At 38.0% G+C, this 288,358-nt stretch overlaps 2 protein-coding genes across 3 annotated transcripts; both read right to left on the minus strand.

Moving 5' to 3' along the window:
• Positions 1-9,191: 9,191 nt before the first annotated feature.
• Positions 9,192-33,282, minus strand: LOC108702978. The gene is made up of 9 exons (XM_041578096.1): positions 33,006-33,282; positions 31,086-31,210; positions 29,604-29,789; positions 26,819-26,976; positions 24,277-24,394; positions 22,217-22,399; positions 21,652-21,894; positions 20,737-20,808; positions 9,192-16,180 (listed from the first exon to the last, which is right to left on the minus strand). Exon 9 carries the CDS (start codon positions 11,685-11,687, stop codon positions 9,192-9,194), a length of 2,496 nt encoding a protein of 831 aa, XP_041434030.1. The 5' UTR covers positions 11,688-16,180; positions 20,737-20,808; positions 21,652-21,894; positions 22,217-22,399; positions 24,277-24,394; positions 26,819-26,976; positions 29,604-29,789; positions 31,086-31,210; positions 33,006-33,282.
• A 13,199-nt stretch (positions 33,283-46,481) lies between these two features.
• On the minus strand, positions 46,482-152,759 carry scn1a.S (sodium channel, voltage gated, type I alpha subunit S homeolog). 2 transcript variants are annotated; one of them, XM_041578053.1, is made up of 27 exons: positions 152,044-152,759; positions 107,769-108,088; positions 104,689-104,807; positions 103,084-103,173; positions 101,851-101,979; positions 96,232-96,323; positions 93,885-94,157; positions 91,286-91,349; positions 90,086-90,227; positions 89,779-89,985; positions 88,417-88,710; positions 87,457-87,804; positions 85,648-85,780; positions 85,151-85,389; positions 84,666-84,839; positions 84,185-84,541; positions 81,537-82,016; positions 67,538-67,673; positions 66,595-66,749; positions 65,098-65,271; positions 63,331-63,453; positions 56,082-56,354; positions 55,121-55,174; positions 54,525-54,662; positions 53,771-53,875; positions 53,100-53,370; positions 46,482-49,213 (listed from the first exon to the last, which is right to left on the minus strand). In XM_041578053.1, exons 2-27 carry the CDS (start codon positions 108,033-108,035, stop codon positions 48,021-48,023), a joined length of 6,030 nt encoding a protein of 2,009 aa, XP_041433987.1. In that variant the 5' UTR covers positions 108,036-108,088; positions 152,044-152,759; the 3' UTR covers positions 46,482-48,020. The 2 variants fall into 2 exon arrangements, with proteins under 2 accessions (XP_041433987.1, XP_018094329.1); XM_018238840.2 differs by having other exon boundaries at positions 87,424-87,804.
• Between the last annotated feature and the right edge of the window lie 135,599 nt (positions 152,760-288,358).

The following is a 288,358-nucleotide window of genomic DNA, read 5'->3' on the forward strand; positions in this document are numbered from 1 at the left end:
GAACACAAGCTACCCGACAGGTGAGCCTCGCATTCCACCTCCCCCTCGTTTCAGTGGGGACCCACAAGCCTGCAGGGGATTTGCCACGCAATGCCAAATTCAATTTGAGTTCCAACCCACACAGTTTCCAAGTGAGCGTTCCAAGGTGGGGTATGTGATGTCTCGATTGGAAGGCAAGCCACTGGAGTGGGCAACGTCTCTTTGGGAGAAGAATTCCCCGCTGACTTTTGATGTTAAAGACTTTCTCCAAGCTTTTCGTATAATCTTTGATGCTCCAGGTCGGGTTACGAACGCCCCTGCCCGTCTCTTGCAGCTCCGGCAGGGAAGCCGCAGTGTCAATGAGTATGCTATAGACTTCCGAACACTGATGGCGGAGACTTCCTGGTGTGATGACGCTTACAAGGCTGTATACTACCAAGGCCTATCCATCCGCATCAAAGATGATCTCGTCTCCAGAGAGACTCCTGACACCCTGGAAGGGCTGATCGCTCTATCCATTAAGGTGGACACTCGTCTCAGAGAGCACCAGGTGGAGAGAGAGCGCAGCAGACGATTTTCTCCCATGTTGGCCCCTCGCTTTCAAAGGCCGATTCTGCAAACACCCGCTGTTCCTGTGACTCATGTGTCGACGTCTCCCTTGGAGGAACTTATGCAAGTAGGAAAGACTCGCCTCTCCGAGCAGGAAAGACTCCGAAGACGTATGGCAGGTCTCTGTTTATACTGTGGTGGGCATTCCCATTTTGCCAACGCCTGTCCTGCCAAAGCCAAGAGTTTTGTACCCCGAGGTATGTCTCAGGTTTCTCATGTAGGGGGCATCACTCGAGGTCCTCAGGAGAAGTATCAAGAAAATTCACGCAGACTTCTCCTTCCTTTGCAGATTCACCTGGCAAGTAAGTCTATCTTCGAAAGGGCCTTCCTCGACTCCGGAGCGGATGGCAATTTTATGGATGCCTTTTTTGCCGAACGCATGAAGATTCCCCTGCTTCCATTGTCTTCACCCCTGCGAATTACCGCCATAGATGACAAACCCCTGGAGTTTGAATTCGTCACAAAGTTCACGGCGGAACTATCTGTACAAGTTGGGGCGCTGCATCAAGAAAAACTTTCATTCTTCATCATCCCCTGTCCTTCTACTCCAGTAATATTGGGTCTTCCGTGGTTACGTCTGCATAACCCCACCATAGACTGGTCCACTGGGCAGATCTCTCGTTGGAGTTTATTTTGCCTGCAACATTGTCTTCCGCCAAAACCCCTCGAGAAGGTGAATGTCTCCTCTGCGGAATTAAAGACTTTGCCCTCCACTTACAAGGGATTTTCCGATGTGTTTTGTAAAAAGTCTGCAGAGTTCCTTCCCCCACATCGCTCCTACGACTGTCCGGTTGAACTCCTGCCAGGAGCTATGCCCCCCAGAGGGCGCACCTACCCTCTCTCTCCTGCAGAGACTACCGCTATGAAGGAGTACATCCAAGAAAATCTCCAGCGGGGGTTTATCCGCCCTTCTACCTCTCCTGCAGGGGCTGGGTTCTTCTTTGTGGAGAAGAAGGACGGAGGCCTTCGGCCTTGTATAGACTATCGGGGTCTGAATAAGATCACCGTGAAGAACAGGTACCCCCTGCCCCTGATTGCTGAGCTCTTTGACCAGCTGAAAGGGGCAAAGATTTTCTCCAAGTTGGATCTCCGGGGGGCCTACAACCTCATTCGCATCCGGGAGGGTGACGAATGGAAGACGGCATTCAACACTCGGGATGGGCACTATGAATATCTCGTTATGCCCTTCGGCCTATGCAATGCCCCTGCCGTCTTCCAGGAGTTTGTTAATGATGTGTTCCGAGATCTCCTAGGAAGGTTCGTAGTCGTATACTTGGACGACATCCTGATCTTTTCCAAGGACCTTGAAAGTCATCGCTCCCAGGTGAAGGAGGTACTCTCTCGTCTGAGGAAGAACTCTCTCTTCGCCAAGTTGGAGAAGTGTGTCTTCGAGGTATCCAAGATCCCCTTCCTAGGATACATTATCTCTCCAGAGGGATTTGAGATGGACCCCGTGAAAGTGTCGGCCATCCAGGAGTGGCCTCTCCCTTTGAGTACCAAGGCAATCCAGAGATTCATCGGATTTGCTAATTATTATCGACAGTTCATCCGGGGGTTCTCTTCCCGCATTGCACCTATTCTGGCCCTCATCCGGAAAGGGGGTAAACCCGGCCTGTGGCCTCCATCTGCCATAGAAGCTTTTCAGTCCTTGAAAGAGGCCTTCACTTCCGCTCCTGTTCTCCGACATCCCAATCCTGCACTACCCTTCTGCATCGAAGTTGATGCTTCTGAAGTCGGAGCCGGAGCTATCCTGTCTCAGAGACACTCCACTGATGGGAAATTGCACCCCTGTGCGTTTTTCTCCAAGAAGTTCTCATCCGCAGAGCAGAACTATGATGTCGGGAATCGGGAACTCTTGGCAGTCAAGCTTGCCCTTGAAGAATGGCGTCACCTCCTGGAGGGCTCTGAAATTCCTGTCCAGATTTTCACAGATCACAAGAATCTGGAGGTTATACAGTCCCTCAAGAGGCTAAATCCCAGGCAAGCCAGGTGGGCCCTTTTCTTTTCCCGATTTAACTTTGTTTTGACCTATCGCCCAGGTTCCAAGAATCTGAAGGCCGACGCCTTGTCTCGTAGCTTCACTCCGGTGGACCGTGACCCTGAGAGGCAAGAACCAATCATTCCACCAGTCAAGATCATTGCCTCTCTGTATCCCCAATTTGCCGACCAGATTCTGGCTGGGCAGTCCTTGGCTCCTCAAGATACTCCGATTGGCATGGCCTTCGTCCCTCCAGAACTTCGCCTGGCCATCCTACAACAAACCCACTGCTCCAGGCAAGCTGGACATCCTGGTCCGGCCAAGACCCTTGAACTCTTGAGGCGCCTAGTCTGGTGGCCTGATATCCGCAAGGATGTAAAGGACTTTGTGGCTGCTTGTAATGTCTGCGCCACTTCTAAGCCTAGCCATTCCCGCCCCAGCGGGTTGTTACAGCCTTTGCCGGTTCCCTCTCGTCCATGGACGCACCTCTCTATGGACTTTATTGTCGAACTTCCTCCCTCCGGTGGGAATACTGTGATCTGGGTTGTTATTGACCGCTTCAGCAAAATGGCCCATTTCATTCCTTTGAAGAAGTTACCCTCTGCGGTGGAATTATCCCAACTCTTTATTAAGTACATCTTCCGCCTGCATGGTTTCCCGGTGGAGATCGTCTCCGACAGAGGCACCCAGTTTACCGCCAAGTTCTGGCGTTCCCTATGTAAAGATTTGGGAATAACACTTCAATTTTCGTCTGCCTACCACCCGCAGACGAATGGGGCAGCTGAACGTGTGAACCAAGCCTTAGAACAGTTCCTGAGGAACCACGTGTCTCTTTGCCAGGACGATTGGTCTGACCTCCTCCCGTGGGCGGAGTTTGCTCATAATAATGCATGTCATTCCTCCACAGGAAGGTCTCCGTTTATGGTGGTGTATGGACAGCACCCTCAAGCCTTTCCTCAGGACTTCGTGTTGTCGGACGTCCCGGCTGCAGATGATCTGGCAGCCCATATGCTTGCTATTTGGGCTGCAACCAAGTCTAATCTGCAGAAGAGTGCTCTAGTCCACAAGACTTTCGCGGATCGCCGTAGAAGGCCCTCTCCTCCCTACAAGGTGGGTGATAGTGTCTGGCTCTCTTCCAGGAATATTCGCTTGAAGGTGCCATCTCCCAAGTTGGGTCCGAAGTTCCTGGGTCCGTTCCCCATCTTGGAGATAATTAACCCCGTAGCCATCAGACTTCAACTCCCACCAGAGATGAGAATCCCCAACGTGTTCCACGTCTCCCTGGTGAAGCCCACCATCTCTAACCGTTTTTCTGATGTCCAATCTCCTCCTCCTGCCGTCTCTGTGGAGGGTCAACAAGAATTCGAGGTGGAGAGAATCCTTGATTCCAGAATCTCCAGAGGGTCCCTTCAGTACCTCATCCATTGGAAGGGCTTTGGCCCCGAAGAATGCTCTTGGGAGGGACACCGTGATGTGCATGCTCCTCGTTTGGTAAGAGACTTCCACTCCAAGTTTCCCCAGAAACCAAGTCCCGGTGGTCCTGAGGCCCCCCGTGAGGGGGGGGGGGTACTGTCAAGACCGCCGGGAGCGCGAGGAGTCGCGTCCGCTCCCGGCGGCGAAGAATCCAAAATGGCGGCGCCCAGGCAACCCACGTGGGTTCCGACGCCGGCGCCGTGACGTCAGCGCGGCGCGACGGTCGCGGGCGCGCTGACGCTGGCGCAAGGGCGCCAAATTCGAATATAAAAGGACGCCTGAGGCGCCAAGATGGCGCCCGAAAATAGGATTCTGTTCCCTGAGTATTCCTGGGTTCCCTTGCTGTTTCCTCTGCTTATCTGCCTGATTCCTTGTTGTGACCCCTTGCCTGGACCTGGACTTCGCTGATTCTCTGCCTGCCATTGACCCCCTGCCTGGCCTTGGACTTTGTTGTATTCTGCCTGTCTTTTGACCTGTGCCTGGACTTTGATTATTCTCTTGCCTAACCCCTGGATACCACGACCCTGATTCCTCGTGAGGGGCTTCCTCCTAGATCCGGACTACTCCCCAGAGGGGGCTCCCGGCTCCCTGACAATATCGTGGGCAGAGCAATGTAATTATGTGTAAATGAATCACTAATGGTTTTATAACCTTATGGATACTACTTTTATACCCCACCCACAAGTTTCTCACAATGCCATTTAAATTGGAACCAGTGGCGGAACTACCAGGGGAGCAGGGGGTGCGAGCGGGCCAGGGCCCCTCAGGGCCCCCCGGCAGTCCGTTTGCCGCTGAAAATGCGGCCGTACGGAGGGGGGCGGGGCCCGGCTGCGCGTCACGCACCAGGGCCCGTCCCCCTATAGGATAGGGTGCAAAGTGCAATGGGAGAAAACCAGCATGAATATAGTGCCACCTGCATTCTATTTTTAAGGGGTGGGAGGCATGTAGATGCGTCTTTTCCGTTACCTAACAGGTTTGGGAGAGCTGGCAGGTGCAGGCTTTTGCGCCCATTAGTGTAGCTGCACCCTTGCATCTATCACATGAAATTGTAATCAGTATCTACAAGAAGGTCTTCTTAGACACGTGTTCTGGAAGCTACAGCCATTCCCTACAGTTTCAATACAGGATGTGCTGCATGCTCCAATAGGGTAATAGAATGAAAGGTACAAAGCTTGCCCAGATCTAGCAACCAGATGGCTTTATTTCCCCTCAAACAGCTGAACAGTGAATGCTAGCTGTTAATGGATTTCTATGGATAACTAGACCAGTAAATCATTCTGACCTTTTCTTACATAACCCATTAAGGTCGAGGACACACGGGGCATTGGCTCCATTGCTCTCAGCCTGCAGTACATGAAGCTAAGCGGAGGTTGGCCAGAAAATGCAAAAGCAGGCATTTTTGGGCTGACCTGCACTCTGCTCTGTGTGCCTGCACTCAAGTGGAAGCTGAAAGCAGTGGAGCCAACTCCATGCTCCATGTGTCCTCAACCTAAAGATTTATACATGGGTCCCCTCTATCTACAAACTGAAAAATACAAACTCTACCAATGACAGGAGAATATTATTATTATTATTATTAACATGTATTTATATAGCGCCAACATATTGCGTAGCACTGTAAAGTAAATGTGATTATACAACTACATCACATGAATTACATACATAGAATATATGGAGTAACAAACATCACAATCAATACAGGTACAAAAAGGTGAGGAAGGCCCTATGCATAGGCATACAGTCTAAAGGGAAGGGAGTAATACACAAGGTGTGGGAGTGGGCAAGATCGAATTAAGTGGGTGAGAAATGTGGTATTGTATGTGGTGTTGCGTTTGGTAGTTAAGCAGAGTGAGGGTAGGCTTCTCGAAAGACATTATTAAAGGTAGACAGTGAGATAAAGAGCCCTCTTCTGGCTGTTCCTTTGTCCTACAGTTATGTGCTTGGTTAGTCCAGTTCTGCACAAATATTCATTCAGTTTAATTACACATGCCAAATGAAGATTCCGTGAGAGCCCTGCTTGTCACAGCTACATTATCAACTTGCTGGTGCTAGAAAAAATGTTCCACCACCTATTTTGGCAACAAACAGAATACAAAAAGCTTGGTGTACACAGGCAGGATTTTTTCTGGATTATCATTTCCTCTGTTCTGTAATATAGAGGTTGCACAAGGGGTACTTTCAGGTGTCTGGAATGCATATGAAATGGCTCCCTACAGCCTTCCATGATAAATACCAGTAAAAACCTCAGTGTTTGAAGAGTCCATTACAAATGGCTGTGCCATCAGCCTTATTAAGCATTACCAGTATCACTGATCCACCCCTGATGTTGCTGGATTCCAGCTCCCGGTATGCATGAATTCTTGATTATTATGTTGGATAAAGGATGTCAGTAGTTGTAGTCCAGCAACATCTGGAACCCAAGGTTGAGCAACAGAGTTTACAGTCCCTTTTTAAGATAAAATATGCTGTTTAATCAAAAGGGCATTATCCATTGACTTCACCAAAAACCGCATTATGGAGGATAGAGTTCATAAGAAGACAGACATTCAATGTTACCTTCTGCTCAAACAAGAATCTAGGCCCTACATAACAGATAATAATTAGGCACTGGTCATGCATAAATAAATTTATTTGAACCAGTTTTCAGTTGCTATTCATTTGCAGTCTACGGAGAATGTCTTCAGGCAGAAATGATGACAGCTCATTTGTAAATGCAATAAATTATATTAGGGATATTTTAGGATACAACATACCCCAGTTTGTATTAGAAGAGACATTGGGAAGCTAACTGCATGCATTGGCTGCCATAAAGATGAGGAAAGACACAGCTAACAACTATTTTAACAATTTTTCAACCTAATAACAACAATGTCAATATGCATATTATTTGGTGCTGAGTATGGCTCCTCATCAGTGATAACTGAATTTTAGACACTTAAGCAGAGCTATGATCCATTAATTTCTCTGTAAGTTTTTCCCTTAAAAGGCTAGGAAGCTATTTCTTGGTGATTTATTGGAGTACAACCTAGGTGCTGTAAGGAACAAGCAGCTGTGCTTCTTTGAACCCAAGACAAAAATATATTTTAAACTCACTTCTGCAGTAGCCACCTTAGTGAATGTATTCAGAGCTTGCTCAACATTTGCTTTTTGCTTAGTTGCCATTAAACAGCAATTCTCCATAATTCACCTTGAAGAGTCTAAGGTTTCAGTTTCGTTGAGGAGCTTCTCTGCAGTTCTAACAGCGAATTGTACAGACTCTTGTACAGTGCTTTTCTGTAGAGTTCCTATGAAGGAAATTCAGTAAACTTGTCATATATCTGCTGTCGTTTGAATGCCCAAACTTGGTTACTATTTCAGAGTTGGTTTACACTTTGTAATCTATGGAAGAGTATAAGAAGCCTATATACACCCCAAAAATGGAAACTCTCCACAAAACTGAACCTTTACATGAAAAAATTATTTCTCACCAATTCGCAAACTTAACAATGAACATCTGATGTTTAATCTCTTAATTGTTCTATCCTTGATTCCCTCTCTCTTTGCCTTGTTCTCCTTAAAGATGAATTCAACCCCCCTCCCCTGGGTAGACCCCCCTCCCTCCTCCCACCCAGCCTACCTGCCCCCTGGGTAAATGCCCCTAATTTTTTACTCACCCTCCTTACAGATTCTAGGCCTCATCGTTCACGGCAGCCATCTTCCTCTTCTCCGGTAATCTTCGTGTATTGACGGCATTTTCAGCGAATGTGCAGTTGGAGTAAATTTCCAATCCGAACCACTGCACATGCGTCGAAAGTCACAAAATTTCCAAAAAGTTTTTGTGACTTTCGGTGCATGCGCAGTGGTCCGGAACCGGAAAATTACTCCAACTGGCATGCAATGAAACTTCCGAAAAAGACAGAAGAAAGGAGATGGCTGCTGTGAACTCTGAGACCAGAATCTGCACGGTGGGGTGAATAAAAAATTAGGGGCATTTGCCAGGGGGGGGGGGCAGGTAGGCTGGGGGGGAGTCTACCCAGGATGGGGGGGGGTTATTACAGGTTTAATTCTCCTTTAATGGCCTTTTATGAATCTTTTTTTGCCCACCTCACAGTACTGGTCTTTCTTATATTCTCTACACGAACATGGAGAGCTCGACCCAATCCGAAGTAAAGCACTTGTTGTAAGTGTAGGGTCTTTATCGTTCCTTCGCATAGGGGTCAGTGGGATAATCGGAAAGAAATTCGGATGCACACCTGTTAGTTGCAATTGTGTCCAAACGGAGATTTATTAAAGCCCAAACTATACATCACAAATTGGCAACGTTTTGGACCCCTCTGGGACCTTTATCAAGCCTATTCATTCATTGACTGCAAATAAATAGACTAGATAATAGATAAAGGAGCCGGAGGGTCCGAAACGTTGCCCCTTTGTGATGTATATTTTGGGCTTTAATAAATCACCATTTGGACACAATTGCAACTAACAGGTGTGCATCCGAATTTCTCTCTTATATTCTCTGTGAACTGTAACATTTTACCAACATGGGGGATAGGAGGTATGCTTCAGAAAAATAGAAAAAATTGGGGAAGGTATTGGTACTGGCCTCTTCCACCGCCAGCAATAATATAATGCAAAAAATGAAATAACCAATACCTTGTTCAGATGCGGGGTGATCCCAAATTTATTGTAGTGCTCTTGACATGTGAGTCATGTTCAAACGTTTCGGGACAAACAAATGCCCTTCCTCAAGTGACAACCCACCATAGATCCCGACCCTGCTTATATAGCCATATAAATGGTGCCATCTAGTGTTCAGCAACCATATAGCACACAATGATACATTGTATATAATTAACAATCCAAAATTGTCTTAATAGTGAGATTTGAAATATACTGTGATACAAAGTCCATAATTTGTTGCTTGTGAATAAGTATCTCCAAAAAATCAAATTCGAAAGTGTACAATAAAAAAAATTCAAAAAATTCAAAAATCAGAGTCCAGAACAAATCTGAAAATCGTATTCAGTCCTCCATATTAATTATAAATATAGGACAAAGAACTTCTATCACATACCATAAGTAGTTATTACCAATTAGTTAATACAAATACTGATTACCTGTGGAAAAGGAGATGATTCTATGCTATATTTTCAATTCATGTTCACCTTCTCCATCACTGTAAGAAACGGAGGGCACATATTAAGCAACACAATTCATAAAAACACGTATAATTCATTGCTTCATTAAGGCCCCTAGGTGCCAATGTATTTAACTTCCAGATCCAATACGTTTCCCTCTGAAGGAGTTTCTGGTCTGTGTTACCCGATTTAGTTGCTATCTCTTCTAAAACCATCCATCGCAACTGTGAGATGGTGTGGTTACATTCGGCCCAATGTCGACTAACAGATGTGGGTTTGACATTAACATTCCGTATAGCACTCCTATGTTCATTGATTCGTACTCTTACCATCCTATTAGTTTTGCCCACGTAGGCTAACCCACACGGGCACTTCAATAGGTAAATGACATTGGTGGACATACAAGTGTGGTATCCTCTGATTTTAATCTGTATCCCTGAGGTGGGATGTGAAACAGCAGCCCCTTTTATAATGGCATTGCAATTTTGGCAAGAGAGACATGGAAACGTTCCCATTAATGGTTTGCCCAAGAATCTTTGGGTGGTCTTTGAGTGATTAGGGTTCATATCACTGTGTACCAATTGGTCACCCAAATTTTTCCCCCGTCTATATGCAAATAGAGGATAATCAGTGAACACCTTTGAGGTGCCTGGGTCATTCATTACAATTGGCCAATATTTTCTAATGACCCTCCGTACCTCCTTCGAATGGCAGTCATAGGTCGTCACAAAAGGGATTCTATTGGTTACACTTTCCTTTTTGTTACATTTTAATAAATCAGTTCGTGAAATCCGATCAATTTGCCTCTTTGATTCTTTCAACAGTTTTTCAGGATACCCACGTTCTCTAAAGGTATCTATAACATTTTCACTCATTTGTTCATAAATATATGTATCGGAGGTAATGCGTTTACACCGCATTATTTGGCTCTTTGGTAAACCCTCTGTTGTTCCTGGTGGGTGAAAACTGTTATATAATAACATGTTATTTTTCTCCACTGGTTTTCTATATAACATGGTGGATAATACATTAGATTCACGGTATATTGATACATCAAGAAATTCGATACGTGTGGTGTCCTTATGCAATACAAATTTAATAGTAGGATGCACCATATTGATGTATTCAATGAACTGTGAAAGTTTACCCTCAGGGCCTCGCCATACGAAAAAAATATCGTCCACAAATCGACTGTACCAGAAAATATGGGTTGAAAATATGGCATTCTGTAAAATTATTTTCTCTTCCAAATCGTACATGAAGATATTAGCATACGTAGGTGCCATATTTGCCCCCATACTGGTCCCTTGTTTCTGTAAGAAAAATTTCTTATCAAAACGGAAGTAATTTCTAGTAAGGACCAATTCTAGTAATGAACAGATTAGTGAAACTAACTGGGGGTCATCAAGATGTTTCCTTGAAAGATGATGACGTACACTTTCCAACCCCTCATCATGCGGTATGCATGTATACAAGCTGGCCACATCCATTGTACACAGGTATACCACTTCATTTTCAGGAATATAAATATGGTTGATTCTATTTAGGAAATCAGTTGTATCCTTGAGACATGTAGGTAAACCCTGTACAATGGGTTGCAGATAGTTATCTACCAATATGGCCAGTGGCTGTAGTAATGACCCACTCCCTGATACAATGGGTCTCCCAGGTGGATTCAGGGGATCCTTATGTATTTTGGGAAGCAGATAAAAAACGGGTGTCCGTGGAAATTCCACTGTAAGGGCATTCTTCAAATCAGTATTAATGACCCCCTCAATTTCTGCTTCATGCAATACAGAATCAATTACTCTTTTAGTCTGCCATGTAGGATCACTATCCAATACCTCATAAGATATGCCATCCCCCAATTGTTTCTCAGCTTCACTTACATATTGGATTTTATCCATAATGACCGTGGCTCCCCCTTTATCCGCCTTCTTAATAATAATGGAATTATTACTACGAAGGCTTTTGACTGCCATTTTTTCGGCCTTAGAAAAATTGCGATATACTCTGTTTGTATGGGGTCTAGACCATATGGAATTACATTCTTTGTTCACCAAACCTTGAAACATATTAAGTGCATTGTTTTCAATTGGAGGGTCAAAAACACTCCTTTTCTTAAGATTATGTGGTACATGGACAATGGCATCAGGCTTAGTCACAGTTCTCTTGTCATGGAACCACATTTTCAGTCTTAAGTTTCTCATAAATTTGAATAAGTCAATTTGTAAGTTAAATAAGCCTGCATTATGTACAGGTACAAAAGTCAAGCCTTTATTGATGACCCGGTGTTCCATAGGCGTAAGTACATGTGTGGAAATATTATGAACAAGATTATGACTAGGCTCACCTTCTCTCTGCTCTTTTTCGGTCATCTGGCGTGTCATCCTGGGTTCTTCCACATTGGGAGCCTTGTGAGCTGTACGAGCCTTGCGCTGCTGTGACTTACGCCTGGCTGATTTCCGTGCTGATGGCACTGAATTGGACCCTATCCCTGCTGCCTCGATCTCCCTGGCGTCATGCAACATCTGTCAGAGCCCTACACTCAGCTCAGGGATACCACAGTCATCCAAAGCCCAGAATTGCAGAAGACTTCTGATTGAACAAGCCTCACGCATACAGTAAAATCTATTTTTTTAAACCCAAGCTGCAGACTGAGGAAAAAAAGGATTTACGGCAATGTTTGTTTTTAAAAAATTAAAGTGAATACCAAAACTGCTCAGGAGAGCTGCAGCTGTATATTTATGGATTAAAAGCCTAAAGGATAAAAATCCTAAAGTTTCCTCAGTGGCTTCTATCCATGACAGAACCTCATTTTTTGTCTGAGGATAGAAGAAAACAATCAATGAAGCTGATGTGGTGCGTGTGTATGGGGTTTGCACCAAAATAGGTAAAGGCTAACGAGACTACATGACATCTAACTTTTAAGTTATTTCTAAATGAAAGCAAAGGGACTGCCCATATGTCTGCATTCGTTAATTTAAAATGTACAAGACCAAGTTGAGCAAAAACTGTGCCCTTGAGGAAATGTGAGTGTTCTGCTTAGTGACAAATGTTAGAGCAACTTGGGAATGTAAAGGAGAATAGATGATTTAAAAAATGAAACTTTGGTTTTATACATCAGTACAGGAAGGCTAAGGTGGGCCAGCTTCAAATTCATATCTCTTGATTGTTGTCTTGTGTGCTAGTTCTTTTAGCAGCCTGGTAACATCCTGATTTCCTGTTTCCTTGATTTGTTGAGTGGTCCCTTGATGCCAGGCTTTTGTGTGGACCCCACCCAAATAAAAACTCTAGCAGGATGAGAATTTTTCATACCATAGGTAAAGTCCTTTACAGTAGTAAAATACAGGTTCTAACTTTGCTCTTCGTGAATTCTTGCCAGTTTTTTTTTTTTCAGGAATTTTTAGAATTGCATTTATCCATGGAGTTCACCATTTGATAAATATGCTTTTAAAAATCCCATAGGAATGAATAAAAAGTAAGTTTTTCTGTGGTGAGTTCTAAATCTCAGATTTTGATAAATTTGCCCAGACTGTTCATCGATATCACCTCAGATCTGCTGGTCAAATGTCATTACTTCCACTGGCATACTAGGTGTATGATGAGTATATACAGTACATTGCAAAAGTATTCAGACCCTAGACTAATCTTTTTTTGTTACTGAATAACAAGAATTTTTAAGAGAGAACATTTTCAAGAGAAACTTTAAGAATTTTTTAATTCCATCACTTTTTTGACAACAACAACAGCGGCTTTTTTGGGAATATTTTCTTCCTTATTAATTTTTTGGCTAGAGATAAACATTCACTGGCAAATAAATTGTGGTGTTGTGTGAACAATTCTTTGTGACCCACACGCAACAAGGAGTCTTTGGAATTTTCACTTCCAAAACGCATGATTTGGAAAGGTTTTATAGAAGCACGCCATCACTTTTTAGATTTAATCAACACTAATGATTTTAATTTGCAAATTACTATGTCACAACATTTCGGATATTGATCCTTTAGATGTTACACTTCACGTTAATATAACCTCTGGTTTAATCACTTCAAAAGTTTTTACTAAACCCACTGCTGGAAATACAATTTTGAGAGCAAGTAGTTGCCATCCTAAACATACAATTAACATTGATCAGTTTGTACAATATTAAAGAAATTACTTTAATTTAGAGTTATTTGAAGAACAGGCTAAACATTTGAAAAATAAATGAAATGCTCATGGATTTTATACAATCAGCCTATCTTAAAGCTAAGAAACGTAAATGTGAAGAACTATTTCACAATCTTTCTCAGGCTAGAAAAGATAACGATCAATTGGGTTCTAAGAATAATTTATTTTTCAACTGAATATATCATTAGAATTTAATACAATTTCTCATATTATTAAATAATTTCTTCATATATTATATGGTGAGCCTTAGTTAAATCATATATTGCCAACTCAACCAATTAGATTTATTTCTTGTAACCACCTACTCTAGCAAATAAACTTGCCCCCAGTATGGAGACCGCTTACTTTGGGTATTCTCAGTCAAATTGGTTGCAAACAGTTGGAACATAGCCATGTGGATCAAGGACTTGTAAGTCATAAAAAGTTATATTTACAGGTGGAGATTTTAAATCTAATGTTACACAGAAACAGTATAAACATTAAACATTATGGAAATCACAATTCAAAGGGTCTGGTATTTCAATATGTTGGTCATACTATACTGTACATCCTTGGACAGAGGTCACCATCTTGGACAGGGTCCGTGACACCCGCATACTCAGTGGGCTCTAAGTAGCTGTTGAGAAGCTAAGCTTAGGGGTCGTTGCAAATTATAAAGCAGAAAATGAGGTTGGCCTGTACTGTAAGTTTGTTACATTGGTTTCTTTGCTGCCATGTAGTAATTATATGTATTCATTACTAATTAGCCTTATATTGTAACATTTATATTCTATGTGTACTGTATATTTTGAGTTGGCCGCTAAGCTCAGTAAGTGACAGCAGCACCGAGCAGTGAATCAGCAGAAAAGAAGATGGGGGGATACTGGGGCATCTTCAGAGACACAAAGATCTTCCCTGCTAAAGGGCTGTGGTTCCCTTGGGCTGGTACAGAAGCCCAAAACATAAATGTACAACATTTCTAGCTTTAGTTCTCCTTTAAGGGTGTCAAATGTGACAATTGCCCCTTCCTGCCACAGATCACCAATAATATGAATTCCATAGGTTTCCCTCACCAACGTATTACCTAGTTTAGCAACTCCTTGGAACCAACAGTTACACCATAGCGAGGTATAATAGAAAAAGCCAGTGAACTGAAAAATGTATACCGTTTTGAGCCATATCAATCGGCCATGTTGTATCACAACACTGTGATATGCTGTACTTGGTGGCTTTCTAATGAGCAGCCACTGAAAGGATGTGTTCCTGGGGTATTGATGCGCCCTTGTCGGGAATGATTTTGGCTCATTAGTTGGAAACAAATGTTAGGTAACCCATTGGCACTCAATAAAATAATACCTTATAGCAATGTCTTTTACAATGTTCAAATTTGGATTCCTGACCTTTGGAAAGCAAGTGGGCAGTATTGGACCTCAGTCCCCAGCTTTTTTTTTTTTCATTCTTTGTGCTTGGGGAAAAGTTACATTAATCTTTGGCTCAGTCACTTCAGAAAATCTAATATACTAGTGCTGATAATGGAGGGAATGGACTGTTCTTGGACAGGGAGATCTCTGAAACATAGTTGAAGGGCCAAACAACTAAATCAGCATAAGAATATTACATTCCTACCGTACTCCATATATCACGTATCCAGTGACAGGGTATTTTAGGGATAAATACAAGGCTGTTGCCAATCCTCCCATTACAAAAGTATGCTAAACATCTCCTTTTCACTTATTCTATGAGCAGAATGTAATGCTTTGTAACATCAGCTAAAGTGTCATCCATTTTAACAGGACATTCTTGTGTTCTTTTTTTACCCTATTGGCTTCCGTATTTTTATGGTTACTGTCCATTTGGTGTGCTCATTCCCAAAAGTCCAGAAAGATAAACAATTAAAAATTGCTCCTTCTTGAAAAAAATGCACTGGCCTGGGGGGAAAAACAGAATTCTGCATTTGGTGACATTTTCCAAGACATGCACTTGTGCATGTGAAGTAGAATAAAATAATATATTTTTTCAGCCTTGCAAAAGGAAAATGGTCAAAAGTCAAACCTCTTTGTACAGAATCAGGAAGCTGGTGTACAGTCTTTGATGGACTGGCTAGCCAATTGCCAGACCTCAACTCTATCTGTTGTAATTGGGCATTGCTTTAAAGCAGTGATTCCCATACGGTTATGTTAGCCTCCACAGGGAAGCTTCGGGCAGTAGCAGAGGGCACAGCCCTCTGCCATTTTAGGAATAGATTATAGGATAGAGGATATCTTAGAAAATGTATACACAGGCTGTATGCAAGGGCTAAAAATACAGATAGAGCGCCATTTGTTAGATGGGTGTATAAGATATTATATACAGATCTAGACTTAGCCTGTTGGCTTATTAAAGAACACAGATGAGTTGATTAAATCATGTCAGAATTTGGGACCATTTAGGAGGAGTGTTTTCTTATGAGTAAAATGAAGACTTTTACTGATCATTGTGGCAATGCAGATATCATTAAATATCTGATAAATTGGAAAATTAAAGGGATGGTTTATGGTTTGAGATGACTACCCTTCTGCTGTTGGGAATAACTCGAGTGAATGGACACTAACATTGTGAATGTATTGCCTATAATTTAGGCTAGGATGGTAAATAAAAGCATTTTTCCATCAAAAGCAATTTCTATCAACAACATGAAGCAATTTCACATTTTTAAACACTACTGCAGGTTCCACAAAAACAAAACAGATAATCACCTTATTGATTGTTTCGCAGTATAAAAAAAGCTTCTTTGTAAAATTTGATTGCTTTCTCGTAGTCTCGCTGGACTGTGGAACGCTTGGCAATCTCTGCACAGATCTGAGTTCTATTCAGTATTCTGGCCTACTACTACCTAAAAACAAAGAGCATAGACAGCAAATTATAAACACGAAAAAAGAGCATATTTACATATTAGTTACATATTTTGTGAACTGGTTTAAAACAAGCCATTCACAGTCACTCTTCATCAGAACATTGTGTTCTTGAAATCTCAGTTGGGGAACAATGGGCATAACATGCACCTAATCACAAGGCCAAAAATACTACTAAATTGGTTAATTGGATAGTTTGTTGCGGCTAAAGGTAACCTGGGACAATAACAAATTAAATACGCAAACATATATATACTCTATATACACAAAGCTTTTTATAGAGACATGCATAAAATAAAACAATTTGCGCTGTGTGGGCCTCCTAAATGGGTACATAAAAAAGTAGCTGAACTTATTTTACTTATAAAGAATATAAACAAATGCACCAGAATATGGATATGATAGGTACAAGCATGGGGTAATATTTTGCTAGTAGTTAGTTCTTGTCCCTTTGAAGCTAGGAATAGATTATCAGTACCACACGGTTCTGTCTTACCATCAGATGTTGTATCTTCATATAGTGGAGTGAAAAACAAACAAAAACACCTGTACATTGATTGTTGGGGGATATGAGTAAGCAATAATTTGCTTTCATCTTGTGTGTATTATGTTACTTGGTGCAGTATTCTATGTGTAACGTTACTTCACTATTAGTTGTCGGAAATCTGTTACTAACAGGCAACAATTTACAACTGCACTTTACCTATTATATGTGGACTCAATGCAATTGTTTATGCACTTTACCAAACAAATGGCTGAGCTACTTGTAGCTACTTGTAGTGTGAAACTGAAGAAATACCTTCTCCACATAGAGGATCTCCATCTCCAATCTTTGGCAAACGTTTGTTCACCAGACTACCGATAAATAGATAAAAAAAAAAAAAGCAATATGCCAAGTGGGGGTCCTTCCAAAATACAAGGATATGCAATTTTGTACCCCTAGTGGAAACTTATAAACTTCACCTGGGCATTCTAATGAAAATCTCAAAGGGGCTACCACCAATACTCCAGAAAGGTTGCAGCTTGGAACCTGAAAGCAAAGCCTCAGAACATAAAGGTGTGTCCCTCTGTGGACACAAACAATGCTGGTTATGTGCCCACATATACAGATGGGTTACTGATACCATATTCCCAAATGGAACTCCGGGAGCTGGGCTGAAATGGGCTGAAATCTCCCATTACAGTCCCATTACAGGACTGTATGTTGGGAAAACATGGCCTATGCTCCAAGACAGAATGAAATGTCACAAATTTACAGTTAAAAATAAAGACAGAATGTGTAGTGGAGCCACATTTTAACAGTTACAACCAAAGTACTAGTGACTAGTCACTGTACTAATGGGGAACTTTGGGACTCACAAAGGGACAGCAAGGTGGGGGATATAAATAGATGAAAAATGTTGACACCCTGCACAGTGGCTCACACAGGGCTTCATGTGCAATTATGAACTATAGCCCCTATGCTGCATGTATCCTTCCATCCCTTCGCCATGTGGACAATTCAAAGGGCCCATGTCCCTATGGAATATACAAACTGCATAATTGGTACCCAAGTGCTTTCAGGACAAACAACCGGTCTCGGTTATCTATTTTTCATTTTACACATCCATGTCAGATTGGGGCAATATATTGCTCCCAGGGAGTTCTATAATATAAGCCCTGGAACATGGAATAATTAATCAAAGTCTCAGCCCTTTAAGGGCAGAACTACACAGACGACGCACCAAAACGCAGACGTTAAGTCGGATGAACAGAAAATAAGTTAAGAAATACAAATGTCGGATCTTGTCGCATCGTTCATCTGACACGACTGTCGGATGCAGACGCAGCATCTGACGGATGAATGCTGCAACACCATCCGACATTGCGAACCTTATTTTCCGTCGCATCCGACTTGACGCCTGTATTTTGGCACAGAGTAGTCTGTGTAGTTCTTCCGTAATACAGATTAGAGCTGCAAGGTAATTGCTACAGCTGAAGTACCTGTCAGCTTTTAGGAAGGGCTTTCCCGAGAGAGAAGAGAGAAGCTGCACTGCACTACAACAGGAAAGGCCTGGATTTTTAGTCATTGTAATAACTGTTTTTTTGCTGTCAAGTTGGAGTTGGGAAAGCTACACAACAGTAATGAGGCTGCCAAGACTGACCCAGGTACCCCTACAGGTCTAAGTGTATAATATAATATAATGTGTTATTGTTTCAGAAATTTTAACATCATTAAAAAACCTGATAAAGAGATGATTAAAGTGGACCCGTCACCGAAAAAAATTATTCAAAATCTTATTTTATCACATTGGTCAAGCAAAATGAACTTTAATTACACTATATAAATTATTTGAATCTTGTTTCCATCAGTCTGGGAAGTCATAATTATAACAAGCAGGCAGGAGCCATTTTGGGGACACTTATTAAGACAAGCCTTGTATCATCTCAGAATCTTGTTTGTGCACCAGAATGTGGGACCTGATGTCCATCCCCATGCACTGGCTACACAATTACAGTGGTGTGAAAAACTATTTGCCCCCTTCCTGATTTCTTATTCTTTTGCATGTTTGTCACACTTAAATGTTTCTGCTCATCAAAAACCGTTAACTATTAGTCAAAGATAACATAATTGAACACAAAATGCAGTTTTTAAATGAAGGTTTACGTCAAGGGAGAAAAAAAACTCCAAATCTACATGGGCCTGTGTGAAAAAGTGATTGCCCCCCTTGTTAAAAAATAACTTAACTGTGGTTTATCACACCTGAGTTCAATTTCAAAGGTTATAAAGCCATTTCTAAAGCTTTGGGACTCCAGCGAACCACAGTGAGAGCCATTATCCACAAATGGCAAAAACATGGAACAGTGGTGAACCTTCCCAGGAGTGTCCGGCCGACCTAAATTACCCCAAGAGCGCAGAGACAACTCATCCGAGAGCCCACAAAAGACCCCAGGACAATATCTAAAGAACTGCAGGCCTCACTTGCCTCAATTAAGGTCAGTGTTCACGACTCCACCATAAGAAAGAGACTGGGCAAAAACGGCCTGCATGGCAGATTTCCAAGGCGCAAACCACTTTTAAGCAAAAAGAACATTAAGGCTCGTCTCAATTTTGCTAAAAAAACATCTCAATGATTGCCAAGACTTTTGGGAAAATACCTTGTGGCCCGACGAGACAAAAGTTGAACTTTTTGGAAGGTGCGCGTCCCGTTACATCTGGCGTAAAAGTAACACAGCATTTCAGAAAAAGAACATCATACCAACAGTAAAATATGGTGGTGGTAGTGTGATGGTCTGGGGTTGTTTTGCTGCTTCAGGACCTGGAAGACTTGCTGTGATAGATGGAACCATGAATTCTACTGTCTACCAAAAAATCCTGAAGGAGAATGTCCGGCCATCTGTTCGTCAACTCAAGCTGAAGCGATCTTGGGTGCTGCAGCAGGACAATGATCCAAAACACACCAGCAAAGCCACCTCTGAATGGCTGAAGAAAAACAAAATGAAGACTTTGGAGTGGCCTAGTCAAAGTTCTGACCTGAATCCTATTGAGATGTTGTGGCATGACCTTAAAAAGGCTGTTCATGCTAGAAAACCCTCAAATAAAGCTGAATTACAACAATTCTGCAAAGATGAGTGGGCCAAAATTCCTCCAGAGCGCTGTAAAAGACTCGTTGCAAGTTATCGCAAACGCTTGATTGCAGTTATTGCTGGTAAGGGTGGCCCAACCAGTTATTAGGTTCAGGGGGCAATTACCTTTTCACACAGGTTTGGATTTCTTTTCTCCCTAAATAATAAAAACCCTCATTTAAAAACTGCATTTTGTGTTTACTTGTGTTATCTTTGACTAATAGTTAAATGTGTTTGATGATCAGAAACATTTTGTGTGACAAACATGCAAAAGAATAAGAAATCAGGAAGGGGGCAAATAGTTTTTCACACCACTGTAAACGGTGAAGAGAATGGGGGAATGTGGGGAGAGCAGTGACATCTAGGAAGTGCTGAATGGAAAGTGAAAGTAATTGTCTAGGCATAGAGGCGGGGCAGACAATATTTGATTGACAGCTGAGATTTTTAAATGAGTTTACAACAGCTATGAATTCTTTAATAAAAAATAGAAATTGGATTTCATGTTTAATCTGAAAAGGACTTTATTATACAGATTTTTGTGTCTGGGTGACGGGTCCACTTTAAGGTTTTTTCCTGAAATGCTTGCATACTCACACATATAGTCAGTTAGTCAGTAAACTGTATCATGTTACCACTAAAAATCTTTTTTCTTTTTCTCTTTGCTAATAATTACCCATTGCAGGGAAACTATAGGCTTATTAATCTTTTCCATCTTGCTATAGATTTTTTCCCGCAGCACATGGTAGCAGCGGTCATCCATAAGTGAAGAGAGTTCATTGACTGAAAACAAAAAAATATATATAACAAATGTAACCCTTGTATTCCTATACAGTAATGTTTCATGTTGTGCCAGTGACAAAAAAAATATATTTCCAAGTATTTCTGGCTTTGCTTGATGATAACTAAAAGCACATGATACACAATAGCATACCTCTTGAATGTTCATATAGGCATCTCCCAGGAGGAGGTATGTATGGAACTAGAAAGTTTATCCACCAAATCTCTGAAAATCAAAAAGCAATACAAGAATTAGCCTCCATGCATCTAAATATTCTTAGAGAGATAAATGAAAATGGGACTTTCTGGAATGCTTTTTGCTAGCAACTTTCTGTAACTTGGAGCATGTTCCTTAATTTACTGCAAGACTTCTTAAACTTGGCAACAATGCCCATGAATGTATAGAAATAAATCAGCGAGAAATGTACAATTTACAGTCGATTTTTACTTTTAAAATGGCTGTTATAATCTATATTAGACTAGCACTCCTGCTTGTGTTCTATGGTACTTCTGGGCTAGTGCTGCACAGGTCTGTCCACGGGCCATATTCAGCACCAGCTTGTCCACTCAACATCCACTGTCCAAACCAAACCAAAAAACCGAGAGGCAGTGCCTCTTCTAATGACAGAAAGTGGAGGGGCAGCCGCAGTTGTGGCTGGTGCAGGTTGGAAACTATCTGACCCACACATCGCTATTCTGGGCCTAACCAGGATTTATTCGCTCAGTTGAGTAACCAACCAGTTTCCATGAGCTGCTGATGCCTCAGAGTGTCAAGAGTAAAAATGAATATTTCTTAGATTGCAGTTTCAAGGGCATATTTAACTTGTTTAAGATTACTAAACTCTCTACTAAAAGTAACTTCTGCATTGGCTAGTCTGTGATCAAGGAAGTACAGAATCACTAAGAGTACAGTAGGATGCTCAATTCCTAGAATAAACAGTTACAATCTTATCTCTTGTGTTTTAATGAAGTATCCTGTGTACCTCAGTGTATAGTTGGAAGTCAGGTTTTATGTCACAATATGACATTTATGGAACATTTGTGAGAAGCTGTAAAATGTTATTTTAACCTGTAACGTCAGACAAAAAGCTTTTTATCCTTTCTGTTAAATCTCCAACATCTTCTCTTTGGCTTGAACAAAGTAGGGTTGTTCGGGGGAGACACTTCTATGCATGGACAAAGCTTGCTCGATGTCGCCATGCACCAGCACAAGTTCAGCATTGGCAATCATAAGGCGCAATTCTTCCAGAAAATTAAATGATAGCATCTTGTAACACTTTTGTAGCTTCATGCTATATAATGCAAATGGGAACTAGAGATTAACATAGAACCAAAGTAAAAATATAATTCATGGTGGGAGTAATGCAAAAACAGATGCACAGTTTGCTCCAGGACTATGATCTTCTAAGTGACTAAACTGCGTGATGTAATCTGGGTCCTATGACAACATAAATCCCAGGCTTAACCCCTCATCAATTCCAAGATTAAACCTACCATGTTGGAATTTTACACACCTGCTACCCATGGTAGATTTAAATAAGGTATAGGTATTATGAAATAGTACATTGAACCAGATCCATTCACGTTTCATTTTTCTATATTACAATGTAATAGAACACAAGTGTAATCCAAACCTGCTCTGCACCTGGTCACTTGGACTAACTTCAGTTTTTTTCCCTTTTGCTTTTACACTGGTTCCAGCTTGTCTCATTCCAGGAACTCATTGCAATCTGCAGCATTTTCATGGCTTCTTGTTCTTCTCCCATGCGCTTCCGAGTCTGAGCTTTTATTATATGATAAAGTGGATAGTCTCGTATCTACAAAATAAGAATCCAGACCATTACTAAAGGGACAGCAATACTGGGAAAAAAGCCCCAAAATCATTTACACATAATATTCATTTCATGTTCATCGATATTTATTGCTGCTAATCTCGGCAACTTCCAATATATGGATAATCAGAATTATGCTTAGTAGAAGGGAGTAGTATAGGGGAGTTACTGGAACTTTCACTGTTTGAATGAAGTTGAACCCTTAGGGGTTATTTACTAAACTCAATGCAAAAATCACGAAAAATTTGTGATTTTTTTTTTTAATAAAATTTTATTAAACCCCGAGAATGCATCTCAGACCTTTTGAGGTTGCATATAAGTTAATGGGAGAAGTCCCAATGATTTTTTGATGTGCGCTAGGTTTCGTGCAATACCCTGAAGTTTTCGCGTGAGAATTCGGAAAACAACTATGAAAATTGTATGAAAAATCTGTGAAAAATGGATAAACAATCCGAAAAAAAACATCCGAAATTTTTTTTTTTCGCGCAAATCAAATTTTCGGGAAAATGTTGGCTGTTTGGTATCAGAAATTATGAACTGCTCAACTTGCGTTTTCAACCTTGACTAAGCAGCCATATTCTCCAGACTCTTCTTTCCACTTTTTCCATAGCACCTCCCATATTACAGTCCAGTTACAAGAAGTCAGAAGATGGTTAGGTCAAGTCATTGTGGTTAGGGACAGTCAAACTGGATCTTAAACTGAACCACAGTCCACTAGTGTGAATTTACTTGACCTTCCATTCATTTATAAGAGCATTTATCAATGGGTGAAAGTTTACTCCTTTTAAAACCCATAGAAATGAATGGAGAGGCAGATTTTCACTCTAGTGGACTGTAGTGATCTTTAACTTCACTCTTTGATAAATATACCCCATAGTGTCTGTTAAGACTTAAACATTGGTGAAAAGGTTTGAGCAAGTGCCAGTCTAAAAAATGAGCAGAATCTGGAGAATTTTAGATCACAAGTCGTAATCGGAAAGTTGGGTCAAAAGGCTGAGCAGTAAGCAGTAAAGTTTATTACAATTTGAAATGGAGCACACTTTTTAATAAAGAGCTCAACTGCCGTCACATGATTATATATTTACCAACTTCTGTATGCCTGTTTTAATGTCAGTTGCACATCATGAGTATAAATAAAAAGCATTACCATGCCCTTTAAACAATAGAGACACACTTACTTTGGGTAGAAAATACCATTTACTTATGACTCACCCCAGATTTTTCAATGGATTGTTGAATTTCCATCAGGAATTTTAACTGCTGGCCTGCATCCTGTAGATGCCCTTCTAAAAGTTGGCAACTAATAATCCCTGAAAATAGTATAGTTTATGTACAGTTTATTATTGCTTTAGATTTGGCCATAATGTATGGGACACGGACTGCTTAAGATGGAAATACCACGCTGGACAGCCTGTTCTAAATTGCTCAGGTCACTAAACAATCCTTTAACTGGCCACTAGTGCAAATAAATAAATTGATAAGATTTCAGCACTGGCCAGGCCAAGTACTCCACACATGTAGTGACTATGGTTGGCATCTGACCATGTTGGTTAGGGATCACTTGATAAGAAGGATCTGAACCTTCATTATCGGGCCTTATATAGAACATGCCTGTGGTATGAATGGTATAAAATCAGTCGGACTGTCACTTTACAGCATTGTCCCTTCAACACTGGTGAGGCAAAGCAGAGTCTGTATGCCCAATGCATCTTATGCACCACTACCGCTTCTGTGAAGCTGGTCATATTGTAGTAAATACTGTGTTACGTACAAGGAGAAGGACAGTCCTTACCAGTTTATGCAGAGACACTGGTGTCATCTAAGCGCATTGCAGTTTTATACCATTTTAAAGCTTCACTTACTTTGCCTTGTCATATGAATTGATAGTCAAGCTCAGTGGCAACTTCTGCATCATTAGTGGCCATATTCACTGCTCGTTTCCACTAATGTCTGCGTTTGCTGAAGTGGATTACGTTCACACTGAAAGAAAGAGGTAAACAGTTAATTGATCTTTTGCAAAGGTTGTTGATATTGCCTTCCAATAATCTAAATGTTTAAGAATCTTATTGGCACAGACTAAAAATTCAGTATTTAAAGGACACGAGAGCACAAAGTGAACAGATCACATAATAAATCGCTGTTTTTTTACTAAAAATAAAATTGAAGCGAGTGAGGCGGAGTGGATTTATACACCAGCAGATGTGGTAGATGCACCCCATATTACTGTTTATATAGTGAAATATAACAGTCAAATATAAGGATATTATAAGTCACTGCGGAGTTCCATGACCATATAAAAGTACGAGGCCGAAGGCAGAGTGCTTATATACAGGTCATGGAACTCCGAGGTTACTTCTAATATCCTCATATTTTCCAACAAGGGGTACTTTATTTAATATGATACACAAGTTTCAATGAGTCATGTGACAAAAATTACATCACTACTCACCGGTTATAACTGATGACATCACTAGTCACCGTTTAAACGGAAATAATTTACAAGATATTCATGGCTTTTGTGTATTATATATGTATATTGTTCTCTACAATAATAACAGAAATATCCCCTTTTCTCATGGGAAATTCACAAATCATTCTTGTGAAACAATTAATATTGCAATCAAATGATTTCACCGTTTATAACCAGACATTTGTAAGTGATGCCGTCAGTTCTGTAAGTGCTAAATGGATCGTTAGCGTTTTGGGAAAGCACTCAATGTATTAAACCGTTAATGGACGTAAATTGCTTTGGGGTATATTTGGGTGAGAATTCCTACTGCATAATGTGGAATAATTATATATCATGTACATACACAATGAGAATTCTGGAATGGGAGTTTCATAAATACTTCATACACCCCTGCATATATGCCTAGACTTGACTCCAACCCCAGGAGAAGGGTTATTTACAAACACAATCACATGGCTGGTGAACTAAAATAAACATAAATGTTTTATTACCATATATTAAATGTACTTGTGTCCAAACATGTTCCTTGCACTTTTTTATAATTGAACCATTGCACCACTGCTGAATGATGCACATGTGATAGAATCTGGTAGTAATTAGTAGATGTTAATGCTGCATGTTGGAAATTATACAATTGCCAATAAAAATGTTAGCTGCAACTTGTATTTGATATGCAAACACATGCAGTTGTGTTTATTTTGATGCATTGGGCACAGTTGTGGTAAATTACACTCAAATTTTAGGGAAAACAACTGCATTGTGGGTTAAAAAAAACTGGAGATTTGTGTCTAAATATTGCATTACGCACTGCACTGTAAATAAACCTTTTTAGCTCCATGTAAAAAAGCAGCAACATTTTAGAAAATGAGGCTTTGGTTTGATTATTATAATTCAGAATTCTATATTAACCCAGGCATAATGAGCTCTCTATAAACAAAGACTTTCCTTCCCCCAGGCGGTGTCTGTGTCTCAGGTTTACAAATAAAGACAAGTTATAAAACAATTTATAAAGGGGAGTTTAACTGGGAAGAAAAATGTGCTAAACACCTTCTCTTACGGCCAAAAATGCTCTGAAGAAGTACGAAAGTTGCAAAACATAGATATTTCTAGATTAAAACCACAATAAAGTCCTATTCACCTAACACAAGTGTATACTTGTTCCTTTAATGTGTTTCTCCCTTGTTTGTTTCCGATGCATAGTCTCTCAGTTTGGTCCCAAAATATACTGCACTAAAAATAAAAACAAAATATTTTCTTATGACATCTGTTGCCATAGCTGGAATTATAGGTATGGCTTTAGGCACATACCTCTTTTGTCTGCCTCTGGCATATGGCTAAAAAGCTGGGAAGAAAGGGGGTGTGTGTTTGACAAGCGGGTAGTGGTGTGTCTTGCTTGTACTTTTGGCTCGGCCACGGATAGCCCCTTGCTGGTTGTTTTGTGACCGATAGCCAGAGGTTGATTTATACAAAACTAACTCTTTGAGCTGAAATGCCAATGTATACATTAATCTTAATTATTTTGTGAACCTTCTTGAATAGGCAGAGTTTGAGCAGTCCCCAACATCAAACAATATTAAATAATCCCCTAAATGTCACAGATAGCAATGTTTGCTACCCACAGTACTACTTTATAAAATGCTTCCCAAAACTGCACAATTGTAAACACTGTATAATGAAACTGCTATTTTCATCCAGGAAGCATGTTATCTAAATACATGTTTCACAGTTTAATTGTAACATTTTGTACAAGGCATCACCTACAATAAATCTCTAGCCCAATGCTCTCAGAATCAGATCTACCATTCTATTCCATAATTGCTTTTTTTCACTGTTTTCCTAGCAACTGAAATGCCACCAGCCCACACACTGCTCACTATCTTTATCTGAAAACAGAGCGTTTGACAGATCTGTGATGCGTCCGCTGAATACCAAACCTCAGAGCTGTCTCTACGGTCTGTTCCCAGTCTTGCAGAGCCAACTGCAGCTTCATTTTCTTAATTAGAGCAGGGATAAATCGTGGGCAGTTGACTAGGGTTCCGTTTATGACTTCCAAGGCTCCGGAGTATTTCTGCAGCATCTCAAGATAGTGGGCCTTAAAAGAAAAGCTTCCATTACACATTTAACAGTGAACATGCAATAACCACAAGGTATAGGAAAGTTACCTTTATCAGTAAGGGATGCAAGCATAATTACTTTGTCTGGTAACAGCACCCAAAAATATGATTAATGGCCTACAATGGAACACTAATAAGGTACACATTCCAGCTTCAGCAGCTCATGACACACTCATATCCACTGGTAGGATCTTAAAATAACAGTTACCATGGCAACAAAAGAATGACAACATTTAAATATACTAGAGTATAAAGAACAATGAATAGCCCTGTTTATTAGAAAAGAGAACCCCAAATGTTTGAAAAATAACCCCTTGCTGCCGCCCACTGACTTGAATGAGAAAAGCTAGACAGAACCAGCAACCCCGATGTCATCACCCTAAGGAAACAACACCACCCAAGGCTGTGGTCAAAGAGCCGCAAAAGATGGAGGCTAGGCAAAACCACCACAAGACACTGGAAGAGAAGCTAGATAATCAAAGTAAGAGGTTCTAATGTTTCCGGTGTTCCCTTTAGATTAATAGAAAGCAAAGTGAAGAATGACATAGGGACAGTGTAATGCAGATTTACTGGTATTACTAGTTGCCAAAAAAAGATTCATGTCTGTGGCTACACATACCTTTCCCAGCATAGCAAACACATCTGTTCCGTCTCCCAGACCTCCCTCTAAGTAAATCTGAGCACTGTACCATTTCCCTGATTTAAAAATATTGAGTTCTAATTTTAATAAGCAAAACAGGTCTGAATTAAATGATGGGGGTCAACAAAGTCTTGGAGGAATTTGAATTTCATAGGCACCTCCAAGTAACTTTAAAGGGATTGATCACCTTCCAGACCTTTTTTTTCAATTCAGTTGTTTTTAGATTGTTCCCCAGAAATAAAGACTTTTTTCAATTACTTTCCATTATTTATTTTTTACGTTTTTTAAGTTTAAAGGTGAATGTTCGTATCTCTGGTGTTTGAGTCTGGCAGCTCAGTAATTCAGGTGCAGACTCTAAACTGTTACAATTTTGCAACATTGAGTTAATACATTTCTCAGAAGCATCTCTGGAGTATCAGCAACTATTGTAATCTAAATTCTAACAGCTGCCTGTAATGAAACCCAGAGATTCTGCTCAGCAGGGACAAAGATAAGAGATGTATCAACTAAATGTATCCATTTAGAAAAGTTTACAGGATCAGTGACCCCCCCCCCCTCCCAGAGCTGCTTCAGAAGGAGAGAAATTACACTTTACACTTCAATATTAGAAGAACCGTCACACATAGAAAGTCATTGGAAAAAGTCGTTATTTCTGGTGATCTATCTGAAACCAACTAGTTGTTTGAAGGTGAACAACCCCTTTAATATTCCTGCCTCTGCTGCTTCAGTCTGGCAGCTCAGTAATCCAGGAGCTGATTCTGAACGGTTACAATTTGCTACATAGTGGATACATTTCTTAGCAGCATCTGTGATATTTTGGCAACTATTGTATCAATTATAAATGCTGCCTTTAACTCATGGATTCTGCACAGCAGGGCCAAAGATAAGAAATGTAACTAATGTATCAGTCCAGAAAAGTTTACAGTCTGTGACCTCCCCCCCAAGAGCTGCTTATAACTAAAATCATTTACTAAGTAAATACACTATGTGAAAGTTCAAGAAATCAGATTTTTAAAACAAACAATTATTTGTATAATGTAAAGGTGGCCATACACGGATAGATCCGCTCGTTTGGCGATGTCGCCAAACGAGCGGATCTCCCTCCGATATGCCCACCTTGAGGTGGGCAATATCGGGCTGATCCGATCGTGGGCCCTAGGGCCCAACGATCGGATCCTAGCGCTCGCAAACGGGCGGTCGGATCGCGGTACCGCATCAACGAACAGATGCGGCCGCGATCCGACGGGATTTTTAACCCCATCCGATCGAGATCTGGCCGACTTTCGGCCAGATCTCGATCGGGGAAGCCCGTCGGGGGCCCCCATACACGGGCCAATAAGCTGCCGACACAGTCTGTCGGCAGCTTTTATCGGCCCGTGTATGGCCACCTTAACTCAATCAGCTCACTATACCTTCTGCAAGATCTCCCCTATCTCCACTGCAGTTCTAGCTTAGGCAGGCATCTTGGATTTCACTGGCTCCTCCTACCTATATCTTCCCAGCCAACCGTAGCTCTGAAATCTCACACATGCTCAGTTGAAATTCCTTGGTTGCTTATCAACCCTTCTAAGCTATTTTTAAATCAGCTAAAACTCTGTGTTAGCTGCTGTTCAGTAGTGCTGCCACCTTCTGGAAGTTAGTGTGTGCCCTTCATTTGCATAATAACATCACCAACCAACATTTATTGCTATACTGTGGATACAATCCATGGCAGAGAGGAACACAGCTGTGCACCCGACGCTTCAAAAAGCAATATAGTGTAAGTGTGGCACCACTACTGACTTTATTTTTTTATACTATTGTGCACTGCGTTCCCCCAAGAATGATATGGTGGTGCCCTATTGTGCACAATACTTCTCTGGTGCAGAGGGGGGCACTGCTTCTAGTTCCAGGCACTGGGGTAGAGAACAGTCACTGAGGGGTTATTTCACATTTCTGTCTACTGTAAATGAATATTCTGCTTACCAGGAATCTTATGACCAAACACTTAAGTCTTTACTGCCATTGGATATTTTGATCATCCTGTCAATATATTCCCGGGCTTTGTAATGGCGACCCACATGCCACAGAAACAATACAGTAAAATACAGTGCTCTGTGTCCTGCCATCTTCCGAAGTTCCTTCATCTTTGTATCGAACTCCTGACTCATTCTGAAATATTTGTGTGCATTAACAGCAATTATTAATGGGCAATATAGATCAAAGCTACTTTCGTTAGTCTAACAACAGTATACCAACACATTGCTAATGGATGTTTGATATGGGGTAAACACATACTGCGCTAATTAACTGGGATTGGGGCAAGAGAAGTTAAAAAAGCTATCCACCGAAGAAAAGTTCCCTTACAGATTTACTTAAATCCCACTTCTAGGGTTACGTTGAGGTCTAATCACTTGTTCAATATAATGAAAAAAGAAGAAGAGTAGAAGTAAAACAACCCCAGTTTCCCAAACAAAATTCAATGAGTTGAGTTTTATAGCTAAAGTGGAAAGTGAATTAATGATAATTCAATCAATTAATAACCAGGTTAGGTCTAATTTATGAAAAGAAAGAAAAAAAAAAAGAATTATAAAGTGCCAGTGCTTAAAAACTAACTTCAAACACACAATGTGTATCTATCAATTCAAAAAAGTGCTTGCAATTCATTGAGATTAATTTAAAAAGGGTGCATGCAATCCATTGAAATGAAAGTTAGATAAAGTAAAAAAGTATAAAAGGTGGAGCTGTCCCACAACTACTATCTAGACCCCGGGACACCCGATGAGGGAGAAGGCAGGAGTCTGAGGACTGTGGTCAGGTGTTACCTTTGCTATCTTTTTGTATCTTCCCTGTAAGACCACAAATCCCCAGTGCCTGAGAGAGAGCGCTGCAGCATGTAGCACTAAGATTCAGCCCCTGTGTATCAATTAAAATCTATAGATCCTTAAAAGACTAACCTGGTTATTAATTGATTGAAGTATCATTAATTAGCACTTCATTAATTCACTTAGTACGTTAGCTATATAACTCAACTCATTGAATTTTGCTTGGAAAACTGTGGGGTTACTTTTCTTTTTTCATTGTTAAAAAAAATACCATTTATTCTCTCTATGACTTTCCTACTTTATTGCCTTATTTTTACATTCATTAAACAAATAAGGAAAATGAATATTACACCACAATTTTTTTTAAATCTCCCCAAACCTCTTCCATTTTTGACATCTGTTACAACAGTCTTGTATTCTTTTCCTCCCCAACCTTTCTTCCATCTGTTAATTATCTCTCCAGACTCAGCTCAACCCTATTATCCCACTTTTGCTTATTTGTCTCCTAAACCAGCACTCTCCTTTTGACTTGGATCATGGATCTATGGCTAAGAACTCTTAAAGAGTAAAACTGTGGCATAATATCACAAGAGCTGAAGGGTCTAAAGGGAAAATTATTAGAAATTCAGCTAAAAGCCATTACCTTCCATTAGCATTCCAAAGGCCCGGAAAAAGAGACTGGATCATTACCATAATCCTCAACCCCTCGTTAGCGCACATCTGAACATGATGAAAATACTTTTCCTGGCAGTAGTAATTGATTAGAGCCTAAAACAACGAGAGGAAACAATTATTCCAGTGAGTGCTTTCGGGGGTCTCATAGGAATCAGCATTAGCATGACATTTACATTTGAACTTTTTGCTAGTCCTTATGGATATGTGTGCTATATGGAGAGAAAGTACAATTATATTATTAAAGGGATATTGTCATGGGAAAACATGTTTTTTTCAAAACGCATCAGTCAATAGTGCTACTTCACCAGAATTCTGCACTGAAATCCATTTCTCAAAAGAGCAAACAGATTTTTTTTATATTAAGTTTTGAAATCTGACATGGTCAGTATCCCTTTAACACAAGATAACAGCTGCCTGTTAGATCTAAGAACAACACTCAATAGTTAAAACCCATGTTCCACTGAGACACATTCAGTTACATTGAGAAGGAAAAACAGCAGCCTGCCAGAAAGCATTTCTCTCCTAAAGCGCAGGAACAAGTCACATGACTTGGGGCTGCTGGGAAATTGACAAAATGTCTAGCCCCATGTCAGATTTCAAAATTGAATATAAAAAAATCTGTTTGCTATTTTGAGAAATGGATTTCAGTGCAGAATTCTGCTGGAGCAGCACTATTAACTGATTCATTTTGAAAAAAACATGTTTTCCGATGACAGTATAACTTAGATACTGTCTCTGTTTGTTTAGGATAGCAGCTGCCATATTGGCTTGCTGAGTCATCACTTCCTGTCTGAGTCTCTCCCTGCTCACTCATACCTCTGGGCTCAGATTACAGCAGGGAGAGGGGGGAGGGGAGAGGGGAGAGGGGAGGGAAGTGCTCCTCCCTTCTCCCCTCCCTGCTGTAAGAGAGGAGAGAGGAGCAAACTGAGCATGCTCAAGCCCTTGCCCTGGAGGTTTAAGCTGAAATATATTGACGTGCCATTTGCAACATTCACCTTGAAAAAATCCACAATAAAACGTTTTAAATGAAAAGATAATTGTTAATTGATTTTGTAGTTTATTATTTTATTCGGGTTAACGAAATCAATTAACAATTGTCTTTTCATTTAAAACGTTTTATTGTGGGTTTTTTCAAGGTGAATGTTGCATTCATTAATATCTAGCAGGGTGAAGCTAAACTTACTTAAGCTCAACAACAAGCAACATTGTAAACGTTATCATTTATATAGCCTGGTGTTATCAGCTTATCTTAGAGACTCCAAACAAAGTATTAAGTAGGGCAATTTAAGCAGATAAGGCTATCCTCTTTTAACTATACAACGAATAGAAACTGAGTAACCACTATCATTGTGACAAATATTAAGGTAAGTGTTTAAAATATAGGAGGTCTGGTGAATCGATACAGTCACAAAACAAGGTTCTTTTTCCCTTTATAATTGAATAACACTCCTTGGGTGGCTGTTGAGTCTGAGTATTTTATTTATTTTAAGAGTTAATCTTTTTTCTTTCAAACAAAAAAAAAAGTGAGGTCCCAGCTGACATCACATGTGGAACAGTAAGAATTCACCTTGCACAATGGATCAGTTGACAGTCAGGCAGAATGTGCTGCGAGAACTACAAATAAAAGACAATACTTGCCAATGCTTTGTTCTACTCCTTTAACCCCTTACCTGGCAATGCTCCAAGGCAAGGATCAGTCACACGCAGCCTGAGTCCAAATGATAAAATCAACAGTTGTTATAGGCAGCTATACAATTCCCATGATCCCTCTGCAGTTGTTTGGGCCACTAGGGGATTGTGGGAACTGTAGTCCACAGCGACTATGCAATTAATATGACACATCGCATCGTGCACACAATGAATGAGAGTATTATGAGGTGGGTCCCACCTGAACGCTGGCAAAAGCAGTCTCTTCGGGCACTGGATCTCGACTGATCTGCTTAAAGGTAGCAGCACAAAAAATGCTCTGTTGTAGCGCGTCTCTACCGAACCGGCTGCTTCTGGTATCAGCGCCAGTTTAGGTCCAGGTCAGTTACTTGTATCTCGGTACCGCTAGTCAGTCACATCACTCATTCATAATAAAGTACGCCGAAACGTGCGCGCCCCCGCGCGGAACCGTCGCATAGGCGTCTGCAGAAACCAGCTTCTGCACGCTCCTAGAGGTTAGCAGGATCTAATCCACGTTTACGCGCGTCTCTGTAGTAGTCACAGCGCATGCGCGCAGCTTTTTTTTTTTTTTTGTTGTTGTTGTTGTTGTTGTTGTTGTTGTTGCGTGTTCTGCTATGGCGTTAACTAGTGCAGTTAGGTGCAGGTGCTGTGTGCTTGCTGTAACTAGTAATACCCAGCCTGTGGCCTTGTGCCCATAACATCAGGGAAGTTATAAAATGCTGTGAAGTGAATAAAGGGGTACAGAGCGGCCTCACACTAAGAAAGTTTGTGGGTCATAAAAATTGGGAACCTGTGCGGGAGTTGGAGGATTCATGTGGATCAGGCCCTGGTGTATTTGTAGTGATAGTCCGGACTGAGGATTAAAATAGGCCCTGGCTTTTCAGGTACACAGAGGCCCAATCAGCCCCCACCAGCCCACTTAATAGTGACTTTCCTTACAGCAGCCCCTCTGGCATTTGCCAGAGCCCACAGACAGATTGCCAGTCCGGGCCTGTTGGAGAGCGTCTGAGGCATATCTGGATGTGGTGCTACATGTGAGGGGCAGTTATTATTTCATTGTTGGGGGCGTCCATTTTATTTGTTGGTCAGTCCCACTACCCAAGTGATCAGCAGGTTAATAATTAACTGACGTTGCCTCTTGTTCAAGTGAATAAACAGTGTACTATCTGTAATTGACCACTACAAGACTAACATCCCAACTAAAATTTGTGATGTATAAGGCATGGCGTGCCTACTTTTCACAGCTGTTCAGTAGAGTCATCCACAGCATATTTTAAAAGGAATGTTCGTTTTAATACATGGGCTTACATCACTGTACAGTCCTCCTCCACCATAGACACAAAGCAATCACGTACTGCAGGCCTACACAGGTTGACTGACAGCACATAGCAGAATCCTGAAGTCAAAAATTACTACATTGCTATTCCACCCATCAACACAAAATTCAAACAGCCAGACAGCCTGGCCAGTAATCGGGGCTCCAAGGGGATTTGAACTGCTTCTGCACTAAGAGGTCACCTGTGGACTGTCCTAGTATTCCCATGTTTCTAGCCCCCCCCACAAGCACTATTCTAGCAGGTAGGTTTCATCCCATGCTATGGTCACAGTTAGTGAATCTTCTGCTTTTCTCCTCCTATGTTTTGGAATATGGTGTAGAGAAGCAGATCTGCTTTAATCAGCAGCTCCTTGTGGCTGCCCTGTCATGCACAGCTTTGGCCAGAGTGCAGCTATACAGAGCTGAAAATGCCTGTTTTCATGCGGGTCTCCATTCCACAGGTGTGCTGATTAGAGTGGATCCGCTTTTCTTCAACTGATCATAAACGCAGGCAGAAAGAAGCGGAGGATGTGCAACGTGTTAATGTGGCTTAATAAACCAGACAAATAGGGATAGATACTGTGGCATACCTAGTTATTACTGGGCCCCACAGCAAATTATTTTTCAGGCCCCCAATATGTCTAGAAGTTGAAATGTTTTACCAATATTTATTGAAATTGTATATGAATTAGGTCCTTACAGGGCCCCTTTACATCCTGGGCCCCCTGCAGCCACAGGGTCTGCTTCCTCTGTAGTTACGCCCCTGGATGGATATTCACTCCATCCCTACATGTACAACAATATAAAATATTATATAGTGATATTTGTTTATTTTTGATTTCAAGTTTTTTGACACCCATTTACAGTATTAAGAATCAGAAAATACTTCATCTCAAACCTGTTGAAGTCAGGTAGAAGTCTATGGCAGATGTCCCTTTTACAATTGGAAGATATCATGATCTGTGCTGGGTTTCGTACAATACGCATAAGTCATGGTTTTCGGAATGATAGTCTGGAAAAATTTGAGTTTTCGGCCATCAAATGCGAAAAAATCATACAATTCAGATTTTTTTCACAATTTCATCGAGTTTTTTCCTGCATGAGATTTTTTGGAGTTCATTTATTGATAAATAAGGTAAATTTGTGGATGGGAAGTCTGGTCAAAGTTGTTTTAAAAAAAATAATGAGAACAATTCAGATTTTAGTAAATAACCCTCTAAATGTATGAAGATCCAAACTACAGAAAGATCCGTTATCATGAAAGACACAGGTCCAGCAAATTCTGGATGACATGTCCTATACCTGTAGTAATTTTAACAGATGTTCACTATACATTGTGAGGTTTTATTTTAAGTCTACCTTTTTCACACTTTGATATAGTAATTTTAACAGACAATGAATCATATGGTTTTAGGCTGTTGTCATTATCAGTAAATTCCCATTTTCATTAAGCATTTTGAATGAATTGTTTGTGCGTGGGAGCACTGCACCTCTGTTTTCTTGATTCAGGTCTCCTAGTTCCATCCTCACTCTAATTTCATTACACTTCAGCTAAAACTAAAGGCCTGCATCCTCCAAACCCCACAATTCCCTGCTGTAGTTCCTGCATTCTGTCTGTAAACTGTGGAGAAGTTGTTACAATTTATAACATCAGTGTTTAGTCCCTCCTTCCCTGCCAGGATTCCAAATGATGCAGGAAGAGAACTATTAAACAGCTGGATTTCAGCATAGAAAATTGTATTCATTCATACATTTTGTAGAAACAGGTAACTGAGATGAGTATATTAGGGGTTTCTGTGTTATGTGGGCCTCTTTACCAAATTTAGGAAGCTGGAGTTCCCCTTAAATATATTTTTCTATTCTTCATTATCTTTTTCCTAGTCTTTCACCTATTTCTTTCACTCATCGCCATTTTATTAGAAGCGTGTATTTCCAATTAATTTTGGAGTGGTGCCATCTGTGTTACACAAACGTTACCAAAAAAAAGATACATTCAGGGATATAAATTTGAATGTTAACGTTCTTAATTCTCATCACAAAAGGATCCTTCTTTCCTCAAATTTACAAGTGTCACTGGGCGTGTGTAAGTTCGGTAGCCAGGCAGATCTTCATTGGAAAATGTGTGCTTTATTTTAAAGGAGACATATAGGATAAATCAAAAAGCCCCCATTTTGTAGGCAATTCTGGTTACTATATGGTGCTGCTTTTACTTTTGGCTGTAAATGAATATTGTCTTCAAAAATATCACCTTTATTGGAGTTCCCCATAGATTTCCTCTGGCCCCTGTCTGTGTTTCAAATGAGGGGTGGTCGTGTCCCTGCCAAAACAGCAGTGGGAGGGGACAGCCAGTCACAGCTCTGCAGTCACACAAGCAAAGACAGGCTTCAGTTCCCTATCAGGTAAGCCTAGCTGCTGACTGGTTACAATTCTACCGTGCAGTGTGCCGCCGGCTCTCCTGTACAGCCAGAGAATTCAGCGAGCAGGAAGTGGAAGAGAGGGGAGGGATTAGGTGCAGTACACACTTTCACTAGCAGTATTCCTGCAGTATTTAAAAAGAAAAAAACTAAGTTCACTCCATCACAAAAAGCAAAAGGCTAATGTGGCCTTTTCGCAAGAAACTTTTCAAATATCAGTATGCCTCAGCCTTCCAAAATAAGAGGAGTTGCAATAGCATTTTCTCATAATTTTGAATTTATAGTAACCAATAAAAAGAGTGATCTATGGACGCTTCTTATTTTTGAAGTGTTCTTTACAGGGCCCTCCATACACATTTGCAAACCTTTATCTCCCGAACACTGATCAGCTTCAGGAACTGTTTTGTATACTTCATTTGCTTGATTATTATGCAATTGGTGGGGGTTTTAACTTACCTTTTGATCCTTTGTTAGGCTATTCTTTAGGGCATTCAAACATTCCTCCCGAACATTTAATTAAATGTGAAAAACGGCTACACTCAGCACTATTTGACGCATGGAGTATTTGGGGGACTATTCTTTTTATTCGCTTAAGCAGAAATCAGAAATAAGAGATTATACTCATCTCTCATAATTCCCTAAATGGGTGTTGGCATAAAAGGGATGTTGGTTTATACTAAGTGGCCACACAGGGTCAGGGTTTACAGCCTCCTTATCACAGTGTTGCTGTTTCCTTTCATGTTCAGGTATGTGATTATACAATAACAATCCTCTGCTCCTCCACCAAAATGCAAAACTCCTCTTCTGCATTGCTCTGTGCTGCTCATCTTTTGTAATGGTGCTTTTAACTTATAAATAAATAAATAAACCTGAGCAGTGCGGGAGAGGAGATTTTCAGAAAGAGGAGGCTTTTATTTTGTGTGTGTAAGATAAGAGCGTCTGAAAGTAGCATTACTTGTCCCCTACAGGAAGTAGTATCCTGCTCCATATGGGGAAGTGGAGTAAAAATATATTACTCATTTCTGGGTTTACATCAGTAATTTTGTGATTAATAGTTATTATTGCCGTCAAAGTAGAGATCGAAGCACAAACTAGAGCTGTCACTATCACTTTAAAACAACTTCCATGGGGGGAAGCACCCAGTCCAGATGGTTTTACCACTTTGTATTACAAGACATTTAGAGTACTCCCACATTTATTAGGGGCCCTTAATATTCTTCAAGACGGTTCCTACCAAACAATAATTGGAGGATCACATCAGCCTAATACACAAACAAGGAAAAAAATCCTTTAGATCTGGGTAGTTATAAGTTTGTTTCACGTAAAAAAATTGTGACATCAAATTACTTGCTAAAGATAGTTGATCCTGAACAGGTTGAATTTGTACCTTGTAGAGAAGGTTGACATAATACCAACAAAGTAATTAATATACTGCACTGGGCAAAAAACACAATATCGAATTCATGCTGCTATCCACTTTGAAATGGTTCATTGGCATTATATGTTTTCTTGTTTAGAATATATCAGCCTCATTCCAAGGATGATGAAATGAATAAGATCGTTATATACTTGTCCTATAGCCAGAGTGCCTATCAACTCTTTTTTATTAGTGATGGGCGACTTTAAAATTTCCAGATTTCGCAGGCAGCAAATAGTTTAGCGAAACTGCTGCAAAAATTTGCAGTGGAAAAATTTGCTGCAACAAAAGAATTGTCACTGGTCAAAACTGACATGTCAAAATTATTCGGACACCCATTGACTTTAACGCATTTGGACAAAACAGTTGCGCATATAAAATGCGAATTTCTTGCTGAAGCCAAACAGGACAGATTTGCCCATCACTATTTATTATCTAATTTTTCTGACTTTTTGTGAGGTGGATAAATACATTATCAGTTTTGTCCAACTTTGTGGTAGTGGTAGACGATTACATGCCCTCCAAAAGTTTGGAAATGGGACACACATTTTTAGGCTAATACAAGGAACAAATTGTGGTCAGCACAAACAATTGTATGTGAAAACACAACATTTTGGGGCCTACATATCAAATCACAATTTTTTCTGATCGAGTTTTAAAGGAAATGCATTATCTTCTCTTAAAGCCATGGAAGTGTTCTTTTCTAGCATATGTTACTGGGCTATTGCAATTGATCAGCTCATCATGACTAATGTCAGGGTGTAGCTGTGAAACAGAGCTAAAAACATGCTTTATCCAAAATGTATGAATGAATGTTGAAGTGTGGAATATTTTCTTATAATACACAAAAGCCATGAATATCCTGTAAATTATATCCTTATAAACGGTGAGTTCTGATGTCATCAGTTATAAACGGTGAGTTCTGATGTCATCAGTTATAAACGGTGAGTTCTGATGACATTTCTGTCACATGACTCATTGAAATTTGTGTATTATAATAAATAAAGTACCCCCCAGTTGTAAAATATGAGGATATTAGAAGTTACCTCGGAGTTCCATGACCTGTATAAAAACACTCGGCCTTCGGTCATGAAACTCCTCGATAACTTATAATATCCCTATATTTTACAAAAGGGGGTACTTTATTCACTATATTATTTTAGTAGGATATGGTACTAACTTGCTCTTGTTTTCTTTTCAGATGCAGATATTCTGGCCATTTAGGAAAAGGAAAAATAGAAAGCATAACAAATATGCCTATGAATGAATACTGGGCATTTTTCCTTCCTGGTTATATTTTTCATGTTCCATTATAGCATGTGCCTTTTTTCATGCTGTTCAATTGGTAGGTCTGGGGGTGACCGTACACGTTTCAGCAGCTAGACCTGTTTTTTTTTTTGGCTTTCTCACAGTAAATTTGTGCATCAAAAAAAAAATTGTCGCCCACAGACTTCAATGCATTTTAGCAAATTTTTGCTATTTTTTATTTTTGTGAAGCAAAACAGGTCAGATTTGCCCATAACTACTAATTAGTTCAAACTCCCATTTAATTGTAGCACTCCAAAAACCTGTACCGTACAGGGATTCTGTCACGGGACTTTCTTTCAAAGCGCATGAGTTTATACTCCAGTGCTCCTCCAGAAGAATCCTGCACTGAATCCATTTGTCTAAAGGAGCAAACAAATTTTTTATACTTAATTTTAAAATCTGAAATAGGGCTAGAAATTTTGTTAGTTTCCCAGGTGCCCTTAATCATATTACGTCAGTCACTCTTTACTGCTGCACTGCAAGTTGGAGTGATATCACCAGAACAATGATAAGGTTACAAGATAACAGCTCCGTGACACAAGATAACAGAATAGCACTCATTGTGACTCCTTCAGTTACATCGAGTAGAAGAAACAATAGTTGGAACTAGTGATGGGCGAATTTATTCGGCAGGCGCGAATCCGCGGCGAATTTGCGCGTTTTCGCCGGCGGCAAAAAATTTTTTTTCGAAAAAATGGACGCCGGCGCCAAAAACGGGCGCCGGCGTCAAAAACGGGCGCCGGCGTCGAACAAACGGGCGCCGGCATCAAAAAAGAGAATTTTTCGGCAAAGCGAAACGGCGCAAATTCGCCCATCACTAGTTCCAATGTGCAATGCTCATTCTGAAAGCACAGATTATTCTGTAGCTGTTTTAACAAAGATAATCTCTGATTGTTTGCTATGAGTTACTGTACAGGTACATATCCGCCCATTGTTAGTAAATTAACCCAACAGTAAATGATACAAATTACAAAGAAATTATTAAATTACATAGTAAGATTAATTGTGTTTGACTTTTCTCATTTACTTTGTAATTAAACATCCAAGGGCACCCATGGGGCTGTTTTGTGCTAGACAGATATAATAGGGAAATATGCTGTACCTGTGCTTCAAAAGGAGAGTGGGGTGGGTTGGCAGCTTGTAATCAGTAGTATAATTTTTGTTTATTAATTTATAATCAAGTGTAGTTAATTCTAATTGATCACCAGATGGCGCTATTGGTAAGGGGAAGTCCCAGCCAAAGGTTATATAAGGGAGAGATCAGGATGTAACTTCCTCTGTGGTTGACAGGATGATTAAGTCAATGACACTGGAGAGACTGAGGTCCACCACCTCAGAGAGGAGATAAGTTATTTAGTGGTAGGGTAGTTTGCTGGAGAGCAGCAGGTAGGTTACTTATTGATAGGGTAGTTTGTTGGAGCTTGGTGTAGGTTGTATAGCTGAGCAGCTGAGCTCCAATGAGGAGAGAGGAGTTCCTCACCCAGATTAGGGACCCAGAAGAGAGGGACTAAGGTAGATAGGGCCTAGTGCCTTGGGTAATGTGGATCCCAATGCTCAGTCTGTTATAGTATACAGCATTACCGTCTCAAGGAGGATGCTGGCAAAGTAGGCAGCTGTTAAGTAGGTGACCTAGCTAGGACCCCCTACTAGTTAAGATATATTGGGGAAGAGTGTGTATGGTGTCACTGGGGAAGCTGTGCTGGTGACCAATATAGACACGTTCCTGAGTTCAACTAGAAGTCATACATTCCCCCGGAGAATAATGGTAGTGTAGTTGATGGTCAGCCAAGATGTATGGAGAGTGGATGGACACCATGTAACAAGCTGCCATATTTGCCCACATCATGTTAGGTGTGCAGTTTTCCAGCATTCATGACCTAGATGGTGCATGCGCAATGGAAGCTTATTGGGTCCTGGTTTCCAGTGCCCTTGCTCCTGGTCTATAATCAATACTGAGGATCTTGCACACTGAACAGCCACACATGGCAACCACAAAATGTTTGGAGGCAGATGAACCTCTGAATCACTGTAGCCTTGTGCTTGATCCTCTGCGTAAACGGCACTCCCCCATGCAGTACTAGCAAGGAAAACAAGGTGCCAGCACTGCAAGGCCATTGTAATGGCAAACAAGTCCCTCTGGTTATTTTGTCAAGATCAAACAATGTTTAGGAGACATGCCCCTTCATCAGGTGTTTGCCACACATGGCAGCCACCAGCTTCACTGAGCTACTTTGCGTTCTCATTCCAGGTATGGGGCAACTGATGGTAAAGAATTAGATGCAGTTAAGGAGAAGGAAGGGGGCCTTTTCCTGATGTTTGCCAAGGGGTGGGGGTAAATTCTCCTTTAGAACTCAGGAGAGGAAGCCTTCATGAATTCATATCATATTCATTAAAAACGTTTTTTCTTTTCTTACTTTCTGAATTCTAGTAACATATTTCTGGATGTACACTGTAATAATTAATCAGAAGAAACATTTGCAAGCTTGTCTTCAGTTTTTAGGTAAATAAAGAGATAGAGATCAGAACCAAGGAAATAAAAAATCTCATCTTTATTCTTTTGGCTCAATTTTAATGGAGATCACCGTTTTTCTGGAAATAGCATTTTGCTGCATGCAGTTCACTAATACACTAGAAGTCAATAAATTTTGTAAAAGGAGGCATTTTACATTGAGTATTTTTCCTTGTGTAAAGCATAAGATGACCCATAAAGAATAATTATGCAAATTTGTTACTCTTTCACGGGAAGGAAACTTGTCAATCCCAATTTTTCAAAATTTCTCGTGCACAATGAAGGGATAAATATGATCTATATAAACAAACATCAGAAAAGACTGGAAGAAATTCTTGATTACTATTACAATTTGTAACAATAGTTCTTTGCCTTTGTAAAATACATTATGAAACTTTTAGTGGTTATGTTGTGATAACTTTTCACACATAGGGGCAGATTTATCAAGGGTCGAATTTCGATGTTAAAAATACTTTGAAATTCGACCATCAATTGAAATACTTCGACTTCGAATATCGAAGTCGAAGTTTTTTTATTCGAATTTGGGTATCCTGCGGTCGAAGGATTTCAGCGAACGATCAAACGATTTTACTTCAACTTCCAAAAACGTACTAAAAATGCTGTAAATTTTACTTCAAATCGAATTAGAAGTCGAAGTAGTAGTACCCTTTTCGATGGTCGAAGTATCCAAAAAATTACTTTGAATTTCAAATTTTTTTCCTTCGAAAATTCCCTCGAATTCACTTCGACCCCTGATAAATCTGCCCCTAAATGTGTGCAAATATTATTACCATTTATTAACCCACTCATAGATTATGATTTAACCACCCCAAGTGGCAGAGAGCTCATCAAAGGATTTTTGGGTGCTAGTGAGCAAATGAAAATAAAATAATTATTGTGACCAATGCAATCCTGATGTAAAACCTGCTATTATATATTATATGCAAAATGTTACAAATAAAAGCAAATCAATTTTTTTTTACAATATTTATATTTTGTATTTTCTTACAAAAGACCATTTTTTTTTTAAAGTAGAATGAGCAGATTACAACAGGTCAACTTTCATCTTAGAGTACAACCAGCAAAAGCCAAATCAGGGTGTTGCACATAAACTTTTTAATGGAATGAAACAATGAGGTATGGCTTTGTAGACATACAAAACTGTAACAAAATTAACATTACCGTAGCTTTGTAAATGTAGAAGATTCAATGTATAAAAAAAATATTTTCATGTACTACTTAAATTCCAGAAACATAATTTAGGGGTTATTTCTCATATAAAAACTTTACTCCCAGATGTTGAAATCAATATTTAGAAGCTGTGAACTTTTATTAATAACATATGACATGGGAGAATGTTGGGACAAAATAGTATAAACAGTGATGGAGTTATTTGGTATTTTCCTTACCTATAAAACAAACAAGTGAAGTGCTTTATTTGATACAAAGGAGCACTTAAACTAAAAGACAACATATTTCTTCTAGGTCTCCAGAATGAACAGGAAGCACATACTAGCTCATTGATCTATGACACCTTACTGTTGCTCAGTTGAATGTGAAAAAACAGAAGTTCTTTGAATTCGTCATTAAGAACAGGACAAGGCAAGAACACAAATAATTAACACATACAACCTCAACATGAACTTTGGCCAGGTTTACCAGTCACTCAACACAAATTTTTTGAGTGAACTTCCATTGTTAGTGCCAACCTGCAAAATGACTACCCTATGTACTTGCTATTTCTGACCCAGAAGAAGCATACCTACTACTTGCAATTTGTTAGTGTGCACCATTTTCTAGAAAATATTATAAAAATCTGCACATGTTAACCCTCTTTGCAAGCTCACTTCTCTTTTTCCCCTCTAATAGAACTAGACAATGTTGTAGAGCATAGTGGACTAAAACCGTGCCAGTGGTAGCTGTTACTATAAGATGTTTTTATATAATCCATGTTATAAAAGTAGTATAACTATGTGAGTTCACAACACATGCATGCTGTTTAGTATGCACTAATTTCTTTAGGCAGTGGAGAAATCCCAATCTTCAATATTTAAAGCTCTAAATGTCAAACTTTGAATTCATTTTAATTCATAAAACTATTCAAAAAAAACATTGGCAGGGTGTTTGTCAGCTGCACTTAAAGCAAATTGCTATAAGAGAAAAAAGTTATAAGAGGAGCTTATATAAAAGTTTTATATCCCTTAACTGCATTTTCACAAGATATGGGAGCAGCATGTTATTTTACATAAAACAATCAAATAAAATGAATCTGGATGCAGCCAAGAAACCGTAATTTAAATTAAAAAAAAACTAAATACTGAAGGAAATTAAGTTAGTATAATTGGATAGAGTGCATATAGTAGATCTATATTTCACAACAGTTTAAAACCACACAAAAATGCTTTTTAAAGATAAACTAAGAAAAGTTTGAAGTTTTGAGGTACAGTATAAATGCAACATGAACATTCATCATATGTAATAGGAAACTTATTGCTTGTGTGAAAGTTAAAACTTTTGCATTATATGTTATAGTATATTAAAAGAAAATTCCAAGTCAAAGTGACATTGTCACCTAATCATATATAAATGCTGCATTTTGCAAAAATAATTACACATAAGTTGGCCTGGTATTTTATTAACTTATTTTGGCCCTGGCTCTTTAAAAATTAGCTCTTCCTTCTCTCCGTTTTACATGTTTTCTCACTTGTGTATGCTTACATAAAACAGGTAAGATTAACTGCTGTTTGTTGATAGCAATGCCCCCTGCCTGCCAAAGCTGTATGTCAACTCATGTTTGGCCTTCACCAAGATTTTATTCAAAAGGATCATCTGATTTGATTGTAAAAGAAGTCTTGGAAAACTACTTTCCTAAAAACAACAGAAATTTAAATATAAAATATGCCTGCAACAAATGCAATAAAATAACTAAGGGCTAGTTTTATTAATATTTGGAATGAAGATTTATTAACATAATTTGTGTATCCATTTTTAAATAAAGTCACAAAAAAATGAAAATGACACCACCTTAAACCTGCCAAGATGCTCCTATGGATGTCAATGGGAATCTTTATTGTAAAAACGTGATTTGGGATTTTTTTTTTGCAATGTTAACATGATTGTGATTAACCAATTTTACATTTTCTTTTAAATAAATGTGATTGTGGTAAGAATATTGTCCATAATCATGAATCCAGATTATTCATAATTTTTTTCCTGGAAGCATGCAAATTTTAATAGATTAAACCCTAAAAATAGCATATTTGTCATCAAATGTAACCATAGGTTTCAACATGTAAACATCCAAGACACCGCTGATATAGTGCACCCTTTTGTGTTCTTCAAAAAGTGCGGATATCACCAATTCTCTAATCTCATTACTCACTCAAGAACATAATTCCAAATAGAGTAGAAATGTCTAATGTTTTGAACTAATTTTATAGAAACCATGACTAGATGACAAATGAATGTTAAATCTGCTATTTGAGAAATATATGTTGGGTGTATTCAGTATTCACATACAATATAATTACTGGATAAAACAGAGCATGGAAGCTTTTTTAAATTTAAAATAATGTTTTACTGAGAGGACTGACCTTGAGTTACAAACCTTTTTAGCATATGCCTGCTACCATCATAAGCTACTGTAAATAAAATTACTATTCAGGCATGGCATGTATTTGCCTGCTAATTTCAATCTATGCATGCAAAAACTTTATGAGCTGGGAATGGATACTTATTTTCTTCTTATATTACAGATTTAGAGAAGTGGAAATAATAATAAGCTTCAGGAACTCTTGTAGTCTAGGGTACAATTATCTATCCTGTGTACATTTCTGTCTCTGCATTATAAATCTCTGTTGTTCAAATATAATATTATGCTTATCAGGTAAAATGTAATGGGAGAAGCTATATAGGCCACGTGAAGGATGAAGTAACTCAAATGAAATGCAGAACATACAGTACCACTGCATATATTTGAAGAATCGATTGAGAAGGTTCACTGCTGAAAATAGTACTTAAAACCCATCAGGAATTTCCTACTGCCTTTACCTGATGGTATATTATGTGGTAAGAATGTATTAACACTTATCTAGCATTCGTTAAAACTTAGATGAATTTCTAGGGTGAATTGTTTTGTTGATGATATTTTATTGGCTGCATGATGGAATTATCAGACCCATGTCATCAAATGTTAAATATTAACATTTGACTAGAACATAACAGTTGTTTATGGTTATTAGAAAATAAACTAAATTATTTACTGAAGGGCAGAATGAAGCACATGGACTTTAAAAAGTTATGAATGTACATTACAAGCCAGTTTGTAGAATATGGGGTAGTGTAACAGATACTGCTACCCAAGTTGAAATGTTTCGCTATTTGTTAAATATTCCTGATATACTTCATCTGATAAAAAATTTTCATCAATTTATTAAAGGAAAATAACCTATTGTAACCCTGTGGTGGCTAAGCTATGATATGCTTAATAAATACCAAACTTATCACAAGTATTACATATCGATAGTGTACATTCTAGACAGGTTGCTAATATATTATCAAAACACTGATATTTATTAATGACTGACTTTGGGCATTTGTAAAGTATCATTCATTTTTGTGTATAACACAGGCTTTAAAAAGGATGCAATCAGTTTTGGGAACAGTGATATACAGAGATTTTGTTCTTAACAATCTTCTGTAGGATTTAAGCCACCCAAATAATTACAGTCACAGAGGGAAGACACCCATTTATTAGCATAAATTCTCCTTACTTCTTGTACGAATTCATCAGATTCATGTTTGAGTCACAGTAGTGTTTCAGTTGCACATACCTTCAACTTCACACCTTCTATCAATATGTGTTTTGTCAACATAAAACATTGCATTAAAACAGCATTTTATCTGTTACCACATTATCCAGTCTGTTAATAAGCATTTCATGAATTTCCAAAGTTTCGAAAATACTTTGCGCAAAACTCAAGTATGAAACAATACAATGGTGGAAGTGTTTATTCCAAATATTTTTTTTTTAAATTGCGCGGTTGATCACTTATTCGACTGATTATTACCAGGTTGTAAATATATAGATATGTTTTGTTCTCATTTAATGATTGTTTTGCACATAGTCAATGATATTTTCAATTTCATATTTTCAACCATAATAGCTTTCCAAATATACAGTAGTTATATAAAAAACATAGGAGCTCTCCTCACATAACTATGTTGATCATTAAATAAATGTTCATGAGATAATGATTCATTGCACTTGTTTATTAAGTTTAATCAGTATTTATAGTATATTTATTATCTCTCTGAAAACTAGAAGATATGCACTCCATGTCACCTTATGTAATGTTTGATTCTTATTCATAAAAATAATACCTTTTCCTATACATTTTATTGGATATATTTCATCTCTTCTAGGGCCCATGCCTTTATGAGTTTCACAATTGACGAGATATAAATGTGCAAGCATATTTTGTAAACAATAAAACATAACATACTTTGCTGGGCATTAAATAATTATGGAAATAAGAGGTGTATTAAAATATATTGCTATTTGGAAATTAATAACTTAAATATATTTAAAAAGTAGACAAAATGGAGCCTCTTTTGATTTTGGATGCAGAAATTCCTTTAATCTAAATTACGGTGCTTATGTGCTCTAGTAATTTGGGAGTGACAAATGTTTTTTTCAAAATATAGAAGCTGTGTGCATTTCTGTGTTTTCCATCTTCACATATACAGTGTGTGGTCATCTCTGTTTTACCTTGACTTACCGTTTCCCCTTAAAAGTTTGCACTAACCCCACTTACTGTAAAACCCATTTACAAAAATATTCACATATATATAAATAAACAGTCTACAAATGAAATAAAAATGGTTAATTCACTAACACATTTTCTTTGTAAACATATGGCAAGTATAGCAGTGGAAATGCAAACTGTGGACACAAATATTGTACTACAGTGTTTTATGTGAAACACACAAACATTATAGGTTTGCATTACCTTAACTGGTCCCAACAGGTTAAGGAGCCATCATGACTCTTCATATGTAAAGTGTCAACTGGTTGTGAAAACAGTAACCACCAGTCAAGGTTGTTATAGTATCACTTGACAAGAGGTCACTGTTTTAGAGGCACTGACCTTGAGTACATATATGTTACAACTGTCAGTTTGGCATAGATCTCCTACAGGAGTCCTGTTGACACAAATGGGTCATCTTCACAGGCTGTAAACAATATATCACGAAAATGAAAATGTGCAGTTTCATTTTTTATTTTCCCTGGCATCTTTGCTTTTGTTTTCCTTTTCAACTTTGTCCTTTTCATGTTTCTCTTTTTCTGGCTTTGTCACGCTATCATACGATGGAGGTGAAGTGGTCGAGGGAGTCATGTCTGTCTTCTCTGTGGTAGAATTTCCATTAAGCTTGTCAATAACCATGTCTTCTTTAATAGGCAAGCTATTTACTGCAAGTTTATTTTTCTTATATAAATAAGAAGCTTTTTTAATTGTTTTTCTTAATAGATACTTTCTGAAACAACGTTGAATAATAATGACAGACAATTCCTCTTGCTTTCGTCGTAAAGTGGACGTAATTGGTTCATAAGAGGCTTTTGATGGATTGGATGCCATAAAACGTTCTTCCATTGGTAGCCGTAAAGCATCCATTTCATCACCTTCACCCAAGACACGTTTTGTAAAGGCAAACAAAATGTCTAGGCAGTGAATTCTGTCTCCACTTACCATCGGGAGATCCATAGCAATTAGCTGAACTCTATTGGGCTTAGCTATGCGTAGAGGTGGATCCAGGGCATCAGCAAAATTAGATAACTTGCTATACTCGATAAACTGTGTTGCATCAGGGTCAAACTTTTCCCATACTTCATAAAACATTTCAAAGTCATCTTCTCCAAGTGGTTCAGCACTTTCTTCAGTAGCAACACTGAAGTTTTCCAAAATAACAGCAATATACATGTTTACCACCACTAAAAATGATATTATTATATAGCTAACAAAAAAGAAAATCCCAACTGATGGATTGCCACAATCACCTCTGACGGAGCTTCCAGGATGTTCCATTTGTGGATCACAGTCTGGTGCTCCACTGTTAAGAATGGGTGCCAATAAACCATCCCACCCAGCTGATGTTGTGATCTGGAATAAGCAGATCATACTGTTTCCAAAAGTCTCAAAGTTGAACATGTCATCAATGCCAGATTCTTTCTTCACATAGGCAAAGTTGGACATTCCAAAAATAGCATAAATAAACATAACCAAGAAAAGCAGGAGGCCAATATTGAACAATGCAGGGAGTGACATCATCAAAGCAAACAGCAATGTACGAATACCCTTTGCTCCCTTGATGAGACGTAAAATTCTCCCAATTCGAGCAAGTCGAATAACTCTGAATAAAGTTGGGGAAACAAAATATTTTTCAATCATGTCTGCCAAGAACATACCTGTAATTGAGGGGAAAATAAGTCAATGAGTACAAATACATAATATTTGCCTAAATCACTACAAACATATTAAGCACATTTTTGCAATTAAATAATTTTCAGGTCAAATACTTCTTTCAATAAATCCCAGAAATATAATTTATAACTAAAATTAATTCCAAAAACTACATGCAAAATGACCACATCGAAATATGTACAATTGCACCTGGTGGTATGAGAATGTTAATGGGCTGTAGAAGAGCTTTTCAAGTAACAAACAATGAAATGGAAGCAGTTCTTACACATTACATATTACTGTACCTAGGGACTATATAAATGCTTGACATCACACTATTTTAACATAATCCAAACCATATATAGTACATGTCAATTAAAGATACAGTAGATCTGTTGTATCAAGTTAAAAAAATGTATTCTTGGTTCTGCATTTTTTTCTAGTTTAGTCTAAAACCCACAAAATGATCCAAAACATGACATTATTCTCAGAATATTGTAAAATGTTTGTGTACATGTGTGTTGTGAAATAGTTGTTAGGTCACATATTTCTGATATTATGAAATGCAACTGCGTCTGTTCTCCAAAATATTGCTAGCAATAGTATAGTTACATAGTTACATAGTTAAATCGGGTTAAAAAAAGACAAAGTCCATCAAGTCCAACCCCTCCAAATGAAAACCCAGCATCCATACACACACCCCTCCCTACTTTCACACAAATTATATATGCCCATACCTATACTAACTATACAGTTTAGTATCACAATAGCCTTTGATATTCTGTCTGTCCAAAAAATCATCCAAGCCATTCTTAAAGGCATCATCAGCCATCACAACATCACCAGGCAGTGAATTCCACAACCTCACTGTCCTGACTGTGAAGAACCCCCTACGTTGCTTCAAATGAAAGTTATTTTCTTCTAGTCTGAAGGGGTGGCCTCTGGTACGGTGATCCTCTTTATGGGTAAAAAGGTCCCCTGCTATTTGTCTATAATGTACTTGTAAAGTGTACATGTCCCCTCGCATGCGCCTTTTTCCAGAGAAAACAAGCCCAACCTTGACAGTATACCCATTTATATCCCTCTTAAGGACTGGAGTCCAAAACTACTGCATACTCCAGATGAGGCCTTACCACAAACCTATAAAGAGGCATAATTATGTTTTCATCCCTTCAGTTAATGCCCTTTTATATGCAAGACAGAACTTTATTTGCTTTAGTAGCCACAGAATGACACTGTCCAGAATTAGACGACTTGTTATCTACAAAACCCCCTAGATCCTCCTTAGTGTATAACTTGCATTTATATTATTTTTGCCAAAGTGCATAACCTTGCATTTATCAACATTGAACCTCATTTTCCAGTTTGCTGCCCAGTTTTCCAACTTAGACAAATCGCTCTGCAAAGTGGCATCATCCTGCATGGAACCTATAGTTCTGCACAGTTTAGTATCATCTGCAAAAATAGAAACAGTACTTTCAATGCCCACCTCCATGTCATTAATAAACAAGTTGAAAAGGAAGGGACCTAGTACAGAGCCCTGTGGAACTCCACTAACAACACTAGTCCAATTAAAAAATCTTCCATTTACCACCACTCTTTGTAGTCTATCTTTTAGCCAGTTCTTTATCCAGGTACAAATACTATGTTTCAGGCCAATATTGCTTAATTTAACCAGTAACCTTTTGTGTGGCACTGTATCAAATGCTTTAGCAAAGTCAATCACCTCCACTGCCATCCCAGAATCGAGGTCCCTGCTTACCTTCTCATAAAAAGAAATGAAGTTAGTCTGGTAAGATCTATTACGCATAAAACCATGCTGGCATACACTCAAAGTATTATGATTTGCTATAAAGTCCAGTATCTTATCCTTTAATAACCCTTCAAAAAGCTTTCCTACTACAGATGTCAGACTAACTGGCCTATAATTTTGAGGCTGAGAACGGGATCCTTTTTTGAATAGAGGCACCACATTAGCAATTCACCAGTCTCTCTGCACTATTCCAGACCTCAATGAATCCTGGAAAATTAAGTAAAGAGGTTTGGCAATCACAGAGCTAAGCTCGCTAAGTACCCTGGGATGAATACCATCTGGCCCAGACCTTTGTTTATCTTAACATGTTCTAGTCTCTTTTGAATTTCCTCATGTGTGAACCATGCATCATTAGTTGTATTACTAGAATTGGGACTATTAAGAAGGAAACCTTCAATAACAGATGAAAAATATGAATTCAGAATCTGTGCTTTTATTTTGTTTTCATCAACCAGCTGACCCCCTGTGAAACTAAAGGTCCCACCCCTTCCTGCTTCTTTTTTTTACTATTAACATATTTAAAAAATAATTTTGGATTATTTTTACTGCTTGCTGCAATATCCTTTTCCAAATCAATTTTAGCTTGCCTTATAGCTTCTTTGCATGATTTATTGGCCTCCTTGTACCTTATAAATGATTCGGCTGTCCCAGCTAACTTGAAAGCCTTAAAAGCACGCCTTTTCTTACCCACCTCAATACCAACACTTCTATTGAACCAAAAAGGTTTTGCTTTGCAACGTCGTTCCTTGCTTACAAGGGGAATATACTGATAAGTATATTTATTAAGCAGCATTTTAAAGACCGTGTTTAACCCTGAGAAAAGCATTTCCCACATAATATGTTGCAGAGATGCCCTTATACTGTCAAAATTTAGTGTTTTAGTTACTCCCTTATAGAATTGCTTCTGCAACAGAATCTCAAAGGAGACCATGTTATGATCACTATTCCCTAAATGCTCACCCACACAAATGTTAGAGATGAGTTCAGTATTATTAGTTATTACAAGGTCCAAAAGTGAGTTATTGCTAGTAGGTTCTTGAACGAGCTGGAATAAAAAGTTGTAATTCAGCATATTTACAAACGTACTAGCTTTTTCTGTCTTGGCAACCCCATTACCCCAGTCAATGTCTGGATAATTGAAGTCACTCATAGCAACAACTTAACGCAGCTGTGAAGCCACTTGTATCTGCAAGAGTAGCTGGGCTTCACTTATACAAGGTGGTTTATAGCATACACCAATGATAATTCTCTTTGTAACTTTTTGCCCAGGCAAAATCTCTACCCAGAGGGATTCTACACCCTCGCCAGTGCCAGCTATGGTTATTTCTTTAGGGCATGGCTTTAATTCAGGCTTTACATACAAACACAATCCACCACCCTTTTTTATCCCTCTGTCCCTCCTAAAAAGGGTGTAACCATTTAAATTCACAGCCCAGTCACATGTTTCATCCCACCAGGTCTCAGTGATACCAATTATATCATAATTTTTAGAGCATGCAATTAATTCTAGGTCTCCCATTTTACCTGACAAACTCTGTGCATTTGACAGCATACATCGGAGGTTACTACTTTTACTTTTGATATTTGCATTGCTTAGTTGAGAATTATATGTTAAGTTAGCATTATTCTGTTTTCCTTGTAACAGAGGGACCTCCATAACTGGTAAACTATATGCCCCCTCACTCCTCCCCCATGATCCCTTACTAACCCCACTGCCCCGTCTACCCTATATTCCCCATAATTCTTTATCTCACCCGCCACCCCTTTGCCTAGTTTAAACACTCCTTCAATCTCTTAGCCATTCCATTCCCTAGCACAGTGGACCCCCTTCCATTGAGATGCAAACCGTCACGACTGTATAGGTTGTACCCCAAGGAAAAATCAGCCCAGTGCTCTAGGAACCCAAATCCTTACTTCCTACATCAAGACTTGAGCCACACATTTAGCCCCCTAAGCTCCCGCTGTCTTACTAAACTTGCATGTGGCATGGGCAAAATTTCAGAAAAGATTACATTGGAAGACCTTTACACTCAACTTTAGATCATTCTATTAAATAATGTTAATTAAAATGTACCTACCTACAATGGAGAGAATGACAACAACAAAATCAAAGATATTCCAGCCGATAGTGAAGTAATAATAGCGCAGAGAGATCAGTTTGAGAATACTTTCAGTAGTGAAAAGGATAATAAAGACCAAATTGATCCAATACAAGTTGTTTTCCATGTCATCACTTTGCTCATCTGTTTCAATCATCATTGTTACCATGTTAAGACAAATAAGGATCATGATGGTGATATCAAATGCTTGTTTTGTCACAAAATCAAAGACTAAGCCTTGGTATTTATTCTGTGGAAGTAAAAGCAATAAGGTTTATCATACCAGTGCAATGACAAGGATTATTTTTTACATACTTTATTAGATTGATTTACGTTTGAACTATTCTAATGTTAACTTATAAATACAGTGCAGGAGGTCAGCCTGTTATGATGATCTGCACCCTGGAAGTAACACTAGCCGTAAGAGATTGTATTGTGTCATCACAAACTGATTTACTTATAATGAATTGCATACTAATGCTGTTGATTTTATGTATTATGCAAAAAACTATGGACCACCTAGACTATTTATGCTGTTTAAATGGTAGACACCAAGCTTCTCTTTTAGTTCTTTAGATTTTAGGTTTCTGTCGACATTCACAAATGTATTTTCAAGACTAGCCTAAACTGCAGTCATAAATTTCACTTACTGGTGGTCGGGGGATGGGCTTCTGGGGTTTCTTTGATCCAAGCTTTTTCATTGCATTATAATATTTCTTTTGCTCCTCTGTCATAAAGATGTCTTGACCTCCAAAGTAAAGAATTCAAAGCAAAACTGGTCACAATCATGTAGCCAGTTAGGTGTTAATGTGCCCACATAGGGCAGAAAATAATTGACAACAGGCCCTCATATCCCATTGAATCTGGGCTAAAAAAGGCTGTACTATATTTAAGAGTAAAGGGTACAAAAAGCATCCAGTACAGTGGTGGCCCACCCAAAACTTATGGACTATGACTGTCAGCATAAGGGGACCAATAGAAGGACAGTAGGACAATACTTGTACTAAAACTTTATCAACTGCAAAATTATTTACTTCTCTCCATACAGTGTGATGTCCTTTCTAAGATAGAATATCCTTATCTAGCATGAAGCTTCTCCCTCTTTACTATACTGAGACTGCATTCTCTTTGAATGGCAAGTTGGTCAAAGAGCAACAGCATGCCTTCCACTGGAGCAGGAGGCAGCATGCATGCAGTGCTCATGCAGTAAAAGGAGCAGAACGCTAGATAAGAAATTCACTGATTTCCGCTGCAGGGTTCAGGTTTAGCATCAGACTCAATGTAGCGAAAAGAGATATGTCATTTTGGGGCTGTTTACAGTTTTATTTGGGATTTCAAAATAAAATGACTTACTTATCCTTTAAACCTATTGGATAACCATGCAGTTCATCATTGAATACTTATCTTTTTCTTCTGCTGATTGAAGTTGTCAATAATAACACCAATGAAGAGGTTAAGAGTGAAGAAAGAGCCAAAGATAATGAAGATAACAAAGTATAAGTACATATAAAGGTTGTCTTCGTAACGTGGCTGCTCTTCTACCTATATGATTTGAAAACAATTTGTAGCAGTGAGGAATTGTCTGCAAACAATTACTGTACATACCTCAAACATATTATTTTCCATATTTTTAAAGTGTTAGGAGCACCATACAACAATTAGTTTCCTTTATTTTAACAAGATTTAAAATACAATACAGCACTACATGCTTTTGGACTGGACAGTAATTCGAGTATTATGGTGTATCTCCTGTAGATGACTTAATTCAATTAATTAATTTAATAGCCCCAACTGATCTATGCTGACTGTTCTACTTTATCTCCCAAGAAGCGCTGTCTTCTTGTTTTAAAATGGCTTAGTATAGGACCATTGAGAGGAGGATCCCCACTAAAGACTCACAAAGGGGCTGATACTCCTGGGGATGGTGAAGCCAACAGAAGCCTTGACCAAAGAAACTAAGCTAAATAGTTAAACAACCAATATCAAGTGTTCATACCAACCTTTCTTGAGTCAACTGCTGCATACATAATATCCATCCAGCCTTTAAATGTTGCCTGTAAATCAAACCATTAATTTTTTTAATGAAAAATAAGAATACAGATCATATGATTTTTCATACTAAAAGAAAGATGTTTAAATGTTTGAGATATGTTTACCAATATAATTCATAGACACAGAGACAGTGTTTATGACAAGTTTGGTTTAGTTTGTTGTATGTAGTTTGTATGAGAGTTTCATTTTGTGCATAAATCTGCGGGGATATAGTAACCTCTTTCTCTTATTGTGGAAAAGACAATGTAAAGTTGGTTCTCTCTGGTGCTACATAAACAATGTGGGGGTGGGATGTGCAGTAGTACTACAGACAAAACAATACTTTTCTGCACCTTGGTTTTTCTGCAGAATATTTCATTTGAATTCTGAATTAAACCCCCCTAAGTGCACTTGCCGCATTGCTCACTCACTGAGTCTTCTGTGAACTAATAGTAAAGTTCTTCTGGAGCAACCGAGATCTCACTATGCAATATATAATCACCTGTTTGCTCTTGTGTTATGATCTTGAACGTTTTTAACCTACAGACTTAATAAAATTGAATGCTGGACTCTTTATAATTGCCACAATATTCTTGAGAGACATCCACATATATATTCATTCAAATATACTAATGAGTTTCCCTTTGGTGAATAACCAAGGCCAATGGTTTTACCGAACCTTTATAAATAAAGTCTGAGCTCCTCTTTTGTAAAATCCCCCCTTGCCCCTTAGCTTTAGGAACTGTGGAGAATTGCTGTGTAGGAAACTAAAAATGACATACATACAAAATATTGCTTCCTTGCATAACTTGTACCAGCCAGATGTGTTTACTTCAAAGTATGCTTGCATTTTGTTTACAAGCCAGTGTCCAGGTCCCACTCATTTCATTTGCAGGCTACTAAACAGAAAGTACTCAATACATTACTTACCACTTGAAGCAATGCAAGGTATCCAGCAGCTACGTTGTCAAAATTCACTTTGACGTTCTTCCATCGGGCACTTTCATTCAAATGTAGACAATCAGATCTGTTGCTAACTTGAGTATCATCGAACATTTCACCAGTTGTTGTATTGACACAATGGTAATATTTGCCAGCAAATAGATTTACCCCCATGATACTGAAAATCAGCCAGAATATAAGACAAACGAGCAGCACGTTCATGATGGATGGAATAGCGCCAATTAGGGCATTCACAACCACCTGGTATAATAGTTAGAGGGGGAAAAAGCAAGTATTAGTAATAAGAATTACAGTGCAGCAACTCTCGCAAATCTAATGAAAGACATGGTCAAATGTATAAATAATGAATAAAATGTTTGATGCCAGATGACAAGACAGATATATTTAAAATGAAAAAAATTGAAAAAAGTATAGGAATATAAACAAAAAAAATAAAAGACCTGGTAGTAGAAAGATGGAGTCATAGAAATGTAAACTGTCGGGAAAAAGAGACACATATTAAACAAAATATAATGTAATTCAAATAAAATAATTTAAGAACTCAAATAATGGCTGATGATTTAAAAAAGAAACTGATACAAATTAATATAACAAAAATAAGTGAGAGTCATAGAAAGTCATAGAGTAAACAGAAGATACTGCAAGGCATTTAATTTTCAAAACATGCAGGAAGCTAAATTCTTGTACATGCTGTGTGCAGAAGTTACACATATCTCAATATTCTTTCTGTAACTGGTGTCAAAAGTGTGCAGTACAGCCAAGATTGCCACTTTGTCTTTTCCGAAATGTTTTATAGATTTAGAGGCAATATATGATGCAGAGCATATTGTACAAATGTTAGGTGGATACCATAAGTGTAGAGGGCTCTTACTAAGCAATATACATTTTTTGAAAATAGGCCATGCTAAGGTTTTGGGAGGCCAAGGTTTTGTTATGGAGCCCAGGAATATTATGGCCATCATATTTAAAGACAGAGAGGTGGAACCAATGTGCATCCATTATATTTTTATAATACACAGTGGAATATATATGGGAACATTCTTTAACAATGTTAAATGCAACTGCCCACTTTATGATAATGATTAGTTAAAGGAGCTGTCATGTTTCTCATTAACCCAATGACAGAATGGCGAACCTGAGCATCACCATTAACAACAGGTAAAGATTATAGTACAAAATTTGTAAAGATGTCCACCATTGTTTGATCAATACTGACAACTGGCTTGTACTGCACAATGCCCAGAGAGTTAACTGCAGAAAATTTTGTAGCTTTATTTAATTTTCCAATACTTTTCTTGTTAAAAATACCATATATTTGAAGAGAATGCTTACCCCAAAGAATAAAAAATTGGTCTTTAATTTTTTGTATTTAATTGAACTTTTCTTTTACGAATTCTTTATTTAAAGTGGACCTGTCACCCAGACACAAAAATCTGTATAATAAAAGTTCTTTTCAAATTAAACATGAAATTTAAATTTCTATTTTTTATTAAAACATTCATAGCTGTTGTAAGCTCATTTAAAAATCTCAGATGTCAATCAAATATTGTCTGCCACTCCTCTATGCCCTGGGCATAGAGGCGGGGCAGACAGTTACTTTCACTTTCCATTCAGCACTTCCTAGATGTCACTGCTCTCCACATATTCCCCCGTACTCTTTACCGTTTAATTGTGTAGCCAGTGCATGGGGATGGGCATTGGGTCCCCCACTCTGGTGCACAAACAAGATTCTGAGATGATGCAAAGCTTGTCTTAATAACAGTGTGCACAAAATGGTTGCTGCCTGCTTGCTATAATTTTGAAATCGCAGACTGAAGGAAGCAAGATTCAAATAATTTATATTGTGTAATTATAGTATATTTTGCTTGACTAATGTGATAAAATAGGATTTTGAATAATTTTTTTGGGTGACGGGTCCCCTTTAAACTGGTCAGTTACTAAAGCTGAAACAGGGCCCAGTTGGAAATATAATCGATTTTAAACAAATTTATGTGACCAACATTACAGCCACTTATTAGACCAACTTCCCATTATCACTTTATCCAGAGATAAAGTGGATTGTACTTTGACATCTTTAGGCTGTTAGAAAATGAGACATGCATTATAGGAAGCAGCACATTTATCAACTAAGTGTATTATATATTAGTGCAGTAGCATTAACAAGCAATCATGGCATGCTGTAATATGTTCCCTTCCTTAGTACCACATGCATAGAATTAAGTGGACCACATCTTTATCTTATCAATAAATTTGATGAGATTGATTCTCCTTTATAAACTTCATATACTTGTACTGTAATTAGATTTATTATTTCTTTGTCTTCACACAAATATTTTCATGTAGCAGAAATGATTGTTACATTGAATGGAGATATGGAGCTCTAATTATACATTTCTGGGTTGTGCGCGGAATATATCCAATTTAAAAAGTAAGGGGGTTATTTACTAAAGTCTGATTTGTTCTAGTCAGATTTGAAAGGGGAAAATACCATATTTTCATGGAAAGAAAACCTAAAATTCTTCAAGATTTGTTATACTCTGAGGCTGCTAAAAGTCCAGATTAAAAAATACTGCATCTCAAACTGCCACGGTCATGTAGAAGTCAATGGCAGATGTCCCTTTTACAACTGGAAGATATCATGATCTGCTCTGGGTTTCGTACGAGAATCCAAAAAATGGGAGATAATCATAAAAAAATGTACAATTCAGATTTTTTGATTTTCTTTTCGTGAGTCTTTTCCTGCACCAGATTTTTTTTAGTTAATTTATTGATAAATAATAAAAAAATGTGGATGGGAGTTTGGGCGAAGTTGTTTTACTAAAATAATAAGAAATTTTCAGATTTTAGTAAATAAACCCTTTAATGTGAGCAGTGTGCCATGAATGGGATCATTTTATGTCACAATTTTTTTTCTTTTGTAAGAAAATTAGATATAGTGATATAGAAATGTTGATATAATATTAGTTTAACAAAAAGAATGTTTGATTTTTCTTTCTTAGTGGTTAATTTTACTATGTAAGGTCCATATATTACAAGGAAATATGGCTGTATCTTTTCGTTCAGTTATCCTATTATCTGTGGACCTAGTGAACCTTTTGCCTTTTCTGAATTTCACCACAGCAAACAGCGTTCTAGTGCAATTTACAACACTGCTTTGAATAAGAAGGCTGCTCTAACGTTGTTGCTGGGGAAAATGATATCTATGTCTAAATCATCCAGCTATGCCAGACCTTCAGGTTTCCATGGTGCTAGGATTCTGGTTCTTAATGCTAGCTTATATAATACTGCAGTTTTCAAACACAATGATGCAGCCTACTGTCAGAAAGTCAATAGCTAGACTAGAAATATTGCTTAATTAGACATTATTTAACCTTATTTTAAGCTAAATATTGTAATCTACTTGAAAGGTGATAATAGAATGAATACATTTCTAGCCATACTAGTTATGTGACCTCATTAGACTTGTTGCTTTGGGGCTCATTGAAGTAGGCTGATGAGAATATGTTAGAACAGTAATGTTGTATTTAGGATTTTACCATAACACAGCCAATAAAAATTCAGTCAGTTGACCTTTTGAAGGGCTAAATGTTATTCTTTAGTGCCACTGGCAGAACATATTATTGGTCAGTCACTGTATTTATTTCAGAATGTGGTTTTTGCTGGAATATATAATATATCGATGATGTATTGAGTATGGCTGTCTGAATACTACTAGCAATGTAGTCTGTGGACTTTTGGGGTATTCCATGGTTTGGGTTTAATGTGTAATTCTACAATTTTTGTAGCCATTTTGGAAATGTTGTGAAGATGGCATGTGTGGAAAAGTATTTAAAGAGGCACTGAAATGTGAGTGTGTGGGTTTGTTCTGGAGTATAAGAGGAGGGAATAAAACTGAGTAGGTAAAACATTTTTTAAATTGAAAAACGTATAAGAAGAAGATAAGTAGATAAGACATAGATTTCATCAAGAGTAGCTTATTCTTGCTGCAGGAGAGAAGATAGATATGCTTATGGAACAAGATGGATTATCCCATCTGCTATTCCTTGATGTAGTTAATGACTATTTAAAAAATAATAAAGAAGACAGAGGCTTGTTAGCAAAGACTTCCAAATGTGGGTTCACAGCAGTCTGTTATATTAAGAAACACCAAGATAAGTGAAGTAGAGCTGATCACAAGATAATTTAGATATTTTTCGGTATAGAGGCCAGATAAACTGATAATTATTATTATTAACATGTATTTATATAGCGCCAACATATTGCGTAGCACTGTAAAGTAAATGTGATTAAACAACTAAATCACATGAATTATATACATAGAACATATGGAGTTACATACATCACAATCAATACAGGTACAAAAAGGTGAGGAAGGCCCTATGCATAGGCATACACTCTAAAGGGAGGGGAGTAATACACAAGGTGTGGGAGTGGGCAAGATCAAATTAAGTGGGTGAGAAATGTGGTACTGTATGTGGTGTTGCGTTTGGTAGTTAAGCAGAGTGAGGGTAGGCTTTTCGAAAGAAGTGCATTCAAGATTCCTTGAAAGCAGAAAGGTTGGAAGAAAGTCAGACAGACCGTGGGAGAGAGTTCCAGAGGAGGGGTGCAGCCCTTGCAAAGTCTTGAATGCGAGCATGTGAGGAGGTAATGAGAGAAGAGTTCAGTAGCAGGTCAGTAGAGGAGCGTAGTAAGCGGTTGGGTGAGTATATAGAGATGAGTTCAGAGATGTAGGGTGGGGCAGAGTTATGAAGTGCTTTGAAAGTCAGTGTCATTTATTTGATTCTGAAAGGTAACAGAAGCCAGTGCAGGGATTGACAGAATGGCGAGGCAGAAGAGGAGCGGTTGCTGAGGTATATGAGCCTCACAGCAGTGTTCATTATGGACTGGAGAGATGAGTCTCTGGAGGGGAAGGACAATTAAAAGAGAGTTACAGTAGTCTAGACGCGATATGATGAGAGAGTGAATAAGAATAAAGAAATGCAAAGGAGTGATTCACGTGCAAAGCACTGATCACAGTAGGCATAGTTCTGAAATGCCTTTGATGAGTCTGGGAATTAAAAAATACTACTCATTAATTAATGATAAAGTTATTAGAACATAAAATTGTAGGTGCTGTGGAACAAGATATCTTGTCATTTGATATCTTATAGAATGGTAAGGATAGGAATCATGAAGGCTAGGTAAAGATGGCCACCAAAACCCATACCCAAAAAATGGGAAACAAGTTCAAAACCAATGGGAATCCATGAAATATGACATTTTGAGACTGAGATAAAGAGGTGGTAATACCGTGCTTTAGATTTGGAATTTAAGAGAAACACTGTCTCATAAAACTTGACCAAAGTACAAGGTTTCACCAGCTGTAGCTGATGCTATAACCTGGACAATTAAGTCATTTTTAGATTTTTTACCCATAACAACAAATATTCTATAGTAATCTTGGTTACTGATGGTAAATCAGAAATATATTCATAGTACAAGTGTAAGAAATATATTGAGGAGAAATCAAGTTGTAAAGGACAAATCCAATACATTCATGCATGGAAGATACAGTATACCATTTAACCATTTATGCCATTCTAAAGTATTTTAAGAAGCTTTCACAATAAAGATGAAGCCAAGTTTATTGTAGGTGGAGGTTTGTCACGTTTAGAATACTTACGGGGGAATGTAATAAAAATCGCTAACGGAAAAACTATTCGCAATGCGAAAAATTATGCCTTTGCGCGAACAAATTTTGCTTTGTGCGAATTTAATATAGCTTTTGCGAGCCCGGAAACTGTTTAGTGACCACTTCCGACAGTGAAAGACCGTTTGCGAATTTTATAGTTTGCGCCAATGCGCAGTCTATGTAATAAAACTTCTTACTGAAAAAGTCGTTATGTTTGCTCCAAAAGATTACGACACCTTCAAGCACTTCTTATGAGTGCGCAATTAAAATTCGCAATGCAATAACAGTTTAAGGAACAATATTACATTGCGAGATGTGGATTTTTTAGTCTTATTGGTGCAAATTGTTTTGCTCTTTGCGACTTTTATTACTTTCCCCTGTTAATCTTTTTCTGAGAATGCAGAGAACATGCATTACTGCATGACTGTGTTTTGGATGGTTTTATAACCTTGATCACATTTTGAAAATTAATTTCTTTAGATTAAGTTGCTCATGATGATTGAGATGTGTAAAGACAACATATCATTATGGGCCACTAGATGGTGATCTAATGAAGGACTATGGTAGCTAAAAGTCATAAATATCAATGCAGAAAATGTTAAGAGTTATTAAGGGATAAACAGAGTAAATTGAAAACATAATTTATGCATAAATATTTGTTTACTCTTATTTACTCTTAAAGGAACTGTTCAGTGTAAAAATTAAACTGGGTAAATATATCAGCTGTGAAAAATAAAAATGTTTATAATATAGTTGGTTAGCTTAAATTGTAATCTATAAAGGCTGTAGTGAATGGATATTTCACATAATAGCTGCAACACAACTTCCTACTTTGCAGTTCTCTAACCTGGTACCAGTCAGTAACCAATCAGTGACTTGAAGAGGGGTCATGTGACATAACTGTTCTGTTATTTTGCTTTTGAATCTGACTTGCATGCTAAGGATCAAAAGCAAACTAACCAAACAGTTATGTCCCACCTGTTAGTTGCTGACTAAGAGATTTGCAAAGTTGGGTTCTGACTATTATGTTAAACATCTGTTCACTCCAGCCTTTACATATTAAATTGTTGGCTTACTAACTATATTACAAACAATTTATTTCACCCAGCCTATCTACCCACTTTTTTTTTTTTTAATAAAATTAGTTCACCTTTGCAAATCTACTCTGCATCAATATCAAAGCACTCAAAAATAAAACTAAACTGAGAGCGAACAAACCTTAGCATCTGACGGAACCCCAGAATCCCAGTGTCCTGGAGATCCTTCTGACACCAACGCAATTGTAAAATCACCAATATTTTTTCTATTTGAAATTCTTTTTAAAAAGTAGGCCTGTGTGGCTCATCATGTGTATACATACAAGCATAATTTAGTCGCTCCATTTTAATCGTGTAAGCTCCTTTATTAAAATACTGATTTTTACCATTAAATGTTTTAAGGAAATGTGGGCGCTTTTGTATTGCAGCAATAAATAAAGCAAGTAATTATTCATTAGAACACATCACATGCATGTTGATAAACATGCATTAGTACTCTTCATCTTACCCTCATCCCTTCAAAACGTGAGAGGGCTCTTAAAGGTCTCAGTGCCCTTAGTGTCCTAAGAGACTTAATAGCACCTAGTTCTGAATATCCCAGTGCATTCGCTATTAAGCTAACAAGAGAAACCTATACAAAAACACAAAAGTAAAAATTCTAATTTGTTTTCACATACCACTGTGCATATATTTTGGACCACTGATTTGTCATAAAGGAAGGCCACTGGCAATTCAGCAATCCTACTTCAAAATGAAACCATGTGAGTATTAGAGGGAAGTGCAATATTAACTAAAAGAAAATTGAGGTCTGTTGACATGTGCTCCCAAGGTCTTACCCACTGTCATTTTTGTTCATGATCCAGCTGTATTTCAAGAGCAAAGCTAATGTGGACAAGAGAGTGATCCTACAATAAAAAAGCAAGTGAATTTGTGCTGTTACCACCTTTGCTTTTGGCCTTACCCTTATGCCTTCAAATCTTGATAATGCTCGTAGAGGCCTCAATGCTCTTAAGGTCCTTAGAGATTTAATAGCGGCTAGTTGATCATACCCAAGGGCCCCAACCAAAAGGGATATGATTGAAATCTGTTTAGAGCCAATTTTGACTAAACTCAAATCGAGTTTTTTTCTCTCCGAAAAAAACTTGAATGTCAGGAAGGCTACTAACATTTTCAAATTGGTCACTGTACCTCTCCCGTTGACTTATACATGAATTTGGCAGGATTTAGGTGGCAAATAGTCAAATTTGAATTATTAAAGGGCCAGAGTTTGATAAATCTAGAAAATCAAATTCAAATTAAAAAACAAAATTTGAATCAAGTTTGTATAATTCACTTTGGCAGTTTACACCATAAAAAAAAATCGAAAATTTAAATTTCATTTTTCAATTTGACCCCCAGTAAATCTGCCCCATAAAGTACACAAAGCAGAAATACTATCTTTCACCTAACAGAAGTTTTCCTGCGAAACAAGAAAGCAATTTTAAATTAAATCACACATATTACTGTTAGGCTCATTTACGGACATAGGGGCAGGATGCGAAAAAACTGTCACAAGCTACCTTATTTTTACCACTTTCCCACAGGCACCTGCCAGTGTATGACAGTGCAGTGCTATATTCAAAAGGAGCAGGTGGGGAAGGCACATAGGTATCCACTCTTCATTCCCATTACCCATTTTGCAATTTAGGAAGTGCCACCTGGCAGAGGGTGCAGAGGAGCCCTATGCTTACCAGCTATCCTATGGCAGGTGGTAAGAATGGGGCTTCCTTGCATCCACCAGTGCTGCTCTTTGTACCTTGTACCAAATTCTTTTTTTACATTTTTACACAAGTTTTTTTTATCAAGTTTTTGAGTTTCATGATTTTTAATAGATAAGCGCACATTAGAGTTAGTTTTCTAGATTTTCTAAATGAAAAAAAATAGGAAATTCTAAATTGATTTTTAAAATAAAATATGCAAAAAATTTTTTCCTCTGTCACTAACATATTTTTTACAAAAAAAAAACACTCAGCCACAACAAAAAATCTAATGTTTATGTAAAACACCCAAAAAATAGCTTGAATTTTGAAAATACACCTCACATAGAGCTCATGTGAAAGCTAGCCACGTTATATTAGCCAAATGGTTTAAATCTGAGCTATTTTTTAATTCTAACAAAGTGCAAAATTTAAAATTTTTATAAATCTGTCCCCATATTTGGTCTGATTGTGCTACGGGGTTGAGTGTTTGCATTTTTAAATAAAAGTATTTGTACTGAAAGAAAATGAATACCTACATCAACAATCAGGAAGTCTAGCCAGCACCAGGCATTGGTGAAATATTTCACAAAACCATATGCCACCCATTTCAGAAGCATTTCTAGGATAAATATGTAGGTGAATACTTTATCTGCATATTCCAACATTGTCTTAATTGTTTTGCGTTGTTCAATGTAGATGTCTTCAAAAGCCTGTAGAATGAAAACATGATATAAATACTTTGTATAACTAAACTTTTAGGTTAGTGTTTTCCAGACTTTTGTCTGTCAAGATCAGAAATGTCTGAAAATGTTTTTGAATCAGTTTCCCTTTTATAGTTTCAAAAAGTCAAAAAAAAATTGGCAACAAATAATCCCATTCCAATTTACTTTTTCACTAGGCTTTTGATGAAGGAGAAAATTTGCTGTGAAAGAAAACAATTTTGAGGATCATGAACTATAACTAAGTGCAGTAAGGCAAAGTATCCAGGCTCAGATTTTCTTTCAGAATGTTACCTGCAGCAGAATGATAAAAGCTCATTTGTATTTATTATTGCTATGACCCATGTTTGTTATATCCATTTATTGTTCTGCTGTATAGTAATTTGTACATATTATTATTATTATTATTATTAACATGTATTTATATAGCGCCAACATATTGCGTAGCACTGTAAAGTAACTGTGATTATACAACTACATCACATGAATTACATACATAGAACATATGGAGTAACAAACATTACAATCAATACAGGTACAAAAAGGTGAGGAAGGCCCTATGCATAGGCATACAGTCTAAAGGGAAGGGAGTAATACACAAGGTGTGGGAGTGGGCAAGATCGAAGTAAGTGGGTGAGAAATGTGGTGTTGTATGTGGTGTTGCGTTTGGTAGTTAAGCAGAGTGAGGGTAGGCTTCTCAAAAGAAGTGCGTTTTCAGAGATTTTTTGAAAGCAGAAAGGTTGGGAGAAAGTCGGACAGATCGTGGGAGAGCGTTCCAGAGGAGGGGTGCAGCCCTTCCAAAGTCTTGAATGCGAGCATGTGAGGAGGTAATGAGAGAAGAGTTGAGTAGCAGGTCAGTAGAGGAGCGTAGTAAGCGAGTGGGTGAGTATATAGAGATGAGTTCAGAGATGTAGGGTGGAGCAGAGTTGTGAAGTGCTTTGAAAGTCAGTGTCATTAATTTGAATTTGATTCTGAAAGGTAACGGAAGCCAGTGCAGGGATTGACAGAATGGCGAGGCAGAGGAGGAGCGGTTGCTGAGGTGTATGAGCCTCGCAGCAGTGTTCATTACATAGATAGCACTATATAAAAAATACACATACAACTGCTCTAGGGCAAATATGCCCAACATTAGTAATTGAGACCCGCGTTTATGACACATTTGTAGTGATGACTTCATCTGTTATCTATTCAGAAAAGGGATATTAAGGGATTTAGTAGAACTAAACTTTTTCAAACCCGTTGAAAACATTACTATTCTATTATTATTGTTGCTATATTACATGGCAAGGCTTTATTTTTGTAATATCCACTTACCAGAGCTCCACTGCTGAGAAGAATCATAAAAATAATAAAGGTTTCAAACCAGTTATGTTCAACAATGGTAAAGCAGGTTTTTCTAAATGTCCACCATAATTTCCCTTTATTTTCCTCAATGTTAACATAGCAAATTGGGAATCTCTTGACACAACCTACAGAATGTTGTTAGAAAAATAAGCATTATTATTATTAACACAAACTGTATGTATAAAGTGCCAACATATTTTGAAAGCTCTCTACAAAAAATAGTGTATGCACTGCACATACAGATCAAATACAAAACTACAACTGATAATTGATACAGAAGGTACATTTTTAGAACATGAAAACACCAATAAGCAGCTCCCATTTAGTTTTATAGGACCTTGACAACTTTTAACAGGTACATTTTTTCATTAGTGGTTTTCATAATTTTACACTGAATAAATTAATAATTTTTATAGCTTTTAAAAAATATAGAAAAACAACAAATTTCTAGAGATTGGTGAAAAAATAGAAATGTGATTGTTAGTTAATGCCCCCTAAGTGTCAGCTAAAATATAAACAATTAAGAACAAGCAAAACGATTATTTATGGAAGTATCTTAGTCTATAACACAACAAAGTTTAATTTTAAGGTAAATTACCCCTTTGGAGGAATTAAATACTTGGCACCACTGTATAGTTATACAATTTTATTTTTCCTAGTGCTAATGTATAATATTTCCTTGAACATGAACAAATGAATCATTAAAAATGGCAAATTGCATAACCATTGCATAAAACTGTTGATGTTTTTTCTTTAAGTTTTCTAAAATCAATAGATGTATTTGTACAACATGTGTGCTTTTTGGGATTTACACAAAGACTTAAAGTTCATAACATTACATAATCTGTTCTGTAGGCTATCTGCCAAATAAAAGCCTCATGCAGGCTATAATGAGCAATTTTCACCCACTCACCTTCTGTAAAACAGGCATCTGGTTCCATATCTTCCTCACATTCTATCTCTATTGGTTCCCCCTCTCCTTCCACCACTACCCCTGGTGGCCTGATATCAACGGTGCTGCCTTCAGATGAACTTGTCATATTTAGCTTCTGTAAAGAAATCCCCATTAAAATATTTTACAGTTCTATTACACAGGATCCAAGGAGCTGGCAACAAGGCCTCTAAAAGTTCCCTCCTAGCTTCTAACCTTTCTTCATAATTTAAGGGGCAGATTTATCAAGGGTCGAAGTGAATTTGAGGGAATTTTTAAAACAATTCGAAATTTAAAGTCATTTTTTGGATACTTTGACCATCGAATAGGATACTACGACTTCAAATTTACTTCGAATTCGATTCGAAGTAAAAATAGTTTGAATATTCGACCATTCGATAATCAAAGTACTGTCTCTTTAAAAAACTTCGACTTCAATACCTCGCCAAATACAACCTGCCAAAGTGCTATGTTAGCCTATGGGGACCTTCTAATGCATTTTTCTACGTTTTTTGTAGTCAAAGTAAAATCGTTCATTCGGTCACTGAAATCGTTCGAATCGTTAGATTCAAACGATTTTACTTTGACCGCAAAACGCTCAAATTCGATGGTCGAATTTCAAAGTATATTTCACTTTGAAATTCGACCTTTGATAAATGGGATTTTTTTTTTCTTCAATCTTGTCAACACAAGTTGCTAATATTTTAACACCAGTTGCTAATATTTCCCTTTTTACAAAAGGAAATTGAGATTTGAGATGAGACTTTTTAATGTTGTTCCTTCATATTATTAAGTATATTACTTTTTATTATTACAATTAAAATGTATTTATGTTCATAAGAAGGGAATAATAAATTGTCAAAGGTGATTTTATATACCTACTTTGGCATAATAAGTCGACTTTGCCCAATTGTCTGACTACCCACACTTTATTATCACCATTGCACATTAAAATACCAAGAAATTCTTATATTCATGTTAAAGGCTAATAAATAATGTACATCATTTAACAAGCAAATGCATTCAATATTTGTCAATGCACTGTAATATTTGCTGTGCATTTTCAAACTACTTGCTTATTTGTTACTCATACTCATTCACATCATTGCATCAGCTATTTTGGATTTCCATTGCTTCAGTAATGTTTTGTTTTATTGTCACTCCCAATTATAATATAATCCAAACCGTCTAGGATAAGTGTTTCTAAAAAGAATAACCTGGAATAAGTATGAGTAACCATCTACATCACAGTAGTTTAACTGTTAGCATTCCAAATCAGCATTCTCTAACCTGGCATAATGTTAATACTGTGTAATGTATAACATTGTTAATGGTTGCACTGAATAAGAGCAAATGTACATATGGAATGATGAAAGCATTTAAAGTTGTAAATTACAACTGTTATTAAAGTTGTAAAAATCCTATCAAGTTGTAGAAATAATGTGGATTTATAAATTATACAATAGATTTATTTATTGATAGTGACATTAATATATATTTTTTTAAATGTGAACAGCTGATGTTTTGAGCTTGTCAGTTATCATGAAGACTATTACAAGTTTCGAATTGTATAATGAAGGGCTGGCATGTACCAGACCACACTCCGTAGATTGATGTAGTAAAAAGTATTTATTAAACAAAAAACATCACAGCAAAGCCTTACGTGTTTCGTGCCTAAGGGTAGGGACACACTGGGCGATTTGGGGAGATTTAGTCGCCTGGCGACTAATCGCAGCGACTTTTCTCCCCGAATGCCTCCCCTCACTCTGCGCCTGGATAAAATGAAAAGTCGCCGGCGCTAATCACACACGGCGATTCGTTTTCCGAAATCGCCCGAAGTTGCCTCACGAGGAAACTTCGGGCGACTTCGGAAAACGAATCGCCGCGTGTGATTAGCGCAGGCGATTTTTCATTTTAGCCAGGCGCAGAGCGAGGGGAGGCATTCGGGGAAGATTGGTTGTGGAAAGTTGCGGCGATTAGTCGCCGGGCGACTAAATCTCCCCAAATCGCCCAGTGTGTCCCTACCCTTAGGGGCACTTAGTCAGTCTATCACTAAGTGCCCCATAGGCACGTAAAGCATAAGGCTTTGCTGTGATGTTTTTTGCTTAATAAATACTTTTTTACATTTACCTTTATTATGCAGAATGTTTAGTTTATTTAATTCAAGGACAGATAATTAAGATTCTCTTATGTGTGCATTATCAAATAAGATCCTGGAGGATTGATAAACTAAACATAAGCTGTCATTCTGCAAAATAATGGTAAATGTGTATAAAATTTCAACTAGAAAACAATCTAACATAATTACAGTTAACTCTATCTACCTATCAGTGAGGACACTGATCTTTTGAAAAGTTATATTTAGGGGCCCATTCACTAAGTTCGAGTGAAGGAATAAAGAAAAAATACTTCGAATTTCGAAGTGTTTTTTGGCTACTTCCACCATCGAATGGGCTACTTCGACCTTCGACTTCGAATCGAACTAAAAATCATTCGAATATTTGATAGTCGAAGTACTGTCTCTTTAAGAAAAAACTTTGACACCCTAGTTTGCCACCTAAAAGCTACCGAAGTCAATGTTAGCCTATGGGGAAGGTCCCCATAGGCTTGGCTATCTTTTTTTTTGGTCGTAGGATAATCCTTCGATCGATGGATTAAAATCCTTTGAATCGTTCGATTCGAAGGATTTAATTGTTCGATCGAACAATTATTCCTTCAATCGTTCGATCAAATGAATTGCGCACAATCCTTCGACTTCGATAGTTTGTGGTTTTCCTGTAATTCTAAAAAGATTCAAGATTTTAGCGTAAAAAACACAAAAACTTGAAATGTGTGCTTTAGCACAAAAACACTTGAACTGCAGTAAACCCCTAATTTGAACATTGCTAAATCAGCTTAATAGGCACCGCAACATTCATTTAAATTCCTCAGCAGTAAATCTTATTTTAAACTGTTTAATACCAATATGACCATATAAAGTCATATCTTGGCATCTTTAATCTCACTTTATACTTCTTTATCCAATACTTAGCTTTTTCATGTTGTGTATATACAGAAATTATATTTATCTTATATTAAAGACTCTATATTGCATTTTACTAAACTCTAAATGCTCCCAATCACCAGCTTGATTATTGAATTCACATTTGGAGAATGAATGTATTTACAGTTAGAAACCAAATTCTCATCAGGGCAATTTTCTCTCTATACTTGCATCATTCCCATATAAATACAAATTCTGTCACAATGCTTCAGCAAAGCAATGCGTATAACAGTAATAAAGATTAAAATGCAAAAAACCATAAAGTTCTGGAATAATGTGTGACAAAAAGATGAAATGATAAAATAACTTCACCATGATTAGATACAAAAGCATACAGTGCATTTTATCACTATGTAGTATCTGTGTTTTTGCTTTTAAAAAGGAGATACATACCAGTGTTCCCAGCTACAAAACCTAATCATCTGCCAAGCACTCAGTGACTTACAAGCAATCTAAAAAATTTTGGTCAAGGTTGTTCTTCACAACAAAGATATAGTATGGGTTAGCAGAGGAAAACCATAGCTAAAAACAATCAGCTGCTATAAGAACATTTTGCTATGTGTGTCTCCAGAGAAGCATTCAACTATCTTATGTCACCACTAGATTTATGTTGAATGGTTCTGCATTTGAGAAAGTAATTGCAAGGCATGATGATCTAATTTAACAGATGTACCAGCAAATACAACTGTGAACCCTACCATGTATGTACAGTATATTACAATGTTATTGCTTGTTGCATGGTTCCTTACATATCACAACAACATGAGCACTGTTGTTGGTCTGATTGTGTGTAAATGTAATTTATTTCCCACCAATATCATCAGTATTGAATCTGCGTGTGTTCTTAAGCACAATATTATCTATGGGTGTCTTCATGACAGAAGGTAATTTATATAGTGAATAAAGTACCCCCTATTGTAAAATATCAGGATATTATAAGTTACCGAGGAGTTTTATGACCATATACCATACCATATTTTTATACAGGTCATTTAACTCCGAGGTAACTTCTAATATCCTCATATTTTGCAACTGGGGGTACTTTATTTATTATAATAACACAAGTTTCAGTGAGTCATGTGACAGAAATGACATCAGAACTCACCGTTAATAACTGATGACATCAGAACTCACTGTTTATAAGGATATAATTTACAAGATATTCATAGCTTTTGTGTATTATATGCGTTTATATACAATTTGCAGTAGATGTTTCTCACCAATGACAGCACTCCAACTTTTATTCCATCATGGGGCAGCATAAGTATGCAATGTTTCGAGTGGCACTCCACTCTTTATCAAGTATATATTTATATATACAATTTGCAGTAAATGTGCACTTGGAAATAGTTCATATTTAAAAAGCCTAACTTTTATTATCCATTATTAAAAATAAATTAGACATATTATGTTGCAAGGTTTGTAAAATTTCAGCGTATGACTGCACCAGGATTTATGTAAGCTTTTTTTTTATCTTTTTGCTTGGGGGTGCTTGACTTTTTTGATCACATAATATACCCCATATTGTAAAATATGAGGATATTAAGTCATCTTAGAGTTCCATGACCTTTATAGAAGCACTCAACTTTCAGTCGTGTGCCTTTATATGGTCATTGAACACCTTGGTGATCTCTTCTATCCTTATATTTTAGAACACAATAATAGTATTCATTAGTAAATACACACGTACATACATCTATGGCTGTAGTAGTAGTAGAAGTAATACCTGTAGTTGTTATGCATGTGTGTTAGTTATAAAATCTTTCATATACATCAACTTTAAATGAGAGTTTAGCAATAATTTTACTTTTGTCCCTTGTGCCTAAAGTTTGTCTAAGGCATTTCAGAAAAGACAGGATGATACACTTTTGAAGAATGATCCATTGAATTCATACAACGTGCAGTAGAGAACCAGCATATATATGAATCAAACAGCTTTACCTTTCATTAAAATGAGTTAAAAAGGATTTCCGGATGATGCAGTTTAAAAAGATAAAAGTCAAAATCTACAGATAATCCATTAGTGATATCCCTAAAAAGATTATTACAGCAAAGCTTGCCACAAAAGGAACAGGACACAATGTGGATTAAACATTAAAGTACAGTAATCTAGATATTAAATCTACCATAGTCATTAAACTATAGAAATCATTTTTATGTACCATGTCATGTACTGTCCTAACTTTGTACTGTGTATAGTTCATATAAAGCACCAGACAGTGGTATTGAAAATTCAGATAATAAGTCTGCCAAGCTAAACCCTAGAGACCAGGCTTATGCCTTACTTTGAACACAGAAAGAGAAAGAGTTTTAGGGTTCAAATAATAGATGGTTAAAGGGATACTGTCATGGGAAAAAAATTTTTTTCAAAATTAATCAGTTAATAGTGCTGCTCCAGTAGAATTCTGCACTGAAATCCATTTCTCAAAAGAGCAAACAGATTTTTTTATATCCAATTTTGAAATCTGACATGGGGCTAGACATATTGTCAATTTCCCAGCTGCCCCAAGTCATGTGACTTGTGCTCTGATAAACTTCAATCACTCTTTACTGCTGTACTGCAAGTTGGAGTGATATCACCCCCTCCCTTTCCTCCCCCAGCAGCCAAACAAAAGAACAATGGGAAGGTAACCAGATAACAGCTCCCTAACAAAAGATAACAGCTGCCTGGTAGATCTAAGATCAACACTCAATCGTAAAAACCCATGTCCCACTGAGACACATTTAGTTACATTGAGAAGGAAAAACAGCAGCCTGCCAGAAAGCATTTCTCTCCTAAAGTGCAGGCACAAGTCACATGACCAGGGGCAGCTGGGAAATTGACAAAATGTCTAGCCCCATGTTAGATTTCAAAATTGAATATAAAAAAATCTGTTTGCTCTTTTGAGAAATGGATTTCAGTGCAGAATTCTGATGGAGTAGCACTATTAACTGATGCGTTTTGAAAAAAACATGTTTTCCAATGACAGGATCCCTTTAAAGTCTTCCCCCATCCCTATTTAATACAATTTACTGAGTATAATATATAATCAGATATATATGGGCATATTCCAATCACTGCAAATCTTAAAGGTAAATATAGGCTATTCAAAAGCTCTGATTGACTTACTCATAATTACCCTTAAAATGTCATAGATGCGTAGGGGTTCGGCTTATCACTTATATGGAATAATTATTAGCCCGCACCACCACATCAATATTTTGTGTTAACAGACTGAGAAGTCAGGGTTGTTTGCAGTATCTCTTTTTCCATTTGTATTGATCTCCCCTGAGTCCTTCTCCACTGACTTAAAAAATACTAATTAATGGAAATCTGAGAGTGCAAGAGATTTTTTTGTGTTTGGTTGCACTCTGTTAAATAAAAAAAAAATATATATAAATATACTGTGTGTGTGTGTATATATATATATATATATAGTCATTTTGTTGGACTGGCACTCACCATTAATTAGTGATATCCCGGGTGCTTATTCAGAAAAGAGCATATAGAGTAGTTAAGAGCACTCACGGGTATTGTGACAAAAAGCTTTTATTGGAGCATTACAATCTACCCCACATCAACGCGTTTCGGTTCAGAGAGAACCGAAACGCGTTGATGTGGGGTAGATTGTAATGCTCCAATAAAAGCTTTTTGTCACAATACCCGTGAGTGCTCTTAACTACTATATATATATATATATATATATATATTTCGCCAAGTAACAGCACTCCAAGGAAGTAAACAATGCCAAAAAATTAGTGATAAGCCAGGTTTATTGATTAGGAATCAATAAACCTGGCTTATCACTAATTTTTTGGCATTGTTTACTTCCTTGGAGTGCTGTTACTTGGCGAAATATGTTTATCTATACCCAACTGGCACCCAGGCCTCGGCTTTCTTATGGAGTGCGGTCCAAATCCGACTTGCATTTATATATATATATATATATATATATATACATATATATATATATATATATATATATATATATATATATATATATATATATATATAGATTCAAACAATATTTGGAAGATAATACCGTTTTTTAGTGCATATGAACAAATTAAGAAAATCCATTAACTTTTCACAGTTCTTTGGAACACTTGGGAGTTAAAACCTCTACATCTGGAAACATAATTAATTATTTGAATAATTCAGCCAATAATCTATGATTTTTTTAGCAGTTTTAAGAATCAGCTTTGTAGATTAAGGAATATATTGTGATTTGCATAGTCGGGTTTATATCAGGTATCTGATACAGGGTTTGATGATACGCTTGACTTACTACTCTCCAGAAGTTTCTCGAATATTACTTACATGACAATAAGATAAAGGTGCAGATTCAATAACCAGTGAAAAGTCACCAGCTACCAATTCGCACCCATCGCTACACTTCACCAGGCAAAAATTCGCTCAGACAACGGTAATTCACTAAAATGTGGAGTTTCGTCATGGGTTCTGAACGCTGGCGTCATTTAACTAGCATTACTTAGCCAATGCGAGCAATTCAAAGTGAAGATGCGCTAGCATTCATTTCTGCCTAGAGCAAATTTATTAGAGGTCTTGCGCTCATTTTTAATTTTAAATTTTAAGTTGAATGGACGTTGCAGCAAATACATTTCCACTGTTAATTACACATGTCCAGGAAATCTTAATAAAAATATTAGAGTTGTTATAATGCCCTGCACATGAGCCCACTGTATAATTAATGTTCCATATGTTAAAAAATGTATGGGGGAAACCGGTTACCCCAAAAAAAATTGAAGGACTTTTGCAGGCTATCATTCACATATTTTGAACTTTGATGCTTTTCCCAATATGATGTAAGTAATAGAAGATTGAGGAAGATCTATGCTCTCCAGTGCACTTCACCTGGTCTGAGCTGGCGAAGACAAGTCTGGCGAAAGAGGTAATGTTCAGTAAAATCCGCATTTTAGTGAATTTGCAGAGTAATGGCCATTCGCCAGAGCAAATTGTCGCCTGGCGATCGAGTGAGAATGAGTGCTAGCGCCCATCTCTTTCGCTAGCGAATTGGCGCCTGCTACTGTCCATGCATGCGGTAACGCTGGCAAATTGTCGCAAGCGTTTTACCACTTTGCCCTTTAATAAACCTGCCCCAAAAGGTTTTTCTGCCTTTTTTTAAATAAAATATTCAAAACAAAGCTAAGCTTTATTATCCTTTATTTATATAGCACCGCTACTTGTACACAGTGCTTAAGAGAGACTCATCATTCTCGTGTCCCTGCCTTTATAGCACTTTCAGCATAATGTCCCTATCACACACTCTAGGGGAAAATTAATCAGGAGATAGTTAACCTGTATTAAACTGCAAGTATCTGAGTGTTGTATGGAACCAGAGTATATGAACAAAACCCACACAGACACAGGAACAATATAAAAACGTCATGCACAAAGTGCCAAGGTTTGTATCAAACTCAGGAACCTAGCAGTAAATCTAACCTAAAATGGCACCCACTTCCACATGAAAATATCAAAGACTTCCAATGTTTTTATCTCATTATCATTATTGGGAAGATATGTTAAATATAATAATGCCAACTTGCAGCATCCTTCTGTGGCTGCTCCCTTGGAATTGCAGCCCAGCAAAGGGTGAATAGGCATGCTTTATAGACAACTGATCTGAAACACATAGATTGGCCCAGGGGCCAAACAATTGGATTACAATGACAGGAATACAATCTACAATCAACTAGCTGATATGGTCCTCAATCCAATGGGAAAATCAAACCTGCACAATCAATATCTGTCTGATTTTCAGCCAGATATTGGTTGGATGGGCCCATGAGAGGGCCCCATATGTTGATATGAATATAATCTAATGGATATATTTAATAAAGGAAAACATACTGTATAAGAATGAAGTGTATGATTGCTTAAAATCAAGCAAAATGTAAATGAACTGCAATATTACCAAGAATAATGTTGGCATGAAAAAGACATTTTCAAACCATTGTTAATATTCTAGCAAGTAAATTTCTTAATGCAGATCATTTGAGGAGCCATATCGACCAGCACATTTCTTATGGAAGTCTAAATTGTTCTACTTGAATATACCAGACAATAGATTCATTTCTGAAAGCTTCTAATAGTCCTAAGAATATTGTTTTACCAAATAAATTTACAGTCAGATATAAAAAATATAAATTTCTTGCAATAAAGATGATGCATGCTCTTTTTCCTGTTTAAACTTGTGATCTTAGAAGCAATATAGTTTTAGAGCATGCATTAACTGCTGAGGAAGAACATTTAACAAAAGCAAAAGAAAACCAATACATTTCGGAGAATAACTTAGGAACCTGGGTCATGAAAACAAATGTGTTAATACTGCCATTGCCAATCTTATCAGACCATGCTGTGATGTGAGTCACATGACTCAGTCTAAGCCTATTAGCTGTGCATGTTTAATTTTGGATTACAATGGGCAGGCAAGGGACATAGCTGAATTGCATGCAAGCCAATCAATATTTACTGTAATCAGATATTATTTGAGTTAACCTTAGTAAAGGTGGTGACACGTTGCTCTGCCTTGTTAAAAAGCACCAGAGCTGCATCCTTGACTGATCCTGCTTGATTTTACCCCTGTGAGAAGTAAAAAGGGCAAGCAAAAGAAAGTCACATTAACATTAGCCCTAACTTTACTCTTTGCGGTTAAACATGTCATGTTTTTTCATTAACTTTCTTACAAAGCCAAACAAAACAGTCAATGTTACAAAACAGAGTTGTGATCATTTTACTAATTGTAGGTAGAAAGGTAGAGATATATTCAATACTCAAGATCAGGAGTTACCAACAACTGATAAAGTTTTTGAAATGTAATATAGTTTTAAGATCACTGGTATTGTATGTATCATAATAATAAATGCCTTTGTCGAAAAAAGACCAGAATCATCAGTATCATTGATGATTAAGATGGAGCTGGAGTGTCTACATGTATCTATCAATCCACATAAAGAGAACTCTCTGGTTAAACATCGGCTCTTATTTGAGTTTATAGAGTGTCATTTTAGTAGTTCTATTCTGTGTATAAAAAGAATTTCAACTACTTGCTCTATAGTATGCATTTTTACTTTTAATATTCCCTTTGGGTTAATACCAACAATAATATAGACACAGAAATTAAAGATGAAATGGCTGTTTCTGTCAATTTTAGCTGATTTTCCATTTGAGTCATGATAGAATCAGTCCAGTCCTACTGCATGTTAACTGATCACATTATTTTTATCCTGCCATAAAATGACTGTAATGTTATTGTAATGTAGTGTATGGTTCATAACAATCACCCAGGGGTGCAATAACATGAACTGATATCCATTCAATTTATATCAATGAGAATAACTGGACAAAGTAGCCAATATGTGTATGATCTGCTTAACCCTGCAATAAGATTCAAAAGTTAAAAGTGACAGGGGAATTCTATTTTTATCTTCAATTTCTGTGTCAGTATATTTGTTCCATGAGTCATTCTGCTAACGGGAAGACTAAGTATGGAGTCACGAACTACATCCTATACAGAAAGCTGTGGAACACATCCCATTCAAATTCTGTAAAATTCTGTAAAACGACTAAAATTACAATCATCTCCTCTGTTTAACTGGAGAGTTCTTGTTTTGAGAATTGAGGGTTTCCTACCCATAGAAAAATCAACAGTATCAAACTTAAGCATTAGTAAAACTGATATAGATGTTATTTCCGGTTCTGTGGTTTGAATTTACTAAAGTTTGCAACTATCAACTCTTTATTATAGAGGGAAGCTATTCGTTCAATAAGTTATTCATAATGCTTTACTAATAAACTATTATCTTTTGATGACATTTATTTTTAGCTGTTTTCTTTCATTTTACCTCTCTCTCTCTCTCTCTCTATCCTCCTAGTCTTCCTTTGTCTTATTGTTCATTTTTGATAAAGCTCTGTTCTGTGCTTGGTTGCTCAGGGATAAATGTGCTAAACCACCCCCTACCACTGGAGGGGTGAAGAACAAATATGGTACAACTCTCCTGCAGATTTTATATTTCCAATATCCATCTTTTTTCCACGTGTGAATGTGATTTATACTGATGCTAGGCTTTACAACAGCAACAGCAGTCTCATAAAGTCTACCTCTGAAGGACAGTTTATCTCCATCACAAAAAAAAATCAAGTATAGTTTCTGGACAGACTCCTGGTTGGTATACTTTTATGAATACTATTATATATTTATTATAAGAGCATATATGCCACATTTCCCTCTTAAGCATGACAACTAATAAAAGTGGGGGGATGATAGTAGGCTTGTAGATATTCTTACTTCATTAACAGTTTATTAAATGGGATACACCATTGTAGAGATGTAAATCTCTCTGCATAAGATTAAGTATTAATCACCTTTGGGGAGAGTCAAGTGGCTTGGTATTTTTGTAATGCTGGGTGGCCAAAGAGAATAGTTAATTAAAACTATATTTATTGTGGTAGATTGAAGCAGTTCAACATGTTAATAAGAAAATCTAGTAATGAGTAAAAAAACGTTTAGTATTTTTAATATCTTGAAATACTGCAGAACAAAATTAATGCACAAATCCATGCATTTCACTTTTTTATTATTATATACTGTATATTATATATCATTATATATATTATTTATTATATTTTTTAGCCAGATTCATGGATAAACACTGAGCAGAGCACATTCTTAGCGTTAATTGTTGTATTTGAGCTACTAGACCTCATGAGAATTCTATTAACCAGTATTTCACATCTCTCATTTTTCTTAATTAAATGTATTTAATTTATTGGTTAGAATCCAAGGCAAATGTAAAACTCCAATTATCTGCTATAGATACTTATAATGTAGTCTGTAGATATCCAACACGGTTTAAAGAGCAATAAACATAAGCTGTATATTATTGATTAATTATAAGCGCAACTATAACTCACAAATGACCCAATAAAAGCATTTATGTCAGAAGAGCTACTGTATTTTTTTTGGGTACAGGTAGCAGTAAATTAAATTTAAACTATATGGAATATTACACTGTTGACCATTTAGAATGAGACTGATTTCCAGGGTAAATTCATTATTTGTCAATCTAGACAAAACTAGTTCTACTAATTGATATAACCGGTCACCATCTAACCCCTCACCTCTTGTCAGTCTTTGTTTCCTGGATGCCATCACTCTGCATAACAGTTTGTCTAGGTGCTTGCATTTCTAGTCCTACATAACACTCTTATTATTAATTTTTTTATTCTGCAAAATTACATTCTTTGTTCCCTTCCATATCTCCCATTATTTTGATAGTATAGTAGGTATGACCTGGTGATTAAGGGGTTTTAAATATATAGATATATATATAACTATTATGGATAATGAGTTGCTTTTATACGTTAAATGATCACCATAATATAACCAATCCTTGGGAGACTCATAAAGATGTTTACTGTTTAGATGGCTTATTGGTGTGATGGAAATGTATAGAAATTAGAACCAGTACCATGAATTGAAAAAAAGATAATTGCCTGCGTGTTTACATATCTACTGCTAATTAAGCAAACCTAAAAAAATTAAATGAGACAGAAATATCTAGTATCATTATTAACTAAGGGAAGATTTTTCAAAATGTGAGATTAGGGCTTGTGCGAAAAAAAACTCACCCACTTTTTATTCATTCCTATGGGATTTTTAGAAATGTATTTATAAAGTGGTGAACTCTAACTTTCACCAATTGATAAATACACTTTTAAAAATCCCAATAGGAATGAATAGAAAGTGGGTAGGTTTACCAGTGGCAAGCTCTAATATCACATTTTGATAAATCTGCCCCGAAGTCAAGTAATTAGGTTTGAATGTATTTGATAATTCATTGAAATTATTACTTTGCTAAATTTTAAAACTGTACTGCAGAATATGCTCACTTGATTTTCACAATGTTAATGATTTTAGAAATATTGTGGCCTCTCCTCCCTCAACTTTGAAAGCACCACTAATAATTATCCCTTTTTAGTGTCTATGAACAGAATGATCTCACACATGCACCACGATGTAAGCAACCTTTGGGTGGTGTAGACAGGATGTGTGCAGTATAGTTTGCTCTTCTCTTTAGTTGTGGTCTGTTTCAAAAAGAGGGTAGAAATTAAGTACGTATGAAAGACCAAACAAATTATGTATCACAACAGGAAATCCATCTCTTTGGTAGATCTTAAATTGTTTTAAAGAGAAACTATCGCAAAAATGAAATGAAATATAAGCTTCATCATACTGAAATTACTATTCCTCTCTGAGCATCTGTTTCTCTTCATTCTGTCTTTATTCAGGAGTTGTGTGTCAGATATTCATTGACAGTTAAGATCCAATATATCTTATAGGGGCTTCTGTTGCCTAGAAGATGTATTAAAGCTCACGCTATTAAAATCACCAGACATCATGTCTCTCTACATGTAGAATTTGTGCAAAAGGCAGTTGTTTTGTTAGATTTTTTTGTACTGGAATCACATATTTGAATGAGCTCTAATTCATCTGCAAGAAAGGAAGCCGCCATATAAGATATATTGGATCTAACTGTCAATGACTATCTGACACCCAACTGATGGATGAAGACAGAATGAAGAGAAAAAGATTCTGAGAGAGGGATTGTGAACATAAACTTGATTATTTTGGAAACGGTACAGAATTTTTAATTGATTGTATTTAGAAAGTTTTTATTTCAGTATGAGGAAGCTTATATTAAATTCCCATTTTCACGATAGTTCTCTTTTAAGAGCTTTCCTTAGATAAAAGCCACCATTGCATTGTTACTTACCATCTGATCAAGAATGAATTCCAATAGGATTAGTTTCTAATTTTATACAAATCCTAGGTATAACATAAAACATATGTGTAATATCTGAAGACTTTTGCATACCTGAAGAAACTGTCAGAAGAAACACAATACACAGAGAAAATGTTAGAAAACAAAGCATACCTCTTTACTTTCTTCCAGATCAGACTCACTACTGAAGTCCTCTGTATTCAAGTTTTCAAAATCCGATTCCCCAACTGCAATGGGCACTGTTACGGTTAGGCTGGGGTTGTGTATAAATGACATATAATCGTTTTCATCAATAATGTACTTTTCAACACTGCTGCCTACTCCGCTAGTTGTCCCATTGTCTCCTTTGTGATAATCAAGGACTTTATTTATTTCGACTGCATTATGGTTGAATAAGCAGCTTTCCTTTTTGTAGTGAAGCTCCTCCAGTGGTTTGATTTCATCTAGACCTTTTTGCTTCTTAACAAAAGCTTTCTGGATGCATTCTCGAATTGTTCTTTTGACATAATCTATTCCCCCTTGTATCCTTCCCACAGCAATCTGGAGATTGTTCATTTCGTTGTCATCATCTGTGGCTGTGAGGTTGTCTGAGCTAAAGGAGCTCAAAAGCAAGGCCAGGAACAAATTCAAAACCTGTTCAGTGCATAGAATGATAAGTGTTTAACATCACTTACACAAAGCCCATGATCTCCTTAGCCTTGACAAGTTATAATTAGCAATGTTATGTAAGAATGAATATTATATTAATAATGAAAAGAAGACATTTAACTTTTTTCTTTACATAAAAGAACACAATTAATCTTCTATCAATGGGTTTAAGCTTATAAAGTGAACAAATTTAACAAATTTAGGTCCACTTTTATTTAACTTGTTCATTAATGACTTAGGGGAGGGTGTTGTAAGTAATGTATCAGTGTTTGCAGATGACACAAAACTATCCAGCCCAATTAATTCCATCCAGGATGTGGCATCCTTGCAACACGATCTTGACAAACTGGCAATCTGGGCAGCTAAGTGGCAAATGAAATTCAATGTTAATAAATGTAAAGTCATGCACCTGGGATGTAAAAATATCCAAGCCACTTATACCCTTAATGGGACTGCACTAGGCAAATCCATTATGGAAAAGGACCTTGGAGTCCTTGTAGATGATAAACTTGGCTGTAGCAAGCAATGCCAGTCAGCAGCATCAAGGGCAAATAAGGTCTTGAGCTGTATTAAAAGGGGCATACAGTCACAGGAGGAGGGTTTCATTCATCCACTGTATAGAGCACTTGTAAGGCCCCATCTAGAATATGCTGTACAGTTTTGGTCTCCATCACTCAAACAGGACATTATTGTATTAGAGAGGGTACAGAGAAGGGCAACTAAGCTGGTGAAAGGTTTGGAAAATCTTAGCTATGAGGGAAGACTGGCCAAATTGGGGATGTTCACGCTGGAAAAGAGGCGCTTAAGGGGTGATATGATAATTATGTATAAATATATAAGGGGATCATATAATAATCTCTCTAATGCTTTATTTACCAGTAGGTCTTTCCAGCTGACACAAGGTCACCCATTCCATTAGAAGAAAAGAGGTTCCGCCTAAATATTCGGAAGGGGTTTTTTACAGTGAGAGCTGTGAAGATGTGGAATTCTCTCCCTGAATCAGTTGTACAGGCTGATACATTAGATAGCTTTAAGAAGGGGTCGGATGGCTTTTTAGCAAGTGAGGGAATACAGGGTTATGGGAGATAGCTCATAGTACAAGTTGATCCAGGGACTAATCCGATTGCCATTTTGGAGTCAGGAAGGAATTTTTTCCCCCTCTGAGGCAAATTGGTGAGGCTCCAGATGGGTTTTTTTGCCTTTCTCTGGATCAACTGGCAGTTAGGCAGATATAATAAAACAAAAAAAAAAACAAGGTTGAACTTGATGGACGTGTGTCTTTTTTCAACCTTACTTACTATGTTACTATGTTACTATGTAAATACAATTTTTTTTTACAACAAAAAAGATAAAAAAAGTTTTTAAAAAAATTTAATAACAATATACCCAGCATTATTTATCAAGTAAAATCACCCGATAAGCTTGCACTGCATTTAAATTAAAGTGATATTTGCTCGTTTTGGTGGCCTACCCTGATAAAAATCCGGGCAGCCTTACAAGTTTCTTGCCCGAAGGAAACAAAAGAATCCTACTGATCTAACCTGGGTAACACTTTCGAATAAATAAAGTGTTGCTATTGGGGAGCAAGAAGAAGATAAAACGGAACTGGTCTTTCAGAAAAATTAAAAGAATAAATATGATTGTACTGTAGCTTTTGTTGGCACCTTAGAAGCAGCAAGAGATTATAGAGTCCCTAGGGAAGCCTGGAGAAGGCATGACATTTTTTGCCCTAACTTGCAGTGCCACATGCTGATGCATATACATTATTATAAGTAATTGTACAATATGTTTTGGGGACACATAATGAGACCTATAATAAAGACACTATAACCTGCAGTGGCAGGGCTTTCAAGCCTAAAAGGATTTGTGGCGTGAACATCAGTAAGCACCATTTAAGATTTGACTGAAACCCTTTTCTACAATTCCTGATTGTCAGGTGACTAAAGTAGGTTCATTGTGAGCTTTCTGAGACATGTATTCTGTATTAAATGCTTATTGTTCATAAATGTATTCAAAACGTTCTTAACTTTTGTGTTGTTCAGTTCTTAAATGTGCATTCCAGTGGCTACATACACTAACCCTAGAAACCAAGCATTTGTTTGAATGTCATTAGGAACTGATATAAAGGTTTAAATCTGACCTTCGGTACTTACCACTAAGTTTCCAATAACCATCACTAGCATAAATACGAGGAGGCACATGGATTGTCCTGCAACCTCCATACAGTCCCACATGGTTTCAATCCATTCCCCACAGAGCACTCGAAACACAATAAGGAAGGAGTGGAAGAAGTCATTCATGTGCCAGCGAGGAAGCTCACAGTTTTCTGCAATTTTGCAGACACATTCCTTGTAACTTTTACCAAACAGCTGCATCCCAACCACGGCAAAAATAAAGACGATGATGGCCAACACCAGGGTCAGGTTTCCCAAAGCTCCTACAGAATTGCCAATTATCTTTATCAGCATGTTCAGTGTAGGCCAGGATTTTGCCAACTTAAACACACGGAGCTGGAAAATAAAACAATAGAAAGTGATAAAAAAAGGTTACGACTGATACCAAAAATGACCACCAATCGGAATTCCAATTCTGCTATCTTAGTAATTGAATAAGAACAATAATGTTTCTCCTTACCAATCGGAATGAGCGAAGTACTGATAATCCTTCCACATTTGCAAGGCCCAACTCCATTAAACTAAGGCTCACAATGATGCCATCAAAAATGTTCCAACCCTCTTGAAAATAATAGTATGGATCCAGGGCAATGAGCTTAAAAACCATTTCAGCTGTAAAGATTCCTGTAAAAACCTAGGATAAAATAGAGAAATGTCAAAGTTCTGTACCTTGAACTGCCCCCAACATGATAAAAGGAGGCTACATAATTCACTGCATAAGCTACCAATTTGTTCTAATCAACAAAGATGTTTTTCCAAGCACAGAAAAAGACAGATAAATGCCCTTTTTTAAACAAACTACAAAAAAGGGACATGCAGGTGCATGTTGTGTAAGGCTCGGCGAATACTTTTGGCATTATACACAGCTGTTAGGGCTAGATATTTGCACTAAAACAAAAAAAAATAACATTTCAGATACAATAAATTACTAATTAATTTACTTACCAGATTTCCTATTGACAGAACATCGTTAAATTCCTTGGTCATTGGATAATGCTCCATGGCCATAAACAATGTATTTAAAACAATGCAGATGGTAATTGCTAGGTCGACAATTGGGTCCATCACAATTAACTTCACAATGTGCTTAACTGTAAGCCAATTTTCGCAGCAGTCCCAAATAAGAAAAGTGTTTGCAAATTTATACCAGCATGGAGGGCATTTCTGTCTGGACTCTTCAAGTTCTGTAAAGGATAATTTGGGACAGCACAAAACATGATTAATGTTGACTTTGTGAAGATGGTGCAGTACAATACTCTAGATTGAACTTTCATGGCCATGATGGCTTATTGATATCAATAAGAAAACTTTGGAAATCCAGATATAGCAAAGTAATTCCAGCACAACCTTTATTAGCTGATCGTCTTGTAGAATGCTGAATGTTGTGCTTCTGCAACATCTGGATTATTAGAGTTAGAATATCAAAACTGAAAGCCTTGTACCTTCAACTGTGTTTGTCAAAATACTGGCAATGCTAAGTGCTCTTTGCCTAGTAGTCGGATTTTCCAGCAGATCCATGGGGACTTGGTAACAACTTGACCGTCTTTTCCGGATATCTGTCTCTGTAGCTGTGCCCTGCAGGGAGAAAAATAACCTGTTAAACTTCATTCTATAAGAAATATTGCTAACTAATTCCTGTAAACTTCTTTACTAGGGAACTTGCCACTATCCTCTACCAGCCATCCTATTCATAATAAACCAATGATGTTGTTTATCATTGGGTGAACTATGTACAGATGTGGGCATGAGACAAAATCAAACAAGCAAAGAAAAAAATGGCAGCATATGTATATGCATGTATGCACAAATAAATAAATATATATATATATATATATATATATATATATATATATATATATATATATACGTGTGTGTGTATATATATATATATATATATATATATATATATATATATATATATATATATATATATATATATATATATATATATATATTGCTACCTATAGATACATGTATATAATGTTTGCAAATATCTGTGGCACTCAAGGGACTTTTCACTTAAAAATTTAATTTATTACATATGTTCAAAGAAAAAAATGGCAGCATATGTATATGCATGTATGCACAAATAAATAAATATATATATATATATATATATACGTGTGTGTGTATGTATATATATATATATATATATATATATATATATATATATATATATATATATATATATATTGCTACCTATAGATACATGTATATAATGTTTGCAAATATCTGTGGCACTCAAGGGACTTTTCACTTAAAAATTTAATTTATTACATATGTTCTTAGCCCTTTCTTCAACCTTTAGCAAAGTAATAAAGGTCTTGATAAGCTGGCAAATATTTTCCATATACTCTCCAGCCTCTACTGTTTAAGTAGCACCTACTATAAAGATACACTGTAAGCATCTCCTTCTATGAGAGAATAATTAGAGTTAGCAAGAGAGAAATAGACAGAAGAGAAAAGAGGCTGCAGTGGCAAGAGAATAAGGAACAAAGAAGACGAAAGCGCTATGGAGGACCAGACATTTTGGTGAGTGTCCCACTGGTCTGTGTTTTTTTTTTGGAAATGTGACATAGCTAATGAACAATACAGTAAAATTTGCCTAGAACGTTAGTAAGTAAATACCGTAGCAATCTTTTTCATGATTTGTTTTAACAACAAAACAACAATAAATGACGCGAATGGCAATACAAAAGCTGCAAAAGTGAAAGGTATTAAGCAAACAACATCAAATGGTATGTATAATTAACTGACAATGAGGATCAATTATCTGGGACAGACAAGATCAGGTGGTTTGTAAAATATGTTGTATACTGAATAAAGCAAGCTATTAACATGTACAACTCCCTACACTTTCCTCCTTAGTGCTCCCAAGGTTGGTATTCAAAGTATAGACACTGCCAACTTCATTAAAGGACATGCCACAAATGGTCACATTCATCGCCATATGAACCTAATGTTATGCCATGTGTGCACAATGAGACAAATGCATATGACTCCTTATTATCTGCATTAGAACAAGTGATTTTAAACCTATAACTCCTCAGATATGACTACTATGTAACTACAAAGTAGAATTGCTACAAGATGAGAAACCTATATAATATTTATATAATGGACAATTATTATTTTTTGCCCCGATCCAGTTCTTTAGATATACTTCTTGGTCTTTTAATACATCATCACCATGCCTCTACTATTTAAAACTTCCTTACATTGTCATCAGAAGCTGGCTTATCTACTATCACCTCTGGCAGAAGCAGTCCCACAGGAGAAGTTGGAACGGATGGGCCACCAAGTAGAGAGACCACTCCATTGCAGTCCACTGTGCTGTGCATCTTCCCATTTGCTGGAAGCACTGTTATGGTCTTCGATGACTTACTGACTTGACTTATATTACTGTTCCGTCGTTCTCCATGTCTGTTTGGAATGAATAAAGAGCCCCTTCGGCTCTCACTGTCCTCAAATGTGCTGTGCTCATCATCTGCAAAGTCATTTTCTGATCCTACATCCTTTGCACGATTTCTAAAACTGAACAAGCTTGCTCTGCTATTTCGCCTTGGTGAGAACAAAGACCCTCGGATGCTTAGCAGTGACTGTAAAGGGAAAAAGCAATTTGAACAACTTGAATTTTATGAATGATTGTAAGGATGTATTCATATAGCTACATCAACTGTAAAATACTTTGTTTATAGATAGATATATCTATTATAAAAGATTTTGAATATTATCATAGGTAAGAGCATGCTGGCAACTGTAGTCCAACTTTAGGACTGTGTTCTTAAAATTATTTCTATTAGCAATACTTTTGCCCCGTGCAAAAGACTCTTCCAATGAGGATCCTACCTGATCTGTGTAATACTATCTCCATGTTCTTTGTAACTGACTGCCCCAGCTGAATCTGAGATTTGTTTCTTGTCCTGAACTCTGGCTGTTAGCTTATTTTTGCTGTCTTTCTTGACTGCTTTGACCTTGGCCTAGATGACTAAAAGCAGATCTATTCATTTTCGAATTTGCTCTTTTTGAAACTATGGAAGGTTCAACTTGACAGGAACAGGCAATTTGCAAAATATCTAAAATGTATAACCCTAAAGATTTCTGCAATCTGAGTTTAATTATTTTTGTCTTTTCTTGTGCTTACTTTCTCAGTCTGTGTCTCATTAGGGTAAAGACAAAGTACAAGATCTATGGACATCTTAAAACAGTACCTGGTGTGGGGAAGAAAACTTATTTTCATAAGTAAGCCGGTTTCCTTCGATAGAGAAACGGAAGCCTTTCCTTTTGATGCTTGTTTCTGATTCCGACTTAGGAAACTTCTCATCATCCCCCTTTTCATATTCTTCACCCAGTTCTTTTTGTTTTCTTTTCTTTTTCCTGTTTCTTCTGTCTTTGGCACTTTTTGAGCTTAATTTTGAGGCCTCAGAAGAACTTTCTGAGAGGGGTCCGAATCCACCTTCTTCACTGTACTCTCTAGACATGTTTAATGCTGCTACAGCTGCTGCCTGTAAGTTGTTAAAACAGGTTACATTGAGTTTTGCATATGTAAAGGTTTATGATTCACATTTAACCAAACTCAAACTTTGGTTAAAGCGTTCTATGGAATCATAAGGGCCCTTTGGAGCAAAAACGTAATGATGCATCTAGTGCACACCACATTCATATCTGTGAGAAAATGTCATGGTTATGTGTTAAATATTTTAATGTGTGCCATCTCTACAATTGATCCTTCCCCCATTTATAATGAGTGTGCATTCTATCCAACATGTTTCACTACACTAAGCCAACTAGACCACACTGTATTGAATACAATAAAAGCCTATCCCCCATATGTAATACAAGGCACAAAATTTACTCCGCTTCAGTAATCCCTAGCAAGCAATTAGATTTTACTTTTAAACAGGTAACCAGTAAATTCTAGCGGCTGATTTGATATTTTATGTAAGTAGACCCACAGCAAACGTTGCACTTTTTATTACTTAATCCTTTATATATGTAATATACAAATGCACTAGTAAAAATTAAGATGTTATATTGTATGTACTTTTTTAAAATAGTTTGGGTTCCCTGTCTACCCTGTTATGGCATTGCACAGGCATCTTTTTTGACCTATACTATGCTAGAAAGGAATTTTAGATATCTGCTCTTGAGAGGCCATACCAGGCCTTATGAGCCAAAATGTTGTTTTGCTATAAGCACCAAATGCAGGAGCATTGGGAACTGGGGCCTATCATCACTTACAATGCAGCTGTAAGATGCTAAATTCGTGACTAGGGCAAGCAAACAGTATCTTTGGGGGAATAGCTGTCTTCCTTGCTAATAGTTAAGAGAAAGGCTTCAGTGGTTATACAAGAAGCAAAAAGAGACAGAGGAATAATACTGGAATATTTCAAACTATGATATGTAACATTGCACCTATTTATAAGAAGTGCCAGTGGTCATTGGATAGTTAAATGGCAATACTACTTGTGTTTTTTGTTTTGTCTGCCCTATGTCAGATCCACCATCAATATCAGTAGGGGTCTGGTCTAGCCTCCCATTCTATCATGGATCAAACCTGCAAATGTGTTTACCTGTGCTTCTTCTTGTTGTTTTTTCAACTGTTCAAGCATCTGCTGGAATTCTGCTTCTTTCTGCTCTGCTTCTTCTAATGTTGCCTGATTCTGCTCTTCATAAGCCATGGCCACCACAGCCAATATCAAGTTTACCAAGTAGAAAGAACCCAGGAAAATCACCAGCACAAAAAAGATCATGTACGTTTTACCAGCAGCTCGTAGTGTCTGGATAAAAACAAAGCATTAGAAATCAAAAAAAGCATAAATTATACTTAAAGTATCCAAAGTGTTTCATATATACATCCAGTATGGCAGAAATACTCACCAGTTGATATAAATTCTCCCAGTAGTCTTGGGTCATTAACCGAAAGAGAGACAAGAATGCCCAGCTGAAGGTATCAAAGCTTGTGTAGCCATAATTAGGGTTTTTACCGGTTTTTACACAAATATATCCTTTTGGGCATTGTCTGCATAAAATACATATTATATGAATTACAAATGAATGTAAAGTCATTAAAGTTTTAAATCATATTTTATCATTCTCACACAGATTACATAATATTGGCTTTTCGCCACCTCAGACCATGCAAACTGCTAAAATGAAGCTAGATCTTTCTCAATCTTACGTCGCTTACATCATATTCGGTCTGCCGAAAATGCATTAAAAATGCATTAATAAAGTGCTGGTGACTTTTCCTTTCTTAAAGCAGGATTGCCTGCAAAAGTCCTAACAAACTTTTTTTTGTTAACATTTTTCGCAGGGTATTTGAGGGCCATGGAACATTCATATTACAGTGGGCTCATGTCTCAGGCATTATCTTTTGTCTTTATTCAGGTTCCTTGGATATTTGTAATAAAAAGTGACCACTTCAAGCATTTGCACCAACATCTCTAATAAAGACGTCTATACAACGTTAATGTACCTGCCCTAATATAATTGACCTAAGTGTAAGATCACTAGCGACTTTTCGCTAGGCATTAACGAACGGTAGTGAATCTTTGCAATGAAATGCTTGCACTGAAGAAGTATAATTAGCGAAATTTTGCCAGCGTTCGGCGCCCAGGATGAAACTTTTTTGTGAATTAGCGTAGTGCTAACGAATTTGCAACTGGCGAAGTGGTGCAAAATGTGCGAATCGGTTGCAGGCAACAATTCACCCTTTAGTAAATCTGCCCCCAAGAGAGAACTTGTTCTCTATGAAATGGATCATAAACTGCATCCAAGGTTGTGGAATTTTGGTTCAGGTGACAGATTCAGTACACCAAGAAAAACTAGTTCCTTTTGACTGAATGTAATACAAGAAACAAACGAGCTGCATTCTTACAGCCATTTACACTTCTGTCAAGGTTCAGTATAATAATAATAGTATATATATATATATATATATATATATATATATATATATATATATATATATATATATATATATATATCTTTTAAAGATAGCATATAATTTATCCCTATGTAAATTATACCTTAATTTTTCTCTTTATCATGCAGTGCAGATACACTCAGTTACCTTACCCTGAATCAGAGGAGTTACCACAGAGCAAGAAGTCTTTCTGTCCTTCCAGCTTGTAAAAATGACCTGTGAACAGAAGTAAAAATGGAACAAAAATTCGAAAGAGGGTCTTAATGTGTTGAGGATTTGAGATGGTTTTGTATATATCCAAAGTATTTAACCATTGCTCATATAATGTTATAGAGCCCAGTGATGTCACTTAGCAATTCTTAGTAATACAGTTTTCAATCATCAATGTATTGTGTTATAGAATTATATATTATTGGTTATAACTATTAATAATTCCAGAAGAAATCATTAAATGTTTCACAGCATAACCCACTGGTGTATAATTGGGGCAAAACAAATAGAAATTGTATACACAATTTCCACATACTGTAAGTAAACTGTAAATTTATTGTTGATACAATTATTGTATTAAAGAAGCTATGTGCCAGAGTATGCATTCACAGCAGTTTTTATAATTAAACTCCATGAAGGTGGACATGATAATTGATTGGAGGTAATTAATTTATTATTCCTAAACCTATATCTGATATCACCTTAATATTACAGTACACAATACACATTTGCTGAAAATAAGTAAATATACTGTACATGGCCTATTTTGTTTTATTGCCATGTAGTCACAGTTGCCACCTGGTAACCTCAATTTACAAGTGAAAAATAGCAACAAATGATAGGGCTTTATGTGTATCTAAATAAAATGCACTATAAATAATATGTATTGGGTTCTGCTGAGGGAAAAGTTATGCAGTGACTTGCAGATGAGTGACAGTTTGTACTTATTTAGCCCTGTTTGATTCATAACCCTAAATTTTAGTACCTGTCATTGCTTAAAAATCCTACATATTAAGTCATGCAAGATGTGCCTTTAGGACCTTCCCAAAAGAAAATAAGTGCCATACTTAATTATACAAGGAGCACATTGTATTGATGTATATCTTCCATAAACACTTGTATCCATACTCTGAGGATACAGTCAAAATTTAAAATAGCAATCATTGATATTTTTAAATATCCTATGTTGCCCTAAATGCTCCTTTAGCAGTTCAGATATTTTAATTGTCTTTAGCAATGCAGCAGTATACTTTACAAAACTTTTGGTTGCAAGTGTGTAGATATGTCATTATAATGCTCAAGTTGAACTTAAATATTATTGATAAATAACCAAGGCTAAAGAGCTTTAAAATACCATTATCAATTCAAATTAAGGTAAAAACGGCGTTTCTTAACATGGGTGATGGATTTTGCTTCCTTCAGGACCTTTGTAGATCAGTGGTACTGTATTATACCATAGTTCAATTTATATGATCAAATGGACTTTTTATGCAAATTTTTTAAAGGGTTTTAGGTGGAAAATATTTCATATTCTTTATCATACTAATTTGATTTCACTCTTAACTAAATGATGTCCTGGTGTAAAACACAAGCTAAAAACTACATATGTCATAATGTAGAGTTTACCAATAATGTTATTGTAATTTCACTTGTTTTATGTTGTAGGACATACTTAATAAAATTTAAGAGGAATGGAATTTTTGGTAATTTTCTCTGTTTCCAAGCTGAACCCTAGGCACGTAAACCACCATCATACTGTGAAGGTAGGGAACACTGTCATGAACTAAATGAAATTCCAATAGGATTTTAAATTTTGAAGTAATAATGTCTCATGAAAATCACAGATTTGTCCAGCCCAGAAGAAACAAACTGTAAAGCAATGGCTTAGGTAAAGATTGTAGTTAAAAAATAGAACCCTTTGACAATATAATAAAAACTGGGTCCCTGATCTGAAAATGACCAGGAAAATCAGACATGCTTATTTACAGAAATTGTTAAGAACCCATACAGCCTTTAGCTGTTGGTGATTCATAGTAATTTCAAAAAACAGTTAGGAAGGGCAGGTTGGAAAACTCTGAGATAATTACAAAGATATATTGTGTAAAACATATGTACTTTCTACATTCCCCATCCTAGGAAAATTACCTCTTTGTTTAACTTTAAATATGAAGATGGATGTAATAAAGCAGCAGTGAAAAATTAGGGAGGGTTACATTATTCAGGGGTTTAAAACGTCTTGAATAAACACCAGAAATTATTTAAAAAAAATTGAAATAGAATAGCAAAATGTATTTCTTAACAAGTTTAAAAGGAATTAAATGAGAGTGAAAACTTAGAAACGCCAAGGATTCTATTTTTCAGATTTTAAATTAAATTAAATTATAAAATTTAGGAATTTAGAAAGAATTGAATTTGAGTTATTAAAGCATTAGAAAGACAATGACATTTCAAAATAATTCTCCTTTTTTTCAGAATTTAAAAGGAATCGAATAATCATGAGATATGTGGAGAATATGAATGAGAGTGAGCTATGAGAAGAATTAGAAGAACTGCATGTATTTAAGATGAAAAGAGAGTTCTGTTTTGGTAATATATAAAGATGAGAGTAGGATTCAAGAAGAAGAGAAAATTAATACAAGTAGAGATCAGGCAAGAGGGAAAACATTGGTCTTGCAATACTGTTGTATATAATAGCTGCCATTAGTATGCTACTGAAGAACTTGTCATAAACTGACAGATAGAAATAACAGTTATTCTTACTTTGATCTCTAATATATTCTTCCCAGTCAAATGTGCTGTTTGTTGTGTTACCAAAAGGGTCATGTATGTTCATTGTGCCATTCAAGATGGGAGAAATATCTATTAAAGGGAAATAGTCAGTTGGTGGCCATTGCAGACATTTATTCCTCAGGTGACCCATGAAAAGCTGCAGTCCTATTAGTGCAAACACACTGAGGCAAAACACTGTGAGAATCATAACATCCGAAAGCTTCTTAACCGACTGAATCAGTGCACCCACGATGGTCTTCAGGCCTAGAAAAAGAGTGTGCATTCTTTTGTTTTAGCAGTTTGATGCCAATACAACAAAAATAATAATAGACATGAAATCAAACGACAATGATGAGTTGTTAGCATGCAAAAGCTCAGACAAACACATCTAGATCTACACAAGCTGGTAATAGGATGAAACAGCCGAAAGCTTGTTAAAAAACAGTGAGATGAGTTAAAGAGACATGGACAATTTTGTGACTGTGGTTATGTGCATCAAACATAAATGATGCACTTTCAAAATGGTTGTTTGCTGCAATGAAGTGCAATGAAGTGCTATTATCCAGTCTTTTTGTCTCATTCATGCAGTTGCATTTTGCAATTGCTTGCGAGGACCTAGTTAAAGGAATGCAAAACTTAAAGTTGATCTTCTATGATAATGCATTTTGTAGCAATTACTGAAATGTCCTTATGCTAGTTGATGGAACTCAAGATAATGTCAAACTACATGAGCTGGTTTCCTGCAAGCTATGAGATGTACATGTCCATAGCATTTCATTTCTATATAAAAATGCAGCAGGAGGTTAGAGTAGACTTGAACCCTAATAGATTATTATCTATATATAATCAATACCCTTTTCTCGTGTTTCTCATTTTAGAGTCTGATTGCTTTAGAATATTTAAATATTAAAGAATACCTGCCTCAACCTTATATAAACTGCCATGACAGTACAACAGGTAAGAGAATTGATTGCATCCTAGATTTCATGGACTCAGCCGAAGAGAATATCAGCTTGTGCTGGCCCATGCCAATGATTTATATTTTCATCGGAAGACAGTTTTAACTATATGCTAGCATAGATCAGATCTCCATCAAGCCAATGACTCAGGCTGTGGAACAAACTACAACACTGTCATGAAAGCATACAGGCAGAGGTTAAGGGCATATTTGACAGTTATTTATGATGAACAGGTAATGATCACAGAATATACATCAGCTATAGTATATTTAGTTTGGGTTGACTGCAAGAACATTGCTAACCATACCCTACTACAGGCAATCCAATACAACATCTGGAATTCCATCATAGCCTACATAGGTAATGTTAATGTTACAGCAACTCTTTCATAAAAGGGCAACTTGATTTATTTAAGAGTTATATACAAATAAAAACAAGGTTGCCCTAGCCCTATTAACCATTGCAACCAATAAAATATGCGCGCTTATTATCCTCCTTTATTATCCATTAGATCAGTGCATGCTACATTTTGATTTTTTGTTATGAAATTCAAGGCTAGGGCAAATTGTGTCTATTTCTGCATAACCCTGTTTTCAGTTAATGTTGCTTGTCAAAGATTTCTCTTATAGGCTCATGTCACATTAGGCTAATTTAGCAGCTCATCTACTTTGTACAAAATGACACTATGCTATTATATTTCTATGTCAAAAAGCCAATCTAATTTGGAAGAGTAATCAGTTCCAAACAGATGTTGCATACAACTTTCATGCACTCTTTCAGCAAAATATATCTTGCTTCGAGACTGAATTGCATTACTTTTTGGACTAGTGTGCAAAATTACACAAAATATTTTGTGTACTTGTGAATTCACAAGAGGTTAGTTTTTTTTAGAGAATAATGCAATGTTTTTGTTATTTACATATAAATAAATCTTAAAATGCAAATTATATGAATATTGCAGAGCCTCATGCAAAGAAGTGTTTAGAACTATAAAACCGAACTAAAAAAATAAACAAAAAACTAATGCTAAAAAAAGCTAGGAATCTCCATGAACCCTTTTGTGTTGTCTCCTGATTCCTGCTTTTTTTCTCTTTTTGGCAAAATGAGTGGCATACAACAAGGGTTTATGCTCAAAAGATGTGATTTTAGTATCAATGGAGCAAAAATAAGCCTGCGTGTTTAACCTGGCTCTCACCTGGAATGACTGATATTGTTTTCAATGCTCGGAGAACTCTGAATGTTCTCAATGCTGAGACATTGCCCAGGTCCACAAACTCTGTCACATATCTGCAATAGGGGAGTTCACACACACAATGACAGACACAAAGAAACAGTTGGATGTACAAGGGGCCTAACACCTCACACCAATCACTTCTTACCTGGAATTACAGAAATAGTTTTCAAAGCTCTCAATACTCTGAAAGTTCGAAGAGCTGAAACATTGCCTAGGTTTACAAATTCTGTTACATACCTGTAGAATTAAATCAGAGTTATTCAGGATTCAGGAATTCTTTTCCCTAGTTTTGGTTTTTCATATTGGCCCTGCAAATGTTGCTATTGATGAGTATGTTTTCATGATAAATTTATAGGAGAATACAGAACATGTTTGAAAAGTTCTATTTGTTAATGAAGCTACATCTTAAGACTCGTTTTCCCTAAAGCATTCTGCATAGGGCAACCTGATTTAGGGTTTGAGCCAGTTGACCAAACGTTAATCCATATAAAATTTCCTCTCTGTGAAATAAGTCTTATTTTAGTCTGTAAAGTGAGGCATCTTAACATGGGCTGTCCTTTGTTTCAGTTCATAATGCCTGGAGTAAAAATCACAAGCAAACAATATAATTTAGCCTGATGCTCTGATATTGAAAGGTTAAGCATGTGGTGCATGACAGGATCTGAAAGGACTTCACTCTTTTGCTATAACACCCTATACACCCTAGTAATGATTTCCAACATACTTTATTTTCGTTAAAATTTTGAAAACCTCTCCTCCTTGGTCAATACAAAAGCAAAATGCCACAACTCAGGGTGCCACACTTTTCATACAGTATGTCAAACTAACTTACGTTCAAACCACAAAGCTTGAAAATCTATGTTTGTCTATCGGATGCAGATCTACAACTAGCAGGGAACCTTTGCATCTTTGTTACTTTGTGAAGACAATAATCATAACCACAAAAAACAATAGAACACAAATCAGGAATACTTGCGGATAGCAAGGTATAGATGGTTGACTCATAAACTAGAGGGTCTCAATACGGAGTTTAGCTACTCTTTACTTATGCTATTTACTTTTTTGTGCAACTATTCAACCTAATGCTGATGGAACGTTTCACACATCCTTTCTGATATTCTCTTTTAAGATGATTCATTGGGTTCTGTTTGGGGGTATCATAATTTAAGATTTATTGCATTATCAAGGACTTGTTCTACAATGCAAGTTAAAATAAAATACTCTAACAGAATCCTGTATGTCACAAAAAAATGTCTTCCTCTACCAGGCAACCAACTACTGTGTTCTGAGCTCAGATTGCCAATTCAATTTGTGTGAATCACAAATTTTGTAGAGATCATGATGATATGCAACCTATGAAATAGTGTGTCCAATATGACTGTTAACACTGAATAAGTAATTAAGAATACAGATGGAGCCACTATATATTGGCCAGAAATACCCCTGACACATATACAAAACCCATAAGGCTAAGGGGCATATTTATCAAGGGTCGAATTTCGGATTGAAAAAACTTTGAAATTCAAATTCAAAAAGACCAACCAAAATAAAGTCGAAGTTATTTTAGGTCGATAGGTCAGTTTTCTATCGAATAGATCTATTCTATCGAATAGAATCGTACAAATCGAAGGATTATCGCATTCCATCGAATTTCTCAAAAAAACCTTAGATTTTTCAAAGTCCACCAATAGTGATGGGCGAATTTGTCCCGGTTCACCGAAAAATTCACGAATTTCCTGCAAAATTTACGAAACGGCACAAAAAAAAAAAAGGACGCCGGTGAATTTTCTTTGCAGTTTCACAAATCATGGGAATTTGCTGCGAATTTGCACCTGGCAAATAAATTTGCCCATCACTATCCACCAATTGACTCCAAATGGGTTCTAGGAGGTCCCCCATAGGTTAAAACAGCAATTCGGCCAGTTTTAGATGGCGAATGGTCGGAGTCGAATTTGGACTATTCCCTAGTCAAAGTACACAAAAAATAACTTTTGTTTTTTTAATTCGAAAATGCACCTTGACCTTTGATAAATCTGCCCCTTACTGTACCTTACTTAATATGTGAAATTAAATAAGTGCCTACTCAACTACTTGTGTTACTAATTGATTCCCTCTTAATGAAGAACTGGGATGTGTGCACCTGGAGCTCACATCACAGTTGGTTCAACATTATATCTCCAGTTTCTTTTACAGTACCAATCAGTAGATGCTGAAAGTTTTATTTCCAACTAGTATCTGAATCTTCCCCAACCCCTGGTCATAGGCATGGTTGTCTTCATGATGATGTAAAGGCATAAGATCACAGATTACAGTTTAATATGACAATTACTATTCTTGTACCTTGTGATAGGGAGTAAATTAACTCTTTTAATACATAGCATTTTTGGTTCCTGGAAAAGGGAAAACATCTTGAGATATGCAAATTTCAGTCATTTCTAGTTGTGGATGGTGAGCAAAGTAGAGGGCTTATCCCTGTCTAGCACATTTTAAAATGAAAGTATTTTAGGAGCTTATATGTCCAAAATATTTCCCTGGGTAGGATAGATGAGGTTTGACTCACTGAAATGATACAATATCATCATAAAAAAATATTCTTAGAACTACAGGAAGAACATTTCTGCTACTCCCACTCCAGCCCACGTAAGGACAGGTAAGATGGGGATTGTAGACATTTGAGGGAGTGTGGGGCTGATCATTGTAGCCTGTCCAGAGGACTGGCCTGAATCACAACTAACATAGAAAACAAACTATTTATCTCTGTTTGAGTGTTGGGAATTTGCTTTACAGATCCACAGAGGAAATAGGTTTATGATCCTTGGTAGCAGTATATTTTGATTGTTCACTGACAACTGGGTAAAGATACTTTTTGTGACGCACAGCATCTCAAGCTGGCAAAAATGATTCTGTGATCTTTGAAACTGCATGTGACAGGACTTTATTCTCCCGTGCACCCTTTATTTCCATAGCATTAAACTGTACCTTACCAAAGTAAAGATTGCTACTGAAAAAATGATTAAGCCATTGGTGGAAAATGTGCATTTTTTAACAAGGTATGTAAAGATTTAATCGTCAATTTAATTGTCAATTCTTTTCAAATGTAATATGACAGCATTTGGAATTTATTTATGGTTTATTTATGTCCCTAATGCAAAGTATGGATAATATGCAGTAGCATGAAATACATTTTTATTTCCAGCTCTCTGGCCCCATGGCTTTCCAAGGGCTATTATTTAAGTGTTCAGTACATTTCATACTGTGTAAATAAGCAGGCCCCACAAGGAATCTGAGTTTGAAGTTTTCACAAATATAAAGGCAATGTTCTGAAATTCGTAACTACATGCATACATTTTCTTTAGTAATAAAATAGGCTCAATATCCCATTATTCTGAAAAACATGTCAAACATCTTAAAATCTTTATGTTTTTGACTTTATGTTTTAAGACTGATGCAAGTGATATGTTTAATTCCTGGTGTTCTAAAGGGAGGACCATGCCAATTAAAACAACGTAGTCTCTGTCTGCTGTTAACCACCATTCCTTTGAATGGGAAATAGACTGCATATCACAGATACTAGAACTGCCATGTAGAACTAGAATCTTTGTAGGCAGCAAGTTTTGTATTCAAATGAATTGTTCTGAGCTGCCAGCGAACAAGGGGGTTTTGGGTGACTCCTTTCTCCTTGATTTGGACTATCAAAATATCCCATGAGCTTCAGCCTTATTAGATAACAGCCAGGTCTTTTAAGGACACAAAAGGACACATTATGATCTCCATTAAAAAAATTCTGGTTTATTTAAAAATGACCATTTGGGTGATCTTTATGGGCACTTCTTGTTCAGAGCAGTCCACGCTTAGTAAAAAGATAGCAGCTTAGTTTAGCATTTCTGAATAATTAAACATTTGATACTGTACTTTTTCTTAAAGGGAATGTAAATCCAAAAATGCAATTTCTAAGCATATTTCTAATATACATTCAATAAAGATTTTCAATACATTTATAGTTATTTGTATATATTATTGCTATTGAAAACAGTTTTCTTAGTCTTATTCTGCCCTGCTAGTTCTGTATTTTAAAACAGTTTAGTTATGGCAAGCTTTTTCATGGTTCTGTTAATTAGCTGGGTCCAGATTTATTATTTCAAATTTAGTGAATAGAAAGTGACAGACAGTTATTGCTTTAGCAGCTGTTATATGAACAAATGACTTAATTGACATCGAAAAAATGTAATTCATAAGGGAAAAAAAACATTTTGGGATTTACATCATCTTTAATGGTGCATTTAGCTGAACTGTCAATTTAATACAATGTAATAAAGCAATATATACTACTGTATAAAAAATTTTATAAAAAAGGGTAGTTGCCATAAGGATTGTAATCCTTAGCTGTCATAACTTGAGCTCGCCAGTAGGTAGAGCTCCACTGAAGGGATTTTCCGGCACCATATCTTTTTTTTAATAGATAATCAAGTTAATGCTATTTGTGCTAGCCAATCAACAGCTGTGTCCTGCTTATGCAGTGATGCTGAGCATATTGCTGGGCTCTCTGTCCCCAAACCAGAAAGCAGTCAAGAGGTTATAGATAACAGGTATGTATGGTAATAAGCTTAACCTATTGGTGTAAGGCATTTAATTCAGATATGACCATCAGATAACACACTGCAGTATTTTTAAAGTATTATATGAGAAGTTGTATGGCTCTGCTCCTTTATGATAATTATAACATATGGCTCTATTGAATGAAAGTAGCTTTTGAAGACTTGAAGCTATTCGGGATCAACATAATAAAAAGGGACCATAACATAATCTATGACCCCTGAGAGCAAATCCACAGCAAGTGTCAAGGCAGCATATAGACATTTCTATATTCTGATTAAACTTCTCCCCATGTGCCATAGGCAATATGACGCCCCATTCTCTTTAAAATGTGCCAGCTCTGTAAACACCAAAGTCTTTTATTTTGACTATGGAGAGCTTCACTTTCTACCAATTTGGGGCAAATGTGGCAATCACAATGTGTAATGTGTGACCTAACCTATTTGTTTTGACCTAATGGACCATGTTTAGGACCACCTTTAACTGACACTCTGCAATGCCCCAGCCTTTCAGTACAGTTGAGACTAAAATAAGTCATTGAAGAGCCATTGCAGGTCTCCCTTCATCCAGCTACACATGATTTTATGGCTAAGGAGCAGAATGTGTTTTCAATGGCAGACTGGTGCTGCTTACAGTGATCTATTATCAAAAGAAGACACCTGCTATACTTTACTGATCAATAGGCACCAAAGCCATTACAAAGGTACAATCTGCTGCAAGCTATGAATGGAGAGCTCAGGACAGAAGTGCCCATAAATTGAACACCTCTAAGTCATAGAAAAATGGTTAAAAATGCAGAGAATAAGGCATTTTAGAGTATTCAAATGTAAAACCTTAAAATAAAACCTAGCTATAACTATGAAATATGACATTGAGAAATAGTAAAGAAGATAATAGTGTGCACACATGCACAGATACTAGCACAAACACATACAGATACATAGACACACTACTGCATTCACTTCCACAGATACTCATTTACTTACACATACGTATGTACATAGACATATATGCATTTTCACACTGTAAATATATACTGTACACATATAGATACACACACACATCTATGAAGATATACAGTATGCTCACATGCACTAGTGCACACACACACACACACATTCTGAACGCTTATACTGCTCAAACTCCCAAAGCAATAAAATATAATACTTACGCCATCACAATGACACTGAAATCAAGCCAGTTCCATGGGTCTCGAAGAAAGGTAAATTTTTCTAAACAGAAACCTCTTGCAAGAATTTTTATAAGAGATTCGAAAGTATAAATCCCAGTGAATGTGTACCTGTGAATCAGCATGGTAAGTATTACTGGTAGTGATACAGTTCTGCAAAATGGCCATAATACACAATTTTTTAATATGTCAGTGGGGAAAATGATTTTGGCTAAGCTTTATATTTTAGGAATCTTTGAGCTTAACTATACACTTGTTTGGAAGAGAGGTGCAAGGGTCCCGTGTGATGAAAATGTTTCTGGCTTAAGATCATTTTTTTACTCTTTAGCAACCCCTTGAGTCTCCTGCCTGTCAATCTACCCTTTAAGTATAGAAATCACAGTTCATGGGTGGGGCTTATTCTTCAAAGATTAAGTCACTGATTATGAAGCAGTTTTATATGAGCAGTCAATTTGTGTTGTCTTTATGTCTTGACTAAAATAAGGTGCGAGGGAAGAACGTTGAACTTTCTAAGTGTGGGAATGGACAATGGGTCATAGCTGAGCTGACATGTTCTTGGTCTAGTTGCAATTCATAAAAAAGGTTTCCTTTCCACCTTCATCCTGCAGATTCTATGATCAGTTTACACCTTATAGAGATGAAAACAAATTACATTATCAGCACAAGCCTTATTCATTGTGCTCATGGTTTACAACGGTGTGCATTGCCCTTTCAAACCCTTATGACAAACCACAGAAGGCAGCTGTTGCCTACAGAAATCCTTAGGGGAGGCTAGGAGTTATACTTCAGTGACAGCTGGTAAATTCAGAGCCAGGGTGTTCAATTTTAGGATATGGCTCTACTTCTTTCCTTGCACATAATAAAATGGGAAATAAAATAAATGCCCAATCTAGTTTGCTAACACATTTATACTGTACATGGTATTATTTTAGTGTTACAAAATTGCCATTTAGCATTGAGATGCCTTTGAAGGACAATAAAGGGCTGCAGACATTATTCAATAAAATCCTTTAATGCTTGCAGATTTATCCCTAAGATGACATGGTGCAAAAAGCAAATAAAATTAAATAGCCACCAGCACTTTGGTTAATAAAAACATTCTCCAAATGATCTCCCTCTCGATGTATCACTAAGCAACTGGTACTGGAGATTTGCATTGTCAAGAGCTGAGAAAGAAAATGTATTCGAAAATGATATAAAGATGGTAATACTCACTCTACATTCTTGGCCCATTCTGGAGGATTGCTCATTGTCATGAAGACGCAGTTGGTCAGAATAGTGCACATAATGAGCATGCTGAATAATGTAAATTGTAGTTAAGGAGACAAAGCTACATTTTTCTGTTTTCTATATCATTTACATACTTTTAGCATTATACATAATAAAATAAACATTATAAGGTCCTGCTACCATGGGTGATTAGTGGCTACTGACTCATCTTCATACTGTCTGGACACATACAAAGGTGAAAAACTGTGGGCAGTCATTATTGTGTGGGATCTGTTTGGAAAAACCTACTGTTTTCTTAAATGTCCCAAAATACAATGAGCACACTTATTACTCTGACTTAGTTTCATTCGAGCCTCATAGTAAAAGCTTGCACTGTATCGGCATAAGTGGAGTAACCTGTGAATTGATATTTTGTAAATCTTTCCCATAATTTTATGATGTAATAATTAAAAAACAATTTGACAGTTCATCAAATTAAGCAATTTGGATCACCAGTCCAAAGGCCTAACCAACAGCAAGCAGTTTACTTGTATTTTATCAATAACACATGGACCTGCCAGAATCACTCATCTGCTTTCATTTTGTGGATATTTTGATGTGAATTGAGCCTTAATTAGTGGATGGAGATGATAACTGATTTATCTCTCTTAGCCCAAGAAACAATGACACTGCACTATGAGCACTAATAAAAAATTATGCAAACTAATGGTTTGCAAAGTTTCTGTTGCAAAGTTACAGCTAATAAAATAATATTCATAAGTGAACCCCATAGGTTTTATTATTTTCCACCATTTGTGCTCGGTTTTCTGTTATTTGGCTAACCATAGCCAGTATAAGTTCATACACCCAACTTAAGGAGGAAAAGAAAACTAGTACATTCTTTTTAAATGGCATTCTTAGTTACATTTATTATGCACGACTGAGTGATCATTAATACATTCAGTTACTATAAATAAATTGAGTATAGGTTATAGTCTCTACTGCAGGAGTTTCCAAACTCTCTGTTTCTCTTCAATCACTCTTCATGCAGAAGGCAGGTGTTAGATTTTGATTAGAGTTAGATCTAATATATATTTTAGGTGGTTCCATTCTATTGCAGAAGAAATTAGAGCTCACTCAAATATCCAACTTCAGCACACACAAAATCTAACAAAATTACTGGCTGGCACAAATCCTGCATGTAGAGAGACAGGGTTTTGGTTATTTTAAGTTCGAATTCTAATGTAGGGATGATTCTTAGCCTGTGGCAAAAAGAAAGGAGCACCCCACCAAAGGCTATGACAGACCTAACTGTCAATTAAAACCAGAGTCCTGACTCCTGCATGAAGAGAGAATGAAGAAAGACAGATGCTGAAGAGTGAAGAGTGAAGAATTACTTGATTATTTCAGAAATGGGCCAGAATTTGTAATTGATTATATTTAGTAAATGTCTTATTTCAGTTTGACGAAGCATATAACATTTTCATTTTGACGATAGTTCCCCTTTAAATGAAGAGTAGTTTGCTACATAAAGAATTTTCTGTCCTATAAAATAACATGAAATGAGAAACTCAAAGGGAATTATAATTACAGATCAATTGAAAAGGATATGAATGTACTAAAACCTTAATAGCTATTTTTCTAAGAGGATTGAAAGGAGTTAAAATGTACAAGGCAGATGTGGCACTGAAGCGGAAGATTGCCTTCCCTCTATTCAATACTATAAAAGTCTGGAAGAGAAAGAAGACAAATGTAATAGTAAAAGTATAGTAACATACTGTACTAGTGACATAAATAAAAAATATATTTTAATAGTTCATTAATGCCCTAATAATATATCAAAATGTTGCGTAGAATCATATTGTTTGAGATTGAGGATAACAAAGAGTAACACTGTAAAGAGGGCACAGAAACATAATGATAATGGTTATTAAAACGATAATACACAAAATAACTTTTTCTAGCGCTCTAGGGAAAATAACTTCATTAAAATGCAAAAGAATCTCCACCTGATCTGTGTAAAACTGTCTCGCTATTTGCTCGTGCAACTGGAGCTGCAAGCTTTTAAAACAGTTTTTAAATAACAGAACAAATAAACAGCAGTATATCCTTCATTAATTAATTTACCAGAACAATGAATGACATGGCAGGACTCTCACTGAATCAGTGAATCTTAAATAGTATTTAAGTGTTTGGTTAGGTCCTTTAGGGACCTAGGTAGAAAAACGGGAAAGTGTTTTGAGCTTGTGCCACTTTTGTTGTGTAAGCTGCCATACATTTAGGGGCACATTTACCTAGGGTCGAATATCGAGGGTTAATTAACCCTCGATATTCAACCGTCGAAGGATTGACCACTATTCCTAGGATCGAAGGAATAATCGTTTGCTTGAACGATTAAATCCTTCGGATCGAACGATTCAAAGGATTTTAATCCATCGATCGAAGGATATTCCTTCGACCAGGAAATTGTTAGGAAGCCTATGGGGACCTTCCCCATAGGCTAACATTGGCCTTGGTAGGTTTTAGGTGGCGAACTAGGGGGTCGAAGAATTTTTTAAAGAGACAGTACTTTGACTATCGAATGGTCGAATAGTCGAATGATTTTTAGTTCGAATCGTTTGTTTCGAAGTCGAAGGTCGTAGTCGAAGGTCGAAGTAGCCCATTCGATGGTCCAAGTAGCCATATTCGACCATTCGAAATTCGAACTTTTTTTCCTCTAGTCCTTCACTCGAACTAAGTAAATGGGCCCCTTAGGGTCAGATTTATTAAAATGTGAAATTAGAGCTCACATCTGAAAACTCAACCAATTTCTGTTTATTATCATTAACTTAAAGGTGAATTACCCCTAAGTATTAGTGCAAACCTTTGGCAGAAAAGACGAGACAACACAGTATTCAATTCAGTATTTGGATACTAAAGAGCTTTAACCAATAACTTCCCAAAGTTTTGTAAGCCTGAATTGCTTAAAAGGAATATTGTACATCCAATTGTAAAATTTAAGGATGTCCATACACGGGTCATGGAACTCTGTGACAATATCCTTTTATATTTAATAGATTTTATTTCTACATTATTTTTATAATATGCTTACTTTTTGATGACATCACTAAGCATCATTTATAAGAATGTATTGTACAGAATATCCATTGCTCTTCTGGATATATAGTCAATATGTACAGTACCCCCTGCTGTAAAATATAAGGATATTGGAAGTCACGAGGAGTTCCCTGACCATACAGGCCAAGTGCTTTCATACAGGTCATGAAACTCTGAGGTGACATCTAGTGATGGGCGAATTTCTACCGAAAAATTTGCGAATGTCCTGCAAAATTCACGAAACAGTGGAAAATTGACACCCGCGTCAATTTTGGACATTGGCCGAAAAGTTGCTTGCGTCAATCTTGATGCTGGTGTTAAAGTCAATGGGCATCCGAATAGTGTTGATGCGCGGCGATTTTGACGTGAGCGAGTTTTCAAATTCGTGTCCAGAATTTTTGCTGCCAGATTTTCACTGGAGCTTTGCGCATTTAGTCGCCGACGGAGAATTTGCCGCGAATTTGCGCCAGGCAAATGTATTCTCCAATCACTAGTGACATCTAGTATCCTCACATTTTACAACAGGGGATACATTATTTATTGTAATACATCATTTCAATGAGAAATTACATTTACATTTCTAAGATTTTCTCTGCATGTTATTCATACTGGGCATGATTTGCACATTGCCGAATGACCATGTTTCAAATCAACTCTCCCAAATGTCAAAGCAGCTGATTCATTAGCCTCTCTACATCTTAATGTGTGTAAATGCAAAATTATATTTATCACCTTTCAAAGATGTTATCTATAGGCAAACCAAACCCAATCATATAGCATATCAGTCACAGCAAGACTTTAAAATGGCATATGAAGTTAATTTTATAGCTTACAAACCTAACACGCCCTTCCATGGCATTAATTACTATCTCCATCCCTTAGGGAGCTGTTATACCAGTTTTAGCTCTGGTAACAGCACTGACTCATTTAGACTAAGCCACCTGTGCTCAGCCAGGGATATCCTAATTTCCTTGGCTGGTGGAAATTTCTACACTCTGGAGAATATGATACAAATAAAGTATTCTGTGTTCACATTTTAAAATGTTTCTAGGTGTGGGGTTTGTGTGTTATTGTGTAAGGATCTATATTGATGGGGGTTCTGTAATATAGATCACCATACCTCCAATGGGAAATGTTATTCATGTATTTTAGAGCTTTTTGGTTTGTGTTTCTAGATAATAGACCTTAACTACAGACTCTGCATAATATACAGTTATGCTAAAGTACAAGTATGGAACCTGTTATCCAGAATATTCAGAACCTGGGTTTTTCCAGATAAATATATATATATATATATATATATATATATATATATATATATATATATATATATATACGGATTATTTGGATAAAATTGAGTCTATGGGAGAAACCTTTCAGTAATTTGGAGCTTTCTGGATAATAGGTTTCCGGATAACGAATACCATACCTATCTAACATTGCATCTAAAACCACATTCCGTATATTCCTGGGCATATTTCTAACGAGTATGTACAATAACCCAAATGGTTGTAAAATTGGAAAGAACTAAAAAAACCAGATCAGTTTGAAACAGGTCAGATGTTTATAGCCAAGCAACCAGAAATATGACTCACTTTCTGATTCATGTAATAAGGATCTAGGTCCTCCAGTGGCTCTGATACCATTCCCGGAGGTATGTCTCCATATATAAATGGCAGACTTTTGCCTGCTTCCAAGTCACTGCTTGGCTTGGGGCCATTTTCATCGTCATCATCTCTGTGTTCCTGTTTGGGCTTTTTAGCTTTTTCCTCTGTGATGCGCTTCTCGATAGCTTCAAGAGATTCCCTGGTAAAGTAGCGGATGCTGTCAGGTCCGGGTGGTACAAGTCGTGCCTGCGCCATCTTTTCATCCTGCACCTTTTAATTTACTGCTTTGCTACTTTCATAATGGAAATCTAAAAAAGAAAGAAAGAAGAACATAATGTCATTTAAAATAAAAGATAAAGGTTACACTGTTTTATTAATTGTAATTATTTGCCACGTCCACTATATTATACATGTGACTTGTAGGGTTACTGGTATAATGTTCCTCTTTTAAGAAAAGAAATGGCATTTTTCCCCCTTTTTTTGCATTATTACCCTGCCCTGGCCTATATCTTTCTGCTCAGGGTTTGCATTCATGTCCTCTCACTTAAGAATTGTCCTTCACTTTTCTCCATTGCTGACATAATGAATCAATAACTTGGAGGTCACCCTTCCACTTTTGGAGGTCTACATTTCACGTAACAATCTACATAACCATCTCCAAGACAAGAGACTCAGTGATGTTGATATACAAACATAGGTGCTAAATTACAAGTGCCTTTCCCAGCCAAAAACAATCAGCAATTGGTTTTGGCCCATGTCCTGCAAGTTAAATGAAGTAAGGAAAGAGCTGATTGGTTGTCATCGGTAACTGCACTGATGGGCTAGTAAATTAACATTCTATAATCTTAAACGTTCAAGTTGAATTGAACAGAAGAAAAATAATTCAGGGAATTCTGATAACCAATGCAAAGCATGATTCTATACACTGCATACTGTATGTGCCGTTTTCTTAGCTGGTGCATGAGCAGGTCTGCAAAACTTATATCAAATACATCAAAGGAAAAGTTGATTGCATTGCGCCTATTTTTCCTGTCTAGTTCTTTCCCCCACAAATATCTTGTTTATGTAATTACTGGGAAGATTATTACAATTATTGCCTGGGCTGAGTGGTGAGAGATTGGTAAGCTACTGTGCAGCACAAGTCACAGTATATATTATCTATGAAGCAGGGGTGAGCTGGCTGAGAAGGGACAGAATTACTTCCCTTTGATACATCTAACGCTTTACATTCTTTCTGTGATCAGACAAGAAGAAATAGATAAGTTATATCCTCTTTTTTAAAAGCATTTTCCATTTCTCATTATTCTATATTACAAAAATGAAAAAGTCAGTTACACAAGTACAGAAAGAACAGTGCATGTTTTTCATAGTGAGGCGAGATAAAGGAGAAATGGAGAATGGAGGGGGGAGGACAATAGTGCAATGACATGTTACATAATTTTAATTTTATCTGACGGTTTAGCTGCTCGTTGTATTATTTCAGATCTACAGGCCCTGAATATTGGTATGAAAAGGTGATATAGACACATGCCTGTTACAAGAATTATCTGGTGAGTTTAAACTACATTGGGGTTATACAGAAATATAAATGATATCTCTAAATCTTGGTTGATATCTTCTAAAAATATATATATTTGGCGAAGCAGCTTATATTCTTATCACAGAATAGTAATTGTAGCAATAGTAGCCTGTCATGTATTTTGAACTAAATATTCCAAAGACCCTGCCTGTAGGTGTTTTGAAGTGTGAGAGTGGAAGGAAAGAGGAGTGACCAGAATAATCCCAAAAGACACAGGGAAAACATACAAATTCTTAGCAAATGATGCCCTGATTGGAATCAAGCCCAGCAATATCAGGTAGCAGTGCTAACTATGCAGCGGCCATACTGCCTTTGGCCAAAGCTTTGATCAGAAGAGAGTTTAAATATGTAAAGATGTGGATAAATGGAAAGCTATAGCTGTGTATTAGCGATGCTAATACAGGAGGTATTTGCCATAACTGAGTTCCCTCATGCTCTCAGTTATGGCAAATACTTCCTGTATTGATTAGTATATATATGTTTTGGGTATACACTCTTTACTGCTCTAATTCCACAATAAATTTATACAACAATACTGTGGAACTGCCTGAAAATGTTGCTTCAAAATAGAATGTGTGCCCCAGATAGCAATTCTGCCTCTGTGGCACAGATTCACATCTAGCTAAGCCCTAAAGCAGCTGCCTTCATGCATATGTTAATAAACCCCACTGCTTAGTAACTCAACGCTTTACAGGGAGAATGAAATCATGGGCCGAAAAAAAAACACTTAACAATATAAAGATGTGCCGTGTTTTTTGGGCTTCATGCCCAATTATGAGGATGTACAACTTATTAATTTACATTTTATGGTCCAAATACAAATTAGAAACAATTCTGTACACAATTCACAGGTCAGATCTTTCCTTATTGTTCATGACCAGTCATTGGTGGAATGTATCCAGTGGTGCATGTATTGCTTTCACTATGTGATGGAACAGTGTGGCATAATTCCTAACATGGTTTTAAATTGATCTTCAACATGTTTCTCTTCTAAATTTTTGTAGAGTGTACAATATTACCCACAGGCTGCCCTAACAGCTTTGCATGCCCAAACGGATTCTACAGTGTGTACATTCCACCCATGGCGAGATTTACAGTGCATAGCATATACTGTAGCAGCCCAACTATTTCCCATACTGCTTGTTGAAGGGTTGGATTATAATTAAATTATTTCATGTCTATTTATGGCGTTAAAGGTAGTTATATGCATCATGTTTGAGGATTCTTGACATGTAACCTCCAACTATAGAATTCAGAGCACTTAGAGCAACCACTTCTATCCTGAGCTACAGCTATAGACTGTTCCTCTCATACCTGATTACACAAATATAACTTTTGACTTTGACTGGTTTCCTAATTGTTTTGGGGTCTGTTATGCCAATTTTGGTATGAATTACTTTTCCTGAACTTAGTAACTAAATGTGTTTTTTTTGTTGCATAGAGCAAATCAATCTGGAAATGTTATGCGAGCATACACTTTGATGAAGCCTAGTGCTGTTTTGTTAATGATTATACATTTTTCAAATCAAAGAAATTTGTGGTAAGAGAAATCAGCCTCTATTCCTCTAAGATACATTATCCGCATTAGTGTTTAGTATGCAACAGGGAGAGATTTCACAGAATACTGGAGAGTAGCATATATTGCCTACGGCAGTCCTTTTTTTAAAATCATTGTAGCATGTATTTATCAACAGCAAGTCACTTGGGCATGTATGCAAATAGATGTCTGCTGTCTATATAATAGAATAGAATAAAATAAAAAGGGTTTCTAGTAAGGCTAGTGGCAATGTGCATTGTTTTCTTGGGCGTTATAATGTTCTCCATGATTCTATAACTGTATTGTCTATCATGTGGCCCTCAAGCTGCTATCCCAACCAACATCCTTCTAATTGGATACTGAGACAACCTCAGGTAGAAAATTTATTTTACTGTATGAGGTTGTGACAGTAAAAGATGACTTGGTGTGAGCCCAACCCCACTTGCCCAAAGAAAAGTGCAAAAAAGTGCAATGGAGTTGCTAAAGTATATCCTTGTGGGAATCCCACAGGCAGTGTTTTACAGTATGTACTTCAATTTACTACTGGTTTACAAAATAACAGTACAAAGGGAAGCTACTATCTCTCAACATTCATAAATGCAAAATAAGCACATTCAATGTATAGACCCCATACAAAACCATGACTCCAGTCTGTCTCAAAGCCCACCCAATTCCTGATAAGCACTGTTCTTGCTCTGCCCTATGTTGTACATTGGGGTTGTGAGAAGATATATCACCGGGAGAAACTTCTTCTACAGCAGTACTTTTCTAATAAGTAACCCTGAATTTCAAGGATCTTTTAATAAGTTTAATCAAGGCCAGTCCTCGTACAGTAGAATTGCTCAATAACGTGACACAGTTTACCTTTTAGATAACACCAAAATCTCAGTCAAAGCCCTACATTTTACTTAGGGCCTACTTAAGTATATAATTCTGGACCTCAAATGACATGCTAATACAAACTAAATATAGCCTTTTAGGACTCCACCTAAGACAGAAGCAACTAATGGGGGGATGTATTAAAAGTCACAAAGAGCAAAATAATTTGCACAAATAAGAATAACATTTTTAATTTCGCAATGTAATACTCTTCCTTAAACTGTTATTGTATTGAAAATTTTAATTGCACATTGGAAATTTTAATCATTAACAAACACTGCCCTATAGGGAAGAAATACTGTTTACTAATTCATCTGTTTCTCAGCTTTTAGAGGACAAATATGCACCATAAATTATACAATATACATTTAAACTGATGAATAATTCCTTTTCTTATGTTGCTTCCAGATTTAATCGAACAAAAAACACAACTTTTTATCATTACTGCTTACTACTTACGGCAATACTTTGTATTGCTTATTCAACTTTTTTTGGATCACCAATATACTTTTTAAACATTTGTTAAAGGGTCTTGTTGAAATATAGCCATGATATTTAAAATAAAGAAAGCACTGAAGATAAGAAATTAGGTGTGATCCTCCATCTGTTTGAGTATATATACATATATAGTGTGGGCATGGCATACCATGAAGACCAGCCAAGAATCAAAAGTTTGCTGCAATTATTCTTACTTTTAAGTTGTTTTCAAAAACATTTTGTGAAGTGAAGATATGCAATTCAGAAGGAGTGTCTGGGGCTGGGATTGGGCGGAGGCTGGGAGTGGGCAGTGGGGATGGGAGCATGGGGATCGGAGTGTGCCGGGCCTCTCTGAAGATTTTTTTGGAATGGGGGCCAGCATACTCTAGTTGGGCTACTGATTTTCAGGATATCTTTTACACCAAAGTTATATTGTTTAGGTTAAAAAAATACTTCAACTGTAGCCAAAGGTTGGTAAATGCTATCCTTACAGCATCTAGGTATTAATAGCCAGTTACCGGAAAAGCATGCAAATACCCTTAGAATTTTACTTACTGCATAGAGTTCAATTTACTGTATATGGAGAAAGGAAAATGTGGTGGCATTAAAGAAAATACAATGCAGAGAATTGATAAGAATTGGTATAATCAGGACACCTTAACTATACAGGATTTTGTATAACCACCTGAAAAAATAAATAGGTTTAGATGGTATCAATACAAATATGGATATGGTGGCTGGGTGGCTTGAAGGACAACATTATTAAGGGGTGAAATAAAAATTGCCTTATACCAGTCCATTTTTTATATCACAGTAGACTCTGGAAATATTGTAGCTCTTTAAGTTGTTGTTTTTTTAAAAGCTTTCTTTTAGATTGTTAGAATACATAGAGAAAAGCTATTGGACACCACTATACACCTATAATTAGCGATGGGCGAATCTGGCACTTCACAAAATGCAAAAATTCCCCAAAATGCTATGGGTGTCAATTTTTTTTTTTGCACATTGGAGTCTATGGGCGAGCATTTTTGCGACACACACCTCTACCAAAAAATTTGCTCATCACTACTTATAATCAGCTGAGACATTCTGGAGAGAGTATGTAAATATGGTCAGTTTGTAGAAGGTTGAACCAATATACTAAGAGAATTATTAAGAAATTGGGATATGCCTAGCATTTCTTATATGCCTTTGTACAGCAACATTTTGTACTATTACTGAGTTGGAAAAAATATCCTGATAACCAAACAATAAGAAAAATATTAAGTTGTAAATTCTTTGAATGGACACATAAGGCATTGCGACTAGAAAGCTTTACTTGTTTGTGTTTAATAAGCTCACTTAGTTATAGTCTGACCATTTAAATCAGCACCCTTGGGTAAATGTTCTTGCATGATTTAACGGTAAAGATGCAATTTTCTATGTAGATAACTGTCAGCAATGCTGTAAGATGCAGAGAGAAATGTTTAATGCAAAACCAGCTCTGGCAGCATGCTTGAATAAACCAACAAATTCCTCCAGCCATTCCGGCCAATACATTTTAAAGAACATAAATGCTGCAGAGTAGTGCTTGGCCTCACAATACTACTAATGTCCAATACAGATCATATGTAATGAAAATTACTTGCAAAAATACAAATTGCTCCTATACTAATAATGCTAATACTGTAATATCTAAATATCCACTTATCAATTATATATAAATGCATTTATGAAACCAAACAAAATGGGGCAAATTCGCTAAAAGGTGAATTTTTGACTGTGTAGGCCTGGCCACATTTCGCCGTTAATTTGCTACCACTATGCTAATTCACTAAAATGCAAAGTTGCGTCTCAGCAGCTGAACGTTGGCAGCGTTTTGCTAACGTAAAGTAGTCAGCGTGAGCATTTCATAGTGAACTTTCGCTTGTTCATTTCTGCCTATCGAAACTTCCTTAGTACACTCACACTTAGGTCAATTTGAGTAGGGCATGTTCCTATTGGCCGTATATATGACTTTATTAGAGTCGTTGGTGCAAATGCTTGGGGGCGGATTTACTAAAGACAAAGTGACTAACATTAGCGAAAAATTCGAAAGCATGACGTCACGTTACTTCAACGATTTAATAACCAGCGCAGGTGTAACTTCACTAGCGAAGGAGATAGACTCTAGCGGTAATTCGCTCCCTTATGCCTGGTGAAGTTGCACTCTGGTGAAGGGACGTAACTACGCAAATTTACTAAGATGCGTATTTAACTGAATGTTACCTCTTGCGCCAGACTTGCATTCGCCACCTCAGATCAGGCGAAGTGCAATAGAGTAGATAGGACTTCCTCAAAATATAGCATTTTTCAGGCTGCAAAATATCTTACATTTTTTCTGGGGTACCCGGCTTCCCCCCTACATTTATTAACATATGGCACATAAACTATACACTGGGCTCATGTGTAGGGCAATATAACAACTCTATTTTATTTTATTAAGGTTTCCTTGGCTTGTGTAGTGTAATGTATTGGCTGAAACATATACGTCTATTGAACTTTAACTTCCTGCCGTATGAAAATTAAGCAAAGCTAGCGCAACTTCGCTTCGGTTGCCTTAGTAAGGCCAGCGTGCCCTGGACGCAACTTCTGATTTTAGTGAATTGGTATTGTCCTGGCGAATCTACGCCTGGCGAAGTGTTGCGATGTGAGAGAAGCAGATCCTAGCACAAATTCGGAGCTTAGTGAATCTGCCCCTTGAAGTGACCACTTATTATTAAAAATGTTCAAGGAAGCAAAATAAAGGCAAAAGAGATCCTCTATTGTCCTAGACATGAGCCCACCCAAAAATAATGTGGCATGCCCCTCAAATGGTTAAAAAAAATATTATTGTATAACAAACATTTGTAACAGTTCCCACTTTAAAATATGAGAAAACGCCAGCATTTTTTATATTTTTATAATTTTTTGGCAGACAGGATATGATGTCAGTGACATAAGATTGAGGAGGATGCAGTTTCAAATGATCAGTTTGCCAGGTCTAAGCTGGTGAAGGAAACTCTGGGGAAAGGGTAATGTTATTGAAATTCGCACTTTAGTGAATTTGTGGAGTAACGATCAGTAGCTGTAATGAAAATTTGCCTGGCAAAAGGGTGCAAAACTTTGTTAGCAATGTACTCTTTCGCTAATTGTCCTCTATGCCTGTTAGTAAATAGGTGATCTCCCTGCGGATTGGATTTCTGGTGAATTTCCCTTTAGTAAATCTGCCCCAATAACTTTTTAAGGAGGGGAATCATAAAATTTGCAACCCATTGATTGCCCTCTTTTCCTGTGTTGCTCCAGTTGACCAATCAGAGGTAACTGCTGATCTATTGCTATGGGTTACAGCTCCTGAGTATAGTGTTGTATTTGTGAAATTCCTCCTAAGCCTTTTATCCTTTTAGTGTAGCAGACTGTAAATTCTACATCACTGCTGCAAGCAGTGGAACTTATTTTTCCCAGCAACCAAATTCTGACCCCTTGTTTTCATAACCTCAGACCTAGATTTGTGGGAAAGCCACAAAACTGCAGGCCTAGGATGGCAAAACTTTAAAGTGCCTGCAGGCCACTTCTGCACTAGGGGATTGGGAATAAAATTCAATGAGCAGTCAAAACCCGGACAGTTCGGTTTCGTAAGGGCTGTCCAGGTCATAGCTGCTTGTCCGGATTTCCAAATTAGGAAATCCAAACAGGACTGCACTGCATGATCATGCACTGCATGATGTAGCAATCAGCCAATCCCCAAAAGCCGTTCATATCCACACCCCCTGACATTAGCAGAACACCCACAAAATGCCATGTTTAGTGTGAGCTTGAAAGGGATGATGCTAGTGGCAGGTTTGGGTGGTGGTGCAGCAAGCTCGGTGGATTGTCCTACAAGTGAACAGAATCAAACATTTGATCAGATCAGTTTGTTCATCTACAAGATGGCAAGTAGCATTGATTCATATTTCAACTAAGCAGATTTGATTGTAAGTTAGACGAAGTACAGCTTCTCCCACGTCCACATGCACTGAAGGCCCATTTAAGAGACATCAGCAGATATGATTTATGATGAGTTTGGAAGGACCAATTGAGTGTCATAGAAGGGTCTGTCAACACTGAGCACACCACTACAGCATGATCAAAATCGGCCAAACTGTCCTACAGAATCTAGACATGTATGGCACTATAAATGAGCCATGTTCTAAAAGAAATTGGTTGTTAAGCAGTTCTGATTTCTCACTGAGCCATGTCATACAGTATTTGGCATTGGGATGCTATTATCAGAAGAGGAAAGTCTGTCTGAAAACAATGATACAGTAGTGTAACATGTAACCTATAACCAGGAGCAGAACTATATTATGAGCAGTCGCTGCTTGACAGGATGATATTTAGTGATGAAAAACTTCCTCTAGCAGGTGAGAAACATAACAAAATAGCATAAATGAAATATGTAAAGGGAAACAGCAGTGTAACAAAGATGTAAGCTAGAAATGCTACATTTTGGAAGTCAATTGCAAAAAATTTTCACAAACTGCTATGTTTTCCATAAACATTAATAAGTTGCTGCAGGACTCTGTGCTCCAAATCAAAGCCCAGAGATCTACATTTGCCCCATGAATAGAGTGCTGTTTGAGCAGTGCTGTAAATATGAGGGTGGGTGGGCATAGAAGGTGTGTAGATATTCCCCTCCCGCCAGCTCCCCTAACTTGCCCATGTATTAGATATGAAAGTCTATGGCAGGCTGTAAAAAAAGAACTGCTTTGTGCTCACTTCAGCTGTGTTCTGCATCCAGCACTGGAATTTAAATTATCCTCTAGTGCAGCCATATTCATTTTTAGGTTTAAAAAATGGTTGATTTTATTAATATGCTAAATTTTGTTTCATTGTAATATACAGTAAGAGTTCTTACTGTACTGTTAGATCACTGCTTTTCTTAGTTTTTTTTCTCCTCTTCCCAGAAATGAATGCTTCTACAAGCTTAACTAATTCTTAAATTGATCTTGCTCTGTTGGCATAGCGCATATGCTAATTATAGCAGTAGGATTTCCACTTAATCCATGCTTCCATGAAATAATATATAAGGGAGACTTACAAATAAATAATATTTTACTGGCAGTACATAATTATTAAAATATTTGAGAGTTAAACAGCACTTTGTAGCGATAAAAGGAAGATGTGGATGAAATAAAATACCCAGTACCATATTTTATATGACAATAAGTTTAGTACAGTGGAATACAAGGGGTGGTTGGTGAGTTATTTTTTTCTGCTTTGGAAACACTGTTTGGGTAATGAGGGTGTCTGGTTTCTGCTGTATTTGATATATGATGACGATAATCCAACTATAGTAATAGTAGGAGTTGACACATAACATCATAAGACATGGATAACAATTTGTAAGTTAGAATCCAACTAACCAAAAACTTCATTACAAATGCAAGAGAATTCACCACATTATGGCGCATATGTATTATGCTGTGTTAAACGAAATCTGCCGAAAAACAGTATAAAAAGCAGATTTGCCGCAGTTATTTTGCATTGCTTCTGGTGGAAGTCACACGTAAAAATTTTGCTTTGTTTTTTTTACGCCAGCGAAGTCCGGTGATGTGTGGTGTATTATCCCTCTGTTTTTGACACAGCATAATAAATATTCCCCTTAGAATGCCAATTACCTGCACTATGTCAGCCATCTTGCTGTTATCTTACATGGTGTGGTTATTATGTCATTTTAGTTCCATTATATTATGCTGGAATCAATCATGAGGATAAAGGACAGACTTGTTCAGTACTATAAAACTGTGCTTAAAGCTTCCAACTCCAGTTGCAGAAACAAAGAACATGGAGCCAGATTTACACAGATCAGCCGGGATTCTCATTTTGTCTGAATTAAAACATTTTTAAAAATGTATAGGCCCAAAGAGTCACAATTTTGGTCCCCTTAGAGAATGGTCTGTATTTAATATAATTTAGTATAATTTAAAAGAACGTGAGCCCCCTGGAAACAAATAAACAACTTAAAATTGCGTGTGGGAGGCTACAAGACAAATGAAACAAAGAACTAAGAAACACAGGGTTGTACCATAACACAGGAGCACTTAATATTGATTTCAGCCCTATAGTAGCAAGCAACCCACAAAGTCAGAGCACTTTTTTATTGCAGAGGTCTTTTCACCCAACACACATGCTAAAGCTTAACCACCCACTCAATAAAATATAGAAATGAAACCTTGCAAAAAGCCATTAATGCATCAGAAAATGGTTTTTCCATCTCAAGATGTTGCTGACAGATCTATTGTAAAATGGTTCCTTTGATTTTTCTGTAACGTATCTGTAAAATTATCATCTTTTAGCAAAATCCTGAATAGAAATAAGAATAATTATTTTACTTGCAGCTTATTTTCTTTGTTTTGTTTAGAGTCTACGTTTAAGGATACTCAAGATGTCTGGAAATGTTCTCTTGCTTTAATTTACATCAGTTTACTAACCTTGATGATCGGGTGGTCAGACTTGGATGCAGTCCTAAAAACTATTTCCATATTTAAGACTTAGTGGTGCAGTAACAGGGTCAATGCAAATCAAAATAAGCCCACATTACTTCTTCTCCAGTACCATATTTCTTATATGATATAAAAAAGAGGTGGGATGAGATTATTTCCTAAAGTTGGCCTCATACATTTTTGAATTCCAACTCAAAATGACTCTTTGTGCATGTCCCCCCCCCAAAACAACAGACCAGCTTAACTGAAACAACTACAGTGCAACTGAATCAAAGTTGATTGCCCAAATAAAAAAACTGGAGTACAACGCAACGCATATGCAAAAAAAAAAAAAAATGGAATAGTTGGGCCTGCCATTCTATCTTGGTCCCAATATTGTCAGTCCTTTATGTAAAGTGCAGAGTGTAAAAGCATCATTTGGCAAACTCATTAATGCAAGAAACTAAATCATAATTAGAACATACCACGTCACACTATTTGATGGTGTAACACACTATTTAATACCTCACATTGCCTCACTGCTATTATCAAACCACAGCAATGCTCTTACCACAAGTCCAATGTAAATGAGAACTGATGCACCCTTTTAGTGCTCCTGCACCTGCAGCACAGGGGCAAAAGAAAATGACTCCTAAATGCTCTATTATATTCATGCCTACTCTATCACCAAATGTCTCAAAAACATACACTTCCATGAGACGGGCAGTGACTTCTCTCTCACCACTGGACAGGACAGAGCTTAGACCTGATGAGCAGTCCATAAGGTGCCTCTCTACCAAATATAATGGCTGAAATACCCCTGGACCACCAGTACTGACCACCCTATGTTTTTGGCAAGAAAACATAATAACAGAATGGCTAAACTTTTAGGCTGTCTTTTCTTCCAGCTCAGTAACTCTGCCATCTTCTTTCAGAACACAGGATTAATGTCCAGTACCTAGAGGAAAGCATGTAACCAGCTAAAGTGGCTTCAGACTGGCTAATTAGTAATAAGGCACAAGGACCCAGCTACGCAGTTATTTTATTGATGCTTTTTATTTAAGTGTGATTTTGGCTTGGTGACCACCCCAAGCCTTCAATAAAATATAACATACATAATAGGCTTCTCCTTGGTTTTCTCAGGTTGTCTTTGCTGTGATTATAAAATCACATCCCATAATGGCTTAGGAGCATTGTTCTTCATCTAAAGGCATGTCTATTTTCCAAGCTTCTCATGCACACATGTAAGATCATGCCTTCATTACACGGTTGAACTAGTCTCTCGGGAACAAGAGTTGTCACTTGCCATTTGTATTGATAAAGATGCAAACAATAATGTGGCAGGATTTTACAAAACACAGAAATGACTGACACATAAGTGTCTGAGATGCTATAGCAACTGCAATCTTTTTTATTGCCACAGTAGAATAGTTTGGTAGATTTGGTATAATATTTATGTATGGTCTAATGGTCTAAGGCAAATACCATGGCACCTATAATCAATACTCAAGGTAACAAACTGCAACAAGCAGCAGATAAAAAAATCTTTTTCATTTTAAAATTATATACACTGCCCTGGATTTAGAACATATATAAAAAAGAAAAATATAAAGCAAGGTAAGCATTATCATTTTGGGTTGGCAAGTATTCCATGAAGCTGCACAGTGATGGGTCAGATAAGGGTCGCAGGTAAGCAAATAGAATCACTGGGGGGTTGCCTAACAACGTGGCATTCCTTAGATTTCCTTCCCCCTAATAGTCATTAAAGGGTTTGTAAATCTTCCTCAAGGAAGTGGGTGGCGCAAATATTTTCCTATTATTTTAGGGAAGCCATAATATTTTAATTTCAGTTTAAGTTCGAAATTTTATTATTTTGCTTTCCAAATATAAGACAGCCACTAAATCAACTGCTTAATAAAATGCAGGATATAGTTTGATTTTAGATACAATCAATAAGGGAAATTAAACAGACACTGGAGTGACACCCTAATTGAAATGCTAGTCATGAGTTTAGTTAAGAAGGGACACAATACTGTATGGGCTCACTTTTACAACATTACATAGTAATATCACTGGACAGGCTATGAACAGAACCCGCTCAGGAATACTAATGCATTGTGTAAACAGTGTGTGTCATGCTAATGGACATATGCAATCCAACTTAAATAGTGAAAAACCAGAGGAAATTTGGAATGATTAATCAAGAAAAACCAGGGCAAATAAAATGCTAATCATGTATTTGTCTTTAGTCAGGGATGCTCTGCCCCTCAAAATTTAGATATACAACTTGTGCATCACTGACACTACAAGCAGGAGACAAGAAAATAATGATAGCAAAAGAAGTAGCGACAATGGTAACTAAAATAATTGAAGAACAATTAAAGAATATAAAACAGGTAAAACATTGAGAATAGATTGGAAACAATTTGAAAGTCCAATGAATAAGAGTTGTGTTGATGTTTGACTACTATTGTAAATAAAAAAATATATGTTTTTTGTTATTTCGTGCACAAAACAGGGCAAAGTCTGAAATTGGAAACAGTCACATTCAACTACCTGGTTTGTATGAGCACAATCAAAACAAATCAGCAGTCCACTGGGAAGCCCTTTGTATATGTAACATCCGCCGTGTGCCAGACGCTCCCGCCAAAACACTTAGGTGTAATGACCTCATAATGGTGCGTCTATTCTCCTATTGGCTGTTGATGTGCCTGTCCTTCCTCAACCTGCTCCTGATTGGTTCCTGCTCCCTTAAATACCTTCCTCTTCCTCCTCTCTTTGCCCAAGCTGGCTTCAGTTTCTACTGTTCCGCTAAAGCCCTGGTTGTCTGTGTTCCTGTTTGACCCTCTGCCTGTTTTCCTGGACCTTCGAACCTTCGCTGCCTGAAACCGACCTCTGCCTGAAACTTGACTACGTTTTGTTTGATCCTTTGGTACCTCGCTTCTCTGACTTCTGGAACTGGCCTTGCCTGAACTTGACTACCTTCTTGCCTGATCCCTTGTACTACGCCTTGGTAACACTCTTGGCTCCTTTGCTGTCTCTGCCGCAGAAAGCCCGGGGCCCCAAAAGGGCGTCGGTGAAGACCGGAGCCGTAGAGGAGTTCACATTGCCACCAGTCCCCCGAGGACCAGCCATCTTCCTACAGGATCCCAGGTAACAGAACATTACAGTATAAATGAGCTGCTTCTAATCTGAAAGCACAAAAAAATAGGCAGCAATTGGGGATTAAGCAGGGGTTTATTTACACAGAAAACTTTTTGGAGACTGCTGATTTGCTTTCATTATATTTGCTTAAGCCAGAAAGTAGAATGTGACATGAATTTCAGTTTTCTTATTTTGCCCTGCTTAGTGCAAAAATTAACAAAACAAAAAAACATACATATTTGTTTATTAAAATAATGGCCAAAAAGTATGTTCTTGGTAAGTCCTGGAGCACCTAGGCTTCTCCTGAAATCAAAGCTCTGGCTGCTACTATATAAAAGAACATTTTTTTTGCCTTCATATAAATCTTCGTGGGACCTGTATTCCACCAACCATAGGTATTTATTCTTATATTCTTGACTGCAGTAAAACTTTCTCCATGTCCTGCAGAATGCATGAACCCAACTCTCATCCCATGAGAATGTCGCCTAATCTTTTTACATTTTACTTTTGTTTCATGGTTTCTTAAGGTCATCACCGCTGACATTTAACTGCAGTTTTCTATCTCGGAAGTGTTCTATTTTCCCATCTGAAGTTTTATTATAGTGTAATATTGACAAGCAAAATTGTCCAGCAACCTAAATATGCTTAATCAAAAAGTCCATTGTACTAACAGGTATAGTGTTGGTACAGATGATGCTTACTGGAGAATTATGATCTATCTGTAAATACTGTAGATTTTGTTTGGTTGCCTACTTTGGAAAGCCAATAGAATACCAAATACTCAGCTTTAAGAAAGGTCAGTGTTTTAAAGGTCCCATTTAAGCCCATTTCTACAGCTTTTTGCTTTTCCAGAGATTAGATTGAATACATTTCTTTACTGAGCAATCAATTCTCTTTTTATTCACACTGTATATAACCTTTCATACCTTAAATTTTATTTATGCATATGCAAAAGGATAGAAAGGCGGCACTCCGGTTAAAAAGATTGCAACAGGTCACAAACCAACATCACCTGACGCTCATAACCTATGATTAAGGGAGTTGCTCCCGAAAGGTGTCAGGTGATGTTGGTTTGTGACCTCTTGCAATTAACCACCTTCTTTTTAACCGGAGTGCGCCTTTCTATCCTTTTGCATATCTGACTACAGTGGGAACGCTGGTGGCTGAGCCCCCGGTACATCAAAATGGAGCTGCACTAAATTGAACATACAGAGGGTGAGCCTGGAGCGGCCAAAACCTTTCTCTACTTTTAAATGTATGCATGCCTATAACATTCATTATTTACCATTCTCCCAAGTGTTCTTTAGACTGCCTTTTCCCATGCATTCATTTATTTCCCCAATGTACATGCCTATCTTCTTTATATCCATTGTCCAAAATATTATGGGTGGCCAATGTCCAACGTGCCAATACCTTGTCAGTACATGGTCTGTCTTGCTAAATTATACACAGCAGAACATTTCCAAGAGTTATTAGAAATACCCTAACAACAGACAAATTGCTCTATTGCTTCAAAACCTTACCATTTATTAAGATTTTGCCATTGAAACTCTGCCTGTTTTACTTATCATCAATGATATTTAAGCCATTTCTGCACTTACTGTGCACCTTCAGGTAGCTTCTGCCTATAGCACCCTTTAACTTTATCGTATAACAAATATAAATAAAAAAATGTTTAAAAAAGCATTAAATAATTTGGGTTTTAGCAGAAGCACAATACAGCATTTCAGTAGCAAAGCATCTAAAGTGTCAAAGTAGAATTTAAAATGTTAGAGGGAAAAAGGCATCTGTTTACAGCAGTGATCTGCTCATCACTCTTCTAATTCAGCGTCTGGCATGCTGCGTACTGATGACTAAAGCATTTGTTCTCTTAATGATAATTCAAAAGAGGACAGATGGCCCAATGCTTGATAAAGACACCAAAGCAGAACATATATAAAGACCAGGTTAATGAAGTGTCACGTTGGTGTTGCAGGTTACATATCAGTGTTGCATCTATTGTAGTTTGCTGGGTTAATTACGTGATTCATAACCCTATAAATTGTAATTAGTTATATTTTTGAATTTTGACACTCTACATTATGAAGTGAGTCCACAGACAGAATTAGTCATTTGCATTTTACTGCAGCAGTGGACATTTGCTGCTACCCAAAATTACTCGTCATTAAAGGAGACACATAGTGTTACAGTGTTGTTCCACAAAAATGCTTCCATGAGGGAAGCTGTAGTTCAGCAAACATACAAAACAGACTGGAATAAAACAATACAAAAAAATATATATCAAAGATTTATGTCAAAAATAGGGGCAAGTCCCTCTGGCTCAGCTTGGGATTCACAGGAATCAGCTGTATGGATTCCCTACCAGGAATATGAATTAAAACAATGCCTATGTCTCCTGGGGCAGGTGGCCTTCTTTAAGCAAAAAAGAAAAAAATCCTGCTTTGTTTACACTTCATACTCTCTTTTTGGCATTAATCACCAACAGCACTGGATCCACCATTCATACAACTGATTACAGTGTAATATTGACAAGTAAACATTGCATGGTAATCCTATAATGCCAGATAACCATGTGATGACTGATGTGGTACTAGTTAGTATGATTTATAGAGAGAGAAGTGTCTGGCAAACTAACTGTTAGGTTCCCTTGAATATTATACTGCAACAAGTAGGAGTTTCTGGGTAAGAGGAATCATAGCTGACTGACTGATTCATGGACTCTGGACATATGCATCTACTTTTGCCTTTGTTATTTAGAATGTTTGTATTTTACATATGATATGAAACATTTTTAATTACAAATTTTTTAACATGTTTGCTTTAAGGTGTCATACGATAAATTTCCCTCTAGAAATCAAAGGGACCTCATATTCTGTAAAAGCATCACTTTACCTGACGGACACTATTCAGGTCTCTAAGGATCTGAGGATTATAATAATACACACAACAAAGGCCCGGGCCTAGGGCAGCAGAATTTTAGGGGGGCAGCATGTCACCCAACCACATCCATATTGGTTCGGAAGCACTGGGGATCCACAGGAGATACAATAGTTTTTAAAATTTCCTGTGCTCATCTTCAGTACTCCGGACCCGATGCTGAAAATTTGCGCATGTACAAGAAGAAATGCGGGGGGGAATGGGGATGTGAACAGCAGCAAGCCTAGGGGCGCCTGCTATGTACGTTGCCCAAACCTGTTGGCAACACATGTGCAAGGTTCTATTTTGAAATAATATTTAAAGAAATATTATTTGAAAAGATTGCATAGCTTATGTACGTCCACAAGTGCAGTCGTCCAATTTTCCCTCTTGTGACCGCAATGACTGGGGGGAAAACACTGCTTTGCTGGAAAAATCATGATAAATGTGCTTGAAATTTCTCCTTGCTTATTGCACTTGTGAATGTAAATGTAAAAATGGACCCTTATATGTTCTGTAATTGAGGATTCATTTTATTTTTAGCTTTGTTATCCTTAGGATATCACCTTACCGCCTGCCATAGGACAGACAGCGCTCCATTACAGCCTGTGCTCTTTAGGACCCCATAACTTGAGTGTATGAAAAATGTGCAAGTTAGGGGACAGATAGGGGGGACAAGCCTACATGCCTCCCTTCATCCACCCTCAGGAATACAGTGCTGTTAAATGTGCTAAAGGCACAAAGGTATTGTTGCAAGCGAACACTGGAGCTACTACCACCCCTATGTGGAAATTCTAAACTTCCCTGATACAATAGCCCTGTGTCCAAAGAACTACACACTGCCAACTCAAGTTTAGTGGCAAATGTCAAAAGTGATACCATCCACTCTATAAAAACTGTAGTCAAATGTGTTCTAGATTAATGAATTAATGCTCTTGTGGTTGCCTTAATTTGTCACCCTGCATCATGGGTAAAAACATGGCTATTTGCATTCAAAATTGTCCACTCCACTTGTGGTCATAATTGAGCCCTAATGTATCAAATGAGATTTAGCCCTCAAAGAATATTTTTCCATAAACTTTGTTTCAAAAATATCAATTTCCTTAGGAAGGTTGTATTATTAGTAACCTCTGACACTTTTTTGCCTTATATGAAACAATAACATTAATAATAAATGTTGCATAATAAAGTGTTTCCTACTGATAACAAAATGTTCCTGTGCTGGCTACTTCTTAGGCTGAAACAAATTTGGCAGCTCAGTGAATGATAACACATTCTAATTTCTTTTTAATGTTTCCACAGATAAAAGAATAAAATTGCACATTTGTTCAATGAAATATTTTACATAGCTAAGTGCATGGTGTCTTTGAAATGCTGGCATCTACAGAGTTCTGAGGCAATTGACATTAAATTAAATTCACATCCCCTTTAAAACTAAGGGAGTCAACCATTATTTGCTATTTTAGGGAACTGAGTAAAAGAATAAATGGTACTTCTAAACAGTGTATATTTTCCCTTAAACATCAGTTCATAGACAACCGATAAGCAAAATAACTTAAAGGGATACTGTTATGGGAAAAAAAAAAATTTTCAAAATGAATCAATTAATAGTGCTGCTCCAGCAGAATTCTGCACTGAAATCCATTTCTCAAAAGAGCAAACAGATTTTTTTATATTCAATTCTGAAATCTGACATGGGGCTAGACATATTGTCAATTTCCCAGCGGGCCCAAGTGATATCACCCCTCCCTTCCCCCCCCCAGCAGCCAAACAAAAGAACAATGGGAAGGTAACCAGATAGCAGCTCCCTAACACAAGATAACAGCTGCCTGGTAGATCTAAGAACAACACTCAATAGTAAAAACCCAAATCACATGACCAGGGGCAGCTGGGAAATTGACAAAATGTCTAGCCCCATGTCAGATTTCAAAATTGAATATAAAAAAATCTGTTTGCTCTTTTGAGAAATGGATTTCAGTGCAGAATTCTGCTGGAGTAGCACTATTAACTGATGTGTTTTGAAAAAAACATGTTTTCCAATGACAGGAACCCTTTAAAAAAAAAACTCCATGCAGGCCAGTTTACTGATTTTTGCTACTTAGATGCAGGCTGAAAATTAGGTGATGGTACAGTGGATAATATTAGCAAGTGCTTTATCTATTCATGAACTAGGTTAGATTTCCTTGAGAGGGAAGCTGTGGACCAAAAATGCCCTACTGATTGATCTCAGAGGTAATGAAAAGAGAAAAGCATATAAATAATTCTCTTTTGCCACATCCAGGAAGCAGACTTGAGCATTTAACAATAAAATTTAACTACAGAATAAAATAATGACATAAACCCAGGTTTTTTTTATGCTAGTCTTACAAAATATACATGTTTATTAATAAGGTAGTTAAGTACTAAAGACATCTAAAGCTAACCTGGTGCCTTTGTAACGTAAAATCACCTGAAAGCTTTGATTTATTTCAGAAACCCAGTGCAGAAAATCTTCCAATTGTTAACATGTTGGCTTTTACATGTTCTCAGCAGGTCTGAGTTGGAGTCCTTTTGTTATCAAATTTTTAACACCATCGGACACAAAATCACGTTATTTTTTTAGATGGAAAAATTTAGTTTGTTTGTCTTTTAATATTGCTTTAGACAGCGGAAATAGTGCACATTGCACACAATAATTTTTCTATAGGTATAATGAACTCCATGAACAGAAAACTATTTTGTGAGAAAAGGCATTTGGTTCATAGGAATTATTTTGAACTTTTTATTTATTATTTAGATTTATGTTTTAAGTCTAATTTAGTTTTTGCACTACTAAATTATTTTTATGCTGGTTATTAATTTTATAAACATGAGATGTACTGTGTGGTCAAAACCACATTAATGACTTCTGAAAAACACAAAAATCATTTTGTCACAAAATACATTTTGGTCTTAGAAACATAGATTAATCCAAACCATGTGGCTAGCAACTCGGCAAGAGAGACGCTAACCGGCAAATTCACTAAAATGCGGATTTCACTGAACGTTACCTCTTTCACCAGAGTTGCTTTCACAACCTCATACCAGTTAAAGTGCATTAAATCAAATGCTCGCATTGCCGAAGTAGCACTAGTGAAGACAAGGTGCCCCAGAATATATTGTAAATATCTCACCAAATAGTAGACGTGGTCCGGGTGCACCAGCCCCAGACCCCCAGCTTTAGGGAGAGGCATACCAGAAAATCGCAGAAAGAACAGGGTTGTCCGGAATGTGTGGATACACAGGACCAGAATGGAGAAGTCCGATGGGCGGATGGAGATGCAAGGATACACTTTTTTTTAACTTGAACTTTTCTGGTCCTGTGGATCCGTTTGAGTGCCAGACAACCCTGTTCTTTCTTCGATTTACTAGCGAAAATTTGCCAGTGTTCGGTGCCCACAACGAAACTCCGTATTTAAAGGGGACCCATCACCCATAAAAATGATTCAAAATCCTATTTTATTACATTGGTTGAGCAAAATTAACTTTAATTACACTATATAAATTATTTTAATCTTGTTTCCTTCAGTCTGGGAATTCATAATTATAGCAAGCAGACAGGAGCTGTTATTAAGGCAAGCCTTGCAATGCATCATCCCAGAATTTGTGCACTAGAATGGGGGACCCGATGTCTATCCCCATGCCCTGTCTACACAATTAAATGTTGAAGAGACAGGGGGAATATGGAGAGTGCAGTGAAATCTAGGAAGTGCTGAATGGAAAGTGAAACTAATTGTCTGCCCCATCTCTATGCGCAAGGCATAAAGGAGGGGCAAATAATATTAGATTGACAGATGAGATTTTTAAATGAGCTTACAACAACTATGAATGCTTTAATAAAAAATAGAAATTAGGTGGTCGAAGTTTTTTTTAACGAGACAGTACTTCGACTATCGAATGGTCGAATAGTCGAACGATTTTTAGTTTGAATCGTTTGATTCGATGGTCGAAGTAGCCAAATAAATTTTTTATTCTATTTCTTCACTCAAGCTAAGTAAATGTGCCCCTAAGGTTCCTACTGATTTGGCCTACAAAAAATATCCTAACTAATTTCTAAACATAAGTTTGTTATCTAACTGGTTCAACATTCTAAGTGAATCACTGTGACTATATATATATATATATATATATATATATATATATATAAAGTCAATTGTGGTGAGCGCACTCTTACCGGATTTCTTAGATGATGGGTGCGTTGGTCAAGTTTTTTGCATATGTAGTAAAGAATGGACCCGCACTCCAATGTTCTTAGTGAAAAAAATTTTTTGTGTTTTATTCACAATGCATATCCAACGTTTCGGTCCACTAGTGGACCGAAACGTTGGATATGCATTGTGAATAAAACACAAAAAATTTTTTTCACTAAGAACATTGGAGTGCGGGTCCATTCTTTACTATATATATATATATATATATATATATATATATATATATATATATATTTATATATATATATATATATATATATATATATATATATATATCCTCCTTACTTAAAACATATCAAATCTTTTTTTAAGGCATTAAGTGAATCTGCCTGCACAAATTCCATCATTTCACTGCTCTCGCCAAGTAAAACTCTTTGTGCTGCTGAAGCAGAAATCTTTTTTCCTTGTATTTTCAAGGTTTGACCTCTTGTCCTTTTTACCAGTATAAAAAAAGTGTTTTCTTTTGACCTTTAAGCACCAATTGTTCAAATGTATACCACAATAAGCTGGTGCACTCCAAAAAATCACTCAATGCCTAGGTGCTGGTTAAACGAAATTACTTATCCAACACAACAAAAACCGCACTCACAGTACTTCCATAGTGAAAAAAAGATTATATTTTATTTCAACATTTCGGCTTACAACTTAAGCCATCCTCAGGAAGTGCCAAATCTACAATCTGTTAGTTAAGACCAACTTCTATGTGGCTGGATCCCATCAGAAAAGGATGCTACAAATTCCCATCTGCACTATGTGTAATAACCTGATTTCAGGCTCCTCATTTAACCACCCACACACTGGGGAAGCCATCTATGTAGAATATGTCTCCTTTGTAAAGCATATTAAGTGGTCTATAAAGTCGGGGCATATTTACTAAAACTTGAATTTTTCTCAGTTTTTTATTGAAACAAACTCAACCTAACTCCCAACCACGATCTGGCTTAGTTAATAAAAATTCAGAGAGAAAATTGTTTGTGAAAAGTTGCGTCAAAATTTAGTTTGATTTAATTGAAATCATTCGATTTTTTGGAATTGTCATCCGAAAAACCAAAAACATTTGGATTATCAAACAAATTCTACAAATTATTTGGATTATCGAATGAAAACCAGTGTTAAAAGCCCGAAACTATTGAGAATCATGACGGCAAAAAACATCTTCCAATTGTTAAAGGACCATCTGCCATTGACCTTTACATGACTTTAACAGGTTTTAGCTGGAGTCAGATTTTTAGTAGCTTCAGAGCATAAAACATCTCCCCCCTCTAAAAATTCAGATATTTTTCCCCTTTAAAACTCAACCATAAAAAGTTGAGGCTTCGTAAATATTGCCGTTTTACATCTCTTCTCTTGAGCCACCATGTGGTGATGGTCTGTGATCAGAGATCACTTGACCAGAAATACTGCAACTCTAACTGTAAAAAGAAGTGTGGGAGTAACTTTGTCCATTAATTGGCTCATGTGACCTAAAATGTATGTGTGCCCTTGGGTTTGCTTGTGTGCACCATGAATTGTACAGTAGTAGTAGTAATATAAGTAATAAAAAAATAGTACTGCTATAGAAAATATTTATTATTAATTTGGCTGCTACAATGCATATATTGTGTTGGTTTAAGTTGGTACATAGCACAGCTTTTGAGCTCCAGTGAGCTTGAGTTGGCTCTATAGCCTGCCTATCTGAACTGTTCAGCAGCCCAAGGCACTTATGCACTGCTGTGAATCTCTGAGCAGGAAATGTGCATATATAGTAAAATATCTGTCATGGAGGCACCCATATGTAATAAACAAGCTTAAATCAATGCACACAGATGCTAACTAAAGGATTTATTTTTATCAAATTACTATTATTTAATTAAACACATTCATGCGGTACAAAAATATTTTCACACAATCAGAACACAACAAATCACTGGACTGAGATGCCGGGTCAAACTGGGAGTGAGCGCCATACTAAAAAGGGGAATAAAATTTACCAGTTAATTAAATATTTATCAAGGGTAAAAGATTATTAATACCATCTCACTCTGTTCTGCAGAATACCATATATTTTATTTGTGATCCTTCTCTGCAAAGCATTACAGTCAGGTTACAAATGCTTGTCTTAAGAAATAGCACCATAGGCCTTAAGTTTATTTTTTTTTATGATTGTAAATGAAATTATAGCTGTGGTGTCAATTTATTCAATGTTAGCTGTTGCCAGCATTTTCTAAGTACACCGAATAGAACTTCAATATCTTTTTTCCAAGGTATTGTCAAGGAAAAAAATGCTTCATAGAAAAAAAATTTGAAAAACTAATAAAAATATAGGGTCATTTAGGAATACGGTGCACTTTTGGACACAATTTGCCATGTATTTTTACCATAGCGTGTTTTTCTTCCCAAAATTCTGTTGTAATTATGTCCTGATGTAAAAAACGAATCCGGGATTGAAGTTCCCCCAAAATCCAGCAACTTCTTTTAGGGCCCTCCTCTGCCCAAACAAAAGCTTCAGAAATAAACGATGTTGCTGTATCCCTCAGAGAGGAGGGGGAGATAACAGAAAATTTATATAGTGTAGTAATTTCAATGTTAAGTAAAATACACCCACAGTGTCCTCCAAGCCTTACTAAAACACTTTTTTTACTGTGATGCAAAAAGAACATACACTTGTGTATTAAATTAACTTATTCACCATGTGTGTTCAATTATAGCTTTTTCACCCTTATTTTAAACAGGAAGAAAAGGGGTGGGTGGGTCCGTAACTAAGGGATAGTGAGGTTAGCAACACAAATACGGATTGTTGCTTTCAGGTGGTTTTATATACTCAACTATAGTTGAAACTCACTCCTCTCTGAGGGATACAGCAACATTGTTTATTTCTGAAGTAATTATGTCCTGATACTGCACTTGCATCCAATGCAATATAACTACTACTACTACGGCATGTAGTTTGAAGGTATTAAAATTATGTCTGCAGGTGATTGGTTATAAGTCTGCTGTGACTATTCAAGTAGCCCATCACAGGAACCCTGGAATTACCACCCCATATATAGGGTGGCAGCAGCTTCATGGTTTCCCTGTGTCAATACGTGCACTTGTGCCTGATTCATCAGACAGACTAGAAGAAAACAAAGGTTTTTGGTGCAAATTTGAAAAGTGGCCTCTCAGGCCAAATCACAGTGATCCAAAAACCCCTGAAATGTTGGCATCCATTTCCAATCAGAGAAAGGCACTACACTACACTACAGTGTGTGTGTTTCTCATAATCTGAACTCTAACAAATACTTGCAAATTAGTAGAGACAGTATTAACAAGTGATGTACCGTTTAGAGATAGAAGTAACAAGTACCGTTTTGGAGAGATGGTTGGTTTCTGTGGGATTGATATAGGAAACCTAGCATGGATTCCTGTGTCTTCTCCCTGGAAATTCATTAGCGTCACTGTGAAATTCAATTTCTACTGCAAACTCCCTATACCTGAACAAATCTGTGAACAAATTTAGGTAAATTAGTGCATGTGAGTAAAGATAATGAAAAAGAATATCAAATTCAAGTATGGGATCCATTATCCAGAATCCTGTTATGCAGAGAGTTCTGAATTATGGAAAGGCCAGTTCCCATAGAATCCATTTTATCTCAAATTTTTAAAAATGATTTCATTTTTCTCTGTAATAAAAAAACAGTACCTTGTACTTAATCCAAACTAAGATATAATAAATCCTTATTGGAAACAAACTTAGCCTGTTGAGTTTATTTAACATTTATATGATTTTCTAGTAAACTTAAGATATGAAGATCCAAATTATGGAAAGATCTGTTATCCAGTAAAGCCTCTGGATAACAGGTCCTATACCTTTAGAATCAAATCAAGCAGCCTTTTCTCTTTATTGTCCATCCATAGGCAAGCCTTTGGATCTCAGCTCCCTTTCTACTTTATCTACCTGAAACCAACATCGTGTTAAAGAAAATTACTATTATGGGATTCCATATAATTCATCTTTTCTCAAACAGTGCTGGATGTCAAATCTAGCAAATACAATATCCTAAAACAGCCAATTACTGGTTCAAAAATGGCCACCGCATACTCCGATGTGATTTATTTTTCTGACACATCTACATGAAGAGAAAATAATGGGGACAAGTGCACTGTTAGAGCATGTCTAACTAGGATAGAGCTCCCATGGAACTGTTAACTAGCTCACAGCTGGGGGACACAGAATGTACTAGTCTGCAATGGCTCACAAACATTTTGCCCAGTGTATAGTGGGAAAATACAGCAAATTGAACAAGTTGGGGAGCACATTGTCAACAACCAAATTCTAGGTTTCTGGTGAATAAATCGTTCCAAATTCTGTTTAGTTAAAGTGTAATATCCCTGTGATCTATGTGCACATGCCGTTGATATCAAACCTACGGGTCAATATTGGCAAGACCAAAACTGTGCACTTTTCCCTTTGAGAAATGTAGATAAAGCAGGGCAACAGACATGTGTTTTCCATTCTGGAAGTATTAAGTGTACAGTCATTGTTATTCCTATGGGTTTTTTTGGCTTGCAAAACCTGCAGTTTCAGTTTTGCCTAAGCCTCTTGTGTCATTAGTAGCACAGCTAGATACTGGGTATTCCAGTGTACTAATTCTAAGTGCTAATTTAATGCTATAGAGGATTTGATTTGACATATGGATAGCCAGATTGCACAGATCAAAATACATGAGTCATTGGAGTTCTTCAGCCACCAGTTTTAAAGCTTGAATGATCATTATATTATATATTATTATAGGTTTGAGATCATTATAATCTCAACACTCTATGTAGGGGTCTTTTTTCCATGCAACTGATACAGCATGTGTTACATAGGACTCATAGGGCATTAGTTACAACCAGTGGCAGTAATCATTAACAGATGTAGTTCCCAGCATCAGAAGTAATGCCCCTACAAGAAACTCTCTAATACTAAGCATGCCCTTTTGAAGTCTTATGCTAGATGTGACATACTAACCTTTTCTGCTCTCCTTGGGTCACATTTACTAAAGGGTGAATTGAGAGTTTTTTTGGTGAAAATTCACCAAAATGACAATTCACAAAACAACATTGCCTATTTACTAAAAGTAAAAGTTACTATAACAGAATCTCCCTGACTCCATAACTACTCCTAATGAGGTCACCTTCTTTTGCCTGTCCAGCACCAACCACCCCCTTCAGCAAGTGGGGTCCAAAGAATGCAGGGTGACTAAAGACACCAACCTGCCAAGAATTACCAGGAAACCCTTCAACATGGAAGGGAAACAGCTCCCCCTCCCAAAGTTATGCAGGCCCAGCCTATGTTAGTTTAACCATTCACATGGTTAATGTGACTTTTATCTGCCAGCAGACCATTCATAGTCCTCACAACAGTCCCACCCAAATCAGGTACAGCAGAGTGTATTGCGGACTAAACACATGAGGGGGATTGTAATTAAAAATTGCAAGCAATGTTTAAAATGGCAGGGTTTTTTTGGAGTTGTTGCAAAATATGCTTTGCAATTGCAAAATTGCCATTTGGTCACAAACCTTGAGAGGAAGTCATTGAGGTGTGTAATTGGATGCAAACATGGTTGTTGACATTCGCAAACTTTTTTTTCCTATCGAAACAAATTACATTCCCCAATAGAGCTTTATTCACTCTGTACCTTGCTCTCCTCCCCTTTATAAATGATCCTTTGTGTGGTTTTGTTGAAATATTGTTGCTTCATATTTGTATTATCCTATATATAAATACAGCGTAAGGTAGAAAAATAAATATATAAATATCAATTTGTTTTGCTAATAACTTATATTTGTGTCTGGTTGCAGTGGGTTTATTGTCTTATAATCCTATTCTTATCTGCAAATAGACAAATGTTAACACTCCGTTAGAGTGGTTTTAACTTCTCTTTTCTTTATTTAACATTGTTCGCAATAGCAGGTTATTGGTAAGTAAATAAATTGCCAGCAAATACAAATTTAGGCAGAGGACAGAAGACTGACACTCTGCAAAGATGCTGGGTCTAGACCTTTTCTACAGACTTTTTACGTTTCCTAGGATACAAAAAAATTCTAACTGTGTTGTTGTATCAATTAATTTAAATACAATTCCTAAGAAATTAAACAGTTGGATTTGTATTTGTCAGTAACCCAACTTCCTCAGAGGCTTCAATACTATTGAAGCCTCTGAAGAAGTCGGGTTATTGACGAAATGCGCCAGGCGAATTAGCAACGCTGGCTGGAGCCGACTGCTGCGAGTGCGGGTGAAATTTGTATGTCAAAACAACTGTTTGGTGGTACCTAGAGAAGCACAGTGCAGGCCTCAATAGGTAGAACCTTAAACACCACTAGGGGGCACATTTACTAAGGGTCGAATATCGAGGGTTTATAAACCCTCGAATTCGACCCTCGAAGTAAAATCCTACGAACTCGAATATTGAATTCGAAGGATTTACCGCAAATCCTATGATCGAAGGATTCGAAGGATTTTAATTGATTGATCGAAGGATTTTCCTTCGATCAAAAAAACCTTAGAAGTTTTTTTTAAAGAGACAGTACTTCGACTATCGAATGGTCGAACGATTTTTAGTTTGAATACTTCGTGTCGAAGGTCGTAGTAGCCTATTCGATGGTTGAAGTACCCAAAAAACTACTTCAAAATTCGAAGTTTTTTTACTTTGAATCCTTCACTCGATCTTAGTAAATGTGCCCCTTATTGTCAGTCAGTGTTAAAGACTGTTGGTGACTACCACCAGCTTGTTGTTGAAACCACAATCCATAGTAATAGTAAATAGATTTAAAATAAGCTTCCAAAAGTCATCTTTTTGTTGGGAATCATCACAGAATAGCACCAGACCTAGATTTCAGCTGGAGAAACCACTTTGCTGTCTAAATATACATATGGCTGCTTGGTACAGCCAAAGGAAGATCACTCAGTAGGTAGTATTTTCTTGAACTGCAGAAGAGGATAAGCAACCCCCTTAATGCTTAGAAGCATTCTGTAGTAGCAGCAGTGAATGAACTGAAGTAAAGCTGTTTGCAAAATGCCAAATTGCATTCAGTAGGATTACACAGCATGGAGTTTTTATCCACCATACAATATAAATACAGAGGCAATGAATTAATGCTTTGTATTATGGCAATAGTACAGTGGTTATGATTATTCAGGAATTATGCAGGTGGCATGTTTCCTTGACTCAACCTCTTATATTCAGGGCATATATAATTGTATTGTGTCATAATTTAAAGTAGACAATTATAACAGTAAATATTATACTGTCATGCTAGGTCAGCCACTTTCAATGATGGCTTGTTGTTAAATTAACTTGTTTGAATACATAATGAAAATGATATATATATATATATATATATACACACACAACACACATACACACACGGGGGCAGATGTATGAAGGGTCGAATATCGAGGGTTAATTAACCCTCGATATTCGACTAGGAACTAAAATCGTTCGACTTCGAATATTGAAGTCGAACAATTTAGCGCAAATCCTGCGATCGAACGATCAAAGGATTATTCCTTCGATCTAACGATTAAATCCTTCGAATCGAACGATTCGAAGGATTTTAATCCAACGATCGAAGGAATATCCTTCGATCAAAAAATCTCAGGCAAGCCTATGGGGACCTTCCCCATAGGCTAACATTGACTTCGGTAGCTTTTAGCTGCCGAAGTAGGGGGTCGAAGTTTTTCTTAAAGAGACAGTACTTCGACTATCGAATGGTCGAATAGTCGAACGATTTTTAGTTCGAATCGTTCGATTCGTAGTCGTAGTCGTAGTCGAAGGTCGAAGTAGCCCATTCGATGGTCGAAGTAGCCCAAAAAACACTCGAGCTTCATGAATCGGCCCCACAGTGTATATATGTATGTATTTGAACATAATATTTTCTACTGATGTAAATAAATAATGTATTTGTTGAAAAGTTAGTTGTTTTCCATGAACTAAAAAACACTTTAAAGAAAAAGAAGAAGAAATGTAAAGATAAATAATCTTGACTACAATGTCTTGTACTTGCAAATCCTTAATTACCACCAGCTGTATCTGGAGCTGTTTAAGCAAATATATTTCCCATGATTTTTACCCATTATACAGCAATACTTTGGCCTACTGTATCAATAGTATATTTTCAAAACAGACCAGCATATCAAAAATTATAATCCTTCTGACCATTGCTCCCAGTCGACCCATTCAACAAATAGACTACCATGAGTGCTAAAAGTTTCATTTTTTTATAGTAAGATATAGCAAAATATCTATAAACCAAAAATATAAATGCCTGAATTCAACAGCAGCATTAATTCTGACAGAAATAACTGTTTTACTTAATTTAGTGCATTGTTTAAGAATATACTCACAGGTTTGCTCTGACTTTACCAACCACACCTGTATAAGAAAACCACAGAGATTATCACCTGGGTCATTCTATTTTGGAGAAGCATTCTGAACCACTGTCTTATTTGATGAACAGAGTCTAAAGATATGAATGCATTGATGGGCTGTAAATTAATAACATGAATTAAAACAAATGGCAGGAAGTTGTATCTGGGGAGTAGTTGGGTGTATCTGGTGTAGTTTGAACCAGATAAGGCTTATATCTTAGTGTCCTCTGTAAGAGTTGCTTTAAGAACTAAACCTAAATATCACACATTAAGATAGGTATAATAGAAAAGAATCATTATACAGCATGGCCACACATTTGGTAAATAATGTGCTTATCATGTCAGCCAACATATTGTGTATAATTCCATATTGTGCAATCTCATAAATTATTTTATACCCCTCTTGCTACTGACATTGTATTTATCAAAAAGTGGTTAAACCCGAGGAAATGAAAATGTTGCGATATCAACTCATTTGGCTCATTGGTTAAAATCAAATCTATGAAACAAAAATGGTATTTAATTTTATTTGATCTTGATTGCTCCTCTGAGATGCAAGATAATAATATATTAAAATGGATTTGTCTTGGCAGCTATCTGAAAACAGAAAGCCAGTTCCATCAAGCACATGACCAATTAACTGTTCTTTTTTTAATTCTTCTCTCCACTGAGCAAAAACATGTCTGATCTCCAGCATTTATATCTGCATTGTATATCAGAAATGAGGTTAACATAGGAAAATGTATTAATAATTATTATTTATAATTATTTATTAATTATACACTCACATACAATCTACTGGTGACCAATAAAGAGCTACTGGTAAAACGTAATCAGCACCAGGCCAAGCCAGCCGGGCATCCAATTATATAATTTTCTGCAGTCATAAAACAGTACTTTTAACTTGATCCCAACTAAAATAGAATTCATCCTTAATGGAGACAAAAAAATCTTATTATGTTTAATGTTTAAATGATTTTTTAGTAAACTTAGGGTATGGTGATTCAAACTATGAGAAGATGCCTTATCCAAAAAACCATGGTCAACATTCCAAGCATTCTGGATAACAGGTTCCATACCTAGCTCTAATACAGAGCTACTTTAAATGCAAGCTCTGATTATGGCACCATGGTCTTTTCTATATCTGGCCTCTTTCTCACTGTTCTCGGGACTTTAAATCTTCCTGCTAAGTAATAATTATTGGACACATTTTGGACCCCTGCAATTACTTTAATGAAACAATTACCAATGTTGTTATCTTCATTTACCAATCCATGGTCTCTTTTCATTCCTGTCCTTACTGCTTGCCCTATGGCTGCCTTGTGCAAACCGATGCTCTGTGCCACCCATCTGATTTTTAAACTGGAAAACTGGAAGTGCAAAGTAGAGTCCTACATTAGGTCAGTAACTTGTGAAATACCTACAAAGTGTTCAAGTTATGGACAGAAAGTCTTTGATTGATTTGATTTGGTTTTGGGATTTCTTTTACAGCCCTTTAGCAGTGAAGACATGTGCCTCTGAAGTAAACACCAGTACCTCTTCAGTACCTCTGGACTGCCTGATCTTAGTGACTGGCTCACAATATTCACATTTATACTCAATATAATAGTCATGATAAAGCTAATTAAGTCAGATTCAAATTATATGCAGCTCAGAAACCAATGCATCATAACTGGATAATCAGCTTCTGTTCGATAAATTCTGATGATCCCTATTCTCAACTTCTTAGCAGCAGCCCAGAGCGCAAAACAGAACACTCAAAAGATGGACCTCCAAGCATCAAACAAGTAGTAGTGAAATCTTAGGGGCAGATTTACTCAAGGGAGAAAATTCAGGAGCGAGCTCTTCGCAGCCATTGCTACACTTCGCCAGGCAAAAATTCGCTCAGACAATGCTAATTCACTGGAATGAGGACTTACGTCATGGGCACTGAACGCTGGCGATGTTTCGCTAAAAAATTATTTTGACGCCGGCGACAATTCTGACGCGCATTAAAGTCGATGGGGCCTATTAATTGTAATTTTCGTGGCAATTTTGCAAATTTATTCGCCGCTGGCGAAACACGGAAATTTGCCTCAAATTTGCCCATCACTATTCATGACTGCTTTTGCTGAAATTACCTTTAGTAAACAATAACATGATGCATATACAGTGACTTATCTAAGAACACAAAAGCAGTCAAGCAAACCCATTTGCACTATGTTGCTTTCAATTTTTATCCCCTCCATTATTTGCTTTTACGGTACATTTGGGAATTGCTATAACTGAATTAGCAATCTCTGCACACGCTTGACTTTGCGGGGAGTGAGCAGACACACAGGCTACCCAAGCACACCACAGGTTACCTAGGCAACACTGAAATGGGCTGGAAGAAAAATCCTGTGTCTTCCATACTGTAAACAACAGCCCGTTTATTATACACATGGCAATGTATCAATTGAATAAAACATCCATACGCTATTGCAGTTTGGTGATTCAAAAGAAAAATGGCTAAATAATAGGTTTGTTCCAAGGTGAGATCAATCGTGCCCATATAAATCATGTAACAAGCATTCCAGCTCAAAAACATCCCACTGCAAGGGATATGCATGCAAGATATGGGAGAAGGCAGGACAGGCCTAGCAATGCCAGTTTAATTATGAAGAAGTTGGGGTAGGAGAAGAGATGCCTATTTGCTTCCCCCACAACAGCCCATCCCCCTCATGAATATAGTACTGTCAAACGCAGGCAACACTGTGTTGATGGATTCTTCCAAACTTTATCTCAAGGCAATATTCCTCCAACCGCTGTAGTTGGCAAGAGCATTGGCAGTGGAATAAATGGTCTGTCCAGTCACTTCTCTGCCTGAGAACTGGAAGTGAAACATTATGAGTGGTATGGGTTATTTGGGGCTTATGGTTGTCACAGCAAGAACAAGTAGAAACTTTGTGGCCCACCTCGACTGTATAGATGCATTCTACTGCTATATACAGGAAGATATGCCCATCAGCTGTTCCCAACCAGTTATCTTCCAGCAATAACACCCAATACCTCCAGACAGCCTCTTGCTGGCCATGGTCTTGTACTGTTGCCCTGCACTGGTACAACTGGTGTAATTGCTTCAGAAACATACTATAGTTTATATAAACAAGCTGTGTTGTAGCCATGGGTGCAGTCATTCAAAGCTGAAAAAAGAGAAAAGGCACAGGATACACAGCAGATAACTGATAAGCTCTGTAGCATAATGGGATTCTGCAGAATGTATGTTTTATTTTATCTGCTTTGTATCCTGTGCTTGAATGGCTGTCCCCATGGCTACACAGCAGCTGGTTTATATAAAATATAGTAGTGTTTCCAAAGTAAACACGCCAGTTTTACCAGTGCAGGGCATCAGTATTGCTTATATTGTCACTCCTTTAAAGCACTTTCATTTTTTGGTGTTACTGTTCCTTAAGGAATAACATACTGTATCAATGCTTAAAACTATGCTTTAAATCACAAGTTTTTTTTACTAGCTCTATAATAGGACCAAACAATAATACCCAGTGGTGGATCAGTGCAATGGTGGGAATGCAAACATGAAGGAACAACATACAATATGGATACTTAAAGGATATCATCTTCAAACATTGCGTTCCTTAATGAATTCCACATTCTAAGAATCAGTCTAATCGATAATACAACATCAATGGCATGTTTCAGTTATAATTACTTTCAAATCATTGGACATTTTAGAACTCAAATTAATGCTGCCCCGTGTAACCTAGATCTTTGCTGTGTCAACCTCTCTTCCTCAGCTGTGTGAGTCATTGACTTTCAGGAATGTAACACTTGGCTCCATTAAAACCTTGCATGTAGTTTCTTTGCATTCGAGTGCCCTTTATCCAACTTTGTTACTGATTCTCGGTATTTGTATTTAAAAAAAGTGTCATTCTTAATCTTAACCACAAATAATGGATGTAAAAAAGAATTGTTGTTCTGATGAGTTTTCCCAGTAAAATATTCTGCTATTCCTCTAAACCTACAGTGCTTTAAAGGGATACTCATCATATAACTGCTCTCTTTCATGATAATATGATTATTTTTTGTCTGTGCAGTTTTAATTCAATTTAAAGTGCATGTATTTATATAGTTACAATGGTTAGAATTGCTACTTTGAAACACTGGGATCCTAGGTTCAGTTCCAGCCTGGGCATAGGTAATTGCAAGGAAATTGTGTGGGCACTGTGGGGTTTCTACTACACCCAATTATCTGAATGACAGGCAAGTGTCTTATATGCTGATCCTCATGAATACAACACTGTTAAACACAGGCAGCACCATATTCATGTGGAATACACCTGTACCAAAATTGTAAATGATGACTATAGTGTTTCCCTGCTGAAGTATTTCATCTAATGGAGAAGCCCACTGTAGCATCTCTACCATACACCACTGACTTTATTGGGAAGATACATTGTACTAGAACATTTTCAGGTGGAGAAATGCCTGTACCATTGATGCCAGGGCAGGCAGTTCCTAGCAAAGTCAGTGTCTGGCAGCAGAGGAGGCTTCAGGCCATAAGCCTATGACTAATGGCGGAGGTGAATGTTTCAAGTGCATGCTCCTAAATATTTTATTATATTTGCATGTTGGGAGTTGTAGTCCCACATACCCAAGAACTCCACTATCGTCTTTGTATGACAATATGATTTCAACTCAGCCCAATGCCTAAGGCATTAAATACATTGTTAAATGATAAAGCAAATTTGAATGGAATAATGGGCCCACTATTTGTAAAAACACCAGCTCAAACAAGAAGAAAACCTGTCCTAAGACTCTTTCATTCGCTTTCCCCAAATCTTCAATGCAATGGATCCTACTGTACAGTATATGTAAATACAAATTAGAATGTTTAAGGCTTTCAGCTAAAATTGCATGAAACTTAGGTAACTCGATTTATACACAGCAGGCAGGATTCTCTTGCATTCATCGGACTGATAGATACTCGACCTGGACAACTGGGGAAAAGTTTAGTGTGCAACATTGCTTCAAGGCTCCCAGCATGCTATACTCCCTACAAATATGTTGATATGTTGTAGACCAGCAATGATTAGATGGAGCAATGCTAGATAAGTAACCGTCACTAAAGCCTTTATCCCTGAGCAGTTGCTGCCGACCAGACCAGACATTTAATTAATAATATAATATATATAAATATTAGCCAGGTCATCAGCCGATGACTTTTCCCTATTTGGCCTATTCTTATGTATCACAAAACTACATTCATAGCCCATGAGGCAACTCCTTTAAAAAGGACTGCAAAAAATCTTTGACTTGTTTATATGGGAGTATTTTAATAAATGGCCTTCAGTTGTTTAGTAACCTATAGCAACCAACCAGTAGGCCCATATACTCATCAACTGTTACTATATGATTGGTTACTATAGGTTACTAGATGTGGGTAAACATAAGACTTTATGTTACTCCATCTGTGTCTTTCTGATGGATGAATAGAAAAATTAAGGAGTAACATCTACTTTATTTTTTAAAGTCATTTGGTATCACATTAAAATTACTAATTTTCTTCATAAAATCCCCAAGGGACTATGTGGCTGAGGAAAATGGTCTTCTGTTGTGTAGCTCCTCAGCTGAGCGATCTTTCAGCCATTAAGCCTAACAGTCCATTTACCAAAATACCCTCCTCTGAGGGCTCTCTAATAATATCCAGGAAGGAGATATGAGACACAGATGGAGAACACTTCTTTAAATTAAGGACTGCTTTCACTGCTTTTCAGCCAAAAACAGGCTGAGCACAGCAAATTTGTATTGGAAGCCACATGGCTAATCAACCAAAAAATAAATCAATAACTGAAACAAAAGCAAACTGGGGCCATCAGCAAAAAAAGAAAATTCTAAAGGAGGCTTTATGGCAGAAGAAAGAATTGTCAGAACCATGGACTATCTTGGAAAGGACTAGCACTGTTGCTTGCTATATATTTGGTTCCCCTCAGCTCTCTTTAGTAGGTTGCAAACCACCCTGGAGAAAAAGATGAGTAAAAAATAACATAAAAGTAATGGGGTTTTTTGATCTTCAGGGTGGGCTCATCATGTTATAAGCATGGGGTTGACCAGAAATGCACAACATAATTAGCTGAATTTCATGGTTTTGAAACATACAGCTTACTGCCCATGTACAGCTGACAAAAGTGGATATAACTAGAAGTGACAGCCCATCAGCTAGAAATGAAGCAGCCTTTTACTGATGCATCTGGCACACAAAGTGCACATATCACTCTATTCATTTTAATAGAAAAATGAGCATGGGTTTCCACCCTAATGAATTACGAATCAAAACCAAGGGACCTCAATCTAAAATAGATTTAAACTTCAAGTCCACACAAAACAAACTTTTAGTCAGCTCAAATTTTAGTGGACTCCCGCAAATTTTGGTTTTTGTATAGTAAATAGTTTTATGGATAATGTTTAGTTGATGGATAACAATGATCAGAGATTTGAAGATGTACAGGACCACTTAAACATACTCTATTTAAAGTATCAGCAGCTTCAAATATGGAAGAGCAGTTGTTGTAGTACAGGTACAGTTTTGTGTATCACAGGGGTCTCTTCCCAACTATCATCATTAGTAAGCTGAGCAATTAGCCCTGAGCCTGCAACAAATTCTGTTTGTTGGATACTTACATCATTGTCAGTCTCCTTGTATTGGTAATTCAATTACTGTTTAGGCATGAAACTTGTGTATTTCTTAGGTGTCCTAAGAAAAATTACCCATAAAAGGTACATGCTTCTATAAACTGTTTCAGATGTGCAGTACATGGCTATATAAAAATTGTGCATCCGAGATGACTAATAATCAGCCCCGGAGCACGGGAAATGATATAGGTATTTATGTAATTCCTAAATAGATTTAATTATAATAAAGCTTCATCTACAGTATAATGCAGGTAGAGGTTAATTTTGTTCGATTAAACGTGCAGTCAAGATTAGCTAAGACTACTAATGCAGGATAAAATGAATATATATCTAGAGGCAGTTAGATAAATTCGCTTTAAGCAACAAACATTCTAGGAAAGCGAATAAAGGTGTTGTTTACATTTGAGTTAACTATTTTGTAGAAAGTGATATTTTGAAACAATTTGCAATTAGTTTCTTTTAATTATTTGTATTTTTTTTTTTAGTTATTTATCTTCTTATTCAGCTGCTCTCCAGTTTGCAGTTTCAGCAATCTGGTTGCTAGGGTCCAAGTTACCCTAGCAATAATGCATTGCTTTAAATTACGTACTCGAATTTGATTATCGGAAAGCCTACATAGAAACATGAGTAACAGAATCGGCAATATCTATAAACTTGTAGCTTTCCGGAGCATCTGTTTTTTAGATGGGGTCAGTGGTCCCATTTGAAAGCTGAAAAGAGTCAGAAAAGAAGGCAAATAATTAAAAAAAAAAATAATGAAGACCAATTGAAAAGTAGCTTAGAATTGGTCATTAATTAATTTAGCTGAAATGTGAACTGCCCCTTTAAAACAGAGCTCTCTTTTACATATACAGGATAGGAATAACTGATAAAAATAACTGAATCTAATGAATCATTTTTATTTTTTTTTGATATTCTTGCATTGTTCACTTGCATTGTTTTTTTAATGTGCATGTGTGTGTTTGGATAAAAAAGGCCTGAATTCAGACAAATTTTATGAAATTAATACAATCCTCACATTTTCTACTGCACTACAAGGGGTGTAATGGTCAGAGGAAAGTGCAAAGGATGAAAACAAAGAGGAACAAATGGTCAGACAGGTCTACCTGTAAGAGGTTACAATCTCTAGAGAAGCAGAAAGCCTTGTAAAAAAAGAGACAATGAGAGTTTTATTGTATTACTGATAGAAAAGAAGCTGGATATCTATAGTAGTCCATGAATGAGGGCTACGTTATCTGGCATGGACCTGCTGCTGCTTTAGAAACCTCACTATAACAACTTAGTTGTAAATATAGACAAAGACAACCTGTTATGAACTTTTCACTTTGGAGCATATCAGCAACCTGAAATTCCTAAAATGGAACTCCTAAATCTCATTGTCAAAAGCCCTTAAACCATTGCTAGAAATAGGAGATGTATGAAAGTATCAGTATTAGCAGTGAAACGCATAAATGTAACCTATTGCAGACAATGTACAACAACATTTCAAGTCAATTCTGCGTTTTACTATATATATCCATATACTACAAACCCAATGCTCACTCAATACTCCATGTCCCATAGCACTTACTAGTGGGGATAAGAGATATAGGGATTCAAGTACAGGGCAGGGTGCAAAGTGCAACAAATGGGTGCACCCCTCCATGTTTTATGGACTTTTGCACTTTACTCCCAGGGCCAGATTTACATAGCAGGAGCCCCTAGGCCTGCTGTCATTTGTCGCCCCTGTCCCCTCCCCTTTTTTCATGTAAATTTTCAGAACACTGGGGATTGGCTCATGTAAAGTTTGAAAAATTATCGTATCTCCTGCGCATCCCCAGTGTTTCTAAATCCAATGTGGGTGTGGTTGGGCAGCATGCCGCCCCCTAAAATTCTGCCACCCTAGGCCCGGGCCTTTGTGGCCGTTCCACAAATCCAAGCCTGTTTACTACATGGGCACACATCTTTATGCTATCCAGAAAAATGTGCAAATTAGGGAGTGCTAGCTGGTTTAGGGTGCAAAGAAGCCCTGTCCTTATTACTTGGCTTATAGCAGGGCTGACACCCTACGGATACTATACTATACAGAAAGCAGATATGTCCTATATGCAAGTGCTTACTTACTGCATCCAGCATGAATCCTATACCAGTTCCTGTCTTACAGATGGAGCAAGCTTTAACAGTGCATTATAGCTAACCATTGTGCATCTCAAAATCACTACAAAGAAAAATAAGCAGGTGTTTCTTGGCACCCTGTGAAGCGAGATGCATTACTTAAAGGAGAACTAAAGTCTAAAAAATAATATGGCTAAAAATGCCATATTTTATATACTGAACTTATTGCACCAGCCTAAAATGTCAGCTTCTCAATAGCAGCAATGATCCAGGACTTCAAACTTGTCACAAGGGGTCACCATCTTGGAAAGTGTCTGTGACACTCACATGCTCAGTGGGCTCTGAGCAGCTGTTGAGAAGCTAAGCTTAGGGGTTGTCACGAATTATCAAGCAGAAAATGAGGTTGGTCTGTAATATAAGCTGATGCTACAGGGCTGATTATTTAATTCTGATGCTAATTGCACTGGTTTCTGTGCTGCCATGTAATAATTATCTGTATTAATTACTAATCAGCGTTATACTGTGACATTTTTATTCTATTTGTTTTGTATATTGTGAGTGGGTCCCTAAGATCAGTAAGTGACAGCAGCACAGAGCATGTGCAGTGAATCAGCAGACAAGAAGATGGGGAGCTACTGGGGCATCTTTGGAGACACAGATCTTTACTGCTTAAGGGCTGTGGTTGCCTTGGGCTGATAGAGAAGCACAAAACATCATGTACAATATTTCTACCTACTTCTTTAGTTATGCTTTAGTTCCCCTTTGAGCAATCTGTATGCAGCAGTTTGACATGGACGTTAAGGCTATTCACATGTAGGTGATAATTCTATCCAATAAAAATGTTTGAACATCAGTTTAAACATACTATATTTATACAGACATATAACATATGCTGCTTTACTACACATTAGTGTTTAGTAGTATTCTTGAATTGCAGCTTGAACCCAATTTTTGTATTTTTTGATGTTGGATTAAAGTGCAGCAGTTGAAGTTTATGAACTCTTTTTTTAAAAAAAATCCCTACTTATCCTATGATAAACATGCAGTTCCTTCTGCAACAGTCTCTATACTATCCTATCACTGTCAAGAATTGTTATTGGATTTTAATGCCTCATGTATCACTCATACCTATTATTAAACAGATTCATCTCAGTCAGAAAACGTTAGCAATGCATTCATTATACAGTGCTGACCTCCAGCTAGATCGATATCTTCCTTTGCATAACTTATTATTGACAACTGGGCCCAAGAAGGCAACAGAATAGATACTGTATATAGCATTCCATAATAACTATGTAATAGATTTCTGTGATATTATGCCATTGGTAAATGTTCCATATCTCCCCTTCAGTAGAATACAAAGCATGGGGCTCATCTGCCAATGCTGGCCAAATTTGTACTTGGGCAATAACCCATAGGTTAAAGATTTTTTTTAACCAAGTGCAGGCAGAATACTGAAAGCTAATTGGTTGCCATGGGTTACTGTCCAACTTTGAAAAATTAGCCTTATGTTCCAGGCATTTGTTTTCTACATACAGGGAGTTACTTGCACCTGATTTATATAGAACTCATACTTATAAACGGAGGCTATTACACTAACATACTGTGGTTTGCTTGGCCTTTATTAGCATTTAGCTTTAATAAACCACCTGCCCCAATCCCCTCTGGCGTGTGTTGTCTACTGCAGAGTACAGAAAGGTAAAAATAAATATTGTGTTAAGACAAACATCTGTCTAAGTTGCATTTAAGGGTCTGGCCACATGAGCAGATTCTGGGAGATTAGTCGCCCCAGCGACAAATCTCCACTTCTTCAGTGCGATAAGTTGCATCTAAGGGTCTGGCCACATTAACAGATTCTGGGAGATTAGTCACTCCAGCGACAAATCTCCTCTTCTTGGGGGCAACAATATCCCTGCACTGCCTTCCACCTGCCCTCCGCCGGCTAAAATGAAAATCGCCTGATGGAAGGCACACGCGACGTTTTGTTTTCCGAAGTCACCCGAAGTTACCTCACAAACTTTGGGTGACTATGAAAAACGAAGCGCCGCGTGTGCCTTCTACCAGAAGATTTTTATTTTAGCTGGCAGAGGGCAGGGGGAAGGCAGTTTGGGGAGATTGTCGCCCCCCAAGAAGAGGAGATTTGTCGATGGGGCGACTAATCTCCCCGAATCTGCCCGTGTGGCCAGACCCTAATAAATAAATGTATATGTTACATACAAATTCAACTTAAGAACAACCTACAGACCCTCTCGTACGAAACCCAGGGACTGCCTGTACTTGCATTTAGCTGCATCAGTGGGAGCTGTCCAGTGCTGAATTAATGAATGGGCAGATGGAGATAGAGCTGCAACTCTTGTTTCTTTATCCAAGCAAGCCAGTTTCGCCTGTGATCAATAGCATGTGGAAAGCAGTATTTGCATTTGAGGCAATCAATACCTTGCACAAGACATCTTACCAAACAAATTAGCTTCTGTGCAATGGAAAGAGCAACAGTTTGAGAAGATGCTTTGAAAGTAGTGATTGTTCAAACAACAGTGGAATAATGGAGATTAAGTTTGCAAGCCATGTGAATTATGCACAGGTAAGGGGCTTCGAGCAGGAGGTCTTCTTCAGTCCACATGCTTTCCCTTTGAACCCACCAATGCTGTTTTAAAGTCAGACTGAAATCATAAAGATTTGTACCAGAGCTGGGGAAAAAAATTGTAGGTACTGGGAAAACTGGGGTAGATGGGGGGGGGGGAGTGAACACATGATTGTGTTTGTTTTACATTTTTAGACCTGTATAAAGTGTTTTTTTGCCATATTGTGCCTGCTGTCCCAACACCATGATCAGAGTCCCTCCCCAACTTTTGCAGGAGCTGCTACATGGCTTGTTACTGAGCTTTGCATCTCTCTTACACCCTACACCTCTGCTCAGATAGGTGCTTGCTATAGATAAAAGCCTATAGAAAATACTAAATGTTCTTGAGCTGCAGTAACCTACAGGATGATTTTATATGTCCCTATGAATTGTATCCTTACTAACTTATTAATAAGATGCATATTCATTGTAACTGCCACAGCCTAGAGGCTATATCCTTCTAAGATCTAATGAGGGAGAAGGGCAATTTGGGTTCTATGACTGTTTTAGGGATGGTCCTTTTACTCTTGTAGATACAATCTCATTACCTTTGATGTCATGAACACTGACCGGGAACCTCCTGAGGCCACAAAATGAGGAAAGAAAAACTCCCAGCAAACCACAAGCCTATCTTACAATTCTACTGAATCAATACAAGGCATGAAAAATAGCCCACTTGCACAATTCTATTAAGTATTGAAAGAAAATACAGTCGCTAAATAGTTAATACCTATTTGGTAATGCATTAATGCATTTAATCACCGGAATGTTGAATCTGAATATGGACCCATGGTTGAAATGGTGTATAAACTGATACAATACCCACTCTAAACAGTCGTAACAGTGTTTCCCACTATTTTGTATTGGTTTAATAGGTGTCAATAAATGTGGTCATTTAATATGCCTGGACTGTCTATCTATTCTGAAGATTGATACCCTACAGCATTAGCAGTAATCTACTTTTGTAAACTGAACCACAGACTGCTGTAACAATGGTCATTTACAAGGGATTTATGGTTAACTAGGCCTTACATAAGTCTAAATAAATAAATATGTATTTTGTATATACACACAAACATATAATCAGAAACGCAACCCTTTATGGATATGTAAATAAATGTTAGAACAAAAAATCCTGAGCTTTCTGCAGATGTTACATAGATGGAGCATTGCCATTACCTAGAAAGATACACCATCCCCCCTGCTCTTGTAAATTCCGATTACCATCAATTCCTTCAATGTACAGAGTGGCCCATGTTCACTAAACCGTGCTTTAGGCTTGGAGAAAACCCTCAAGATTTTTTAATCAGAACCAAGTTCTTCAAATGCACACATATGTCAGGAGACATATTTATAAAAGCAAACAATTGGACCATATTACAGTTTTATTATTTTTAAATAGTTTATATATTATTATATTATAGTATTATTATACAATTAATTATACATTTCCAGTGTCTACTGATACCATGTGTGTGTGTGTGTGTGTATGTATATATATATATATATATATATATATATATATATATATATATATATATATATAATATATATATATATATGAAGAAATGTGATTTGAATACTGGGCTCCAGTACCACTATCAGTGCAGGGTTGTACTATCTTACCAGAGCACAAAGGGATATCAGGTTGGGCCCAGGCCCTATTGGGCCATAGGTCAGTTACCATCAGCCCTTTATTTTCACCATAGGTCAATATAACACCGATAACATTTGGCGTTGTTTCCATCTGTTTATTATTGAGATTGGGCCCTGGATGTCAGGTTCTCTGATGGATCCTTGGCCCAGTCTAACACTGAGACAGGGAAGACAACCAAGACTTTTATTGGAGTTCTGGAATTTAAGGCCTGTTGTGGACCTCAACAGGGCCCCTCCTGCTCCGAAGAAAGCAAGGCAGAATCTGGGCCCTAATGGATCTGATAGGGCCTGCTGTGTTAGACATGGAGTGGCTGACAATTTGTATGGGGTCTGATGGTGGCTAAGGCCTAGTTAAAACTGATGTTGTGATCTTGTGGTTCCAGGAAATTTTCTATGTAGGTTAAACAGATATTATTATTATTCAACATGTTCCCTAAGTTAAATTTAAAGCATTAAGCACACACATCAAAACACATCCTTTCAGCTGCTGTTTTTCTAAACCTCCCAGCATCCTTAGCAACCAATGAAAATACTGTATAAGAATAACATAATCTACGGAATTCTTTTACAAAATGCTAACTGTATCTTTGTGGTAACAATGAAAAATATCCTTGACTAAGAGGATGCTGGGATTTGTAGTTCAAATGCCAGTATGTGACCCCAGGTTGGGTGAAACCTAAGAATACGATAGATTTGAAAGGTTTAAAACACCAAAGCCTACTAATTCCATAAAGACAAATCCTGATAATGCTAATAATTAAAAATGAGTACAATTTGTATTGTTCCATTAAGATGTTAAAAAAACAATATCAAATCTAACCAATCAGTAAACCCACAGCTGTAAAGCCACAGTCCCTGTGGTATTCGACTCACACCTCCTAGCATGTGCTATGGCTGACCTTCAAAATGTTCTTTATTAATTGCAAGTGACAATATACAGTCACCAATAGAATGAGGATAACAACAATAATCGTAATAATAATAATACAAATAATAATCAATCCCCTTCAGCAGCCTTATTCTTTTCCGGACTGGTCGTTTCTAGAAATGGTCTCTACCACCCATTCTCAAAGCAGAAAAAAAAAAGGCAGTAGATGGCGTAGAGCAGGGGGAGGAGAGCCATAAAATGTAAATTGTAACTAGAAGGTCCTCTCTTGCCTATGGAGGGGCCTGCAGTCCTTTATAATGCATTTCTCTTTCTTTCTTATGTACCCCAGGGGTTAATTAATTAAACCAAGATAATTACTATCCCCCCAGAAGCAGCATCTTCCCTTGTATATAGCCCATCCCCCATCATCCCAGAGAACAGGTATCTTCTATCTTTGTGTGTGTGTGTTTATAAAAATGTAAGTGTGGACAAACGTTCCTGTGTATATCTATCTGTATATACACAATGTAATACGGTAGCTACATAGTCTATTCCAATACAGATACAAAATTATCATTATGGCCCCACATCTCCTGAATAATCACAATATTAACACGTTGAAAGCCGAAATGTAGCAGCAGCTGCAGGGAGTAGATAACCGCAACCCGATCCCTGGTCTCAAGATGAAATCCATCAGCATCAGCTGCTTCCTAAGGTGGAGGCAGATCAGCATCAGGACCAGGCGTGTTGTACTCACCCGAGCAGAGACGCCTCGCCTCCCTCTGGATCAGGGAAAGCAGAGCCTCTAGGTTCGGTCCATCCAGACGCCTGTAAGTGTTTTATTCCACAGCTGAATGAGATTTCTCCCTTTTCTCTGTCCTCGGTCTGTGTGTGTTTTTTTTTGTATTCCCCCCCTCCCCTCCAGCGAGATCCTTTCTGTGTTCCCCTTGTGCCAGGCGTGTCCCTCCTGGATTCTGACAGTTGCAGCTATAGAAGGAGGAGGAAGAAAAATGTCGCGCACGACAGAACGCAGCAGCACAGCAACAGCAGCGTCAATGACAAAGCCAGACACCTTTCCAGGAGCTGGAGCTGGGGGGCTGTGAATGAAAACAATAGCTGGGCTAGGGGAAAGCAGGAGGCAGAGAGATAAAAGGTGCCTCCCAGGCAGATGAGCACTGTCTCCTGTGCTATTCCCACCCCTTCAGCATTATTGGTTTGCACAGTGCTTGTTGCGACTACTGAAGCCAAGGAAGTCGTCCCTAGTGATGTCACTAGCAGCCCCCTCTCAGGGAACAGATTTGCTAGACTTTTGGAGAAAGGGTAAGTAGAGGAGGCTGTTATACATATCATGACCATGCATTTGGAGCTTTGCATAACTTCAATTGCCAACAAGAGCATGAATGCAAACGGGCAGCTGCTGCTGAACCTCTCCTAGAACAACATGTCTATGCAAAACCATGACTGTCATTACTCCTCACCTCTTATGTGTATAGTCAGGTGGTGACTGACACTCTGCCTAGCAAAGGCCTCTATAGCAGCTGCAGCTCTCATTGTTTACAGCTGACATCGATGCACCGTCTCTCAGGCTTTTTATTTAGGTTTTCCCTGCAGAAAGCTTGGAAGTATTGGACGTTTTAGCATTATTAACCTCTTACCTGCTGTAGAATATAAAATATACAATACCATAGATCTGTTCTGTTCCAGGCTGCCCATTGACAAAAGCCATGAGGCAAGATACAAGCAGGCTAGGGGTTAAAATGGTGCTTAAAGGGGATATAAAGGCAAACAATAAAATCCGATTTTTACTTTCTTTGATGAAATTGAAATCTATCTCTAATATACTTTTATTAAAAAAAATATGTACTGTTTTTATAATAAACCTGACTGTATGTAGTGAAATTCCCTCTTCGTTTTACTTGCTTTGAGAGCTGCAGATAGGAAACTTCAGATGGTCCCTAACTGCTCTGAAGGGAAACAATCATACTTTCAAATGGCAGGGGGGAGCCCCCCACCTTACTTCCCTGACCTCAAGCAACTTTGTTTGTTTTCCCATGAAGCAGCTGGCAACTGTGTATAGATCTGTATCCGCAGACCCAGTGCAGTCTGCATATTCTGAATATTAATCAGTCTTGCTGTATCGGCTTCTATGGCAGATATTATTTGACTTGTGCTGTCTTAATAATGTATGACGATCCCTAAGCTTAACCTCCCAAATGAAGCCCAGACCATACTGAGCATGTGCGTGGTCTTAATCTTGCAAAGATGTTTAACAAAGTTACAAGATGACAGCCCCCTGTGGCCAACTTTGAAAAAATAAATCATTTAATTAGGCTTCTGGTGCAGTAAGTTAATGTTTATGTTTACTATACAAAATACTGCATTTCTAGCATTATTCTATTTTAGACTTTAGTTCCCTTTTAAACATAGTTGCTCAAAAAAGTTATTCACATGTTCACTTGACTACAAGTCCCACATAAGCAGAACTATGTCTACCTTTATGTTTGATTACATAGTAATATGTTCCCTGTGTAAGGTACCTGCAATATGACAGAATAAAGCTGGCCAAACATATAAGGCTAGTGGTACATTGATATGTTTTTCACTACCTTCAGCTACCTGAATGTGTGTGAGCTGACAGTCAGGGGATCAACTCATGTCTGCACACAGAGCAGATTTTGGCACAAATATGCATACTTTGGTGTTTCCATGCTAAAATCTGCTCTCTGTGTGTGATAATGGGACGATCCCATACGTGTCAGTGTACACATAATTAGGGAGCAGCTTGGCTGTTCTCTGCTGTTGTATATTCCACGGCAACGAAAATCAAATTGGCCTAGAGATTCAATCAAAATTGTCAAAAATTGGGCAAACCCCCTCATGTGGTCCTCGTCTGATTTTGAAACCTGACACAGTCCAATGAATTCTATAGACTGATAATAAGCTGCTGATTTTATCTGTAGGGGCCAAGTTAAATTCTTATTGGTCCATGCATCGCCATATATAGTGTGCGACCAGTTATAGTGCTGCCAACCGAATTCTATTGCAGATCTCCAAAAGGGTTGTCAAAAACAAAATTACAGTTGTAAGAGGATCATTCCTACTGGCATCATGTCAGTTATATTGTTGTTATCTAACATACTAAGATTATTTAAGATTTATTGTGCATTGTCGCCTCAAGAAGCATCCTGGTGGTTTCTGGACTGCAGCTCCCATCATGCTCTGACCTGTTATAATATACTGGAGAACTTTGGGACTTGTAGTCCAACAACATATGGGTGAAACAGCACTTATATGGATAATATAATAAAATATACGCATGCTTGACGTGTGTGGGCAGGTGTGTGTCATTCCCCGTCTGCTAATATAGAACGTTACATGAGTAAACAAAGCAACAATGCAGTCACATTAACCAGAATAGGTCATGAAACTTCATTTACTGTTTGTAAACTCAAGATGAAATGGAAGAAGGACATCCGGCTGTCACTGTCATTTTTATGGAAAGGTTTTTTTTTTTCTGACAAAAATATTTTCTTAAATCTAAAGCATTGCTCTAAAGCAGGGATCCCCAACCCTTTCACCTATGAGCCACATTCAAATGTAAGAAGGGTAGGGGAGTAACATAAGAATAAAAATAGTTCCTGAGGATGCCAACAAAGGGCTGTGGTTGGCTATTTGGTAGCCTCTATGTGGACTGGAAGCCTACATTAAGCTCTATGTGGCAGTACACATGGTTTGTATGCAACCAAACTTGCCTCCAAGCCTGGAATTCAAAAATAAGCACCTGCTTTGAAGCCACTGGGAGCAACATCCAAGAGTTTGGGGAGCAACATGTTGCTCACGAGTTACTGGTTGGGACCACTGTTCTAAAGTGTGACATTTATCCAGTCGGGTTGTTCACCTGATCAGCCCACAGACCAAATGGATGGAGAGTGTAGGAGGGTCCACACACAGAGATGTTCCTCTGTCAATGTACTATGTTGGCACTGACCAGATAAAATGTTGTAACCTGCCTGATTATGGAACAGACCAATATCCATAATACATGCATAGTCTTTGGCTCAGTTTTCTATGATGTTATTGGTAAGTGTACGACCAGCTGGGCTATGTGGAAGTACAATTGTAGCCTGTTCTGCAATGTCATGTGAAAACTGTCTTTTCTGAATAACTTTGACACCTAGACAAACTCTTTTCCTCTGACCCCCCTTACAGGATCATGTGCCAATTGCATATGAGAGGGGAAACCCCCACCCCACAACTCCTTCACTAGGTTTAGCCACAAGAGGCTGACTGGGGGTGCTTTATAGATACCCATATAGAAAATACTGCCCTACTCTATTCATAACAATTCACAATATCCTCATAGCTGGATGCTGGTTTTAAGTGGTAATTACCATCTGAATTTTGCATTTTTTACGTTGCACTTGCTGCATAAATGAGCTCATAGTCTGTAAATGACACTGTATGGCTGCTCTATTTTATTTATATTAAGAATACTACCCCAGCAAATACTGAAATGGCCAATTAAAAGAATCCGTCACTAGCGAGTCTAAGCAGTTACAGCTTCAGCACAGCCATTAGGTTTTGTGCCTTTTTATTTTTAACATGGAGGGGCTAGGTCCAGCTGCAGTAAGACCAATCATCAATCTGTCCTACAAGCTGGAAAATCAAAGCAAATATCTGATTGCTATCATCCCTTACAAACAATACCTGGATATCTCCATGAATACAGCACTGCCTGCATTTGCCATCACTGTATGCACGAGGGTAGGTCGGACAGGGAGGAAGGCTTCCTTCTCTCACCCCCCTACTTGGCTAAAACTTTTAGATCATTCAGATGTGCAAGTTAAGGAGACCATTGGATGCAGGCCACAAAGGAGTCCTGCACTTTCTGCCTTATGTCCGCTAACATTGTGTCTCCTGCACCAGCACGTTGCAGAGTGTGATTAGATCCAATGTATATGCTTCTTGTATGAGCACTAAGGAGTGTGGTTTTGTATGCTGGAGTCCTCTAATACTTGTATCTCTGGTTATGGTTAGGTTAGGTTAGGTAAAGTTGTGCTAAGATAAGGACTCAGGCTACAGCTGTATATCTATCAATATAGAATATGACTGTGATTTTCTGGAATGGTTTCCAATTTTGAGCATCTTGGCCTTCTTCATCCTGTAAGTAAGACTTTGTATTCAGTGGGTAAATAAATGGTATATCCAATTTACAGAGTACAATCTCAGTACAGGTATGGCATCAGTTATCCAGAAACCAATTATCCTGAAAGCTCTGAATTACAGGAAGGTAATTGCACATTGATTCAATTTTAATAAAATAATTAAAAATTAAAAAAAATTATTTTGTCTGATTATTCCTCTGTGATAATAAAACAATGCCTTGAACTTAATCCTAACTATTTTATAATTAATCCTTATTGAAGGCAAACCAATCTGATTGGCTTTAATTAATGTTTATAGTGCAAAAGGTCAGAAGTGCGCCAAACCCTCTAGGTAACAAGCCGAGGGGGCTGCCACATGCAATCGTCCCAGGACCCGACTTCTAAATGCAGACAGGTGTCTGCTCTTCCTCTTCCCCTTTCCAGTCCCCGTGCACCCCCCACTCACTTCCTGCTGTGTGGCAATCTTGGACCCTCTGGCTGCCAAAGACCCTCTTGCACTTCAGAATCGTAAGTAGCCTTTTTTTTACACTTATACACACATTTACACACAAATACATAGTTACATAGTTAAATCGGGTTAAAAAAAAGACAAAGCATCAAGTCCAACCCCTCCAAATGAAAACCCAGCATCCATACACACACCCCTCCCTACTTTTACATAAATTCTATATACCCATATCTATACTAACTATAGAGTTTAGTATCACAATAGCCTTTGATATTATGTCTGTCCAAAAATTCATCCAAGCCATTCTTAAAGGCATTAACAGAATCAGCCATCACAACATCACCCGGCAGTGCATTCCACAACCTCACTGTCCTGACTGTGAAGAACCCCCTACGTTGCTTCAAATGAAAGTTCTTTTCTTCTAGTCTAAAGGGGTGGCCTCTGGTACGGTGATCCTCTTTATGGGTAAAAAGGTCCCCTGCTATTTGTCTATAATGTCCTCTAATGTACTTGTAAAGTGTAATCATGTCCCTCACAAGTGCATTTTTTTCCAGAGAAAACAACCCCAACCATGACTCCCCTCATAATTTAAGTCTTCCATCCCACTAACCAGTTTAGTTGCACTTAGTCTCTGCACTCTCTCCAGCTCATTTATATCCCTCTTAAGGACTGGAGTCCAAAACTGCACTGCATACTCCAGATGAGGCCTTACCAGGGACCTATAAAGAGGCATAATTATGTTTTCATCTCTTGAGTTAATGCCCCTTTTTTATGCAAGACAGAACTTTATTTGCTTTAGTAGCCACAGAATGACACTGCCCAGAATTACACAACTTGTTATCAACAAAAACCCCTAGTGAATATACACACACACAATACACATTTTACTTAAGGTAGTTTTTTTTTTCTTTTGTGGCTTTTTTTCTTTTGCATGCTCTTGCACCTATTTACACACTCACACTCACATACACATATACACACATTCACACACATTTTAGAAGGATACACACATGCTTACACAAGCACATACACTTTTTCTTTTTACTTTTTTTTAGCTTTTCATTTTATCATATTGCCTCTTGCTTTTCCTCTAAAAACGGGTTTATTTCACAGCGTGACTATTGGATCCGGTATTCTGACCACTAACTGCTCTGTCGGATCAGTTATTTTGTTATATTGTTGATTTGTGTGATTGTATTTGATTGTATTTGATTTTTGTGATTTTATTGCAGTTTTATGCTTGCATTGTGGATTGTTACTTTTTTTTGCATAGCTTTACAGTTTGCTACTTTGGAGTAAAAAATATTTTTTTATAGATTTTGTATTTGTTAGAATGTGTACTTTCCAAAAATATATGGTTTTCAGGGGTCTTTGTACTGTAAAGGAGTCTTATGACACATAATATGCAGTCAGGAGGATTTGTTCTCAGAATGTGAATTTTTATTTGGGGTCAGTACATGCACCTGCTTTGGTATATCTATGCATATTGGCAGTGTCGGACTTGGACACCAGGGGCCCACCCAAAAACCTTAGACCTGGGTCCCACCAAGAAAATTTAGGCCAGGGGCCCACTCTCAGTACTATTATTCTTCCTCTCCTCACTCAACCTCTATTCTCCTAGGGGTATATTTATCAAAGAGTGTAGTTAATAGTGAAGTTCCGCCACTAGAGTGAAATTCCGCCACTCTCCATTCATTTCTATGGGATTTTTCACTTCACCCATTGATAAATACGCCTTTCAAAATCCCATAGAAATGAATTGAGAGCTACAGAATTTCACTCTAGTGGCGGAACTTCACTCTTTGATAAATTTACCCCCTATTCTCTTTAGTTATACATCCTATAACCTATTATTCCATCTTTTTAGCCTCTTTGTTTTCATAGAAATAGGGAGTGGCCAAATGTTTAGCAGCACAAGGATTTTTCTTGCTGCATCTTGCTGTGAGGTGGCCAAGCCTCTACCCTTGTGCACCAGGCATCTCTTTCATTTCGTAGGGTGTGCGAGGTCCTGCATTGTTCTTAGCCTAGCAGCACAAGGGCCCACTAACACCTGGGCCCACCGGGAGTTTTCCTGGTGTCCCGGTGGGCCAGTCCGACACTACATATTGAGCATCAAACTGTTCATTAGACCCTTGGCGTTAATATTTTGAGTGGTTTACCTTTGTATGCAAGAAACTGGGTGAGGTAAATGTGGCAAATTGCAATATTTTAGGTGTTTTTCAGAAATGTCATAAAAAATGCTGCATTTAGCATAGCTTTGTAGTTTGGTAGTTTGGAGTAGAAAGACATACTGTAATTACCCATTTCAAATTCATTGTGTACTTTCCAAAAATATACGGTTTTCAGGGGTTTTTTGTTCTGTTAGGTGTCTTACAACATAATACATAGTCAGGGGGCTTTATTCTCAGATGGTAAACTAGCAGCCTAGAAAATTCATATGCACTATTTTTTATTTGGGGTCTGTACAGGCCACATACTTTGGTATATATATGCATACTGGACATCAAACAGTTCATTAGACAGACCCTTAGCATTCATATTTACGGTTAGCTACCTTTGTATGAAAAGAACTGGGTAAGATAAATGAGGCAGATTGCAATATTTTAAGTGCTTTTCAGAAATGTCATAAAAATGGCTGCCTTTAGACAGTGTAGCTTTGCAGTTTGGAGCAGAAAGACATAATTACCCATTTAGGATTCGTCAGAGTGCAGACTTCCCAAAATTATATAGTTTTCAGGGGTCTTTGTACTGTTAGGGGGTCTAAGGGTCTTACTACACATAATACACAGGCAGGGGGCTTTGTTCGTAGAAGATAATTTGAGGTAATGTGGCATTAAGGAAAAACTTTTTCACTGGTCTAAAAAATACCTTACATCCCCAAATTCCTATTGAGGATAATACAAAAGTAAATTAAATAGGTGTATTTTAAGACCAAGTTGTTCAAAAAGTATACAATTTATTTCTCAATCAGAATTCATAAAATCTGGCCAGCCAGAACACAATAAATAAATAACCAGTAAAATTACATAAAAACAATTATCAAATTACTTCAGGTGGCTGGTCACTCGTTTAAAATTCAATAATATAATATATGCTCCAAAGTTATGATAGGTGGTTGCCCCAATTGTAAAATAGCAGTTACGTAAATAGAAGGCTGTAATTTAAAGTTCTCCAACTTCCTTAGTATTTTAATAATAACATTTTGTTTGGGATAACCAACAAGCACTACACTATTTTGAGTTCCTAACACTTTAGAGAAGATTCTTCTTCCCATTCAAACACAAGGCTACAACCATGAAAACTGGTTGCCAGATGGCTTAGTTCACCTTTGCTGAAGAAAAGCTTCTCAAAATAACTTCTTCCACTGGGTTATGAAATAGACGTTTGACGTATGGGAAGAAGATGACAGAAGTAGCCTGACATTGTCGGTCACTGACACCACTAACACATCTCTCTAGCAGTCGGTGAAGTGCAGAAGAGGCTGATGATGCCACTTTCATACACCAGATACTCGTCCAGTTTTGCTTGGACCAGTTACTTGCAAAACAGTTCAATGAATGGATTTTGTTGTCTCCCATGTGATTTAGTTGTATAATCACATTTACTTTACAGTGCTACGCAATATGTTGGCGCTATATAAATACATGTTAATAAAATAATAATGTCCACCCTAGCACTACTATGCCTAGCCATGCTAAGTTTGAGTTGAATCACTTTGGCATGACATTAAATTCTTCAAGAGCACTGCAGTTTTACAACAGTATACAGAATCTAATAGTTCACATGCCAGTGTGATCTGGCTTAATTTTTTTTTTATTTTGGTTGGATCTCCATAGTGTACTAGGCTCTAATGCTCAGTTTCTTGTTGCTTTATACTAGTTTTTCTGACTTTTTTCATTGTTGTTTTCATGGAAACAGCCCTGTGTTATACCTACCATTTTTCCTGAGGCTCTTATATGTAAATTAGCATTTAATTTCCCACTGCATATAATGGACCAGGACTCACTGTCTCCCACTGTGTATAATGTGCCAGGACCCACTGTCTCCCACTGAGTATAATGTGCCAGGACCCACTGTCTCCCACTGAGTATAATGTGCCAGGACCCACTGTCTCCCACTGAGTATAATGTGCCAGGACCCACTGTCTCCCACTGAGTATAATGTGCCAGGACCTACTGTCTCCCACTGTGTTTAATGTGCCAGGACCCACTGTCTCCCACTGTGTATAATGTGCCAGGACCCACTGTCTCCCACTGAGTATAATGTGCCAGGACCCACCGTCTCCCCCTGAGTGTAATGTGCCAGGACCCACCGTCTCCCCCTGAGTGTAATGTGCCAGGACCCACTGTCTCCAATACACAATACATTTTGAAAAAAAACTTACTGTTTAACCCAACCGGCGTGCAAGCTCTATTAGCCCACCTATCTGGTGGGGTAAAAGAAATTCAGGGTGACTGGTTCCCTTTAAGTTAGCCAGTATATGGTCAAATTTAGCCTCTCCAAACAAAAAAATCACCCTCCGCCTATGGGTCCAGTCACCCAGTTGGTCTGGTGCTATGCACTTTGGCCACACATGTCAATAGGCAAATTGCATTGATCTGATTTGGGTTGTTTTTTTTATTGCCATTCATGTACAGTCATGAGTAAATTTAATTCTACATTTAGTGTGATAAGCGGTCTATTTGGAGTCCCACATATGAGCTAATCATGTGATCAGAACGGATTGACTTTTTATGGTTCAGCCGACGTGTGTGTGTGTGTGTGTGTGTGTGTCTCTAGCCGAATCTTTATTTTCTTGGTTAAAAAATTTCAACACTGAGTCATTTGCTAAATTAACCAGAAAGACGTTGCCTGGGGTCTAGGCAATAACCGCTGGGCATCAACAGGGCATTATCTCTAATTTGTAGAAATTGCATTGTAGATTAATAATGACAAAATAATAATTAAAAGATTTAAAACATATAATTCACACAAGATTCACTCTATAAAGAAATAAAATAACCCCACTGTACTTCACTCTCAGCTCATAATGAGAAGTCAACAACACATTGAATGATTAACTGTGGATTATCTATGACTCTGGAAAGAAAGGGGACTTTCCATTGGATATGTCTCCTTTACTTGGAGGAAAAAGACCTGAAATACCCGAAACCCACCGATGAGAACATGTAGTAAAAGTAGTAATGAAAAAAAAGTAAACGTAAAGGATCTGTTATCTTGAATGCTATGGACCTGGGGTTTTCTGGCTTAGGGGTATTTCCATAGTTTAGAGCACCATTACTTTAAAATACCTAAACCCTTGAAATTAATGTACAGCTGTGCAGAGTGCAATTTACATTAAGAGACCTATTCATTATGCTGTGCAAAATTAAATCTGCCAAAAAAATGGTATAAAAAGCTATGGAAAATAAATGGTGAATTTATCAAGGTATGTTTTACACACTACGTTTGTAGGTAAATTGCAGCAGAATTTGTTCAAAGAAAAAGTGCAAAAAAAATGACACCATTTTTTACACATCAATGCCTGGATGTGTGTGGCAAATTTTTCTGCTGGTTTTAGACCACATAATGCCACAATTGTTCTTTTTTTCCTAGTATTAAAAATATCAGCTGTTTTTATACTGCTAAAATAACGAATTTGAAAAGTAGCACCAAATTCAGTTCGGAGAAACAGTCAGTCACCAGAAAATGAGAGCGGTTCTAAATCCAACCATAAGTCTGTCCCAGTGCACCCCCTAGTTTTCTGTAGAATTTAATTAAAAAAAAATAACTACACATGCAGGAAAATTGACCAATTTCATCTACAGGTAATAATTAAATGCAAGAAAATAACCAATTAAAATGCTGATTAGCTGCACTATGTCAGCCATCTTGCTCTTATCTTACACACAGTTAGTATTTTTTCATTTATTCTTTATTATATTACACTGGAATCACACATTGATGTATTTCAATACAACTTCTACCACTCGTCAGAGCCGACCAGCTAAACCCCAACCCTGGCACACTAGTGTAACTCGGTACCTCAGAAGATGTAGTAGATCAGCTGAGCAACGGTGGAGAAAGTCACAAACTAATCCTGACTTCATCCACTTCAAATTCATGCTCTCCTGCTACAATCAAACTCTATCATTAGCTAAAGAACAATACTTCTCTTCTTTAATCTCCACTCTGTCCTCTAAACCGCAGTGACTGTTTGCCACATTTAACTCACTCCTATGCCCCCTCCACCCATTCACGTAACTGCCTAAGATCTTGCTCATTTCTTTAATGAGAAAATAGATCTCGTTAGGCTGAGCACAGCGTCTGACAACAATCTTAGACCAACGTGCAGTCCATTCACATCCATTCTGCACTCCTTGACCCCTGCAACACTAGATGAAGTTAGCAAACTTCTAGCCTGCTCAAAACCCACAACCTGCTCACTTGACCCCATACCCTCTTGCCTCCTTTATCCAATATCTAATACACTCTCTCCTGCACTTACCCACCTGTGCAGCCTTTCACTCTCTACTTTTCCATCCTTATACAAACAAGCACTAATCACTCCTATCCTCAAAAAACCTTCCCCTGATCCCAGCTCTCCTGCTAACTATCGTCCGGTTTCCCTTCTTCCATTCCCATCCAAATTGCTGGAAAGGCTTGTTTACAAACGCCTGATCCAGCATCTCACTCACAACTCCCTTCTTGACCCCTTGCAATCTGGCTTCCTGCCCATCACACTCTGCAGTCACCAAAGTAACCAATGATCTTCAACTGGCAAAGTCTAAAGGTCCTTATTCCATACTAATCCTTCTAGATCTCTCTGCAGCCTTTGACACAGTTGACCACACACTCTTCCTAGATATTCTATTCTCAGCTGGCATTCGTGACACTGCTCTTTCATAGTTTACATCTTATCTGTCTGACCGTTCCTTTAAATTTGCCTTCTCTAACTTAACTTCTACTACGTTCCCTCTCTCTGTCGGAGTTCCTCAAGGCTCTGTTCTAGGCCCTCTGCTGTTCTCGTTCTATACAATTTCAACAGGAAAACTTATTCAGTTGTTTGGATTTCAGTATCACCTTCATGCTGATGACACCCAACTCTACTTGTCTACTCCTGATCTTTCTAATTCTGTCCTTACCCAAGTTACAGACTGTCTCTCTGCTGTCTCCTCCTAGATGTCACAGCGCCTGAAACTCAACCTTTCAAAAACAGAACTCATTATTTCCTCCAAGATCTTCCCCTGTCCCTCAGATATCACTCACAGTAAACAACACTACCTTTCATTCCATCACACAGGCACGCTGCCTAGGAGTTACACTAGACTCGCATCTGACTTTTTCAACACACATTCAAACACTTGCAAAATCTTGTCATATTCAGCTGCGCAACATTGCCTGTTTGGAATCAACTAAATCACTGATTCAGTCTCTCATCATCTCCCACCTTGATTACTGCAACCTACTCCTTGCATGTATTCCAACAAGTCACCTTTCACAACTCCAATCTATGCTAAATGCTGCTGCTAGACTCACCTCTCAACATCAGCTGCTCCCATATGCATGTCCCTTCACTGGCTCCCAATCTCCTTTAGAATCAAATTCAAATTACTAACACTCACTTTCAAGGCCCTTAATAATGAAGCCCCTCCCTATATTTCATCTCTGATCTCCAAAGCAAGCCAACTGCTCGACTTTCATACAAAGCAAATACAGCCTGCATATGTGAACCTACATGTTGGAAAGACAGATCACAACTTCCAGAAGGAGAAGCCAATACGTGGATACAAGCTGCTGAAGAGGAGATTAAACCTCTGTATAACAACCACACCTGGAAGCTTATAGAGTTACCAACAGGAAGAAAAGCTATTGGCTGTAAGTGGAATTTTAAAATCAAGTATAACACTGATGGTACAGTTGAGAGATACAAAGTCAAAGTATATAATAGCCAAAGGATATTCTCAAAAGTATGGAGAAGACTATGATGAGATATTTGCTCCAGTAGTTAAGCACACTACAATTAGGACTCTGCTCACTGTATCAGCTGCAAAAAAAATGCAGATTAAGCACTCTGATGTCAAAACAGCTTTCTTACACAGCGAGCTAACATAAAACATCTACATGAAACAGCCACAGCGTGCGTGCCCCTGCTATCTCAGGTAGTGGGCAAAAAAAATTTCAAGAGTGGCTAGCATGGATGCTGTCCCTGTGGCCTGGGGTCTCTTTTCCCCAGGCCCCTCCCCACAACCACAGGTCTCCTTTCTCTATAGTCACAAAAAAAGGAAAATGTATTTTAATTGGTCTGTGCGTATTTACTAATGAAATTTACCATGGCATTTTATAGAGTAGTAAATCTGACAAGGAAGTGAGAAAAAGCTGTACGGTTTTCTTATGCATCAAGTGCTAGAACTTATTAGAAAGCCATTGGCTAGTCTGGGATTCATTAGGCAGCAACTCAGCATGAGGCAGGAAAACAACTGACAGTATCATGTAGTAATGCATAGTGACTGACACGTGCTGGGAATTCATTATACATTGAACTTCAAAATTGGCATAAGCATTTATATTCACTGAATAAACCAAAGGAATAAAGCCATAACAGGTTACAGAGGAGACACTTTATAAATACGTTTTGCACAGTGTTTTACTATTGTGTGGTGCACTTACTAAACCAAAATATGTTGGTTGTGTTAATGTTGTGCATGGATAGAAAACTGGCTAAAAGATCATGTATAGAGGATGGTTGCCAATGATGTATTATCTGCTTGGAATAGGGTTCTTAGTGTGGGGCCACAGGGTTCTACAAAGTGTGCACTTTTATTCAGTTTGATCATTACTGACTTGAGGGAGACAACTCTAAGCATTGTATCTGTGGTTGCCAATGGCACAAAAACAACATAGGGCATGCACAATGTGGCAGGGGTATCCTTGCAGGGGTATCTGGGCAAAATGTCAATCTTGGTGGCTTAGAGGCAGGTGAGATTTAATGCTGTTAAATGTAAGGTGATACTTTTGAGACACTAGACAAAGTTAGGAATATCCTTGATGAAGAAGTAAACAAAAGGAACACCAAGAGCCCCAATAGTGTAATATGTATTGGTAAGGGATAATGAAATAAGAGTAGATAACATATACTCACAAACCAAGGTTACCAATAGGCAACCACTGTAAAGGCAGGTGGGGAGATTGTCCTGACCCCACTCAGGATTAAGAAGTCGCTCTCTGTAGATAGAAAAAGGGTATCAACCCTCCACCCAGGGTGGACTTAGTATTGTATAAAAAGAACAGAGGCGCCAAAAGAATAAAAGGATATAAACGAGTTTAAAAACCAAAACTTGGTAATCAGAGGAGGCAGTAGTGGACTTACCTCCTCCAAGCAGACACAAAACGACTGTAATTAAGCAGTCAAAATTTATTAACGAACTCCAATTGGCCATTCTGAAACATACTAAAAGTGAATTTTACTTGTTCGGGTTATTCTTTGATTCACGCTGTGCCACGTGTTGAGAGACCCCTTGTGCTTAAAGGGTTAAAGAGGACATAATTATAGGCAGAGGATAATGAAGACTTATGTAACACCTATTTGGGCCACTCGGGGTTAATTCACCAGCTAGCTTACTGGAGCATGGGTTACACGCGACTTACACCCAGGGCAGGGCCTTCGCTAAGTGGAAGTGTTCCCTCTATGGTGTAGTGCAACTACATCCCCCCAGGCTACTGTGCACACAAAAACAAATTGGGCGCCAGGAGGTTCTTAACAATCAGGAACGGTTTATTATGCCAAAAAGGGCAAATGACCACAGGTTTCAGTACTCACGCAGGAGCTTGAGGAAAACAGCATATTGAGAGTTCACACAGATCAAAGGCAGGCTCACACAGAGAGTACACAGGCAATTGCAGTACAACCTTTCCCTCCTGGAAGTTGTCAGGCAAGTAGCTTCTACCCTACAGTCCCTCCTCACTGAGGTCCTTGACTGGAGGCAACACACAGCCTCTGGGAAGCTACTCCCTTACTGCAAATCCTTGTTTCATCTGCTCTTTCTCTCTATCCTATCTGCCTTTCTCTCCTAGAGAGACTATGACAAGTCTGCCCTAGTATATCTGTTCCTCATTCACGGGGTTTCCTGGTCCCCGACTTGGACACATGCCTTCTTCTGGGCCTATTGCACTCAGTCCCCCTGAGCACATCCAGCTGGAATCACATCCAGAAGCAAAAGAGGAAGAGGCCACTCCCTGCACACACTATATAGGAGTGAGTCAGAGCAGTGTCATCAAATCTCTCAGCCTATCACTGTAAAGGTTATTCTGTAACAGGGATTCTACCCAATAACCCAAGGAAATGGTGAAAAGATTAACTCTATAGGGCCTGTATCCCTATAGGGCCCTACACTTAATTAGGCTTAGCCCCTCAAAAATAGATCAGCTGATATATATTCATTTACAATTATACATTCTGCAATGGAAAGCCTTCTATTATTCGTTACTTCAAGAAATATTTCACACTTCTCCCCTGGAAATAATCCTTCAATAACAGCATTACACCACTCAAATGTTGCTGTACTACAACCATGATTAAACTCTATTTTCTGTCTATGCACCTGCCTGGTGCAGAAGCTTTATGGTGCTAGCCTTAAATTTCTATATGGAAAATAAATGTAGAAGCACCATGCTGCCATATTCTTCTTCCTGGATCCTCTTTATGATCGCATCAGAGTTCTTATATGTAGTAAAAAGAAAAGTTAGAAGCAAAATGCTGGCTTTTCACTGTACTACACTCCTGTTTCAGCAAATAGGAGTAATCTGGGGTCTCAGGTATGAGATATTAATCACTTGGGAGTGCCAAACTTTTGGTCACCAAGTAACTAAACCTTGCCTTCTCCTTTCTAGTTAATTAATACCTAGAAAATGAATATGATTTGTGTCCTGCAACAGAAACCCCCTTTCTGATTTTGTGCAGATTTGGAATTTGGGGGGAAACTCTTTGTGGCGTTGGTGTCATTTATTTTTTTTTAAACTTTATTGGAATCTTCAGTCTTTAGATGGCTACTTGTTTAGGGATGGGATAGTTTCTTTTTTGGCTACCATCAAAACTGTGATCAAATATTTAACGTATACTGCAAAGTTAAAGCTTTTTTGACTGGCATCTGGTAAACCAACTGTGCTCAAGTTGCCATGGTGATGGAAGGACAGGATGATAGAACATACCTTGTCAGTGGTTTCCATAAGTTTATAAGAGTTTAGAAAATCATTGAAGACAACATATAATATTCCTGTATTGTATGTATATATATATATATATATATATATAATGTGTGTGTGGAGTGAAAAAAGTGCAGGGATGCTCTGTGTGGTGCAACACCCATTGTTATAATAAGCCTCACACACCAATACTTTCTGGATTCACCCACTTTAATGCAAAACCATTTTGTTATTTCCATTTTCATATTTCCTTCTAATGCACAGTTTAATGCCCAAGTATGTGACCTGTAGGGACCCCAAAATGAAAATTGTGCATATGACTTTTCTTGGCGGCAAATTCAGCTTCTGCAAAAACAGCACCTTACCTTTGTATTATATCATATTTTATATTACCCAAGAATATTTCATATATATCATTCTCTCACTATTCTGTAATCTACTGCTGGTTAACACCTTCATTTTCTCTTTTTTTGTTTCCTCCATTTTCTTCTTCTCTCCTTTTCTATATAACCCTCTCTGAAGCCCCCACCTTCTTTATATATATATATATATAAGCAGATCTTGCAGCTCACAAAATGCAATGGCATATGTTTAATGTATGTGATATAGGAGAAAGACAGGCTAAATCTGTATCTTTTTCAAACTAACTTACCTTTAAGGAATGCAATCCTGGTTAAAGGGAGACTCTAGCCAAGCAGATTTTTGCCTTATAGATGAAAAATAAATTCTAAGAAACTTTGGAATATATAGTATATATTCATAAAAATTAGAAACAATTTGTAAGTTATTTGTAAATGTACAGTAGTTCAGATTGATACTAGTATGTGTCCAACTGTTTCAGTTCTCTGCATTCCTGACTCGTGAAACAAGTGAGATCCAGATAACAGAAATAGATAAACAAGCTCTGTCCTTATTTGCATTTTCTATATTTACCATTGAAAATATATATGGAGTAGGTCAGGAGTGCCCATACTTTACTAATGTGAGGTCTACTTTTAGTGATGTTGTCCCATTATGATCTACATCCATAAAATCATTGTTATTATTCTGTCCCATAGAAAATATTATGTAACCTTAATATAATAAATATCTGAATGAAAAGCATGAAACAGGAGGGAGATTTAGACAAGCTGTTTGTTGACAGTATCTTGAGATCAACTGATCACCAGCTAAAGGTCTACTGGTATCAGGGCTGCCATCAGAATTCACAGGGCCCCATACTAAAACATTTTTTTGGGCCCCCCCCGCACAAGTGGTGGCCAGGGCCCACCCTACAAGTTAAAAAAAACTATAGGTCCTCAGGGGCCCCATAGAAAAATTAAAAAAATATATATTGGTGGTCAGGGGCCCGCCTTACAAATAATAATAATAAAAAAAACATAGGTGGTCAGGAGCCCCCCCCCAACAATTAGAAGAAAAGCTTCTTCTAACCCCCCCCATTCTATTAAAAGCATATAAAATTAGTAGAGGGCCACCTACACTTGCCTCCCTACTGAAAGAACAAGGCCCTGCAGAAGAATATTCTTGTGCAGTTGTTCTGCACTATGGAATGTATTATAAGTGATTGTGATACAAAAAGGATTCTGAGCTAAAGAACCATGCAGAAGTAGACAAAGCCTCCAATGGTGAATTAATAAAGAGTCCATTTCCATGAATGGTTATATACCTCTTTAATAGCTACAGGGACTCCTCTTTTTCACTTAGCATGCACATGGTGTCAGTAGGAGGGTGGAACACATTTGTGAGAAAAATGGAATGCAGAACATTTATCTCTTTATAGCTTTCTGGTCAAGAACTCAAGGACTGGTCACACAATCCTATGCAGAACCTGTGCAGAACTGCTAGATATTGTACCTTTGGTATGTACTGTAAATCAAGGGTGTCCAACATGTTGCTCTTTTATAACTGTGACATGTGACTAGAAGGGATAGAAATTTGTTATTCCTATTTACAGAAGCACATTCCTACTTGATATTCTGTAATGAATGATGAGTCAAATGGGCAGCCATGGAAACAAAAGTACCTTTACTTCTCTAGAACACAAAATTGTTGAAGAAGCAATGATAATAATACATTCTTTTTTTTACAGTCTAAATATTTAAATGTTTTTTTGTACCTTTCTCAAATAAGAGATAAAATTAGTGATAAATCAAAGCAGTCTGAGCTATTCTATTCCTGAATTAGGCAGGTGAAGTCTAGTATTGCCTTTTTTGCCTTTCTAAAGGAGAAATATTATTTATATCTGAATATTCCATAATATAAAGAAGCATGTGCTCTGGTGCCCTCCAGTGTTATTACTGTGCCTGGCTTTGTTCCATAATATATATGTGCTCACTCTTTTGTTGAGGTTCAAGGATTAAGCTTGATTGTTCTGTGATTGTTTACTGGTTACTCAAATATTCTACTTTTAGCGATTTCCCAGAAATGTTTGCATTAATACTGGACTTTTGGCTCAACTGAGAGCCAGCAACTCTGGGGCTAACTGAATCCAGGAAGTGCTTAGAAAGTTAGGGTCACCAACCCTCTTTGCCTTCGAGAGCTGTTGAGATGAAGCCTGTCTGTATAGAACTTTTAAATATCTCAGAAACCACTAAAAATAAAAACAAATGTAACTTGCAAATGTCCACTCTGAATAAGTTATCAATACATTTTTTTAAAGTTTAGATCCTTTTTAATAGCATAGCATTAGTATTCTCGCTTGAGTTATTTCTTGCAGCCATAATGGAAAGCTGCAAGGTTTAATAGGAGGCTTGTGTACTCTATTAGGTGAGGTTCAGGAACTCTTTAGTGCTTATGATGTGGCAGAGATTTAAAGGGTCATTTACAAATGTAATGCAGTTTACAAAGTGCAAATTACGGAAACAAATTATAGCATTTCTTTACCCACAATCTAGCATTTTTCCTTAGTGTTGCGTCTGATGCAGTCAAAGATTGCAACCGTGCACTTGGGTGGTCAAATATGGTTTGCACCTAGCACGTGAAAGCTGGTGTACTTCCAATATTCAAAATGGTTTATGTCTTAAACTGACAATTATAAGACATCTAAGTTTGATATATGCAGTTAGGATTTTTTTTTTGGATCATTTGCAATGAGTTACAATGATGAATTCCCAGTCAGTGATGGACGAAACCACACGTTTCGATTCGACAAAATTTGTGAAACTGCAAAAAAGTCTCCAAACCAAATGGCTGTTTTTTCTCGACAAAACGATGGGGAATGTTTTGCACGTCCCTATTTCCAGTTAATTTTTATTGGATTGCCAGACCAATAAAAATGTAAACTAAATTATCACCAGGCAAAAATACTTATATTGCCTTCTAAATGCTCATTCCTATTGGATAATTGCACAAATACATATGTAGGGATGTGAAAATCGTAGACACCCTTACACTTTACAGACAGGCACATCCCTAGTAATATGGACACCTCAGTGGGTCCTTATGGGGACCTTGTGCTTATGTAACCCCTGTAGTTCACACAGTGTACACCAGATGGCACAGTGCCAGAGTATAAAAGGTTTAGGAACCATGTGTTCTGGGTCCATTGCTTTAGCCCAACCAAGGAATGGGTAGTGTCGACCCTAGGTGCCTTGGCCCTAGTAATTAGACAGCTATACTCAATTATAGATCACTCTAGGACAGCATGTGATGGGTATTGCCCAGTTTTCAGGATATCTTCCAGTGGCAGACTAGGGGAATTCCTATCATCCCTATCTCAACACTTGGTTCCTTACTCCGGGTCAGTAATTGACCAGTAACATGAAAAAAATTTTTTCAAAAAGTATACAACGAAAAAATAACACCAAGACAAATTAAAGTTTAAAATAGCAAAGCCTTTATTAAGAAATAACTTACATAAACTTCACTTCCTGTCCTCTTCAGAAATGGCGAAAAGGCGACCATCCATTCTGCGGCGCTTGACTTCTCCTCCCTGGCTATTCACTGACAGCGTGTCCTCTGCAGCCATCTCATTCTCCAGCTCTTCTTCATCCTCGCAGGAGCAGCAGTAGGAATGCAATGTCGGCGGGCTCCCCATTGGATTCACGAGGGGTGCAGGAAAGTAGAGGAGGGCAGTGTGTCCATTCCTGCCTTGAAGAACTGGTGCCGATACCTACTCCTCCTCTTGCGCTGCTGCTGCCGCAGGGTGTGTGTTCAGCGTGGTATATTAGCATGGAGTCCAGAAGCGGCCAGGAGAGGGGCCACATGAAGGGGCATGGAGCACTGAGCAGCTAACTCCGGGTTCGTCGCAACAGAGCCACCTGGTCGGTTATGTGCAGGTCCGGAAAGAAAGGGATGTTCCTGGCCCAGTCCACAGCGCTGAACAGTAACCGGCCGCCAGCTCGCAGATGTTCTAATCTCAATGCCTGTGATGTTGATGCAGGGAGTGGACGTGTTGGGAAAAGCTGCAGAACATTAGGCTTATTAGGCACTTAGAATAGAGGAAAGCTGTGTAAGCGGCTGCTAAGCGCACACACACGGCACTACTTACCAGATCAGCCTGATAAACAGCTCAAAGGCTCCGGGAAACACCAGGTTATCACTGGCTATAGCCCAGCGCCTGGCGAACAGCAACAAACCCGGCATCTTGCTCCTTGGGTGCGTCTCTCCAGTCAGTTGCTGCGACTGAATACCTCACATAGCGTTCCCTCGCTGTCACCTAGCCTAGCGCCCAGTTCCTTGCTGTCATCCGTGATATCACCGATCGCAGATGTTCTAATCAGCTTTTCCTTGGCGCAGAGAAGGAACTCGGACTTCGTGCTTCGACCGATTATTGTAAGAATCTTGTACATGCTGCTGCTGGCCGAACCCTACCCCATGTCCCGCTATGGAAGCCAACGCATGCAGCCCATCAACATCATAGGCATTGAGATTAGAACATCTGTGAGCTGGCGACCGGTTACTATTCAGCGCTGTGGACTGGGCCACATCCGTTTCTTCCCGGACCTGCACATAACCGACCAGATGGCTCTGTTGCAACGAACCCGGAGTTAGCTGCTCAGTGCTCCATGCCCCTTCATGTGGCCCCTGTCCTGGCCGCTTCTGGACTCCATGCAAATATACCACGCTGAACACACACCCTGCGGCAGCAGCAGCGCAGGAGGAGGAGTAGGTATCGGCACCGGTTCTTCAAGGCAGGAATGGACGCACTGCCCTCCTCTACTTTCCTGCACCCCTCGTGAATCCAATGGGGAGCCCGCCGACATTGCATTCCTACTGCTGCTCCTGCGAGGATGAAGAAGAGCTGGAGAATGAGATGGCTGCAGAGGACACGCTGTCAGTGAATAGCCAGGGAGGAGAAGTCAAACGCCGCAGAATGGATGGTCGCCTTTTCGCCGTTTCTGAAGAGGACAGGAAGTGAAGTTTATGTAAGTTATTTCTTAATAAAGGCTTTGCTATTTTAAACTTTAATTTGTCTTGGTGTTATTTTTTCGTTGTATACTTACAAAATTTTTGAAAATTTTTTTTTCATGTTACTGGTCAATTACTGACCCGGAGTAAGGAACCAAGTGTTGAGATAGGGATGATAGGAATTCCCCTAGTCTGCCACTGGAAGATATCCTGAAAACTGGGCAATACCCATCACATGCTGTCAACTTACTCTCTGCTGTACATTCCCTAGCCTGTGGGGATTCAGCCTATACGCAGGGGCGATCCTGGCACCTCCGCTGCCTGAGGCAGCAGCAGTTGCTGCTGCCCCACCTCCCCCAGAAATTCGCTCTTAAAGTACCAGAAGCAGCATTTTTGCTGCCCCTGGTACCTAGTGGGGCGATGCCGCCTGAGGCGACAGCCTCAACTCGCCTCATTGGCGGAGCACCCCTGCCTATACGTGCTGTGAGTATATGCTTCCTTTATGCTGCTGTGTATGTTCTATACTCCATTGTGGATCAATGTGCTGAATGATCTATGTGCCGTTGTTCAATAAATACAGTTCTATGTTCAACCGTTAAAGAACTACTGGCGCCCATCATTGTGCTATCGCACCCAGTTACAGTTACACTACACCCTGCCTCCACCGCGTTGCGAAGGCTTGCCCCTGAGAAAGAGAGCTCATCTGTGGTATCAGCCCACAAGGGAAAGTAGATAAAACTGCCCTCACACAAGGCAGTTTACTATAGCGCTACACATATTTAGTAAAGTGAGAAAATTTAAATGTGACATACATTCACCAGACTCAAAGAGCCACTTTTTTTTTTTTAAGCCAGGATTTTGCCTTCTCTTGTGCAAGAGAAAGCATTTGGAATCTCCGTACTAGCGATGTGCCCCCGTACCCCTGCAGCGCAGAAAGTTAAGAGATGGGGGCAAGGTGGGGCTGCATTGCTGGAGCTGCCTCAGCTCCACTGGGAGGGGTGTTCAGGTTACACTCTTAAGTGCGACTTACATCTTTTCAAAGAGATCAAACGTTTTGCTATGTCCTTCCTCATCACACACACACATTGATCGGAGTAAGACAAGGTACTACGTAACATATTTGTGTTACTGAATGATGCCATTGGGCAAATCCCAGACAGAACAATAAGCTACAGATGCACTTTTGTCACATTTATCAGGTTTCAAATGAGTACTGAGTGCTTAAAGGCAGTAAAGGACTCGAGAGGGAATTCCTTCTGATGTGAAATGTGCGTGCATTTAGGATAAATGTCCCCATTAGCACTAAAAGTACAGTATTGATCTTGTTCACAATAGATGGGGGGAAATGCTGACTGTAAACATGGAGAGCTTTTTACTTTGAGTTCCAGTAAGCTGCCATATAGAAGGCACTTTATCATCCCTAATTTTATTGGCTGAATATGAAAAATTCATAATAATCCCCTAGGATTGTTTTAGTTTTTTTTTTCAGCGGGATGTATCTATTTTTAATGGTTATCTCAAATGGTTATCCCTGGTGTTAATGACATTTCTAACTCAAACTGCAAATTATGAACTGTTAATGTGTTGTTTTTTTTCCCCAGGAAGAAGATATTTATAAATAAGAAAGAATTTATTCACCAGAAAATAAATGTGTTAAACTGTACTTACATTGCACCATCACAAAATATGCATCTGAAAGGGACACCAATTAATGTTACTGTACTACAACTCCCAGTATTCTCTAGCAAATTAAGGGTAAAAGCGTGGAGCTGCAAAACATTGCATGCTAAAAAAATATTTTCCTCCAGGGACAACAGCCGAGTTGATGCAAAAGTATCTTCCAATGTTAATCCTGCCTGCTCTGCTTACAATTGACTCTCTATTCTTAGTTTCATGTAATGACTAAAAATAACCATTCTAGTGTTCTATCCTATTGAGTTCCGTGCTACCATATTATCTCTGTGTCTTTAAACACCTAAATATCACTGCAGTATTTTCAACCTTCTAAAGCTTGATTGCAGTATTATAGGCTTAGAGCTGGTTAAGATAATTCTCATTGGAAACTTCTCTTACATCTGTAATGAGGCTTAGGAGGTCTACATTTTCAGGGTAGTGAGAGCAAAAGAGTCATATTTAGGGAAAGTTTATGTCCCCTTAAATCAATATATATATATGTGAGAACACAGGTCAGGGAAATGCAATGTCCTGATTGACTAAGTAACCATTTAACCCAAGCAAGGTGCATGCAATCGGTAATGGCTAATTAGTAGCCTGCATGGTGTCCACATGTACTTTACATTGACATATTTACCCACACCAATATGGGACTTAGCCTCTAAATGCGAATGAACAATACTAGATAACCAAGGCCATACATGTAAATTTAAAAAGCAATATTTATTATCACCATGCCAAAATTACTAAAACCATTTAAAATAAGCAGCGCTGCTTGGGGGTGAAAATCCCATTGACCCTATTTAATTACTAATAGATACAATATAGTGGGAGAGGCTGCGTGCACGCTGTTAATGGAGGCCTCCAGTTGTTTCAGTTATAACAAACTTTTGATCAGGTGCACGGAGCATCAATCTGGAAAAATCCGTAATCAAATGTTCATCAGGAGAGAAAAGCGATACATTATCGCATCCGTAGTATAAATCACCAATAGAGTACTCAGTTTAGTAGCGGAGGAGATGATTGATCCAGTGAAATTAATAGGTGGTATAATGTGTAACGGTATGTGAGGGCGGAGCCGGTGTGGGGTTAAACATTTGTTGCCCAGAATAGTTAAGGCTAAATGATAGAAAAATGAAGCATTGGAATAGAAGGGATCACTTATGTGTGTCCAATGGGCATCCGGATCCCCATACTTTGGTGGTATAGCAATCGCTATGCTGTCATAATCGTCCAACCACACTGCAGCAGACCGCTGATCAAAGACAAAAAAATTACTGACCGTAGTGGATTACCTCCTACACCGAATGCTCAACGCTCCATACTCACAACCGAAGTTCACAGTCACTTGTTCCTCTATTGCGCGTTATCCTCAAGAGGAGAGAAGGGAAGCGGGATTTCAAGGTTCCCCTTGCGGCGCTGTGCTTCGACAGCTGTTTCGCCGCTACCTGCGGCTTTGTCCTTTTGCCCATTGGATACACATAAGTGATCCCTTCTATTCCAATGCTTCATTTTTCTATCATTTAGCCTTAACTATTGTGGGCAACAAATGTTTAACCCCACACCGGCTCCGCCCTCACATACCGTTACACATTATACCACCTATTAATTTCACTGGATCAATCATCTCCTCCGCTACTAAACTGAGTACTCTATTGGTGATATATACTACGGATGCGATAATGTATCGCTTTTCTCTCCTGATGAACATTTGATTACGGATTTTTCCAGATTGATGCTCCGTGCACCTGATCAAAAGTTTGTTATAACTGAAACAACTGGAGGCCTCCATTAACAGCGTGCACGCAGCCTCTCCCACTATATTGTATCTATTAGTAATTAAATAGGGTCAATGGGATTTTCACCCCCAAGCAGCGCTGCTTATTTTAAATGGTTTTAGTAATTTTGGCATGGTGATAATAAATATTGCTTTTTAATTTTACATGTATGGCCTTGGTTATCTAGTATTGTTCATTCGCATTTAGAGGCTAAGTCCCATATTGGTGTGGGTAAATATGTCCTGATTGACTCTTACTGGATTAATAACATTCATTATTGATGTACAGTTATACATATTTAAAAGGGAATCGACCTTCCAAAGCTTCTGTACTTGTGTTATTTTGTTATATAGTTGTTATATAGGTTTGCATTTTGCAGTAGAAAATAGTATTTGTTTTGGATTTGTCAGAATGATTTTTTTTCCAAATAAATATAAAATCTTCTGGGATCAACATAGTTTTGAAAAATGTGGAAAGGTCACATCCTCATACCAACATGAGACCCCTTGATGGACAAGAGCCTCAGCGTTCTTTAACTATTCTAATATGTTGGAAATACTAACAGCTGTAGTCTAGCTGCATTTGGGCAAGCTATGGTTGATCATCAGTGTTTACAGTGCTGTTAACTCTCTTTTTAAAAATCTGTATGAATCTTGTAGTCCAAATTTTTTTTTGCCATATCTACAGATTTATTGTGTTGCCTACTGGCCTCTAGTCATGCTCCACTACACTCAAACAGACAGGGATTAAAACATCAAGTGGACATTTTTGTTGGCCTTGTTGAATTCAGGGATGGTATTCCAGAGATAAGGAGCAGCAAGATAGAAGGGTTTGAGATGAGAGGTGGCAATGGATGTGGATGGTGTGAAGAGAAGGTGGCTCTGCGAAGAGCGGAGAAGATGACAAGGAACGTATAGTGAGACAAGAGCAGAAGTTAGTGTGGAATTGAATATATGAGTAAGTACTGGACTGAGGACAGGAGCACATTGTTTTAGAAGAGGTGATGGGATAGGATCAGGTGAGCAAGTTGTTGATGGAGAGGATAGGAGAAGTTTAGAGACTTCCGGCTCAGATATACAATCAAAAGAGTTGAAAATGGAAATAGAAGCTTTAGGGGGATTGAGAATATTGGTATCTGAGGGGTGGGAAAATTGTTTGTGGAAGTCAAAGGCTTTCAAAGAAGTCAGCAAAGTCATGGGGGGTATGTTCAGATGTTAGTGAATCATTTGTTCAACTGCATGCACCTCAAAAGAAGGAAACAAGAAGGAAGAAGGTGTAGATATATAGTTTATAGCGGCAGCAAGATTTGAGCAGAATGCCTACTCCTCCCCCACTGCCAGTAGTGCGGGGGGTATGAGAGGAGAGACCGCCATAAGAGAGAGCTGCCTCGATAGCATTGTCATTCTGTGAGAGACAGGAATCAGTTAGGGCAAAGAGCTGAAGAGTTTTAGAGAAAAAGACATCATGAATTAAAGTAGATTTGTTAGTAACAGAGCGGGTATAAAGAAGTGCACAGAAGAAGGGGAGATGAGTAGAAGGGAGAGTGGGAATTTGAATAAGGTTGGAACGGTTGACAGTATTTATAGGTTTGAGCAGAGGGAGTCCATAACATGGGCGATGGCAGATAGGTATATGACAGGGACCTGGGTTAGGAGAGATATCACCTGCAGCTAGTAACAGTAAAAGAGAGAGTGAGAGCAGGTGGGAGAAAGATTTGAACTTCCTATGCTTATGTGAAGTAGTAGTTGCAGGAGTTAGATTCTTTAGAAAGCTATGTAAGGTATAGGAGCAGCAGTGTTTGGAATGAAGCAGAAATGGAGGTGGAAAATTAAGCAAATTACCAGATAAATCTAGCAGAGCAGGATTTAAATGGGGTTGCAGACTGAGGCACAGGAGAGGCACAGCATACAAATGGAAAAATTACCAGATAAATCATTATTGTGCCATTTTGGGTGAAATTATATTACACTGATATCAATCATGTGAAGGAAGGACAGACTTGTTGCTGGGAAATTGTGCTTAATGTCTGCAACTTCAAATGCAGGAACAAAGAACACGGAGCCAGATTTACACAAATCAGCTGGGATTGTTTGCAAAAAGTGCTGTTTCCCAGCACTACAGTATGTCAGGCATCTTGCTGTTATCTTATATATAGAGATACCGTATATGATTAAGGGAGTTGCGCTTGAAATGTGTCAGGTGATGTTGGTCTGTGACCTATTGCAATAAACCACCATCTTTTTAATAATATAAATGTCTTCATTATATTATACTTTGGTACATTATTATAGGGGATATAAAACCAGCCATAATGCAGTCCCACAGCACCCTGTAGTTTTCTACAAAAGTTGCTGAAAAACATAATTATATATGCAAGAAAGTTCACCATTGAGAATTCTACTAATCAAAAATGTCATTATACAGTATATTCAAAAGAACTGGCAAAAAAGAATGTTGAAACCCATCACTGTGTTAAGCTCCCCATAGACGCAAAGATTTCTCTTGCCGAACGACCGATTTTAGCCAAGTCCGACCAATCCTTCGAAATTATCGTTCGGTTAGTGGGATTCGAACGATCGTACATCTTACGATTTTTTATTGAGCCAGATTTATACAGATCAGCTGGAATTCTCATTGGAGAATGTTTTGCATTTTAAAGCTGTTGCTGGCTATGGATATTTGGGGAAGTTTAGGAAACATTTTATTGTGCAATATTGCTTTAAGAATACAAACCTGATGTTGCTGGACTACAGCTTCCTGTATACCTCAACCTTCATTATATGTTAGATTATTCTCAGATTTGTAATCTAGTAACAGCTGAATAAAGGTTGGTTGAGCGGTGCAGCAGGGTTTATTAATCCTTTAAAGGAATGGAAGTGGCAGGAGCTCATGTTGATGCACACAACTGCACTTGTATTTGAAATTAATTACTGGCAAGTGGCGGCATAGAGAGGACTTTGCAGCTGTGGGGGGGCTGAGGCTGCAGGCCCGGTGGGCCCTGGGACCCCCAGTCCGACGCTGGTTTCAGACAGAGGGCTCAGAAAGCCAGGGCCGTCTAAAATTTTGGGTTTAAGGCAACTGGCCCTTTTTCTGGCCCTGTACTACATGCTGCTGAAAGGAACACTGAACTAATCCTTTAATGATACATCCCCTTCTTAACTAGTGCTTAATTAATAGTCACTAATTGGTGATGTAAGACATTGCTCTAACAAGAGATTTGACAAGGCCATGTTCTTTATACAGTATTACCAAATGTCCATAGATTTAAAAATTCTAACTTTGTCCATACAAGGCCTATATTTTTGGTTTACATAAAAAGTTGTGCAATCTCCCCCTCTAGTGGTATGCATTATAAATAAAAATATTTTTTGAATGTATAAAATTTTAATTTAATAATTTTAAAAGGGCTCTTCATACACACCATGAACTCACTTAAATGGAAAACAATGCACAAATGAGAATTCTACTGACCAAAAACTTAATTACAGATGCAAGAGAATTTACCAATGAGAATGTCAGCCATATTGCTCTTATCTTACATACATAGATTATTGTGTCATTCTGGCCTTATTATATTGTACTGGAATCAAAAATGAGGAGTAAAGGACAGCCATGTTCAGTGCTGGGAAACTGTATATGTAACTGTATACTGTAATGGAAAAACATGTTTTTCCCAAAACGCATCAGTTAATAGTGCTGCTCCAGCAGAATTCTGCACTGAAATCCATTTATCAAAATACCAAACAGATTTTTTTATATTCAATTTTGAAATCTTACATGGGGCTAGACATATTGTCAGTTTCCCAGCTGCCCCAGTCATGTAACTTGTGTCTGCACTTTAGGATGGAACTACTTTCTGGCAGGCTGTTATTTCTCCTACTTAATGTAACTGAATGTGTCTCAGTGGGACTTGGCTTTTACTATTTAGTGCTGTTCTTAGATCTTTCAGGGAGCTGTTATCTTGTGTTAAGCTGGCCATAGACGCAACGATCCGATCGTACGAATCGTGGATTCGTACCATTTTCGGACCATGTGTGGAGAGTCCCGACATTTTTCGTCCGTCGGAGATCGGTCGTTTGGTCGATCGGACAGGTTAGAAAATTTCTGTCGGCTGCCGATAATATCTCTGCGTGTATTGCCGATCGTACGATTTTCAGAGGGAAGACTGTCACTAGTGTTGTCAGACATAAGTATCGTACGATTGCTGTCAGGGGCAGAACATTGGGTGATCTGTTCTTATTTGATCGGAATGGTAAGACTTTGATCTGAATGGTTAGTGGAGGGTCGGGAGATGGGAAAGTCCGATCGTATGTTGATTCGTACGATCGGATCTTTGCGTCTATGGCCAGCTTAAGGGAGCTGCTATCTCATTACCTTCCCATTGTTCTTTTGTTTGGCTGCTGGGGGGGAAGGGAGGGGTGATATCACTCTAACTTGCAGTACAGCAGTAAAGAGTGACTGAAGTTTATCAGAGCACAAGTCACAGGACTGGGGGCAGCTGGGAAACTGACAATATGTCTAGCCTCATGTCAGATTTCAAAATTGAATATAACAAAATCTGTTTGCTCTTTTGAGAAAGGATTTCAGTGCAGCACTATTAACTGATGCGTTTTGAAAAAAACATGTTTTCCCATGACAGTATCCCTTTAAAGCTTCCAACTCCAGTTGCAGGAACAAAGAACATGGAGCCAGGTTTACAAAGATCACATGATTAGATTAAGTAGCATTTAATACAGTTTATCTTGTTTACTTTATTTGAGACCAGCGTGGATTCTAAAGCTGGCCATACACGGGCCCTCCGACAGGCTTCCCCCGATCGATATCTACCCGACAGTCAGACAGATGTTGATTGGGCAGGGTTAAAAATCCTGTCAGATAGCAGCCGTATCTGTTCGCAGATGTGTTCCCGCGATGTGACCGCCCGTATTGGCAGCATTATGATCTGATCGTTGGGCCCTAGGGCCCAAGATAGGATCAGCCCAATATCATCCACCTCAATGTGGGCATATCAGGGAGAGGTACGCTTGTTTGGCGAAATAGCCAAATGATCGGGTCTCTATGTGTATGGCCACCTTAAGGGATAATGTACTACTTGCAATACGATAAGTAATAGAACATTAAATGGCAGAGCAGTTAATATACTTCAGCACAGTTGAAGTATATTCAACAGTGATCAATATGCAAATATAATTGTAACTTTTTATAATAGATGTTGAGCTTTTTCCAGTCAGTGTAAAACTTTCTTGGTGGGGATCTACATAATATTGCATCAACCTTAATGCCCAAATAGCTTCTTTTGTCCTCAGCCCTCCTCCTGATAGTTGAAAATGGGTGCCCTATGAGACAGACTCCTGTTCTCCCATAGTGTATGATCTTGCAAGGCTTGTCTAATGTATGTTTCTGTGTATAGATATAGCCTACCAGTGCCATACAAAAGTAAGTATGAATGTGGCAACCACAAAGAACCAGAAAATAAAACAAGATATTTAGCAAAAACAGCATAAATTCAACCCTTGTTCACTGGAAGTAATAATCAATACAATCCACTAGAGGGCAGATTTGTATAACACATTGATTCAAAGCAAGCCAAGCTACTGAAAAATATTGCATCTTCCTATAAAATGAACTAAAGAAGAAGTATTTACAACATTTTAAAGTTCCCACTAATTAGCATTATATTTCTTTATAATGCCTTGATGTGTTTGAAATCTTGAGTCTATAGTAACTTGTTGAATGTTACTGAGCTGCACATGTATCTGCCTAATGGATACTTGGGTCCAATATGGTGACTTTGCCCACTTCAAGAAAGTAGCAGAAGGCAGTGTGATTTTTATGGAAGATGTGTCCAAGTCCAAGATAATTTGTAAACAAAAACAAATCTCTTTTTGGTATTAGTTGGCCTTTAACTGATCCACATAATGCAGTGTAGCACTTGGCATATGCTTGACACAGAGAGACAGTGGGGGTCATTTATAAACTTTGCGCATGGCTATATTTATAAAGCTGAATAAGAGTTTGCAAACAGAATTGTGAATTTTTTTTCGCAATGCAAATGTCTATAAGAGCTTTTTAAATATTTCAAAAATCGCAAATGGTGTTTGAATTATGCCACAACTTTGGTGGCAGAAAAAAATACACAAAACAGTTTCACAAAGTTGGAATTTAAGTTACTGTCAACGCTATTGAGCAAATTCGAAAAAAAAACCGGAAAGACGGGCAGAGCAGTGCAATATATTTGCGTTCAGGAAAAAGCATGTGCAATACAACCATTTGCAAATAAATATGTGCTGCACTAACGTTATAAATGACCCCCAGTGAGTACTGACATGGCTGTTTACTTATTCCGCCCACTGTTAAATAAATGTTATTTTTGTACGATCTACCAAGCTTGCGGTGACCTGCATTATTTCTCTACTCACTGCTGTTCCACCAGCTCTTCCAAATAAGCAATCTTGTTAGGAAAAGATCAACAAGGGCCCATAGTCCAGTCAACATATATTTACACTACAGGAATCACAACTCCCATAATTCTTCCGCTAGGGAATAGTAAAGTAGTTCTACCCAAAACACTAGTTAGCAAATTCTTACCTGGGATTAACATGGCTCTCAGACCTGTCCACCAAAAGTCTTAAATCATTCAGCCTCTCCTTCTCTTCCATTGCAAACAAACTCTGTTGACAATGTAGGGAGGAAGTGTAGTCTTTGCTCTCGGAGAGGGAGATGGTCCAGAGAAGTTTCTGTTCCATGATTTCTACCTGGTGCTGGGCATTTCAATTTCATTCAATTTCTGTTTAGATTCGATTAGCAACATTCACTGCATTCCCCAGGCTTTACTAATTATAAGGCTAGCCTAAAACCTAAAGCTGAAAGATAATATGGTGTTCTTATTTTTATCATACTAATAAGTATTTATTGCCTATTACAGCTGAACAGTTATATCGGATGAACCTGTTACTCAACCAACCATGACTGCTGCTTTGTGCACTTAGCACTGCAATGTTAATACAGAACCCAAACACAAAATGTAATAGAAGAGGATTCTTTTATGAGGCCATAAAACACAGAGGCTCAGACAAGGAGACCAGGAGGGTTAGTACTTTGCGGTGACCAGGCTGCCAGCTTAGGGACCCAATTGGTTAGGCTCAGGGATAGAATGATCCTTGGAGCATGGGATCCCTGTGAGATTCACATTCAGAGGGGATTATGCTACCTCTGGGGTGTTGTGAACACTCATCCTAAAGGCTGTGAGTATGCACTGAATGATTATTCGTTGGAAGTAGTGATGAGCGAATCTGTCCCATTTTGCTTCGCTGAAGAATTTACAAAACTGCGAAAAATTTGTGAAACAGCAAAAAATGAACACAACGCATTAAAATCAATAGGCGTCAAACTTTTTGTACAGGCAACAATTATTTCTTCAATTGCATTTAAGTGAATGGGCATTTTTTCTTGTAGTGACTTTTTTGTCCTGGCAACTTTTTTGCCACAGTGAAATTTATTGCAGCAGATTTTTGTCACATTTTTGTGAAAAAATTTGCAGATGGCAAATTTGCAGAATTTTGTGCGAATCCATGGCTGGTCAAAAAATTTGCTCATCACTAGTTGGATGATTTTTGTGACTATAAGGAAGGGGAAAACATTTTCTACTTCCTTGTTTTGTGACAAAAAGTCACCCGATTTTCCTCCCCACCCCTAATTTGCATATGCAAATTCGGATTCGGTTCAGCTGGGCAGAAGGATTCGGCCGAATCCGAATCCTGCTGAAAAAGGTTGAATCCTGGATTCGGTGCATCCCTACTTCTATAATGAAGCATGTTAAACAATACATTTCAATTCCAATGCTATAATGGAACGTAATAATAAAATGAAAAGTACATACAGAAGGATATTAAATGGTTGTGATCCACATGTTATATAATGAAGCTAGCCTTGTCCTAGGCTATGCTGGCGTGTGGGTGGGCTAGCAGCAGTGCACAGACATACATATTGATTAAACAGCGCATTGTGCTTCCTCAGCATAACATAATGCTGCTCCTTCAGCTTTTCTTTCCCATCTCCTTTAGTTGTCGGATGATGCTGGGAGTCTTAATTCAGTAACAGCTTGAGAAGCGCAGGCAGCAGATCTCTCCTTTAACTCACTGTGAGCTTATTACAACACTGCTGCTGCCAGAAACATTTACCAATGCTGTCACCGTAACCAAGAATAGAATTAACCCCTTGGGCCCCAGCAGGACTTTTGGAGCTTAATTATACATGGAATGTAAACAAGCACAGAAGGAGGCATCCCGCTATTACTGTGCCTGAGTTACTTTACGGCAAAATATTCATTTGTCACAGTAACTCACCACTAACGCAACTTTGTCAGCAGGTATTGTTCTAGATTCAAATGCTGCCTCCCAATTTATAATCAGCTGGTAATTCAGAAACTCATTAGCACACAAGCAAAAAGAATCTAGAGATAAATTTACTTCCGGACATGAAAATTAAGTTTAAAGGGGATGTAAACCCCAAAATACCATTTCTCTTAATCAAAAAACATAACCACCGGGGCAGACATCTGTTGCTTTCAGTAGCAACGGAGATGCACCGAATCCATAATTTGATTTGGGATTTGGCCTTTTCGAAGTGAATCCTAATTTACATATTCAAATGAGGGATGGGAAGGGTAATCAAGTGACTTTTCGTCACAAAGCAAGCTGAAGTAAAAACATTTCCCCCCACTTTTTCCTTTCCAGCCCCCAATTTGCATATGCAAATTCGGATTTGTATTAGGTTCGGTATTCGGCCAAATCTTTCACGAAGGATTCGGCCGAATCCCAAATTGTGGATTTGGTGCATCCCTACCAATAACTATGAAAATGTGTAATTAATGTGTTTTAATAATTTAAGTTAACAACAATATCTTTAAAGGACATCAATACCTATTAATTGTATCCTCATTGAACTAACTCTGCCCTTAAAACTTCCTTGTCCTGGAATGTCACACGTTCTCTCATAGGATCACAGGTTTGGAGCTTAAACCGGGTATGTACCTTATATAGTTTGTGGGCTGCAATTTCCACAATAATCCAGTATTATATCAACGGAGTGCTTAAACACCAACAATCCAAGAGATACAAAAATATATATATGCCCCTTTAAAGGGGTCTGTTTATGCAGAGCTCATTATCTACAGGTCCAAATTTGCATGTGAAAATTTGAACCTTGGCTGTAACCAATAGCTACCAATTGGTGATTAGAATTTTTTCAGCCAGCTGCATAAATCATTGAATTTATTATACTTTTGGTTGGTTGGTTGGCCTGGTGCAGTAAGTACAGAATATTTTGTTCAGTATATAAAATACAGCATTTCAAGAAATATTCTATTTTAAACTTTAGTTCCCCTTTAAGGATAGTATATATCCCCTGTAATACTAGTAGTATGCTTTCCTGATCTCTGGGTCATCTGTGCCACCTTATTGTTCTTATGTGTTGTCTATGTTCACTGGCAACCCTATATACCAATGCTCATCATGCACAAAATAGCATTTTTTTTTTATTTTGCTGTGATTAGTGATTCCCATGTGTTCAGGGTACTAGTCTGAAAGGAATAATGGGCTTTATTTTGGGCAGACACAACACAGAAGACACAAACACACAACTAGTAAGAAGAGACACTAAGTGGCACATTTACTAATGGTCGAATATCGAGGGTTAATTAATCTTTTGACTTCGAGTATCGAAGTCGATGGATTTAGCGTTATTCGTTCGATCGAACAATCAAAGGAATAATCGTCCAATCGAACGATTAAATCCTTAGAATCGAACAATTCGAAGGATTTCAATTCATCGATTGAACGATTTTCCTTAGATCAGAAATTGGGGACCTTCCCCATAGGCTAACATTGATGCTCGGTAGGTTTTAGGTGGCGAAGTAGGTGGTCAAAGTATTTTTTAAAGAGACAGTACTTTGAATGGTCGAATAGTCGAACGATTTTTTGTTTGAATCGTTCGTTTCGAAGTCGTAATCGAAGGTCGAAGTAGCCAATTCGATGGTCGAAGTAGCCAAAAAAATACTTCGAAATTCGAAGTATTTTTTATTCTATTCCTTCACTCGAGCTAAGTAAATGTGCCCCTAAAACACACTGATCTGCAGAAAGCTCTTGTTGGAAGGGATGGGAAACATGCAAGAAGAAATCAAGAAATACATATCCCAAGGGTTCAGTGCTGTGTGTCTGATCATTGTGCTACTGTGTCATCATGGGCAACATTTTACTTTGTGAAAAGCTTCAGGCGCCTTTAGCATGTAAAAGCTTAACCACCTCACAGACTGGAGTGATTAGCCAGAAATCATTCCCAAGGGCAAGTTTAGAGTAGTGTAGAACTGTGAGAATGTTTCCCTTAGAATACTTTATAAACAAGCCCTTAATTGGATGTCAGGAGTATCAGCTGGATGGGCCGGGGCAGCACCTTGTTGCTTGGTTCCATGTGAGTAAACAGCAGAATGTCATGAATGTAAAGTAGCAGACCCTTTCTTAATGAAAAACAGATTAATAAATATTAATAAATATAGGGATGTTTAATTCCACCATGAATATGGCAAGCGCAAAGCTGCAGAGATGAATAGACACTGATAAATCAGAGGTGCATTCCCCATACACTATTTGGAAAAAAAAAAAAAATTATGACATCAAGCTCCCACAGGAGGAGCAAATAGCTGTAAAAAGGGAACTAATTGGTGTCATATTGTGGTCAGAAAAATTATTCTTTCTGAAGCTTTTTCTTTTTTTAAAGCATATATACATTTAATTTCCATACTGTGGGTAAATAAAGGTCTGTATAAACATATGTAAGGCAGATTGTATGTGCTGTATCAAGCATAATATATCCAATATATACTGGACATAAGAAAGTGCAAAGCATCTCCTGGAGCAATGAAAACCAGGCTTTTTCAGTTTAATCCCCCCCCCCCAAAAAATCATTTTGCCACCCCCCCACACACTTACCTTATAATAAGATTACAAATATCAGTTAGCCATAGATCAAAGAATATCTAGTTTATCAAATGTATTTTCACCCTGAGTTTCACCCTAACTGAGCTTAACAGTGGGCTTCCAGTTTTATCAAGAAGAGTTTTCATCCAAATCTCATCCTAATTGGGTTTTTCAGACTAAGTACCCTGCCACTGATCCAACCCTAAAGGGGGACTAGAACCACCATTATAGAGTGAAAATTCCCTCCTTATGTGTAGTGTTCCTGCTATATGTTTTGCCCATAATCCTGCTGGAAAGCATAAAGAGCAAGTATCCTGTTGGTGGTGATGGTGGTATACTATAACCTAACAAATTGCCTTAAGCAAGCCCTGTTGTTGGAGAATTGGAGACTAACTCCAGCTCCCAACAGGAAGATTGAGTCTAGCAACATGAGTGGTATGATGCTTTTATGGAAGATACGGTATGCCTCCTTTAATTTACACTATTGGAACTTCATGTCAGCTGAATTCATTTATTTCCCACTAAGAAGTGACCTGCAGATAAAGGAAATGCTAGTTTAAAATACAAAGCGATGAAAGTCAAAATGCTCTCATTTCATTTCCCAGGCAGGCATAGTGAAGTGGCACAATCGTATTACAGAGTGATTACTCCCACAGAGAGAAAGGCAAGATCAGCTAATACACCGTGAAACAACTCTAAAGTCTTGCCTCCTCAAATGGAGACATATACAGATGCCTACATTGAAAGCAGCTTTGTAATAAACTAGAAGGTGTGTGCATGATTTTATTCGAATTAAAGGGCTTCTTCACAATTTATGTGTGTTTTTCTAAACTGGAAACTTCATAAATGTGTTTCATTAACAAATGTTGTCAATGACTTGCTAGTGAAGTTGATCCTGTAATACAGTTCTCTGAGTCTACTGATTCATTATATAAAGGTGAAGTGGTGAAAAGCAGTGTCTATCAGATTAATCTGCAAAGTACTGTACATACAACAATCTACAACTTAAAGTCTGATTTATACCAAGTTCCTTTAAACCAGGAGTGCCCATACTTTAGTAAAGCAGGGTCTGCTTTTAGTGATGTTGTTCCAATATTATCTACATCCATAATATCACTGTTAGCATTCCGTTACATGGAAAATATTACTTAAATATTATATTGATTTATAAGTATAAGAATACTATATTTAAAAAGCAACTATTTCTTTTGTAGCTTCAACAAAATAAATATCTGAATGAAGGGAATAAAACAGAAGGTTACTTTAGTCAAGCTGTTTGTTGACAGTGTCTTGAGATATACTGATCACCAACCCGATCTACCTTTTTTGGCACCCCTGCTTTAAACAGAGCACCTTCTAAAAATGAAGCAAAATCCTTTTCTTTACTTCTTAGTTGTTTTCAGTGTTGTTTCCATTAGACTCCAGAGAGTAAAGTTGCAAAGTTGAAATGCAGTAGAAACAAAATACAAGTGGTTCTCTTCAGTGTGTTCCATAGAGAAGGACAAGAGGTTGCTGGTGGGTGCAGGTCCAGCGCAGTTTGCAGGACTATGATGGCATTTGTGAATGGGATTCTTCACCTGTTTTTCCTGTAATGCTAAAGTACTGTAGCCATTATAGCAGGGGTCCCCAACCTTTTTTTTACCAAATGTAAAAAGATTTGAAGAGCAACACATTAATGAAAACTACTAACCCTACCGGCAGCCCCTCCGTAAGTATATGACTGGCAGTTTACATGAGGCTCTGTTAGTCAGTCCACTTGGTTTTAATGCAACCAAAACTTGCCTCCAAGCCTGGAATTAAAATATTCACCTGCTTTGAGGCCACTGAAAGCAACATCCAAGGGGTTGGTCAGCAACATGTTGCTCACGAGCTACTGGTTGGGGTTCAAAGCATTACAGTATTACCTAGTTAACCTGAATGATGTTTTAGTCTTGGTATTGGCATTGTGTCTTATTTAGCTACATGGAGTGGCACATTAATTACTGCTTATGTGGAAATTGTTTACCTGTGATGTTATGTGAACAGGTTACTAAACGTGTGTGGCTAAGCATAATGCTTCCCGTGCAATAAATTGGTTCTGGTAAATGCTACTAGCTTATATTATAGAGTTTAGGTTCTTAAACCTCCACTTTTGCCTCACCAGTGGTGGAAGCTTTATGGGTCTCTACATAGCAGAATAGTTCCACCAAGGGACCAACCATAATTTCCATTTATTTTAGAATTCCTTTGGATACTGCTAGAATATCTACGAATTCATTATGAATTTCTTGTCTTACCCAATAAATGTTATAGAAAATATACACAAATATTATGTTATAAATATGCCAAAGGCTTATAAACTTGGGATCAGTCTACCCCTTTGAAGACCATCTTTAGTGAAGGCATCAGTCAGGGGTGTTTCTGAGGGTTTTTACCACCTGAGACAGCTTTTCAGAGAGCAATTGCGCTCTCTGCACAAGAAGAGCCTAAATTCTGATCTAGAATTTCGGCTCTTTAAGTTACTAGGAGTGGCTTTTTGCCGCCTCTGGTAACCTGTGGGTTGCTGCCACATGAGGCTGGTTTCTCAACTCGCCTTATGGCAGGAGTGCCCCTGGCATCAGGATACATACTGTATACAACACAAATTGTATTTATCTAACAGACAAACTATTCTACAAAAAAGCATGCATTTATCTAACACTTATCTTCACTGGTGTTAAAGGAACAGTAACACCTACAAATGAAAGTGTTTTAAAGGAATGCCAATATAATGTAGTGATTCCCTGCACTGGTAAAACTGGTGTGTTTGCTTCAGAAACACAATTATAGTTTATATACAGAAGCTGCTGTGTAGCAATGGGGACAGCCATTCAAGCACAGGATACACCGTAGATTACAGATACTTTTTGAAGAATCCCATTTTATACTACAGAGTGTATTTGTTATCTGCTGTGTACCCTGTGCCTTTTCATCCATTTCAGCTTTGAATGGCTGCCCCCATGGCTACACAGCATCTTGTTTATTTAAACTATAGTAGAGTTTCTGTAGCAAACATACCAGTTTTACCAGTGCAGAGCAACAGGACATTATATTTTCATTACTTTAAAACACTTTAATTTTTGGTGTTACTGTTCCTTTAAGGATGGGCCCCACTATCCAATGCTGTGAAGCCTCTGGCTCCATATTTTGGAAAACTCTGTTATAGCAAAATATGCTTACAAGGTGTAGGTCAGTGTCTGAGGTTCTTTTTAGGCATAATGTAAGCACATGCCTGTACTTTGAGTCACCTTCCTGTAGGGATACAATACTGGGTTTGGCGTATGGTGCAATACTTGTTTAAGAAATTGTTATAAATAATGCGAGCGTTGAGTAAATTCTTTGTTGATATTTTATGTAATCTGTACAGAAAATTATGCAGTTTCCGTTTTTCATCAATATTACTTTAAATGTAATAAAAGATGAAAAAGCGAAAAGCAATTTTCTATGCCCTAAAGCATCAACCTGATTTTTTTCAAATCTGTGTAAGGTTTACAGTTCAGAAAAGTTGTCAAGCTTTCAAACATATCAAGTTTCTAAAAAATATATTTACATTAATATACACGTTACTATGGAAAGATGTGGCGGTACAGAAAAAGAACATTGATTTGGTACTAAACTTAACAGGTAGGGTTCATTTTGCCAATTATTGAGATGCCATTGTAAACAGATATAGCATTCTGAAAGGGAACATAATCAATACCCTTCTCTAAATCTGACTTTTTAGTTTCCCCTGGGCATCCAAAGTAGGCAACCTAGAGAGAGCAGACACTGGGGGGGGGGGGGCATGGGGGCCTGGGGCACAGGGTCTGCTTCTTCTAAGTTACGTGTAAATCTCCTCTCCTAATCGAGAGTTGACAAGGAGCATAGGGAACCAGGGGCGGGCATGTGGGGGTGCAGTGGGGGGTTGAAGCAAGAGTGGCTGTTTGGGGGATGACGGCACGTTGTTACGCTGCTGTGTGTGATTGGGACACCTCGGTACATTATCCAAAGAAAATCTAGGGGCCTATTTACTAACATTTACATTTCTATTTTCACAAATCTCTAAAAGTTCATGTTTCTTCTATATTTAAATATGTGAGATTTATTAAGTGTAAAAACCACGAAAAGCTCCAATACAAAAAATTGGCAAATAAAAGTTTTCGAGGTCCTATGGAAGCCATTGGGAGCTGCACTGATCCTATTGGACCATTTTTAATCAATTCGGACTTCTAGAGGTTTTCGGATTTTTTTTTGTCTCAAATTTATTGAGGTTTTAGAAGATTTTTATTCGTTTGTGCATTTTATATTCGTATCTTTTAATTCATGACATTTGTGGATTTAGAGAAAATATATTTTTGGTTTCAAAAACCACTAAAATTAGAATGTTAATGAAAGGGCCTCTTGTTGTTTTCTGTATTAAGAAATGTGGATACTATGTTTTACTTGAATGGTCTACACATCTTAGGTTACTTATCAACATGAATTATTCAGGATCAAGAGGGTCAACGTCCAGGAATCAATTCGAATTATATTTAGGAGCACCCAGGAATACCAATAATTAAGACCTATAATTGAGCATTGAACCCGTGACTTTGGCATCCTTTTATTTTAAATTTCCACTCCGTTTTCGGTGCAATGTTGTCACGAGCACGGCATGGCGAGATTATGTCATCGTGAGGCAACGGCATGCTCCTGACAATTCCCCACTGATGTCAGGCATAAATTCAATCATTTTGTGTTGTATAAACTGTAGTGTTACTCGTAATATTCCTATGTGCTGGTTCTTATTTCACTTCTAATGACAACAATTGAAAGTTTATAACCCTTGAGCTATCACTGCATAGGCAATTCTCATTTCAATGGCATAATCTTTCAGTATTCATGGCATGGACTTCAAAGCAGTGAGTTTGTAAAGGGAACATTAACCTTCCATTGAACTCTCCTATTGAAGTCCCCACAACTTCATTGTAGAAGACCCAAACTTAATTACATATGGAAGAGAACACTTCACTGGAAATTGTTCCTACTAGTATTACAGTATGTCAATCATTTTGATTGTTATCTGCCATAGGGAGATTACTACACAATATCATCTTTAGGAAGATATTGGAACAGAAGAAAAATATTAAATTCCTTTTTTTTAAAGAAAAAATAATGTCCCCTTTAGACAGATTTTATAGCTTTGTGAAGTTTTTTTTAGTATCTTTAAGAAAACACAAGGGTCTTTTGTACATCCCAAAGATAGGTCTGTGTATTGACTTTCATCTGTTTGTTTATATCGCTGTGAGATCAAATCACAGTAATGTCCTTGTCTATGTAGATTTGTAAAGCAGAAATAAATGCACTCTGCTATTTAGGTTCTGTCCAACTTGGCTCCAGTGTGATAGAGAAAATGTATTTTCTGCACCGCATGTTCTTTAGTGGGAATAAATATCACAATGTCATTTGGAGAAACATTTTATAGCTCATAAGCTCACAAAAGCTTACATATGTTAAATGCTATACCAGCTGGTAGCTATATTCTTTATTATGAAGAAAAATAGATTGGCTAAATAGATTTACTTATATCCAAAGGTAGCATTTTATCAGGGCAAGCAGCCTCAATTCAGCTTGCCCTGATAAAAATTGCCAATATTTATCCATTTACAGGGGACATATGACTTCCATAGCATTCCTTCACCTAAATTGTGCTGGAATTCTCCAGCACATAAACATTTGTTCATATTGTGCTCTGCAAATGTAAGTTTAGATGAAGAAATAGAATTTGCATTGTTAAGTCAAAGTTCTTTTAGCTCTTGGGGTCCAAGTAGTGGCTTTATACTCAAGTAAATAAGCCCTTATCTCTCTGACTGCTGGGTTGCAGTTTCCATCATGCTTTTATCCTTGGTCATATTCTGAAGAATACTACATTTGGGTAGAGCGGCACTGCTATGTAAGCTACTGTATATGTCTCCTCTTAGATGCTTCTTTAAAACAGTGGTGATCTTTAATCATTATGAATTTGAATGTATATACTGTACCATCCAACAATTGAATATTTGATCTATTGGTAACCCAAATTTGAACGTACAGACGTTAGTTATCCTTGAATCTGTATTTTCATTTTGTGCAGCCAGACTTGAAGGGTCCGGAAAAGAGTTTATTGTAGAATGTAGAAGGTTTATTGTAGAATGTAGAATTGTCGCACATACTTATGTATAAGTTAAAATTAGTGCAGTGTACAGTACAATTTGCAATGTTTTAACCCACAATGCAGAGTTTTCATCATAATACCAGCCATGAGAGTGCAATGCACTAAGCTTGAGTTGGAAGCAGTTGCACTGAAAAACATGTTTTGGCCTTTGTCACTTCTTACAATCAGCATCAAAAGGACGTCAGCACCAAGTTCTTTATATAGAAGTGCCCTGTGTTTATACACATAGGCCTCTCTGGAAGCCCTGGAGCTTTTGACATCTTCAGAGGTGGCGGTGGTAGCTCTGGAATTCCCCTCTGCCAATTGGTGCACTGTGTGTAATTCCTAAGAGGGGTGGGATAGAATGAGCAGAATGCAACTATGGGAAGTGCAATTAGTGTCTGGCTGGGCTACAGCTAGAGTTGACACCTTTTCTGGGACTGGAAAATGGGCAACGGCAAATGATTTCAATGGTGGGGTGGGGCCGGTGATGCTGGGGGTGGGAATGGTGACTTTGGGGATGGGATTGATGACATGGTGATCAGCAATTGGCTGATCGCCATGTCATTTTTTTCAATATCCTGTCCGGATTTCCTAATTTGGTAATCCGGACAGCCCTTCCAAATACCGGACTGTCCGGGTGAAATCCAGACAGGTGGCAACACTAACTGCAGCCCCTATCATGTTTTTACCCTTGATCATATACTAAAGAATTATATATTTTGGTAGAACAACACTGCTATAAAATGTATATGTCTCCTTTAAGATGCTTGAAACCAAAATTCGAATTTAAGTACTTTAGTTGTCCTTGAATCTGTATTTACACCAATGAATATGCCACTAATATTTTGTGAATTTTTTGTAAAATAATGGATTTTACCACTTCTGAATGAGTAAATAACAATGTAACAGACCGAATCTACACAGTTTGTATTTGGTCTCGATCTGATCAGCAATCAATAAAATAAGTTTTATATCTGCTAACAAATTCAAGCAGCAAGGATATAAGTTAACACATTATATGGTGTTAAATAAAAATGCACAGGCTCTTAAAACCATACATTCTGTTCATTAATGTGTTCTACTCTATATCCCGCTCTGATTTAAATAAGCTGATGGTGGTGAAACCTGTATGTTACCATACAACTAGTTGCTAGAGAGTCACTAAGGTTTTTAGCCTCGATTCACATTTTGAACCATATATTTTATATTTTCCTTAATGGAATTGCCCATTTTATTTAATTTTGGGGAAAATCTGCTCTGCCAATTGATGCTGGTGCTGATCTAAATCATATAGTCTAATCTGAACGAATACATTTTTTTGGCAATACTAAGCAATCGTAAAAAAAAAAAACGGAAAACCATAAACTTAAATCAGCTCTTTATTTTTTATACTAGACATCTGTTCTATATAAACTGAGTATCTCTGACTGGAAAAAATACTTTTCAAATACTTATTACTGTAACATTTGAAAGCAGCTAGTAAGTTGCAGGTAAAACTTAGTCCCTTTGTAAAATGTATAATGAAGCAATAGAATTCTTAATGAATCAGATAAAATTGAGCATAGGACTGGCCAGATATGGGATGACTTTGACGTAGTTGGCCAGCTTAAATATATTGCAATATATGGACAAACAATCCCTGTTTTGTTTAAAGGGTAAGGCATTTTTCAGTAGCAGTATGCACAAAATGTCTCTGTCTTAAATATATTGATAATGGGTTGAGTGCAGAGGACCTCTTGTAGTTGACTATATGTAACATTTGGAGCACACAGGAAAGCTAGCATATACAGTAAGTAAATCTAAGATTCGGTTGTTGGCATTTGGGTCCTACTAGTGCATAGGCTATAGCTTGGGGAATTCACATAGAAGCCAATGTAAGTTAAATTTTCAAATTTCAAGCTATTTTCTTAAATTGAAAAAAAGATTGACTGAGATTAATTTGAAATTTGGCCAGTGGAATGTTGTTTTTTCAAAATTCTAAGCAATCAAGTTCCTGAGTTTCAAGTTTTTGTCTAAAAAAAGTACACAGAATCAACTTCACCACTAGTTTGGAACCCCTGATCTTGGGCTTCACAATTTATACAAAACAGCACTATCCAATAAACAGAACTCCTACTGCCACACCAGCTAACACCACTCTAAGGACACTTGTAGAACTAAAAAGGTTTGAATGTGCATTGTAGTAGTATATAGTTTATTAGCCAGATTCTATGTTAATGTCATCCCAGAAATACTTTCCCTTGCACTAATATACAAGCTAAACAAATTGTTGGATGATACAGTAAACAATACTATGTGCCGGGGGCTTTTTTTTATATTCTAAAGAAAGGAAAGCCAACACATTGTTAAATAATTCTTAAATTCACCTTATAATATAACCTTCCTGCTAAGCATATGGTCCAGCTCTTTGAAATAACAGCACTTTTAAAGGGCAATTGAATAGGGCATGCCAGATATAAGAAAGTAGGTTACAATCTGTTCTATAGAAAAATTTATTACAGAGATACAGAATTAATTGTATTTTTTGTTACAGCTTGATAATTTGCTGAATAAGGCTGCAAGTTGTAGTCCATCATCGTTTGGGTGGAGCAACACTGTTATGCATACCCCCCTTTATGCATACAAGCCTCATGTTGCTGGACTACAGCTCCCAGCATGTTTTAATCCTTGCTAAATATGTTGGGCTATACTGTAACGTGTTGTCCAGCAAAAGCTAAATGGAAATAAAATATGGTTGACCTGCAGTTCTTGGATCCCCTTTAAAGCTGGCACTGCTTGTCCAAGAAGACTTTACAGGAAGATTAGTAACCCGAAGAAGAGGCGATCTGTTGTCGGGCGACTAAATCTTCCCGAATCTTCACGTGTCTTGTGCTGCTTTGATATATGCAGCGCAGGAAATTTTCTGTCGAAAGACTAGTGATGGGCGAATTTATTCGACAGTCGAGAATTTGTGGCAAATTTGCGCAGTTCACCGCCGGCGAATAAATTTGCGAAATTCCTTTTTTGATGCTGGTGAGAATTCCAACGTCGGCATCAATTTGGAGTTCTCGCCGGCGCCCATTTTGACACCAGCGTCAAAATTTGAATTTCGCAAATTTTTCACACGTTTTTCTAATTTCGCAGGAAATTTGCGACTTTCGTGCCGAAGCGAAACGGGAAATATTCGCCCATCACTACTAAAGACCTATAATAAGTGATGCACACATACTAGCGCTACTGGCCATAACTGTTTTAGAAGTACACCACAAATTACCATTCTTAAAAATATTAATGATGCTGTGTAGCGTCACATTTGCACACACATCCACACAAATTGCCTTACTTCTGCAATGCTTGCACACTAAAGCCATGCCCATAGCCATGCCCCCAAAAAAGAGGTCATTACTTGCAAAATAATTTTTCCATAAAATCATCCAAAAGCTACCGTTTATACAGAAAAGCAGCGCAATTGTTAACGGGACATCTGCAATTGACTTTTACATGTTCTTGGCAGGTCTGAGCTGGAGTACTTTTTTCATCTAACTTTTAACACCATCGGACTTTAATAAATCCTGAAAAATTTTTATTTTCCCCTTTAAACGGTATATAATGTTCTGAAATCCAAAACCTGATGTTGTTTCTAACAAACAACACAGGTAAACGTATGGCAATGAGTGAATAATTAAAATAGAGTTGCCGTTCACAGCTCTGTATTTGCTCCTGCGCCACTGGAGTAGAAGTGCATGTTTATGGGCGGCAATGCCCAAAAAGATGTTGGTCTGGTCCTGGTCTAATTTTAACAGACTAAATAAATATGCTTTTTATGGAGCACAGCTTTGCTGTTTCAAAATGTTATTCTTATATCAATGAGAGCATAATAATGTGGTCGTTCGTTATTCAAGGGAACAAAGCAATTGCCCTGTATATGGAAAGGGTCATTTTGTACATCATGTCACTCCCCATCTAAATCAATAAGTAATGTGTATATTCATATCTTTTTTTAAATAATGCATGCTATAATTTGTTTTCAGATGTCTTCATGCTTCACCAAGTTTGCATGCAACAGTTATACCCTTTTATAACAAGTCAGGCATGCAAATATTATGTGACATTGGGTTTCAATAGCCCTTGTTACTTTTTAAGAAGAAAAATGCTCTCCTTCAGAATATAATATAGCTGAGGTTTGCAGCCAACAGGGCATATTTTGAAAGGAGCAGACAGGCTTGATATGTTGAGGTGCTTTCATTTTTAATGTGAGTCCACTAAAGGGGTCTAAACCCCCCAAATCTTTAACTTGCTAGCTTGCACTTTAGCAATTTACATTAGTTTTTAGTAGCCTCTGAAATATTTGCAATTTAATCACAGGCTTTCATCTCAAATTAGTGTACAAATCCAAGACAAACACAGTTTATATATAGAGCAAATGTACTGTATATACTGTATAGACAAATATTTCACCAGGTTAGTTGCACAAATACAATTGCATATTGTTAGGTGAAAACAAGACAAGGGTCCTGCTCGCCAGGGCTTACAATATATAAAAATGGAAATAGAAAATGATGTTAGTAAGAAGAGGAGTTAGTAAGAAGAGGAATCATCTTACATTCATCTGGTCTGTTCTAAGCAGATCAATGTGTTTCTTTTACAAGAAATGTATTTCTTCCTGACCACCAGGTTGCACTGTTAATTGAAATTAATTATACTAGCTGGTTTAAAAACTGCTGCTTTCTTCAAAAGTATATAACAAATAATGCTAATTGCAAAAAGTGTAAGAAAAACGCTCTGAGCAATCTTACATTGATTTGTTTTGAGGATTTACATTTCCTATAAAGAGACCTGGGGGCACATTTACTAAGCTCAAGTGAAGGATTCGAATGAAAAAAACTTCGAATTTCAAAGTATTTTTTTGGGTACTTCGACCATCGACCTCGACTTCGATTCGAACGATTCAAACTAAAAATCGTTCGAATATTCGACCATTCGATAGTCGAAGTACTATCTCTTTAAAAAATACTTTGACTATATACTTTGGCAATTTAAACCTACCGAGGTACAATGTTAGCCTATGGAAACCTTCCCCAGCACTTTTCTAACCTTTTTTTGATCGAAGAAAAATCCTTCGATCGATCGCATAAAAACGTTCGAATCGTTAAATTTTTACTTCGATCAATCAAAGGATTTGCGCTACATCCTTCGAATTCGATATTCGAATTCGAAGGATTTAAATTCGAGGGTCGAATTCGAGGGTTTATTAACCCTCTTTATTCGACCCTTGATAAATGTGCCCCCTGATGTGCTGAAATTAGCTGTATTAACAGTACTGTATTAGCAGAAATCACTAAAAATAGAAAACTAATATAAATTGCAAAAATGCCAAAGTTAGTAATGGGCGAATTTGGGACGTTTCGCTTCGCCGAAAAACTGTGAAAAATTTGCGAAATGGCGAGAAATTTTTTGGATGACGCCAGCGAATTTTTGCGGCGGTTTCGCAAATTTATTCGCCGGTGGCGAATCACGGGAATTCATGGTGAATTCGCGCCTGCCGAATAAATTCGCCCATCGGGATAAGGATATAGATATGTTGAGGAAGCACAAAAAAAAATTTGCAAAAGATTTTTACCAAAAAGCATAAGAAAAGCAAAGCAGACATGTCAAGCCCTTTTGCTTTAATAAGCTTTTCATAACTTATATTAGTGCCATTTTGTATAAAATGCTGCCTTAAACTTGGTGCTTCCAGAAGAAGGATTTAAAAAATATGAGTGAAGTTACAAAAAGATGAAAATTGAAAATGGTTTTTGAAAACAGTTTTTCAATGAACATGCAAGAAGACAAGTACATCTTTCCATCTTTCCAGGCATGCATGATAAAAGTGCAAAAAAAGTCAGTGCAGGTGCACTGTAGCAGAAAGAAGTATTGTTTAATGTACAATAAAAAACATTTTGTACAAGGAGTTGGGACATCAATAAATATATAGATGAATGAAAGAGGATTCACAAAGGGAGTGTCAGGATCAGACCAGGATTCAAACCCTTGTTTTGGAAGTTTTGGACACTGGCTGCATTTACCTCATGAGCCACGGGGGGCTTGTGGGGCTGATCCTGAACTCTTGTATTTGATGTTTCTCATGTTTCTGTTTATCTGCCTGTTCACAGTATGTTTTTCACCCACCTCATTTACCCTCATGTGTCTCCCATTCCTAATCACCTTCCCTTTATAAACCCCGCCCTGAGCTTTGCTTAGGGCTGAGTCATTGAATGCAATTTGTTTGTTCCTGAATCCTGTTACCTGAATCCTGTTACCTGAATCCTGTTACCTGAATCCTGTTACCTGAATCCTGTTACCTGAATCCTGTTACCTGAATCCTGTTACCTGGAAACCTTCATTTTTGAATACCTTGTATTTTGTTCCTGAGTGAGTACCTTTTGTTCCGGTGTTCCCCAAATTTCCCCTCACCTTGTGGATATCCTGATTAGCCTTTTTTTTGCCTGTTCCTGCCTTCTTGTTTTCTGTGTTCTGGCTGCCATTAAATCTATTATTTACTTTCATCATGTCTTTGCCTCCAATCACCTATGGCTACATCCCCTTTGTAAACCTTACAGGGAGACACACTTGACTTGAATTTTATGTAACAAGTCCCAGACAGGAGGAACGATCATTGAAAGTCATGTTCTCAGCTTCTGATGAATTGCAAAAAATACTTCTATTGCACTCTAAAGGGGTTATTTACTAAAACTCAATTTTTTCTGGTCAGGGTTTTAAAGGGGAAAACACAAATTTTTTATGGAAAAATTTAATTTTTCTATTTCTTATACCCCAAAGCTGCATCTGAAAAAGCTCTATCTCAGACTTGAGATGGCCATGTAGAAGTCAATGACAGATATCCCTTTTACAATTGAAAGATATCATGATTTGCACTGGGTGTCTTCAAGCATCAAATCCGAAAAACGATTCCAATTATTTCACAATTTTATCAAATTTTTTTCCTGCAACAAGTTATTTTATTGGTACATGAGGTTAAATCAGGGATGTGAGTTTGGTCGAATTTGTTTTACAAAAATAATAAGAATTGAGTTTTAGAAAATAAGTGTAGAATGTCTAGTTTTATTGAAAGCCAAAATAAAAAAATCCATTGTGAGCCAAAGTTCTAAAGGTGACTATGGAAGCATACATTTAAAAATTTTCATAGAATATTTAATTTTTTTCAACAGGGTGAAATTAGCTAAGGAAATCAATATTTACAATCACAAGGAGAAGTTGACCTACAGTAGAAGTAAATTGCTTGCAATAATTATATGATGCAAGCGAACTACTTCAAATCCCCCTGATTTAATCGGAGTTTGTAGCAGAAAATATTGAGATAAATTCGGACTTTGATAAATAATCCCCTAAATGTTTTAAACTTTGATGACCAAATTACCTAAACTGACAAAAATCTAACACGCTCAAACTTTAGAGAGCTAGGTGAGCAGTAGGACAGTTTTATAGATGGTTTAGGTTATTTTAATGATACATGTACAAAGATATTTTGCAAGTAGCATTAGAGTTTAAGAGGACTTGGCTTATATTATAAAGACTTGTGACATAACTTCTGCAGCCCAGACCCTTGCCATCTGTCCCCCACAAGTCCCACACTATACTAAGGTTCAGCTCTGGCCATAAGGGGCAGGGTCAGACTGGGCCAGCAGGAAGCCGGGAAAATCCTGGTGAGCCCCAGCCCTCATGGAGCAGAGGGGGCTTGCCGGCTGCCCCTGGTCCAATGCTGGTAAGGGGTGTTGCCCCAATAGCTAGGCTACTAGTTCTGTGAATACAAAGGTTTGTATAAAATAATTATAATTTCCTTAAAAAAGGAATAGAAATGTAAATACCTAATAAACATCTTTTGATATGTTATGCAAAATGTATTTCACATTCATATTAGACTAACCGGAAATTCTGCCTTTATATTTTTCAGTTACAAGAACCACTTCAGTCTCTCTGATCGTTTCACTTTCAAATTGCAAAAACTGTGCATTTACACTCACATTTTACAGTGAATGACTAGGTCATATAATTTTCTATTAAAGCAGAACTGTTTCATGTAAAAAAAAAAAAAGGGCAGTGTTTGAGAATATTTTCATGAATTCATCGGCATAATCTTACCGTTTTCACATGAATCAGTCAATAAATAGTATTACATTAACAATGAAAGCTCTGCTTTTCTTAAGCGGGATCATGATCTGTTTTATTTAAGTAAGGGATATGAAAACTTTTAAGAACTTTCTAAATGGGTTTGGAATGAACCTCAATAGGCTGATCCAAAAGTGGCAAAGATAATAGGACTCCATTTGTAATAAAAGGCACTAAGTGAAGTAACCCATAGCAACCAATAAGATGTTTGCTCAATGGATGGAGATGACTATTTTGGAGTAAGCTTTTTTTTTTTAAGTTTTTTAATAAGCAAAAAAATCACATAAAACCATTTCAGCTATTTCATTTTTTTTTCAATTTTAGTTGATACTTAATTTGGCATGCTACTCTTCCATGTGTTACACTAAATACAATTCTCCTAGAGAAATGTGTAACAAAAACTGCATTTATAAACTAAAACATTTTGTATTTGACAGAAAAGATATTAATTTTTAAAATATTCTAAAAAATACTCCAGCCATGTAAAACGTATGGTACATGAAAAGCAACCTGTCAGATTTGGCATTGAGATGCATGCTAAGATATACAGTGGAAGCAATTAGGCAGAATAAACAGATGGCTAGAAAATGGGATAATTTCTGAATAGAAGAAGGTCATAATAAGTTTCCCGAGGGAATGTAGACTAACACCTTTTCTGCTCAATATCTATATTAATTGCATAGATTGATGAGGACCTGACAAAAAGGACTCCATGTAATCAGAATTTTTTTTTTCATCCTGGTTTTCTACCTATTGCTGTGTGAACCAATATAAACAGTATCATTCGTTTAGGGGAAGTTCTGGATATTCTTTTGTTCTTGAAAATAATTTTTGAAAATGTTTTAAAAGACAATGGTGCCAAGGTTTAACAGCAGTCACCCCTGGCTGATGAACCTCTATCACAGAAATATTGCTACAATTGGTCTTTACATGGCTTTACAACAGAACAGTGTGTTGCTGGGGAGTTTTCCCTGTGTTCTATTACAGGTCCCCACCCAGGGTCGGACTGGGGGGCCTGGGGCCCACTGGGGCTACTGTCCAGGGCCCCCTCCAGACCCCCCTCCAGACCTGCTGGCCCCACTACTGCAACACTGTGTAACGCATATGTGCAAATGGAGGCGCGCGACACGTATGAGCGATCGGAGGCGCGCATGTGCGAATGGTGCTGCATATCGCCGCAAATTTGTTTTGGGAGAGGGGGTCTGGCCTGACGGGGGCCCATGAGGTCCAGGGACCACTGGGTTTTTCCCTGTGTCCCACTGGGCCAGTCTGACCCTGTCCCCACCTCACACTCTTATGCCAGCCATCTGGACTCCCACTCTACACTCAGTATTCAATGTTATCCACACTAACCTAACTACTACTTTATCCTTGTAGCTTCACCACTGGGGTCTCTAACCCCATAAGTTCCTCATTGGGGCCTTGGCTGCTGGATTCACAAGTCTGATTAATTTGAATAGCTGTTATTGAGATAAATAATAAATAAAATGTAAAAATATAAAGCTGGTTTTTTGACATTAGCTGTTTTGGCTGCAGTAAAATTCACAGCTGAACACAGGTAATGCTATTATGCAGAGAAATATTTCTTTTTAATAAGTAAGTTAGGGACCGCCATATGGGGTTTACCTTGACGTGGTATGGTGGCTTTTCAATTTTATGATCATAACTTTGGTAACTAAAAACCCCTGTTTTGTAAACATGCACTTGCATTTATACTGAATTATTTATGAGACAGGGGCCCAGGGAAGTGCATTGTAAGTAGCACTTCCATTATATTTAAATATATTTTGATTTAGCCTTGAGTGCTTCCACAATTTCCCTCTAAAATTCACAGCTGGGCCACTATATTTCTTTTCTTATTTTTCAAACTGTCCATTATAACATTAATAACAAAAACACATTTAGGCAGCTTTCTCTTATCTCAGTTAGAAAGTTCCAGAAAATGAATGGACAACTGAACGAGTACACATTCATTGCTTATAATATAGACTGAGCTAAAGCTTAATATGGGGGGAAAAACAGTATAAACATATCATTGGGCTGATTGATTTGTTAAGTGCTGTATCTTTTGTCTGAAAAATTAGCTGTTTGAAATGAGTTCATTTTTTTGCATTCTGTTTTGGTGGTAAATCAGAGTTCTAATATTCTGCGTTAATCAAAATGCATGGCAAGAAGCCAATGTGCACCGCTGGCTTCCAACAAAATTATGTTAACAACAAATGGAATAAGCTGGAAAGGCATAATAAACCTATAATTTAATATAAGACCAAGTAAAATGTTAGGCAGAAAACTCAGGGGAAAACTTTCTGACCCTTGACCAGAATTATTTTCTGCTGCAACTAGCTCATATCATGAAGAAAATATTATGAAATATAGCTATTAATTATTGGAGCGTCCTTGGAGGCAAACATGAGGGCCCCCCTCAGAGGAATAATGAAGCAGTACTATGACTGGCAGATGCATATATCCCAACACTTTAAAAGAAACAGAAATAAATACATAAATATTGATCTGCTGCATGTACTGTAGCAGGGCAAAATTTTTGTGGCCATATCTCCAATGCCCATTTTACATAAACACACCCTTTTCCATGATTAAAATGGCAGCATCAGAAGCACAAAGTGCATAATAAGACATGCACCGTGGCCCCCACCATTTCATGAAGTATTGTGACCCAAAACATTCAACTGCACGTTGTGGTGCCTGTATTTTATGAATGTAAGATTGTTGAAGAAATGGCCATGTTGTTGATCCAGCAGGGTCGGACTGGTCCGGATGTAAACAAGGAGAAATCAGGTAAAAAGTGCTGGTGCGCTTATTCTCTCTCTCTGTCATAGGGGGGGCAAATGTTGGGAGGAGGGCCCAAGAGGCTGTGACGCTGGCCCTTGAACTCACACCCCTGGTTTGCCTCCAATGCACCAGTCCGACACTGAACCCCAGACTTGCCAGTAAGATCACTACAGAAATGGTCATGAGGATGTCAATAACCCCAGACTTGCCAGTAAGATCACTGTAAAAATGGATAGATTGAAAGCATCCAAATCACTTCACCCAAGTAGAATCTTGTTCTCAACACTGCATGTCTCTTTATGCCTACTCTGATTTGCGCAGATGTTACTTCATAAAGTGGAACTGCAACTGCATGAAGTGTCTGGCATGGCAGTTAGCTAAATTTGGTTGGCTGGTAAGCATAAGCGTAACAGTATACGCAATTACTTGTTAATAACAATTTTGTTATATGTTTGCAATAAAACTGTGGTCCTATTAATTCCAGCCTGGTGGTTTATCTTATTACTGTTTTATAGGGAAAAGGAATAGTCTTGTTGGAGTTCTGTTAATGTTTTATAAAGCTGGCACAATAACAATGCCCTAGTCAAGGAGAATGCAGTTAACATATAGTTATTTTCTATTTTTTGAAAGACACTGCATGATGATTCTTCCCTAACTATTCTCTATAACAACCAGAGGATGGATTTGGACATGATGAGTGACCAGAAACAACTTTAAATCAAAGTTCAAGTCTGGGAACAGCAAGTGGAATGGATAAGCTGAAGGAAGGTTCAAAGTTTGAGTATGAACCAAGTGTTAAAGGAATTAGCAGGAATGAAAGAAAATGCCAATGCTGTTATCTAGGTCACAGCCCCCATTGCTCCATGCCCCCCCTTCCAAAGTCTATGACTCATGTATTACTCTATATTGCTCTATATTTTTACAGAGTAAACCTAGGAAGCAGGCTTCTGTTCAGCCCTATACATGATTAAAGTTATTAATTCCAATAAGCTGCATGGCTAAACAATATAAATAATTTAGGAATAAAAAATACTGAGTGTTCCAATTGTAGAGATGAATGAGCAATCCAAAAAAAACAAAGGAAGAAAAGAAAATGGGTAATAATTAACAGCAGTTAATGCTTACTTAGAACACATCAAACAAAACAGATAATTTAGTCTATTTAAATTGTAAAGTACAAAATGTTATGCTATTAAGGCTGAATGAAAGAAGGGTCACTGGAGAGGAACAATTTTGAATTATAGAGTCTTCTCGAACCAGCATTCTGACCCAACAAGGTGACAATGCATCAGTTAATTATGTATAACACTTGGGTCGTGTTAATGGGAGCTTTAGCCAGCTTGTTATGATATGGATGGCTTAGTCATTAAGAGGCACTATCATCAAACTTTATAATCAATGTATATAAACCTGTGTTAAAGGAATAAAGATTTTGGGAAAAGGTGATTCAATTAAATTTTGCTTTTGAAAAGGCTTGTGTCAATTGTATGACTTCATCACAGTGATTTCCCTCAACAAGCAGTAGTACTATAATACTCAATACAATCTCAATGCCACTGGATATACCCCCTAGCATGCTTCAACCCATATGATGCATTATGTTGGGACTTGTAGGCCATAAAATGTGGGTATACTATGAGCAACAGTGAATAGCTCCCCTAAATCGAACTATATTTGAAAAAAGCAATATTACTTCTACTGCTGGTAGGTAGGACTTTTAGATTATCATGAGAGTGCATGGCCGGATTTTAAAATAGGTCGCCCCAGGCCACTCGCACCCCTCCCCTTTGCTAGCACAGTAACCCCCCTCACACACCCAGGGTGTGCTGGTGAGTACTCTGTTCGGTTGCACATCCAGAGCTTAAGAAAAATGAAAGTAAGAACATTGCTTCCGGATGTACACTGTCTTTTCCAAAAGGCGAAAAGGTGACTGCAAGATCCAAGGTGCAGTGCTCCACATCTCCTCCTTGCCAGCCTCTAAACCGGAAGTTAGTTCTTGCTGTGGGCAGTGTAACTTCTTCAGTGTCATTTATTTCTGTAAGAGCAGTCGAGAGGTGAAGGAATGAAGCAGCACACTGGTCAGCCATAAATCTAAAAGCTAAGGAAGATGCCTCCTAAATCAGTGCACCTCTTACAGAAATAATCCTTTGGGGATTGCACTATAAAAGGGGGTCACATTTATCAGTTCCCTACATTTGTTTAAGTTATTTAAAATAATTTCATTTCTAAATTCCACTGAACCCCCTGGTTCTTTATAAGTGATGTTCAGATGCCCATAAAAAGTGTCACGGTGTACTTACTGTACATAAACACCCTTTTTTACTTCTGTGTACTGCACAGCTGAAACCCTAGCCTAGTCTACCTTCATTTTTCAGAGCCACGTGCCAGCACAAATAATGAGACTTTTCTCTTTCTGTAGTCAGCATTTTCATCAGTTTAAAAAAATATGTGGCTATTGCAAAGGAGCTTTATTTTTCAATCAGAAAGATTTATCTGACAGAGGTAGGGGAAACTTTTTTTTGTTGCAGCTTCTATTTATATTGAAGATCTAAAACAGAAACAAAGATGGCTCAGTTTAAAGAAGTTATCACTGCTGTGGACTGCGATACGAGCTCCTCTAACCTCTTTTTGTACCCCTCTGTACATTGTTCTCCAGGGTTAATAGGTGCAGTTGCACACCATTCATCAGAAGAGGAAGGGCAACCATGTGGAAATATAGAAGCATTTTTGGATGCAAGTACTTGAATGAACTGCATAAATATGGGCTAATCTATGCCTCTTTTAAGACAGCTCAAGACTTTATTTGCCCTTGATGCTGCTGACTGGCATTGCTTGTTACAGCAGCACTCGCTTAGCAGCTCCCACACTGGACTGGGCTGGTGGGACACCAGGAAAAAACTCAGTCCTCATGGGCCCCCGCTGGCCCAGACCTGCTCCCCCGATCAGCCTTCTCCTAAAGAGAAAGATTAGCCACAATGCACCAGCATTCAGCGGCCTGGCGTTCTTGCATGCATGCAGCGGCCCGGCATTCACACATGCATGCTGGGGGGGGTTTGGCTGTCCAGAGGGGGCCCTGGTGACTGCTAGGATGGCCCTTGTTGTCGCAGCCCCGGTGTACCCCCAATACTTCAGTCCGACCCTGCCCACACTCACTGTGTAGTCACAAACTTATTGAGGTAACTCATTTGCTTCCTACACAGTGAGATGTTTAGGAAGAAAAATGTTGGCTTTTAAGAACCTGATCTTAATAATTCAGAATTGTAGCTTGTAACTCATTCAGTACATTCTAATAGGCATGCCACTTTTCAAAGATTTGATTTTGTATTACCTGCAAAGAAACATTTAGAATTTTTATCAATGATATCCTGATATATCAAGGAAAGTGTTATTAAAGGACTCATACTGTACCTTCCTTGGAACTGACTTTTTAACTCCCCCTGGTAGGTATCCCAAACTTAATGCAAGAGAATTCCAATGAGAAACATCCTGACCAGCTCTACATCAGTCATCTCACTGTTATCTAACATTTTGGAAGGGTGGATATACTGTAGTTCTTGAAAACATTGAATGCTGACTAGTAGGTCAGCAAAATGTGGAAAAAACACTGTTATGGAAAGTGACTTCTTTAATATCCAAGATTCCACAATTTGCAATCCATGAATTAGACTGTTCACCCCTTCACCTCCTGTATCAACTAGTATTTTATGTAAATTGTTTATTTTATGTATATATTATTGTATTATACAGTGGGAAATGTTGGTTATGCTTTATAAATATGTGTTAATATTAATATTAAAGTGACATTATGTCTTTTTTTTACTGCTTATTTTTATATTCTTAATCACTGAAAACTAGGTGGACAAAGCAACAAATATATGAAGATGCTCTGGTGCAGTCTCCCTTGTACCTTACATAGGAAGACATATAAAAGTAAAGTCTTCCCCAATTTCTTTAGAGGAATTACAATCTGCCCTCAAGCAAACTCCGATTCATAAGGCACCGGGACCGGATGGTTTTACTAGCCTATACTATAAGCATTTTTCCAAGATTCTCTTGCCACATTTTCAAAAACATGTTCAATTTGCTGCAGACACTGGCGAATTGCCACTAGATGCTACACAAGCCAATATCACTTTGATACATAAGTCTGGGAAAGATCCTCTAGATGTTAGAAGTTACAGACCAATATCTCTTCTCAACGTGGACACCAAACTGTATGCGAAAGTATTGGCAGAGAGGTTAAAAATTTTCTACCACAACTTAACAATTCAGAACAAGTGGGTTTCGTTCCTCGGAGGGAGGCACGAGATAATACACTCAGGGTCTATAGTATTATGCATTTCTGTAAGAAGCACAACATCCCCCTGGCTTTACTGTCCACTGACGCGGAGAAAGCGTTTGATAGGGTGAAATGGGAAACCATCTTCAAATGCTTGCAATGGGTGGGAATTGGCCCTACTTTTCTACGCTCTGTACAGAGTCTATATACGCATCCTCAGGCACGTATCCGCGTCAATGGATCACTGTCGGATTCTTTTGGGATTAACAATGGTACGAGGCAGGGGTGTCCACTGTCCCCCTTGTTATTTGTCCTTACGTTGGAGCCGTTCTTACAGCAGATTAGACAAAATCATAGCATAATGGGAGTAGAAATCCATGGTCGTTTCCATAAAATGGCAGCGTACGCTGATGACATGCTATTTTTTTGTTACGAACCCAAGAACTACTCTTCCAGCAATAATACAGGAATTTGATAAATACGGGACTTTAAGCAATTTAAAAATCAACCATCAGAAATCTAGCTTCTTTAACGTATCGCTACCACAGTCAGAAGTGCAACATGTTCGACAATCTTGTACATTTGCAATTATCTATCTTGGACTTAAGATATCGGCGAATATGGCAGAGGGGGTATCCTTGAATATCCTTCCACTTCTTAGAAAAGTGAAATCCGATTTGCAAGACTGGGATAAACCGGGATTTTCATGGTATTGGCATTATAAAAATGAATGTTCTCCCCCGCTTCCTTTATTTATTTCAAACAATTCCGTTCCAGATTCCTAGATCGTTTTTTATCGAAATACACTCAGCCAAAAGAAACAGGAGGCCTAGGGGTACCTGATTTCTGGGCCTACCATAAGGCCACAGTCCTACAAAGAATGCTGGATTTACAGGAATCTCAGAATGTTAAATTGTGGGCTGAAATTGTTCAAGATGGTTTTGAGGTGCCGTTAGATACTTGTATATGGTTGCCCAAACGCTGTCGTCCTTTGTCACGTGAGTTGGAACCGATTGTGCGTGAGATCATTAACACGTGGGATGCACTTAAGTACAAAAAGCAACTCTTAAATGTACACTCTAGACTCACCCCACTATTACATAACAAGGACTTTGCCCCAGGTTTGACACCCATCCACTTTAGGAACTGGACTCGCTCGAACACGCTCTGGGCTTACCAATTGCTTAATGGAAGATCCATTAAACCTATGGCGGATATAGTATCACCTGACGTTATAACAGCGCTTGACAATTTGCGTCTCTGCCAAATACAACATTTTTTGAATGAAAAAAGAATCATTGATGACACAGGACCAGACGATACCTTATTTGAACAATTGTTCACTACCTTAGACCGTGACCCTCATGAAATTGCCAAAATCTACAAAATATTATTAAGCAACGCTCATTTGCCAATAAACAACTACAAAAAGAAATGGGAGAAAGAATTACAGTGTACTTACTGATGAGGAATGGGAGCTGATAGTCATAAAGTCGTACAAATCCTCTAGATGTGCCAGAATGCTAGAAAATAATTTCAAAATACTATCTCATTGGTATAGGGTACCTAGTATGCTTTCCAAAATATTTCCAACTGTCCCAGACGTCTGCTGGAGATGTGATCAGCCTAATGGAACTCTTACACATATTTTATGGTGTTGCCCTAAAATACAAACGTTTTGGAACCAGATTAAACAGATAATGCCTCGATTTACTGATTTGGATATACCGGATTCGGCGCAATTTTTCCTGCTACATCACAACGAGATGTCTGCCAAACGATATAAAAATGCACTTCTCTCAACTTTAGTAACTGTGGCTAAAATGCTAATACCTTTCCACTGGAAGTCAACGTCAATTCCTACTCTTAAAGACTGGGCACTCAAGGTGAATGAGATTTACCAGTTTGAACGTCACAAGTCGGATAGCAGTCCACCGAAGCAGCGGCAGAATCTAGCTCTTAAATGGTTTTATTGGGTGCAATATGTCGAATCTCCAGAATATGCTGCTCTAATATCCTGATTCGACTATAGTTACCACAGATGTGGCAATGAGACCCCTGGCATTCACTCTGGCATTCACACATTCACACATCTACTCATTCCTGCTCTCATTCATTCTCGTCTCTACTGCTGTTTATATCATTAAGCGGAACTCGCTCACTCCTCTCCTTCTCACAATACCGGTAAAATCGGGACTTGTCTGCCCTTCTTAGTTAATTAGCTAGCTAATTTGCCTAATTGTTTTTTTCTCTTTTTTCTATTTTTTTTGTTTTTGTTTTTCTTTTCATATTAATGCTGTCTACTTGCATTTGACACCAGCTGAAAAGGCTTCAAGAATAATGTATTGGGCCTGTACATTGCTGTATGTGGATTGCCGATTTGTGACATCTGCTGTATTTCTTCACCATGGTGATCTTTTTCTCATATATGTCTGGTGTTGCATATAAAACCAAAAATAAAGAATTTATAAAAAAAGTAAAGTCTAATGACTCTTGTTATATTATTTTTAATACATTCTACAAATTAGGGTAACATTCTACGGGCAATTGCTAGTCAAGAATTAAAAATTCAGTGGGTAGCTGAGTTCCAGAGGACAGAAGAAGCAAATGGTTTACTCCAGCTGACATCTTGTGCATTTCCCATTGTGTCTGGACATTGCAATGAAAACCATAATAATCTATAGTCTGTATAATCTCATATGAATTTCACATGAATTTCAGACTGCTGCACAGATGGTAACATGTTATCATGAAAAAGGTTACAATGTTCTAGGACTCTGGCCAAGCAAAGCAGAGACTTGAAGAGTTCTTGAAAAGGATTTTATCTATTTAGCTACCTTTCTGTCAATATTTATCTACAGTAGGACCCTCATTTTACGTTCTTCTGGGGACCAGGAAAAAATTATGTAAAATCCAGAAAAATGTAAAATCAGGGAAATGAGTTAAAGTAACTTTTTCTTCAAGTACTAAAAGCATATAAGCACAGGAGTCAGTTTTACTTTGAGATATAATATTTACTGTGTTAATAACAAGCAGGGCTGCCATCAGAAATCACGGGGCCCCGCACAACAAAGTTTTCTGTGCCCCCCTAACCACACCTCCATCCTCCTTGCCACGCCTACCTCGCCACACCCCCCCCCACCAGTACACAAGCACTAAAACAGTGAATACAATAATTTGGCCAAGGGTTATTAAGCCTGCCACCACATTAAGGTAGGCTCTTTAAGCAGGTACCTGCTCTAACCTAAAATGCACTATGATTTCAAATATTCTGCATATAAATTGTATAAATAAGAGCCATTTGGTTTACCAAGTTAAAGAAAATCAAAAAACATGAATGGCCAGGGCCCCTACAAGTTAAAGAAAAAAAACCAAAGCACCCAGGGCCCCCTACAAGTTAAAGAAAAAAAAACATGAGTGGTCAGGGCCCCATTAAAAATGTTCCAAAAAATTATCTGTTACCAAAGTTATAAAAAATAATTGGTGGCCAGGTAACTCCTACTTAAATTATAAAACCACATTGGTGGCCAGGGGTTCAAGAAAACAAAAACACAAGTCACCAGGGGCCCCTTTCAAGTTCTTCAAACCAGGGCCCCACTTGAAAAGTTATAAAAAAAAATTCTTTACTCTTGCCCAAGTTAAAAAAAATAATTGGTGGCCAGTGGACTCCTACTCAAATTATGAAAACACATTGGTGGCCAAGGGCTACATTGGTGGCCATGGGTTCAAGAAAAAAAAAAAAAAAGTCACCAGGGCCCCCTACAAGTTCTTCAAAACAGGGCCCCCTTAAAAGTTACAAAAAAAATTCTTTATCATGCGTACTCACGGGTCGCAGCCAACTCAAACTGCCGCTGACCACCAATGAAATTTACAGAGGGCGTGCCCTATTTGACTGGGTAAAGGGGGCCCGGCGAATCACAAAAGTGCTGCAAGGCCGGGCCCCCCTTAGAGCCGAGAACCCACCAGGCCCGGGAGGACTGTGCCCCCTGTGACCCCCTGATGGCGGTCCTGATAACAAGGGTTAAGCATTGCAGCGTTAATGTTACACTATGGGGGGCATGTGCAAGGCCTCTCTGTCAGTCACATACACAAAATAAAGCAATAAGTGATTGGTGCAGGACAGTATAAGGGGCAAACTAATTGGAATTGACAATTTACAGGCAGGACCATGGCAAAATATGCATCTTCTTTTGCAAACCTCTTTTTTCACTAATAATAGGTTTCATAAACGAAAAAAGCAGTTTTTGGAAAAACCAGGACAAAATTTTTATGCAAAATCAGGGAAAACATTACTTAAAAATAGGGAAATGCACCCATTGAAATACATAATAAATTGATGGGACCACAAATGAAAAATGTAAAATGCGGGAAAACTAGGCAGTTTAGGAGAATCTATCTATCTATCTATCTATCTATCATCTATCTATCATTTCTATCTATCCATCTGTCTGTCTGTCCGTCCGTCCGTCCGTCCGTCCGTCCGTCTGTCTGTCTATCTATCTATCTATCTATCTAGCTATCTAGCTATCTATCATTTCTATCATCTATCCATCTATCTATTTAGTATCTGTCTGTCTATCTCTCTATCTATCATCTATAAGGAGTTTCATCAGTTTATGTGATACCGGTGATGATGATGATAAACAATTGGCAAGATTGGAAATCTGATTACTAGAATACATTTCTGTAGACATGGCCTGGAAATGTTTTGGCTTTGTCTTTCATAGAAAGATAGAGCACCAGGGAGATAATGGCTGATGCTATGTTCTATAATTAAGGTGCTCCCTAACAGCGTGGTCTGAGCTGACAGTCCTCTATTATAAGGGATGTCAACACTTATTGATCCTAACACCTATACTTAACTTGATTAACAACATCATACAGGACACAAGTCCCTAATGTAATGAATTTTGCTCTGATTAGCAGAATACCCAGAGGGGAGGAATGAGTAAAGGTGGCCATACACGGATAGATCCGCTCGTTTGGCGATGTCGCCAAACGAGCAGATCTCCCTCCGATATGCCCACCTTGAGGTGGGCAATATCGGGCTGATCCGATCGTGGGCCCTAGGGCCCAACGATCGGATCCTTCACGTTCGCAAACGGGCGGTCGGATCGCGGGACCGCATCAACGAACAGATGCGGCCGCGATCCGACGGGATTTTTAACCCCATCCGATCGAGATCTGGCCGACTTTCGGCAAGATCTCGATCGGGGAAGCCCGTCGGGGGCCCCCATACACGGGCCAATAAGCTGCCGACTCGGTCTGTCGGCAGCTTTTATCGGCCCGTGTATGGCCACCTTTACAGTGTAAAAAGTCTGAATCCATCAGCTAAATCAACATTGATCTGAAAAATATAACCAATCATGGCTGAATCCATTCATAATGTTTTTAATTTGTGCCCAGAGAATAGGATGAGCTTCTTCTGAACAGACAATAAGAAGGAAGGCTAAATAAATATTTTTAAAAATCTGCATTCCAGATCCAGAATATTGCGAATTGCATCCATAATTGCATTTTGCACATCTCACTTGCATTGGTAAATTGATGCTTATATCTTCCAAATAAGTGGATACCAGGCCCTCCAGAGGTATCAAAATATACAGAGATCAAGCATTCCAGATATTCAAGAAGAACGCTGTATTGTTCACGTGCAAATACATACAGGGCCTTATTTATCAAAGTCTGATTTTTTCTGATTATTTTAATTAAAAGAGTCCGACCAAAATAGAATCCACGATTGTACCTTATTTATTAGTAAAAAAAACACGATTCATTCAAAATTACAAGTGCAAATCCGAATTGTGTGTTTTTTCAGATTTTTTTCCCGAATCCCTCAAATTTTTTGGATTTTTGTCCGAAAAGTCCAAACTAGTCAGATTTTCCGGCTAATTCCAGTGCAGACCATAGAAATTTCCAAATAGGATAGGGACCTCTCCTATTTACTTATATACCTTGGTAGGTCTGAGATGCCAGATTTTCAGATTCTGACTTTCCAGTTTCAAGTTTTATTTTCCACAAAAAATTCACATTTTATAGTAAAAGAAAACTCGAATTTTGAGTTTTTGGCATTCAGACTTTAATAACCCCCACAAGTCTTGGCTCTAAGCTGAGCAGAGCTGTCAACCCCTGCTATTTTTTCAGGAGTTACCAGATTTTGGGCTCCATCCCCCGGTTTGCTGTGAAAATCTGATGTGAACATACGCAAAACATGTTCAGTGACATCAGCGGTCATGCACATGCACAGCGCACAATCTGTGGCTTCAGGAGACGTATTGTACATATGCATGGTATCACTTCCTCCGACATCACTTCCGGATCCATACAATTTTCAGATCCCCCAAGCTCTGGCATTTCTTAGTAACTCTGGGAAGTAAAGATATAAAGAAATATAAAGAAACAGCTCCCTACTAAACAATTAAATAAATGTTTTTTAAGGGATTTTTTTATGCTGGCATTCCCTTTCGGTGGTTTAGCAACTCCCAGCATATTCCAAAGACAATTGAGAATAATACAGGTACGGGACCTGTTATCCAGAATCCTCGGGACCTGGTGTTTTCAGAATAATGGATTTTTCCATAATTTGGATCTTCATACCTTATGTCTATTAGAAAATTATGTAAATGTTAAATAAACTCAATAGGCTGGTTTTGCTTCCAATAGGCTGATTTTTGCTTTCAATTGATTATATCTTAGATTGAATCATGTACAATGTACTGTTTTATTATTACAGAGAAAAGAAAATCATTTTTAAAAAATTTGGATTATTTGGATGAAATGGGGTCTTTGGGAGACGGTTTTTCTGTAATTTGGATTCCATACCTGTATAGGGGTTCATAGGCAGGTTCATAGGCATCGGCTGGAAATACAACTGTATACCATATTACAATTCATAAATAGATAGGAGCACTAATTCATGAAAAATAAGGATCTTAGTAACTTTGCAATTAGATAATCAGGATTGCCCATTTGATGCATAATATATTGAATAAACTCAAACGTTTAGTATGAATCATTTTAATAAGACAAACCATTGATGTTAACATTTTGCATGGCAATGAAAGACACTTTAGTAATAACAGGACACTTCCCTTAATTCCCTTAATGATGTAATACTACACCTGAGAAACGCTATATCTATGCAATTTGTCAAATGGCTCATTCATGGCTTAGTAGTATTGCCTATGGCTTGGAAACAAGTGAGAATGACATACCCTGGGCAGCACAAAACTCAAAAATAATTTCAAATTGCTAATGATCCATACAGGTCTACAGTGTAGTTCAAATAGGCATATCCATTTAATATTAACTAAATAGACTGTATATATCAATATATATTTATATATATATATATATATATATGTGTGTGTGTGTGTGTGTGTGTGTGTGTGTGTGTGTGTGTGTGTGTGTGTGTGTACTGCTCATGTCATTAGAACTAAAGTAAGTTAGCAAGCTCTGTTTTTATCTGATTGATTATTTATGCATAGGACTTTCGAGACTCTACATGAGAAGATAAGGATGAAAAGATACCCAATGAAGCTGAACTAGACAGCTCTTAATCCAAATACACAATCCATAATCTTTTCCTTTTGCCAAAGTAATTGCAATGTATTGATCCTGTTGGAGGTAGAAAGCAGAAACTCTTCCAAAAAAAGAACGACCTATTTAGGAAAATGCTTTTTTTCCTGGTACGTTGCACGTGAAACTAAAGCCATTTTGATTGTGCCAGCAGACTGTAGTGTAAGTTGATCCCTTGAACAGCTAAGGGTACTGTATAAGCAGAAAGTTTACTTTGTGTCGCTGTGAGCTACTAAATAATACATTTCCAGAAGGCTGATATAGGAGATTCTATGTCTTCTACCTCCCATTGTATACATGCACACATGCTGTATATTCATTCAGACAGCAAAGTATGAAAAGTCAAGGCAAAGCAGAAGTCCTTTCCTTAAGTTTGTATCACCTGCAGCGTCTGCTGGTTGGAAATTTTCACTTGAAAAGGTTAGTGATATTGACATCATCATCATCATCAAAATAATTGTAAGAGAATCTTTCATCTTTTTTAGGATGATTTTAAGATATGATTGCAGAGGCAACTCTATAAGGGAGTAGCTAAAACACTAAATTTTATACATGTTAGACATAGACAGTGTTTGTATGTATTGATGCAGGGTTTCCCTATGTGGCTGATTTTCTAGAATATTGTATTTAAAAGCTGAATAAAATGCATGATTTGGTATCATTTTACATTAAAGATCAAAGTTTTTCACCTCTCCTGGCTGATTAAAATGTCGAGGGAAATTTAGCAGAATATGAAAATACTTGGGTTTGGATCATTTGTCACTTGAACTTCTCTGAAGCCTCAAAATCCTCAAGAATATTTTTTACGCTATATGTAGACTTCCCATAGACGAAACTGAGATATATTTGCAGCACTTGGTTCAATAAAATGTTTTATTCAAACAAATGATGTTAGGGCATATTAATCAAAGTGTGAAAATAGAGCTTGCCACCGTTTGCAAAATGGAAATGTCACTGCTCCCCATTCAGTTGTGAAACCTATTTTTACAGTTGTGCCAAATGGCTCAAAAATCTCAGCTACACTCTCAATCTATTTTTTTTAAAAACGCAGATGAACAGACTAGAGAAAAATGATTAAATAGGAAAAAAATGATTTGTGGGATAAATCAGTCCTATGAGTTCAGTGGAATTATTTGAAAGTAATTTAATCTCAAACATCAAAAATGTTGCAGAAAAGGCAAATCTTGAATGGTTGTGCTGTCCTTTTACACCATAAGACAGAATGGCTTACTGGGAAGATTTTTAAAAAAATAATGACAATCAAATTGATTATTAGCTTCATTTATAATGGGAAATAAAGTGACCTGCACATCACTGCGTTTTGTAAAAGCAGATCAAAATAATATCTCATCAGTGACTAAATGTCCCTTTTGTATTCTTCAATTAAAAAAACAAAAAGAAATCATTTAGGTAACGAATTTGAACTCAGAATGGACTATTAAGATATATTTTCCTTTATATGTCATATTAAAAATTGTATTTTATTCAATGTTCCGATTGTTCCCATCATGGAAACGCAGTAGCATTTTCTTTTCATTTTTGCAATAGATTAAACATCTAGACATACTGTAATTGAAACTTCATATCACAACTTTTCAAGGCAAATATCAGTAACACACTGCACATCAATGAGGCGAGTTTGTGTTATACATTTGTTTCTAAGGTAGTTTTCAAGTTATTATTATTATTCAAGCTATTTTGTTCTTTTATCTGTTCAATGACAATGAAGAAGGGCAATCTGAGAGTTCTCATATTCACCTACAGAACTGCTAATTGACAATTGAAGTTGGATTGAACTCCCACAGCTGATTTGAAACCATTCCAATCTGAAAGTTTTTCCTTACCTCATTCTGCTAAGTACATGCAAAACGGCAAATTATTTTATCTTATCTTTAGGCTTGGATGGGCCAAATGACGTCATTATATTACCAAAATAGGACTTGGGTATAGAGGACAGACTTGCTCAGTGCTAGGAAACTGTGCTTAAAGCAGTGATCCCCAACCAGTGGCTCTTGAAAAACATGTTGCTTGCCAATACCCTGGCTGTTGCTCTCAGTGGCCACAAAGCAGATGCTTATTTTTTAATTCCTGATTTGAAGGCAAGTTTTGGTTGCATAAAAAACTTCCAAATAGAGCCTCCTTTAGACTGCCTGTTCACATAGGGGCTACCAAATTGACAGTTACTCCCCTTATTTGGCACCCCCGTGAACTTTTTCATGCTTGTGTTGCTCCCTAACTCGTTTTACAATTGAATGTGGCTCACATATAAAAAAAAAAAGAGCCTTAAATCTTCCAACTCCATTTGCAGTAACAGAAACCGGGAACCATATTTACACAGATTAGCTGGGATTCACGTCTGAACATTATATTGCATTTTAATACAGCTGCAGGCCCTGGAGAGCTGGGCAAAAACTATTGAATACAACTCTGATGTTGCTAAACTACAGTTCCCAGCATGCCTTAACTGTGATAATATGTTAAAGTATCCTGGCTTTTGCAGCCCAGCAACAACTAGGTGAACTGTGGTTGAGCAGTGCAATAGGGTTGTGTCCCTTTAAGGTCACTGGAGCCTTCCTGTCCCCATTAAATTGTGTATTTAACAATATATATTTTGTTTTGCATTTTTTGTTTTCCACTCAATGCATCTAAATTCTTAGCTAATGCGATGTATTAGTAAATATATTTGGATATTACTATAATTACTGCTTTCACCTGCACTTTCACAACCATCTCTCTCTACCCATACGTACAGAAACCTTAATGCCTTTGAACCACAACAATTATCAACAGTATCAGCACAATCCATATCTCATATTAATACTCTCTCCTGTCCCAATACGGCAGCTTCTCTCTACAACGATGCCCTTTCAACAGCACTTGACTCCCTTGCACCTTCTACCACCCGTCACAGCCGGCCAGCTAAACCCCAACCCTGGCACACTAGTGTAACACGGTACCTCAGAAGATGTAGTAGATCAGCTGAACGACGGTGGAGAAAGTCACGAACTGATCCTGATTTCATCCACTTCAAATTCATGCTCTCCTGCTATAACCGAGCTCTATCATTAGCCAAAAAACAATACTTCTCTTATCTAATATCTACTATGTCCTCCAAACCACAGCAGCTGTTTGCCACATTTAACTCACTCCTATGCCCCCCTCCACCTCCTCCACCTATTAATGTTACTGCCCAAGACCATGCTCATTTCTTTAATGAAAAAATCGATCTCATTAGGCTGAGCATACCGTCTGACAACAATCTCAGACCAACGTGAAGTCCACTCACATCTACTTTGCACTCCTTCACCCCTGCAACTCTAGATGAAGTCAGCAAACTTCTAGCCAGCTCAAAACCCACCACCTGCTCCCTTGACCCCATACCCTCTCGCCTTCTCCACCCAATCTCTGATACACTCTCTCCTGCACTTACCCACCTATTCAATCTTTCACTCTCTACTGGTACCTTTCCATCATTATACAAACAAGCACTAATCACTTCTATCCTCAAAAAACTTTCCCTTGATCCCAGCTCTCCCACTAACTATCAACCGGTCTCCCTTCTTCCATTCGCCTCCAAATTACTAGAAAGGCTTGTTTATAAACGCCTGATCCAGCATCTCACTCACAACTCCCTCCTCGACCCCTTGCAATCTGGCTTCCGCCCATCACACTCGACTGAAACTGCCCTCACCAAAGTAACCAATGATCTTCTATTGGCAAAGTCTAAAGGTCATTATTCCATTCTAATCCTTCTAGATCTCTCTGCAGCCTTTGACACAGTTGACCACACACTCCTCCTTGACATTCTACACTCATCTGGCATTCGGGATACTGCTCTTTCATGGTTTACATCTTATCTGTCTGACCGTTCCTTTAAAGTTTCCTTCTCTAACTCTACTTCTACTACTTTCCCACTCTCTGTTGGAGTTCCTCAAGGCTCTGTTCTTGGCCCCCTGCTGTTCTCGCTCTATACAACTTCACTAGGAAAACTTATTCAGTCATTTGGACTTCAGTATCACCTTTATGCTGATGACATCCAACTCTACTTGTCTACTCCTGATCTTTCTAATTCTGTCCTTTCCCAAGTCACAGACTGTCTTTCTGCTGTCTCCTCCTGGATGTCACAGCGCCACCTGAAACTGAACCTTTCTAAAACAGAACTTATTATATTTCCTCCAAGATCTTCCCCTGTCCCTCAGATATCACTCACCGTAAACAACACCACCTTTCATTCCACCACACAGGCACGCTGCCTAGGAGTTATCTTAGACTCTCATCTGTCTTTTTCACCACACATTCAAACACTTGCAAAATCTTGCCGTATTCAACTGCGCAACATTGCTCGAATACGACCCTATCTCAGTTCAGAATCAACTAAAACACTGATTCAGTCTCTCATCATCTCCCGCCTTGATTACTGCAACTTACTCCTCACAGGTATTCCAACAAGTCACCTTTCACAACTCCAATCTGTTCTAAACGTGGCCGCTAGACTCATTCATCTAGCTCGCCGCTCAACATCAGCTGCTCCCATACAGATGAAGCCACTTGGATTTGTGAGATAAATGCGTCATGACTCATGGTTAATTGAAGAAACTGCGTTATCTAAAGTCATCTTAACTCATTTAATGCATTTAACCTTTCCATTAGCATACCAAAGCACCATTGTGAACAATGGTGAATGCTTTAATTAGATGGGATGTTGTGACGCAGTTTTCTGTGTTAAATGAGATAAATGGGATATCTGTGTTTAGTTATTCTGTGTCAAACAGACAAACCAAAGTGGCTGCATCTGTATGTATGTCCCTTCACTGGCTCCCAATCTCTTCTAGAATCAAATTCAAATTACTTACACTCACATTCAAGGCCCTTAATAATGAAACCCCTCCCTATATTTCATCTCTAATCTCCAAATACACTCCTTCACGAAACCTACGCTCTGCTTCTGATCTTCGCCTCACTTCTCCTCTGGTCACTTCTGCCCATTCTCGTCTACAAGACTTCTCTCGGGCGTCTGCTTTTCTCTGGAACTCTCTGCCACAAGTTGTCAGACTTTCTCCTTCCTTCCAAACTTTCAAGCGCTCCTTAAAGACCCATCTGTTTAAAGAGGCCTATTCGATGTACCTTAATTAATCATTGCTGTATCAAAAATGACAAAGTGTTTATATAATCCTAATGTCTCAATTGTACCCTAACCTTTTAGTTTGTAAACCCTATTGTACTCTGTAATCCTTGTCTGTTATCCACCATTTATTCCCTGTTTGCTATAACTGCAGTAAAGCACTGCGTATCTTGACAGCGCTATATAAATAAATGATGATGAGGATGATGATAATTAACTACAGTATAATTCAAATATGTTTTTTGAAATTGTCAGCCACTGTTTCAGTGCTTATGTAAAATATGTTTATCTGTATACACTAAATTGAATTTGAGTTATCCATAAACAATAAAAAAAAAATGATTTGTACCTCAAATAGTTTCCAATATACAATAATATTTCTTAATGCAATAACATTTTGTTTATTGATATTTTGAACTCACATTTTTATGTTACATTTCAATTATTTGCAATAATTGGTAAAATGCCAAACATACTTCTGGACAGATTTATATTAATACATTGGGTGAGAGAGGCAGATAGATTTTTTTCCTTTAAGGTAGTAATTTTTCCCTTGGGACTCAGCCTTGATGTCATTAACAGTCTATGTTTTTAATCTTGCAGCTGTGCAGTGGAAACATTCAGAGCAAATTTATTTTCAACGTCAAAATTCTCAACCCAACTGACCTTTAAAATGAAAAACTTACTTCTAAACTTCAAAAATGTTGTAAATCATAAAATCTCAAGAAGTGTGTCTGTATCCTTATTTTCCAAATGACCTTCAAATAAGTTATCTTTCTTTTCATATTTGTCTGTAGAAGTTTGGAAACATCAGAAAAGAGCCAGAATTGAAGAAACATGGTCTTAGGATCATCAAAAATGTGTTATATGCGGCTCCAAGACATGAAATGATCCATATCAGTTTCCTCCCAGAAGAAATCACCAGCTTCTAGGCAATAATAAACTGAACAGAATAAATAAGTCATTGAGTATTCTTCCACAGGTGGATCAGAAACTAGAACATACCGATGACTGATACCTTGAAAGTATATGTTTTACAAAGTTACTAGAAATAGCAAATAGAAAACCACTAATACTTTTGAGCTCTCAGTAACATAAGAAGGGTACTACAGTATATTTGTAAACATAAACAGTATCTAAGGGATACAAACCATAGAATTGGTATGATAGAACAGTGGTGAGAAATATCCAACATACTTTGTGGAGAAATACCCAGCAACCTTGGCTTTTGACTGCATGTCAGCACAAAAATAACTGCCTATTGCCATACTATAAAGGCACAACTATTCAACAATAATAAGGAATCACCAAAAAAATGAATCCACAGAATAAAACTCAAGGTGGTGAAACCATTCTCAAAGAGGATCTACAGGCTTCCCGAAAAATTGAATGTTTTGCCATACCATTGGATAACCTCAGGATGATGTTTGAAAAGCCCAGTCGTATTGTGGTAATGCCACGACGAGGTGGCAAGAAAAGGGTAAGGTTAATCTTGTTGAATTCTAATATAACTTACATATCTCAGCCCCCTAATGTAGTATTGCTAATGATACAAAACTGCCAATTCTTTGAGGAAAAAAAAAAACACATTTTTACTAGGACTGTCTTGATGGCTGACCTAGTTTAGTCTCCTAAATTTCATGTTGGTCTTTTACATCTATGAGGTTTGCAACAGGTCAAGGATTGCATGTGCCAAGTATGTATTTAGTACACTGTAGGTGGTATACTACAGTGTTGCAGTATCTTGTTAAACACGAGTATAATAAATAATAATACCATTTTTGCCCATTGTTTTATGATTAAAACATCTATAGTTTATATTATTCTTGAACTAAACAGGTCAAAGATGGAAATGAAGCGATTTCATGTTTGTTTCTTGCGAGGTAGATAATTACAACAAAAAAACATAAACAAATAAACATTCAGTACAAGCCCAATGAACTGGCAAGGATACAATGAAAGTTTAGGATATACATATAGGTAGTCTCTGCTTGCTGTTATCAATAGCAATGTTTCAGTATTGATGTGATCTAGATTTACCAATCACACTCATTTGTGCTCATTGACATTGTCACTACCAATTTCTTTTGTTCAGGTCACACCCACAGTGAGAGATAAAGGTAGGCCTGATAGTTAAATGGGTTGTTCACCTTTGAGTTAACTTTTAGCATGATGACGAGAATGGTATTGTGAGACAATTTACAATTGGTTTTTATTTTTTATTATTTGTGTTTTTTTAGTTATTTCGTTTTATATTCAGCAGCTCTCCATTTTGCAATTTTAGCAATCTGGTTGCTAGGGTGCAAATTACCATAGCAACCATGCATTGATTTGAATAAGAGACTGGAATACAATTAGGGAAAGGTTGAATGGTAATATAAGTAATAAAAAGATGCAATAGCAATACATGTGTAGCCTTACAGAACATTTTTAGGTGGGGTCAGTGACCCCCATTTGAAAGATGGAAAGAGTCAGAAGAAGAAGGCAAATAGTTTAAAAAACATAAAAATAAATAATGAAGACCAACTGAAAAATTGCTTAGAATAGAACCCATTTTATAGAGAGCTAGGACTAGGAAGGTCCTGTTGCCATGTAGAGGGCACCCCTAGATGCAAGTTATAGCCTGTGTGTTACTTAGCAAGATAATATGGCCATTACTACTAAAAAAAAAATGAGGAGAACATACAGTCTATTGGCAGATAGTGCCCTTATTCTAATGGATCTATTTTCCGCGTCAACAATGCTAACTACTGTATTTTTTTTTGAATATTTTGAGTTTCTAATTTGATAAGTTTGATTCATGTTCTAAAGTAAGATTATAACTCTGTTGAATGTACTGAACAAAATGTATTTTTTTATTCCTATAATTGTGGAGAGTGGTTAATGGCTACTATTAGTGATGGCAATCCTTTCTCATACATTGACCATTTTGTCTAGTACGGATTTTTATTCCTCAAGAAATGTTCCATAAGGCCTTTTTTCCAATGTCCCTAGCTCTACGCTTACAAAGAAAATTTGATTAGAAATTGTCATAATTCAGAGAATATATTCAGTTTTCATTTCTCTTCAAAAAGAGTGTCTGTAATACCATTAAATAAATGGCATATGCCTGTTTCATATTTAATTGACTAAATTAATGAAAGCACTAAATATCCAAGTGTCTGAATGAAAATAAAACCATTCTGAAAATGTGAAAAAAAAGTACAGCTATTAGATTTCAAACCTTAAACTGAATATATTTTATTTTTATTATAACATATAGGTTGTTTTCATTTCATACTAAGGAGCCACCAGCTCATAAATGCTAAATATTATAGAGGCTAAAATAAGAGGGGCATGGGAACTTTGCTCTGTGTTTTGGCTGCTTGTATGGAAATAAGAAGAAACTATTAGGACGGAGATTTGGAGAATGACATTTGAAGGGGCAGATTCATTAAGGGTCGAATTTCGAAGTTAAAAATACTTCAAAATTCGACCCTCGAATTGAAATCCTTCGACTTCGAATATCGAAGGTGAAGGATTTAGCGCTAATCCTGCGATCGATCGATCGAAGGATTTTTCGTCCGATCGAACGATTAAATCCTTCGAATCGAACGATTCGAAGGATTTTAATCCAACGATCGAAGGAAAATCCTTCGATCAAAAAAAGGTTAGCAAGCCTATGGGGACCTTCCCCATAGGCTAACATTGACTTCGGTAGGTTTTATCTGCCGAAGTAGGGGGTCGAAGTTTTTTTTAAAGGGAAAGTACTTCGACTATCGAATGGTCGAATAGTCGAACGATTTTTCGTTCGATTCGTTCGATTTGGTTCGAATTTGAACGAATTTAACCAATTCGATGGTCGAAGTACCCAAAAAATACTTCGAAATTCGAATCGAATCCTTCACTCGAGCTTAGTAAATCGGCCCCCCGGTGTATCCTGCTTTTAAAATTGCATGCTGTGATGTTTGAAAAGCATAAAGAAAATGACTTGCCAATCTTCTTGTAAGACTTTTTACTTTAACGTCAGATTAAAATTCCTATTCTGTTACATACTGTTCGACATCACTGTTTGGCATCTTGCCTTTACCATTTAGTAGATCAAAATAGTATATGTTTGTCAAAAGATGGTGGGTTTGTGCCAGTAAATACATACAGTATAATCACAATGAGAAATAACCAGTGAATTCATATAATCTTTGATATCAATCATATAATCTTTGATATCAACCTTAGAAAAGTGTATATAATACAGAAACTTAGTTTTAGTTTGATTTAGAGCTGCAATGTTTGCTTTCATGTTCTACAGGTATGGGATCTGTTACCTGGAAACCCGTTATTTAGGAAACTTCGAATTACGAAGTTGTCTTCCATAGACTCCATTTTATCCAAATATTTAAAATTTTTAAAAAAGGTTCTCTTTTTTTCTGTAATAAAACAGTACTTTGTACTGGAGCCAAACTAAGATATAATTAATCCTTATTGGAAGCAAAACCAGACCATTGGGTTTATTTGATATTTACATTATTTTCTTCCAGACTTAAGGTATGAAAATCCAAATAACAGAAAGATCCATTCTGTATAACAGGTCCCATACCTGTACCTTCAGCGGACTGATTAAACCCAATTCCTGCATTATTTGTATGTGTAACTGCACTGGCTTACTTTTCCCTAGTGTTAGTAATGTAAAATTATAAAGCCTATACAGGTATGGGGCCTGTTTTCCAGAATGTTTGGGACCTGGGGTTGTCCAGATATCAGATCTTTCCATAATTTGTATTTTAGTACATTATCTCTACTAGAAATCCATGTAAACATTAAATAACCCCATTAGACTGGTGTTGCTTCCAATAAGGATTAATTATATCTTAGCTGGGATCAAGTACAAGGTACTGATTATTATTAGAGAGAAAAAGGAAAGCACTTTTAACAAGTTGGATTACTTGGTTAAAATTGAGTCTATGGGACACAGCTTTTCTGTAATTCAGAGCTTTCTGGATAATGGGTGTGCAGATAATGGATCCCATACCTGTATTTATAAATAGGGACTTTGTAAGCCTTGGTTGAGATCCAACCAGTGTGGATATGCATCTAATTTGTGATTTCACCCTCCCCCACCAGTGAAAGTGTTTTGCTGACCCAAACCTGCCCAAATTGCATGTCCTATGTTTTCAGTCTGGCCCTTGCAATGTTATATCTGGTGTACTTCTGATGGCTCAAAAGGGGTGATTTATGACATTTAAGACAGGGTGTAAAGTGCAAAAAATTCGGTGCAATCATTCATTGCTACAGTTATCTGTACTTCATTTTGGAGCTCAGAACCCTGCAGTCACCTCAAGGAATACAGTTTGGTCCACGTTCAATATTTATTGGGGGGAGGGAGGTTTCCCTGTGATATTCTTTTACTCTAAACCACTTCTGATAATCAAGATAAGGCTATGTTAATCTAAAACTCCTACTATTTAGCAATGGTTGCGGGGTTGCTGGAAGTTGTATTGGGGTTACTGGGTGATGTTATTTATCAAGGGCTGGAAGGCTACAAGTGGGAATTCATAGCTGAACTGTACCACACTTATACTGAGAAGAAACAATAGGTTCTATCCAGGTTCTTCAGATACTTTTAATTTAACCTTAAATGCACCTTTAAAAACATAAAGGACATCTAAAAAAAGGAAAACAGCAAATTTTCAAACCACAATCAGGGTGCAAAATGCTAATAATGGGCCAAAATGCCATTTTTTTTGCACTTTGCCTCAAGTGACCTCATGGACCTGCGGTAATACAGTGCCACCTATATTTTGCAGCATAGTAATATGGGACAGGCTGGGGGCAGTATGTGAGCTTCCTCTTGGATGCCCTGTAGCTTGTTCTTTATTCAGATGCTCAAGTTAGGGATGAGCCCTGTGCCAAACAGTGTGTAGGGACCCATAGGGTTAATGTGCCCCTATCACTTTACTTCCCTATCCTGTTCCATAGTTACTGGGCAAAAGCTCATGTATCTAGTTTAAGTATTTTCATATTCAGGTTATTGGCCAAGAGGGGTAATGATCACTTTCTACCACACTTCAATATAGTGTTTGGAAAGGAGTGGATCTGCTGGTGTCCTGAACGACTGGTTGTTCCCATTGTAGCGAAGGCTCTAGCCTGAAGTGTTTTGAGTTGCATGTAACCCATGCTCCCAACAACTAGCTGGACATTAACCCCTTTTTGGTCTGCCTAGTCAGATTAGTATTACATGTGCTTTACCCTTCACTTTGACATAGAATTTGAATCCAGTGCAAGATGCAGACCACAAACTGCAGGAGCCATTGTCCCATGTGCAGTAGGTAAGTGCATGGGCTACGAGGGGGAATTGTTTGCCCCCCAGTTGGTAAATGAGGCCTATAAGATGTGTTGCACAGTTTGAATTAAGTAAAAAAAAATCAAGGACTGCAGTAAAATACAGATGGTTTTTGCTACACGAAACATAACTGTTTCTTGTAATAATTAAACACTTGTACTAGCCATTAATGGCATGTTTTATGATTTAAAAGAACAGCTGTTCATGCTTATGCCTGTTTACAGACAAATAATTCACAACTTGCTTTCTAGACCTCACTTGTTCCTTTTAATTAATGATTGTGATCCAAACTGTGCCTTAAAAGGCTCTGCGATTTCTGTCTGTATCACTGTCTCTACCAAACAAGACCAGCCATGAAACAGACGTATTTGCCTAAATGACATCCAGCATCACTGAAATATTTATGTCGGGTTTAAAACATTTCTTCAGACTTGAAAATGGCTTTTTAAATAATTCAGCTGCCAGTTCGACATAGGAGTGATGCAAAACTGTTGAGATAAAATAAAGTTTTGTTTTGCTGTGTTGTTGGAATTTGCATTATTGATTTCATAGGAACTCTATGATTTGTGCAGGACTAGATAACTAGGCAAAGTCTGAAAACATTCAAGAATACCACCAGAATAATACATAGGTAATTAGCTAACATAAAAGAAGACTCCCTTAGAGGCTCAAACACACGGACATTCTAACCTGCATGTTAGGACTAGACAGAGCAGGATGGAGCGGGCGAAGATCAGGTCTAGACAGAGCAGGACTGAAACAGGATTGGACAAGAGCAGGACTGAACAGAACAAAGGTGAGACAAGAACAAGGAAAGAGCAGAATCAGGAATAGGAGGCAGAGCATGAACAAGAGCTAGGGACAGTGCCTCAGTGCTCAATGTTGACCAATGCTCAGGCATCAGCAGTAAGGATGGCTGGCCTTATATAAGGCAGGGTCAGCCCTGATTGGCTGAGCCAATCCACAAATAATAAGGCCCTGAAAGGAGAATGTCACCCTGAATCCTCTTTGTTTATTTTCATGGTCCATGATTATTGAATTATTACACGTTCTAACCTGTTTTTTACAATCTGTTGTTGTGGACCCTAACAATTGCATTCATACATTAGCTAACTGCAAGTTATTTCCTTAAAGGGATACTGTCATGGGAACATTTTTTTTTTTCAAAATGAATCAATTAATATTGCTGCACCAGCAGAAATCTGTACTGAAATCCATTTCTCAAAAGAGCAAACAGATTTTTTTATATTCAATTTTGAAATCTGACATGGGGCTAGACATTTTGTCAATTTCCCAGCTGCCCCAAGTCATGTGACTTGTGCTCTGATAAACTTCAATCACTCTTTACTGCTGTACTGCAAGTTGGAGTGATATCACCCCCCTCCATTTCCCCCCCCCCAGCAGCCAAACAAAAGAACGATGGGAAGGTAACCAGATAACAGCTCCCTAACACAAGATAACAGCTGCCTGGTAGATCTAAGAACAACACTCAATAGTAAAAACCCATGTCTCACTGAGACACATTAAGTTACATTGAGAAGGAAAAACAGCAGCCTGCCAGAAAGCATTTCTCTCCTAAAGTGCAGGCACAAGTCACATGACTTGGGGCAGCTGGGAAATTGACAAAATGTCTAGCCCCATGTCAGATTTCAAAATTGAATATAAAAAAATCTGTTTGCTCTTTTGAGAAATGGATTTCAGTGCAGAATTTTGCTGGAGTGGCACTAATAACTGATGTGTTTTGAAAAAAACATGTTTTCCGATGACAGTATCCCTTTAAGGATTTATAATAAGGGAACTTCTAATTTTATCCTAATTCCCAGACACTGGATTTAGTATGAGACTGGCTTGTTACTTGGATGTTATTGGGTTTTTTATTACTTATTTATTATCATTATCAATTTCCTACTACTTTATTCATTCACTGAAAGTGCTACCATTGTAATCATTGTACAGGTATTGTCATTTTGGGACACTTTGATCAAAACACTGCGATTTGCACAATATCCAAACATTTATTTTCAGTCAAACAGTATCTCATACCAGTGAACACATCATATATGGTATTCAGTTGACCATGTTAAAACATCAAACAGTTCCAGTTTAGACAACTCTGCCATGCAACTTTGCTGAAATATACTGTATAAAACTAGACTTTCCCCATGCTCCTTTTTTCCCAAATTTATTGTCTTCATTTAATCGTGGGAAAGTATTATAAAAAATAGATTTGTTTCCTAAAGCACAAGAAAGATATTGAGATATTAGCAGGTGCGCAGTTTTCCTCCAGCCATGTATCCAGATGGAAAAAACATATAATGTAATAACTCTGAAGGAATCATGCTGGTACTATCACTTTTTCCACTTCTGCCATAAGTGTTCTATCACCATGAAATATGTGAGATATGTGCGTAAACCCTTATAAGACCTGTACTCCAGTAACTAATGAGATGGATTCTTAAAGCCACACTTGATTACATGATTACAGGGGAGATTTACTGTACCTTCTGCAGTACTGTTGGTCCATCCAAATGTAGCTACAACTTCAAACATTCATTGATTTAACATAATGGGAATAGTGCAGCAATCATAGAGATTAATTATTCTCAAAAAACATTTGAGTCCTTCTATGCCAGCGGCCAAATTATGTGGGAATCTCTTTAAGATATCTACACCAGATGTGTCACATTAGTCTCCCTTATATAAAAATGATGCAAGACCCCTGTGATCCTCAGACTGCCTAAAATAGGTGAAATAACCATATTGCCAATGCTGCACATCCTTTTATCTAGAAATTCATTTAAACATTAAATAAACCCAAAAGGCTGGTTTTGCTTCCAATAAGTATTAATTATATCTTAGTTGAGATCAAATACAAGCTACTGTTTTATTATTACAGAGAAAAAAGGAAATCATTTTTAAAAATTTCGATTTATTAGATAAAATGGAGTCTATGGGAGCCATTCTGTAATTCGGAGCTTTCTGGATATGTGGTTTCCGGATAAGGGATCCTATACCTGTATGAGAAAAAAGTTTAGTGATCTAGATAAGAGCTCCTTGTATCTGTATATGGCAATGTAATTCATTGGTTGCTTATTTTATAAGTAATAATATTATCTAGTCTATAAACTATGTCTTTACAAACTGTATTAATTACATTTAAGTTCATGTTGGCGTTAAGTGGCCTATATAAAAACAAATGAACTACTGCCTGTATATTGTCATTGAATTTCTTCATATTTATTATTATTAATGAAATGTAAAAAAAACATGTGAATGGTGCTAAGTGATGTCATTATGCTTAACATGCTACATGAAATAAAATGCTCTACCTTCACTAAATTAAATGTATATTCCAAAACATTAGCCCTGAGGTCTGGTGCCTTTTTATGGGATATTCTCATTATATTATACAATAGGGGGGGTCTATTATTACATATATATTTAGCAGTAAGGAGTTCATTATCCACTAAATTAGCTTCAGCATTACTATTACATAGCAATATATTATAATTATCAACCAGAAAAATGTATCTGTCAAATATACTCTTCTATTATAGAGATTTTGCAAAAAACCCTAATGTGCTTTTTTATTCACTGAAGCACATACTGACTAACAACCACAGCATGTTGGGCTTGCAATTTTCAAATTATTCCATTACTGTGAAAAAATTTGGGCAAAAAAAGTTTGCAATGTGCATTATACATGTTATACCCTGCCATTATTAAAGCAGAAGGTTTTGAGTGATAACTTGTCAAGGCTAAATAAAAAAATAATTATTCAAGCTGTAGAAGACAAGCTGTATTGTTCTTATTTAACAGACTGGGCAAAATACTCCTCATATTTGAAGAAGAAGATTTCTTTTTACATTTCATTAGTAGTCTTCAACAATGTAACCAGCTATACACTTTATTCATGTTAACAATCATTAGAGTTAGAAATTCAATAAGGACGATTGATGTTTCATGTAAATCATTTGAACGAGCATTATGTCAAACACATCAAATTAATCAATATTGAAGTTTGAGTCTTACATTTCTCTTCTAATTAAACACTGATGTGAAAGGGCAGAGAAAAAAATTGAGTTATTTTCTCATAGTTATCATACTCTACTGGGAAAGTAATTTCATGCTGGGTTTAGAAAAGAATTCAAAGAACTCATTAAAGCAATTCATTTAAATCTGGTATATGTTCATGAAGCTGTGTCCTTTTTCAGAAATCACATGAAACACTGCCAAAAACGAAATGAAGGAAACAGATGTTTAATGCAAAAGAAGGTTAGGCCTTCATTAAAATTGTTTAAACGGGCAGCAAAGTTTCCTGTAACTTTAAAGGGAGATAGCAATTATTCCAGACCTATAATGGCGAATACTGGTTTGTTGATCCAAAACAATTTCTGAATGCATGGCACAGCAATGTTGTCATAGATCAGTGATATTGTTTTTAGCTGTACTAAAGCAGCAGTTAATATCATTAGTCAGTTGAAGACAGAGATGTATTATCCCTACCTCTGACCACATGCCTACCTGTTTCTCATACCAATAAGCCCGGCTCCCCGCCATGTATACCAGGAAGGTAAAAGAGCAACCGGGGAGGGGGACTTTGTTAAAGTAATAGAGGAAACAGTCCCCCAGTCCAACCTCCTGCAACTGCAGGGTCTGCTTCCTCTGTCCCACTCTTTCCCAGTTACCCCACTGGATGAAGTGTTAGGTGATGGACAAATACCGTAAATATTTAATAATAAAGCTTTGATATGCATAAGGCCAGGAGAATATGGAGGAATATGAGCTGATGTGCATGTGAGAGCAGGCCAGGTGAAAGCTGAGTAGCTAAAGTGAAGGCTATTTTAGCTAACAATGCTTAAGGGCTTAACAAGAGATTTGATATGAGGTGAATTAGAGTAGAGTAACACTAATGATCAAGACATCATTTTTTTAAGATTTCAATTTTTAAGACTTCTAATATGTTCTAGAATTGAGCAATTTGTTTTTGTTTTGTAAGAAAATTGAAAAAAAAAACAAAAAACAGAAAGCCGCCCATTGACTTCATTGCATTCTGAGGAAAAATACAGCTATTGATTTTAATGCATTTGACACAATTCCCCACTGACAGCAATAGTGTGCCCGGTTGTAAGTCTTACTTTGCCAAGTTATTTTGTGCACTGTTTTTCCCCCCATATTATCTGGTATTCTGGTTTTTGACTTCTATTTGGTTCTGGACCTGTTTCCTCCTATCCCTTCAACCTGGTCTTGATGACCTTGTGGCTCTGACACTCTGCTGGCTTCAAACAATACAGCAGGGATAAAGGGAATTGTATGAATACATCTTTTGGACTTGTATTGGGAGGCACATATTTATTTCTCTCCACTGTAATTTCAACTGTTCCAACCTAGCACATTATAATAAACATATGAATAATTCAATTTCAAATATATTATTTCAATTGTCTTTTGATCATATAGATGGATATAACTTTTATATGTATTACAACTGTAAATTGGAAATTAAAGTAACTTTTCTGAATTTAATATGTGATTTTATATAAATGATGGCATTTAAACTTATGTACTCTCGGGATATGGAATGGAATGAAATGTTTGGTCTGCCTCAAGACATCGAGTACAAATAATACATGCATTTATGCCGCTTTGTTAAAATTCAAGATAATGTATGTTATAATTAAAAATAGATAGCAAATGGAGTTCCATGACCAGAGTCATGGTGATTTCTTTTTTTTTAATTCTTTATTTTGAATTTTCACAAAGAGAAATGGGGTACAGAAAAAAGATAGGGAACAGGAAGAAAGGGGTTAATAAGTATGCAATATTTAACAAAGAAAAGAATAAAGAAAATAAAATTGGCTTCTTAACAATAAAGGTGGCCATAGATGCAAAGATCTGCTCGTTTGGCCACATCGCCAAACGAGCGGATCTTTCCCCGATATGCCATTAACAAACATGTTTCCAACACTGAGTACTTTTATTATGTTTAATATGTGATTTCTTCCAATTTTTTTATGTCCTCAACCGAGGAAAGCCACTCTACTATCGTGGGTGCCTCTGAAGACTTCCACTTTTTGGTATAAGGCATTTAGCCGCCTGCATCATATGCAAGGTGAGGGGATTAGAGATAATAATAATTCAGTAAAATTTGCGTTGGATTATTAATGTCCAAACCATAATTAGTGACTCTATTAACTATATTGATTACCGATGACCAAAATTGGTTTAGGACAGGACATGTGAACCAGATGTGGGAGTGAGAACCTTCCTGGGCATTACATCTCCAGCATAATCTGGACATAGACACACTCATTTTGCTTAGCCTAACAGGGGTATAACACCATTTAGTAATTCATTTTTATGCAGCTTCTCTAGCCCCTGAAGCCCTGGAAACTTTAAATATGTTAGTAAAGATTTAATTCCATGTAGTTGCTGAGATGTTTACATTTAGTTCTGTTTCCCATTTGTTACAAAATGTATTCTCTTGAACAGAATATTTTAGAGGGAGGTTTAAGGATGTTAAATTGTGACAATACCATCTGTTCCCAAGGTGTTAAATCCCTGTTTCAATCCTTCCTTCTATTTTTTGATATGTAAAAATGTAGTTGTCTATAAATCCCTGGGGTGCCAACCCCACCGTTTTTGAATCTCCGTAAGGGAAATAATTTTTGTGTCCTTTATAAAGTCACTAATTCTTGTTTGCCCAAAACTTCCCTCTATCAAATGCCCCTGGTTCCATACTTGGAATAAATTCAGGGTTATTCATCAAGGGTTGTAATATTGAAAGTGATGGGGATAGATGAAATTTAGTTTTAGATTGCCAAAGTTTTAATGTTGTTTTTGTTAGGGGGATGTTGGGGACCAGGGGCTGAGCAGCACAATTTCTATCTTAACCTGCAAGTAGGCTAATAACATTCAATGGCAATAGCACATGGTATTTATGCATCTTAGGTTACAACAGGTGCATGTCACTCCATATCACTATTAGCACCAAGGGTGTTTCAGCCATGAGGCACCCTCAGGCGGCAGCTCTGCAGACGTTACCAGGGGCGGCAAAAAGCAGCTCCTGGTAACTTAAAGAGCCGAATTGCCAGTTTTTAAACTGGAAATTCTGCTATTCTAGTTCAGAGAGAGCAATTTCGCTCTCTGCGCTAACAGCGCAGGCTCCACTGGAACACCCGTCGGCTATTAAGGTGAGGGTGACGGACGGCAGGGGGGCGGCATTGCAAACGGCGCCTCAGGCAGCATTACTGCCCAAAACACCCCTGATTAGCACCCTGCATTTCACAGGTATGATCTAGTGGCAATTTGGGTTGCTTTGAGGCTTTTTATACAGGTGGAGGTGTATAGATTTAATTTAGATAGCAGGAAAGTTTAGTCCTGAGTCCAGTCAAGTAAGATTCTTTATGTCATATCTAGTAGAGTGCAAGCTTCATAATTAATATATTCCCAATATATGATTTGGTGCTCTTTCATTATACCAGTCAGCTGAAGTCATGTGACATTAAGCATGATGCCTATGTGTATTGTGAATATAAAATCTTTATCTGTTCATTTAAAATGATAAGGTGGGAGAGACCTGAGACAAACATGGATACTGCAGTGATAAATTATTAAAATAGAGAGAGCACATGAGAAAGGAATGTAATAAAAGAAGCATAAATATGTCAAGAGCATAATTAATTGGAATGGTGGGGGAATACAGAGCCACATTGAAAGTATCAAAGAGGTCAAACACAGAAGCCATAGAGAAATATCATGTGCATTTATCAGTATGGAAATCAGTATTTCATTAATCCCAGGTTCATTCAGTTATGAATTCAGGACAAAGATCAGTTTCATAAAGTCCCATATGGTTCTCAGAATCGAGTTGGTGACCACAAAAGAGAAGTTATGACATTGTACAAAATAATATTTTACTGAAGGATTAATACATTCCAGACTAATGAAAAACAATAACAGATCAGTTTGATAGGGGGGGGGAGTCTGTATTTCTATCAATTATCTCTACTTTAATGAGTTAGATGATGAGATATAGGACTGTTTATGCATTTTTGGTAGTCCTCAATGTAACCTATAAGAATATATTTATGTGAAAAATACATAAAAATATATCAGTTACGGGTAATACTCAGAGATTTTTAATTAAAGGGGCACCAGGCACCTTGGAGGGTTCCTTGCTTCATTATTACATGACAAACATAATATTTTGGTGTCTGTTTTATGCAGTTTCCCACACTACACCCTAAAAAAAAGACCATTCTTTTGTCATTACTTACTACATTCCTTCTTTCTCCATGCAATCAGCTTAGTTTGTTTTTAATGCTCTGAAGAATCAGGACATTGGAAATTGAAATCAGTTTCACTATTTCTTTGCACTGTTTTGTTCGTGAAATAATAAAAAAATATGTATTGCTATTAAAGAAAATGAAAACGCTCAAAACAAAATAATGTAAAATTGCTCACAATGTTATTTTTGAAGCACTTGTGAAATTCATATTACTTTTGTGAGAAATGACTACTGTATGTAAAGCTTCTGGTTCTTGCCTTTAACGATTATTCCTAATAACTGTGGTTTCAAATATATAACATTATCTGAAACATCTTACAGTATACAGGTATGAGATCAGTTATCTGGAAACCTGTTATCCAGAAAGCTCTGAATTATGTACAGGCCATCTCCCATAGACTCCATTTTATCCAAATAATCCAAATTTTTAAAATCAATTTCCTTTTCCTCTGTAATAATAAAATACCTTGTACTTGATCTAAACTAAAATATGCAGTAATTAATAGTGATGGCGAATTTATTCGGCAGGCATGAATTTTCGCCGACGAATTTGCAGAGGCTTTCAAAAAACGGACGCCATTGTCAAAAACTAGACCCCGGCGCCATTTCGTGAATTTTGCGGGAAATTCACAAATTTTTCTGCGAATCGAAACAGCCCAAATTCGGCCATCACTAGTAATTAATCCTTATTGGAAGCAAAACAATCATATTCTGTGTATTTAATGTTTACATGATTTTCTAGTAGATTTAAGGTATGAAGATCCAAATTATGGAAAGATCCCTTGCCCAGAAAACCTCAGATTCCGAGCATTCTGGATAACAGTTCTCATACCCGTACATCTATATAACATTTATTATAATGCACTACATGGATCAATGTTTTATTTTTATAATTTCTCTGAGCTTCCTGGTTAATAGGTTTCTTGATACCTGTACCATTTTTCCCATCTGACAGTCACACTAACTGTGTTTTGTAGATTTACAAAAATTAGGCATGACACCATTGTAGGAGTCAGATTTAGTATTTTATTTAATTCATTTTGAATGTTTTTGACATGACGATGATGATGGAAAAATTGCAATTAAAGTCAGTAAAGTTTGTTTCATGATTGCAATTGAGACTCCACTGTATTAATTTGTGGGGAAAACCCTTTGAAAAATAAAATAGTTTGACTGTTGAATACATCTCTCTATTTTTTAATAGAAGTGATGCTTTTTCATTCAATTTTTTTAGATATTTTTGCTATATCTTAAAAATGTGAAAACTAAAATTCTAAAAAATTGAGATGTGGTTTTTCATCCAGACTAGAAAAAAACTCAATTGGTCCTTTGATGTATTGGGAACTTCAAAATTATTGCAAGGAACTTGTGGATACTTTTTTCTAATTCATTTAAAAGACAGTTTTAGTCTAAATCAATTTGCTCATCAATGTAAGCTATAATTTACTAATTTGAAAGGACTGAAAGGACTGGTGAAAGCATAATTGATTATTTAAACTGAGAAATGATGATCATCTTTAATTCTCATTTTTTATAATCCTTAACAGAATTTTTCCTTGTCACCATATTATTGGCTAGTCTCTCTCCCATTTATGTAACTTTTCTACAGCCATGTTAGCAAAAACACGAAATGTTGCTGAATGCATTGGAGTCAATGGGCATTTTTTTTCTCAAGCCAAATATAGTGGAGTCACTGGACATTTTTCTCTTGCTCTTTTCTAGCAAAACAAAATACACTGTAAAATTCTAGTGCAGATACATGTGTGTGTTTATGTGAGTGTATGAAGGGATTAGTGTATGTGTGTTTATGAATGCTGGGTTTCATTTGGAGGGGTTGAACTTGATGGACTTTGTCTTTTTTCAACCCAATTTAACTATGTAACTTATGTTTTTACTTGTTGCTTAAAAAATATTCCCCTTCCTGATTTAGTTCTTGTTTTTGTTTCATGTTTCTACCATTTTTATTATTCAAACTTTTTTATTCTATTTAATATTCTTGATTTCACATTGTTTCAGAACTCTTTACATTTTACAAAGAGTAAAACTTTCATTGTTGGTTTATTTACAGATATTTACAGATATAGTATTAAAAAATGAGTGTAGGAAGCACAAGACCATATGTTTTCAGACACTGAATTTTTCTTTCTCATAAGTTGAGACTGAAGTGCCTGCTGTCTGCCTGCTTCTGTGAAGTGTTGAATCTTCCAATCTACTGTAGTTTCTTTCATTGCCAAGCCATTGCATAGTTCATCACCCAGAGATTGGAATCCACAAATCTTTCATGTTCATTATTTTACTTTGCTTGCAAGACACTGTCCTACTACATGGATTAGTCTTTAAAAAGAGGATAATAGCAGACTGTTGAACATCATTGCACAGTGAGTCATACTGTGCCTTTGTTAGCAAAGTGGCTTAAAGGTTGTTTCTCCACTGCATTTTCTGGGGCAGACATTTGGGGCAGATTTATCAAAGGTCGAGGTGAATTTTCGAATGAAAAAAATTAGAATTTTGAGCTATTTTTTGTGTACTTCGACTAAGTAATAGTCCAAATTCGAAAATTCAAATATCGAAATTTATCATGTGCTGTCAATTTGTGGAGGTTAAAAAATCAAAGCTTTTTTTGGGAAAACCTTTGAATCAAATTTGATCGAATGCGCTATTCCTTCAATTCGTACGATTCAAATTCGTATTTGAAAACTGACCTATTCGACCAAAAAAACTTAGACTTAATTTCGGTTGGTCTTTTTGAATTCTAATTTCTAAGCTTTTTCAATTCGAAATTCGACCCTTGATAAATATGCCCCTTACAGTATATTTTATACTGATGTGCAGTACACTAAGGGGCCCATTTACTAAGGGTCGAAGTAAATTCAAAGTGAATTTTCGAATCAAAAACTTGAACTTAAATTCTAAGTCATTTTTGGGCACTTCGACCATCGAATAGGCCAAAATTCGATTTGCATTGAAAAAACTTTGACTTCGAAAATCGAAGTACTGTCTCTTTAAAAAAGTTGACTTCGACACTTCGCCACCTTTAACCAGCCGAATTGCTTTTTAACCTACGGGGGACCTCCTATAAACTTTGGCTAAGTTTTGAGTAGTCAAAGTGTTTTTTTGTAAAATCGTTCAGATCGTTTGTTTCGTACTCCAGGATTCACCCACACTATAAAAACATACAGGTAGATTAAGTGGGTCCTGAAAAAAATGGCCATAATGTGGGCAAGTGTAAGGAGCAGGGAATCAATGTGCATAAGGAGAGGCATAAAGGACGTATGGAAGGTGGTTGAGAAAGAGCGAGATTAACAAATAAAGAAGAGGGGACCAAAACAAATAGGCATGGAGGAAATAAGAGACATCTGAGAAGAATCAATCATGGGGGGAAACTAGAAAGAAATACTGACATAGGGATATAAGAGCATTACACACAGAGACCATTGCACTCAAAGGAGAAAACTGAAAAAATGTGGTTGCAGAATATAGCAGAAACTGGGACTTAAGAAAAAAGCAATGGAAAGAATAAAATGTGGATTGGAGAAGAAACCTTGGAATGAGTCAAGATGGTATAATAATAGTAAATTGAATGAACATTATTTTTTTAGAGTTGTTAAAGAAATAAGAAAGAAATAATATTATATAATAATAGAACAATTTGATATAATGACTGTACATTTCTTTATTGTGACTTGATCATGAAACAGCATTCAGTTGCTTTCCATTAAATGTATCTCTTCTGTCCAGCAAATTGCAGATACATTAATACATGGAGAGACAAATATTTTTAATTTAAATTTTACAGATTAATCCACAGTATCATGGCCTAGCGTTAGATTATAGAGTAGATTTTTATTGCATTACAGCACATAAGCCATTTGGAAATTAAATGATGAATGATATCATCATATTTGGTTTCTTACCACCGCAATATGTTTGGTAGAACATGATACAATGTAATAATGAATACACAATTATTCTTCCTGGTAGCTAATAACTTCAGACATGTCAAGTATTATTGAATAAGACAGAGCAGGGAGTGGATGCTTTATCTTGTTTTCAAAATGTGAAATCTACTTTTTATGTCTTCTAAATCTACTTCCACTAATGGCAGTTGTATAAAGACTGTGACACTGTTCCCCATGTTATCAAACTGTAATGTATTTTGAATCAAAAGTGAAGGTTATTTTTGAAAAATATTAATGTACTGACACTAAAAAGCTGAATATGAAGCTATGAACTGAAAAGCATCTGAACCAAAAGCGTCCTCTAATAAAATACTTTGCTTTATTATGCATTCTTTATATAACATTGACATTTACTGCAATGCTTTAAGAGCTACTACATCATTCACTGCCCCAGAAAATCCTTGCAATCTAATATCCCTATAGCATATCCCCATTATATTAATAAGAAGCTAATTAAATTTCCTGTTTATTTATGGGGTGTGGGAGGAAACCAGAGCACCCATTAGAAATGTTGAAGATAGTGCCCTGTATGGAACTGAACCTATGACAACTGCACTACAAGCAGCAACCACTGCATCACCCACAAATTTATTTTCATGCAAGATTGAAGCCAGACATATTATGGCTCATTTACTTACTGGAAGGCAGTGTGTAAAGTGCAATTTACTTCTTGCAAATTGATGCAAACCAGACTCAATAGTTTCTTATTAAGGGCAGTTGATGGAATTTCTGTAGGTACATTTTTGCATATTGACACAACATGCAGGGGTAACCCTTTGCTGTAGTGGTATATGGGGGGTTTCCCTGCATCAAATGCTGCACTTTTCCATGATTTGCCTGATAATGTTTGCTGGGTATCAAAACATGCACGTGTTAGGAGTGGTTTTGGTTATAATACCTGCAGACAAATTTGTATACTGCTAAATTATCACCCAAGAGTAAGAAGACGAATTTCAATTTTGAGATTTATTTACAAAAATCAACAGTTTATAATTCAAAAGCAATACAGTTGGGAAGAACGGGGAAACATAAACTACACTAACAGCCCTGGAAATTCTCTAAAATGTACAGCTATGTCACTCTCCTCAAACTATAGGTTATAACAGTAGAGGCAGGAACAGATATGATATTTGATGCTTATGTCAGTTCTGCATATGTAATAAAGCTCATTATCACAGTGGTGATTAGAGATTAAAGCAATATGTCCCATCTGACAACTCTTACAGCCAGCTATGCTATTGTTTGAGAGGCAAATATAAAAGGTTGTCAGCATTGAGATGGTGAAAGCTTCAGGTACTTTTAATCAGACAGCAAATAAAACCCCAAAGGATGAAGCACCTGAAGAAGTGTTTTGGTACTGAAGCAAGGGGAATGACTCTTTCTTCAGGCAAGGAAAAAATGTACCAGTCAGGTACCTCTTCTGCCGCTTTCCCCTAGCTCAGCCTCCGACCCATGTGTTTTTCTTCTCTGGCAGTGCCTCCTGTCTCCTTAGTGTGTGCCTGCGGCTGCGCTCTTCTGCCACATATGCACACGCACATGTCCTCTGGCTCGCCGGCAGCATCTATAATATACTTTGTGTGCGCGCTCGCCTCCACGTATGCGCGTGCATACGTGTGCTTGAGAAGTGGGAGAAATAGCCGGCCGGGTTGCCTAGGGCGCCAGGCAGTCTTGGCCCGCCACTGCTGTGTTGGTCCCTTGCTGAAAGCTTTACAGGTGCTGGGTCTACGGGTACCGCTCCAGCTCCTCCTCATAGCTTCTGTCCAGAAGGATGTCTCTGATAGTTTGCATTGTCCTGATCCAACTCACCTTGGAGATCAGTGTTTGCAGCCCTGAAATCTGTGTTTATTTCCAGTTTGCTGCTAGTATGGATCTTGCTGCTGGATATACGTGGCTAGTTTGCATGTGCTCTGGGATTGTATGGCTCTGATTCTTATGCCTAGGAGAAATGTGTGGGGAGCTGTTTGTATAATACAATGGATAACCTCAAAGAGCAGAGTTGCTACCATCCTCCAGAATTCCTGGGCAACTGAACATGTCCACCAGGTGTGTAGAAAGGAATCATGTTTCCCACACCCTCTAAAGCAGGTCGCAAGTTCCTCATTCCCGCTAAATTTACTTATACGTGTGGGGGTGTAGTACCAACGGAAAATGATCTTGTACACTCTCTCGCTAGAGACTGCACATATTGATGTTTTTTTGGCCATTTCCCATATGTGCGACCAAGACTTTTCGGAAATTGTAAGTCCTAAGTCTTCCTCCCATTTTGTCATACATGATTGATGCATTTCTGCGGTGTCTGTCGCTAATTTTTTATATAGGGTGGAAATTAGATGTGTTGGGCAGGAGCGCTTTGGCAAATGGTTTAGAAATAAATCAACATTTGGTTTGTTTGAATTTTGAGTGCAGCTTCCACATAATGCTTGACTTGTAGGTAATGGAAAAACTGTGAATATGGAATGTCATTGTTGTCTTTTCATTGTTGGAAAGGTATGACCTTCTGGTCTGTCCAGAAATCATTGAGGGTGAGCATATTTGATGCTATCCATGGGCTGAAGTCTGTTGGGGTGCAGCCTGGTATGAAATCTGTATGGTTAAAGAGGGTCTAGTTGTGGGGGTGCTCTGACAGCCCTGCAATTATTGTGGGCAATAATCAATTCCTAGATCTGGTCTTTACTAAAAATCTCAATCTTTCTTCATTCAAGAGTGATCCTTTTCCTCTTTATGATCACCATCTTATCTCTTCTTTATTTTTCATTCTACTGCACTCCCACCCACTAACCTTTAACCAAAGATTCTGCTTAGTAACACCCACACTGTTGCTATAAATGTTTTACTGTATATGATTCTCTCAGTTCTAGCTTGTTCTCGATCAGTACTTCCTCTGATCCAGATTCACTGGTAAATATCTACAACCCAGTTTTGTCTGCTGCTATCAATAATGATAGTCATCTTCTCTGCTCCTCTCAGAGCCACCTTCTTTTCACACCATTCACTGCCACCTCTTATCTCACTCAAACCTTTCTATCTTGCTGTTCCTTACCTCTGGAATTCCATCCCTGAAGTCCTCTGTAAGGAGTTTTCTCTCAGTCTCTTCAAGAAAAAACTAAAAGTCTACCTTTTGGAGCATTAGAACAATAGTCTAGTCCTGGTACCTATTGGACAAATGCCTTTACCTTGAGGTTCAATGTTGATAAATGCAAGGTTATGCACTTTGGCAAAAATAATATAAATGCAAGTTATACACTAAATGGCAATGTGTTGGGAGTTTCCTTAAATGAAAAGGATCTAGGGGTCTTTGTAGATAACACGTTGTCTAATTCTGGGCAGTGTCATTCTGTGACTACTAAAGCAAATAAAGTTCTGTCTTGCCTGGTAAGGCCTCATCTGGAGTATGCAGTTCAGTTTTGGACTCCAGTCCTTAAGAGGGATATAAATTAGCTGGAGAGAGTGCAGAGACGTGCAACTAAATTGGTTAGAGGGAGGGAAGACTTAAATTATGAGGGTAGACTGTTAAGGTTGGGGTTGTTTTCTCTGGAAAAAAGGCGCTTGCGAGGGGACATGATTACACTTTACAAGTACATTAGAGGACATTATAGACAAATGGCAGGGGACCTTTTTACCCATAAAGTGGATCACCGTACCAGAGGCCACTCCTTTAGACTAGAAGAAAAGAACTTTCATTTGAAGCAACGTAGAGGGTTCTTCACAGTCAGGACAGTGAGGTTGTGGAATGCACTGCCGGGTGATGTTGTGATGGCTGATTCAGTTAATGCCTTTAAGAATGGCTTGGATGATTTTTTGGACAGACATAATATCAAAGGCTATTGTGATACTAAACTCTATAGTTAGTATAGGTATGGGTATATAGAATTTTAATTAAAAGTAGGGAGGGGTGTGTGTATGGATGCTGGGTTTTCATTTGGAGGGGTTGAACTTGATGGACTTTGTCTTTTTTCAACCCAATTTAACTATTTAACTATGTAACTATGTAACTTGTTCCACTCCAATTTGTGCCTGTATGTTAACCACCCACTAAGACTGTAAGCTCTACTGGGCAGGGATCTCCTTCCCACTGTGTCTTTTACCACATAGCATATAAACTCTGTGCCCATATATGAGCTCTGTGTACTGTGTATATTTATTGTATAAAAATCTACCTGAACAGCTCCCATAGACTAAATTATTTGACAAAAAGGTGCATAGTGTAGTCCCGTGTACCTTTATTGTTAGAAAAATGGAGATCAGTGGAGGTGTGGCTTAATCTGGAATTGCTTAATTTTTCAAAAATATTTTTTCCCTTTTTTTTATGTTACCTTAGAATATTATTCTTAAAATTGGGTATTTCTTGCATTTTGCAGTTTTACCTTTTGCGCTGTATTATCTCACGTGGGTTTCCATGTTTCCCTTCTATATTGCAAAATGTCTTTTTTCACAGAGGTGCACTTTTGTTTGTTTTATAAAGTTTGTCTTTCAGTTAATTTAATTGGGTATTGCATGCGAATTTAAGAAATATAAGGTGGTAAACACTTCTTTGTACAAGCAGCTAATAGAGAGTTTTGATGTTTGTATACTTTTATGTATGTTTATGAGTGATTTGCAATGTTAAATATGACTTTGTTTAATAATATACTCTCTGACAGGGTTTGATTGTACGTTGGAGATTGCCAGCCCACTAAGCACATTGAATAAATAAATTCTATCTGATACACTAATTAGTTTAGTTTTCTATTTGGAACATCTTACTTTAAATACAGTAATGTACATTTGTAATGTAGGGAACTTGTAAATAAGTCTTCCAGTACTAGTTAGTAGGCAACACCCTAGTGTTCTAGACACCTACACTGGTTCCTAAAATATAGTTAGGAGGGGCACCTGTTTTGTTATCTTGCTTTGAATTAAACCCTTGCAGTTCAACCAGTGTCCAGTAGAGGACACTATGCTAAAGTATATAGTCCTGAGCAGCCATGTGCTCAGGGTCCATTTTGTTATTTAGCTGAGCAGCCTGAGGCTCCGACAAGGAGTGTGAGTGGGATTAAGATCCTGGGTAGTAATTCCCCAGAGTAGAAATTTGAATTTTCAAATTCAAATTTCGAATTTGAATTTTTGAGTTTTTTTTTAGAGGAATTCGACTAGGGAATAGTTACAATGCGATTCGAGTTTTTTAAAAAAAAATCCAAATTTGATTTTCGAAATTTATCTGCCCCTTTATCTGCCATGTACTGCCCCTTTAAGAATTCAAATTTGAGTATTTGCCACCTTAAACCTGCCGAATTGTTGTTTTAGCCTATGGGGGACATTCTGGGATCAGTTTGGAGTAGTTTGCAGCCTTCCTGAAAATCTAGGTTTTTTTGGAGAAAAAACTTGAATCGTATTCAATTTGAATTCGATTTGAGTTTGCAGGTTGATCCCATTCACCCGAATTTTAAAAATTTGCCAATCCACTGTTGCTCTATGTTCCTGCTTGATCTTTATGTGCACTCCTGTATGGATTACTCTGTTCAATAAATATGTTCTCTGGTCAAGTTACAAGAACAACTGGAGCCCAATTATTGTACACTGCACCTATTTACAGTTGTACTATACCCTGCCTCCACACAATTGCGAGGGCTTACCCCCTGAGAATTAAGGTCTCTTCCGGAGCAAAGTATTTGGGTAAAGCCTATAGTTAGAGAACGTTGCCACTCAATTTATTATGGTGTTATGGTAACATAGTGGAACCCTATATCCTGATATCATACTATTAAAGCATTTTACAAATGTGTGACATTTGCAATCTTCAATTAAAAAAAGTGTTTTTGCATCTTTAAATCACTTGTTGCCCAAATACTCTTTAATTGACATAGTTTAGCATTCCATTCGGTAACTAGAGAAAACAAGTAATGTTTTATTTCCACTCTTTTACTTTAAAGGAGAACGAAAGGCAAAAGTTATACACTAACTCTTTGGAAAGTTCACATGCCAATGCCTTAAATCGCTATAAGTTTAGCTCACCAATATGCATATTAAATTAGAGAACTGTGTTTAATGTTCCTAGGTCATTTGGAAGAATGCGGCAGCCATCTTAGGAAAGGAATATAGGCTTCTGCTTTCACTATTGCACATGCACGAAAAATCACTCCCCTTGACCCAGGCGCGCATCATAGATATTCATGGCCAGAAAACATTAAAAACACTTTGTCCCCTTTGCTGCGCACTTCTAGCGTTTGGCGCTGCCTAGAAGCTCCTGCCTGCATAAATGAGTTGAGTGTCTCCATGGAGATGTGCGTCGTGCAAACTACAGGAGCGTGTTTACAGGGGGTGGGATTAGCATAATTTGCATGCGCGTCATCGTAGAAGTGAAAAAAAGCATGCGCAGTGGTATCTATTTTTTCCTAATGCGCCTGAAGGCTGCCTCGGGCAGCCTGTAGAAAGCTTGCTGCGAAAACAGTGACGTCACTGGACTCCTTCACTTTCATTCTCAACAGAGCGCGTTTCCTGCTGCTAGACACCAGGGACAGCGGATTAACTCAGCCCTGTAAGTGCTTCTTCTAACAGCCTTATCAAACAGCTTTAGTTATTTTTTAGCTTTCGTTCTCCTTTAAATAGAAACTTAAATTTGTGGTAATTATAAAGTTTTTTTAAACATCCCATAGCATCAGAAAGGGTAATAAAAATGGTTTAAATCACTAGCCAAAGCTTTCCAAAGACTTTAAAAGGCATCATATTTAATCTGAAAGGTATTTCCTCAAGGAGTAGTGATTTATGGGAGAAAAACTGTGCAAAATTGCAGAATAAAAATCATAGCTATCGTATCTGCTCCTTTTTTGACCACTTTATTATAGCTTTAGTTTAAAACTTGGCCCTTGGAGATCTAGAAAAATCCATCAAAAAGAAAACTACCTACATTACATTGCAGTCATTAAAATACAATTTAGCAGAAAATCCATTCAGCTGTAAAGTTTTTCAAAGCAATCCTGAACTTCAAAGCTGTACTCAAATTATCTAAAATGTTAAAAAAAAGTTGAACAGAAGTTTTAAAAACCAAGTTATAGCTGTTAATATTGGGGAAGATCTTCCTTTTAGTATACAGCTAAAAAGCTTGTTCAAGCATGAGCCAATTGTAAAATTATCCAACCAGTTGGTCGAGGCGTTGCATGAATGGGAACGATCTGATATGGCCACTCAAAAAATATAGTTAGTGCTATCGCTATTATTTTTTATCCAAAACTTAAAGCAAAAATATTAGTATTAGTATCTTTAACTAATACAACAGGTCACCATGTTAGATTTGTACAACAATATAAAATCAAGGAATTAGAATTTAAAGTAACCAGATTCTAATATGAAATAAATCATGAGATGATTGGTGTAGAGCTGGTAAGAATAAGGTAAGAGTTGTATTTATTTTTAATCAGTAGTATGTATTCTATGGATATATCTAAAGGGCAAGGAACAGCATCTTAGATGGCTTCTGCATTTAACCCAAAAAGTTGGTAGCATATACCGTATATTAGAACATATTGCTTTGGTTGAGAAGGAACAATTCTTTTCTTCTCTGTATGTGCCATTCATCTCCATATTATGCCTCACAGCTTTCATTATTACGGCTAAAGCAATAATTAAATGTGAAATGCCCTTTTCTAAGTCATTTCTTCCATTCTAACTTAATCAGAATTGTCCCAAGCTTTTGACCTTTACTAGTCTGCTGACCATGACCACCTACTACTTATCACATTGGCATGTAATTAAACATATCCCTAAATCAGTGTCACATTTATTCCAATAATTTTCATAATTCTTTCTGTAATACCTGATACTAGAAAAATATTTTTACTTTTTCTACACTGACGAAAGAATTGGGGTGGGGGTATATAAAAGGGACTAAAACAACCATGTGCTACCAAATCCTTTACATTTTTGGATGCTTGTAGGTACATTTTCAATTTCACAGATTTCTTTTTTTTAGTTTTATATTTATTACAAAATCTTTTGGCATACACAGTATTTACAGACATGGTAGATTTAAGGCATCTTTCTAGTTCATGCCATAGATAGAGCATCATATATCATATAGGAAAAGATTCTCTTAAAATAAAATCATGAGGTCAGATAGTCCATTCTATAATATAATACAATTAACGATAGGTATCAGCTGGTTTGGTTTGTCACTTAATAATTGGGAAACTTTTGCCAAAAACTTAAGAAAATGTTTGTGTATTTCTCACGCATATATGTTTAGAATTTAAGGGAAGAAAAGAACTAATCTGTTCTAGTCTGCCTTTAAAATACTTTATTCTTAGAAATGCCCTGCAATTATTTTGTGCACATCTATATTACTTACTAAATTACTGAATTAGTGCCCACCACACCAGCAGGAATACTGCCATGTTCTTTCACCACCTCTGTATATAATTATTTTTATCCTTTCTTTAAGTTCTAAGTTGTATCCTTTCTTTTTATCTGCTGTACAGTATTTCCCCTTCCCTACATGTTTGAAAGGCTAAAAGTTTGCTGCTTGCAGCAAATAAGTGAGCAACTGGAAAAGGAGCAAGAGTGTGGAGGATAGAAGGAGGGAGGTTCCCGCTTCTGTGTGTGTGCCAGGCCCCATTGAAGATCTTTTGCTGGCAGGCCCGGCCGGATGAAGGAACGCCACTGTATACTTACAGTATAAAATGTTTTCATCACACATATAAATAGGCATAGGCATATAAAAGGTTTTTGGCAAGAATACAGTACATTCCTCTTAGGAAATTGATACTTTATTTACCGTATGTTGGTTGTTTGGTCCTTCATTGTGTTTCCATTTGCTCTGGGTGTCATGGAAATTTTGGTTTTATTGTCTTTTACTCAGGATTCTGAGGTTCAGTTTAACATTTCCTCTTTATTCCTATAGTTGCGGTATGTTTGGATGTAAATTTTATGTGTATTCTATGATCTGCATAAGGCTTAGCGGCCTTGTTTATAGCTCAGACATGTCCAACTTTTCCTATGCACAATATGGGGAATGTCAGCTGACTCATTATATGCTCATGGGTCACATCATATCTAAATAAGGATGTCATACATAGAAGTGGAGGCACATAGACCTCCAGAAGGACAGTACTGCTGTAGCTGAAGTGGAAGACTTCGTTTCTGTATTCATCTTGTAAGTTTTTATTCTTTATTAATTTTTTCATTCTTTCATTCTCAAACGGGATGACATTCTGCTTTCCAGGAATCCTTAAAAACTGTTCTAAGATTTTGGGGTTGTTATGGTGCTTTGTCCCAGAGAGTTTAGACATGGATTTAGATGTAAGGCTATAGTAGAATGGAGAGACTCAGACTGATAGCTTTACCCCAATAATGCTCTGGATGAAACCTATGCTCCTCAGGGGGTGAACCCTCACAACAGCGTGGAGGCAGGGTGTTGTGCAACTAAAACTGTATGAAATACACAATAATTGGGGACCAGTGGTTCTTGTAATTTACAATTATAGGAGAAACAAGGTGCCCCAGAAAATAAAGTAGATAGCTCACCAAATAGATGTGGTCTGGGTGCACCAGCCCCATACCCCCAGCTGTAGGGAACGGCAAACTAGAGTATTCGAAAGAAAAACAGGGCTGTTCGGCACTCAAATGGATTAAGTGCCCTTGGGGGTGTGAAATGCGTAGGGCAGATGGGGACGCAATTATACTTTTTTAACTGTGGCTAATAAAGATATATATTTTAACTAAAAAGTTTTGGTCCTGTGGATCCGTTTGAGTGCTGGTCAGCCCTGAATACTCCGTTCTTGCAATTTAACCATAGAACTGACTTATTAAAGGACAATATAACCACTTAGGAATGCAATAAGAGATAAGCAGGAACAGCAGTGGATAATCATATACTGACAAGTACCATTGGTCAGGATAGAATCCGCAGGGAAAGACAGAGAATACAGCTTGTATGGAGGTACATCCAGCTTTCAATCAATTGCCTATGTGGGGATAAATCTAACTCTTAGTCCCTACTTCTGGGCAATTAGTACCTGGGATTCTAATCCACCTCAACACTCCTCAGTGGAACCTTGGCTGCTCAGCTAATAGCCTATCTATTACCTCCTAGGAGTGACCTATAAAAGTGAGTTGCCTAGTGATGAGCGAATTCACAAAAATGCAAAAAAAAATTCAAAACGGTGACACATTGAAGTCAATGGGCACAAAAAACATTTACAATGTTAAAAAACATTGACATTTTTTCCCTCCAAATGCATTAAAGTCAATGACGTTTTTTTTCTTATGGCGACTTTTTTGTCCAAATGCATTAAATGCATTAAAGTCAATGGGCATTTTTTTCTTATGGTAACATTTTTGCCCAAATGCATTAAAGTCAATTGGCATTTTTTTGTCACAGTTTTTTTTGTTGTGCAATTTTATTGTAGCAGCAACCTTTTTGTAGCAGTGAATTTTCACTGCAGTTTCACAAAAATTTGCAATTTCACAATAAATTGCAGATGTCAAAATGCGGAATTTCGCAACAAATCCATGCCTGCCGAAAACATTTGCCCATCACTTCCAATCGCTAGCTGGCCTGACTATGTCTGGAGAGCAACCCTTCCTGTCTGCTCAAGTAAGAGGACTGGCAAAATGGCACCATGAGCACATATGTGTTAATCTTATATATGGTATCAGATTGGCTAATATTGGAATAATTAAGGGTCATGCTTTGACTCAGAAAATGGAGTCAAGCTCCTGTATAACTAAGGGGCCATTTAGTGGCCAAACTTTTGGGCAATGCAACATAAATAGGGAATACATTTATCAGTCCCCTACACAGACATCATGCTTACTGATGCTTACCTTTCTTGGATAACTCCACATCAGTGGGTAGTTATCCTGGATCTTTTCACTCAACACCAGATATCAGGTGTCAGGTAAATCAGCTCTCAACATTAATTCTAATTATCTGTTTGGGCTCATTAGACTTTTTAATGGTGGTATCAGCAGAACTGCTTCCAGCAGGCCAACATATATCTAAATTAGACTGCATATGGGGAGATGTCATCTGACTATATTTATCACAGCTTTCAAGTGAATGTACTTGATATGATATTTACATGGACACAAACCATTCAGCATTTTTCCCCAACTTTCCCCATTAGAAAGCAAAATAATAGGCCTCTACTCGATGGTCAGCAAATATAAAAATAAATAACAAATCATTACTGCTTGGAAGGAATTTCTGCAGACTGGACACTTTTGCACAATCAAGCATACAACAGACAACAGTAATCACTTCTGAGTGAATAGAAATGTTGTTAGAAGATTTATAGACAGTGCAGAATCCGAATTGCTGCAATCTAAATGCTAGGATTCATAATAAACAAAAATTGTTTATAGTTTGCAGAGTGGAAAAAAATCTTTACTTGGTTTCAATCTATAAGTTGCTAATGGTGAATATGGAAATATGGATATATGAATCATTTTCTATGAATGCATTAAGAATTGTGAAAAAGTGTGTGTATGGGGATAATGGCTACATATTCCTTAGCAAAAGCTAAATGTCAAATCTCGCTGGTTGAGCATGGTCACCTGAAGGCTGTGGCCAGGCTGCGGGGTGGCAGTTCTGCATGGTCAATTGCTGGTGGTTATGATATCAGTGCTAGAGGTCTGGTTAAGAATAACAGCAATACATAGAGATTTTTTTGTACCATAGTGCTGCTGTAATGTGATTTATTGCCCATGACATCCTACTGCAACAATAACTGCAGCTATAAAAACACTATTGGGGAAATGTAATATTGTCTATATTTCGCTACTTGTCTAGTAACCTATATCAGATGCAGATGACCAGTAAATGCAACCTGATGCTTATTTTCTATGGGTTACTAGACAAGTAGCAAACTAAAACTTTTTATTAAATTACTCCTAGTGAGTCCCATGGTATTTTGGGTCTTGCTTTCCCACCAGCCCACATCTGCTTTCTGCTTTGTCACTTTGACGATCAGGCACATTTCCCTTTAAAGACAGAAACAACTCTCTGGATTGTGACTGAAGCAAAAGGATAGGCTATCAAGAGTAAATATTGCTATGGCAGTGAGTGTGATAAGATAAGAGAATAGCTTATTATTGATGTCAATGGCAACCCAAGCTCCCAAGAGATGACTGTCTTGTATTCCTGACAAAATGTCAAAGAAGATTATGTGTAACCAAAGAAAACAGAAAATGTCAATCCGGTACATTCATTTTCCTTAAATCTGCTTTGGCACCTTAGAAAATTTATTTTTCTCTTTAAAGAAGTAACCTTTCTATAGATGACACACTGGTGTTTCCAGGTTGCTGCACTTGGATACTTAAACGATGTTTGTAATCCAATGGGAACACTAAGAGACCTCAATGTATGTAGAATATTCCTGGCAACCACAACCCCTGGTGTGCACCTATTTAATGGTCTCAGATACATTTTGTAGGTAACATTGTAGCTGGATTGAGTTTAATAAATGCCATTTGTCCCATTTCAGGATATGTCTTGTAACTTCAATTGCAAATTCTATCACATGATATAAAACTATGGATCTATACACATCCGTCATCAACAAAATATTTATTTTGATGACTGACATGTACATGTGAAGACTTATTTACATAAGTAAATAAGGGAATTTTTAACAGTCAGCAATGCTGACACTAAGTTCCATGTTCTAGATTGGGAGGCAAGACCGTGGAATGTGTGTAATGTTCACATTTCTTCTATGCATTGTCCACTGCCTGATTGTCATCACCACAGTTTATGAAACACACATAAATAGTATTAAAGAGGTCTGGTATTGATATGAGCATTAGCAAAATATCATGAAGGTCAGAGATGTAATGGTTCTGTACTGTGCTATTTATATGAAATGTTACAGGGTAATGTACTGGTGTTACAAGCTCATCTAGAAATAGATGGAAACATAAATGGTAAGTCCCATTAGGAGCCTTAGGAATAAACAAATACAGCATTCCAGGAGACTGGGGTGAATGGGTTGCATAGTGACAAATATGAATTTGAAATTTCATTATCTTTTAAGTATCAGAATGTGCTTTGGAGAACTGGGTAGTGTTTAATGGATGGTTTACGTCCCTTTTTATAAAAATTAATAAATAAATAAGCCCTAAATCATCTATTTGCGAGGAAGCACACATTAGTTTGCTAGAAAATGAAGCAGTGCACCTCAAACTTCTGTGCAATGTTTACAGAAAGAGACATCATGGAGACTATTTCATCAATTGAATTCATTCTGTTTTTCTTGCCTACTGCTGCAGTAGAAGTCATTTTTATGTAAGGCAGATCTAAAAAGTCAATCTAAAAGGTCAACATGTCAAAAAAAGTATATGAATCTATTGAGGACGTACATTTATTGTATTAATATCCACTTATTACTGAAGTAAGGCATGACAAGATGCCATCATCTTGAACAGCCCATCAAACACCATAACTTACTAAGCATGGTTGCTGTTTTTCAGAATTTCTGATGGTATTGAGCAGCATTAGTTTGCTGGCTTCAAAAACAAACCCCTGACAGGCAGCTTTTCCCCAGAGGAATGTTTTTATTATCTTAGAGAAGTCATTACATTTATTTTATAGTGATGGTGATAACGCAAGCATTCTCACAAACACACACAGGGACTTGCTAATGGAACTTCAGAGACACTAGTTAACCATATAAACTGACATCTAAACCCTTTAATTGCAAGCTGCCACAGAATTTCTCTTTAAAAAATCTATTTTTATGTAACGTCTGTAAAATGGTCAACATATTTTGTTCTATTTTAGATCTGAGTAAACTGGAGTGATTAAGTTTAATAGTATTAAGTGTCCATTCATTCCCCTAATGTGACCCTGTCCCTTTCCCTTTGAGATGCAAGTTTCGAAATGTATGAACGCTTAACAATAAAAACATAGGAAACACTTTGAATAAGAACTCTTCAAACTCTTATACCAGGAGTATAATTGCTACAAACCTTATGTACCAAACTCTACAGGCATCTTTTATGTGAATTAACCTCTGGTTGCAAAAAAACAGTCTGTTCCTTTTGTGTGTATCTTGTAGGTTCCTCAATTCTCATGGGTCATTTAAGCCATTTTTGGCAGCACATCTAACAAGTGTTACCCAACACCACCTGCACTTTTTTATGGGGATTCTTATACTGTGAGTCCATAATACATGTGAGGGTGTGAGGCTTGCTTGAGAAACTGGGAATGTAACAATGTATGTTACACCATACCCACAGACACTTGTAACCTATATTGTCATTTTTGTGATATTTAAAAATGGATGAGAAAGTAAAAGATGGGTGAGGAGACCCTGCTCTGATGAATTGCTTTTAATGATGTGATTATTTAATAAAGACTCTTGTATTTCTATTTTTGGAGTGTAAAATCTAGTGATGGGCGAATCTGTCCCATTATGTTTTGCCGAAAAATTTGCGAAACAGCGAAAAAGTCACGAATCCCACTGAAGTCAATGGGAGTCAAAATTATTTGACGCATGTCAATTTTGACGCAAGTGACAATTTTTACACATGTAACTATTTTGTCAAACTGTATGGACATCCGAATAATTCTGGCATGGGACAACTTTATGTGCGTGACAATGATGTGCGCCAATTTCTTTTTGTTGCAGCAGATTTTTCGCTGCCAAATTTTTGCTGCAGTTTGCAGAAACGGGGAAATTTCCCGCAAATCCATGCCTGTCTAATTCATTTGCCCATCACTGGTGCAATCCCTTGTCTTATTTTGTTTAATGGATTTGGGACTGTTTGTGGGCTGATTCCAGTGGATTGGCACTTCATTTATTTTTGTAGGGTGTGCATTTCCCATGCTTGTTACTAATGAATGGCAAGTTAGCCAGGCGACTAAATCTCCCCGAATCTCCTCATGTTGACTAACCCTAAAGTGAATACAGATTTGCTGCCTGCCCTGGATGCAACCTTCTTATGAACTGAAGGGTAATCAAAAGTTGAACCATGAAGGGGAGCTTACACCTGGAAATTATTGGTATAGCCAGTTAGAATTTAATGAGAACTATACCCTCCAGTTAATGGACACAGTTCTAGCTTTTGCAACAGCAGTATTTCTGGTCAGACGATCTCTGAGTCAGCACACAGACCAAAGAGATGCAAAAGGGCAATATTTACTGATATCCACATTCCAGTTGTGTAAGATTCTTTTATTGGCCTCTTAATATGAAATAAACTGTTGCTTAAAGGGGTTGTAAACCCAACTGTAATGCTGTCCGGCAGTGCCACCTAGTTTTCTATAGAAATTGCTGAAACTGTAATTCTAGATGCAAGAAAATTCACCAATAAGAATCCAACTGATCAAAAACTTCACTATAGATACAAAAGAATTTACCAATAAGAATGCTGAGTCTCAGCTCTGTCAGGCATCTTGCTGTTATCTTACATATAGTTATAATAATGTCATTTTTGTCTTCATTATATTTAGGGATGCACCGAATCCACTATTTGGGATTTGGCCGAATCCCCGAATCCTTGGTGAAAGATTCGTCTGAATACCGAACCAAATCCGAATCCTAATTTGCAAATGCAAATTAGTTTCAGGAAAGGAAAAAGTGGAAAAAAATCTTCTTTTGTGATGAAAAATCATGTGATTTCCCTACCCACACCTTATTTACATATGCAAATTAGGATTCGGTTCGGCCAGGCAGATGGATTCGGCCGAATCAAATTCCTGCTGAAAAAGGCCGAATCCTGGCCAAATCCCGAACCGAATCCTGGATTTGGTGCATCCCTAATTATATTACACATTATCAGACATGAGAATAAAGGACAGACTTGTTGAGTGCTGGGAAATTGGGCTTAAAACTTCCAACTCCAGTTGCAAACAAAGAACATGGAGCCAGATTTACACAGATCAGCTGGGATTCTCATTGGAGGGTTACTATGCCTGGCTGTGGAGATTAGTAGAAAGTTTGGGAAATTTTTTATTGCCCATTATTGCTTTAAAAACACAACCCTGAAGTTGTTGGACTACAGGTATGGGACCTGGGGATTTCCGGATAAGAGATCTTTCCGTAATTTGAATCTTTATACTTAAAGTCCACTAGAAAATCATGTTAACATTAAATAAATCCAATAAGCTGGTTTTGCTTCCAATAAGGATTAATTATATCTTAGTCGGGATCAAGAACAAGGTTACTGTTTTATTATTACAGAGAAAAAGGAAATCCTTTTTAAAAATTTAGTTTATTTGGATAAAATGGGTTAAATACCCTTTAAACAGAAGGGAGATGTCACTCTCACCTTAAGAGCACCCCATCCAGTGCTGACTTTAAATCAGATAAAATTCACCACTAATAAAACAGATATAACAGTAGAAAATCAAATGGTTTCAGTTGATGAGAAAAGAAAAAACACACACTGATTACTCAATCTAACAATTACCTAATTGAATTAAGCTCCTAACTTCATCCGTATACAGTACAGTTTTATGCCTTTAAGCTAATTAAGTTCTATATTAAACAGTAACAATATATAAACTAAATTAAATACTGCTGAGCAGATGTGGAATATTTGTAGCCTCCTTCAGCTGACAGACACAGACATGTATTTGCACTGCTGTAAACTCTCGCGCCTGCACCATCTGTTCTGGATGAACTTGAGATGATCAGAGATCTGTAGAGTTCACATCAAAGCACTCTGTTTTCTGCCCGTGACCTGCACCATATTTCTACACGCCAGTTTCAATTCATATTGGTGAAACTGTTATGGTTATTATTATCCCCACCCTCTTCAGCTTTCTCATTGAGCTGGACAAAGATCATCTAAATGACATTAATTGTTACTGATACCATTCAATCAATCAGTATGTAGCATTTTTTGGTTTGTTTTTCCGTTTCTTAGCTAGTAAAAATATAAAATGCTGCAGTGCAGGCCTGCTAGAGATCAACCTATGTTATAAGAATGGTGACACTTTTGGCACACAGTGTTAATAATGGCATTAGTGTGCGATTCCCTTAGCAAAAGTCCATAGTGCCTGTTGATGAAATGTGTCCTTTTATGTCAATGAGTCTGTGCAGTGTTGATCAGGGCAGGCTGGTAAGTTGTTGCTGCTCTCCCCACAAATGCACAGGGTGTAAATATGGGCTCATGTATCATTTATGAATGTATTGGTGCACATTATAACATTTTTCAGCAAGTTTCACAGCGAAATTGACGCCCATAGACTCCAATGGTTCAAAAAAATTGTCACACGTCAAAAAAATTGTCGACCCATAGACTTCAATGCATTTTAGCGGATTTTCACAGTTTCGCTAATTTTTCAAAGAAAATATAATATGTGGCCATTTTTTGAGTTTGTAGATGAGCTGTTGCATTTCACCCTAGGATTTTGTAAGGGCCATTTGCGACTGCATGTACAGCAGACAACGTTTTCCTCAGAATACACACATCCCACAATTCAAGAATAGTGACGAGTTAAAATTTATGCCAAGTTTCGCCACGAAAATGACGCCCGTAGACGACCTCACATGTCAAAAAAATTTTGTCACCCATAGATTTGCAATGCATTTCAGCAAATTTTTGCTGTTTCACATATTTTTGGGAAGCAAAATTCCAGAATAATTGGAGCTGGGGGAGAGTTGCTTGATGTGTCAAATGTCAAAACATCTGGAATTATGCTGTTTTTTTATGTGAATCAGATGGAATTACTATAGTAGACTATTGCCTGAGTCAACATTGCAACATTTCTGGAGATTGACACCTGTACCTGATCCTTTAGGCACAAATCTGCTGCACATATTAGGGAAGCGCACTGTGGGAACCCTGCAATTACCCTTAGGTTTCTAGTTGGCAAACATACACATAAGGTACTGTAGTAGCAAGGGGTTTCTTTGGACAAAAGTACATGTAATGAATTATGTCAATGCAAACATTACTTGTTCCAAGAAATTTAAATGTAAACAAAGCAGGGAACACTGGATGATGCACTTGAATCAATTGGGTTGCTGGAAATGGAATCCCTCTCTGTTGTTGCTGGACTACAGCGCCTATCATATGTGAGCACTTGGAGTTCTAATCCAAGATACAAAATTTTGGTTGCACTTCATTGTTACAAAAGGTTTATGCAACCTAAACCATGTCAGTCAAACAGATCTTTGATTTCATTTATTAATTTGTAGTTAGTGATGGTCAAATATCTCCTTTTTCGCTTTGCAGGGAAAAAAAACGGCGAAAAATTCATGAAAATTGAAATTTGACCCTCGCGTAAAATTTTGGTGCTGGTCCGAAAAGTCGATCACGTCAATTTTGACACTGGTGTTAAAGTCAGACAAATTTATTCACCCATCACTATTTGTAGTATGCAGTCTGCTTTTTATAATTACAATTTTATGGAAATCATGGAACAAATGACAAGCTACCTCCATTCAGAAGTAAACACAATGCTGTTCCTGATGCCAGCCAAGGACACCAGAAAATAGGATGGCAGCTATGATGAGTTATGTGATAGATTTATCCAGTCCTGCACTGTCCAGATGGACAAGATACTCAAGGAAGAGATTTACTATCAAACTGTAACACCCGCCGCTGGTTTTGAGCGCCGGCGCATAAGCGCAGGCACGCATCAACTTGGGCGCCGGCATCGAGGCGCCCGTGCACGTCAAATCGGACGCCTGCGCAGGAATGGACGCTCACATACTTAGGAGCAATGACCTCTAATTTAGGCGCCTGGCTTCCTATTGGTCCCTGATGTGTCCGTCTTCCTCAGCCTGCTCCTGATTGGTTCCTGTTCCCTTAAATACCTATTGGTCCCTGATGTGTCTGTCTTCCACAGCCTGCTCCTGATTGGTTCCTGTTCCCTTAAATACCTTCCTCTTCCTCCTCACATTGCCCAAGCTGGCTTCAGTTCCTACTGTTCCTGCTAAAGCCCTGGTTGTTCGAGTTTCCTGGTTTTGACCCTCTGCCTGTTTTCCTGACCTCCGAACCTTCGCTGCCTGAATTCGACCTCTGCCTGCATTTAACTACGCCTTAGCCTGACCCCTTGGTACTTCGCTTCTTTGAAACCCGTCTTCTGGAAACGACCTTTGCCTGCACTTGACTACGCCTTGCCTGATCCCTTGTTACTTCGCTCCTGGTAACTCGCCTGGCTTCTCTACCACCTCCGCAGCAGAAAGCCCGGGGCCCCAAAAGGGCGTCGGTGAATACCGGAGCCGTAGAGAGGTTCCTGTTACCATCAGTTCTCCTGGATCAGCTACCTTCCTCCGGGATCCGAGGTAAACAGATTGTTATAGTTAGCTTGGGCCCAAAAGGATGGATCCCTCCCAAGCCGCTGGTCGTTCTTCCTCGTTGGAGACAGTCTTAGAGGCCCTTATGAAGCGTCTCGAGGACTCCGAGGCTTCTCAGTTGCACCTTGCCCAGAGCTTGCAGCACCTCTCAAATCGCCTTGATGCCTTGCAGGCTTCCCAGACTCCGCTGCCTCCTGTCTCTGTTGCACCACCAACCCCAGTTTTGGTTCCGGCTCCATTGTCCAGCGGGGAGAGTTTTTCCTGGAGACCCAAGATCTCAGCTCCTCTTCGCTATTCTGGTGATCCAGAGACCTGTCGGGGTTTTTTGAATCAATGCAAGATTCATTTTGAACTCTCACACTTCCCGAATGAGAAGTCCAAAGTGGCCTACGTCATGACCTTGCTTCATGGGAAAGCCTTGGCCTGGGCTTCTCCTCTTTGGGAACGGGATGATCCATTGGTTCACAGCTCCACGGCATTTCTTTCCACTTTTCGTGAGATTTTTGATGCCCCCGGCAGGAAGGAGAATGCCTCTACCCGCCTCCTGAAAATTTCCCAAGGGGCAGTCTCCGCAGCTGAGTACGCCATAGATTTCCGTACCATTGCCGCGGAGGTATCCTGGAACAATGAGGCCCTTGTAGCTGCCTTCTGGAATGGTCTCAATGAGTCCCTTAAAGATGAATTGGCTGCAGTTTTGGTTCCGGCTCCATTGTCCAGCGGGGAGAGTTTTTCCTGGAGACCCAAGATCTCAGCTCCTCTTCGCTATTCTGGTGATCCAGAGACCTGTCGGGGTTTTTTGAATCAATGCAAGATTCATTTTGAACTCTCACACTTCCCGAATGAGAAGTCCAAAGTGGCCTACGTCATGACCTTGCTTCATGGGAAAGCCTTGGCCTGGGCTTCTCCTCTTTGGGAACGGGATGATCCGTTGGTTCACAGCTCCACGGCATTTCTTTCCACTTTTCGTGAGATTTTTGATGCCCCCGGCAGGAAGGAGAATGCCTCTACCCGCCTCCTGAAAATTTCCCAAGGGGCAGTCTCCGCAGCTGAGTACGCCATAGATTTCCGTACCATTGCCGCGGAGGTATCCTGGAACAATGAGGCCCTTGTAGCTGCCTTCTGGAATGGTCTCAATGAGTCCCTTAAAGATGAATTGGCTGCTCGAGATCTTCCTCCGCTATTTGAAGACCTGGTCTCTCTGGTGATCCGCATTGATGTGCACCTGAAGGAGAGGCTTTCGGCCAAGTCACAAGCCCATAGATTGCTCCTTGACTCCAACATTCCAGCTGCTCCGGCTAATTCTCTTCCTGTGCCGGAGGAACCCATGCAGCTGGGGGCTACCAGACTTACGCCTGAGGAAAGGTCTCGTCGCCGTACAGCAGGTCTGTGTCTTTATTGTGGCCTGAAGGGTCACTTTGTTAAGACCTGTCCTAATAAGCCTCAAACTCGGCCGCAGGGAAACTCCAAAGCCTAGGTCGGCGGGTGGAGACCGTCCTGGGCACTGTCACTTCTTCTCCATCAAGAAATTTCTCTCGTCTGTTGGTTCCCTGCTGTATTAAACGTCTCTCCAGGACCATCCCTTGTCAAGCCTTTATTGACTCAGGTGCTGCTGGGAACTTCATTGATCTCTCTTTTGCCCGAGCTTCTTCCCTACCTCTTGTCCCTCTTCAAGTGCCTCTGGCGGCTCATGCGATTGATGGACATCCCGTCTCTCCTGGTCTTATCACCCACTCCACTTCTCCTCTGTATTTGCAAGTCGGTGACCTCCATAAAGAAGAGATCTCGTTTCTGGCCATCTCCTGTCCTTCGACCCCTATCATTTTAGGGTTACCCTGGCTCCAGTTACATAACCCTATGATTGATTGGTCTTCTGGAAAGCTGTCCTCCTGGAGTTCCTGCTGTTCCCCTAATTGTTTATCCTCCTCATCCTCTTCTCCAGTCTCCATTTGCTCCGTCTCAATGCTTGAGTCTCTTCCTTCCTGTTATAGAGACTTTTCTGACGTCTTCGAGAAGAAGAGTGCCGAGGTTCTTCCCCCCCACCGGCCCTATGACTGTCCTATTGACCTGATCCCTGGAACTGTCCCTCCTAGGGGAAGAACCTACCCTCTGTCTGTGCCTGAAACCCAAGCCATGAAGGAGTACATCCAGGAAAATTTGGCTAGGGGGTTTATTCGGAAGTCCAACTCGCCTGCTGGTGCTGGATTTTTCTTCGTCCAGAAGAAGGATGGGGGTCTTCGGCCGTGCATCGATTACCGGGGTCTAAACAAGATTACCGTTAAGAACAGGTATCCTCTTCCCCTTATCCCTGAGCTGTTCGATAAACTCAAGGACGCCAACATTTTTTCGAAACTGGACCTGAGGGGAGCCTATAATCTGATTCGGGTTCGTCAAGGGGACGAATGGAAGACAGCGTTTAACACACGTGATGGCCATTATGAATATCTAGTTATGCCATTTGGCCTCTGCAACGCGCCCGCTGTCTTCCAGGACTTTATGAACGATATTTTTCGAGATCTCCTCTATTCTTCTGTTGTTGTCTATCTGGATGACATTTTGATTTTTTCTTCTTGTGAGTCTCTCCATGCTTCTCATGTGAGGCAAGTCCTTCAACGTCTCAGAGAGAATCATTTGTTCGCCAAGATCGACAAGTGCGAGTTCCATCAGTCGAAAATTTCTTTCCTTGGTTATGTCATTTCTCCCTCCGGCTTTGAAATGGATCCGGCCAAGGTTTCGGCAGTCCTGAATTGGGTTCCTCCCTCTAATATGAAAGCAGTCCAACGCTTCTTGGGGTTCGCCAATTTTTACAGGAAATTCATCAAGAATTTTTCCGGCATTGTCCTCCCCCTTACTGCTCTTACCCGGAAGGGAACACGATTTGTCTGGTCTCCTGTGGCTCAGAGAGCGTTCGACGATCTGAAGCAAGCTTTTTGTTCTGCTCCCGTCTTAGTTCATCCAGATGTCTCTCGACCTTTTGTTTTGGAGGTGGATGCTTCAGAGTCCGGTGTTGGAGCCATTCTCTCTCAGCGGCCTGATTTCCAGGGTCCCCTACACCCTTGTGCCTTCTTTTCCCGGAAATTTTCTTCTGCCGAGAGGAATTACGACGTTGGCAACAGGGAACTTTTGGCGGTTAAGCTGGCTCTGGAGGAATGGCGTCATCTTTTGGAAGGTTTGGTTGAACCCATTACCATTCTTACGGACCACAAGAACCTGGAATACATCTCTGCCGCCAAGAGACTGAATCCTCGTCAAGCACGTTGGGCCCTCTTCTTTTCCAGGTTTAACTTCATTATCTCCTATCGTCCTGGTTCAAAGAACTCCAAGGCTGATGCTTTGTCCAGATCATTTTCTACTGATGAAGTTTTGGTTCTTCCTCCCATTCCCATTATCCCTCCTGAATGCATCGTTGCTCCTTTATCCGTTATTCCTCCTGAGTGTCCTCCTGGGAAAACCTTTGTGCCTGCTTCCTCTGTTCCTCAAGTCCTGGGCTCATTCTTCAAAGTTGGCAGGGCATCCTGGTGTCGGTAAGACCTTTGACCTGGTGTCCAGATATTTTTGGTGGCCCTCCTTGAAACAAGATGTCTCTTTGTTTGTATCTTCCTGTGTTATCTGTGCCCAACAGAAGATTCCAAGATCTCTTCCTTGTGGCCTTCTTCAACCTCTACCTACTCCCTCCCGACCCTGGCTGAGTTTGCACATAATAACCTTAAGCATTGCTCCTTAAACTGCTCTCCCTTTTTCTGTGTCTATGGTCTCTCTCCTTCAGCTCTTCCTCCAACTGCTGTCAAGGTGGATGTTCCTGCGGCTGACTCCCTGTTTCGGGACTTCCAGAAGATCTGGACAGATGCTCGTTCCGCCCTTACTAAGGCTTCTTCGCGCCAGAAGGTGGCTGCCGATAAGCATCGTCGCCCTGCTCCCAGGTTCAAGGTAGGGGACACTGTCTGGCTCTCTTCCAGAAATATCAAGATCAGGCAGTTCTGTCCTAAGCTGGGTCCCCGCTTCCTCGGTCCTTTCAAGGTTAAGGAAATCATTAACCCAGTGTCAGTGAGGTTGGACCTTCCTCCCAGCATGAACATTTCAAGCTCGTTCCATGTTTCTTTGCTCAAGCCTTTCGTCCAGAAAGCATTTTCTTCTATGGAAGCACCTCCTCCTCCTGTTCTCTTGAATGGTCATCAAGAATTTGAGGTACAAGACATCATCGATTCCCGTAAGTCTAGAAGGGGAGTCCAGTACCTGGTCCACTGGAGAGGCTTTGGTCCTGAGGAGAGATCTTGGGTGAATGCTGCTGATACACATGCCCCCCGATTATTGAGGTCCTTCCACAGGAAGTTTCCCGACAAACCCTGGGAGCCCCCGGAGGGGTCTCCTGAAAGGGGGGGTACTGTAACACCCGCCGCTGGTTTTGAGCGCCGGCGCATAAGCGCAGGCACGCATCAACTTGGGCGCCGGCATCGAGGCGCCCGTGCACGTCAAATCGGACGCCTGCGCAGGAATGGACGCTCACATACTTAGGAGCAATGACCTCTAATTTAGGCGCCTGGCTTCCTATTGGTCCCTGATGTGTCCGTCTTCCTCAGCCTGCTCCTGATTGGTTCCTGTTCCCTTAAATACCTATAGGTCCCTGATGTGTCTGTCTTCCACAGCCTGCTCCTGATTGGTTCCTGTTCCCTTAAATACCTTCCTCTTCCTCCTCACATTGCCCAAGCTGGCTTCAGTTCCTACTGTTCCTGCTAAAGCCCTGGTTGTTCGAGTTTCCTGGTTTTGACCCTCTGCCTGTTTTCCTGACCTCCGAACCTTCGCTGCCTGAATTCGACCTCTGCCTGCATTTAACTACGCCTTAGCCTGACCCCTTGGTACTTCGCTTCTTTGAAACCCGTCTTCTGGAAACGACCTTTGCCTGCACTTGACTACGCCTTGCCTGATCCCTTGTTACTTCGCTCCTGGTAACTCGCCTGGCTTCTCTACCACCTCCGCAGCAGAAAGCCCGGGGCCCCAAAAGGGCGTCGGTGAATACCGGAGCCGTAGAGAGGTTCCTGTTACCATCAGTTCTCCTGGATCAGCTACCTTCCTCCGGGATCCGAGGTAAACAGATTGTTATACAAACATTCTGGTATCTCATGCAGTGGGATTTGCATCATTGAGACAAACACATATCAGAAGATAGAATCCAAGATTAATTTACACACATACAGATGCAGCCACTTTGGTTTGTCTGTTTGACACAGAATAACTAAACACAGATATCCCATTTATCTCATTTAACACAGAAAACTGTGACACAACATCCCATCTAATTAAAGCATTCACCATTGTGAACAATGGTGCTTTGGTATGCCAATGAAAAGGTTAAATGCATTAAATGAGTTAAGATAACTTTAGATAACACAGTTTCTTCAATTAACTCTGAGTCATGACGCATTTAACTCACAAATCCAAGTGGCTTCATCTGTATAAACTACAAACAGGAGAAGAGGAGAGGGGCTTTTATACCTATATAAAGATTGACTCATGAGCAAATTTTAAAGGGGTAGCAAACCCTGCTGTGCTGCACTGCTCAACCAAACTTTACTCAGTTGTTGCTGGACTACAAATCCCAGAATAATGAGGTTCAATGTTGATAAATGCAACTTTGGCAAAAATAATATAAATGCAAGTTATACACTAAATGGCAGTGTGTTGGGAGTTTCCTTAAATGAGAAGGATCTAGGGGTCTTTGTAGATAACACGTTGTCTAATTCTGGGCAGTGTCATTCTGTGGCTACTAAAGCAAATAAAGTTCTGTCTTGCATAAAAAAGGGCATTAACTCAAGGGATGAAAACATAATTATGCCTCTTTATAGGTCCCTGGTAAGGCTTCATCTGGAGTATGCAGTGCAGTTTTGGACTCCAGTCCTTAAGAGGGATATAAATGAGCTGGAGAGAGTGCAGAGACGTGCAACTAAACTGGTTAGAGGGATGGAAGACTTAAATTATGAGGGTAGACTGTCAAGGTTGGGGCTGTTTTCTCTGGAAAAAACGCGCTTGCGAGGGGACATGATTACACTTTACAAGTACATTAGAGGACATTATAGACAAATGGCCGGGGACCTTTTTACCCATAAAGTGGATCACCGTACCAGAGGCCACCCCTTTAGACTAGAAGAAAAGAACTTTTATTTGAAGCAACGTAGGGGGTTCTTCACAGTCAGGACAGTGAGGTTGTGGAATGCACTGCCGGGTGATGTTGTGGTGGCTGATTCTGTTAATGCCTTTAAGAATGGCTTGGATGATTTTTTGGACAGACATAATATCAAAGGCTATTGTGATACTAAGCTCTATAGTTAGTATAGATATGGGTATATAGAATTTAATTAAAAGTAGGGAGGGTTGTGTGTATGGATGCTGGGTTTTCATTTTGGGGGGGGTTGAACTTGATGGACTTTGTGATTTTTCAACCCAATTTAACTATGTAACTATGTAACTATGTAATGTAAGATAGAGTGAAGGTTGAGGCATGCTGAGAGTTGTAGTCTGGCAACATCAGGGTTGTATTTTTAAAGCAATATCACACAATAAAACTTGTCCCTGAATCTCCACAGCCAGACTACTTTAAAATGCATAAAAAAAACTTCCAATGAGAATCCTATCTGATCCGTGTAAATCTGGCTTCATGTTCTTTGGTCCTGAAACTGGTGTTTGAGGCTTTACATGGATTCTGTCATGATTTTTATGGTGTAGTTATTATATCTAAATTACACTGTTTGCACTGCAAATAATTCACTCTACAATATAAAATTTCATTACTGAACCAGCAAGTGTATTTTTTTAGTTGTAATATTGGTGTGTAGGCAGCCATCTCAGGTCATTTTGCCTGGTCATGTGCTTTCAGAAAGAGCGAGTACTTTAGGATGGAACTGCTTTCTGGCAGGCTGTTGTTTCTCCTGCTCAATGTAACAGAAGGTGTCTCAGTGGGACCTGGATTTTACTATTGAGTGTTGTTCTTGTATCTACCAGGCAGCTTTTATCTTGTGTTAGGGAGCTGTTATCTGGTTACCTTCCCAAAGTTCTTTTGTTTGGCTGCTGGGGGGGGGCAATATCACTCCAACTTGAAGTATAGCAGTAAAAAGTGACTGTTTATCAGAGCACAAGTCACATGACATGGGGCAACTGGGAAATTGACAATCTGTCAAGCCCCCATGTCAGATTTCAAAATTAAATATAAAAAGAATTGTTTGCTCTTTTGAGAAACAGAATTCAGTGCAGAATTCTGCTGGAGCAGCACTATTAACTGACGCATTTGGGGAAAAAACATGGTTTCCCATGACAGTATCCCTTTAAGCACAGTTTCTCAGCACTGAACCAGTCTGTCTTTTATCCCCATGTTTAATTCCAGTTTCATATAATGAAGACAAAAAATGGGAATCAGTGTTCTCATTGGTCAGTTGTAATGCATTTATAATTAAGTTTTTGATCAGTAGCATTCTTAATGAATGAATGTTTTTGCATCTATAATTACATGTTTTTGCAACTTTTATAGAAAACTAGGGATTAATAGCATTATGATTGGGCTCAAGTATGAAGATTATGGCTCAGGTATGAAGACAGGAAAAATGAACAGAAAGTAAAATAACAGCATAACGAAAGAAAATATGCAGTGCAAAAATTTGTCCTTCACACATAATTAATGCACTTATGAACCAGTATAAGTGAAAACTATTTTAATGAGAACTCTTCTGACAAAAAACATAGATATAGATGCAAGAGAATCGACCAGTTAGAATATGATGGTGTCATTTTGACTTCACTATATTACACTGCAATGAGACATGGGGATAAAGGACAGACTTGTTTAGTGCTGGGAAACTGTACTTTATGCTTCCAACTCTAAATGCAGCAACATAGAACATGGAGCCAGATTTACACAGATCAGCTGGGATTCTCATTGGAGAATTATTTAGCATGTAAATGCAGCCCTGGGCCCTGGGCCCTGGAGAGCTTATGGGAAATTGTATTGATCAATATTGCTTTAAGGGACACTAAACCCAACCATAAAGTTGTCCCACTGCTCCCCCTAGTTCTCTATAGAAATTGAGAAAAAAACGTAAATACACATGGAAACTAATTCACCAATGAGAATTCTACTGACCAAAAACATAATTACAGATCAGTTGGAATTCTCATTGGGAAGCTGGGGGAATATTTAATGAGCAATATATATATATTGCCAGTATTGCTTTAAGAATACAACCCTGATGTTGTTGGAATACAGCTCCCAACTAGGGGTTGCCAGTAAAACACCTGCCAAGGCCGGGGCCGGTATTACAAATTAATCGGCAATGTAGCTGCCAGTAAATTTGTAATACACCTAACAAAAGCCCGTGGCCTGCCCCCAAACTCACCTTTTTTGCCGGCTTCTTGTCAATCGCAGAGCAGAGGCTCTGCCTCTTTGGGTCACGATCCGTCCCAGCCAATAACGTGATGTGGCTCTGCCCCCTTTGTCATCACGACCCCCCCTTTGGCGTTACGACCCACCCTTTTATTCCAGCACCCTCCACCGGCCGCAATAAGTAAGAAAAGTGTGGTTTGGCTGTGCAGTACAGTAGGATTTACTGTCACTTTAACTATGTACCAAAATTATAAGTAATGGTGTGTTACAATGGGTATTGAAAAATTAAATGATTGGGCTCAGCTAAAGGTTGAAGAACCACAAATTAATTAAAAACTTTGTTTATTGCCCATAGTCAGCAAAGTAGAAAGAAAACACAATGTTTATAGCTCACAAACTACAGTTTGGTCCATTAATATATTACTCCATTCCTTCAATTTTTTCTTGTTCAATAAGCAAACACATCCTCTTCTGAACCGTGAATAACAAATGCAGTTAAAGGAGTGTTTAGCAAGATTTTATCCTCGTCAGTATGCTTCGAGCACTTGGTTTTATACTCCCACAGTCTATGGTAGCCTATTTATTCCAGTAAGCAAACATGACACAGTCAGCTACCGTAATATCCTGGTGATCTCAACCACATTTTATTTTGGTTAGGGACCTCACCATTTTCTGTTGATTGGGGAGATGTTGTTTAATACTGTAATTCAGAAAGAGTGAAACATTCCAGTGAGGAATATGGAAATGGTTTAGCCTTGGGGTGTAAAGTAGATACAGAAGGGTTATTTTGTTCATATTACCAAATTGTACTTATTACATGTCTTTATAGTTATTGGTTTATATGTGAAAAAAACATATAAATAACGCTTTTCATTTGCATCTAGATTCTACTGCAAATATGTAATATTTGGCATTGCATTGTAGGCATATAAAAACCCACAGTTTCCTAGCACTGAACACACTCAACGTGTTCTTTGTTTCTGCATTTGGAGTTTAAAGCATTAAGCACAGTTTCCCAGCATTGAACAAGTCTGTCCTTTATCCCCATGTTTGATAATATAATAATAATATAATATAATGATCCCAAAATGGCACAATAATCTCTATAGGTGGGATAAGGGCAAGATGGCTGACATAGTGCTGGGAATCATCATCAGCATTCTCATCGGTTGCTTCTCTGTAAATGTTTTGCTCAGTAGAATTCTTATAGGCAAATTAGTTTCCATGTGTAATTACGGTCTTTCTCAACTTCTATAGAGAACTAGGGGCACAGTGGGACACATTTATAGTTGGGTTGAGTGTCCCTTTAACCCCGACTCCTCTCAGCCAGCAGCACTTGGATGGAGCCACACTGTGGCATAACCTGTGGATTATTTATTAAGTCTATTCAAATAGCCCTATAAAGGATAAAAATAGATGTTTTGTTATCATTTATGGACTATTTGATCAAATACACTAATAACATGATGGCAGGTACCAGTACAGTATTTCTTTTACATGTTTTATTAGGTAACATTTACTTAGACGATTAAATTTAATTTGTATGATTGCAGAAGTCATTTGTACAGACAACATACAGTACATTGATGTGCCTGGATAAAAACCTTCCAGGACACAACTGCTTGGCCATAGATTGCAAATGAGAATCTTGCCTCCCCTGTTTACAATTGATTCTACATTCTTGGTTTCATGAAATTGTTGCTGAAAGAATTAAATAAAGTTTTTAAGTTTGAAACCCCAATATATACACCCCAAAACTGTATTGTGATCCCAATATGTTAGATAACTGTGAGGTGACATATAGAGCTGGTAAGGTTGAGTCTCATTGGAGAATTCTTTTGCATCTGTTATTAAGCTTGTGGTGTCAACTTTGAGAGCTAGGGGGAGCAAAAGGGTCCGTCTTCATCCCTTTCTTATTGTTTTTCGAGAAAGTAAAGGAAGCCACATAGCACCTTCCTTACAGCTAGCACAGACACTTTCTCATTAGTGTCATAACTGATAAATGCATCTTTTAACTCCGTCTCTTTAGAGAAAAACGAATGAGATTTTGTGCCTGAATACTAACTTGTGATGGTTTTCATAATTGCAATGCAACAATGATGCGCTGACAAGCTCGTAGGCTGAATAATATCTTGTAATGATTAGATCATTTGTAATTCTCTGCAAAAGACTTAATTTGTTTACAATATAATTTTATTACAATTGTGTGTAATGGAAAACTAATGATACAGAAGAGTTATGAAACTGTGCATTTGAACAGATAGAGAAAAAGTTTCTTGCTCTCTTTTTCATGGGGAAAAAGTATAAATGCAGACATTTATGAGGAGCTAGGAACCTGCACTGTTGGGTTAGATAACTCTGGTTCAATCCATCATAAAACTACTGAACTGACAGACTGCTAACTCCTTTGATGCTACAACCTAAACCAAAATAAATAACCAGAAGAGCAAATAAAGTCAAAATATATGTTATATGTGATCTATCCATAAAGTGCTTGAGAAGTTTCACCAGAAATGGCACTGTATTTTAGCACTCCCACATTCGTGGGTCTTCTGACTTCAAAAATGGGTGGTGGTCTGGTCAATCTCTCTCTCTCTTAAAAGTTGCAAGTGGGGGAGAACTAAGCCTGTGAACCCAATGTTTTGGTCCTGGCACTCTCTCTCTCTTCTTTAAAAGCTAATGGTGGGGGAGGATTAAACTGATACCAACACGTTCCTATAAAAATCATAGGGACATGTCAGTATCGAGTACTTGCTGCACCCGGAATAGTTCCCCTGAAAGTCCCCCTCAAAGCCACCCCTGATCTTCTGGGTTGTTTCCGGAACGATCCTTCCATAGGCTGAATTCCTGTTTTCATTCATAATTAACCTATGGAGGGATCGCACCACCCCCAGCCCAGTGTCACTGAAACAGCAAAGAAGATCTTTAAGCTGTGTCGGAGGGTCGGGGCAACACAGGTTTGCGGGGCTGGTGGCGGCTTTGTGGGGGGCTTTGAGGGGAACTATCCTGGCCGCAGCAACTACTTGATACTGACACGTTCCTATGATTTTTATAGGAACATTTCAGTATCGCTTTAAGTCCTGTGAGACCAGTCTTTTGGTCAGGAGGCACTTAGCGCAAGCAATTCTACCATGCAGGGGTTTAAATAGCTACAATCACCATATGGGGTTTACCTTGACATGGTATGGTGACTTGTCAATTTAATGATCGCAACTTTGTATCTAGAAATCCGTGTTTTTTTTATAGTATACATACTTGCATAGATATTAAATTAATATTGAAACAGGGGACCAGGAAATGTGCATTGATCAAACCTCTCTCTTTTGTATGTAGATAACTTGGTCCGATCAGTTGCACTTTCATTGGACATATGTAGTTAGACTTGGAGGCTCCCACAACCTCTTTAAATGGGGTGTAAACCCAACTGTAACACTGTCCCACAACACCCCCTAGTTTCTATAGAAGTTGCCAAAACACTCTAATATAGATGCAAGAAAATTCACCAATCAGCATTCTACTGGTCCAAAATGCCACCACGAATGCATGTGAATTGACCTATAAGTCTTACATATAGAGCTAACTATGTAATTATTGTCTTCATTATATTACACTTGAAGCAGGCATGAGGATTAAGGACAGACTGGTTTAGTGCTGGGAAACTGTGCTTACAGCTTCCAACTCCAGTTTCAGGAACAAAGAACATGGAGCCAGATTTACACAGATCATCTGGGATTCTCACTGACTGTGGAGATTTGGGGAAAAGTTTTGGAACGGTTTTATTTAGTAATATTGCTTTAGGAATACGACCCTGAGGTTACTGGACTAGAGCTCTCAGCATGTCTCAAATGTCATTATATGTTACGATATTCTGCAATTTGTAGTTCAGCAACAACTGTGTAAAGTTTGGCTGAGCAGTGCAGTGCAGAGTTTATCACACCATTGTGCATAGGCAAAATAGATTCTATGGGGCAAATTCACTAAGCACCGAAGCGCCGAACGCTAGCGTCAATTCGCTAGCGTTGGGCATTTTCGTTACTTCGCAAATTCACTAACGAACGCTGGCGTAGATTCACTAGAGTTACTTCGCACCCTTACGCCTGGCGAATTTTCGCTACGGACGTAACTACGCAAATTCACTAACTTGCGCAGTGTACTGAACGCTACCTTTTATGCTAGACTTCCTTCGCCACCTCAGACCAGGCGAAGCGCAATAGAGTAGATAGGGATTGCTTCAAAAAAGTCAAAAATTTTTCTAAGTCCCAAAAAACGCTGGCGTGTTTTCTACATTATGGGTGATAAGAAGAAAAAGATCGAACAGTGGGCACATGTATAGGGCAAAATAAAATTTTTATTTGATGTTTTGAAGGTTTTCTAGGCATTTGTAGTGCTGATACGTATTCCTCCATTGAAATTTGAATTTGGCGCCGTATGCAAATGAACCATCGCTAGCGAAACTTCGCTTCGCTTGGCGAATCAACGCTAGCGCAACTTCGCAAACTTAGGCTACCCCTGTGCGCAACTTCGGATTTTAGTGAATTTGCGGAGCGCTGGCGAAACTACGCCTGGCAAAGTGCGGCGAAGCTGCGCCTGACGCAACTTCGAACCCTAGTGAATTTGCCCCTATGTTTCTGGATGGCCCGTTGATCTATGGTATGTATTGTGTTTATATGGCAACACATAGCACAGATTAAAAAAATGAACCAGCCTGGCACTGGAAGGGTTAAAATAAGCAGCAGTAATGTAAGCTGAAGCAAATAGACATTGCACCGGCACAGTATGTAATAAAGACATCCAAGTCCTCCATTGTTCATTTGTTGAATTGCCATTGCTGCATTAACTCTGACTTCAGATCTAGTCACATTTGTGCATTGCTAGTTAGGCAGAAGGAAGAGGCGGAATACAACCTATTAGATTTATTTCAGTGTCGGTTCCACAAATAAGTGAATATTACTGCTGGGAATTCGGGGGAGAGGAATGGAGAGCGCTATAACTCTGTCAAATTCATTCAGTCGGCACATTCGGAGCTCTGTGGAAAAAGAACTGGAAAGGTAAAATCAGATTATGGATGATAAGTAACTCAATGTGCTTCCACTGAGATTTATCCGTTAGTCATGGCATCCAGACAGCTCCTGCTGCTTAAGGTCCAATCAATTATATCATTAAAATGCTGAGTCATCAAAGCCTACAATGTCCTTCTAATGAACATAACATTATGCCTCTCACATTCGTTTATACCCTTGCGGTACTTTGATCCCTCACTGTACTATAAAGGCAAAGAAAGGCCTTTCCCTTTGAAATTGTATTGCAGCTCTCATCGTCTTGAAAGATTGTTTTGACATATCAGCAGAAATGTGAAATAATAGTGACAGGTAAGAGACAGCAAACATTTCTTTTTATGTCATACAAAAATACTGAATTTCTGAATGCAACCTTAAAGGGACAATAAACCCAACTGTAAAGCTGTCTCACTGCACATCCCTAGTTCTCTATAGAAGCTGCTGAAAAACCTCCTTACACATAGAAACCAATTCACCAATGAGAATTCTACTGACCAAAAACTTAATTACAGATCAAAGAGAATTCACCAATGATGATTGATTCCAATATAATATAATGAAGACAGAATTACATAATATTCACTGTATGTAAAATAATAGCAAGATAACTAATGTAGAGGTGGTAATCAACCTTCTCATTGGTGAATTTTCTTGCATCCCTAATTAAATTTGCACCACTTGCTTTTGAGCGTTAGGGGTCACAGTGTAACAATTTTATTTATCAATGACCAGTGCTGCTGCTAAATATATATAATTTATTATCCAGTTTATTTAAATGACCCTGCACTAAAAATAACTATGAAAGTGGTTTTTCACCATCAAACACTTTTTTTTCAATTCAATTGGTTTTGAAACGTTCACCAGAAACTTGGACTTTTTCCAATTACTTTCTGTGACTGTTTTTTTAATATTAAAGTGTAAATTTCACCTAATTTTTCACCTTCTTAAGCAGCTCTGGGGGGAGGGGGGTCGCCAACTCTTTAACTGTTTTAAATTGATACATTTAGGGGCAGATTTATCAAAGGTCGAGGTGAAATTTCAAATGAAAAAAAATTAGAATTTTTGTTTTGTGTACTTCGACTAGGGAATAGACCAAATTCAATTCAAATTTGAAAAAAATTCTGATATTGAAATTTATCATGTATTGTCTCTTTAAAAATTCAACTTCGACCATTCGCCATCTAAAACCTGCCAAATTGTTGTTTTAGCCAATGTGGGACCTTCTAGAACCTATTTGGAGTCAATTGGTGGACTGATTTGAAAAATCAAAGGTTTTTTGGGGAAAAACTTTTAATTGAATTTGATCGAATGCCCTATTTCTTTGATTTGTACGATTCGAATTAGGCCGAATACGGACCTGTTCGATCGAACACGGACCTGTCCGACCAATAAAAAAACTTAGACTTAATTCCGGTTGGTATTTTTAAATTTGAATTTCAACGTTTTTTTCAATTCGACCCTTGATAAATATGCCCCTTAGTTTATTGAGGGAATTAGAATACAGACATACAAAACATAAATAACTGTCCATCCATAAAACGTTTGTAGAAGGTTTCCCTTTTAGAAGTGTATTATTCAGAAAACATAGTTTGAAAAAAGTGACATAAATTGTATTTCAAGGGTTGAATTTTTTCTCCCTGTTTAAATATATTCTTATGATGTAATTGTAGCAGATAAGAGTAAGCTGTTGGTTAAGTTGGCTATAGACGTTAAAATTTTCCCTCCCTAACGACCAATTCATCAAATTATTGTGAGGTCAGGGGGTACCAAATGATCGTGCAACGATTTTTTGTCCATAGGTCAGAAATACGGTTGATCAGGTTAGAAAATGATCACCATTCACAGTGAAATTTATCCATTGTCCTATTGTCTGGAGGGTCAAGCATGCTGCTACCAACAGTTTTCAATAGCTTCAACTAGATGATATTGCTGGAAATGGTCTTTTTAGTTGATGGATAGTGATGGGCGAATTTGCGCGATTCGCCACCAGCAAATAAATTTGCGTAACGCCCGTGAAAATTCGCTGCCGAAAATTCGCCGGCATCAAAAACGAGACGACGGCGCCATTTTGCGAATTTTTCGCTGTTTAGTGAACTTCGCGGGAAATTCGTGTACAATTTGTCCATCACTATTGATAGACAAATTGTACATTTAAACGATTGTTTCAGGATATCAAAATATGCGATAGCAAAAAGATCTTTCAAAAATCTTCACTATCTATGGAATCTATGGTCACCTTTATAGCAAGCATTTGTTATCTGCACTGTAGCACACACTTGGGGTCTTTATCATATCATTAGGTCTGTGCACAAAATTCTGTATAAAGGAAAGCCAAGCAAGCTGAGCCATTACAGCTGCTGTTGTGCTCCAGTTCCCAGTGGTGAGACTGAGGGATTTGTTGTTGAGACATAGATAAAAGACAATAGTTTGGATAGTTTGTCACTATAAGAGTGGTGGCACACGGGGAGATTAGTCACCAAGAGACAAATCTTCTCTGCTGCAGCGACTAATCCCCCCAAATATGTTCCCGTCGGCATATGGATTGCTTCGTTTTCTAAAGTTGCCTCACAAAGAAACTTCAGGTGACTTAGGAAAACCAAAGTGATACGTAGGCCAATCCTCAAGCGATTCGCATTCTTGCCAGTGTGAAGGCATTGCGGGGAGATTAGTCGCACGCAGCAGCAAAGATTTGCCACTTGGCGACTAATCTCCTTGTGTGCCACCACCCTAAGGAAGACACAAGATGCCGCTGAATTGATATAAGTGCATGGAGGCTGAGTATATGTAACTCATTTTTGACCACCCCCCTGGTGCCAAGGTGGTACATCACAATAATTACTGACTTACAGGTCCTGAGTCCCCTTTGCTAAGTGAAATGGTACTGGGAATTCTTCTCTCTGGCAGTGCCTCCACCTAATGGGATCCGGGAATGCACCTGCGGATGGCCCCAGTAGGAATAACATGAAACACACACTTTATTATATAAAAAAAAACTTTATATAAGAAAAGTGTAATTTTAACAGGAAGTAAAACACCTAGTACAAATATGCATTAACATAGCATGATCCACCACCCAGAGGAACCTGTGCAAGTCCAGTCCTGACACCTCCCTGCCAAGCAAAGTCCCGCACTGCTCCTTTGCAGACAAAGAGTCTCAGTCCCTTTTCCCAAAAGAGCACTTTTGTCCCCAGGTAGCGCTACCTGCCCCAAATTCCTTTCCCAATGGACCAGATATTGGCTCCCACGTGGCAGGCACACAAACAGCCTGTTTCACAAACAGGAGGTACGCTGGATTCTTATTCTCTTCTTAAGTCACAACTCACCCGAGGGCTCACACATAGAGCTGGCATCTAGAGCTGGAACAGGTATCCACAGAGATGAATCCTTTTATCCATGGACAAGCACCTTGCTTTATCTTCAGGGTATTGCTCCCAGCACTGCCTATAGCGCGAGCACTCAAATATATCTCTGCAGAACTACAGCTCCCAGCACTATCCATAGCGTGAGCAAAAGATGTCCAGCAAACTCCAAACCGGCATTGTTGAGCTTTCCAGGCTTTTGGAGCACCCTGCATCAGCCCATAGGGCTATCAAACTCCTTTTAGCCCCTACATCTTTGCATGAGTTCTGGTCACCTTTCTACATGAAAGTGAAAGTAGGAATCCTCCAGCAGTAATGGTTGCAAGCACCTGGCAATCTCCTTTTATACAGCACAGCAGCGATACCTTGTGGCTGCTTTTGGGATCAGCCATATCGGACCAATCAGGAAACCCTGTATACACCAAGAGGCTCCAAATGAAAAGGGGAACTTACGCCTCAGGGTCTCTACATATACATGAAATGCAAAATATTGATATAGCATTTTGCATAATTATAATGTAACACCTTTTTGGGGAGGTAAAAATCTTAATGTCTATGGCCACCTCTATAAAGGTAAATACATTCCTAACCTTCAGGGCACATTTACTTAGCTCGAGTGAACGATTAGAATGAAAAATACTTTGAATTTCAAAGTATTTTTTTGGCTACTTCGACCATCGAATTGGCTACTTCGACCTTCGACTTCGAATCGAACGATTCAAACTAAAAATCATTTGCCTATTCGACCTATTCGATAGTCAAAGTACTGTCTCTTTAAAAAAACGTTGACTAGCTACTTCGCCAGCTGAAACCTACCGAGCACCAATGTTAGCCTATGGGGACCTTCCCCATAGGCTTTCTAAGTAATTTCCGATCAAAGGAAAATTGTTCGATCGTTCGATTTGAAGGATTTAATCGTTCGATCGAACGAAATGCGGTAAATACTTCGACTTCGATATTCGAAGTCGAAGGATTTTACTTCGATGTTCGGATATCGAGGGTTAGTTAACCCTCGATATTCAACCCATAGTGAATGTGCCCCTTCATGTTTAGGCAGATGCCACAAGCTCTATGCTACCATCATACTTCTAATTCCAAGGGATCTCTGTGTAGGCTTGGGCTTGCACACATAGAGTATACAAAAACGGGACATATTTTACTATTTTGTATATGTGCATGCCCAACCCTTTGCTATGGGATCCCTGGGAAAAGAAGTAAACATGGTGAAGAGACTATTTGTTAGAAATATCCCTGATCAGTGCATTTTTTTGCCAAAAAGCAGCTCTGGCTGCTTTTCTGTGGCTGGCAAAATGGATGATTTAAAGGATCAATTACTTTCAGTTATGTCATGTTAATTACATTATCCCAAACTGGGGCTGAGAAAAACAAATCATCCCCATTGTGATTTGCTGGTTATTAGCCAGGACATTAAGACACATCGTTTACAAGCAAACATCCGTGCTCTTTGCCCTGAGCTATTCTACAGTCCTCTGGCTCCTGGGTAGGAATCATCAACAAAATGTTAATGGGGTGTTAGGCTCTTTGTATAAGATCAAACCAATTCATTATTAGCGAGAGTGCATATAAACTTTAAATGTAGTCCATCACAACTAGAATATAAAGAAATCTTGCCTTGTCCCTTATATTTACATGAAACACATAAAATCTGACCTTGTAAATATAATTGTATCATTAACTCTGCATTACAATAACAATGGTAATAAATAATGCTGTGTACAATATATCCAACATTTATTTTTAATATTACCATGTAAATAGAGTAAGGAGCAGGCAGGCCAACAATACAAAATCCAGTACAAAATTCCTTATGTCCCCAGACATCAGCAGCATTCCTGTTTTCCCAACCATTGGACCTATAAAGGTACCACCCCACCCTGTTTAAGATTGGAGGAATGGACAGACGTAGGACAGTGAAAAAACATGGAAAATAATGAAGAAAAGAAAGAGAGGTGGAGATGAGAAAGACAAGTTAAAATAGCACATTAAAAAGGAATGGGAAGAAGAGACAGAAAAACGGGAAGAAGAAAAGAATAAGGAGGGAAGAGCAACTGTGATTGAACAAAAGAAGAAAAGGAACTGAGTGGTAGAAAACTTTTTTGGAGATTGGAGCATGAAATAAACTTTTCTAGTGGACCCCTGATACCCCAGGCCAAGAATAAAAATGTATTTGCATACAAGTAGCAATATAATGAAGAGTAACTATTTAGATGGGTATCATAAGCTGCTGTAAAAAATATATGCATTTATTTATATCTCTTTTGTTGCTTACTACAGGTATGGGATCCATAAACCCTTTATCCTGTTTTAAATTATGGGAAGGCCATCTCCCAAAGACTCTGTTGTAATAATTGAATTCAAATGATTAAAAATGATTTCCTTTTTATAGCAAATGAACAGCATAAGATTGGTTTGTTCGCGGATGATATAGTCCTTACCCTAACGAGCCCGACCTCGTCTTTATTTAGTGTGGTTGAGGAACTGCGGGATTTCCAAAATGTATCTCATTATAAAATCAATTGTAGTAAGACTCAAGCCCTCCCCATTGGTATCCCCCATGACTTGGTCGCGACTTTAAAGCAGGAATACCAATTTGAATGGCGGGACGTCTATATATCTTATTTGGGGGTCAAGATTCCCAAGACTCTGCACAACGCTTACCAGTTGAATTTTCCTTCACTTCTGAACTCTATTAAGTCTGACTGCACCAAATGGCAAAAGTTTGAGCTTTCCTGGTTAGGTCGTATAGCTACAATTAAGATGACCATTCTCCCTCGTATCCTTTATCTCTTTCGCACCTTACAGGTCTACCTACCGCCCAAATACATTAAAGATCTCCAAAATGCTCTTCAAACTTTCGTGTGGAAGGGTAAGAAACCCAGATTGGCTTTGCATACATTACATTACCCTACACACTCAGGGGGTTTAGGGTTTCCCAATGTCTCCCTATACCACAGGGCGGCCCTTCTTGAAAATGTGGTTAGAATGCATAGCGATCCTGGCTGTAAATCTTGGGTGGATTTGGAATCCCATTTCCTGGCTGGCCATTCCCTAGCGGATTTAATCTGGCTTCCTCGGGCTTCCAGGCCAGCTACACCTGCAGCCTTACCGACGACTAAACTACTACTTCATACCTGGGACGCTCACTGCAAGAAATTTAAGTTTGGGACTTTCCCCTCTCAACTCACCCCTATCACGGCTCTTAAACGTTTGGTTCCGCTCATTCATTAAGGGGACTGGCAAGCTAAGGGTATTAAGAATTTGGGTGACCTCTACTTCGCCAACACTTGGAGACCCTTTGAGGACTTACAAAAGAAATATGGCTTGCACGAGCAGGCTAGATACCCATGGCTGCAAATCTGTCACCTGATGCAGACACATTTACCGACCTACCGGACAATCAGACCTCTTACCTCAATGGAACACTTATGCAGATCGAGCAGGTATGGCAAAGGAGTGCTATCGGACTGTTACAAAATGCTTATACAGAAGGTCCCAGATCAGAAACTATTGTTTCAGCTGCGATGGGAACAGGATCTCAATATCAGTCTTGCACCAAAAGAGTGGGACTTGATTTTTTCGGCCTCTAAGGGCGCGACTCGGTGCACCAACCATATTGAACTCAGTAAGAAAATTCTCCTCAGATGGCACCTGACACCTGCTAAGATTGGTCGCATCAACCCCACCTATAGCCCAAAATGCTGGAGGGGGTGTGATGACACAGGTACTCTGTTACATATGTGGTGGGAATGCCCGAAAGTACGTAGGTTTTGGACTTTGACTTTTGATTGGATCAAGACCCATTTAGGTTGGATAATACCCATCAAACCGGAGATAGCACTCCTTCATGCAGCCCCACCGGATTCTACTCCCACTATGAGAAAACTGCTGTTCCACATTTTTACAGCAACTGCTACGATCATTGCTAGAAAATGGAAACTTGATTCTGATTATGATCTTGCGGACTTTATCACCCTGCTTTCTTCCAGTGAGCGTATGGAAGAGATGGCTGCTACTCTGGAAGATAAAAGGGATCTGCATACCAAAATTTGGCTGCCGTGGCAGCGATATAGGACTAACTCTATCCAGGTAGATCCGCCTTAGGCCCTTTCTGCTCTTGCGACCCTCCTTTTCTCTTTTCATTCTCTTTTCCTTCTCTAACCCCCTTTTTATGTTTTGTTCTTCCTTTTATGTGGCTACCCAGTCAAATCTAAGCACCCTGTAGAGCTGTTATTCGTAATGAGGAGACACAGTTATGAGAGATTTATAGTTTTTTGTTTAATGTTCACAATGCGAAGCAATATTTCAATGCTGGTCATTGTATGTACCATTCCACGTTTCTTTTCAATATGCGGTGTGTGCTGATTTTGTGGATGTGTCAATAAAGCATTTGTGTTAAAAAATGATTTCCTTTTTCACTGTAATATTTTCCCATTTGTTCCCATCTAAGATAAAATTAATCCTGATCTGAGGCAAAACAATCCTATTAAATTTTATACATGTTTAAATGATTTTCTAGTAGATTTAAAGAAACAGTAAAACTAAAAAATAAAATTATTATTTTCAATTAAATATAATATACCATCACAGAAATTCACTGAGGTCTATGGACAACAACATTTTTTCACCCATTAGAGTCTATGGATGTAATTTTCGCTGTGAAACTTGGCAAAACATTTTGCTCATCACTATTCACTGGATGTGGAGATTTGAGGAAAATTTGGGAAAACGTTTTGTTGTGCAACATTGCTTTAAGAATAACAACCCTGATGTTGCTGGGCTACAGCTCCCAGCATGCCTTAACCTCCATTATATGTTACCTTATTCTGGGATTTGTAATCCAGTAACAACTGAATAAAGGTTGGTTGAGTAGTGCAGTGTAGCAGTGTTTGCTACTCCTTTAATAGATGGGGGAGGCTAAGGAGGGCTCTTATCTCATTGGTTGATGTGGAATGCAAGGGGCACATCATAATTAAAACTTTTATGATGAATCATGGACAACTTCTGAGGAACCCTGCAGCTACTCCCACTCTGACATGGTGATATGTCCAGGGTTCCCACATTGGGTTATATCAATAGGTGTTCCCTGAATTACATGCAAACATTTTACACACTCTAGAATTCATGCACCCCTCACTCTAGCCTCAACTTTCATCCATTTTGCATCCAAACCAAAGTGTGATGCATGCTTAACTGCAGAGAATGCAACTGCAATAATGGATACAGAAACATGTGTTTAGCTACAGCCACTTTTTTAAATCTTTTTAAATGTTTTTACTAACTTTTGTCAGTGTCAATTTTTGATAGTCTATTTATCTTATTAGAAAATGAAATGATTATCATTACTGTTAATGGCAGGAGTTAAGGAAACTTATAAGAAAAAAAAGACACTAGGGTACATAACCAACCATTCGGTGACAAAGACAACCATGTGACAAAAACCTATCATGCAACTAAAATGTATAAATGAGTATCAGTGCAAGAAGTCTATCATCAAATTCCTCTGGACATCCTCTACTGAAACAGACCGTTTTGTGCTTTGTCAGTTTTTTATAAACAGACTGAATCCAATCCTCGTATTTGACGATTTCCATGTTAAAGCTATTTTATTCCTAGCTTGAAAGAGAAGCAGTAAGGAATAATAGCATCCATAATACTTAAAAGACTGAACTCTGATTTATAGACTTATGATACAGCTAACTTTGCCATTATATATTCAATAACCCATCTCTGAAAGGTTTTCACCAATATATAAAGTTGAAAGGCAATAGAAAATTTACCCCACATAAATATCACATTATCTCCATTATTCTTTTTATCAGAAATAAACTGACGGGTGGATCTATGCAACCATTTATATTGTATAGTCTGAAATAGTAACCAAAAAGGAAAGCTCATTTCCACCCCAATAAGCTTCCCATGGGAACAGTGTTGGACTAGGCTAGGGTAACTCTACGGAGACCACCTTGAGGACAGACCCCCACCACCATACTCGACCGCTTAGTTCCCCTTCCTTGCTGCTGAAACTTGTGAGGCCCATTGTGTTGGGCCAGCCCAGACTGAATGCCAAGGTCCAACAGGTCAGTAGACCATTTATAATGCTGCACCTCTACAGGGTTATACAAAAGCCACATTATACTGTAGCTGCATAGATGTCTGACATAATTTTATTAATTTCTAATCCTGAGCCTTGAAACTGACTAGTAAAGACAGGGCTTTATTTAAGAAATATCTTTTATACAGTATATCAGATTTACTTCAAATAAGCATGCAAATGTGAAACCAGTAAGAGTTAAGCAAATATGAGCAACTGGCAGATACACCACAAAAAGTATATTACATACATTAACCTGATCAGCAGAGCAAAATTTATACATTATTGGTCTACTAAATGCCAACCCTAGTTCACTCTTATAGCAAATCCTATTTGGAACTGACCTTTGTGACTGCTAATGCCTTTGCAGGGTTAATAATTTGACAATTATTATACTGACTCTAATGCCAGTAATCTGTCAAGCTTGACAACCTTGGTAATAGACTGTAGATCATGATCAAATAACCAATTTTTAATTTGTGGCAGAGCAGAGCAGTAATTGCATTCCATTAGAATAAAAGTATTCTTTAATGTTACCAGCAGCAGAAATGTTGCAAAAATTTACTTATTTTGTAAATATTGACCAAGATATTTATGGTAGAAATTATGACGATTGCCAATGCCAAAATGATCTATTTTTGTTCATTTTGTAAATGTAGTACAGACTTTTCATTCTAAGATGCAAAAAGAGTTGTTTTTTTTTACAATGAGAACCATGAAGTGGGGGAATTCTCACCCTATACAGGTTGTACTGGCAGATACATTGTTTCCAGAAGAGGTTGGCTGTGCTTTTACTCCATTGTAGTATCTTACTAGTGTGCAAATCAACTCGGGGATTGTGTTTCTGCAACCAGGGGAGGCATAAAATTACAGTAGTTTGAGGGCAATCAATAACGTAAAAGGAAATTAGTTCAAAATGATTACCCAAAGACATAGTGAGATTGTGAGATATTCTGACTTGGAAGACCCCAACCCACGCCCAAGGCAACTTCAATACATAGCCAATAATCTGAGGGATGGAACAAGGGGTTTAGTGGATATACTGTGAAAAGCTGATATACATACAGTAAAAGTTCCCTGCTGCCCCAGAATCTAAGAAGGCAGGACAATGTATGCAACCCTTAACCCAATATAAAATGACCTGGATTAGATCAAGATTTGTAGGGGAGTAGAAACAGCATAATCCAAACAGGACTCCCCAGACCTGTTGGCTCTGCCATTTCTCTGCTTATGGGACAGGTATGGCTAAAGTGCCCTTTATCTGCACAATATAGGCATAAACCATTAGCTCACCTATGACCCTTTTTTTCAAGGTACAAGCGGTATATTCCAATTGCATGGGTTCCTCAGAGGGCCTGGAACGTGAGAAAATAGGTTTGGGTGCTGGAAATATTAGAAGGGGTGACTATAGGGGAATCTTTCTGACGTCTCTCCCTATGTATCCTATCTATCTGGATAGCCAGATGCATTAGCAAATCTAGGGAGTACCGAGCAGGAAAATTGACAAGACCCTGAACTGGCTACTTAAGCAGCATTGTTCCGGCCGTCTCTACCGCCCATCGACGGAATTGTGCACAATAATCCTTGACCCGCCATTTACCTTGCTATAGGTTATGAATAGCTGCATCAGCAGAAGCAGTATGGTGGGAATCGTCATAAATGATGATAGACTGTATGTAGTAAGGTCTGCGCTGTTATATAGAGGTCAATTGGATAAGCAGCACCAGGTGTAATGGATCCACATGTCCATTTTAAGTAGTAAATATAGGCAAGTTCAGGTGCGCTACTGCTCGCTTTTAAATGTATTCCCAATCACCTAAAAAGGAAATCAGTATATAGTATAGTATGTTAGATTTTAATTACTTGATGTATATACACTGGAACTACTCACAGTATTGTAAGACAGATATAGGTACATATGATCGTTCTTTGTATCTGGTATCAGTGTGGGATTGCTAAGGAGCCAGGTCCTGCTGTGGATGTTGCGGTAGTTCTATGAACAAAAAATACTGGCAATAGTGAAGAAATGCCGGAACTGCAGTCTTGGCCCTGCGAGCCATAAAAACTTACGGAGCAGCGATAGAGTGAGGCTTTAAGGTAGAAACGGAGCTTCTCTCCCAAGTCTGTCGTTGTTCGGTAAGCTGGATATCTGAAATACAACTCTGCCTGGTGAGGCCAGAGTTGGTGTGGTAGCAAATGGTCTTTGCTGGATAGTGTCCAACCTTACCAACAGTCTCTTCGGATCCTGGACAATCAGAGGATGCTCACCAGAGTCGCAGGGGAAGTGGCTGCTCCTTCAGCATCCATGTCAGGCCCCAACTTATGGTATCCCAAACCCAGAACAAACCCCAAAGTCCTGGCCTCAGCTCATGCTTGCACCTATAACAGCTGCCTTTTGCTTTGGGGGAGCCCTCTGCTATTCGGATGCTGCCAGGTCTTAAAGTGAGAGGACTAGCGAAAGAGTTCTGAGCAGGCAAGGGAACCAAACGTTTGCAGGACCACTAGACCACCAGGTATTCATTCACAGGGGTTCTTTGCAAACAAAATATCAACAAGCTTTATTCAATATAAAGTTCCACAGGGTTGGAATAATCACAGTAAACAAGGTTGATCAATAAATGCCAGGTACAATCACAGGTTAAGCAGATCCAGTACAAAATGGCACCACTGAAGGAATAGCAGGTGGAGTTGAAGTATACACCTTCCAGGTTGTCAGTACCTCATGTTGTCCTCTTCCTTACGGTAGACCTGGAACACGGAATAGAAGAATAGCCTATTTCCCTTGTCAGTACTGTGGTCCCTTCACTACAGTAAGCCTGGTGGAGAGCTACTTCCATCTATGCTCCTTGGTGAAGCTTGGTGGAGCTGTTCACTGACTCACTTCTCCTAGCGAGTGCTGTAAAAGTAGCTATCCTGCAAACTAGCTAACCTCGTTCACTGGGTCCCTGTTCCCTTAATTCTCTAAAGGATTTGTCCCTATAGGACCTAACACTTCTGGGGCCTTGTTGACTCCTGGCTCTACCCAGGTCAACTGCTGCAGGCCAGAGAGGAAGAACCATCCCTTGCAAAACAGTGAGGTAGGAAATGGTCATCAACCTAAGAGCCAAAGAACTGGATGGATGAAATTATCATCCACCCTGCTAAGACAGGAAAGAGCTTTTTCCAAATGTTTTCACAAAGAAGTAAGTATGGATTTGTCAAGTACTGTATTTTATTGCATGATGTAGTGTTTTCTCTTTCCTTGTTGTGGGACACTGGTGTGTACTGATGACTGGTAATCCACCCATGCTATATCACATCACCAAGTATTACTAAGCATATAAGGAAACTGTGCAGTGCTGATGCCCCCACCACTCTCTTCATAACACTTAATAAAATACTGATGAATCTTGTATTAAAGGAGAAATGTTGAGCTAATTTTTTTGGCCCATAATTCTTCATCTCTCTTCTATTTTATGTATTTCATGTAATTAAATAATGGCAAGTTGTATTGCACTGCTAATGGGGCCCTGATCTTATTAAAGGGGTGGACAGAACCAGCGGGACCTCATTTTAATACTGTTTGATGTAAAAGTGATTCCCCAATTCATGAATAAAAACAATTACTGTAGCTACAGGTCTTCATCAAAATGCCTCTAATTTATGACTTGAAGCAACTTCCATGACAATATACACAACCATACATAATTGTGTGCCTCTGTACAAACCAACATGAAATTTGTTTCGATGGAAAAATAAAGGCTGGTGGAACATTAAAAGAAACTGCAGACTTTTTATGCATCGTCTTCATTTATTTTCTACCGTTCCGCTTTCTGCAGCATCTTAATAGGCTGATATTTTTCCCTTCATGCGCTGTAGATAATGGTGCAAAAATAGATTCTTTTAAATGGAAAATCTGATATATTATTAATTTAATATTCATCAGCCAGTTACTGTATATGTGTCTTCAATAATTGGACATTCTTCATAATCACGGAAAAGCAGATTTTTTAAGGCATAATATATGTTGAAGTAATAAAGAAGCATAATTAAAAGTGAAAAAGAAGCATAATTAAAAGTGATTGAGTGGAAATCATTAAACTGCAACTACTGTAAATTGTTCCTAGACAAAGGGAAGAAGTAAGGTAGCTCTCTTTATCTAACAAAACAGACTTTAAATTTGTATACACTCTCTTTATGGCATTAAAATCTGGATTTTTTTTAAAATCAGAATTATGCTACTTTTAATGTTGTTAAAATGTAGGCACTGCAAGATAATTAGTTTTTTTATTTTGATTCCTAAATCCCTAAATCCAGCCTTCGGGTAAGACAGTAGCTATAGAAATACAGTATACTGTTAGTGAAATTGTGTTACTAAATCCATAAAGGGGTATTAAAGACAGACAGGTTAATTGGTTGGATAAGAAGAATCCTAGTGCATGCCTGTGTGCTGTATCTGTGTGGGCTGGTTTGTGTACAGTAGGGACCTGTCCTTAGAGCAGTGATCCCCAACCAGTAGCTCGTGAGCAACATGTTGCTCCCCAAACCCTTGGATGTTGCTCCCAGTGGCCTCCAAGAAGGTGCTTATTTTTTAATTCCAGGCAAATTTTGATTGTGTGAAAAACAGATGTACCACTAAACAGAGCCTCATGTAGGCTGCCAGTTTACATAGGGGCTACCAATAGCCAATCACAGCCCTAATTTGGCTCCATCCAGGAGCATTTTACATGCTTGTGTTGCGCCCCAAGTCTTTTTACATCTGAATGTTGCTCACGGGTGAAAAAGGTTGGGGATCCCTGCCTTAGAGTGTAAGCTCCTTTGGGGCAGGGATGGATATGAATGGTGAAGTGAATAATCTATATAAAGCTCTGTGTAATATGTTATATAATATAATAATAATTGTCAATTATCCCCCACAACTTGTAATGTGACATGTTATTAAGCTTACGCTAAACTGGGTGCTGTAGTATTCTTAAAGCAATATTTCTCAATAAAACTGTTCCCCATGGTGGGTAGGGTCAATAGGCAAAGCAGAATAACACCAAGAGAATCACACACTAATGCAATGTAAAATGTTAACTGCGACTTGAATCCAATTTACTACCACAAGCACTTGTTTTTGCATTTGTCATCATGTGGAATTGTGGGGAAAAACACTTCATTGTGGGTATAATGATGCTTTGCATATAAAAATTGTACTGGATTTATAAATTACCCTTACAATATCCCTTAGGGGTTATTTACTAAAACTCAAAATTTTCTCATTTTAGAAAACAAATTCGACCAAACTCCCATCCATTTTATTTTATTTATCAATAAAATAACTTGAAAAATTCAGTGTGGGAAAAGACTCAATAAAATTGTAAAACAATTCGAATCATACACATTTTTTGAATTTGACATTCGAAAAGTCCATGAATCATCATATGAAACACAGGGCAGATCAGGATATTTTCCAATTGTTAAATGGATCTGCCATTGACTTCTACAAGACCTCGAAAGGTTTGAAATGGAGTATTTTCGTATTTGGACGTTTGGCAGCGTCTGGGTATAATAAATCACCAAAAAATTGGAGTTTTTTTCCCACAAAAAATTGTGTTTTCCCCTTTAAATCCCAGAGCAGGAAAAATATGAGTTTCAGTAAATAACTCCCTTAATGTTTTTCAACGATTTTCATTGCACATATTTTTCCACTGACAACTTTCTATTATATTCTCCCAATAAGAATGATAACAGGAGCACATGGAATGAATTA

This window comes from Xenopus laevis, chromosome 9_10S (assembly GCF_017654675.1).
Source record: "Xenopus laevis strain J_2021 chromosome 9_10S, Xenopus_laevis_v10.1, whole genome shotgun sequence".
Lineage (NCBI taxonomy): Eukaryota > Metazoa > Chordata > Amphibia > Anura > Pipidae > Xenopus > Xenopus laevis.

Excerpts from the sequence above, each read along its gene's own strand:
- LOC108702978 (XM_041578096.1), bottom strand. The coding sequence starts at position 11,687 with ATGTTGCATGACGCCAGGGAGATCGAGGCAGCAGGGATAGGGTCCAAT.
- scn1a.S (XM_018238840.2), bottom strand. The coding sequence starts at position 108,035 with ATGGCGCAGGCACGACTTGTACCACCCGGACCTGACAGCATCCGCTAC. Across the intron at positions 84,542-84,665 it reads TACTTCGCTCATTCCGATTG|CTCCGTGTGTTTAAGTTGGC; the intron begins GTAAGGAGAAAC and ends TTTATTTTCCAG. Across the intron at positions 56,355-63,330 it reads CACGTTTTGAAGGGATGAGG|GTGGTTGTGAATGCCCTAAT; the intron begins GTAAGATGAAGA and ends CTATTATACCAG.